The following is a 288,358-nucleotide window of genomic DNA, read 5'->3' on the forward strand; positions in this document are numbered from 1 at the left end:
GGGCCTTTCACACAGGCCTGCGATTAGGCCCATGAAAGTCAGTGGGATGAATATGAATCCCAGGCACAGAGTTCAGCATAAAGAAAAGGAGGACTTGTGGCACTTTAGAGACTAACCAATTTATTTGAGCATAAGCTTTCGTGAGCTACAGCTCACTTCATCGGATGCATACTGTGGAAATCTTATGCTCGAAATCACGAAAGCTTATGCTCAAATAAATTGGTTAGTCTCTAAGGTGCCACAAGTCCTCCTTTTCTTTTTGCGAATACAGACTAACACGGCTGTTACTCTGAAAAGAGTTCAGCATGTAGGATTTGTGGTCAAATCTGAATGCCGATTAAACCCGCTTGTGCCGGGATTATTAGTGGGATGCCCTGATGTCACCATTGCACGCCAAGGCCATCTGGACCCGTAGGGATTATGCTGCATGTGTTTTGCGTTGGCCTGCCTTGTCTTCTGCTTATGCAATACAGCTTGTTCACTTCCTTGTCTACACTATGCACAAACGTATTTTTTTAAATTAGGCTGGTATATTTCAAGTTGGACAAGTCCCATAATGTGGATGCAGTTATACTGGTATAAATGACAGGTTTCAGAGTAGCAACCGTGTTAGTCTGTATTTGCAAAAAGAAAAGGAGTACTAGTGGCACCTTAGAGACTAACTAATCTATTTGAGCATAAGCTTTCGTGAGCTAGAGCTCACTTCATCGGATGCATTTAGTGGAAAATACGGTGAGGAGATTTTATTTGAGCATAATAAATCTCCTCACTGTATTTTCCACTGAATGCATCCGATGAAGTGAGCTGTAGCTCACGAAAGCTTATGCTCAAATAAATTGGTTAGTCTCTAAGGTGCCACTAGTACTCCTTTTCTTTTTACTGGTATAAATGTGCGGATCCATTTTTATGCTAACTGTCCAAATGATGGGTGGTACCAATTTAGCTATTTCAGTTTAAAAAATAATTTAAAAAAATCAGTCCCTAGAAGAAATAGATAAATCAGTATTAAAAAAGCCTAAATTTTCATAACAACATACAGCAAAATCCTCCAGGAAAACTGGGAGTTTCATTTTCCCTTATCCCCATTGAAAACAGGTATTTGAGGTTGCATTTACCCATTTTGCACACTTATTTTTTTTGCAGTTGCCCCTGAAAAGCATAACCCCAAAACTCAGTCAAATTGTCATAGCATAGTACAACCACTATTTAATCATTTTAAATTTGAGTTGTTTCTATTAAAAAAAAGCCTACTGAATGTTTATAATCAATAGAGATTTTTGAACAAGGAGCTACTGTAGATATATTATTATTTGTCACAAGCACTTCAAAGTTACCATTGAAGAGCAGTAATAAATACAACCAGTGTGAGATATAAATAAAAAATAACATAAGCCCTGAGTCTGTGACTCCAGATATAGTGCAACACACATTAACTCTCTACACTTGTCCCTAATCACCTTATTCTTATCTTCTATGGTCCTCTCTGAAGGCATGATCTAAAGTCAATTTAATTCAATGGAAAGATTCCTATTTACTTTAGTGGGCTTTGCATCAGGCTTTTGGAATTAATCAGGAACAATGTAATGTGTAAACGAGCCCTTAAAATGGAAACCCAGAAAGTTTCTGGCTCCCAACCAGTAAGTACATTTTAAGCATAGAACTCTATTTCCTATGCTCTTTTGCTAATAAGATTGAAGAATATCTTTTATCCAAACACGCCCCAACACTTCAAATGATCTGTCTTTGCCAACTCCTCCCTAATAGGTGGAGTTTATCTGGAGACTTCTATATAGGTGGAGAGGATGGGGAGGTCCAGTCCCTATGACCACTTCCTGATTCTCCTATACAGAGAACCACACCTCAAACACAGGGAAAGGAGAGAAGGTTGTAGCACAGTGTAACTGATACCACAACTGCAACTACAGGTAAAAGGAACAAAAGTCACAAAAGCAGCTATAACAGCAGGAAAAATGAAAATTTCTTGATTAAAAAAAACAAGGAAAAGTTTGACCGGGTGTGTGCAGAGCACCTGTCTACGGTATTGGTTCCTGGTTTATTCACGGTTTCAGGCAAACAACAAATAGATTATTAATTTTCCCTTCATTGACTTATGTTTGCCAATATAAAAGGAAATTGAGACAAAAGTAGGTGCTGGACTACAGCTATTGCTGCCAGTGACACACTGCTGATCCACCCCACTATTTTGGGTTTGAAAATATAGAATGACATAAAATGAATATATAAATAATAATTTGGGGCACTAGTAATAAACATGTTCAGAATTAATGTCTCCCCATATAGTTTTGGTAATGCCTAAAAGTTTCCTGTAGAGTTTAAGCTTTCATGGGGGGCGGGGGGAGTTTCTAGTAATTTTTGTTGCAAAGGAAATGTGTTGAAAGTTACCTGATCAAGTATCTTTTTAATGAGTTTGCAAACAAAGAATATTTCTGAGAGGTGTTAATTTTCCTATTTGTTTTAATGGGGTGTTAACACTGAACCCACATGTCTATATTAACTCTCACTTTCTTGGTAGAAACATCTAGCTATTGTATATAAGTTTTAAAGTAAGTTTTAAAGATGCACATAATTTATAAGTCTGTATTAGTCTTGATTTGTTTTGTCTGCATTGTCAACCCTTCTTCCCTGCTAACATCATAGTTTATGAAGAAAATCCTGGATATTTTAAAGGATCAGTGTCTGATTATAGTGACTCAAACTTTATCCTAGTTTCAATGTATTATAAATACATTATTGGATGGCCAGCCAACTAACTCATTTTCCTCTCTCTACCTTATACCAGGTGGAGTAAGTGTTGGATCATTCACTATGTAATGCCTGCTGGTCTGTCTAATTAACTGTGTGCACAGTGGGGCACTCAGACTCCTAGTACTGTATGATCTGGAGCGCTAGAATTTAGAAGCACCAACTCATATTGTACACAGGCTTCAAATGTGACGTGGGAAACAGGCCCTTAAGTCCTTCATTAAGGTAGGTGCTCTCAATAGGGGAAGAGAGGAGTCTGGAAGTTATGAAGCTGTGAGGGAAGGGTGTCTGGAAAGCAAACGGGAAACTTTCCCCACTGAATTTCTTTCTCCCCTCCCCAGATGCTAAGCCCCTTCCACTAACTTAGGACAAGTACCCCAGTGATGAACCCCTCATGTTTCCCCCACCCGACCTGCCAAAACTTTGCTGAGCTGCATAGAAGTGGCAGCCTCTTAAAATGCCCTTCTGTGGCTTGAGGGCTGGATAAGATTGCTTAGAAACAAGCAGTTTTTAATGGTTATTATTTCAGAGTGACAATATCCTCCCAGCCTGGAAAGCAAGAGATTGGACCAAATAATAGTAGCAACATCTTCCATGTGCCAGTGTCCTGCAGAAACTAGAGAACAGCAAGGTCAGTCATTAATCTTTATTATTTTTTAATTTATATTTGAATTCCCCTCCCCCCCATAAGGGAAGAACAACAACAACAAAAAATAATGAAAACTAAATGAATGGAAAGGGAGGAGAAAGAAAGAAAGGGGGGCACAGAGAGGAAAGGAGGAATGACATATCAGTTTCTGTTCACTAGGAACTAATGAAAGATTTATAAAAAGTCAGACCAAATCTTTTCAAAAATGTTTAAGGTCCCTCTTCTCAGGAATGTTACCAGGTATTTAGCAGCCAGGTCAGCCAATTCACTGTGCCAAGCTTCTATCTCTGGAGGCAGTCTGCTTTTCCATCTCAGCAGCATGACTTGTTTTGGCTACAATTAAGCACTGCTCTAAAGAACCAAGCTTGCCATGAGTGGGAGAGTTTCCAAGATGATGGGATATATCCCAAAATACATTTCTGGGAAATCTTTTATTAACTACAACTTTGTAAAGACTTTTAAAAGTAGGATAAAAGGGACTTCTACACCAGTTATAAAATGTTAGACTCATACAGGATGGCTTGGGAGAATTTTACATTTTTTTTTTTGGTAAATTTGGTGCAGCAGCTGCAGTTAATTTTTAACTTTGTTAATAATTTTTGAAAAACCCTCCTTGGATATTACAATGATGACTGGTATTAAAAAGGTGGAATTGAATCCAGTAGAGCCAAAAACAAAGTGAGAAATCTCTGCAGAAATCCACCAGAATTTGGCTAAAATCTCAGTGAAAGACCAAACATGGGGAAAATTCTGCCTAGATTTTCCAAAATTCCCCGTTGGTTGTAAACCATCTACTAAACATTTTGTTTTGCTTATATGAAAAGCATTTAAATGAGTGTTAAGTATTTTGTATCTCTGTGAATCAAGAGCTCAAGAGAGGTGGTGAATCAACACTCTTGGAGAATCTAGTGCTACAGAGACATGCCTGCGTGACAGCCCCATCTAGTGTTCGTGAGAGGTGCTGGATTGATTGCTTCTGGAAACAGAGAAGGCCTTTATCCGCAGAACAGGTATAGCATGAGCACAAGCAGCAGCAACCTCATATTTAAGGTGTCTGGATTATCAAAATGAAGAAAGGCACTATCTGTCACTCCCCACTCCAGGGGAAGCTCAATCATGATTTATACTCCCTACCTTTGCCTTCTGAGGTAGTACCATCTTTAGCCTCTTTCTGATTGCTGAAAATGGCTTTGCAGAGTCGGCTATAGTGCCCCTAGCGGAGAGGAGGAGTGTGCTGGGGTACAGAATGTAAAATTTTTTTCCAACTCTAGGGCTCCAAATTTTAAGGGCCATTGAAAAATGAGACTGTCTTGAAAAAATGTGTATGATGTTGTAGCTGTGTCGGTCTCGGGATATTAGAAAGACGAGGTGGGTAAGATAATATCTTTTACTGGATCAGCTTCTGTTTGTGAGAGAGACAAGCTTTCAAGAGCTCTTCAGTCCTGTCTCTTGAAAAACATGAGTCATCTGATAACTTTACCATTTCCCTACAAATGCCCCCAAACCCGGATTGGAAGGTACCATCTTTAAGGGGGATGAGAAGACAGTGAAGTTTCCATGCCTGTTGGTGGGAGAGGCAGTAGTAGTAGAGTAGCAGCGCACCTAGATGCCAACATCCCATTGTGCTAAACCTTGCACAAAAATAATGAAGAGATGGTTCCTCCTCCCAAGAGTTTACAAGCTAACAGGTGGATACAACAAACAAAGGAGCACAAGGAAGAAATGAGACAATCCTGATCAGCATAACCAGGGCTGCCCCGGGGGGCGGGGGGGGGGGCAAATGGGACAATAGGCCCCGGGCCTCCAGGAGAGTTTTCAGTGGCACTTCGGCGGCAGGGGGGTCCTTCCGCTCTGGGTCTTCGGCAAAGTGCGAAGGACCCCCGCCGCCGAAGACCCCAGGTCCCCTGAATCCTCTGGGCGGCCCTGAGCATAAGCAATGGTCACAATACACCAACTGCCTAACAATTGTAGTTTTCTGTAGGCATCACAGCAGAAGAGAGTTTTAAGGAGGGATATGAAGGAAGACGATGTGGTTTTGTGGATATTTATGGGAAGCTACTTCAGTGCATAAGGGGCAGCATAGGAGAAAGCATGAAGGTGTCTGTTGGAACATTTTTTTAAATTGCCAGTCAGTCTTTAAGTTTCTTTGCTAGGACTTCCCAACAGTGTTCTCAATTAAGACAAATTGTGGTGGTGTTTTTTATCATATGAATCTGGGACTGAATGGAGACCAAACTCATTTCATGCAGACCACCAAACAAACAACTGTCAAATGGTTACTTTACTTCACTACCAATCTGGTCCAGAGTCACACTGTAACCTAGAAGAGGTCAGAGGCTCCATGGTCTGTTATCCAGTTTCCTGAGCTAGCCAGCCTACCATGATTTTCAGTTGTGCTGCCAAGCTGATACTAGTGCTGTGTGAAACTCAGCAGTTTAATTTTGTAAGAGTTTGTGGGAACCCTTTTCTTTGGTCATGGACTTGTATGCTATAACTTCGAGGTAAGAAGAAATTAAGTTCAAGCCCCGCTCCCATCCAAAACACTCAACCCCCTAAGTCAGCCTAAGTTCATTCATAGATAAGACTGGAAGGGACCTTGAGAAGTCATCTAGTCCAGTCCCCTGCATAATCAGCTTGGGCTCGCTCAAAAAGTTTGTGAGCCTCTACAAACCTGGACTACTTTAGAGTTTGTGACAAAACAGAAAAGCAAGCGTTTTTGTGTAGTTTCATAATGAATGTTCTGTAAAACTCTAGCTTACACATAGTTAAATGCCAAAAATTAAAAACAATTTCTCTCATGAAGAAAGATCCTTTAGAACGTGACTGTTGAAAAGGAAATCAATTTGTTTGCTGAGGGATGGTGCAGCAGTGGAAAAGGGAATTTCTGAGATACAAATTGAGCAGTTCTGAAATACAGATGAGATTATAGATTATTTCTAATAGGGTAAATAGGGTAGAAGAATCCTCTTGTTTGGACAACATATCTTGATAATACAGTATTGGAGATGCATCTCCAGTAAAGATGATGGTGGCAACTGATCACAGAAACTAGCTGGGCCAATTTTAGTGGTGGTGCAAGCATGGAATCCTCTAAGCCAAAAGGAGATATAAAGCATGAGGTATTTTTACATATTGGGCATAAATGTAACGTGCATCAGTTTAGCATTTGGGGGGATACAAAATTAGTAACTTAATACATGGAGGGAACAATAGAGGGTGCATATAATAAAAAATACAACTGGAAGGACCTGTGTGGAAGATAGTGTGGTGCATGATTTTTTACACTTGTTTGGTAGTTACTTTCCTGGAACAGAGTAGCAGCCGTGTTAGTCTGTATACGCAAAAAGAAAAGGAGTACCTGTGGCACCTTAGAGACTTAGAGATGCATCCGATGAAGTGAGCTGTAGCTCACGAAAGCTTATGCTCAAATAAATTTGTTAGTCTCTAAGGTGCCACAAGTACTCCTATTCTTTTTCCTGGAACACATTCACATTTTATTTGCGTGATGTGTAAATTACTTGTTTTATCTATCCAAGAAATGCCACAGTGCTAGCGTTTTCACTACATTCCCTATTATTCTAGAGATTATATCACAGCTGAATTTGGTCTGTTAAAACTTTGAAATATTTTTTTCAAATAGGTCAAGGTATTCAGTTCACTGGAGCTCTGTAGTTGCAGAACAAAATTAAGGTGGTGGTGTCTACTTTTAATAATAATCATGTTTTGTATTTTTGTAGCACCTTTCATCAAGGGATCTCTGTGCTTTACAACCAATAATGAATTAAGCCTCACTACATCCTTACAAGTGAGGTAAGCATTACTACCCTCCTTTTAGATTTCAGAGTAACAGCCGTGTTAGTCTGTATTCGCAAAAAGAAAAGGAGTACTTGTGGCACCTTAGAGACTAACCAGTTTATTTGAGCATGAGCTTTCGTGAGCTACAGCTCACTTCATCAGATACATACCGTGGAAACTGCAGCAGACTTTATATATACACAGAGAATATGAAACAATACCTCCTCCCACCCCACTGTCCTGCTGGTGATAGCTTATCTAAAGTAATCCTCAGGTTAGGCCATTTCCAGCACAAATCCAGGTTTTCTCACCCTCCACCCCCCCACACAAATTCACTCTCCTGCTGGTGATAGCCCATCCAAAGTGACAACTCTTTACACAATGTGCATGATAATGAAGTTAGGCCATTTCCTGCACAAATCCAGGTTCTCTCACTCCCTCACCCCCCTCCAAAAACCCACCCCCATACACACACAGAATCACTCTCCTGCTGGTAATAGCTCGTCCAAACTGACCACTCTCCAAGTTTAAATCCAAGTTAAACCAGAACATCGGGGGGGGGGGTGGGGGGAGGAAAAAACAAGAGGAAATAGGCTACCTTGCATAATGACTTAGCCACTCCCAGTCTCTATTTAAGCCTAAATTAATAGTATCCAATTTGCAAATGAATTCCAATTCAGCAGTTTCTCGCTGGAGTCTGGATTTGAAGTTTTTTTGTTTTAAGATAGCGACCTTCATGTCTGTGATTGCGTGACCAGAGAGATTGAAGTGTTCTCCGACTGGTTTATGAATGTTATAATTCTTGACATCTGATTTGTGTCCATTTATTCTTTTACGTAGAGACTGTCCAGTTTGACCAATGTACATGGCAGAGGGGCATTGCTGGCACATGATGGCATAAATCACATTGGTGGATGTGCAGGTGAACGAGCCTCTGATAGTGTGGCTGATGTTATTAGGCCCTGTGATGGTGTCCCCTGAATAGATATGTGGGCACAATTGGCAACGGGCTTTGTTGCAAGGATAAGTTCCTGGGTTAGTGGTTCTGTTGTGTGGTTGAAGAAAAAGAGGCAAAGAGGCTGACTTAGCTAATGTCACAAAAGGAAGTTAATAGCACTGGGAATTGGAACCCAGATTATCTAACATCACATTCAATCCAGGGTTTTTAACCACTATACTCTCTCAATCATTTTTATATATTCAGCTTCAAAATATAAATTTATCAGAAATGAATAGTTTTACAGCATTAGTACTAAGCACATTTTTATTTTTACTATATTTTCTGATTATGTTCTTAGTCCTTATATTGTATGAAGTTCCATTGGAATCAATTAAATGAACGGCGCTCTGCGCAAGCACAAAGGTCCACCCCCAAAAGTAGCTTAGAGGATCACTGTTTTACAGAAGACAACTGCAAAAAATAGCACCTGTCTGGTTCTGTAATACATTGTATATTTACATGTGGCAAAGTACTTTTTTTGGAGAACAATGGTCCTTGAGTGTCTATCAAACTTTAGAGTCATTGACACCAGCTCTCTCCCCCCCCAAGACAAATCCCAACTAGTCTGGTTTTGCAAACTCTATGATAACAGATAGAGTTTATCAGTATTTAGGGTTTTTTTTTACAAAATACATTAAATAGTAAATTATTTCAAAATAAAACACAGTTTATTAGGCATCTTCAGTGTAGAGCAGTGGTTCTCAAAGCCGCTTGTTCAGGGAAAGCCCTTGGCAGGCCGGGCTGGTTTGTTTACCTTCTGCGTCCGCAAGTTCGGCCGATCGCAGCTCCCACTGGCTCCCCAAAATTTAAATTTGTTAGTCTCTAAGGTGCCAGAAGGACTCGTTGTTTTTGCTGATACAGACTAACATGGCTACCACTCTGAAACCTGAGTAGTGATTAAGTGATACTTCAAGTGCAATTACAGTTACAACAAAATGGAAAAGAGATAACAGTAAGGAAGATTAACATTGTCATTGAATAAACAGATACGAAAAATGTTGTTGGTAGGGGGAGCTGGGTCTACCAAAGAGTGCTACTTCCTGATTTGCAATTTTAGTCATCCAACCAAACACAATAAATGCTTTTGAGGGAGGAGGGAATGGGGCCTGTCTTGGGTCTGGACAGTTGTTTCCAGGCAGATGCAGTTTCTCTGCCCTATTAAGTGTAAAATCACCATATGACAAAGCTATGTTTACTCCCCAGGATAAGTCACAGTAAAGATATTTAGTTTTGCTATAGTGCCTTTCAGCCTAGGATCTCAAAACACCTTGCCAACCATGAATTAAACTTCTTTAACTCCTGTGAGGTAAGAATTATCCCCCTTTTTACAGCTGGGAAAACTGAGGCACAGAGAGGTTAATTTGCCCAAAGTCACAGAGGAAGGCGGTGGAAGAGCTAAGAAGAGAACCCAGAAGTCCAGACTCCCACCACTGCATCAGAATAGGGCATGTGCCATAGTGGTGGTGCCAGCTGGTGTTTGCACTTCAGTAGGAAGAGAGGGGTTCCCCTAGCTGCCCCCTGAGGATACGTCTCACTTCAGAGGTTACTGCGCTGGCTGTCCCCCCTACGAAACTCGCTGTTTCATCCCCCCTGGCAGCAGAGCCCCGGCCCTGCCGCCGTGGAGCTCTGCTGCTCCCCCTTTGCCCGCCCCTGCAGGGAGCTACCCACGTGATGCCTCGGCAGAGCGCTCTCCTGCCCCCGGGGAGTGCGCGCGGCACTTCCCCTCCTGCCCCCGAGGCAGCGCAGTGCTGCGCAGGCGTCCCTCCTCCTCGCGCTCTATATTGGCTGAACAGTAGTTGCCCGCAACGCCCCAGAAGCCCTCACGGGAGCAGTGTGTAGAACAGAGAGGGGAGCGCCGGCCGGTTGACTCTCTGGGCCACGCCTCGCCGCCATGTCAGTCTCTATGGTAGCTGGGGAGGAGTGGTGCCCCGCGCCTAGCGCTGAGGAGCTGCTGCGAGGAGGAAATGGCGGCTCGACTCGGCTGAGGCGCCCGGCGGCGGCGAGATCTGTCCCCTCCTCCCGACGGTGAGTGAGAGAGGCGGCCTAAGGGGAATCCGGGACACCGGGCACACCGCCCGCACTGAGGCAGGGGGTGAGGAGAACGGGTGGCCGCCGCCTACGGCCTGGGGGCGCTGGGCCTGATTAGAAAATGGAGGAGGGCAGGCCCCGTAGGGCGGCGTCAGGGCCCCCGGAGGGTCAGCGAGCCCTGCTTTCAGGGGTAGTGTCGGCCCGACCCGGTTCTGCGGGCAAGTCGGCGGCCTGGCGCGGTACCAGAGGAGGCCGGCCGCTCGATGCAAGGCCCCTGAGAGAAGCGAAAGGAGCCTCCCTGTAAGCGGTGAGGGCTGTCGGGCCGGAGCGGAGGGGACGTCGCCCTCGCCGGGCGGAGGAGGGTGTCGGGGGCGGTTTCGCCGCTATGGAGGCGAGGTGACAAGATGTTGAGGTACAAGAGGATCGACATCATAATCGAGCTGAAGTCAGACCACTTCTCTGTGATCTCACGATCCGTCTGCCCCATTATTTCCCCCCGTCCCCGCAAAGCGGATGAGAGGGGGTTGGGTGGTGTGATGGCTGGGGGGCGGGGACCCGGAGTTGGGAGGTCGTTTGATGGGAGTGATGAAATGGGGGGAGACAGAGTCGTCTTAATGCGGGGGTCCTTTGGTGGGTGGGAATGAAATTCATCCAAGCTCGGGTGCTTTGTGTTTTTTTCCTGGGGGAGTTGGAAGTAAATTCAGTCTCTATTGGTGAGTTCCGTAGAAGAGGTGAATTTCACCTCGTTTTGGTGATTTAGTCTTAAGGTAGAAGCCAAGAAATTGAAACTCTTTTGGCTTCCTATAAAGTATTCAGTAACTTCTCAGCCTCTGCATTTTTCCTTTCTCCCGTTCTAATGGTGCTAGGTGCCATTTTTTGGATGCGATTACCGTTGTGATTACCTGGCACCGTTAAGGATCCTGTGCTACTTTTTGCAAGAATTTCCTTCCTAAATTGCCCCTGTAGATTCAATCCAATTAAAAAATAGCTAGAATAGGTTTCATGCTTCACCCCAGAGTTTGCTGCATTTCAGTGATGGGTGAAGTAATTCTTTTTCTGTAGTTTGTCAGTTTGAACTTGTGAAATGCTTTGTGATCCTTTTGAGATGCAAATTGCCATATAAAATACAAAACAATATTTTAATTTTTCCTATAGTTTACATGATCACTTTTAAAACACAGTATAACACTCTATTTACTTTGCTGTGCGGGTCTGGGATCTGCTTCCCTCTAGGAATTTCAGGGAAAAAATTGACCTATTTTATGTATCACATAAGGGTTTGATGTAATCCATAATTCTTCAGGGCTGTATTTTTCCTGATGGATAAACCTATCTTTCGTTTTTTCTCAGAAACAGTTATTTTTTAAATATTTAAACTTACACAATTCTGTTTAATTTAGTGTTCATTTATAGGGCCCTACCAAATTCTTGGTCATGAAAAATGTATCACGGACCATGAAATCTGGGCTTTCCCCCATGAAATCTGGGCTTTTGTCTGTTTTTACCGTATATTATAGAGAGCTGGGTGGCCGGAGAATGGCAGCTGCTGACTGAGGGCCCAGCTCTGAGGCAGCAGCGCAGAGAAAGGGGTGGAAATACCATACCAGGCCATCCTTACTTCTGAGCTGCTGGTGCTGGTGGCGGCGGCGGCGGCACTGCCTTCAGAGCTGGGCTCCCAGCCAGCAGCTGCCGCTCTCCAGCTGCCCGGCTCTGAAGGCAGTGCCACCACCAGCAGCAGCGCAGACGGTAAGAGTAGCTCTACCACAACCTCTCCTACAAAACATTGTGACTCCCCCACCACTCCGCTTTGGGTCAGCACCCCTACAATTGCAACACTATGAAATTTCAGATTTAAAGAGCTGAAATCATTAAATGTATGATTCTTAAAACCCTGTGACCATGAAATTGACCAAAATGAAGGTGAATTTGGTAGGACCCTATTCATTTAGCAGTTGGTCATCAGATGAACATTTTTTTTTTTTTTAAAAGAATGTTCTCATTGTTGCTTATTTCAGTGGCAGGTGGTATTTTTGTAAATGGTAATGTAAATTAATTTAGTCTCTAAGTATGTTTTTAGTTTCTAGCAATTTAATTAACCATACAACCAATTGAATTGTTGGTTGAGGAGAAATAAATGAAATTCAGCTGAAAATGCGAAGTCTTATTTTATTAATTTAATTAATTTAACTGAGAAATAAGGCAGGAAATGATGGTGGGGAGGGGGGCCAGACAGTCATTTAATGACTGTAGATGTTGAGATTCCAAAAGTTTAAGCTTTATAACATTAAAACACAAATTGTTAACATCACAAGTCAAAATATTAAAAGTAAATGTCTTTAAATCAAACTCTAATAGGTTCTCAAGCAGCATTTTTTTTACTTTCCCTATCTGTAAATATCAATTATTATCAATGGAAATATTTTTTCCTGGCTTTGTATGTGTATGGTGAAATCTACGTTTACTGACATTATTAATAAAAATAGAATCCTTCCGTGCCTAAATATGTATTCTAGATTGTGGTCAATTTTTTTAGCATATTAAAGACTGGAAATGGATAGTTGGCGTTTGGATCTTTCCATAAAAACAAATGTAGTAAGTAGTATCTTCCATGCACAAATTACCTTTTCAGAGTTAGCTGTTAGATTTTTCTAGGAGGTTTCAGAAACAGACTGCACTGAAGTTTAGATCCACTCTACAGGAAGACCAAAGGATTATGTTAACGTTCAGCTTCATTTGAAGCTATGTGACTTCAGTCATTTGGGACACAATCCTGCAATTTGAAGTGAATGGGATATTTGCTGTTGATTTCTGTGAGAGCAGGATTAGAGTTTTGAATCATTAAAATAGTGTTTAAGGTTTTAAGATACAGTGAGACACTAAACTAGTTAAGTATTGTGTCTAGTTAAACTAGTTAAGTATTGTGTCTAGTTAAACAAACTTGTTTTGGACTATGGAGTTTAAATATTTCAGAATGTATACAATGAGCTGTAGGTTTTTAAGGTGTTCAGTTAATATGCGAGGTCTATTGACTAGAATACTACAATTAATAGTTTCTTCACACAGTGTTTTTAATCTTCAAAGTATTTTACGGACAGTTTAGCTGCAATTGTGTGTTGTGTTGTATTTTTTTTAAAAAGTAATGCAAGTAGAACTAACTGATTTCAGAATATTACATAAAACTCTGAATTCCTAAGACCCAACTTTAATTAAATAACCAGGTGATAATGAGAGAGACTTACCCAGAAAAAAAAGTATTAGTCATTTTCAGAAAGTAAATTATATTTGCCTCTTCAACCAAAAAGCAGTCTGTGTTTTTAATGATTGTAAAACTGGATTCTGAACTTGTACTAACTCTTCAGTTCAGCCATGAACTTCAGCTAGGCTAGGTAGATGACTTCCCATTTTTACTGTGGTGCATTCTCACCCTCTTCTCCCCAGTTTTTTCCAGTTGAGCATTATAAGCTATTAGCCCAGCTTCTGCATTTTTCTTATTTTGGGACTTGCCTTCCTTTTGGTTGTCACTACTAGACCTTTTTCCCCCCTTCAAGTTTCCAACTGGTGCAACCAGTGCTGGCAAAACTAATGTAGATAGATCACTGGTGGCCTTTCTTAACTAAGGGTATGTCTATACTAGAGACCTTACAGCAGCGCAGGTGTACCGATGCAGCTGCATTGCTGTAAGAACTCTCGCGTAGCCTCTCTATGCCGACAGGAGAGAGCTCTCCTGTCGACATAATTAAACCACCCTGCAATGAGTGGCGGTAACTGTGTTGGCAGAAGAAGCTCTCCCACCGATGTAGCGCTGTGCACACTACCTCTTATGCCGGCAAAACTTATTTCTCTGTGTGTTTTTTCACACCCCTGAGCAACATAAGTTTTGCTGACATAGGTGGTAGTGTAGATATGGCCTATGGCTATGTCTACGCTACAGCCTGTGGGCAAAACTTTTGTGATGTGAATATTTCACCCCCCTGCACGACATAAATTACACCGACATAAGCGTTCGTGTACACAGCTCTATGTCGGCGGGAGAGCTTCTCCTGCTGACACAGCTTATGCCACTGGTGGAGGTGTTTTTTTTTAATGCTGACAGAAGAGCTCTCTGCTGTTGTCATAAAATGTCTTCACCACACACGCTGCAGTGGTAGAGCTGCATGTACGGTTAGACATGGCCTAATACTCCCAATGCTGCTAGGAATGCTGGTAGTAGCAATGGTGGGAAATTTAAAGAAAGGAATTTAGTGTAGACAAGGCCTGTCCCTCTCCCTATATAAGAATATCTGGGTAGCTACTTGAGTGTGCTTTGGAGGGTCTCTACTCTCACAAGTAGAGGGTGTAGTCTAGTACCAAATATGGCATGAGGGGTACATATTTTACCTATCCAGGAACTTACGTAAACCCAGTCTCTGTAGTACTTGAATGCTTCACAGACATTAATGACTGTATCCTCATAATACCATTATGAAATAGGGAAGCACTGTCCTCACTTTACTAATGGTGAACTGTCCAATGCCACCCAGTAACACTGTGACAGAGCAGGACTTGAATCCAGAAATATAGCCAATATTCTGAGGGACAGATTTTGTTTGTGTACAGGTTATTTCACTCAATTGTGACTCCTAGCAGAGAGGTTAGTTTTTTGTTGTGTTCAAATATTTCACTGTTTTTACTATTATATTTTTAAATAGCTAAGCACAGTGTGATGAGTCAAGAATGAAGTTGATAACTTTCATTTCGGACTTCCCTACTTTAGATAGTTTGTTACAAATACTACATTCATGCAGCTTTTTGTTTTTAAATGGTAACATAAAGGTTTAAAAATCAGCATTATTTCCATGCAAAACTTTGATGGCAACAGTATAATTCATATTAGTCTAAGACATTCCTGTAGAGCCAAGTATAATTTTATTAAAGACAGGAGCAAACTAAGTAAGATGTTCCACTTTAGAAACAATTGTAGTAGTGGGTGAAATCCTGGCCCCATTGAAGTCAATGGCCAAACTTCCATTGACTGTAATGAGGTCAGCATTTTCCCTCGTGTCTGTATATTTCATTATAAGATCAGAATAGCATCTCACGCTATAGTGATACTGTGCTGTGGAGATGGTTTTTTGTTTGTTTTTGTAACTGTTTTATATATTTGGGAAGTTTTAACAGGTTTTCAAATCCTTGCCATGTATATTTCAGAGGCAAAACAATAATTACAGATTTTGTTTTGAGAAACATTGTACATTGATATAATCAGAACTCTGTTTACCAGGCCAGGCTGTTGACACATTAGAGTTGTGCTCTGGAGGTTTAAAAATTAAAAATTAGTGTCTTATTAAAATGTTTCACACTAAGCATCCTGCCTGTTTTAAATACTTTAAATACACCTTTTTCTGGTTTCTTATGACAGCTGTGCTCCTGGACACAGAAATTAAAAGCAGTGTTTAATGCACCTACCCTGAGGCCAGTTAGTTTTCTGGACATACTACAATTCTGCATATGTCAGTACCCAAATTATCAGTTGGATGGTTATGGCACATGTCAGTCTTTGAGCTATTAAGTTTTACGCTAACTATGCTGGCTTACCATTTTAGGACCCATTTCACTCATTAATGATCTATACTGCCTTCTTTACTGTTTTTTACACTGTTGCTTAGTGCATGAGTTGTAGGTAGGCAGAATTCAATTATCTAAATGGGAATTTGATCTAAATTCTGGTAATAAAACCCCTACCCTTGTGCAAAAAACGACAAAAACACCCATAGAGTCTTTAATGTCAGGACCACTGATTTGCCCCTATTCTAAAACAACCACTGGGCATTCAGTAGTGTAGTGTCCCCAGATGGCATAATGGAGAATTGGTTAATACTACTTCAAAGGGAAGAGTGCCAAGTTCTGTGAATCAGTATTGCTGAAACACTTTGTTGACTGGGCACTTGCTGGAAATATATTTTGAACACTGCTAATGAGGAAGTTCAATAGCAGAACTCAACTATAGTGCAGGTAAGTAATTCAAATTTGAAAAATCGTGAACAAACTGTATTGCATAAGCAGTATACAAGCTCTCTTTTGCAGCATACTGGAGAAAGTATGGTAAACACGACAGTATATTAAAGAGACAAAATGGGTGAGGTAATATCTTTTATTGGACCAATTTCTGTTGGTGAAAGAGACAGCATTTTGAGTTTACACAGAGCTCTTCTTGAGGTCTGTAAGTTGTTCCAATAAAAGATATTACTTCACCCATCTTGTGTCTCTAATATTCTGAGACCAGCACGACTACAACAGGACTGCAAACTACAGTATTCTGACGATGTAATATTAATATCCAGTGACAGTTTGATATGAAGCTAGTAAATTATAGTTTTGTTTTGCAATTCTTAAGGTCAGGACATGAAAAAGCTACTTGCCTGGGGCAAGTAGGAAATTTTCCTGGACAACTATCTTTGACTTTTGTAGATTCAAAGGTTTTACCTAATGGGGAGAAAAATTTCACCTCTTTTCTTCTGTGTAAAGTGATGCAGTACTCTTTTCCAAAGTCTGCAGACAGATTATTCAGGAGTATCTGATGCTGCTCAGGGTTTTACCAAATAGCAGACCAGTGAAAATTCTCTAGAGTCTTTATTAGTTTTACTTCTGCTGTTCAGAACCCTTGGAGCAGCAGCCAGACTAACATAAATCAGGTCAGTTTCACTCTTCTGCTGCTTGGGAAATCTATGTGCCTCAGCATAGGCAGACAGTAGAGCAGCTTTGGTAAAAGGGGTACTAGAATGGTGATAACCCAGTTTACCACAGCCAGGATTACCATTTAGATTGTCAAACAAAATTTAGGTTCTGATTCGGTAATCATTTACTGACAGTAACATTTAACATGAAAAACGCATTTGCTAATTTTATTTCTTTGCTTCTTTTTAATTAGCTTTTCATAAACATATTGTATCTATTGGAATAACATGTTTTTATTGGCAGTTGAATCCATTTTTTCTGTTTATAATGATAATTTGTACATTAGTCCTTTCTTACTGAGATTTAGACTGCTTTCCCACTGTTTTTCAGACATTCATATTGTAAGGCAGGGATTGTCAACCTTTTTCTTTCTGAGCCCTTCTCCTGAGCCCCCCCCACCCCCCCGCCCCATTCTATAAAGACTCCATGGGCCACCTGTGCCACAACAACTGTTTTTCTCCATATCCAGTAGATTAAAAGCCAGGGCCGGCATTAGGCAGTAGCAGGCAGGGCAGTTGCCCGGGGGCCTGCGAAGTTAAGTTGCACGGGCTTCGGCTTCAGCCCCACGTGGCGGGCCTCGGGCTTCAGCTTTCTGCCCTGGGCCCCAGCGAGTCTAATGCTGGCCCTGCTCTCTGGTTTATTTTGGCAGAGCCCCTGAAACCTGCTTGCAGCCTGCCAGGGGCCCCGGACCCCTGGTTGAATAATAGAATATCAGGGTTGAAAGGGACCTCAGGAGGTCATCTTGTCCAACCCCCTGCTCAAAGTAGGACCAATCCCCAATTTTTGGCCCAGATCCCTAAGTGGCCCCCTCAAGGATTAAACTCAGAACCCTGGGTTTAGCAGGCCAATGCTCAAACCACTGAGTTGAGAACTGCTGAGAACCTATTGAGTTGAGAACTGCTGTTGTGAGGAACATTTGATTGGAGCACATGAGGAAGAAACTTTCAGTTTGTGAGAAAAGCTTTAGAAAGAGCAGATATATTTTATTATAATAAAAACCATTCCCCAGTACTGTGTACTTCGATCATGCAATTCCCAGTGCCAGAAGCAGTTTAATGTTTACCTCTATAACAGAAGTGGAGATATGGAAGACCTTGTCCTATCAAGGGTTCTGCTGAATATTTGTTAGCTCCAGCTAAGTCACTAGGGGGAGATTATGCTAAATGGTGCCATCATATACTTTTGAGTTATAAGAAGAGATGGTTTACAGTTCCTTAACTATGCTGTAACACATTCGCTCAGTCTGTATCGCTATTAATTATTTTTTGAGGGGCAACTTTTTTTAACTGCTAAAGGTTATTTCCTTTTTATCTAAATTATACTTTAAAGTAAACTACCACGTTGGCTTGGCTTTCATTTTGCTGTAAAATGTACTCATGTTTAATTTGACATGGAGTTAGCTGTTTGAAATAGAACACTAAATCTTATGCTCAGATAAATTTGTTAGTCTCTAAGGTGCCACAAGTACTCCTTTTCTTTTTGCGAATACAGACTAACATGGCTGCTGCTCTGAAACCTGAAATAGAACAGCTATTTAAATTTAAATAGACAGGCATTTTTAGTCCAAAATATTATTGATATCAGAATTGTACTATTATATTTGATGCCTTATAAATGTATTTTAATCGGCTCCACTGTGCTGATACAGAACAGACTCTTGTAAATGTATTTGTGCATTTATATGAAAAACTTGATCAGGTTGAAAAAATTCTTCATTGAAATGATACATCTCAATTTCCAGGGATATAAAGGATGTCCAGGAGTATGAAGATACTGATACACAGCCCTAAAAACAATCACAGAGCACTATATTAGCATTCATGTGTGTCTCAGCTCTAACATGAAATAATTGCAAGTTGATGGCACTTCTTTTTGGAAAAGAGAGGAAGTTTCAGAGAAAAATGATTGTGTAACTCAGCTACGCATTGCCAAATCTACATTTATTCTTGCAAATTGTAAAGCATTTATTAGCATTTGAGAGTGTGACATTATTTCATGGGAAGTAGTTGTTGATTAGGTACAATAGGACCTCAGAGTTACCAACACCAGCGTTATGAGCTGATCAGTCAACCACACGCCTCATTTGGAACTGAAAGTATGCAATCAGGCAGCAGCAGAGACCAAAAAGGAGAAAAAAGAAAAAAAGCCAATACAGTAAGGTACTGTGTTAAACATAAACTACTAAAAAGATTAAGGGAAAGCAGCCTTTTTTCTTCTGCATAATAAAGTTTCAAAGCTTGTATGAAGTTAGTGTTCAGTTATAAACTTTTGAAAGAACAACCATAACATTTTGTTCAGAGTTATGAACAACCTCCATTCCCAAGGAGTTCGTAATTCTGAGGTTCTTCTATATGGAAAATATGAAGGAATTTGACTGTGTGATTGATCGATTTTATTTATTTTAAACCAGATAGTATTGCAAGTAAGTGATATGGTAGGCGTGTTTTCCTAAGTGTCCTAATGCTTAGAATTTATGTAGTATTTTCCATTTGTAGGTGTCAAAGCACTTTACAAAGGAAGTTACGGTATTACATTTTCTGTAGTAGCTTTCATGTTTGTTGACTTCACAATCCTTAGTTAATTACAAACATTGCAACATACTTTTATTATGTAAGTATTTATTTTAAGCATCAGATCTTTTAAAGATAACTACATGATGGACGAGCACACAAAATATCTTCATAGACCAAAATTACAAAGGAAGCCTTAGTGACTTAATATTGTGTGCGTTTGTAATGACATGCACTTTTTAGCGTGATAAAGAACTGTTATTCTAACATGGAATATTTTTCACTACTTTATTCTTATTTGTGAATACAGTCACACTAATGCTGATAAGCATTAGCCCCATTTTACACGAAAACTAAGACACAGACAAGTTAGTTGACCAAGGACATTCAAGGTGTCGGTGGCAGACCTGAGGTTCCAACCCAGGTCTCCTGACTCCCAGTCAACGTCCCTATCGACTGGATGGTATGATTAAAATTTCAGGATATAAAATCCTATAACAGTAAAATGTAAAAGGTATGAAAAGAAAAAACAAAAAAGTCAATCATGAAAAATATTTATACAGCTATGTATTTCAATAAATATGAAGGCAGTCGAGAAGAAGGAAGAGCAAGAAGAACAAAATAGAAAAAAGATATGGGTAAAAGAAGAAATGTAGGTCTGACTGCGGACACTGTTCTGTCTTAAGTTAATAAAGTATTTGTTTTCACACAGATTGTTCTTCATTAATTTGTAATCTATATATTTCTTTTTCATCTAAAGCTGTTTCAATTAATGATGTGACCAGTTTCTGTTTGTGCAGGAATTCATGATATTTTTAATGCCTGGGTATTTATAGTAATCAATTCAGAGTACTACAGAATTATAGATAAATCTTAAAGTATTGCTAATTTGGGGTGAGGTCTGATATGAATTCAATTTTCTTGCCCTGAATTGAGATTGAAAATGATGAACCAGTCAGTATTTGTAATAAAGAACGGTTATACTGGCTCCTTATCTTTTGATAATGGGATAAATGTATGGAGGTCTTTTTGTCATCACACTTTTGTCATTACTTAAATGCACGTTTAACCTCCTCCCCCCCCCCCATGCATCTTACAAAAAGTTGTCTGTATTAGTGATAACTCAGCTTACCTTGATACTGATGTAGATGTCCCCATTTGAATATTTACATCTTAGTCCACTGTGTTGAAGGTGATTTGGAATAACTCTTTGAGACAGCCACATCAAACTGTATGAGTGGAAAATAAAAAAAAGCAAATGGTGTTGATTTATCATAGGGAAGTTGTAAAAATGCCATTTAATGAGGCACCTGTGAGAAAGCTTGCTCGTGATACTACTTCCTCAAGTATGCTGCTTCTACAAGATAACTACTAGTAGCAGTTAAAGGAAAACTAAACTATACAATATGATATCAATAAGAGTAGTGAAACTTCTAGTTCTAACGAAGACTATATTACTCCATGTTTAAGTCTTATACATAAATCATTAGATCTTGGTGAAATTAAAGCCTTCTAACATAAACATCAAGAGAGGTAAACATTGATTACAATGAGCCCCATGGCAGTATTTACATGTAGAGACAGTTATGAATGAAGATAATCATGGTGTTTGTTTATGTGTGTGTTAAATGCTGAAATTTCTCATCAGAGTATTTGAGTAGATTTTGTGTTTTCAGCAGCAAAAAGCTGCAGAAGCTTGTGGAAGAGTTCTACAGCCATCTCTGCAGGGCTTCATGAGGGATTCCGTTTTCCAAGTTTGAAGCTGCTATTTTATGATACTCAACAACTGACAAAGTAATATTTTCAGGTACTTAAAATAGTTAACACTTCCTTGAGATGGGGAAAGGATTGTTTGGAGTGGGAAGGGAGTGAAGACTTTTGCTTGCAGCTTCAGTGTCTTTCATGGACTATTTCAGTACAGTGACCTTCCAAATGCTGTTGACAAATAATGGAGTATAACAGTCATCCTTATGCTCAACAGCTCAGGATTTCGTTGATCAACAGAACCGTTTAGTGGGACCAAAAATTCAGGGTTTTTTGGCAGATCCAGATTTAACAGAAGCTGCATAAAAAAGCATCAAAGTACGTTTAGATAGATTTTGAAAAGCGACTGTAAAAGTGCCATTTGGAGTTTTTATGTTCATTGTCTCCTACTCCAAATTTGTGAAGTTTGCAAGTAAGTGTATATTTTTTGTAACTTGTAAACTCCTTTTGGATTTGTAAGTCAAGCTGGGTTCTTTCTCTCTCTTAACATCACCACTCAATAATGATTCTACGGGTGGAATTCAGTTACATTGCTGATATTGCATGAACCACAATAAAAGTCCATTTCACGGTTTGGAGGCTGTACTGACTGCAATACTAACAAAAATAAAATATTTTATACTTACTATAAGAGATAATTTTCAGCACTTCTTACTTTGATTAATGAGTATTAGAATTTAGGAGCCTTTGGGGAAACAATGTGCAATATTTAATGTTCCTCCACAAGTTTTGGAAGAAAGGTTTCTAAATCTTCCATAGCAAGGCTGGTTAAATGCAGACTTCCAGAGATAGGCAAGGCAAAAGGGATTGTCCCCTAACGATCAAGACACGGGTCCATTAGGGCCGTGCCTTCCACATAGGTCTGTGCTTCATAGGATTACATATATACTACCATGACTTGGCCTAGGCCCTAAAATATCCATTTTGATTATACTAATAACTGCACCTCTTATTGTCAAAAGTAGTAGACAATGGGAGACTGTAATAGGCTGCAGTAGAAATTTGACTTCTGCAAGAAAAGCCAATAAACGTATTACTCCATACATATTTTAAGGGATTTTTCTGTGTGCCACCCATCTTTAATCACTGACTGGACATACCGAAACAGTGACGAGTATTTCTAAAACACTTCTGTTCTGAAAACTTAAATTTATTTTTTGGTAAATTTTTACTTCGCTGTTTGAAGGTATTAGAATGAATTAATGGAATTTTCCTTTAAGCTCAGTATCATTATAGAAAGAACTGCACTCCGATTTTGAAATTTTTTCCCCAAGACTTACTGCCCAAGGAATAAGCCTACTAATGCTGCTGTGTTCCCAAATAGCCACGGACTCTTAAAAAGTATGGCCTTGCAAATTAAAGGAATTGAAACAGTTTTGTACCATTTGTACTGTATCTAACTGTAGCATTGGCAATCAATTTTTTATTGAATAAACTTAAAAATACCCAGAACAAACATAACTTTGTGCTTTTGTTATAATCACGTTTCCCCTTTTTGATTTAATTCCACTTTTTATTTTCTATTGTAGATTGTTCTATATTTTCTGTATTGTTTTGAATATTCCCTCTTTCTTTTTCACCCTTTATATTCTTTTCCTATTTTGTACTATGTTCTCTCCTTTCTCTTGTATGTTTTGACTCTTCCTACTTTTTCTATAAACATCTTTGTTGTTCTTTAATTTATCCCATTTATTCTGTTTTCACCTCCACAAGCCTGTTTATATTCACTGATGAAGCTATACATACCAACTTACACTCACATTTACACTTGCATGTATCCGCATGCACCTACTTGTGAAAAGACCCACTTGCTCACATGCAGCCATCTGCTAACAGATTCACTCCTGACTCCTCCCATCTTCCAGTGATTAAAAACAGTGGATCGTGGGGCTGCCTTTTTTTTTTGTTACTCCTACAATCTTGGTAGTTGAAACACCTTTTTCTTCCTCTTAAGAGTCTTATAGTACCTCTTTAGGGCTAATAAATGGACTTTAATGGAATTACTCATGTTTAAAGTTAAATGCTTTGCATGATCGGGGCCTTAGTCTAGCACTTCAAATTTAGCACTGAAAGTATGTAAATGCACCTATCCATAATGGTTACTTCATTCATGTAAGATGGTGACATTGCAAAGAGAAGTTTTACTAAGTCTTCACAAAGTTGGTATCCTGTGGATACAGAAATCTGCAGATTGACTTATTTGAATATTTTTACCTGTGTGTGATGCCCCCCCCCGGCACAAGACTGCGTCATTGGCATTTCAGTTACCGATTTTTTTGTCCATGTCTTGAGGATTGTAGTCCCAGACTTGATAGCTATATGTCTATGCTGTTTCACAGTTTAACATTTTTATATTGGAAGCTTTTCTGGGTTATTCCAAGTGATTGTCCTGAATATAGCGGCTTTTGTTGAAGAGATGTAACCTTATTGTGGTCTTAAAGAAGGCAGGCTATAATGGAATACTTAATGCACTTTGGTTTAAATATTATAGGAGCGTATTGTATATTTGCAGGAGGGAGCGTTGCTGTTAGATGGCTTCTTCATTTCTTTGGAATCACTGATGTATAGGACTTGAAGATAGACCTGTCTATTTGTTTTTACCAAGGCAGAATTAAGAATGTTTATCTTAGATTAACTGTGTGGTCCCATAACTTTTAAGTGTAGTAATAATTTTGAAATTCCAAGCTTTAATGTGGGTTTTTTGACGTGTTTTTTTTAAAAAAAAAAAAAAAAAAGAAAAGAAATGACAGCATTTTAAAGTGGTTTTCCCCTTAAGTAATTGATAGCTATTCCAATTAGACATGATTTTTTTTTTTTTTTTTTTTGGCTTGTGAATATCCTTTGTTTTAAAGAATATTTTCAGAATTGCTCAGTGACAGGACTTTCTGTGGAGCTTGTCAGCTGTGCAAGAACTGTGTGAGAGGACCATGCAGGGTATAGAAACTATCAGGCTCTATAACGTATATAGAAACATTAAAATGTTATTTTAAAATAACCACATAAAACTACCAATAGCTAATCATTGTCCAAAGAGCCAGTCTGACCTAACCCTTATGAATATGAAGATAATCATCCAAATGTGAACTGTGTACAAACTTGAGATCATGATGTCTTCCTGAGCCTTTAGAAAAACCACTCCAATGCTATGCTTTGCAGTGTGAAAAATGCCCAAATATTGTCCCTTTTCAGTGCTGTTTCTAAGTTCCCTGAGCAACTGTGAAACTGGTAAGAAGCAGGTCAATTTCATGCTGAACCTATTTGGGAAATTTATTAGAGGTTCCCATTACAGCTGCTTGTGAATGTTTTCTTCTCCCTGTTAAAGCCAGTGTGTTGAGAAGAGGAATCTTTGCTGTCAGCCTCTACTGGTTGAGATTCATTCCTAGTTGCATATTCGTGTGCATTGTAGCCTTGCCAGAGTTAATGAGTATGTCTTTGATTAGGTCAATAATAATATTAGTGATACAAGATCTTCTGCTAATCAGAAGAATCCATAATGAGGATCTGACAAGATTCTCTTTCAGTTGGTTGCTGAATGTACAAAAGGTGTACTGTGTTTGAAGTCTAGTGATCAACCTTCTAGAAAACTAGAGAATTGGGAGGTCATTCTGTGATTGGCATGAGGAGGGAAAGATTGTCTTGCAATATTGCTGCCATTCTAGAATTTCTTCAAGCCAGGTAGACATGAGCCTGACTGCTACCAACATTAAAGTCCAGTTTGCAGCAGTTGTAGGCTAGTTTTCATGCTGTTGGGTGGACAGCTTAGAGGCCACCAAATGTACTATGTGCCTCCATGATGATCTGTCCTTAGCCAAATCTGGCACACTACTGGGTAGAATGCCTATGAGGGACAGGTGTCTTACACCATCCAGCCATTGAAGCATTATATATTCTCAGCTTCATCTCTCTGCTTATCAGGGTGTTTGGTTGTGAAAGATGTTCTTATTGAGATGCATCATTACTGATGACAGTTTTGCAGTGAGGGCTTCAAGTTTTTCTTGATGTGGCCCATGTTATCGACAACAGAGCCAAGGTGGGTGATGTCACTAACGATATCAACTGAGTGGTCACCCACTAAGATGCTAGAACCCACAGTATGTTCAAAATTGCTGACTGGAAGACTTTTGGTTTTACCGCAAATGGGAGAGTAGTTGTAGGGTTCAGAAGAATGGTTAAATGGTTAACTCTATTCCTGTGGGTAGGCACCCAGATGTTTCTGAAGGCTGTTGACAGCCTGAGATCAGTAAAACAAGCTGTGATTCATGCTTGGAGCTTAAAATTGGTATGCGCTCACAACTCCCCTTTAGAGACCGTGAGGAGCGGGTTTCAGTATATTTATTAGTAAAGATTCTGTTTCTCATCATTGTAAACTGATTTGAAGGATAGGAGAGTGATATGTACTGTCTTGTAGAGAGTCTTCCATCATTTCTGCATCTGGCTACATTTGTGTTTAGACCCTTTCAGAATTCAGAACAAAGATTACATGTACCTTCCATTTGAAGCAGAAAATTGCTTTGCCCGCTTTCTGTCCAGAATTGCTAAAGCAGAGTAAAATTCAGTTGTTAGACATACATAGGGCACCACAGGATTACATAATGGATCTCAGCATGGAGTAAAGTGCCATTTAGAAAGTGGTATCTGAGCCAAGAAATTTTTAAGATGTTAAAGATTTGTAAGGCATGTAAAACTTCATCAGACATTATACATTAATGTACAGGTGCCTGCAGAAGTGGTTTTTGGCAGAAGGGTGTTGCAGCTGCCTGTGAGATACTATGCTTCCCTAACTCAGGTGCTTGAAGTGTTTTGGGAGAAGTCAGGGGTCTGGACTGGTACAGAAGATCAAAAAGAAAAAAAATTTTTTTTCTTTCTTAGTGTGTACCAGTCCAGAGACCTTTTTGTTGTAGATTTTCTGTACTCAGTTACCATTACAACGTACATGTTCATATTAAAGTTATTTTTTGTTGTTTGTCGGCAGAATTTGTGTGGTTCCAAGTATTGCTTTCAACTGAAGCATGAGGAACAACTAGACTTCTGATTTATAGAGATGTTCTAATGACATGGTAACCATGAGAATAAAACTAGAACACTTTGTGATGTAATAAGAGAATCTAGAAATAGTTATCTTATTTATGATATCCTGTGTTTTATATACAAGTTTGTGATAAGAAAATACCTGAGCTATATACAATTTTTTATTTTTTGGATATGATCACATTACCATTTTGAAAAAGCAAAACGAGGCATTGTAGGAACAGTTATTTGTTGGAGGTACCTTCCAGTAGACTACAGATGTAGTGATACCATGCTTAATTGTTTAAAGGAGACTTTGTTCAGTGCATCAGTGTGAAATTGAGAAAGGATGAAAACCTTGTTAAGGCCCATTGCACCACTTAAACTTGCAGTGTGGTTGGTTAGGAGAAGCCAGGACAGGTCTGGAAGGGGATCCTTCTCCTGCATGTTACTGAGAGATGTCTCTGTATTGGTTCCTTCTATGCTGAGATGTAAATTGAGGTTCAGAAGTGGACCGGGGAAGGGCCGCAGACTTCATGGTTAAGTGGGTCTAGTGACTCTAAGAGCCCAAGTAACACAAAGGAGCTGTAACGTGCACTTCCCGACTATACACTGGAGTAGTGGCGGTGGAGGTGCTACATTGCAGCTCTGTGTCTCTTGTCCCAATCCCTTCCATGCTCCACCTTCATATAGCCCAGTAATTTAGGATTTGTTTTGAAGTTATTTTCAACCCTGTGGAGAGATTTTTACCTATATTTATTAAAACTGTGGCTTGTATTTCAAAGACATTTTAATTACAGTTGGTCATTGAACTTTTTGACGCTGTCACTTTTGTCATTGGTATCATGGGAGCTCTTTGCATTGAGCAAATCAGAAAAGCTTTTGAAGAAGCTTTTATACAGCTGTCTATTAATGAGATTCTGTACATTTATTTTTTTGTATATGTACTCAAAGAACCTCTAAAAGTGTTATGACAATAAAGAGGAATAATGATGACTATAGGGGTTATCTAATATAGAAGGTGCTATAATTATAAGTGCCAGTGGGAGCTTGACAATTCATTGTTTAGGGTAATATATTGTTAAAAAGAGCAATTATAAAATGATTTATTTTGATACCGCAAAAATATTCTTTAAGTTGCTGATTTTTAATAAGTATCTAAATAGGTCAGGGATGCAAGGATTTATGGCATCTACAAAAATGTTCTTTTACTCAGCTGAACTGCTGAGAGACCTATAGTAGACAAATCTTATAGCTGGACACGTTTTTATTACTGTGCTAATTCAGCTTGCTTTTTAGCAGGTTTAACTAATGTAAAAACGGGTCCAGTGCGGGAGCCTTGTTTACACTAGGTATGTCTACTGCATGAGGGTCTTTTTTTTTCCAGTGTAATGAGTCTCAGAGTCCAGGTGTACAGACTCAGGCTCACGCTACGGTGCTAAAAAGGGCCATGTAGAAGTTCTGGCTTGGGCTCTGAAGCCCGGGAAGGGAGATGGATTTCAGAGCTGGAGCTCCAGCCCAAGCCAGAACATTCTCTCGTCTATTTTTCATGCTGTAGCATGAACCCCTTGAATCTGACTCTGTAGACCAGGGCTCTAAGACTTGCTGCTGTAGGGATTTGTTTGCAGTATAGGTGTATACACCAACACTCCCCGTAGGGTCAGCTACCAAATGATAGAACAGGTGGCAGGGTTTATTTTTGTAACACTGTCTAGTGTAGATGCAGCGTAGGTGACTTTGGTTTCCCATGACAGCTACATTTGGCTGATACAGTGGAATGGTTGATCTCGAAAGTGAGATTTACGTATGCAATAGACAGAGCTTTCTCTAACCAGTCCATGACTTTGGATCTCTCTTCTGGAAGAGATTTGATTGACTATAATCTTCAGTGTATTCAAAATAAAATATAAAACTCACTTCTTCAGCCTAGGTTTCCCACAAATCAAATATTTAAAAATAAATCAAAATCTAAATTCCTAACTATACAAACAAACAAATGCTACTACCCTTCCCACCCTCTAACCCCCATATAGAATGGGAAGAGAAAAAGAGACATCATCGTGTGTTCACTTTAAAATGTATGTTGGTCAGGTATCATAGTGATTGGTACAGCATACAAATATATGTATAGTAGAACCTCAGAGTTACGAACACTGGAGTTATAAACTGACCAGTCAACCACACACCTCATTTGGAACTGGAAGTATGCAATCAGGCAGCAGCAGAGACTGCCAAAAAAAAGAGGCAAATACAGTACAGTACTGTGTTAAATGTAAACTAAAAAAAAATAAAGGGAAAGCAGCATTTTTCTTCTGCATAATAAAGTTTCAAAGCTGTATTAATTTAGTGTTCAGTTATAAACTTTTGAAAGAACAACCATAACATTTTGTTCAGAGTTATAAACAACCTCCATTCCCAAGGTGTTTTGAAACTGTCATGTTAAATTAAAACTCCCTGTTTAAAATGCAGTTTGCAATCTTGCCACTGGGTTGAGTAAAATTATTAACAAATTGCAAAATATGATCTATTCCAGTGGTTCTCAACCAGGGGTCGGGGCCCCCTGAGGGGCCATGAGCAGGTTTCAGGGGATCCTCTAAGCAGGGCCTGTGTTAGACTTGCTGGGGCCCAGGGCAGAAAGCCAAAGCCCCACCGCATGGGGCTGAAGCCCAGGACCCTGAGCCCCGCCACCTGGGGCTGAAGCCAAAGCCTGAGCAACTTCGCTTTGCAGTTTCCCCTGTGGCATGGAGCCCCAGATAATTGCCCTGCTTGTACACCCTAACGCCGGCCCTGGCTTTTATATGCAGAAAACCAGTTGTTGTTTTTCTAGGCCATGGAGTTTTCATAGCATGGGGAGGGGAGGGGGGGCTCAGAAAGAGGTTGAGAACCCCATATCTGTTCAACATCAGAATGTTCCCTAACATGAGAAAATACTGACTGCAGTATTAGGTATGCATTAGTAATATCAGATCTGTGCCTCAAGATTAAATATATTGAAGATAATTTTCCATATATGGCCTTGACTCTGGTTGATGGCACAAAAATATTAAACTGGATTTATTTGCACAATCAGCAGAGGACATTCTGAAGTCAGTAGTATGTTACAAGCTGAAAGATTCAAATAAGATATGTTAGGGCACATATATTTAATTTTTAGTTTTCATTCAGTGGCATATGTTGTATAATAATAGTAGGGTATTTTATTAGAATTGAACAAGTAGTGATTAGCTGACTTTCCCTCTTCCTTCAGGTATATCTCTTAGAATTGCGTGATGTGTGATGAATTGGAGATTCTGAACAGGGAGATTGAGCGGTTATTACGGAGCAACATCGTGGAAGAAGGCACTTTAAATTCAGACTGTCTTCAGCCATCTACCACTGACTCCTTGGATATAGCCACTGATTCAGACAATGAAGCAAAGTACAAATTAGTGCAGGTACCCAATGCCTTTATAAACAGTAATAGGGTTCTTAAAATTAGGTTATACTACTCTGGGTTTTTTATTTGTTTCTTTTTTGGAAGACTTGAAATGTACTTGGGAAGTATTTAGAAAGCAGGGAACAACCTGAATTTGCCCGTATGCAGCATTAGTTTATCTGTTGCTGTCAGTGATAGAACAATTGTTTGGATTGCTTTACTATTTCATGTACCAGCTGAGAAGAATGGCAAATTTCTGTTTTCATTTGGAAAATGTAATGGCACTGGAGATGATCATTTCCTAAGTAGTAACAAGTGGTTAAAAATAGCAAATATGCTGTAAGACTCTGGGGTTTGTGAACTTGGACAGTTTGATTTGAACAAATAAATTGTAGGGAGGATGTGTTGGGACATGTAGGATTGTACGTGTCCTTAATTTGTCCTTACATTTGCCTATCTCCACCTCTGGTACATTACAGTACCAGAATTCATCCTTATCATCCTGAAATCCTTGTTATGTTTTAATCACTTTTTACCTTTACTGTTGCAGTTCTTCTTGCAATTGCTCCTAAATCATTGTTTGTTCCAAGAAATGGAATCATGTTACCTTTGTTCTCTGTCACTGGCTTATGTTCAAGTTCAATTCAAAACTGACTTTATTGGTTCTATCCTGCGTCCTGTTCCAAGCCTGATCGCTGTACTCCAATTGGGTTAGGCTTTTCTGTACTTTCCTCTGGACAACAGTTAGCTTTGTTCCTGTAGAAAAGTAAGTTCCTGATTCTGAAATAATCTTGAAAAAGTTTTTGCCAGCAGAGTTAGCTCCTATGGTAGAGGGAGATCTCTTAACAAATGGTGGTTGTCAGCCCTTCTTTGGCCTAGTCTAGTTTTCATGAAACATTTTAAAAAAGTTTTGCCCCATTCACGCAGGCTGTACCTGCTCATAAAATCATATTTCTTGAAAAATATTCAAAGATAGATTTTGAAAACCGTTCAGGTTTGGGAGTCTTTGTAGAGTGGACATGAGCATAGGGACAATTTCTCACTTGTGGAGCTTCATCTGGAACTCTTAATCTTCCCTACTTTTAAACCACTAACTAATTTCTAGTTTTTAAATCTTTGAAGCTATGGTCTTGTCCACACTTACAAATTGTGCCCCTCTAGCTATGTTAGCATAGTTAAACTGTATAGCTTATTCTGGTTTGGCAAAGTGAAATAAATTATACCGGTAAAAAGTGACGTATATCAGTATAATTGCATCTGAACTAGGGTTTATACGCGCATAACTGTGACCATGAAAAAATCACACTCCTTGCCAATATAGTTATACTGGTAAAACTTTTTAAGTTTAGACCAGGCCTACTTTTTTGCTGTAAAATTGCATTTGACTTGTTTTAAAACACTTTATAGTGTAAAATATTTGATATAAATGACGACACAAAAAAACACGGTCTTTTAGCAGTTAGGGTATGTTGGCTTGGTTCTTTAAACTCTGTCTTGAAAACACAGTACAAGACCAGGAGAAAGTGAAAGAATAGAGAATTTATCCTTCTGCTAACTGGGAATTCTCAATTAGATATCTGTATCTGGCTATAGGGAAAATTAGTTGGTGTTAATCAGGTTTATCTAGGATTGTTAGCTTCGATTAGTGATGTTAAACTTGGCTAAAGTCTTTAAAATAGGATAATGTTTTTCTATATTTTCAGTACTGTTAGAAACATCTAAATATAGATTATATCTTTTAATTTCACTCTGGCTGAGCTATTAAATACGATTATTAGAGTTAACTTATTTTGTTAAATTCCTATTTAGGACGCAGTTGTGCTATGAAAATCTTAATGGCTTCCAAACAAATGTATCCGTATACAAGATACATGCCTTATGGAGCTGAATGATCAGTCTTAACAGGGGAGTTTTGGTGGTAGTTTTTTCCCATTTACAATAATACTTCTTCCTGTTTCAGTCCATTTCCTGGGGAAAAACTGATGAAGAAACAAAATGTGAAGGTTGCTTTCAAGTGTTACAGATGCATGTTGCCTTTTATTTTATCTGTTTTCTTACCAAAACTATCTCAATTTACAAACTTATTTTTTAATAATGAGAACTTTGTAGCAATTTAAAGCAATACCAGGTTGTCTGACCTATTGGAATTGTGTAATACAGAGTGGTCAATTAAATTAATAAAACTATATAAACTTTTAATTTTTTTTTCTTTCAGGAGCCTACAACTGGAGGATTGATATCTGAGTCTTTGGATTGTCATCAAGCTGAACCATGCACTTCTGAATTATCAAATTCAGCATGTGCTTTAGGGATTATGCTGAATGACTCTGATCGACGACTGCTGCCCTCTTCTCGCTCTCCCTTTCATTTAGATCTACAGGGAGAAACCATCCCAACCTCTAATGCTGTGTCAGGTAAAGCATATAGAGGACATTGAAGAATCTTCCTATTTCTTTAAGTTTTATCTGGAATTTAAATCTCAGAATTTGGATTTCCTCTGCTGTACTCTTAACATTTCTTCATCTTCCAAGGTAAACAAATATATAAAATATTGTTTGATCTGTTGCATCATAACAGCTTTAATTTTCAATTTCTTATTAATATCCATTTAAAGTTTTCTAATATTTTAAAATTATAATCTTGTTGCTACATAAGATGCTTAAAACTAAAAAAGAAATATGTAATGTGTTTTTTAAACGTTATCTTCTAAAGAGCTTAACAAAATTCCATCAAGTTTTAGAAATAATTTGTGAATGCTCCAATAGCTAAGCTAGAAAGGTGATTCGTCATTTTTATTACCTTACTATTAGCTTAAAATTAATTATTCTTTTAATTCTACTGCAGCATTCTTCTTAGCCATTTCCCACTTCAGTGATGCTCAAGCATGCACTAGCTTGATGGTTATATCAACAGTACAATCCCATTGAAGTTGTCTTATAGAGAATCTTGTAAGTGCTATGTTTTCAAACACTGTTAAGTGGATTTGAAAAGTTCCCTATTTTAGCTTTATTAATTACTTTATAAATAGTAGCACATTTTTTTTAAAAAAGAGAGAACTTCTCAGGCCATCAGTTTTTAGTTTAAGTAGACAAAAACATGGCACCATTTTGTCATGGGCTAACTCTAGAGGCGTTCGTGCCTGATATGTTACAAGTGTAGCATATGCCGGTACACTGCTTGAAACAGGAGCCATCTCATCAGGACTGCACATTGCAAGATGTAAAAATAGTGAGATTTAAAATAACATGCTAGCATGCTTAAGCCCCTCACATACTAGCAGTTGGAATTGTGGGTATATATCTGAAGCTATTGGAAATTTGTTCAGTTTCTTCAGGAATCACCATAGAATGAAAATAGGATAAAGTGTATGATTCAGTTTTATTATAATGCATTAGATACTTCTGAAAGAAATGCAAAATCAAATCATATGGCGCTGCTGCTCCCAGTGTAGAGACAAATGACTTAGGTTCCATGTATGGAACAGTTTAATAATGGTTTTAAAATTTAGTTGTGGCTCAGAGTGTTAATAGTGTAAAATTCATTAGTCAGACAGGATAAAATTCCATAACCTTTCCAAGGAAAGTGTATGAAAATAGTGTTTCAATTTGTGCAAGTAAATCCCTATTTATCCTGTGATGACTGTACAACAGCAACACACATTATACTGATCACAAAACTTATTTATTATTCCTTCCTTCTTAGCAAGGCACTTACATTGCATGAAACTTGTTTGAAATGCAGCAGCACATATGCTTACTGGCTTTAGTGATTGAGATGATCTTATGCCAAATTGTTCTTTATTTTGGATCCTCATAAAGTTGCGTCATGCTTGTATGTTGTTTCTGTCACTTGCTTCCTGCTGTTCTCTCAGACCTGTAGAGGGATTCTAAGAAGCTGTGTCCCTCACATCAACACTAGCTTTACCCTACAGTTCAGCTTGTACATTTCCAGGTTATTTGCCAGAACTCTTCTCTGGCACAACATACAATTTGGAAGCCTTGACACAAAGACCACATCAAGGACCAGCCTTATTTGAGTTCCTTTCAATGTGTTGAGTTTTTTTTCAGAGAATTTCTTGATAAGGCTTTGAGAAATTCTTTTGACCTGAACAAGATTATACTTAACCAGTCCCATTAGTGAGACTCCTCTAAAGGGAATGTGTAATACCTTTTGCTGAATTACTAACTACCAACATTACTAAAACAATCAGTCCTTTCAGTCCTTCACCCATTCAGCTCCACTGGTGAATGAAAATACTTCCCAAACATCATCTAGAGAAGGCACCCCAGAAGTAACTAATCTAGTCCATTAGACACTTTCTTCTCCTGGACTCTTAAAATTGTTCAGACTGACCTCCTCAGATTTTCAGGAATACCTTCCTCTTAACTTCTTTTCATTGCCGCCCTATTGGGATCACAAGACGTGACAGGCAGTTCTGGACAGCATGGTGAAACTTATCCAAGGGGCCATTGTCTTTTCCAGAAGAAAGATTATTTGCTTTTGATAGAGATTCTTCATGATGAAAAAGAAAATAGGATATTTCTGCCCCATCCTGGCCTTGTGTGGGCTGCATCCAGGTTCATGAAATCTCACTTTGTACAGAATCCTGGCATTCGTGATACAAGAGGCTTTCTATTAAGACTCCTTACATTTCATCTGATTTGGATCCAGAAGAATCCCAGGACCAGTAATAATAGTATGAAGTTACTTATTGACCTATGGTATTGAGGGAGATGTCCTAGCATCTGATAATGTCCTCAAATTATACCAGGGCGGGGAGGAAGAGAGTACAGATTGTCTGTTTTGAGGAATCTCTCGATAAAGGAATCTTAGAAACCGAGTACAAGGACAAGAAAATGTTGGCCAAATGCCAGAAGAGAAGTAGATCTTCAGAGAGTAACCGTCTTCTCCAGGTTTCTTCTCATACAGATTCTGCAGATGAGACAGTGACTGAATTAGATGGCAGTTGAACAGATCTTGAGGTGAAAGGTCTAGAAGCAACTTCTCTAGATAACCCTCTACCAACCACAATAATGTAGACTTGTCCTCCCCTCCCATCTGAGGGGATTGGACTCTTGAGCAGGCGTCTCTGATTCTCAGCCAGGAGGGATGACAAATGTTGGAAATATTCAGTCAGGCTCCCAGAGCTTAGTAAAGCATAGCCAGAAGATGGCAGATAATAAACTACTACAAAGCTATAGGGATGTATTCACCTTCCTAGTCCCCGTATAAGGGGCTTAAAAATGATCCTTGTATTGAAGAATTTGCAGAAATCATTACAAGTATCAGAATTCAAAATAAAAACACTAAAGTCCATTTTGACAGCTGTTTTTCAGGTCAGTTTCCTAATCTCTATCAGTTTCAAGAAGATTTGCCTACATATCCTGATCAGACCATCACTCTGGCAAGACATGTTCTTATGTGGTCAGAAACATTTCCAGTAGAGGGTCCTATGCTTTGACCTTAATTACTCTCTAACGTATTCACAGAAATGCACTACTTGTTTGGATGGAAACTCTTTAGGCCTGGACTTCACGCAGGTTTTGTACCATATAACTATTTTGGGGGAGGGAGGGGCAATGTTGGTTGGTTTTACCTATCTGTATAAGCGCTAATGTGGATGAAGTCTTACTGGTATAACATATTGTCCTTCCCTTATGGAAATAATCTGTACTGGTATAAGACACCTTTATGCTGATATATCTGTGTCCATATTACAGGGGTTGTACAGTTTTAATTATGCTACTAGAATGTGTGTGTCTATACAAGCTGTTAGAAAAAGATTTGCATCCTGATAAGAGCATCCTTGAGACACAGGGCAGAACAGGACATCAGTTTTATGGTTCATTTCTACTAAGTAAGGGGACTCATGGTGAATTAAGAAAAAAATCTGCTTAATCCAACTCAAACCGTTCAGAACTTTGAAGACACTTTCAATACCAAACTTCAAAGGATGTTTCTTCCTAGGGGGAGAGAACAAAATAAAGGAAGTTATATGCCATGTCTGTGAACAGCCCCTAGCTTTCAAAATATTATTGAGTTTACTAGGTAATCCAATTTGTTAGAACTGCTGAGCTGGCAACGTTTCTGATATATCCACTTCAAAGATTCGTGCTACCCTTTCCATCAGATGTTCTTTACCCCCTTTGCAAATAGAATGCCCCTAAAGACATGTTCATCTAGCCTGGTGATTTGTGACTAGACCCCCAAATGATGAATTGGATAGAACTGTGTTTATTATGGATGGAAAGAACACTTTTTGCTGGGGGAGCACATCTTTCACATCACTTTGGGGAGATGGTCTCAGAAAGAAATGATGAGGAAGATCAACTGGCTAGAGATCTGAGACATTTGATTAGCTTTCCTTGTACTGCACAAATAAACAAAGCTTCAACATATCCTAATAATGACAGACAACACTATATGAGCAGAGGACCAGGTCAGCATATTTGCACCAAGAAGAAAGGTCCCTCTTGTTCTGGGGAATTAATAATATATAATTGATTTGGGCCCTGCATATCAAGTCGAATCTAAATACAGTATCTGATTGGCTAAGTAGGCAAGAAGCAGACCCAGCAGAATGGAGTCTCTACTGCTCTTTCTTCCTGTTGATAAGAAAGATTGGAGTCCAGGATGGGATCTCTCTGCAAACAAAATGCCAAGACAAGAAGATACTACTTCCAATTCTGTGTCACCCAGCAATGCCCCTTGAAGCTATTAGGCCAATTCTGTGCTTCCTTGCCTGCTGCTTTGAGCAAAATTTTCCAGAAGGAAGCATCAGCCCCATTCTGAACTCTGAGACAATGTTTTTTCTACCTTTGAAATTGTCGTTCTCCCCTTTTCTATGACATGCCAAAAAGAACCACTAAGTTAAGGGTCAATAACTTACCCAGGGAAACTCCATTTGTCAACATGAGTTTCTGTTAGCCATGGTAATTTAAATTGGCTTTTAAAATAGCTAGCGATAGCTGGTGACAGTTTCCCTTGTGGAGGGTTGCTCTCTGCTGGTAGAAAGATGTGAGGGAATGTGATAGGGCATGTAATAGGCAAGGCAGGTGCATGGTGGAACTGAACTATGCCTGAGCCTTTTGCAGTGGCAGAAGTTAGAGAAACTAAGTAGCTCTTCTCTTGCTCTAATTCTGCTGAGAATGAGGGTCAGGGAGCCACAACTAGGTTGCAGCAGCCACCTCTCTCCTCTTTGTCAACATGGAGAATCTGTTCATGAATATTTTTTGGTTTCTGGTTTCTTGTTTTTTGTTTTTTGTAATGTGTTCCATATGTTGGCATAGCTTGTAGGCAGTTCATCCTGATTTCAGAGTTCAAGAGAAAGTGATAGTTCACTTGAGAAATAATTCATTTTAGAAAATAATGTTTTAAGTAAAACTTTTCATTTTGTGCGTATTTATGAACTCCATGAGGTATTGATAAAATTATAGGTGCTAGCCAGGGATGCTAGAAATAAATTACCATTCTGCATTTCCTCACCCCAAATCCGAATAATCTTCTGGGAGATTAATTTATTTTTCTTTTCAGCTGACATGGTTCCTACTTTTATACTTATTAGGGTCTTCTAAAATATTTGTAGCTGCTTATGGACTAAGGTAGCTGGAGGCTTCTAGACAATCCACTTGCATTTTCACAACTCTGGATACTGATACGAGAGTCAGGTTTTGGTATGAAAAACAAGGAAATAAGTTTATAATTCAATATTCTGGTTCCACCGTTCACATATTTTTATACACAACTATTATTAGACAAGATTGTTGGAACAATAATTGGGATTTGATTGTAACTGTAAATAATTACATCCAGTGTATTGTCTTGCAAGGCCTACGTGTCATCTTGTAAATTCTGCAGTCTTAACAACACTGAGAGTAACCATTCCATTATAACTTATTTGGTATGTATTTGTGGAAGTTTTCAAAGTGTCATGGTAATGATACTATAGGTAAAATGTACAGTGTCATTTAGTTTTACTCTTATTCTGGCACTTTTAACTTATTCAATAAATTACTTTTGCATTGAGACATATACTTTTCAAGTTCAGATCCATATATATATTTTTTAACTTTAAGTCCTAAAATCTTTAGTTTTGTAATATCTGAAGTTCAGGATTAAACACCATCAACTGTTTCCCTTTAAATGAAACATTTAAAATAGTTGATAGTATAGATTATTTTGAGTAGTTGAGTATATACCTCAGCTTTTATTATTCTTATTTTGTTGCTAAACAGTTTGCAAAAAGTCGGAACCAAGTTAGTAGTGAATGTGCGTGCTATATCCAAAAATATGCAGTACAATTTAGCACTTTGTTAGAGTAAATTTGAGATCTTTTAGTTTCTGGTATTCATTTGGGGTCAAAATTAGATTACTTACATGTTTGGATACTCATAATTTTACATTGTGATAGATTTTTCTACATTAAATCTCTTGTTATTAATAGGTGCAACAGAATCTCCAGGTCTAAGCAATTACATTCTGAGTCTTATGTTTATTTTTAGAGTTGCACTTGGGGAATGGTGGTGTCCCTATTATGGAACAAGTTGTAAATTCACGGTCTGTGGCATTTGAATCTGAATCCAGTCTTGGCAACATGGAAAACCGTTCTCCTGGTAAGTCCATTTTCTTTCTTTTCTTGAGCAGAAATCTTGCTAACACATCCAATTTGTGTGTTTCTTAACCAAAAGATAGTTTTTACACTATTTGCTCAAGTTATCTCTGAGGAGGAGTACAATATGTTAATGTGTAGATTCACTTTTAAGAATATAAAGAATATTTTTATTTAGGAGCCCCCTGTGATGGGTTCCCCCCAGGGTGCCAGCTGCAACTGGGGTATCACTGAGCCCCCCCTTACCCACCTACCTGGGCTCCCTCTCACACTGTGGTGCTGTGATAAGTTTCCAAGCTTGCTCTTTCACCAGCATACACACACCTAGCTGCAGAACTTACAGGCTGCTGTGATCAGTTCTGCATGGGGAGGCTTACAGCTAAGGAACTGCCCAGCTGCTCAAGACAACACCTCTGGAGTGTAAACCCAAAATTATAGCGTCCTGCACTGCACAGTGATCTGTACAGTTTAAGCTCATGAAATTCGCCCCCTCCTTCAGTGTGAAGAGAGAATATACAACAGCTTTTTCCCCCAAGTTATAACTCTCACACACTGGTCTGTGATGAAGCAAAAGCAAATTTATTAAATACAAAAGATGGATTTTAAGTGATTATAAGGGATAGTAAACAAAGCAAGTTACTGAGCAAAGATGAAAGCAAGTTACCAAGAAAATAAACAAAAACACAATCTAAGCTTAATATACTAAAGAGATTGGATATGAGTAGCAAACTCTCACCCTAAATGTTGATTTAAGCTGGCTGCAGGCTCTTAAGGGGCAAGCTGCACTTGCTGGCAGCTTAAGAACCCCAGATATTCCTTTCACAGGCTAGAAACCCCTCTAGCCTGGGTCCAACACTTCTCCCTAGTTCAGTCATTGTTCGTCAGGTGTTTCCAAGAGTCTCCCCTTCATTGAAGAACCATGATGATGTCACTCCCCTGCCTTAAATAGCTTTTGTATATGGCGGGAACCCTTTGTCTCCAAGCTTGGTTCCCATGTCTTTCAGTGGAAAAGCACTGGTCTTCCAAGATGGAGTCCAATACCAAGTGATATGGTCACATGCCCCTGTAGTGTCATAGAAGCCATGACTTGAGGCTGTTTGTACTATCCTCAGGAAGCCTTCCCAGGAAGGCTCCCTGGTGGGAGATTAGCTTCTTCTAAGACCTATTGTTCTTCTAAGAGTCCATTGACTTGAATGGGCCATTTCCAGCCATCCATCTAGACTGACAGTCTTTTGCCTAGTGGGTGTTCCCCAGGTGTAAACACATTTGTAATAGATACATAGACAATATTCCTAACTTCAAATACCAAAATGAAACATGCGTACAAATAGGATAATCATATTCAGTAAATTATAACCTCTGCAATGATATCTCACATGACGTCTCTTGTATAAAATACATAATAGTTATACCATAATCCTATCATAATACTATCTCTAGGAAGGATATGGGATGCATCAATGTGATGTTAACTATACAAAACAAAGAGAGAGAGAGAGAGACATGGTCACTGCCCTGAGGGATTTATAATGCTACTAGACAGACACATATAAGTACATCCAAATTGTAATTCACTGGTTGATTGGAGAGAGATTTGGTCATAACAGATGAGGTGTTTTGTTTTGTTTTTAAATGTTATTGACTTGTGCCTTGCATTTAATTGCTTACGAAACTGCTTTTTTCCTCATGTAATACTGTAGCAATTGATTGGCTGACAGGCTTGAACCTAATAATCCCCTGGTTCAGACAGAGGATGGTTAGCAGCTGGGCCTTTGAGGAGTTCTTGACTTGAGCTTAATCATCTGTTGTTCTGCTAGATTTTGGATTTGGGGATCTGCAGAGCATTCTACTAGATGATACTGCTTTCTTAGGCTTGCCTAGATTTATAGCTTTTTTTGTTTGTTTGTTTTGTTTCTTTAAGCTATTGTGTTTTGCTGGTTGTTTCTTGTAGAGTTCCCAGAATGTTAGTCGGGAGCTTAAGAAAAAGTTGATGTTCTTTGGTGGGTAGCCACTAAAAGGAATGATGCTATGTGAAGATAGGTGGGATGAAGAATTATCTGATCACTAGTTTCAGAGTAGCAGCCGTGTTAGTCTGTATCCGCAAAAAGAAAAGGAGGACTTGTGGCACCTTAGAGACTAACAAATTTATTTGAGCATAAGCTTTCGTGAGCTACAGCTCACTTCATCGGATGCAGTCAGTGGAAAATACAGTGGGGAGATATATATACACAGAGAACATGAAACAATGGATGTTACCATACACGCTGTAAGGAGAGTGATCAGGTAAGGTGAGCTATTACCAGCAAGGGGGGAGGGAGGGAGGGAAGCTTTTGTAGTGACAATCAAAGTGGGCCATTTCCAGCAGTTGACAAGATCATGTGAGGAACAGCGGGGGAGGGAGGGAGGGAAATGGGGAAATAGTTTTACTTTGAGTAATGACCCATCTACTCCCAGTCTTTATTCAAGCCTAAGTTAATTGTATCCAGTTTGCAAATTAATTCCAATTCAGCAGTCTCTTGTTGGAGTCTGTTTTTGAAGTTTTTTTGTTGAAGAATGGCCACTTTTAGGTCTGTAATTGAGTGACCAAAGAGACTGAAGTGTTCTCCGACTGGTTTTTGAATGTTATAATTCTTGACGTCTCATTTGTGTCCATTTATTCTTTTACGTAGAGACTGTCCAGTTTGGCCAATGTACATGGCAGAGGGGCATTGCTGGCATATGATGGCATATATCACATTGGTAGATGAGCAGGTGAACGCGCCTCTGATAGTGTGGCTGATGTGATTAGGCCCTATGATGGTGTCCCCTGAATAGATATGTGGACACAGTTGGCAACGGGCTTTGTTGCAAGGATAGGTTCCTGGGTTAGTGGTTCTGTTGTGTTGTGTGTGGTTGCTGGTGAGTATTTGCTTCAGGTTGGAGAGCTGTCTGTAAGCAAGGACTGGCCTGTCTCCCAAGATCTGTGAGAGTGATGGGTCGTCCTTCAGGATAGGTTGTAGATCCTTGATGATGCATTGGAGAGGTTTTAGTTGGGGGCTGAAGGTGATGGCTAGCGGCGTTCTGTTATTTTCTTTGTTAGGCCTGTCCTGTAGTAGGTAACTTCTGGGTACTCTTCTGGCTCTGTTAATCTGTTTTTTCACTTTCACAGGTGGGTATTGTAGTTGTAAGAACGCTTGATAGGGATCTTGGAGGTGTTTGTCTGAGGGGTTGGAGCAAATGCGGTTGTATTGTAGAGCTTGGCTGTAGACAATGGATCGTGTGGTGTGGTCTGGATGAAAGCTGGAGGCATGTAGGTAGGCATAGCGGTCAGTAGGTTTCCGGTATAGGGTTGTATTTATGTGATCATCGCTTATTAGCACTGTAGTGTCCAGGAAGTGGATCTCTTGTGTGGACTGGTCCAGGCTGAGGTTGATGGTGGGATGGAAATTGTTGAAATCATGGTGGAATTTCTCAAGGGCTTGTTTTCCATGGGTCCAGATGGTGAAGATGTCATCAATGTAGCACAAGTAGAGTAGGGGCATTAGGGGACGAGAGCTGAGTAAGCGTTGTTCTGAGTCAGCCATAAAAATGTTGGCACACTGTGGGGCCATGTGGGTACCCATAGCAGTGCCGCTGATTTGAAGGTATACATTGTCCCCAAATGTGAAATAGTTATGGGTGAGGACAAAGTCACAAAGTTCAGCCACCATGTTTGCCGTGACATTATCGGGGATACTGTTCCTGACGGCTTGTGTCCACATATCTATTCAGGGGACACCATCATAGGGCCTAATCACATCAGCCACACTATCAGAGGCTCGTTCACCTGCTCATCTACCAATGTGATATATGCCATCATATGCCAGCAATGCCCCTCTGCCATGTACATTGGCCAAACTGGACAGTCTCTACGTAAAAGAATAAATGGACACAAATGAGACGTCAAGAATTATAACATTCAAAAACCAGTCGGAGAACACTTCAGTCTCTTTGGTCACTCGATTACAGACCTAAAAGTGGCCATTCTTCAACAAAAAAACTTCAAAAACAGACTCCAACAAGAGACTGCTGAATTGGAATTAATTTGCAAACTGGATACAATTAACTTAGGCTTGAATAAAGACTGGGAGTAGATGGGTCATTACTCAAAGTAAAACTATTTCCCCATTTCCCTCCCTCCCTCCCCCGCTGTTCCTCACATGATCTTGTCAACTGCTGGAAATGGTCCACCTTGATTGTCACTACAAAAGCTTCCCTCCCTCCCTCCCCCCTTGCTGGTAATAGCTCACCTTACCTGATCACTCTCCTTACAGCGTGTATGGTAACATCCATTGTTTCATGTTCTCTGTGTATATAAATCTCCCCACTGTATTTTCCACTGACTGCATCCGATGAAGTGAGCTGTAGCTCACGAAAGCTTATGCTCAAATAAATTTGTTAGTCTCTAAGGTGCCACAAGTCCTCCTTTTCTTTTTATCTGATCACTAGTTATTCATCTTTTATCTTCAGGTAAATGGTGTTGTAAGTCTCCATTCTGCAATGTCTTTAATTAATTTCACATGCACAAAAAAGCTAGATTGGAGCTGCTATCACATTCATGAGTTAGGGTTTTTATCAAGGGTTTGGCTTTAGGTTTTCTGCTGCCTTAAGACATATTACTGTTTTTTTTATTATGGTAGCACCTAGAAGCCATAACTAAGATTGAGGTCTGTTGTGCTAGGCACTGTACAAATGCATAGGAAGGGGGAGTTCCTGCTATGAAGTGCCGATACTGCCATCAAATGATTCAATCTATTTTACATTTTCTAATTCATTTTAAAGTGTAATTTAAAAGTCTCAGAAACACCTGATATATTTTTCTCATTTTACTGTTGAAAATAAAAAACGACTGATTCAAATTAAAATCAAATTAAAATGAAACCCTCCATGTTTTAAAAGCAAAATTAATTAAAGTATTATTTTAGTCTTCTGGAGTGGCTTTAAGGCATGGTGGTGCAGCATCCTCCAGGCCTGTGGGAGACCTTTTGTGAAATCCTGACCCTATTGAAATCAATGGGAGTTTTTTCCCTTTACTTCAATGGGGCCAGGACTTCACAAATGGTTTTTAAAAGATTTAGGTTATAAAATCATAGAAATATAGGGCTGGTTTATTGAACAAGAAATTTGCTGCATTATAAATATTGCTAGACTAATAAATAATGGATTAATAATAAATCGCTCCTTCCAGAAATGTATGCACATCCTTTAGCAAATGCTATTGTATGGGTTTGGGAGAGAATAATTCTTTTCCCTCACCCGTGACACCCATTGCAAATATCCAGATTTTAATGCAAATCACCAACCAGAGAGTTTGAGAGATTGGGAGAGCCTTGCGACATACAGTTGGCCAGCTATTCAGTAAAACAGACTTTTTCTAAGTTATTTAGAGATCAAAACTAGCTTTAATTGGCCCACTCTCCCCTGGTACCAGCACTTAAAGTCAGAAATTATGTTTGTCATTTTTCTAGAAAGCCTGTTTTATATAGAAAGCTAGCGTTAATATATGTGATGGCATGTGGTCAATTACGAAACTTTATAATTTATATGTATCTTTGCAGACAACTTTCCTAAGGCAAACATTTTTTGTATATGACACCCTGGGCAATGGATCTGGGAAGACAAATTACGCCACAGTAAAAGAGGTTCAGCAACCTCAGTCTGTAGCACAATAGAAGAAAATTTCTGTAAGATACTGTTTCAGTAGTATCTGGCACCAGTTAGGTTAGAAAATATATATATATGTGTGTGTGTGTGTGTGTGTGTGTGTGTATATATATATATATATATATATATATAAAAATACACATTGAGATGAAAGAGAAGATTTTATGCATATATCATAGAAATATAGCACTGGAAGGGACCTTGGGAGGTCATCTAGTCCAGTCCCCTGCACTCAAGGCAGGACTAAGTAATAACTAGATCATTCCTGACTGGTGTTTGTCTAACCTGAACTTAAAAAAACCCTCAATGACTGAGATTCCACAACCTCCCTAGGCATATGTGGTGGTCATATCCAGTCAATAGAGAATATTGGGATGCAGTACGTAACTAAATACTATAGTTGGTTGGATATTTATGATCCCATTGTAATCCTGCTAGGGGGCTTCCTAGCAGAAATGGTCATGCAAGAAGAAATGAATTAATTTCTCGTCTGCTAGTAGCTGCTCAAATATTGGTAGCCTCTCACTGGAAAAAGAAAAATAGCCCAATCATAGAGGAATGGTTAAAAATAAATATGGAAGGTTGTGGTTATGAAAAAGTTAACACACCCATTACATGCCCAGGAAAATAGAGGACAGATAAATATTTGCTTACCTTTTATTCATTACTCTGAGTACATTGACCTGCAAATAAACCAGCACACCTGTCCAGTTTTTTTTTGAATATTAACATTTGATACACAAGCTTGGTGTGTTAAATGTGTGTATAGTGATTTCATTCAATTTTATAAAATCACTGGAAACAACAAATTATAGGTGTTGTAATGCTCTCTCTGTAATATGGTAACACTCTGTTAAATGGAAAGATCTGATAGCTATATTCCTGTATAATATCTCTCTAAACAAAAGCTAGCTTTTATAATAATTGTTTTTTTTCCTGATACTTACATGGCACGGATTGGAAAGTTGTTAAAACATCCTAAATAAATGGGGGGAGGTGAGGAGAGAGTTCTTAAAGATAATTGCTAGCATTCCAAGCTTGCTACAGCTAGTTCCTGAAGTATTTAGGACGAATTTCATCAGGTCCTGCTGACTTGAATATATCTAATTTATGTTCTTTAACCTGTTCTTTCTCTCTTTTGGCTTGTGTTATACCAGGCCAGCAAGAGCTTGGAATATTATAAGCATCTAGGAAAGAAGGAGATGCACTGCATGAGCAATTCCTAGCTCCTGGATTATGTTGACTTAGTGTTAGATGGGACAGTAAACTACCTCTGCTGTGAGGTGGAACACTGGAGTGCAGTTGTCATGTGAACAGGAAGGGTGGCTTAATATTCATCATGATCAAAAAATGAAGTGGGGAATTGCACATTGCTTAATTATATTGGCTGTGACTTTAGTGATCCCTGTCAATAGGAACTTTGAGAAAAAGTGTGTTCTTTGTTGTGTTCAGAGCTATTAAGTAATCATCTAGCATACCACATTTAACATGTGTATATATCTACTCTCACAAAGAAAACATGATGACATTTTGAAAGATTTGTTCCAAAAGAAAAGTGTCAGCTGTGATTCTAAATGAGGAAGTATCAGTTTCATAATTTTACTTTTATTTTTAGCATCCGTTTTGGATGATAAAGGTGAGCAAAGCAATGAGGAGGAACAAAAAGCTATTAAGCCCACAAGTAAGGAGTTCAAGAAAACATGGGGATTTCGAAGGACTACAATTGCCAAACGAGAAGGTGCAGGAGATGTTGATGTGGACACTAGTGAACAACAACCGCAGCAGCAACAAAGCCTGTCTCTCCGGCGTAGCGGACGGCAACCCAAGCGTACTGAAAGAGTGGAAGAATTTCTTACAACAGTAAGACGTAGAGGTAGGAAGCATGTTCCTACTGCTCTTGAAGATTCAAGTGAACCAGCATCCTGTCCGGTTACAGATGTGGAGACTGCTTCTGAAGGCAGTGTGGAGAGCACTCCAGATATAAAAACTAGCAATCGGAAGAGTGACTCTAAAGACAATAAGGATCAGCCAGTCTTAAAAAGCAAAGGTGCAAAAAATGATGATGATGATGATACCTCTGATAGTGATAGTGATGGACTGACGCTGAAAGAACTACAAAATCGTCTAAGAAACAAACGCATTGAACAAAAACCTGCAGAACTGACATTGAAAGAGATACAGAACCGCCTCAGGAAAAAACACCTAGAACAAAATCCTACAGAAACAGTTGATGTCCAGGCAGGAAATCAAGTTAAGACTGAACGGCCTGTCAAACAAGAACCTGAGTCTACCGATAGCACTGAGACTGGAAGTCAAGTAGTTGTGTCTGAGGAACATACTGAAGATCTTCAGGTTAAGAAGGAAATAAAGCCTGCCCTGGGAACAAAGGAGATCAAAGATGAAGAATCTGAAGAGTTCACAAAAAGCAAATCTGAGTCTGAGATTTATGACCCAAATACTCTGTACTGTATCTGTCACCAGCCTCATAATAACAGGTGGGCTATATACATATGCAAAGTATTGTTTAAAGATTTCATTGCCAGGTGTATATAATTTTTTTTTTCTGTTGCAACTTCATGGGGTTGTAAGTAATAGGGTAAGCTAATAAATACTAAATTTGAATGCAGTTTGTAAAATTAATAAGTTATACAAAGCAACTGGCTTCCTGACAAAATTACGACTTTTTTTGTTTTTGAATTTTTCAGTATTTTATTTTTTAACCACTTGTTCTTTATTTTCAGGTTTATGATTTGTTGTGATAGGTGTGAGGAATGGTTTCATGGTGACTGTGTGGGGATTTCTGAGGCTCGTGGGCGACTGTTGGAAAGGAATGGGGAGGACTATATCTGTCCAAATTGCACCATTCTGCAGGGGCAGGATGAGACAGTTTCGGAAACAGATTGGCAAGAAACTAAATCAAGACAACTAAACGTGGATGGCACAGAGCTCACAAGTGTAGGAACAGTCGAACAAAAGTCCAGTGAGGATCAAGGAATCAAGGGTAGGATTGAAAAAGCTGCAAATCCAAGTGGTAAGAAAAAACTGAAGATATTTCAACCTGTAAGTATTTTAGTTGTTGTCTATTGTTCTATTGAATGTGTTGAGGCATTAGCTTATCTATGGGCTGCAACACACTTTTATATAAAACAAAGCTGCTAAATTTTTTTTTTAGATATTTGCTGTTTGTATCTTTCTGATTTATAAGTAAAGATTTTGATCCAGAACTGAATGAGTGGAGTGTCACAATCATTAGCATATATTTTTTTTAATTTTTGAAGGATTGCAATTTACAAAACATATACATCGGATAAGGAAAATACCCCAATAATGTATGCATCTGTTATTCTTTTATTTGGGTAATCAAGACACTGGCTGAATTCCTGTTCTTTCATAAAGACTCTTAAAATTCTGAAATTGGCATGTCTTTATTTTAAAATTGCCTTTTCTAATAACTTGTCAATTGTTTAATTTTCACTGTAGGTGTCCAGTTAGTATTGGCAAACTTGTGTGCCTGTGCACATTCAAGCTGTGCTGTGCACTTCCAGCCAGTCTTTGACCTTGTGTTTTGACCTTACTTCTTGAAGCTCTTCATACACAGAAAAGGGGGATTGATAGACTTTATTTTTTAAAAATGGCTCTGAAAATATATTTAATTAAAAAAAAAATCCTTTCAAATTGTTGCCAGTTTCTACATACAATTATTACAGGAACTTTCTTTATATTAGCCATTAGCCAGTCTGTGTGCCATTCTAAATGCAGGCAAAAAGTCTCTTAACTTGAATTTAAACTAGAATCATAGAATATCAGGGTTGGAAGGGACCTCAGGAGGTCATCTAGTCCAACCCCCTGCTCAAAGCAGGACCAATCCCCAATTAAATCATCCCAGCCAGGGCTTTGTCAAGCCTGACCTTAAAAAACTTCTAAGGAAGGAGATTCTACCACCTCCCTAGGTAACGCATTCCAGTGTTTCACCACCCTCCTAGTGAAAAAGTTTTAAACTAGTTTAAAACCTTTTAATGCCATAGTAATTGACCTTTCTGCTGCTGGTGCTATTTTAGTATTTGCAAGGACAGGCGTCCTCCTTGACTGTCATCTCTACTTTATTTCTCTTCAGCAAGTTTTAAAAAAAAAAAAAAATCCTACATACTTGCTGACAGCATACTGCAGTAATTTATTTTATGGGTTTGTGTGCATTTTAATGGTTGGACAGGAATACCATTTCCTAGCTAGCATCAGAGCTGTTGTATTGAAGCTTGCCATTGGCATGAGGCTTGTAGACTTTGGAGTGAAATTTTTTAATCACTGACATTTTCAGCAGAATACTTGTAAATTTAAAAGAAAAACTTTTTCAGATATATTCTATAACTTTAAAACTACAGTTATCCTCAGTGTATGTATGCAGATTTAACATAAAATACTAAAAAGCTTTTAATATATCCTTTCCCATATGTTGATGTTTAATTTTGTGTTGAGGATAAAAATCATGAAACAGAGTGGCAGGTCCAACCAAATTTCGGCTTTAATCAATTTTTGCCTTTATTTGTACAATTTTAGATGGAATTATTGTCATTTATAGTGTCTGAACATACATTTATTCCAGACAAATAACAACAGACAAGAGGGAATTGTTTAATTGGCCCAAGTTACCACATTCCAGGGCACCAGGAAGTTCTTCCATGATACTTCTCGTCACCTTCTCTGATCTCCTGGTCTAGTCCTTCAGTCTCTTTTCCAGTGTCTCTCCTTTTTGGGGCCTATGTTCACTTGGGTCTTCTATACATTTCTACGTTACAGATTATTAAATCTTTATCCAATTTACTTTTTAACACACAAGCCCTTTGGGTTTTAGGTAGGGCTGTCAATTAATTGCAGTTAACACCTGCGATTAACTGAAAGCAAAATTAATGCTTTAATTTTTTTAACATGTTAATTGTATACCTGTGGGCGGGTTGAGAGGCATCAGTAGTGGAGGGGCTGAAGCCTCAGTCCACAGCTTCCTAGGGGAAGGTGCTGAAGCCCAGAGCCCCAAGCCCTGACCCTATATTTGAAAATATAGAAACCCCCCAAAATATTTAAATAAATGGTATTCTGATATTGTTTAATGTGAGATTAAAACTGCGATTAATTGCAATTTATTTTTTTAATCTCAAGGTTAATCACGATTAATTTTTTTTAATTGCTTGACAGCCCTAGTTTTAGGTAACCCATACATTATGCATACACAGGCTTCAATTACTCAACTTCTGCATTTTTTTCTGCTGGTTTTTCAGTTTCAATGTCATGATGGTTTTGTGTCACCCTGACTTGTCTCTTCCCAGAAAAAAGGCTTCTTGTTGTGTATTTTCAGCCCCAAACCCTGTGCGACATGTTACTTTTGGTTCTGTCAGTAATAACATCACTTTAAGCAGATTAGCAAGTCTGTGTAAAAGAAGAATTAGCAAAACCACAAGTATGGCAGTAGGGCCTTGGTCTAAGTGTTACGTCATTTGTACTCATTCACTATCCATAATTACAAATCATTAAAAGTATACCTAACACAGCTCTTAATCTTACCATTAAAAATTCTTCATTTTATATTTCATTGTTATAAATCAGTATATGTATGTTATCCTGTGCTGTCTTTTAATCTATTAGAAAAGTTGGGGGGAGTTATGGAAAACATGATGATTTTTTTTAACGTCAGCATTTCGTATCTTCTTTAAACTTGGTTTTTTTAATTCGAAGTATAGTTTTGTTTGTGAACCATGACAAAGAAAATTCAGTAGAAATTTTCCTGTGAATACATTTTGAGGGGTGCCTCAATTTTAGGACCATGATATTTAATTGCATTTAATGGCACCCCAACATTTTGTAAAATTTAGAAATCGTTTTACAGATAATTTTAGTGTAAATAGTGAACATAAGAATGGCCACACTGGGTCAGACCAAAGGTCTATCTAGCCCAGTATCCTATCTTCTGACAGTGACCAATGCCAGGTGCCCCAGAGGGAATGAAGAGGTAATCATCAAGTGATTAATTCCCTGTCGCTCATTCCCAGCTTCTGGCAAACAGTAGAGCCAAGATTTCGCCCACTAGCTTCTGAAGTAAATGGGAGTTTTGCCATTGACTTCAATGGGGCCAGGATTTCACCCACCCACTAAGTTTTATATACTATTAAATTCTGGTTCTACACTTTCCCCAAACTTTCTTTAGGTTAGTCTCTACTCTAAAGGATAAGTATGCAAAAGTGGCACCTTCTTACTCAACAGACCTGATCCTTTTGTGCATTTAGTGTCAGATCTGTTAATTTTGATGACAAAATAAACCCTGTGTAATAAGTTGCACAGGTTTCAGTGTGGGCATGATTTGAAAACAGTGGGGTTGTACTAAAAGTGTAATTTGGCATGCAAAGCTTTTAGTAATGTTGTTGATGCGTGAAGAGGAATGACTCCAATTTGACTTGAGTGAAGGTAGAGTTTATAAAACAAGCATTTGCCGGGGAGGAGGGGGAGGGAAATTTAATTGTACACTGAACACACTTGATACATAAATAATAGTAGGAAATAAACTTGGAACCTCACAATCACTTATAAGCACTCTTCAGAGTAGAATCATGCTTTAAGGTTGAATTTTCAGAAAAACTGAAAAGATGTCAACAAGATGGTCATTACCACTTAAGAAGAGTAACACTCTGTCAGTAGCATTTTTCATGCATTGTATTTTGAGCTGTATTCTACAGATTATTTATTTTAAATAATTCAAATTTTTGTAACAAACATCGCAGCTAATTAATACTTTAATCAGAATGTCATGGCATTCAGGAAAGTTTGGTGCTTACACCCTGATCCTATACTATTGAAAAAATGGATTTTTTACCACTGACTTCAGTGGTGCAGGGTTGGGTCTTTAAAAGTTATTTGTGACACACTACAGCTGGACTTGTTAGATCTTTAAAATGTAAGATGCCTTCTAGGAAACACTTATGTATTAATTTTGTAATATTTTTCTCCTGCTGTTTGTGGAGATAATCAGATGTGAAAGTGGGCATTTGTAAAGAATTATCCTGAAGAATAATATTTATTTCTACAAAATAAATGTTATGGTATTTGGGTTTTAGATAAGCAGCACTACTTATGTCTCAGTAAATCTTAATTGAAAAATTAATTGAAATTGGCCTGTGTAGCAACACTGTCATTTGGATTGAAAATTGGTGAAATACTGTAAACAAATATTAATTATAAACTACAATATATTGAGTTGGGAAGAGCTGTCTAATGGAGAATTGCAATATTAGGTATTAAGCCAGTTCTTATTTATTATTCACTAATGACCAGAAAGAGGGAACAACCATTTTGACAAACTGAGGAGAGGCAAGAAGAAACCAACAGAAATTAATAGTATAGTGTGTCAGCTCAGGGTAGCTGCACTGGTATTTTCCCTCTGGCCCAGCAAGGGCACCCATCTCAGGTTTCCAACTCCCTAGCTGTTACCTCTCTTGAGGGGTGACTAGTCCCACTCCCTTCTGACCCCAGTGTATTTCCAGGTGCACAGTCCCCTGACTGTGATATCCCAGCAAAAGACTCTGCCTAAGCAGGCCTGCTTACTTTTCTTCAGAGACCAATAACTGAGTAATTGCCCACAGTTATAAGGCAACACACAGCACTTCCTATGCAAACCTATTTTATTCTTAAGGTAAAGACACTACAGAAAAAATATTAAAAACAACAAATGAACCTATGGAGATGGTAGTAAGCTTACTTCAGAGATCTCCCCAATCCTAATGTGGTCTCTGGCAGGAATAGTCCTTCAAAACCCCACTCAGGGTTTCCTTGTGGGTTCAAATTCATCACAGCTTCAGCTCAAAACAAGCACACAATCTTATGGGACTTCAGTAGGCTCAGTTCTTCCAACCCTTACTTTGGGGCCCTCTGTGGACCAGGATCCTGTCTGTTTGCTGGATCAGGAAAGAGGCCCTGAGCCTGTTTAAACCCAGTCTGTTTAACAGACAAAAAAAGGATTTTTGGATAGTCACTGGAGAAACCATTTTGAACTATTTATGCAAAACCTATCTAGGGGATGTCTTCAAAAGGACCGATAACCAGAGGAATTATATTAGCATCTCCATCCTCCTAGAGGAGTTGCATATAATTTCATAATAACAGATACACAATTGCATTTTTAATATAGTGGATCCCAAAGATATTAAACCTAATTTAACAAGGTTTAATGTAATTTAGTAAAGTTTATATTAATTCCATGAGGTTTGTCCAGGATATTTCCATTTTGTCACATCATTTCTCATCTTTAGATACAAGAGTGCTTTGCAAACATGGATAATTGATGTTATCCTAATTTTTACAAATGGGAAAACAGAGGAAGGAAAACTTAAATTCCTTGCCTCAGACCTCACAATGATCAAATATTTGTAGGCTTTTAAGGATGTTACTTGATCTATCTATAATATTTCTGAGGCACCTGTTATTGGTATATGTTAACACTGAGGAGGAAGAGGATTTATTTACATGTAAGACACTATGGTGAAATGAAGAGAAAATTTAGACTGAGTACTGGGAAATGTCTGTCCTGATAGTGGGAAGTAAGTATTAGGCTGTGATGGAGTTTCCCTAGGGAAGTGGGAGTAGTCCTGTCACTTGGGATTTTTAAATGAGACTGGATAAAACTATGGAAAAATGTGCTGCAGAAAACAATTCTGCATTATCAGGGGAGACAGCCTGGTTAATGCAGTAGGTCTTTTCCATTTTAGATATCAATAACTCCAGGAGAAATAGGTGTTAAAGCCTGGGGTACTTTTCTGTTTAATAAATATAGATGAAATGGACCTTCTTATGGCTTATTTATATTTTAATGATTTTATAAATATTTTGGTTTTGTGTTGAATTTGCAAGCATGAACTCGTTAGGCCAGCAAAGTTGGATATGGGATAGCGTCAGTAAAGATTGAAAAATCATGTTATGCTTTTAAGATGCACTAGTTATATTCAGTTACATAAGTCCTCACAACCGGTTATATACAGTTTTTTAGTTAAAAAATTGAACTTGCTGTGCTTCAATCTTTAGGTAATCGAAGCTCCTGGTGCATCAAAATGCATTGGTCCTGGCTGTTCTAATGTGGCTCAGCCTGATTCTGTGTACTGCAGTAACGACTGCATTCTCAAACATGCTGCAGCCACCATGAAATTTCTCAGTGCAGGAAAAGAACCAAAGCCAAAAGAGAAGATCAAATCAAAATCTGAGAGACCCACAATTCTAAAGTCTCAACTACAGGTAAGATCATGTTCCTGAATAAAAAACGCAGCATTTTTCCTGAAGCATAATAGCTTGTTGCTGTACAGTTTTCAGACATAAATATATTAAGTTTGCAAGATTTAACGTTAGATATTCAATCTTTTGTTTGTTTTTGCCATTTTAATGATCTAAAACTACATTTAAGAATAAGATAATTCAGTTAAATCTTTATAATAAAAAAAGAAAACAGGAAAAGGTTGTTAAAATACAATATAGTCTCCTTTGCATAGGTGCTATTAAATTAAGTATCTGCACTTCAGTACATCTTTTCTGAAATAATTTCCCTAGTACTGAATATTTTAAAGCTAATTCATAAGTTAAAATTATTAATATTTTCCTGGGTTAAAAGTTTTTAGGTTTATTTTTTAATAGGGAGACAGGCTATGCAGATAAGGGGGATTTGTGTCACATGTAAGGAAATGAAAGAGAATTTCTTAAAAGCCCTTTTAAATCCATATTACCTAGCTCTGTGAAACCACTTTAATGTGGCAGGTACTGGATGTGCAGATTTACTTATATTTGATAATAAATACAGCTGTGTTCAGTTTGCTGGTAGGGTCTGCTCATGAGTAGAGCACTCAACACTCTCTCCTGCTAGGCTAATGTATTTCTCCTAGCTTTATAGACTTGTCAGAAACCCATTTTGTATTGTAACTATGTAATTTGAAATGCATTAGTAATTATTCACAATATATGAAGACACATTTTGTCACTAAATACATGCATCATGATAACTCTTTCTGTCATTACTATTATTAGTAATTAAGGATCTACTAATTATACAGGCAGGTACTAAGCCTTTGTCCACCCAGAAGAAACCAACTCCTGAGAAAAAAGAGATTAACATGAAGAAAAGTGTGGTGACAGCCCCTAAAACTGAAGCAAACACCCAACCAGTTGCTAAAGAGCCGGCATCAGACAACAGCACACCATCCTGGGCAAGCGATCATAATTACAATGCAGTAAAGCCAGAAAAGACTGCTGCCATTTCATCTTCACTGTTATTCAAATGTATGTATCGCATAGGGATATTCCTGAGTAATCCATTTACATTTTATTTGAATACCCATCCATTCTTGGCTCTGTAAGATTAGGAAAATTGGTATCTTTTTCTTAATATGACACACAGTTTTTCTCTCCACCTTCAAAGATTCACACACACTCATATCAGGGAAATTTTATAAGGTTCCTTTATAATTTTGATACTAGTCTGTATGCAACTGGTTTCTGAATGTAAACTTGCTGAGTAAGTTACCAAATGTTTTCCAAAGGCAATAACCATTTCTGTTCTCAGAGGAGGTAAGTATCAATATACACTTCTTAAATTCAAAATATTGTAAGTTACACGAGGTGCCCCTGTTATCAACAATTCACTGTACTAACTTAAATTTTATTATAATACGTCTAGCCTTGGCACTTGCTTCTCAAGTTTTGCATTTGCATTGCTAGTGCCGAGATGGGATTTTTCAACAGGGTTTGTTACAGAGCTTTTGTATTTTTGCAGACAGATTTTAACTGTCAAATATATCCAAGTTCTCCTCCTTAGTCCTGCCATGAATGCAGGGGACTGGACTAGATGACTTCTTGAGGTCCCAGTCCTATAAGTCTATGATTCCTGGTGTTTTATTTACTTACGTTAAATATTTTAAGGATCATCTTTTACTTAAGTGAGGGGGTGGCCTTTGTTTCCTTGTTATCTCTGTGTTACTCATATTTCACACATTATCCGCACACAAGGAAACATCTGAAGGGAAGTTAGGCAGAGATTTTGCCTTACATATTATAATTTTGCAGGTATTGAATAGCATCCATAACTTCTTGTTAGCTCATATAAAGGTAAGTAAATACTGATTTGTAATGTGAAATAGATTTTGTACTTTATCACATTTTTGATTGACTCCAGTGAAATAGTGTTATAATGTAATTGGAATTTAAGTGAAATCATACCATTCACATTTACAAAACACACGATAAATAGGTGTCTAGTGTCTGACATTTTCTCAATTTGAAATTTAATGAATGCAAATGTTACTTTTTCTCCCAGCTTTTATTAACCACCTTTTATCGGGGTTTAATTTTTATTTTCAGAAGTAGATCTGGTTATTAAAAACATTAATTATATATTAACTTGACAAATATACATTTAGAACAAGTGAATACTTTTCATTTTGAAATTCATCTTGAGACCTAGATTGTTCAGGTGAAAGAACTTTTGAACATAAAGGAAACAGAAGTATTTCCCCTGAAAAATTACTTTATTATTATACACAACTCTTTAGACTGTCTCAGGAATACTGTAGTATATTGCATTTAAATTTAAACTTCCCCCTCTGTTTTACTGCACTTCTTTTAGAAATGCAGCCTTAGTACATGCTATTTATAGTGTTCTGGAGATTACTTTTTTCCCTACTTGATTTAAATTAATAGATTTTGGTACTTTATATCCCATAACAACTACAGAGTTGCATTTTAAATTAGCATTGTAGGTTTCAAAGAGCAGTATTTTTTTCTGTCTAAAATTAAAGGTAAAAAGGGGCCCGTTATGAACTCTTATGTCTTGTCTACACACACAAATCTGCTTTATCAGTAATACAGATGATAATATACTACTATAATTGCATGTGGTACAACTCCATTAATGCGGATGCAGTTACACTAGTATAAATTTGCTTGTATCAGTATAGCTTATTTCTGTAAGGGAAAAAAGCTGTATTGGTATAAGGTACCTTTATACATATATAACTGCATTCACACTACGGGTTACACCGATTTAACTGTTTTGGCAGAATAGCACACCCCTAACTGAAAGTTAAATCAGTAAAAAATGTGTATGTAGACCAGGCCTTATTAATGAATACAAAACAATTCAGTAAATACCAGATGAAGAGTTCTCTAATCAGCCAATAGGGATGGAATTTCATATTGCTCTAATTAAGGTAAGTTCTACAAATGTCTTGGATTCTGTTTTTACCATTACTAAACTACCAAATATAATTTTTTTTCTGTGGAAAAGATTCTTTCGTTTTTGGTTGATAACTCTGGTAGTATGATTCGTGATTTAAGTGATCCATAGTGTCTCCTTAAAAACATCAATCACAACTTCTTTGCTTAGGGAGATTCTACAAATTGTTAAAATTTAAAAATAAGGTAGTGTATTCTATTCAGTGTACATAGTTATATATATATTTACATTGTACTGAACTGAAATGGAAATTGTCCTAAACAGGTGCTCTCTACCCTCAAGCTAAGGACCTGATCCTGCAAATCCTTATTCATGCAAAGAACCCTTAATTGCCCACATTGTCCCATAGGAGTCAAATGAGTAAATTTAGTGACTGAGGGTTGAAGGATCAGTCCCCTATTCAGACCCTAAATTAGTCTTTCCTCTGTCAATATAGCACATGCATAAAATGCAGCTATTCTGTATGCTAAATATTGTTGCACTAGGTGGTGGATGTAAGATTTCAGTACACTTTAACATAACAGTGATTTTATTGGGTGGCAGGACGGAGAGAGCCCAAACCCTTTTAGTCCTCTGTTAAATGTAGACAAATAATCTGGGTAGGAGTGCAATTCAGTACACTTGTATGATAAAAATGATCTCTTCCTTTGAAATTGGTTCATACACAGAAACGCTTGTAACATGGTTATTTGAAGCACGCAACTCACAGTTCTAAAGATTTCTCCTCCTCCTTCCAATCCCCACTGCAATGGCTGCTTCAAGATTCCCTTGGATTTTCAGATTCATACTATTTTGTGGTGAGAAATTAGGCCCTAATTGCAAGTGGCTTTTTTTATTAAATCCATCAAAACATACAGGCTGAATATTGGACATCTTAATAGTCTGAATGGAAATCATTGGCTTTATTGGTTCAGCTGTACTAATTAACTGGGAAGCATCATGCACATATGATGCCACATGAATAATAATACATTTTATTTATTTGTGTTGAAGATGTGGGCAGTATTTAGGCTGTACAGCTATGGGAAAGTAAATATACACATCATATTTTTTCTTTTTCAGAAATTAGGCCTGTTTATTTTAGTAGCTGATCTGCTTTTACTCATAGCATCCAGTGCACCACATACATAGAAAATGTATTTCAAAAATAATTTTTAATTGCTACAGGGATAAGGGCCATTGAGATTGGGGAAGGTGAAACAAGGGCTTTCAAAGATGCAGGTTCGGAGTGGAGGAGAGAATCTGTAGTATTTTAATGCTTTTGCCAGGATATGTTTCTTGACTGTACCTTTAACCTTCAGTTTATATCAAATGGGTGTTAAAGTCCTCAGGGCTTGTCAAAATAGAAGTAAAATAAATTAGCAAAATAGACAGTATAAATGTCTATCCAGCAGATTATCTTTCAAGCAGGAAAAACACAGCCCCAACAAAATGATTTCTAAAATAACCTGATAAAGTTATGGCCTTTTAAAAATCATCTGCCATGTTTTATGATAACAGTGCATTTCTAAAAAGAGTTAATTTTTAATGCATATGTTGAGGCAGGGAGTTTAGTCTACTAGCTTGATATTTCATTCATAAGGTTTTTATCAAAAATATGGGACCGCAAAGGAAGATCATATTCATTGCTTGCTTGGCTCTACAAAAGAGCTATTGTCCTTATTTTTTCTCATTTTTAATATGTCATGCATTGAGTTCATAAGAATTAATAGCGGGGCAAGGGGTGAGGCTCTTAGATATATGGAATAAGTCAATTGTCAGTGCACTTCATAAAAAAAACCTCTCCAGATGGAAGATGGAGCTCCGGATCATATGGCACTGATATATCTGGTTGTCATTCAACTTAACAGTGAATTGTAAATTATATGTATATTTTTAAAGTGTGATCTGCCCCTTGTTTGCCCAGTGTATTTGAAAACTTGTACAAAATAGATGATCACAGTAAAATGAAAAATGACGGATCCCAGAAGAAACACATCTGAAAGATGTCTGGATCCAGATTTATATTTAATAAGGAAAGTCTGCATATTATGTTAAAGCTGTGGTCCTGTCAAATGTTCTAGACTACTTTTAAAGTCTACCACAAGGATTTAATACCGGTACTGAATTGATGGTTTTGTTTTTTTCTTTTTCTTTTAGTCATTTGAGCCTTTTGATATCCTCATATGTCAGGTGGGCTAGGAGTGCAGTTTTATTTTTCAGTTTTGCTTGTATAATATTTAGTTGAGCAACATTCTGAAAGGTTTATAAAGCTTTACTTTTTTTAGCTGAACAAGTTAATATCTACAACAAAAATTTCAGAGAAATATTGTCAAATGAAGATTTAAAGTAGAGAATGACTCAGAACGGATCTAAAGAATGTCAATGATAAATAGTAATTCTCTCATTATTGGTACTGTAGTAAATAAGAGGACAAATTATTCTGACAAATTAGCCAACTGTTATATTTTTAATTCAGTATATGAAGTGATAATTAACCCTTCCACTGGAGGGAAAAAAATTAAATTGCTTCATTGGTATTTAACATCTTTTGTAAAGGTCACTAATTACAGAAGAAACCTCCTATGTTTCTATGTGGGTAAAGGAAGACTTGAGGAAATATCAAATATTTTGGTTATAACAATGGGGATAGTGGCTGGGCCACTTACTGATGCCAAAGTTCATTTAGTAGCATGTCAACATGCACATATCTAAAGACTTCAATGCAGATTCTTTGATAGTAGAAGAACATTTGGAAGAGAAAATGAATTTTTGCCATTTTTACTTAAGTGGAAATCGGCTGCAAATCTTTCGTCATTTTCAAGCTGGAAGATTGATCACAAGGAGGAGAAAACTGAAGGTAAAGGTCTGCCGTATCCTAATTTTAAAGTACCCAGACAGATCTAAATTGATATTCACAGACAGTTTTTTAATTTCTCATTTAAGCTTGTCAGGCTACTTTTATTAGGCATTAAAAGTTATTTGAGCTGATTAGTCACTTATCAACTGAGTCACAGCAAACATAAGTTATATAAAATCATAACTCCATTTGGTAGTAAGAGGAGGAGAGCTTACCAGACATAGTAAATATATTTTATTAGATGAACCATTGTGTACACTAAACCTAAACTATTTTAAATTGATATGCTGGATCTTGCGATGTAAGTCACTGAGTTAAGTTTTCTATCACAAAGCCAATAAACTATTTATTGACTTAGCTTCAACTTAGCTATAACTACTAATTTAGTATGAATTCATAGCCATTAATTGCAATACAGACGCTCCCCGGGTTACGCAAGACCTGACTTACACAAATTCACGCTTTTGGAAAAAGTTCCATAAGCCAGAAATAGGATTTTTGAATTGCTGAAATTTTTGCTTAACGTATGGTATACATTTCCGACTTACGCAAAATTCAAGTTACACAAGGCTTTCCAGAACGAAACGATTGCGTAAGTCGGGGGGGGGGGGAGAGGGCGTCTGTATTCTATTTGATAGTAGTATTTCTTATAAATTATTAATGAATTGGACTTTAAAGCAGAAATAGTTCATTGAAAGGGGCTCTGTCAGGCTAAAATTTGCCATACATCTCTCCTGCCATCCTACAACAGTGGATTAGGGGACAGACAACTTTATGGTGCCTCCTAGCGGGAAGCAAGGGGACAACATTTGTGAAACTCTGCCCTTGATTACGTTAGCCTCCTTTTAACTACCTGCCTCCATTTTTCTTTGCCTCCTCTATGGCTTAGGTTAATCATTGCCTTTGTCTAGATCTGAGCCTTATCCACGGGCTGAGTAGTGCTTACTCACATGAGTTGTCATCAAAGGATTCCAGATACAAAGGGCTTTTGGGTTGGTTCTGTTCCTACACAAAGTAACAAAGTGAAGAGACATTGTCAAAGGACAGAAGTGAGATGAGAGCCCAAAATCAAAAAGTCTGATGTGCATGTGATGATTGTTCTTCCGCAACATTCCCTTGTATTTTTATTTTATTATTTTTTAAATGTAGAAGGTAGCATGGGTATGGAGGAAAAGGAAAATATATCGTACAATGTAAAAAAGAGGGAAGGATGAAAGAGAGGAGCAATGTACACATAATGGGAGTGGAGGGTAATAAGGTGCAATGAAAGCCTGTAATACCCCTGCAGAGGGAAAAGAATAAGTCCTTATCTACACACGGACTTGTGCCATTTTAACTAAGAGCATGTCTACACACATAGTTGCACTAGTTCAGCTTAAGATGTGATTTTTAAACAAATTTAGTTTAAACCAGTGCAGAAGGTTGTATGGACCCTTGTTTTGGCTTAGCTTAAACTATTAAGAACAGGTTTAAAGTAAACTGAAACAAGCTACTCTTAAACTGCCGTAGCAGTGTTCACAAAGGGATTTGCACCATGTAGTTAAACTAGCATGAGTTTGTGTGTAGATGCTTATTTCAGTTTGAGTGGCTTAGTTTGGTTTAGCTTAATCTTGTTCTACAGGTTTAATTTAAACAAAAATAAGCCACAGTCAAACTGAAACAAGAATGTCTTTGTACAAACTTGCACTAGTTTAACTAAACCAGTTTTAAAACATACCTTTCGTTAAATGAGTACAAGTTTGTATGTCACCAAGGCCTAAGAGCTAGTGGCAGAGGCATTTTGTCTAGGCAGATAGCGAAAATCCACCTTGTCATTATTTGTCCTCACAAGTGAATAATTGAGATTGTCCAGTCTCCTGATTCAAACCTATCTCATTCCATGGGATCTGTTATTACTTGTCCACCAAGAGTCCCTAGCATTGTAGAATAGTGCCTAAGAAATAGAAGGTATGGTACAGGGCTATCACTGTGCAAATTGCCCATGATACATTATTGATTGAGGACTAGGGCCCTTCATTAGTAAAAACTATTGAGGGGGGTTCAGAGGGCAAATCTTGCATCCAGAGTACCTGAGAGGACTCTGTCAGAACTTTGGGGAAATACATACTGGAGCTCTGCCACCTTTGGGGAGGAGGGTGCATGCATCCTACTCCCCCTTTCAAGCAGTTGTCACCCTGGGGACTCTTGGAGGGCAGAAGGCCAGCACTCCACAATCACACTGTGTGTCTGGCTCCTGCGTGAGGAGCCACAAGAGTGAAGGAGGAGGCTTGACACAAGTGTTGGGCACAATCTGGCTCGTAGGGTGGTTCTTTTCTACTTGTTCGTCGATACAGATGGAAATTTGATTAAAAAACTCACCACCCTATATTGCTGTTTGCATTTTTTTTTTACTAATATTGTTCACTTGGTTGTATAACCAATGGGAAGTCCTCCCCCCCCTTCCCCTCCACCAAATAAAAGGGGTTCTTTGAGGTGGTCTCTTTTGTATTTCCACTGTTGGATTCTGATGATTGTGTTGATCTGGGTGCAGAAGGCTTTGGAGCTGAAGATGGCCTGTAAAGTCCTTTGAATACAGAAGTGGTTCTGAAAAACTAAGGCCTTGTCTACAGCAGGTATTGCCCCCATTTCAACTAGGGAGGCCAGTTGCACAGGTCTAATCCCCTAGTGTAGACAGGGTGAACTACTATAAGGTAATCTCAATCAGGGAGCAAGTTGTAAGTGCACCTGGTAGCTTTGCCTGTCTACACTAGAGAACTGCATTCGTATAGCTATGTTGGCTTGCAGCATGACAAATCATCAGTGTAGACACGGCCTAGCTCCAGTGTTTCCTCAATCAAGTGAGAATGGAGACTGTTACCTAGTCTTTCAGTACCTGGGTTGTAAAGGCCTGGCACACAGCACCAGTTTAGGCATTGACATCTTGCAGCAGACCAGACACCTGATACGGACATCCGACTTGAGAAAAATAGAGGGGGAGAGGTGTACCTTTAAAATCTGGATTTATTAGCATCTGACTCAGTTTTGATAGTAGGAACTAGCCCAAATCCCCTAGTGCACAATGGCACATAAATACTAAAATTGCCTAAAAATGATAGCATATTGTACAATAAGTAAAAGCTAACTGTATACAACTATTTTTTGAGAGAAATGGCAAGAAGTCTGACAAATGCTGACTTCAGGCATAGGAGTTGTTCCTCTGACCACGGAAAAGAAGGAATTGAGACGCTTGTTGGCTGCACCTTCTTTTATGGCCTTGGGCACTAAATGTTCAGTGCCCAGGAAGGTGGTTGAGTGGCACCTTACAGGCATGTCTCTTCTAGAAGTTTCTGAAGTTCTGAGGTGCCAGGTGTGCATCCTAACTGTGAGACTATGCACAGACAACACTTGAAGAACTACAGTTACTGGTAAGTAACTTCTCTTTGTGGAGTGCTTTAGAACTGACCTCTAAAGCACCAGCTGAGCAACATATTTCAGTTTTCAGTTGTATGTGAATGAATTGAAGGGTTTCACTTTTATTTTCTTTTTTTTTTGAAAAAAAAGCAAGCTTGCCTGAGAATTCAGTAGCCCTTGCTCTGCAAAGAGATGGCTTTTTTAAAAAGTATAATTTAGTTTGGACAGTTATTCCCATAATTAGTCATTCCTGCAAGAAGATGTGCGCACCACAGCTGCCTGAAACCTGCTTGGCTTACCATCAGTCCAGATCAGATGTCGGTGATGCTGAGTGGCAAAGGAAAGTGGAAATGGCAAAATATAGGAACATTCAAAACTGAGGGAGCCTGCCCATCCATTGATAAAGCAGTTAACAATCTCAGTTTTACTAGACTGATTGCTGCCCTGGATTCTCAGCTAAGTGGTCAGGGATGCCTTTTCCAACTTTGATTGAGAGAGCCTTTTCCTACCAGTTTAGGCTAGACTACTGCAGCACATAATAGTAAAGTTCATTTGGAAACTTAAAATGCAGCTACCTGCCTCTGAGCAAGATGGATCAGCAAAAACATACTACACTTGTTCTCTGCACAGGATGCCAATTAACATTTGGGTGAAATCAAGATACTGGATACAATCTACATACCCCTATGTAGGCTTGGAGGTTGGTGCACCCTGTATGACCTGCCACGCTACTTGCACTCATCCAGAATCCTTAAACTACTGAGTCTAAGGGAGAGGCTAAAGGGAATCAGGGACACATGGCATTTCCAATGTTAGGCCCTCTCCTTAGAAATTTACTTCTGCCAGAAATACATCTGCTTTCCAGTCTGGCCATGTTCAAAAAGCACAGCTCCATCCAACCTGTACACAAACTGCTGGCTGTGGTACCCAAAAGTAAACCTGCTGGCAAGGAATTTTCAATCTTTGTTTTTTAAAGTTGCTATGCGGCAATGGCATGCAGTGGTTTTACTTCCTATACTTGGGCAATGTCTAACTACAGAACCTATGCCGGCATAGTTTTTTGGGACAGCTAGGACAGCTTAAATTCCTACTGTAGTACATGCAGCTTGTGCTGCCAGAGAAGGTTTTCTGTCTGTGTAGGAATACCACCTTCCTGAACAATGTTAGCTATGTCGACAGCAGTACTCTTCCATTGATGTAGCTGTGCTACTCAGGGGTGTGGATATTTTCATACCCCTGACCAATGTAGCTATGCTTATACAACTTTTAAGGGTAGACTATGCCTGGGACATTTCTTTTGCTTTTTAACTTGCTCCTGTAAAGTGATCGACATCCCTAAGTGTGGTGGGAGTCATAACTAGTGAATAGATAAGATCAGCAGTAGAAAGTAATAGCGAGTTCTACATTCTGGGTTCTACATTCAGCAATATTACCCTGTTCCAATGATTTTCCCCCAGCACTTCTCACAATGAATAGTTACTAAACTTACCTTCCTCAACCACAAAAAGATTATTTGTAAATATTCTTTCAAGTAATGTATTGTACTGTTATAGATCTGGGGGAGGGGTTAATACAAATTTTGTGAAGACCTGCAAAAACCTCCCCATTTTCACAGAGATATATGCATGATAGACTCTTCACCACTGTATCTAACTGTGTATTGTTATATGGCCATACAGTTTAAAACTGTCAGTGTGACCTATAGCAAGAAATTGAATATTCAATGGAACTATAATTCAGAACCCCCCCCCCCCCCGTAAGCTGAAGTGAATTTTATTTTTTAGTGTTAAAAGCTTGTAGTAACTAGATAGTTGCACACAGCTTACTAAACTAAAATCATAGGGATTATTAAATGAAAGACCATGAATGGTGATCACACAGACCTAACTGACTAAACAGAAATGCAGAGGATTTTCAGAAGATGTGGGTTTCTAAGGCCAGACTTCCATGGAAGGAAATGAAACAACAATGGAAAAACTTGTCTGCAGTGTTGTGATGGCTGTGTTGGTCCCAGGATATTAGAGGCAAGGTGGGTGAGATAATATATTTGATGGGACCAGGCTCTGTTGGTGAGAGAGAGGCTTTCAAGCTCACACAAAGGTCTTTGTCAGGTCTGGGAATTGACTCAAGAGCGTAACAGATAAATACAAGGTGAAACAAACTGTTCCTTAAATGGTTAACACATTTCAAGGGGCACAGTGGGTGAGGTAATATATTTTATTGTACCAGCGTTGTCTCTCTAATATCCTGGGATCAACACAGCTACAATTACACTGCATACAACATATTTCAAGGGCCTGTTCAAGGTGAAGTAGCCAGTCATAGGAAGAAAAGGGAGGGAAGTAAGCTGGGGGGGGGGGGGGGAGCGGAGTTAGTGGGTGATAGTTGTAGTGAATCACATTTTGATTAATATTTTTCTTTAAATGGTTTAGTGCAGTGTCCTTTAATAAGTATTTAAGGTAATATTCAGTAGGTATTTTTAAGTCACTCAGCAATCTATAAAATTGAATCAGAAAGTAAACACAAGTTTGTGCTTGAGAAATCCTGTTAACTTCCAAGTTCTATAATCAAGAAGTCCCCTTAGATAGAAATTTTTAGTTACCACAATTTAAGATGTAGACTGAATTATTAAGTATTATGAAATTTCTAAAGTTTATTTCCTCATTTTCTGGTGTCTGCTGATCTGGAGAATTATATCATTTGACTGAGGAAATTTTTACGACTTCAGTAGTAATGCCAGTGCCACAGAATAAAAGATGCTACAGCATCTTTTTCACAACAGTGCATCTGTTGAACAATTTCAGAAGCTGAAGTTTTATATTTGACAATGTTTTACTTTAGGGTTGTCGGGGGGGTTTTTTTTTTTTTTTTTGCATTGGCAGAATGCCAAGGCAGTCTGCAACGAACCACCCTAAGTAGCCTGATGTTAGACTAAATATGGGAAGCAAAGGATTGAGCACAGTATTAATTTTCAAGCTCTGTTTCCTTTTTTCTGTTAAAGTGCTGATGAACAAGTTTCAGAGTAGCAGCCGTGTTAGTCTGTATCCGCAAAAAGAACAGGAGGACTTGTAGCACCTTAGAGACTAACAAATTTATTAGAGCATAAGCTTTCCTGAGCTACAGCTCGCTTTATCGGCTGCATAGAATGAAACATATAGTAAGAAGATATATAGATGTACACACACACACACACATAGAGAAGGTGGAAGTTGCCATACAAACTGTCAGAGGCTAATTAAGATGAGCTATTATCAGCAGGAGAAAAAAACTTATGTTTTTAGCTCCCTTCCTGTTAATATATAGGGTAGATGGAGATGCCTTCATTATCACTTCCACAATAATGGAGAAAGTCACCCATAGTACAACTCAGATGAGTGTGCGTGTGTGTAATTAATATATATATATTAATATATAATCTAGCCGTACTGAATGCTGTTCAGAGAATAATTTTTAACTTTAGTATGAAGTGTATTTTAAAAAGAATTTGACAGCACACTTACTTAAAATATGATAAACCATCACTGACTTCACTTATTATAACTTAAAACTGACTCCTTAATTCAGTTTGGCTCATTTTGAACCTGGTACATTTATAACACATCATGAATATTTTTTAGCTATAAGAGTAACCAACAAATGAATACTGCTAAACTTGCGTATACATCTTATGTATGCATACGATCACTCCTAAATTTGCATAAATATTTTTGAGCCAAATGACAGTACTCGATGGAAAATTTGCAATAAGGTACATTTTTTTTCTTTTGAATGAACTGTCATAATTATTGCTGTGTAACTCTTTACAGTTTATCTACCATTCAGTGTTAAATTCCTCCAGCACCAGCAGAAAAAAAATCCTTTGTTACTATCAGATACGAAATTCTTCCCAAACAAAGCAGCTGTCACTTAAATGGGAGAAATACAAAGTCATTGCAGCCTTACACCAGATCATGATTTTTATATCAAAATCATGATTCTTGATATCAGACTTGTAAAGTTTTCATAGTAGGGAAGGGGAAAACACTTCTAAGCTTCCAGAGATTAGTGTTTGAAATATTTACTTTGAAAAAAACGATTAAAACGTTTCATTTAAAATTCTTCCATGAAAGCTAGGAAACATTTACTATTTATTAACCCTGAGTTTGATGTATAGGTTGACAATATTTTATGGGGGAGTGTGTGTGTTTAAATACCTGACTTTGATACACAAAAGCCAGGGAAGCTCAGATTTCTCAATCAGTTCTTTAATAGCGGTTGTGGCAAAATATTTGCAGTACATACATACACACAATAATATCACATATTGCTTTCAGACCCCCCTGAAAATTCTAGTCAACATAGAGTTTTATATGGGATGATTAAATAGCTATGCTTTTGTGATGTCGATTATAATAGGATTTTATTCAGTTTTGAGTCTGCTCAGATATTTCAATGGAATTACTATACTACGACCACTAGGTATTTGGACCAAAATAGGAATGTATGAGCCTACCTTATGGTGCACGTTGAGGCTTATCACATCTCACTTCATTTGTCAAGCACTATTACATAATTTAAAATGTCTGTTGGGCAAAAGACTAACATTTTCAAAGCAGCTGCTTTGCTTAATTGTTGTGAATGTTATAACAACTAGGTCAAAAAGGCACTTCTTAAGGGAAATATGGATGGTTCTAGAATATCATCAATACTTAAAAATGTGTTATCTCCATTGTTCTGTGGAGGCAGTATCTTCCTCAGCAAAAACAGATTTTTTTTAAAAAAAAAAAGGTGAACCACAGAAAGGGCAAAATCTAGAAAAACAGCTAACCACGCCTGTCTTTGTAAGTAGAAGGCAAAAATTTTAACACTTCTTAAGCTTTCAATAATGTCCGAATGCTTGAACTGATGCAGTGGGGGATTTTGCCCTTTATTTTAATTGCTTTCTTTTACAACTAGAAGATTTCTCACCATTTTGAGCTAATTGCTGTAGTTACTTAATCTCTGCTTGGGCTGAAATTTGTAGGATTTCATTTCTGTGCAGATAGAGGCCATTTTTCTTTAAATGTAATGTCTTATTAATAAATACGTAATTTCCCATAAAATTGCCATTTTTCTGATACGATCAGGTTTTAGATTGTTCATTTTTTAAATGAAGTGTAAAAATAGGATCAACTGCAATATAAAATATTTTAAAGGGGGAAGATAACTCTAGTTATACTACAGAATGATGCTTTCCTCCAGGTTTTCCCCTCGGATCCTAGAAAAACTGCAGTTGAAGATTTTGAGTTCAACTTCCTGCTTTGAGTTAGGATTACGTGCATTTTTACCTTGAATATCTAGGGCATTTCTATAAAATTAATCCCTACAGCATTCATATGTCAGAATTGTTTCATTTGTTTTATAAAGCTGGATAATTTGCATATCACACTGTTTAGCCAGATCACTTATCCCTACCTGAAGAAGTTTACAATCTAAGTTAGACATAAAGCAAAGCATGGTAAGCTAATGGTGCTAGAGGGGGTTGGGAGGATGATGGTGGCAAAAGTATTTGTGTATGTTTTATATTCATGAGGTCACGAGTATATATTAAGCTACAACAGGATCAAAAATCATATTTGAGATATAGAAGTATATAAAATCTTCCATAATTTTCTGTTGGGTAAAATGCTTTTGGGCTGACACACGTAACTGAATTTCATATGTATTCTGAAAATCCTTACACAAATCAATGCGACGTTGGGAGACCTGCATAAAGTTGCTAAATATGAACCATTTATAACTGCATACAAAAGACTCCTGTTGGTAAATATGACTTCTTCCTTTTTTTTAAATATTCTACACAACACTTACAAATATAACAAATACAAACAAACCTCTCTCCAGAATAGTCTTTTATTTCTACAACTCTAATATACTAGTTAGGAAGTGCTGAGTCATTCACTGTTATCACATGAGTAATATAGTAACACTGCTCAGATTTCCCCAAAGTCTTGGCACTGAGGAGGACTCAAGGTTTCACCCAGTTTGTTTTCAAATCCCAGATGTGCTCTGCCTTACTTTGTACTGACCAAAAAAACATGCTTCTGTCCCTTTTTACTGAAAGAAATAAAAAAAGATATGTACTCAAAATGAGCAGGAAGTTCAATAAACGAAGAAAGAAGGGCTGGAATTGTTAGTTTCTGCAGCTACATCAATACATGGCTCTTGGGTATATTTGCCTCTCCTGTTCCCAACACTCCTGACGGTTGAATAAAGTATCTGGGCTTTCTGCTTCTGGTAATTCTGATGAACCTGTTTTGGCCAAACTGAAATGGTAGGAAACCCTTCTCTGTCTAGTTTCTAGGCTGGAGATATGTTTCGGTACTATTGAAGTGCTTACATACCAAAAAGAAGGTACTATGGAAACCTCTAAGATAGATAATCTTTACCAATGAAGGAACTGAATTTTGAGAGTTAGGCGCAAGCTTATTACATTGCAACATCAATAAAGGCTCATCACATTAGACTGTTGGGCCCTTTTCCTCACCTCCCAGTCTATAGAAGCATTATGTATTACTATTATTTCATAGTTCCTGTACATCCTCACTTTGGCTAATATTGCCCTAGTACACTGAAAGATGGGACAGCAATAGTTACAGTGAATCATTTTCAGGACAAAAAATTAGTTCACTCAGTGAAGAAATTCAGTCATTCATTCCACTTGATCACACTAAAGATGTCAAAAGGAAGTTGTTTCATCCTGGACTGGAAATGGTTACATTTTGCCCCACAAGAGTCAGGAAGGAGTCACTTGGAATGTGTTGTTTCAGAGTAACAGCCGTGTTAGTCTGTATTCGCAAAAAGAAAAGGAGTACTTGTGGCACCTTAGAGACTAACCAATTTATTTGAGCATGAGCTTTCGTGAGCTACAGCTGATTATTGACTGAGCAAGTGTAACTAATCTGGCACCTGTGGATCTTCAAGATGCTTACATTCATGTGCCAATAGCTACTTCCAACTACAATATTGTGTCATCTGGTTCATTAGAACATCAGTTCCCTGAGTTCTGATGTTTTGTAATAACAGACCATCGAAAGAAAGTGTGGCCCTGTCTCTGTGTCTCTAAAGATAATGGAACCTTTTCAACATAGTGACAAACAAGTCCAAAAATCTCTCTCACCTAGGAGGTTACACATCTTGGAGTCCATTTCAAAAGAGATGGAAACATTTATCCTAAGAGTCTGAATTTGCCACTGCTTTCTGATTCTATTGCGTTGGGTGTGAAGGGTGAAGAACAAAACATGTGTTGGGTCTCCTGATAACTTGTCTTGAGGGCATTCTATGGGAGAGGTCCAGGAAGTGTACCAAATCCTCTATGGTAAACTTGACTTCTTTGATTAAATCTTATATTTAGAAGTCCTACTTGTTTAAAGTGTTCTGTGTCATTAGAAGGGTCTACATTAACCAGTCTAGCTACTTCTAGTCTGAGAGGGGAAGCACAAAGCCACAACTTGGTCTTCCCAGCATTCCTTCAGAAGGAAGTAATAGAATGACATTTCAGGAGTTGTTCCTGAGTAATTTCCCACATCCTCAGTCCTTCACATAAGGGACTATTCAATATATCATAAAAGATCCAGGATGGTGGTGTAGCTATTAGAATTGTTATCTGTAAATGATGTTTCTGTATGTAATACCCCAATGTGAAACTGTCCCTACCTGCTTTTGCTGATTTTACTGATCCTGCTGTGCAGAATCTTTCCCTATCAGGTCCAGGAATTATAGCATGGGCACCTTTCTCACCACCTTATGTCCCCAAGTGGAATTGTAGCACAGTTGAGAATTGGGGCCTTCATTTGCATAATCTTATACCTTTTCCTGACATCAAGTTGTCTATCTAATATCTTACAGCTTTGCAGTGGCAGAGGGAGAGGTTGGTAATTAGAAAAACTCAAAGTTAAATAAAAACTTACTAATAACTTGTTAGAGATGTCAGATTATTTCACTTACTTTCAACTGGAGCAATTAGAATGAGAGACTGTATGGAAGCTCAGTGCAGCAAACAGTGCACAACTCAGTCCTTAAATCATGTTTGTGTAAAGGAAAAGTAATTGATTTTTTTAAAACAATGTTTAGTTTAGTAGAATTCAGTCAAGCTCTTGGAAATGATTTCGCCACTGTGAATTCGTTCTCTCAAATTTACAAAATCTAGACAATAACTATATGTACTGGAATAAGCGTTAAGTAAATTGTTATAGCTTGATTATTTAATTCAAATAGTAATATGTGGTACATTTAAATGTTCAGAAAACACCAGTGAAGTCTTTTCATTGTCATGCAAGTTGAATATTAATATCTGATTGTTAATGAAACCCATGTCTGGACTCTTTGAGGGTGGTATAGCTTTTTAAATATTTTGTATACATTGTGATGTATCCTTATAATTTTTCTTTGAGAATCTTAAAGGAGTTTGTCTGAAATGAAGTAATCTCAATCTCCATATTAAGCCTCCTCTTTGTGTGGAATATATTCTGTCCAGTGTTTAAATACTCAATTTATTCCAAACCAAGCTAAGATATACCAATGCTCATTTTTTCCTATTTTAATAAAGCCAGTGAAAGTTAAAGAAATTGTGAGCTTGTAATAGGTTGTATGACAAATTGAAGTTGATGCCTGTTTGAAAATTAGACTGGAAGCATTGTTTCCTGGAGACTGTTCTTTCTGAATGAATAGATGGTTTTCATTACTAGGAGGATGTCTCCCATCTAAATGAATGTCAAAAGTAATAATACAATTATCAAATCTGTTGCAGAATGAAGATACTAAGTGTAATATAATTTTTTTTATATATTTGTAAAGCTTCTTTGGTATAGTTAGGTATTACTGTACATAGCCATTATTTTATAGCCATATCTTTATTGTTTTTCTGTTTGTTTTAACAGCTCAGAAGGAAGAGAAGAAGAGTGAGGATAAACCAATAGAACCTACTACAGTGTCAAAGAAAGGGGTTGCTTCAGCTTCTACAGTTGAGAAACAGACGTCTTCCATGTCCAAAAACCTTGGTCCAAAGAAGTCCCCATCATTTACTAGCACTTCCCTAACTAAACACCCAACTAAATATTCTGCTGCGAGCTTCAAAGGTGTAATTCCTAAGAAATCTTGGCTTTCATCAGGCAATGTTTCCTCTTCAAAACAGTCACCTCTTTCTCACGGTTCACCATCAGTTTCCAAAAAATCAGTTGTGTCTTCCAGTTTACCTGGAGGGCTTAGAAAAACAGCAATGTCTTCCACTTCAGCTACGTCTATAATCACACAAGCAAAAGGAGCAGCTAACCCCACTCAATCACAACCCAACTCTCAAATTCGACAAAATATACGACGATCCCTCAAAGAAATTTTATGGAAAAGGTGGGAATTCAACACACTTACTTTGTAAAGGCATTAACAAACTTTGAAATAAATGTTTAGACTGCACTGCTCTTTAACAGTGATAAGGAGGCAGTGACTTCATTCTTCAAGTGAAACAGTTGACATAAGCTTAACATTAAAGTGAAGTAAAGAAAGTTTGGTAATATCTCACATTCAGAGGTAAAAATTCCAAATGCACAGAATCAGAGTTGAATGTTAAAGTTCTTAAAGGGCAGGGAAAAAAACCTGAAGTATTATGATGGCAATTTTAATATGAAGTCTTAAATCACAACATAGAAACTTTTATAATGCAGTTGTTACTAAGTTAAAATCTAAAGAAAATATACAGAATACAGTATGGTTAATATACTTTCCTGTTGCCAAAGGATAGAAGTGCGTGACGGATAGGTTTACCCCTTCCCCTATCCCCCTCCAAGAAAAAAATGTTCTGTGCCATAGTAGTAATCACACCATTTAAAAATAAATCAGTTATTGACAAACACTAAAGCACCACATAAATTCAAACGATTGCTAATTAGTTTTAAAGTAAAAAACAAAACAAAATCAGAGCAGGTTACACAAACAAGTACAATGTCATCTTAACTTTTCCTCTTTAGTGGTAGGGAAACTAACTTATTGTAGTTCCCTTCAAAAGTGAAAACAAAAATAACTTGTGTGGAGAATATTGCCTCTAAGGCCTTGAACCAGCAAATATTTAAGTATGTGATTAACTTCATGCATGAGTAGCCTCACTGAATTCACAATTTTTTTTTTTTTGAGATTTTACTCACAATTAAAATTGCCAAACTTATTTAATATCAATGCTGTTTTTAGAGGAAGTATAATAATTTATTTATTTTATTTTGTACAGAGTCAATGATAGTGACGATCTGGTCATGACAGAGAGTGAAGTGGGCAAGATAGCACTGAATATTGAAAAGGAAATGTTTAACTTGTTTCAAGTTACAGACAACCGATATAAGAGTAAATATCGCAGTATCATGTTCAATCTTAAGGACCCAAAAAATCAGGTTTGTGTTCTTAAACACTGGGTATATGCTAAAATATATGAAACCTCTTTGATACTAACAGTTTTAATTTCCATCTCCAAAACTCTACTAGCTCTAAATTTTGAGGCTGTAGAACTTACCCGAAGTTATTCCAAAATTATTCACATCTTGACTGAAAAGAAGTGATTTTATCATACAGTTATCCAAAATGTCTTTGTGTGTGGCTCATTAATTCCTAGAAAGCTTGGTTACTTTGATTCAGAATACAATACTGCTTATAATGATATACTGGGCAAAGGTGGCAAGAAATTCCAACTCTCTCTACCTTTCTGGCATTGTGTGACACATTGGATGACTTCAGCCAGAGTGGATCCACAAATTCACTGGAGATGACCAGAGTGATGATTTTTTTAAAACACGAATTGAATGCTTGTGAAAATGTAGACTTGAGAGCAGAGTAAGCTGAGGTCCTTTTTATTCTCAGAACAGGTCTAGCATGGGCAGTGGTAGTGGAAATGCAGTTCACCTTACACTGGAGGATTACTTTTAGTGATCAGAAAATAGTTCATCTGGATGCCCATTCATCCTTAGTATCTGATCGTACTAAGCCTTTTCAATTTTGCTTATACCTAGTTAGTACCTTTTAATAGGGAGTTCATAAATTAAGGAATAAACTTCATTCTTCTGCAAGAATCTCCTTTACTAGTTATCTAACTCTATTAGTATTCTTCAACATGTCAGTAAAGTAGGTTTTTGTTTCAGGGACTTTTCCATCGTGTTCTTCGTGAAGAGATTTCTTTGTCAAAGCTAGTGAGAATGAAGCCAGAAGAACTTCTCTCCAAAGAGCTGTCTGTGTGGAAAGAGAAACCAATCAAATCAGTAAGTAATGTAATTCTGTTTACCATGTATTCACATAGGAATTATTGATGGGTTTGTGATGTTGTTAAACTACTTTCTAGAGTCACATGCACAAAAGTTTGTTTAAGATTTGCTGAGGGTGAGAATTTTGGCAGACCAATACATTTTGTAGCCATCAGTGGTTACTGAAAGAATAGGTAATAGGGTATAAAGTAGTGATACAAGTACATATGTGGCTTTTTGATGTTAGAATATAATTTTATGCTTTTCTTAGATAACAGAGTCAAGAAGTAAATCTCATGAAAGCAAGAAGTCAGCCATAAAACAGGAAAATATACCAGATGTAAATATGGAAGATTCTCCACCAGTGTCTGACTCAGATGTAGGTATAAACAGTTGTTTAAGTGCTGAACCACTGAGGAAAATATGTCAACTAGTTCTGCATACCATTCACCAAAAAATGAAAGTTTCTAAATATGTAAAATAACCATTTGTGTTTTACAAGGATTTGCATTTTAATTTTAGGAGTGCACCAAGCTTAATGATGGGCATACTACTGCAGACGTTCTTTAAAATCAGACACTATATATTTACCTTTTGATGCTCATTTTAAAAAGAGAGTAATTTTTAGAAGTGATCTTTGTTTTTGAAGGGTTAATCTATGCTTTCTGCTAACTTTCCATATGAAAACACAATCGATAATATCACAGTTTGGTTGCTGGGAAAACTTATGATTTGATAGGACATATTTTTGACATCAGATGGGGAATGAGAGCAGAATAACTCTTAAAAAAGAGAGCTCTTGATTTCCTGTGATATGTCCTTACTAAAGACGGAGGGGGAAAAAAGAAACACAGGTAAAGTGATCATGTATGAAGAATGTTTTCAAAATACCATGCCTTTGCAAAGGTGCTAATGAGACCAAATGACTTTTTAAGGTTTTTGTTGTTAAAACAACTAAAATTCAAATTATGGATTCCAAAGGCTTTGATATATTTGAAATTAATGAACAACCAGTAATATTTGTTTTTGCATTTGTTCATTTTTAGGAGCAGCAAGAATCAACCCGAGATGCACCAGAGAAAAGTAGTGCTCCCCTTCTGGATATTTTCAGTAGTATGTTAAAGGACACAACAAGTCAGCATCGAGCCCATCTTTTTGACCTGAACTGCAAAATCTGTACAGGTATACATAATGTTCAGTTTAGAGATAATGTCAAATTAGTTTCAGAGTAGCAGCCATGTTAGTCTGTATCCGCAAAAAGAAAAGGAGTACTTGTGGCACCTTAGAGACTAGCAAATTTATTTGAGCATAAGCTTTCGTGAGCTACAGCTCACTTCATCGGATGCATGAGTGGAAAATACAGTGGGGAGAGAACACATGTTCTCTGTGTATATAAATCTCCCCACTGTATTTTCCACTGAATGCATCCAATGAAGTGAGCTGTAGCTCACGAAAGCTTATGCTCAAATAAATTTGTTAGTCTCTAAGGTGCCACAAGTACTTCTTTTCTTTTTGTCAAATTAGTGTTGCACATAAGAAATCTTATGTATAAAGGGCCAGTCCAACATTCACTGAAGTCAGTGGGAAGATGTCTATTGACTTCGGTAGTCTAGGACAAAGCCCATGTCGTTTGATAGTACTTGTTAATTGAATAAACTGGTCCTTTTTGTAGTTGTGTAGAGTTAATTGATATAATTATCTTTTTTTATTTAGACCACCTTAGCTCTATTTAGTTGCTTATTTAGTATAGGTAGTAAACTTTATTTTCTGTTTTGAGAGAGAGAAGAATGCTCCACTGCAGATGTTATATAAATTATTTGGTTTTTCTTTCCAGCGTGATTTATTATATGAGTAACAATAAATAAAACTTTCGTTTGTCTAATTTAAAGGTCAGATTTCAGCATCTGATGATGAACCGGCACCAAAGAAATCAAAATTGTCTATGACTTCTGCTAAAAAGATGGAGACGCAATCAAAGCCAGAAGTAAAGCCAAAATATGAAAGTTCTACACCAACTGCAGCACCTGAAACAGAGGCAGTATCTGAAAACGCAACAGAAACTCTTGGCTCTGTAACAGAAACAGCCTCTCAGTCAGTCTTGGAAACAACATACTTTCCTACAGCACAGGGGCATAATGCAGAATCTACTTTGTCTGAAGAGGTCTCCATTTATCCTACCTCTTGCATTGCAGGAGTTGTCACAACAGTAACTGTATCTGGCAGGGACCCCAGAACGGCAATGAGCAGTTCATCTGGTACTGTGACCTCAGCATTGCATTCCAGCCCTGCACCTGACAAAGTTTCCATGGTGGAATCCAGACAGGAAACATCAAAATCTGTTTTAACAGCTCCTAAATCAATATTAACAAAACCATCATCCTCACCAGATCCAAGATATTTGACAGTTCCACCGTCACCAAATATCAAGTGCGTACATTTTATAGTAAACCAATCTCCTGAGCCTTTGACATTACTATTTTCTACCAATAATATGTTTTTTTCTATATTAAGAAGAAAGGCAGTTCAGATTTTAAAATATGTCCTCACGCAGAAAATCTTTTGATTTATCATCCCCTCATTTTTCCTCTCCAAATGTCATACTCTGCCTACATTAAAAGTAAAGGGTGTTATGAATGTGGGATAATGGGTATATAAACTTTAGTATAAATAGAGAAGACCAGTGGAATTACTCCAAATTTACATTGGTATAGCTAAGAGCGGAATTTCATCCTAAAATTAAAACGTTCTTAGACTTCATTTTGGGAGTGGTTGGAAATTGTCTCACTAATTGATCCATTTAGTAAAAGGACAAGGGTCACTTACATTCAATATGCATAACAGGGAAAACAAACATCCTATAATTTGGATGAAATTTTTTTGTTTTTGTTTTTTTCAAAGTCCGTTATAATTTATAGTCATATTTAGTTCTTTACCATGAGGATGTTTTCATACATACAGTATCATTCACTCACTTAGTGGAAGATGCTTAAATTTACTATAGAGTCTGAGATAATATAATCACATTGCTAGCCTGACTCTACAAAATATGTCTCTCACAGTACCCTTCATTCCCTGTCTCTGCATATATGCTTTTATTTTCAGTAGCTCCTTGCATTCTTTCACCAGGATTCAGTTAATTTCCAAGCATAATTTAGATAATTTATAATATGGTCAATTTGTCACTTATTTGGATTCTGAGTAGCAATTAGATGTTTAAATTTTCTCAGAATATCTATTCACTTGTTTAAAATGCCTAAATATTTGAGGAGTGGGGGGAGGCAGAAGAAAGAAGGGAAAGTGTCATTTCTAACCTTTTTCTCTCCCCTGATTTTGTTTTGCAGCATCACAGAGTCACGATCCCCTCAGGATGGAGATACTTCCCTCTTTCTCTCTCGTCTCAGTACCATTTGGAAAGGATTTATTAACATGCAAAGTGTGGCCAAGTTTGTCACTAAAGCATATCCTGTCTCTGGGTGTTTTGAATACCTTAGTGAGGTTAGAACAGATGTTTGTATGTATAGAATATATCTATATTTTTCGCTTGTTACGAAGGTTCAGGTCACTTGTTAAATATTGCTACACTGAAATTATAACAACACTAAATGGCATCACTTTACTAAAAGGAAAAACTATCTGTTGGCTCAGTATGCCAGTGTGAAAGTTTTGGAGGTAGGAAGCATTTTAACCATGAATAAAGTAGTTGATATTTTACAACACAACTGTCACTGCTGAGCATATGGTGGGTATCTATTTGGTATAAAACAAGCAGACAGTTCTGATACTGACTACAGATGGTCAAATAATATTTGCAAAAATTGTCAAAATTATTAAGCAATATTTTTGAACAGTTTATTCAACAATTTACTTTTAAATTATTCACCTCGCTCTAATACTGAACTTAACATTAGAATATTGGCACTATGGGCACTTTGTGCAAAACCATTTCTGAGCTTTTTAAATACTGGTAGCAGGTGTAAAAATAGCTTTATATTTGAATACATAAACAAAATACTTACATAATACCTTTAGAATAGCAATTATAATGTCAAGCAATGCATCTTTTACCTTTTAAAAATATTTTCGTGTACTGCACTGAACAAAAACTAGCTGTTTTCTGTTAAGGAACCAGTTTTTTTCCCCGCATTATAATCTCCCCTTTCTAGGGGACAACAAAAACTGTAAAGTTAAGACTGATGTCTTAAACCTGCTTTCCTTTGCACCTGTAATATCAAACCATATGGGTAGGATTTTCAAAAACACTTGGCATTGGCCTAACTCTGCTCCCATTGAAGTCAGTGGGAGTTTTACTATTGAATTCCTTGGGAACAGAGTTAGGCCAATTTTGGAAACTTTTGAAAATCCCACCCTGCACCTAGAAATCAGGCCACTGGGACTGGATCCAGTGCTCACTGAAGTCAACAGAAAGACACTCACTGACTTCAGTGAACATTGGATTAAGTCTCAGCTGTCTATGTGGCTCCCACTAAAGTTGGAAAATTTCTGTTGTAGATCCAGTAAGTCTATATTAAAAGTCCAGCTTTCAGTGTTGTTTTTTATCTTTCTGATTCTTGGCAGTCAGACTTTTAAATATATAATATATGTAGGGCTTCTGTTTTTCAGGGTTTAGAGATGTCATTTTGGGGAGTTATTTTTAACAATTCTTTAGTTTTATGTATCTGTCCAAAATCAGGGTTTTTTCCATGTTGTCTGTTGGATACATGGTGTTGAGTAATGAATATATAAATTACTCATTACAATAACATATACTTTGGAATGTTTCCTAGTGTATTGTAAGGTAGTACTGTATCAAATAGCACTATTTTAAAGTGCACAAGGGAAACTATAGTGCGCACCCACAAGGTCTACATAGACCACTTAATGTGCAACACAGTGCACTTTAAAAATAATCCCCCCATAGTTCACATCACTGCTTTGAGTAGACAAGCCCTTAGTACTCAGTAATCCTATCCAGTGTTTTTCTGGTGTTTATTCGATAAACACTACTTTCATTTTTTTATTTATGTATAAATTTGTTCTCTTTTGCATGGATTTTATTGGTTATCATCACCAAATACCTCAAATCCGAAACCCTAAGTATATGGCAATGTGTGCATATGTTCAGACAAACTGTTGTTCCACTCAAAATAGAGACTTCACATTTAAAAAAATATATAACTTTTTTTATGGTAATTCTTTTTGGAACAAGTTCTATAGTTCTAAAACAAGAAGCCCATTTTAAAAACCTTAAGAATTACTTAGTTATTAAAAGGCTTCAGAATCCTTAGGGTCCTCTAAGAGCTAAAAATGGCCTTGTTTTGGCTTCAGTACCTGAATTGGGTATCTGTGACTGTCTTAAGACACTCTTGGCAAGAAAAAAGCAGCAGTTTAAAAAATGGACTCTGCTTAAAACTTTCTTAGAGACATAATTTAAGAAAAAATATTTTTCAGGCCAGGTTTGAGAAGTATGATCTTCTGGTGTTAGATTAGATGGACCACTGGTCTGATCCTCTTTGGCAATTTATATGGGCCTCTGAGAAGTGGGATATTGCACTTTTTATTATTTTATATTGATTAAAAACAAATGGTGGAGGGATATTTTATTTCTGGGAGTATGCAGATTTGAGTGACCTGATGTTACAAAAAAGTGTACATTTGTTAATATAAAAACAGATTGGAAACTTTCTCCCTTTTTAAAGCACATTTTATGAGGGTATTTATATTATATTTTATATATGAATATAAATGTGTGTTTTAGGTCATGACTTTATTATTTTTAGTTGTAATATGGGAGCCATAGTGGTAATCACTTACAGTATTTGTACTGATAAAATTTCCTGTAGTATTCTGACTGAGAGAACCTAACTAAACACACATGGCTCGTATTCATGGGGCATAACATTCTGTTAAATTGCAAGTAAGGAAAATAATTTATACTGCTATACTGGGAATTAGGGTGTTAAAAAAATTCACTTGTGTATAAAAATTGGTGCTTACCTGCCCAAAGCAAAGCAAATGAGCAGATTTAGCTAATGGTGCATATGGAAGTCCTTCAACTTTCACAGTCATTCTGGACTGCCTTTTTCCTTGTAATATACTGTCACCCTCCCAGTAATGTTCAATAACTACACTCACTTGCAGTTAAGAAATAAATATGATAATGTTATAGCCTCCTCTTCCTGGAGTGTAGCCTCCAATAGGCTATTGGGATAGGGAAATCTGCATTGCTTTTTAACAACATATTGTGTGTTTATGATGCTTTCTCATATTACCGTGTAATACTTCTTGTTTAGGATTTACCAGATACAATTCATATTGGTGGGAGGATCTCACCGAAGACAGTCTGGGATTATGTTGGCAAACTCAAATCTTCCCTTTCTAAGGTACTCACTTAAAATCCTCTGTATAGCAGTGAAGAAGAAAACTAATCTTATAAAACGTAATCCTAGAAATGTAGGTCTGGAAGAGACCTTAAGAAGTTATCAAGTCCATCCCCCTGTACTGAGGCAGAACCAAATTGATGTAGACCATACCTGACAGGTGTTTGCCCACCCTGTTTGTAAAACCTCCAGTGATGGGGATTCTACAACCTCTCTTGGAAGCCTATTCTAGTGCTTAACTACCCTTATAAAGTTTTTTCTAATATCTAACCTAAATCTCCCATGCTGCAGATTAAGCCCATTACTTCTTACGTGGACATGGAGAGTTGATCATCATCCTCTTTATAACAACCAGTAACATATTTGAAGACCGTTATCAGGCCCCCCCCATGCCCATGTTTTTTAAGCTTTCCCCATAGGTCAGAGGTTCTGAACCTTTTATCATTTTTGTTGCTTTTCTCTAAAGTCTCTCCAATTTGTCCACATCTTTCCTAAAGAGTGGTGTCCAGAATTCAGCACAGTACTCCAGCTGAGGCCTCAGCAGTGCTGACTAGAGCAGGACAGTTATCTCCCATGACGTGCTTACGACAAGTCCTGTTAATACATGTCATAATTATAGTGGCCTTTTTCGCAACTGCATTACATTGTTGACTCCTATTCAATTTGTAATCCACTATATTCCCAGATCCTTTTTCAGCACTACTACCACCTAGTCTGTTATTCCCCATTGCATATTTGATTTTTCCTTCCTAAATGTAGTACTTTGCACTTGTCTTTATTGGCAATTCTGATATAGTTTTAATTGCTAAACCTCCAATATTATCTGAGATGATGCCCAGGAATCCAGTGAAAACATTTAAAAGTTAAAGTTTTTAAATTGGATTTATTGAAGAAAAATGTAAATTTGTGTATTTTGAGCGTATTAACCATTTTGATCCTCTACAATGTTGAATGGCTCAAATGCCTTACTTACTGCTCTTTTGTGAGTAAATGAGTGTACCAAGTGAACCAAGAGAATTTAATTCTTTAGTGTTAAATATTTATATACAATTTTAAAAGGGGACAAAGTGATTATGTAATGTAGGCAAGAGGCTTTACTATTAAAAACACTGATGGAAATGGAAAATCCATGCATTACAATATTAATATCTGTCATGATGCATCACAGTAGGAGTATTCCCTTCTTCAGTATTGCTGGAATGCTCAGACTACTAATTTGTTAAGAGGCAATATTTAGATGCAAGATACACAACTAATGTTTGTTTTCAAAATTGTGTAGGGCTTAAAACTAATTCTATTTTTAATTTAAAATAATAATTTTAGGCACAGTGATATTCCTTTCAATTATAGTATTGCCCTAATGTAGACAATTGGTGTTGATTATTGCCACAATTTATAGAATATTGGGTTTTTTAAATGAAAAGTGAAGTACTTTCCAATGTGGTAACATCCCATTTAGCACTTCATTTGCCAGTTTAGCACCAGATCAACAATTTCCCCTTGTACTTTTGTATTGTAGGAACTGTGCTTGATTCGTTTCCACCCTGCAACAGAAGAAGAGGAAGTTGCCTATATTTCTCTCTACTCCTATTTTAGCAGTCGTGGTCGTTTTGGTGTTGTAGCTAATAACAACAGACACGTCAAGGACCTCTACCTGATCCCGCTGAGTGCTAAGGACCCAATTCCATCCAAACTCTTGCCCTTTGAGGGACCAGGTAAGCACATACTTTGTGGGGGGCTAAATGGTACCCAAAATTAAATCATAATTTCAAACATTCTAACCAAGACAAATGATGTTACTGATTTTAGGTGTAATACATGCCCTCAAGTAAGTTCCAATGGAAAAATAGTTCATTATGTAAAAATAGTTGTAAAAATGAAACCTGTAATTTGGGAGTAGCAATAAGTAAACTCTTTGCTCCAAAGATTAAATAACCTGTAATCAATACAGTCCTTTCTGCAGTAGGGTTGGCTTACCCATTATTATGAGCATGAATTTATCCATAAAACTTGGTATATAGATCAATCATTCTATAAAAACACCACTGCCAACACATCAGCACAAAGCCAGCAGGAAATTCCAACTTTGGAAAGCACAGGAATCAAGATATCTACTCAGATGAAAGGTAACGTTTGCTACAACTTCACAGCATCATCATCTCACTCTAACTATGACTTTTTTCCTGCGTGCTTGTGTTCTAATGGGTATAGGAAACTCCAGCTAAATCACAAAATGTTGAAGATTGGCTTGGTTTAAAAAAAAAAGCCATTTTCCCACTCCATAGGAATGTAGTTTAGCTGCACAATGGATAGTTATAATTGGGTGTAGGAAGATTACATTATCACAATCCTGATCATTCTCATATACATTTTCTTTCATTCCATTTTATAAAATAAAATGGGGGAGGAGGGGAGAGTAAAGTTCAGCTTCAGTTTGCTCCTCTGCCTGTGTGGTAGGCCTGATGACTGAGTGAAGAAGTAAGAATGAGGGGTGTGTGAATTCATCCTTCAGATAGCGCTTTTTATACTGACTTGAATTTGATGTCTTCTAAAACTGAGGATGAAGGAGGAGCATAAATTCAGTCTCTAAACAAAAATTTGTTTTTGACACAAGGTAGCAGATCAAGAGGCTAAAAGAGTGTGAGTTGAGATCCAGGCAACACTCAGTTGTTGTTCTGGTGTTTTTAAAAAATGCTTTAAAGAATGAGCATCCAAGACCAGATCCTGCAGTGTGCTGAGCTCCTTTCTTGAAAAGCTGAATGTCCTCAACTTCCATATGCTCATAGGATTAGGACCCAACTAAACAATAAAATGCTCTCAAACAAACCTCATTAAACACAAATAATGGAGTATTTCATATTTGGGCGAGCTGTTTGTGCCAAGTGTAAAAAAAAAAAAAAAAAATTTTGGTGTCACTCCCTTCCTGTCTCTCCCACACCATCTTAAGCCTGTTCTGAAGATTCCCAGCCTTAAGAGAGTGGGGAAGAAATGCTAGCTGTGTAACCATCCATGAAGGGGACATACTGCTGGTCCCCATTCTTGGACTGCAGCTGAAGGGGCACTGTCTGTTCCTACCTATCAGGTACTTATGTGGTCCCCATTATTGTAGTATTTGAACACCTCACAACGTTTAATGTATTTATCCTCACTAGGCCTCTGTGAGGTAGGGGAAGCACTGTTGTCCCTATTTTACAGCTGGGGAACTGAGTAACAGAGGCACCAAGTCATGTGCCCAAGGTCACACACAAAATCTCTGAATCAGGGAACTGAATCTGGATCTCTGGAGTCCCAGGCTGTCAACCTAACCATTTGACCACTCTTCTTAGCACAAAAAAAATTCCTACACTTCCACTGGGGACCATGATGAACAAGAGGAATAGGACTGGCCCATCAGTCAGCCCGAAGGAGCCCACAGTCTTTTGTAGTGCATTTAAACATATCTTAGGGGAGCACTTAAATAATCTACGCCTAGTACCTGCTTTGTTTGACTTTTGATTTTTGTCTAGCTTTGTAAGTTTCCTTTTTCAGTTAATTTTAGTTAGTTGTCCCTGCTCTTGAGAATCTGGCAAATGTGGATAAATCAATGCTTTTAAATCTTCTTAGTAGGAACTTGCAGATATCGCATATGGGCCTTGTGTTGGCCTTCTGCACTGGAGTGAATTATACCCAAGACAAGTTCACAAATTGATTAGGCTCTAGTCGGACAAAGGTTACATTTCTAAATTCTAAATTTAAATCTTTCTCAAATACTAGAATTAAGGCATACCGTGGATAAAATACATGGAAATTGCAACCAGCTATTGATTTTTAAAATCAACATTATTTTTCTAGAACATCTGTCCCTTCACAAATATCGTATTAAGAGGTTGGTTGGCTATTTTTTTTTGTGTGTGAGGGGGGGAAGAGTTGACCAAGATTTTCAAAAGTGATGAATGATTTGAGTACCTCAGTTTAGGTTTCTGAACTAGACACTCAAGGGGCCTAATTTTAACACCACTTTCTGAAAATCAGGCCCTTTAAGGTGTCTGATGTTGGGCATCCAAAATCACTAGTTACTTCTGAAAATCTGGGCCTTTTACTTTTGTTAATCATTTGAATTTTTATATGGTACAGATGTGTCTGCTGATTTTTCCATGCCAGCAAAGGTTGGAGTGTTATAAAAAACAATACACAGTTTCTTGAGGAAGGGGTGTACTTTTTGTGATTTCAAGTGTACGAATCTAACATGATGGTGTTGGACTCCAGAGGGAATTGCATCTGCCACCAGGGCCTTCATTTGGTGGTGGTGAAGTAAGGGGTGAAATGAGGGAATCTTAGAATGACCTCTCTTCAGCAAAAGAAATGTACTTGAAAATGGGCAAAGATAGTAACTGTAAGCAAAAGAATTCCATAGCCAATGATCCTGACTGCATATCACTACTGGCCAAAAGATTGTATCAGATTCTATACCTGGGAGTGTCCAAATGACCAGTATCAACTACTTTGAAAGGATTGGCTTTGTTTTCATAGCATACAACATATTACTGGTTAAAAGATTTTTCACTTGTATGTACGTATTTCTGTTTCCTGCCCTGTATGTGCTTCTCTCTTGAAGTATATACAGTAACATGCATTTTCTTACTAATGGATGGTTATGCCTTAATTGGAAGTAATACAACAATTTTGCAAATGCAAACTATACTATTTCAGCCATTTTCCCTCTTTTAAATAGTCCATGATAACTGCATTGGAAGAGTTTTGACTTTCCCTTTTCTGCTTTAGTGGGCCAATATGCTTTGTGGCATCAGTTTATTAAAAAAGAAGTGTTAGGAAGGGAATTATATCAGTTTGACACTCATGAAGCTCTTACTCTACTAACCACCTAACTTCTGCAGGTCAGAAAGGATTTTCTAATTGTTTCTTTGAAGTATCATTGCTCTTCTACTTTATGTGTAAAATTAAAACTTTTTTGGGGGGTATCAGACTAAATTAATTGGCATTGCTAACTATGTTAGTCCAACATTTTTAGCTAATTATTTACAGCCTGGCTTTAAACCTAGAATTACCGGAATCAAAACTATAGATCGGGGTGGCTAAACTTACTGACCCTCCGAGCCGCATACGACAATCTTCAGAAGTTCGAGAGCAAGGGTGCACCTGCTGGGGCTTGAGGCTTCAGCTCTGCGGGAGGCACATGATGGGATCAGGGCATCAGCCCTGCTCCTGCTAAAGCCCCGAGCCCCGGCAGGTGTTTCTCATGGGGCTGAAGCCCTGAGACCCCTCCCTCCGCACTGGGCAGACACTCCTACCCCACTGCCCCGCTGCAAGGTAAAGGTCCTGAGCTTCTCTCCTCCCCCAAGTCTGGTAGGTGGAGATTGGGTGTGGGGCAGGCCAAGGGCTCCGTGAGCAGCACTTTAATGGTAAAAGAGCCACATGTGGCTCACGAGCCACAGTTTGGCCACCTCTGCTATAGAGAATCTGAAAATATTATATGCTTTAGATGAAAAGAGATGTTAAGTGCAGATCCCACTTTTAGGTCTGAATGATAGGGAGGGCATATGGTTTAAATAAAAGAACCTCCAACTTAGACTTCTGCTACCAGACATCCCTAGCAAGTGTGAACTGATAGTTCAGTGTTTGTTTCATAACCGTGTTTAATTGCATTAATATTTTAAAACTAAAATACAGTAAAGGAATATTTAATTTTTTCAGGCAATCGCTTTTTCTCTGTTCTTCTGTGTATGTGTATATGTATCAATACCACTGCATAAAACATTGTAATCCACATTTTCAAGTAATATCAGATGGAATTTACTGCTTTCTTTTTCTTCATAGTCAATAAAAGTATTTTATGGAAAGTGGTCATTGTCTCTTTAAATATAACTGTTTTCGTAGATGTTGCGTAACAGTCTCACTGTACCTTCAATTACAGTTTAACAAGAAACCAGAACATATCAGAAATCTGTTAAGCAAAATAGAAATATAAGTGAGCAAGCAATAAGTAGACGATATAGTAAACATAAAACCTTTTTCTACCACCGTTTCAAAAATCCTAGCTAGAAGATATTAGAACTGTGCCGAAGAGTTTCATTATACAAGTAGAAATATACATTTCTCTTCTGTTTGTGGTGGACTGACAAAATGAAACTGATGACTTCTAAACTACAATTGTACTTATTGCTTCATGAAAAACTTTCACATCCATTTTCTTGCATTTAATTGGGATTTAAAAATTGAGGGAAAATGGGGATATGTCCATTAGATATATTCATCAAAATACTATAGTATCTGAAGTATTATCAGCTGGCAGTTCCAGGTTATTCCAGTAGGAATTTACTGTCTTTCACTGTATCATCCCTAAATATAGTCTGAATGACTCTCGCACACAAATTAGCACTCTTCATCTGTAGATATCAAAGCAGTTTTCCAAGTAGGGTAAGTACAATCATCCCTATTTTACAGATGGGAAAAGCACAAAGAAGATATATGACTTATCTAAGGTCACACACTGAGTTTAGTGGCTGAGCTGGAATAGAGCCTAGGTCTCCTGACTCCTACACCCTATCTGCTGGACTATGCTGTCACATAACATGCTTCCTTTCCATTACATTTTAGTTCACCAAGTGCACAAATCTAAAGGAGGAAAACAAATCATCAATTAATAATGACATGTCAGAACACTGTGTTCAGTGGAAACACTTGCATTTTTTCTGTATGATTGTTCACTTTTTTGGTGACTTATTCATGGATTTTTTTGTTTTTTTTTTGTTTTTTCTCTTTTTTGGAAAGAGGGACATCAGCTGGATCACTTAGTCCGACCTGCTGCAGTGTGGCAGGATTGATTTAATTATCCTTGAATCATCCAAGATTGGTGACAAATTTGACCTTAAATCTGTAGTGACGGTGATTACACAATATTTTTAAAATTATTTTAGTGTCAAAGGGGCCCTACTCATGGACCAAGATCCCAGTGTGCTAGATGCTTATTTTATTGGTCTTTTTGAATTTATAAACATAAGTTTTGCTGCAACATAACCCCATTACTCCTTTTTTTTTTTTTTTTTTTTTTGGTCCTCCTTAATTGATGGGGGGGAAAATTACTCCTTGGCTTTGTCATATCACCCCTTTTACATAATTACGATACTATGTCTCCCTTCAGGTTTTTTTACATTTTACTGTGGACTGAATGTAGTTACTTTCTTCAAAAATCTCACTTCAGTTGTTGTTCTGTGTACTCTATCCAATTTGTGGTTTTTCTTAAAATCTAGTGTCTAAAGCTGACACAGGGCTCGTGCTGAGTTCTGAGTGGAACTGAAATGACTCTTCTGATTTTTTTTTCTATCTACATGCTAATGGCCACAATACAACCCTGTGTAGCAACTATGTTGTGTTGACTTCATTATAATACTCCCCACAAATTCTTCTCTGTGCCCCTACGACTTGGCCTCAGTTTTCTCCCACCCTATATGTAATTTTGTTCTTGCCGCACTCAACTTGCTTCATTTTGATTTCTTTTGTAATATAGTATTTTTTAACTCTCCTTTTTTTGTATTGTCTGTAAATATTAATGTATTCACACATCCATCTGTCATGTTGATAATGAAAACAGCAAATAGTAATGGAACCAGAATGAACATCAGTGGAACTCCACTCCGAACCTTCTCCAAACCTGACACTGAAACTCCTGCTATCAAAGGATGAATAATTGCTGATTGATACAGTTTTTATCCACTTCTACATCTCTGATTCAAAGTTCTATAGTTTTCCTGGGAGAATGTGACATGAAATCCTTATTAATTTAAAGTAGATTCACTTTAATGAAAAAACAATGTATTCTGTCCCCGTAGAAAACACTGCATAAATGTTGGCATATCGATTTGATCAATTACAATGGTAAATATTTTTTCTGAAAATGGAAGAATACAGATAATTTCTCTGCTAAATCTTTCCACTTATAGTGCAATGAAATACCTGAATATCAGACTTCTAAAAAGATAAATCTTTACAATAGTTGGAATAATATCATTAGGTGTATCTTTATGTAGAAGTAGACTCTTTCATCCCAGCAGATATATTAAAGACAGTGGAGGAAGATGGCACAAATATTCATCATAGAAAAAGAAGACTATTCCATTCAGCAAGTATATTTTAACCTACTGTGACAGTGCGTACTTTAAAACCGAGAACAAAACTCCAGTGGCAGGAATTATCTAACATGCTACAAGTGAGAGTTTAATTTGCAAGTAAGAGTAACATATCTTGTGGTCTAAACAAATTTTAAAAAATGTGTTGTAAAAGATGTACGTAAGGAGTAGAAAGGCAAGCATATGGGGAAATGAGCATTTAGCATATCCTGTATTTCTATGGCCACAGTTTAACAAAATCAGCAGCTGGGCTTCAAACATGTTGTGGGATAAACACCTTTTTATATATATATAAAATTAATTCATCATTAAAATATACCTACTAAATTCACTTTGTTACGTTAGTTTACAGCACTTTTAAAATGCCTTACCACATGAAAACCAGCTGTTAGGGATTAGTTTGAGAATGGGGGGTCAACATTTTCAAAACTTGGTTCCTCAAATTAGACACTTAAAGCAATATTTGGACATCTACATAGAAGTTGTCTGATCTTTAGAAGTGCTGGTCACTCCCAAATCCCTTTGAATTCAACAGTTGCTGTAAGTGCGTAGCACCTTTCAAAAGCAGACTACTTCTGGATACAAGAGTAACTTTTTGACCTGGGTTCATGAAAATTTATGTAAATGAGATGCTAGCATAGTTTTGATTACAAACTTTTTAAAAATTCCTATTTTGCTGAAATTTGGAATATACGATAATTGAAAGGCAAGGGTTATGTACAATTTGATATGAACTATTGTTAAGTTACAATATCAAAGTAGATAATCATGGATTAGGACTATTATCAAGCTGTAGACAGCTCTGATTTATTGAGGTAAATATTTAAAATACATTTTATGAAGTTTTTGAATGCTATTAGTTTTTTGACTAGAGCTGGTTGAAATATTTGTATCAAATATTTCATTACAGTTTTTGACCCCTTTTTAGTTAATCACTAGTTTGCAAACAGATCTTAATTTCTGCTTCACCAAGTAGTTATACTGGATATTTTCCATCCTAGGAGGGTTTTTTTTTTTTTTTTTAAACGAGTAGATTATTCAGTGTTTTTAATTTGTGTTGTGACGGTCACTTAAGTCACAAGGCATTGTCTCTGGTCCTGATTAGATAACTGAAACTTTAAAGACAAAAGAAGAGCAAACTCCGAATAAGGATTTTTGGACAAATAAAAGTTGGTGAAAGTTTCAGGATTTGTCAACATTTACATGACTACATAATGGTCATCCGAATACTTGCAAATAAGAAATTGACCCCTCAATTCATAGTGAACCAAACTCAACGTTTATATCCACAAACATTCACAAATCAGGGGTATTTTCCTATTTCACTAGCTCTACTTTTGAACGATGCAGTTATAGGAGATAATAAAATAGAGGGAATCCTTAACCAAGCAAATCCCTGAATTTATCTAATAAATTTTGTAATTAATTTTAAATGGGGCTAAAATGGTCTCTTGCTACATTCCTGATACCCAGACTCATCAGAACTGCTGCTGCTTAAAGTCAGCTGTTGAGTGCAAGATAGGTTGTTTTTGGACTGACCAAAGATTTCTAAGATCTTTTCCCAAGAGAATGCTGTACGTTTAGTTTCTAACCTACCTGATCCCATCCCACCTCAATACCCATGTGATCTTTTTTTCAACTAGAAAATTCAGATTATCTGCAAGTCCCAGTGTCTTCCAGTGCAGCTTGCCTCTCCTTTCCTGTGACTGATTTAAGTTTATTTTAAGTTTATCTCATTTAAAATAAATTTATGGAAGAGGGGGAAGAAAACATAGTGTTTGTGAAACCCTAAATTTATGTCTGAGTAATATTCCTATGACACTGAATTCACATAAATGGAGCGCAGTATTTATTACAAAAATCAAAATAAAGGAATGTTTATAATAATATAATGGGTCAAACAAAATCCCCGGTTTAAAAAAAAAAAACATCTAAACTGTGGGACTTTAACTCTCCACATTTTACAAGCAATTGGGTTGATGTAGCTCATGCAAACTGGTATTGTGCCGAGCCATGTTCTCACAAAACAAGAGGGGTTACATACCATACAAGCAGCAATACTTGAGAAAACTGGGTGAGTTCACGAATCAAGGCATGTAGGTTTGTCTGAATTCTATAAAACTTTCATTTAAATTCTATTAGAAGAGAACACTGTGTTTTTCAATACACTTAACCCTATGCTAAGAACCACTTCCAGTAGCTAACCAGTTCTTTTAAACAATCACTGTAGAGTAGCCTCAAGATTTTCATTACAATTTTTTTCTATAAAAACCACTTTTAGTGCGCAACCAATTTTTGCAGGTTGCTTGGGTATTCACTTAAAACAGATTCACTGTACATTTACCAGTTGCCCTCAGAAGTATTCAGAGTTTTTAGATTAGTGCTGTTTCTCCCACAATTGACAGCAGACTCATGATAAGATTTTAAATTCTCTTGCTTTAATTTGTTAATTTTAGCAGTGATGTCCTTTGAGGAATGCCTGCCTCCATATAGTTACGATAAGCACAAGAGCCTCAGTTGTTGCTGAAGGATGAATGTTTGACAAAATGGGTTGTTAGTCTGAAGCCTAGGAATATCACACAGGATAATTTTGAAAATACTGAAAGCAAAATATAAATTTTTCCATGTGTGGGTGTGATGTGGACAATAGTATCAGTTAACTGAAATATCCACCTCAGTAGAAGACTTAAAGGAGACTCTCATCAGCCCAAGAAAAAGAGGCAAGAGTTTGAAGAAAACTGTTCCCCTGCTACATTTGAAGAACAAAATTAGAAATTTAAAACCGTAGTACCACCATAAAAAACTGTTTTAAATATACTAGATTACATTAGTCCTCACAATGTGCTATTATACACGCTCACAAGTGTTCTAGAAAGACTTTAAATATAATCACAGAGCTTTCTAGATTTTTACGCCATTATGTTACTTAAGGAAGTACTTTTCAGTTTTACAGTACACACACAAAAATCTGAATGCTTGTATAGATTACATTTATAACCAGAGGCATGTTAATGAGTTTTTTTCATTGCCCTCTATCCTGTGTTCATTTGATTAACCTCCCCAAGTATCAATTGAAGTTGTGTGCATAGGGAGGGGAGAATAGAATTAAATAAGATAGTGTGAAGCAGAAGAAAAAGAAGTCTTTATATCATAAAATCTTCCTGTCAATTTAGCATGTGCTTTCCTAATGACCTGATCCTGAAGCCTTTACTAATAGGATTACTCACCTAAATGAGACTACTCACCTATGTAAGAGCTGGAGCACCGTGCCCTAAATGGTTAACGTTCAATTACGGAAGGGTTGTACATCACATTGTCCTCTGTTCTGCCAGACCCATACTCCTGTTTGTCCATTTATCTCACAAGCATCTTAAAGCTTTCTTCCATGTCACCCCATCTTGGAATGCCCTCTCCAAACTGATCCATATTGCCACTTATCCTCTCCTCAAGATCTGTTTTTACTATGAAGACTACAGGAAATTGCCCACAGGTAATGCTACAAAGAAGCCCATTGGAGTTTACTAATATTTACATATATTTATTAAAATTACTTGGAATCAAATTGTGCAATAGCTAATTTATGTACACACACGATTTTCTGATACTCTTTGTCCTGCCTCTCCTATCCCCTTTTTAGTGTGTTCTGCATTCACTTGTGTCTCTTAAATTAAATTGTAAACCCTTTGGGACAATGACTTTGTCTTGCGATGTGTTTGTACAACACCAGCATAATGGAATCCCAGTCCCAATAGGTACTGTCATAATACAGCTAAAACGATAATAATCCAGACATTCATGTCTGAAACACACATGTACAATGTATAGGCTCCAGATTATCCATACCTACCCTCTGTCTGAAAGTCTTCATCTAATAAACTGTGAACTTATGTTCCTAATTGTGTTCTAATTATTTAAACATATCTGGAGTTGGCTCAGTGATCCAGATAATTGGTGTCTTATTGTAAAATGTCCAAAGGGCTGTTCCACAGTACAGATCATATTTCTGGTAGAATTTTCACATCAGTTTTTAAAGTATTTTCTTTTATACCTCCATGAATACCAAACTTCATCTCTACTTTACCCTTAACTTGCTTGGTAGGGCTTGGTATAATATGCTAGTGAGCCTTCAGCTTCCTTGCTTTTATTATGCTTCTCTTTTTAAAAAATAGCTTCATCCTTAAAATGAGCTGAAATTACCAAAGAATTCTCAACGAGGAAATGATTTAGTACTGTTACTATTTACTTATTAAATACATCTCAACTAAGGTTTTGAAGTTAATCTAATACCAGTACGCTGTTAACAAGAATAAACAGCTTTAAGCGTATGATTATCATTTAGAGTAAAAAAAAAAATAATGTGGACGTATCTTAATATTTATATAGTCCCTCTTTTTCTTTGATAATTTACTATGCTAGTTATATGAGTCTTTTTATTAAGCATTTTCCTTTGAAGCTAAACACAATTTTGACCTCTTTTAAAAAATGTGCTGTTATAGACAAAGTTACCATATTCTCAATGTACTATAGAAAACAGTTGGAAATATTTAAATGGCATGAGACTAATGTTTTAATAATAATTCTTTGCATTTTTTTATTGTTACTTAGATGTACTGAACGCATGTATTGTTGTAGCAGGCTTTCCCCATTTTATCTCCGTTAGTTACAGTATATTTACTGATAAATAATTTGATTTTTTTATCAAAAGCATGTTAGCTTTGAGAAGTGAACAAGTGAAAAAAGAATGTTTAATGAAGTATGTTTCCAATGCAGAGATCTGATCTGATTTTTTTATATTAATAAGGAAGTCACTATTTTAGTACCGCCACCTAGTGCTAGTTTGTTCAGTTAAAAATATTTCACAAGAAAAGCATCAGAGAACATATTTTTAACTGAAATATCCTTTAGTGTTCTTCCTTTTTTAAAAAAAAGGCTAGTGAAAAATCTGACATAATTACATATAGTGCAATTCAAACAAAAGGTGCACACTATCTGTATTGATCTTATGTATTTTCTCTGTTGTGTGCTTTCATTGCTGTTGCAGATCAATCGGTTACTGCTTTAAGGATAAATAACTGACTTATAACAAAGTCTTTTTTGTCTTCCAGGTCTTGAATCATCACGTCCAAATTTAATTCTTGGATTAGTGATTTGTCAAAAAGGTAAACGTCCTGCAACTGTTCTGGAGTCGGACAAGATGGAAGAAAAGCGAAGCAGAATTCAAATACAGGAAGAAACTGAAGTATCAGTGTACCCTAAAGGCCCTAATGCTTCCCAGCAAGAAAAGAAACCTTCAAAATACACACATTATTCTGGAGAAACAGCTATAAGTACAACGCCACCTGTATCTCCTCCACCACCACCACCGCCACCACCACCATCTCTTCCCATTCAAGAACCATCTACAATAACACCATCAGTGTTAAAAATACTGTCATCGATTAAAACAGGAACCACAGCAACCATGACACTGCCAGTTCCAACTTCAGCAACAGCAACAGTCACTGGCATAACAAATTCATCTTCTACAACTTCATGTTCTTCAAAAACAGCCACACCTCTTGAGCACATCCTGCAGACTCTTTTTGGAAAAAAGAAAGCTTTTGAGTCTGTTACTAAGGACTCTGAAACTGTTCAGTCTTCAAACCAGGAAGCTCAAGTTACAATAGATGGAGTGTCAGCTGCTCCTTTATTAGATCCAATTGTACAGCAGTTTGGGCAGATGTCCAAAGATAAAGTTATAGAAGAGGAGGAAGATGATAGACCATATGATCCTGAAGAAGAGTATGAGCCAGAGAGAGCTTTTGAAATACAGACTGGTGAAAGTGAAAAACTGTATGATCTTGAAAAGCCTTGTGAAACATCTGAACTAGAGGATGAGGCCTATGATCCAGAAGATGAAACTATCTTAGAAGAAGCAAAAGTTACGGTTGATGATTTACCTAATAAAATGTATGCAGATGTGAAAAGCAATGCTGTGGAATCATCCGCCCCATATGTGCCTGATCTGTCTGCTCCCTCATCCTTGGTAGAACAGCAAAAAATGTTGGAAGAATTAAACAAACAAATAGAAGAACAGAAAAGACAACTGGAAGAACAAGAAGAAGCCCTCAGACAACAAAGAGCAGCTGTTGGCGTTTCAATGGCTCACTTTTCAGTGTCTGATGCTTTAATGTCACCGCCACCAAAGTCATCCATAACAAAGACTGACTTATTCCAGCAGGAACAACAAATTACAGAAAAATCTGATTTACCTTCATCCTCAAATCACCAAGCACAAGTGCTAAACCAGGGCTCTGATCTGAGGCAAAGTAGAGATCCTCGACAGGCTAGAAGAATGGTAACAGAGAATAATGATAGTGCTGATTCTCGGATAAAGCCACAAATAGTACACAATGAGACACCTACAAAAGAAGTTTTTCCAGCCAATTATCCAGGTTCATTACAGACTTCACTTGACAAGGAAGATAAAACATTAATTTCTGCTACCTCGGCTGGGTATAGTGAGGAGAAGTGGGTTCCAGGTGAAAAAGTGGCTACCCTATCTGAACAAGATGCACCTAATGTCAAGTTTGAAAACACTGCTAAAGTTCATCCGGAAAGTGTGAATCAAACAGCTTCTGGAGAAACTTCCACATCCAAGCCTTTACGTAAAGTACTGCTTCCAACACCTCCCAGTACATCTTTTCAGCCCAATTTCCCAACACCAAATGATGGTCAGTCTTTGCAAGATTTGCATAAAGTACCTTGGTCAAATGAGTCACAGGATGCTAATTCTCCATCAGTAGGAAGAGATTCTTTTTCAAATCCAATCTTCACACCCCAGGAAAAGATAGCTGGTCACTTTGAACCAGAAAGAAATCTCTCTTCAGTACAGTATGAAGATCAAAGAAATTCTCAGTCCCGTCAGTTTGCAGAACAAACTGAATCTCCAGCTGTTCAAAGTGAGGGAGAAAAAGGACCTCTCCCTCAACACTTAGAAGAAAACCGAGGCGGGCCTCCATTTCCTTTGTCTGGGCAAAAAGGAGGGCTTCCACCCCTGATGTTTGGTGCATCTGGGGGACCTCATGGACCCAATTTTCTTGGGCAGAGAGGACCAGCACCACAGTTTTCAGAAGAGCATGGTTCGTCTCCAAATAATGATGGAGAGAGAGGACCTCCACCTGGCAGATTTGGAGGACAAAAAGGACCTATTCCTTCATTATTTTCTACACAACATGGACCACCTCCTCTTTTTGGTGATAATAGGGGCCCTTCACCTTCCTATCTTGGTGGTCCAAGAGGAATGTCGCCATCTCAGTTTGAAGATCGTAGGGAACCTCACATGGAACAAAGAGACTTCCCAGATTCCCAATATAATGAAATGATTAGGCCTCCTGGACAATTTGAAGGACCAGAACCACCCCAGTTTATGGGAAATAGGGGGCCTTCACCTTTTCATTTTGGAGGTCAAAGAAGACCACCACCATCTCAGTTTAAAGGACAGAGAGGAGGCCCTCCACCACCTCAGTTTGGAGGGCCAAGATGTCCACCACCTTGTCATTTTGGAGGATCAAGAGGCCCTCATCCAAATCAATTTGAAGGGCAAAGAGGTCCAGCTCCAAGTCACATACCAGGGCCCAGGGGACTTTTGCCACCGCCTTTTGAAGAACGGAGAGGGAGTCCACCACCCAGATTTGCAAACCAGAGAGGGCCAGCACCACCTCATTTTGGAGGACCAAGAGGAACTACACCTGCATTATTTCCAGAACAAAATGAACCTCCCCCTTCTAGGTTTCATTTTCAAGGGCAACCTCCACAAGGTATGAAACCAAGCCCTAGACCACTCCTGGAACTTCCAAGTCATCCACCGCCACACAGGAAGGAGATGTGGGATGAAGCAGGGCCATCTACCTCTCTTCCTAATCTTTCAGGGCAAGGACCTGAGACAGAAGCGCAATGGCCGGTGTCCGATTTCCGAGAGGGGAAAAATATTGAATTTAGAGGTCAGACTTTTGAAGGGAGGCAGAGGGAGAGGTATGAAGGAGGAAATAAAGAAAAGGTACTAGATCAGCCAGAAGGTCAGCAGTCAGAGAATCGACAAGGCAGAGGGTTTGAAGAAAGACGAAGGGATCGGGAATATGGCAGACCTTGGGAAAGAGATCATGGCAGAAACTGGAATAGAGACAGGGAAAGGGACTGGGAGAGACACAGAGACAAAGACTGGGATAAAAACAGAGAGAGAAACCAAAACAAAGATAGGGAGAAAGATTTGGAGCGGGCAAAAGAATGGGAAAGAAACAGAGACCGAGAGAGAGCCAGAACCAGAGAGAGAGATTCCCACAGAAGACGTGATAGGGACAGATCAAGAAGCAGGGACAGGGATCGTGACAGAGATAAAGACCGAGATCGAAGCAGGGAGAAAGAAAGAGACCGAGAGAGGGACAGAGACCGGGACAGAGACAGAGGAAAAGATCGTAAAGCCCGAAGTAAAAGTAAGGAAAGTGGTAAAGATTTGAAGCCCGAACCACAGCAGGAAACTCAAAATCCAGCAGAAACAGAAGTTGCTTCATCTTCCACTAATCAGACATAGAAACAATTCATAATTAATTGTACCCAATAAATGATTGATTTTTCAAAAAAAAAAGCAAGAACTCACTCGAGATCTCCTGTGTATATACTGTATATTCTCATCTTTACAAGAATGCCCTTGTAAAACAAGCCTTACAAAATGTGTTGACAAAACAGTTTTTTAACAACTGTGAATGAGAATATTCAAACAGATAAGAAGCAAGAACATACTGGACTTTACCTTGCAGAATTTTGTGCATAATGTTTTTCTTACAAAAATTCACAGCGTTAAGAGTTATGAGATTTTCTTTTTTTTCTACTTACACCTTTATCTTAAAATTTCCATTTACAATGAATACAGGAATGGAAAAAGTCTACAAAGAGCATATTGCTTTTTAAGATTACAAAGTTATGTTTTCCAGTAACTTGAATTGTAATTTTATAAGAGAATCTAATCAAGACCTTAGGAGCCATATCTTTACATCTCATTTATGTAGTATTTCGGTGTAAAAAGTTGTTTCTACAGCACATGCTTTACAAGAGGAGTCTGATATTGTTGTCTTGTGATCTTACAATGGATGGGTTGTGTGTATTTAAGAAATGGCTGCAAAAGAACAGTGTTATTCCTTATTTGTAACTGACAGAGTATTTGAATATGAAATGACAAGTTTAAAAGTGCACTATCTTCCTTTTTATATAAAGGTATTTTGAGTTATGGAATCTAGCTGCTGAGAGTTCAACCAAGAAACACAGGCTTCTACATAAATAACTTTTTTTTTCATGAGGCTGCAAGGTTTTAAATGTTGCATTTTTACAAAAATATAATTAAAGAAAATATAACACCTCTGTATCCAGTGGAACTCTGAAGTTTTAAAAATAACATACATTGGCAAATGATTAAAATTTATAAATGAATAAACTGGTAAACCAAAGGGATGGAAAATAAGCTGGTTAAATATACTACTAAAGCTATTTTTTTGGTTATGCTGATTCTTGCAAAGCATTTTGTTTGCAGAATGTTTCTATTTAGAGGTTTAAGGATTTTCTCCACTTTTTCTGTAATTTATTGACAAGAAGTATTTTGCTCCCAAACTAAAATGTCAGTGCTTTTTGGCAATCCATAATAATGCTGATGGTGTATTTAAATGTTGGCCACTGAAAATAAACATTTGCATAAAGCTTGAAATGGAAAAGGTGATATTAGTTTAATGCGGTAGCTTGAGGGAAAGTGTTTCACTGTGCAATACAGCATACTGCTACTTTTCATGTATTCTTCAAGTACATAATTCTGAAGTGTGAAACAGAGAAAACCCTGCTAATTTATTTGAACCTGTAAATTTACAGTTGGGTAAATATTTTGATATTTTTATCAAATAGTTTTGCAAATGTAAAATTAGATTCCTACTAACATTTGCATCTTGAAGTCTACATTATAAGTAGCACTATTCCATATACATCACTACAGATTTTACACTTTATATTGGTGCATCTTTGAATTCCTTAAATATCAAGAACTCGGCTGATTTAAATGATGGGCAGTATTCGAAACCGGTAGTCAAAATGATAAAATGCAGAAAGAGGTGGTATTAAATGCAAACATCTACTATGATGTAAGATTTTTTTTTCTTTTTCTTTTTACTGGGATGTTTCTAATTTAAAGACATACATAAAAGTATGCAAAAATCAAGTGTGTTTGTTTAGGTTTACTTGATAGAAATTTCTGTAAATTGTATTTTATATTGCAAAATATATCACTGTACATTAAAATGTGGGACTTCACAGGTTTTTGTTACTGTAAGTAGAATAAACAGCTACAGAGATTTGTTGTCTTTTTCTTAAAACCATGTACATATTTTAGTTATCATTACTACTTTTTAACAAGACAAACAGTATTACAATTTGAGAGGCTTCAGAGAAGAAGAGTGGCATAAGAAACAGTTACTGAGCACTGGTGGATGTTTTGCCAATATGATTGCTCAGTTTCTCTACCATTCTGAACAAGGATGGTGCTTTCAAAACAAAACAATTTATTTAACAACTGACATTAACTGTAACGGTTCTGAAAGGCAAGTGCTATCTTTGTTGGGCTTGTTTGATTTTTTAAATTAGCCATTCAAAAATATTTTCTAGTATGTTCCAGATTTTTTATTTGAATTATGAGGTTGTCTTTTGCAGAGCGTACATCAGCAGAACAAATGAGAAATTTCTTTGATGAACAGCTCAGCTGCTCTCAGCCTTTGCATAGGTGGAAGGGGGAAAATTCATCCCATTGGTGAAGAACAAGGCCTTCTGTGATTTGGAAGCAGGTGGAGTGACTCTACAAGGGACTTGTTTGCTTCCCATGTGCTAGGATGGTGGTCTCCATAGCAATGTCAAATAGGCTGCTGCAAATGTTCATGCTGGGATTTGGTCAAGCTAGGGTCTAGTAGGTCTGTACTTCCAAGAGCTAGGAAACAGCATCAGTGGCATTGACAAAATTGGTGCTGGTTCCATTTCATAAGCATGGCCTTGGTCACTCTGATGGTGAGCCAGACTTGAATTCTGCTGCAAGATATGTTGCCTAGATTTCAAAATCTGGGCCTGAAAGAATGACAATATTTAGCCTGATTCAGATAAACTCTAAAAACAATACTGAGTTTTTATCATATAACTGTAGGACTGGAAGCGACCTCAATAGGTACGTTACTGAGGCAGAAAAGTATTATCTAGACCAGAGGTTCTCAAACTCTGGTCCATAGACCACCCGTAGTCCGCAAGCTCCATTCAGATAATCCATGGATCGTTCCCGCTAAGGTGCATTCCAGGCCGGCTGCACCCAAGAGACTGAAGGGCCACCTACCTAATTAGTGGAACCTCACAGCCATGGCTCCACTAATTAGGTGCTGGACCCTGAGGAAGGCGCACATGGAAGGTGAGGTGATGGCCTTGGAGGGAATGGGGCTAGGTGGGAGGCTGCAGTGGGGCGAGAATTGGGGGTGGGAGGAATTTGGGATGTGCAGGGCTGTGGGGTGGGGGCCAGAGAAAGGTGACCTTCCCCAGTTCCAGGCCTCCGGCTGCTGAGGAGAGATGGCCCTCCTTCCCAGCTTCAGCTCTGTGGCGGTGGAGAGGACCCCCCCCCCCGCCACACACACACACACTTCGGGGGCTATGGCGGGGGGGAGAGAGATCCCCCCCCTTCCCAGCCCCAGGTCTTCTTGGGGGGGGGGAGAGAGGGCACATCCATCTCATTCCAAAGGTGAAACTACTGATATTAAAATGAGTTGTGTGCTTTTATTTGTATAACAAAAAAAGTTTGTTTTCGAGGTAGTGTTTTTATCCAAAGCGCTAAAGGGCGGGAGGGGAGGTGGTCCCTAGCGGTGCGTGGGTGGCTCTGAGGGGTCAGGGCCGGACTTCAATCAGGCACGTCCTCAGGGGGCGCGGAACTTCGAAGCGGGTTAAAAGTTTCATGGTTTTAGGGACAACACAAAGGGCAGCTGTCGGTGGGGGGAGGGGTGAAGACGCGGCGCACAGGGACGCGTCCGGTGTAAATCCGGCGCTGCGAAAGGAGGTGGTCCCTGGTGGTGGTCCTGACCGGGGCGCGGAGACGGTTCGGGGCGCTGTGAGGTGGGTGTTCCTGGCCGGACTGGGGGAAGCCGATCGGACGTTGTTGAGGGGTTCTGCGGGAAGGGGAACGGTAACGGTGTTTGGTGCGTTCCTGAGGAAACGTGTGTGTGTGTGTACTGGGGGGGAGGGGGTGCGGTGTTGTGGGTAGAGCGGAAGCGAAGCGGCTGGGCCGGTGGCGAAGGAAGGCGGCACACCACAGCCTGCTGACGCGTGCGCAGCGGCCCTCTTTGCCCCCGCGCTAGTGCGCGCATGTCGGGGCGGACACGTGACCGTGCAGCCGCCTTCGGCGGGAATCACGGCCTGCCGCGTCTGCAGTTGCGGCGCGAGGCGAGGACACAGCGGGTGGCGTCCGCGCGAGCCGCCCTCGGTCACTGGGGGGAGGGGCGGGAAGAGGAAGGCTCGCGGCGGTTAAAAAGCGGCGGCGCACGCGCACGGGTAGGCCGTCCACCCTTCCCCCTAGGCGGAACTGTACTTTCAGACTCCCTCCCCACCCCCCATCTCCTGCCTGTTGCTAGGCAGACTTCGCACCTGGCCGATCCCTGTGGGGCAGGCTTTTGAGGGGTGGGGGCTACAGTTGCTCCTCACTGAGCACTAGGGAGGGGGCAGGCTGCGCTAGGGCCGAGTTTACCCCCTCCCCCACCCTATTTTGGGGTGTTAGTGGGATGGGTTGAATTTATTCCTCCCCCTGCTTGGTGTTATTGTTTTTTGGAGGTGCTGACCCCCCTCTCCATTTTTTGTGGGGGTGGGATCCATTATCATCGGGGCCGGGCCCCTCCCCCCTCTACTTGACAGCATCATTGGGTGGGTAGTGCCTTCTCTGGGGACATTATTGGGGGCTCCAGCTGCCATTCTGAGGGGCCCGGTGTTGGGGGATTACACCCTGTTTTGGAGGTGGTGTTTCTGGTGTGTTATTCCCTCTCTTTTTGGAGGGGACCATACTGGGGGTGGGGGCGAGACACTCCTCTGTGGGGGCTCACCAGGTGAGGATGTGATGCCCTCTCTTTGGAAGAAATATTATTGACTGGAGTAGGGGTTGTACTCTCTCTCTTGGGCTGGATGTCTCATTTTTTTTACAGGGTGCTGTTCATTGCTCTCTTGGAGCTGTTGTTACAGGGGAGTACTACATTTACTTTTTTTTTTTTTTTTGAGGGAGTGGTTATGATAGCATTTGCTGGAAGCACACTTAGTTGTTGAAGGATTTATTAGTGATTGATTCAGTTTCTAGTTTGAAGTCATGTCAGGATCAACTCCAAAACAGACCTCCAGCCCGCAGACAGTTGCTGGTGTTCCGGACCCTGCTCCTGCTGGACCTGAAGGCCCAACTGACAGCTCCTTTGGTGAGCAAAACCTTAGCTTCACCACCACAGACCTCAACCTGGTGGAAATGACGGAAATAGAGTACACCCAGCTTCAGCACATACTCTATTCACACATGGAGGCACAAGCAAACGAAAGCGAAATGGAAGCGAGGCTCAATTCTGCTTTCTTCTCAGCTAGTAATCCTGCAGATCAACCTCAGCAGCAGTCCTCAGTGAACACCAATCAAACTGGCTATTCATACTCTGGGAACCAGTCAGTTTACCCAGTTATCTGTCAGTCAGGTCTGTCTTCTGACAGCAATTTAATGGGTTCAAACCAATGTCTGGGGCACATTGACTTTCAAGAGCTCAGAATGATGCTACTTAGTGAATCTAATCTTCCTTCTAATGAAGTACATAAAACACCTAATAGTAACTCTGTAGAAGTCACAGGGCACAGTTTAGTAAGAGTTAAACATGGTGAAAATTTTGGTGGGACAAATAAAGAAACTGTACTTGTTGAAAATTCAGCACCAGCTCCTGAGCCTAGATCTAAATCTGCAGTTCGTGTTCGTTTGGAAGACAGATTCAACAGCATCCAGACAGAAAATCCCCGATGTCAAGAGCCCCAAGAATCTGGAGTGACTCTTAACAAGTGTGTTGTCATTAACTTTAGTTTAAAGTTTACAGTTAAATTATATATTTTCATGTAGTTCAGTGTTAATTTAGGCGGATTCAAATTTATGAACAGTGTTATGTTTTTTTTTTTCAGAGTAACAGCCGTGATAGTCTGTATTCGCAAAAAGAAAAGGAGTACTTGTGGCACCTTAGAGACTAACCAATTTATTTGAGCATAAGCTTTCGTGAGCTACAGCTCACTTCATCAGATGCATCTATCAGCTGTAGCTCACGAAAGCTTATGCTCAAATAAATTGGTTAGTCTCTAAGGTGCCACAAGTACTCCTTTTCTTTTTGCTATGTTTTTAATACTCAAAATGACTAGCTGTGTGCTTTGGCACAAAATTAAGATCTTGAGGAAGTGAGGGCCCAATTACCATTAACTTCAAATTGTGCTTACTTACACTAGGTCTGAACTTGGTCTGTTATTAACACAATACACCATATAGTTGTGTAAATGTATTAATTTTCAACTTTATTTTGGACATCAACATCAAATGTAAGCAAAATATATAAACCAGAGCTTTATTTAGATGTTACATCCTTCTTACTTTGCAAAAAGTAATGCAGATTTCACACCCTATTAACAGACTAATCAGAGGACTCTGGTTAATGTTGTAATGTGGAAGGAGCTCCATGATGGTGCAGGAGCTTGTCTACACAAATCCGCTTGCAGCAAGATATGAACCTAAGACTTGCACACGCTGCCATTTATCTGAATATTTTTGTTACTGAGCCTATGGTTTTTATTATATATACTTTTTTAGTGACAAACTTAGCTGAAGGAAGTTACTTTTATGAAGTCCAACAGTGTAATTTCACTGTACAGAATAAAATAATGTATTAAACAGATCCTTTTTGCTATTGAAGTTAGTGAGGTAAATAGTGGGCCTTAATGGCAATGTGTATTTAAAGTAAATGGACGTGATTTTTTTTTAGTGATTGTCACTAGAAGAGTAGATAGCTGAAAAGGTTTCTACAGTTGTCATTTTCAAGTAACTAGTCTTGTTTTATTTTATGTTTTTTGTAGTTTAGTAACACTAATTCGTCAACCAGCAGAACTAATGGGTATGCCTGTTCACCAGCAGCAGAATAAATGTACTACATTAGTGAAAAATAAGACTGCTGCTGCAGCTACTGCTTTACAGTTCACATATCCATTATTTACGATGAATGCCTGTTCTACTTCTGGAAGTCCTAACCCTTCACAAGCACAGGTAGATTTTTTGTTTTCTATTATTAGTTGTAGCCTTCTCCTTTGAAACTTTAACAATAGTCTAAATTTGTAAAAATGCTGCAAGATTTAACTGAAATACAATTTAATTTTAATTGATCACATTCGAAGTTATTTTATAGGGTTTTGTTTAAAAGCAACTTACGTAGGCACGTTCAGAGGGATTTATCATTTATGTGTCTTTTCAGTATTCTTAAAGATGAAATATAGTTCTCAGTCATTTTGATTAAGTCCTTATATCTCTTACATGAATATGTACCCAACGGCCAGGACCAACAGTCTATTAGATTTCTTTCCAGAAAGGTACTTTTGTTTAAGTCACTCAATTCACCGCTACATCAGTTTCATTCACAAAGACATAGCTAGCTGCAAGTAGGTGTTTTCTCTTGGTTCCTTCTTTCCATTTTCTTTTGACAAAAACTCATGAAATTTCATTTTCTCACAGTTACTATAAGCCAAGAATAATAACCAAAACTGGCACGCAGAAACTGCCAGAGGTACAACAATAAAACTACACAAATGGTCTGGATGTTGAAATCACATGACTGTGGTACAGAAAAAAAAATCACAATTGGCATTTGATTTAGCAATACAACTCATTATAGGATGGGACTAATGTTAAAATACATATCAAAAGTATTATCTTCTTCTTTTCGCTTAACACTCCCTAATTTCCTTTTCAGAACTCTGGCACATCATGTACTATTCTGGAAGCTGCCAAACATCAAGACCTTGGATTACCTAGAGCATTCTCTTTCTGTTATCATCAGGAAATTGAATCCACTAAACAAACAGTAGGCACTAGGAATAAAGCTTTACCTGAACAAGTTTGGATTAAAGTAGGAGGTAAATGTTTTAGCTTCTGCTCACTTTGTTTTCTGTGCCACTCAACCTCAAATTATATTTCTTCTGACTTACTTAGTCAGTTTGTTTGCAAGGATGAATGTGCTTTTACTGGTTCCATATATGCAATTTGAACTCTACAAATAATCTACAGAATCAGTAGGTATCTGACAGACTTTGAGAAATGATCAACATCCACGCTGGTTTCTGACGATAGTGTTTGCCCCTAAGTGCTGGTGTGGCAATCCACTTTATGAGGGAGCCAAAATAATCAGCACCCCAGCGCATCCATGGGAATTTCGAAACCTAAATTATCATTATTTCTTCAGGTTCCCTCCTTGTAGTAAGTCTCCACCTGAGGGGCATCAGGGGGATTTCAGAGCAGTGAGCACAGGGCAGGCCATGGCAGCAGGGCTCCTATAAAAATGTGTTGCTATAGTCAGTCTCATGTAGCAGTTTGTCAGGCACGGGCCTCTGTGTGGCTGCCCTTGCCCTCCCCAGCTGGACAGATCTGCAGGGCATCCTGGAAAATTGGTGCATGTGATGGTTCTCTCTCTTCCTCGTGCCCCACATAGTGACAATAGTTGTGCTACTGGAACAGGGAACAATTAGGAGGAAATACCACAAGCTGAAATTCACTGAGACCTATGATCCGTATGCAGGACTTTCCCCTTTATGGGAGCATCTGATCCTTAATTATTAAATTGGTATTGCTCATTTATTGATTGACATTTTTTCCTTTGAATAGTAGGATGAAAAAGTTGATGGCGTCAATACTAGTTTACATTTAGTAGTGCAGCAGTAATTATCTTGAAAATGTGAATTTCATATGTATAATAAAAAAGTAATATATTTACAGCACTTTATATTTTCGAAGTGTTTTAGTAGAATTAACCACTTAATTTTCAGATGACAGAACGAACTCATTTGAAAATAAGAAGAGTTACAATTACAGAGGTCTAACTTTTTTATATTAGTTACGGATTAGTCCATCAAAATGAAAACTTACAAAATCATAAAGTTTCAGTGAAGCTTAATATTTATTAAATAATGATGGAGTGGGAGAATGAAAAATAAAGTACTGCTTTTTTCCCTTGTTTTGCAAAGAAGAAGCTTTATGTAAACAAGCAATAAACAAAAGAAGTCGCGGCAGAATACGCCAGTTGGATACAAATGTAGACCGCAAACCTCTTACTGAAATTCAAAATATATGTGATAGCCAAAATACTGCATCTGCACAAGGTACTTGGCAGTCAATACAGGTAAATTCAAGTATGCAGGCACAGAGTGGAACTCAGGGAGGAATCTCTCAGCGCAGGGAGAGGCATAACCGCATGGAAAGAGACAGAAGGTAATTTCCGTTGCTCTGTGAAGAGTTCCAGCAAAAAAACATTCTTAAAGCATAAATTAACTACAGTATACTAATTATATAATTTAGAATAGATTATTGGACATGTTTTGCTTACTTTGTCAGCTGCGGAAAGCGGCATTCTCATCAGGATAGATTTGATTTAAATCACTAGTCAGGAAGACTCGATTTAATCATGGATTTCTACATAAAAGTGCATTCTTGTTGGTTGTTATAATCTTAATACATATTTTTCACAGCTCAGAGATAGATGAGACCCAAACTGGGTCTCTTTTATGGCCTGCTGCCATTATAGGTTTTCCCTTCCAGTGAGAGAAGGGTATGGTAGATCTCAAATCAATGAAGGCTACACTTAGAAAGACCTCAAGACTTCTGGAATATGCTGCTCAAACAGTTTCAGTTTTGTTTCTACTGCCTGTCCGTCCCTTCTCACATTTATCTCCAGACTTCTTTTCCTTGTCCAGATCTATTCCGCCTCCAATAATCTTCTATTCATTAAACTTTTTGAAACTTTGCACTTTTAGAGAGAGGTAAGGGATTAAATCTGTGTACACAAATTAGCAGAGGGACCAAAGGGTTGAGGTCTGTTATTTCTCACCTCTATACAGGGGTGAAAATAACTTTAAAGGACTTATCGGTATGCTGGAATCCTGAGCAGTGGGGCAGGGCCTCAACCAGAAGAGGCGGGGCCTTTAAATCCCTGGGCCCTTTAAATCGCTGCCAGAGCTACCAGCTGCAGAGGCAGCCGGGAGCCCCAGGGCTCCGATGGCAATTTAAAGGGCCCAGGGCTCTGGCCGCTGCTACCGCAGCGGAGCCCCAAGCCCTTTAAATTGCCTCCAGAGCCCCACTGCTCGAGCCTTGGTGTAGTGGCGGCAGCACAGGGCTCTGGAGGTGATTTAAAGGGATCTTTAAATCGCTGGCCTGGGGAAGCTGGTGCGGTCAGCAGTGTACCGGCTCTTGCCGGTATACTGTACCGGACTGTACCGGCTTACTTTCACCTCTGCCTCTATATATTTATTTTATTTTATTTTATTTTATTTAAAAACATTTTTGCAGGAGTCACAAATCCACAGTTTGAGAACTGCGAAAGTAAGCATCTCTGATGGTATTTTTCTAGATTTAGCACGGAGTCCCATTGGGTAGATAGAAAGATTAACCTAAATAATCTATACAGAATCCCCTGAAACTCCATAAAATTGGGTCCCTAATCTATGAACTATTGGAACTCATTTACAAAACTTTTCATAAACATTACATGAATATATTGTCTCATACTATAGAATTAGAATGTATAATCCCTATTCCATGATGAGATATCTTTGAGCTGTAATGTATCTTAATTAAAACTATCTTTAGATAGGTTTTTTTCCCTCAAAAAGCATTTTATCAAAAACTGATTTAAATTAAAAAAATATGAATTTTTTTTTTTTTAAATCAATGATTTTTTTATCCACCCTGCTTCTCACGTAGAAAAGGAAGTGGGAGTCTGCTGAAGGCAAATACAATTCTGGTTTAGGTGTTTAGGATTTTTTAAAATTATTATTGACTCTCTAAGATACACCAAAATGCTTTAACAGATTCTTTCAAAACATGGTTATTTTATAATAACAGAGGAAGTATGCAAACTTTAGGTACATAGGTAACAAAAGATGAATAATCATGACCGACATATGACAATGATTTCAAAGTAACTGTAACTGGCTCTTTCTCTTTTGCAGCTGATTAATGAAAATACGATGTTTTCTAATTGTGATTGAAGTATAGTTGGAATTATTCTTAGACTAGTACAACTATAAATAAATATACTATACTATAAATAAAGCTGACATAGTTGACTTGACTTCACCTACTCTCCCACCTCATTGGACATGAAGTGGCAGGTTCAGAACATAATGTGCTCTGGTGAACCTCAGCTAGCAGAGTGGTTGATTGAGAACCGCTCTGATCTAATTTAGCCTGTAAGCTGCTCCAAATTACAGTGGGGGCCATTTCAGCTCTCAGCCATCTTCAGGATCAGGCAAGCAAAGAGGTGGCTTTAAGTCACCTTCCCACCACTTCCAAGGTTCTGTGCCAACTCACAGTGCTAACAGGGCACAATTGAACACCATGGAAAAAAATGTCATTTGCTTTTCACTCCTACATTCACAGGTCTTTGCACAGGATATGACTGAGTATAGATCCTAATTTGATACAAGCTTTTTGTGTCTTAAAGGCAGTTTTAAGAAAGAGTTACGCTAGTAGAAATGAATAATATTGAAATGAGTGATTGCTAATACTGTAGAGCAGCCATAAACTGAAAGGTCTTTGGGCAGGAATTGGCATTTATTATTATATATTCGTACAGTGCCAAGCACAATAGGGCTCAACCTGATGTGGTCTTTAGACACTATTGCACTGTAAATGTTAAAGAATGACCACAAAAGCAAAAATACAACCAACTAAATAGAACTATTAAAATTTCTGTCTAAGGTTTAGCGCCCATGTATTAGGCTGCAATGGATTCTCTCCATTGTGCAGTGATTCAGCACAGATCCTCAGAACTTGACGCCTTTACTAGTAGTCAAGCCCTGGCTAAAAACTAAAGCTGGTGTCCTCTTCCTAGCCTCAGTAAAAACTCGGAGGAAGGTTGCACTGGCAATATTGTCTGAGGGTGACTGCAACTCTTTTGTATGGAGGCAAATTAGCTGGCACTCAGCAATGTAATTTACACTGACCTGGGCTAGCTTTGGTGCATCTTCCAAATATTTGCGTTTATTCCTGTTCATACCTATCCAGTGTTGGTCCCCTCAAAATGCAAAACAAATATCAACATCTAAACAGCTATAAAACCATATATCTAGGTCAGCTATCTGGGTTAATTGGCTGCTAAAAATTGTTATTTTGCATTGACTATAGGCGCAGAATCCGGATTTGTTGTGATGAATTGAATCTTCTGGTTCCGTTCTGCACTGCTGATACTGATAAGGCAACAACATTACAGTGGACAACAGCATTCTTGAAATATATTCAGGAAAGGCATGGGGATTCCCTGAAAAAGGTTAATAAATCTCATACAATCCACCTTTTAAAATTTTTCTAATAATGATCTTAAAATGGTTAAACATTTGAACTAAATCTGTATTGCATCATGACAGACACGAGGCACCTGTGTTGAACATTTACTTTGTCTGTTAAAAGAACATCCAGTTCATTGGCTTTGTATCCTTCAGCCACATTTTTGATTAGAATGGTTTCAGTTGAGCTCATAGTCTGTGTTGTATCAGATCTCACAAGCTAAGTAAAGTTTAATTTGATCAATTAGAGCCACACTCAGGAATTAGGGGAACCAGAACAGGCTGTTGGTTTGAAGCCTTCTCTAAACATTCCACTTTTTATCCATACCTATCCTGCTCATTCATACACACGGAGCTGTTTTTCCCATTCCATCTTCTGCTTCCTATTCCAATCTCCTTGGTTTTATAAGTGAATTTATTTGTCTTGTACTTTATTTTATTAGAGAGTTCAGTAACATATAATATATATATATATATATATATATATATATATATATATATATATATTAGGGCTGTTGATTAATCACAGTTAAATAATTAATCTCAAAAAATTAATCGCAATTAATTGCAGTTTTAATTGTATTGTTAAACAATAGAATACCCATTGAAATTTACTAAATATTTTGGATTTTATATATATATAGTATTCTTTGTTGTGGTTGAAATCAAAGTGTATATTATTTTTTATGACAAATATTTGCACTGTAAAAATGATAAACTAAAGAAATAGTATTTTTCAGCTCACCTCATACAAGTACTGAAGTGCAATCTCTTTATCCTGAAAGTGCAACTTACAAATGTAGATTTTTTTTGTTACATAACTGCACTCAAGCACAAAACAATGTAAAACTTCAGAGCCTACAAGTCCACTCAGTCCTACTTCTTGTTCAGCCAGTTGCTCAAACAAGTTTGTTTACATTTACAGGAGATAATGCTGCCTGCTTCTTGTTTGCAATGTCACCTGAAAGTGAGAACAGGTATTTGCATGGCAACTTTGTAGCCAGCATAGGAAGGTATTTACATGCCAGATATGCTAAACATTTGTATGCCCCATCATGCTTTGGCCGCCTTTCCAGAGGATATGCTTCCATGCTGATGACACCTGTTTTAAAAAAAAAAAGTGTTAATTAAATTTGTGATTGAACTTCGTGGTGGAGTATTGTATGTCCCATGCTCTGTTTTACCTGCCTTCTGCAATATATTTCATGTTATAGCAGTCTTGGATGATGATCCCAGCACATGTTGTTCATTTTAAGAACACTTTCACTGTAGATTTGACAAAATGCAAAGAAGGTACCAATGTGAGATTTCTAAAGATAGCTACAGCACTCTATCCAAGATTTAAGAATCTAAAGTGCCTTCCAAAATCTGAGAGGGACAAGGTGTGGAGCATGATTTCAGAAGTCTGAAAAGAGCAATACTCCAATGCAGAAACTACAGAACCCGAACCACCAAAAAAGAAAATCAACCTTCTGCTGGTGGCATCTGACTCAGATAATGAAAATGAACATACGTCAGTCTGCACTGCTTTGGATTGTTATCGAGCAGAAACCATCATCAGCATGGACGCATGTCCCCTGGAATGGTGATTGAAGCATGAAGGGACATATCTATCTTTAGCACATCTGGCACATAAATATCTTGCGACACTGGCTACAACCGTGCCATGAGAACACCTGTTCTCACTTTCAGGTAACATTGTAAACCAGAAGCGGGCAGCATTATCTCCTGCAAATGTAAACAAACTTGTTTGTCTGAGCAATTGGCTGAACAAGAAGCAGGACTGAGTGGACTTGGGCAGGGTATAAAATTGTACATTGTTTAATTTTTGAATACAGGGTTTGTTTTTTTTAACATAATTCTACATTTTTAAGTTCAACTTTCATAATAAAGAGATTGCACTACATTACTTGTATTAGGTGAATTGAAAAAATACTATTTCTTTTGTTTTTTTTTACAGGGCAAATACCAGTAATCAAAAATAAATATAAAGTGAGCACTGTACACTTTGTATTGTGTTGTAATTGAAATCAATATATTTGAAAATGTAGAAAACATCCAAAAATATTTAAAAATGGTATTCTATTATGAATAGTGTGATTAATCACATGATTAATCAAGATTCATTTTTTTAATAATTTGACAGTCCATAATCTCTCTGTATGCATATTATTTTATCCAATGATGACTTCCAACTGAGGTGATTTTGACACCCATGCACAATGGCCATGTAGCAGTAGCCTTCAGTGGTGTCTTTTTTAGTATATGGTCCTTCCCTGGAGGTGGTGGCAGCGTAAAGCACTTCAAGAACTGATTTGTTCCTTAGTCTCTTTTCAAAATGACATCTTAGGGCAAGCACTATGAAAACTAGCATTGGTATGCAGAAGTCTTTGGGGTTGGAGCATTTGTGTCTCCAAAGTTTTGTTCGCTGAAAAAGCTGCCCAACTGGTCATAAAATTAAGTCTTAAATTGCAGAAATGTAGTCAAAAATAAAAGTTCTGCCTTCAGATACATACAAACAGTATCCATTGACTAATGGGATGAATGTGACAAGTTGAAAGTAGAATTTTCTCCTAAAATGTTAACTGATTTGACACACAAAAATTCATATAAATGGAGGAACAAATTCTGTCTTTCCCTAGTAGTTGTGACAGGTTCTGATTGCAGCAAAATCAATAAGATTCCAAGCAGAAGGGAGCACTATGCTGGGAGCCAACTTAGAGATCCATGTTCATTTAATGCCACATTGCAGGGGTTCCTTATGTTCTACTATGAAGATGGGTTTTGGGGATGCAGTTGTGCTGGAGGCACAAGTGCAAACATTCACGATCAGAACTGTTGTGGGAGTTATAAAGGGTCACATTAGCTGGAAAGCGCTCACAGTATTTAGTCAGTAGTAACAGGCAATTTTTTTTTTCCTGCCCAGTTAAATTGTTTTCTAAACACTTCACAATTGTTAATGTATTCAGCCTCCCAGCATGCCTGTTAGGTAATGAAACACTATTATCCCAATTTTACAGATGGGGAACTGAGGCACAGAGGAGTTAAGGCCCAGATCCTTAAAGAATTTAGGCACTTAACTCTGCTTAGGTACCTTTGAGGAGTTGGGCCTAAGTGACTTGCCCAGGGTCAGTCAGGCAGTCTGAGGCAGAGCAGGACTTCAAAACCAGGTCTCTCATCGCCCAGGCTAGCATCCTAATCACTGGACCATCATTCCCTCTAAAGTTTACCAGGTGCAGGATTTGCCCACCCCTTAGTAGTTTAATAATATTTTACTTAAATATGTATTGCATTAAGCATGATAATAATTACTTTGTATTTTTGATTTTAGGAATTTGAGACTGTGTTCTGTGGTAAAACAGGCAGGAGACTAAAACTAACAAGAGCTGACCCATTAGTAACATGTCCAATGCAGGAAAACATACAGAATAGCACACCAATGGAGATCAAGTAATTTGAACTAAATACCCAGCGTTTTATGGAAAGTATTGATACCTAATGATGCTCCATAGCAATTATTTTATATCCACATACTGGACTTCATCTCCTGTGACTACTTTGAAATTGAAGGATCCGAGAGTGACTTGCAAAATATAATTTGTAAAAATACATAAATAGAACCGTAAAGAAAACATTCTTTATTCAAAATGGAAAGATAAATGAATTACCAACAATATTAATTGATCAGTGTCCTCTTAGAGAGCTTTGGGACCAGAGGCAACAAGAAAATGTCATGACAGCCACTAAATCTCTCTCTCCCTCCTCCCCCCCTAATAGCTACCAAAATCCATTTTAACTTGATATAATATAGTTAGAAATTGTTATAGACAGTCAACCTGTCCTATTGTATTTAGTCAGTCATGAATGTACATTCCTATTAAATGTAAAATAAATAAATAAATATGCCATTATAGTGCCCATTTCGCAATTGGAACAGTGAGAAAATTAAATTGGTTAGTGCTTGTATAATAAGTACACATCTTACAAACAATATTATATGCATTGGAATTCAGATTTGAAGTTCATATTGAACCGTACATCCCCATAGGACTAAAGAATCATACAGTGCTGTTGGCATTGCTTTTAAAATACAGTAGTATTTTAAATACTTTTGCACAAACTGTCCAACAGTTTTCCTGTATTGTTGCTTTAGTCCAAAAGTGGTATATTGTAAACAGTGAATTATTTACGTGCACAAAATATTTTCATATTAAAAGAGTAGTAATGGTTCTACTTGTTAATAAGATGCAGTGTTCAGGACAGAAATAGTATATTTTATGAACTGAAAAAGTGGCTTTATTAATTTCTTAAAACAGATGATGCTGACAGGTTTTATAGTACAAAAAAGTCACCCCAAAATAAATACTGTTTTAAATCAGGGATATTCACAATTTTGCAGCAGTTTATTTCGAAATAATTCTAATAAAACAATTTGGGGAAGATGGAGTTTAGCAGAACAAGCTTTGATGTGTATAATGACAGTTACAACATCACAAAAAAAGGTTAAAAAAATCTCATTTTATTTTTACAATAGTTCATACAGTAATTTTGGCTGGTGTTGAGAAGAGCATCCTTTCTGACTTGGGATTTTTTTCACAAATTCTGTGCAAATAGCTGAAGTAGATGGCGTGAAGATGCTGTTATTGAATATCCTTTGTTATAACATGGAAATATACAAAAACTCTCCCCTGTAAATTATAATATATACATTACACCCTTTGCAGAGTTAGATTGCAAGAACGCAAAGGGTTTAACATTTACTAGCCATGGCAAATGTTTGAGGTACAGTCTGATAATTCATGGTGGACAACAAATATACATGGTCAATGATGTTCTATTAGTGCCTGAATCACTACTGAATTCAGTGAGCATAGAGTCAAGCCTTTATGCAAAATAGCCACAAGCTTTTGTACAGTTAGGGAGATGACAGTAAAAGGAGCAGCGCTTCCTCCTGTAGGTCTCTTCAACAAAGTGGGGAGGAAGGGAAAGTGAGACTGATTTGCAGTAAAAATTCTGGAAAATAAGGGGTGGGGAAACAATTTTAAGCATCTTTTTAGTAAAGGTTTTCATCAGATGCTTTCCTGTGTCATGGAACTGAATTACTGTGTCAAAGTCTCCATTTTATTCATTTTAATAAAAGGAATATTTGTCCATTTATCACTAGGAGGAGCCTGACTCTTTTCATACAATTCACTGTTTACTTAAATATTCAGTCACTTCTGCAGTTTCAGTGCTGATGATTTTTTGGATCCTCCTCCAACAGCACCCATGCAGGCTGACGTATCACAGATTCCTGGAGTTCCCTGAGCCCCCATTGCACCAGGTACACCAGGATCACCTGGCAGACCAGGTTCACCATGAGCACCATCTCGACCATCTTTACTAATTCCAGTTACACCTGGTGGACCTTAAAGAAGAGAAAAGAAAAATGGTTTAGGGTGAAATACTGGCTTTTATTTGCATGTAAAATTTAAAATATTAGGTAGGTATTTGTAAGCTGTAAGAGGGTTATATATAGTGCTGTATTATGGCTCTCTGGAGTATAAGAGATCTGTAGTAAATATGGTAATGGTTTGAGCCACAGGCTAAAATCTGCTCTGTTACAATGGTCTAACCCTGGAATAACTGAACTGGATTTAGTGGAGTTACTTTGGATTTACACTGTTATAGCTGACAGCAGAAGTTTGCCAATTCATAGTTGTTCCTACATATATGTCTGCTTGTTTTTGGGACTACCATACTTTGCTGTGGTTGCCCATTTCAAAACTGGCTTCTCAGTGAGAGTCATGTCTCTACTACCACATAACCCAGATCAGCATGGTAACTGTAGGGAGAAAGGAATTCAATCATAGCACAAACCACATGCAATGCAGGCCCTCTAACAGCCTTTATTCTAGCCTTGTGTCCCTCTACTGAATTCGTAGATGCAGTAAAAATGTCCCCGTAAAATACATCGTCCCAATTATACTATGAAAAGGTCCATCTAGGAGGAGATTTATCATAAAAATAAAAGTATATTCCTGAACAAACAGGTATAGTCCATATTGCTGTCATTTGGGTACTTTCCTATCATCCTAAATACTGCATCAGCTTACCTTGAAGTCCTTGATCTCCATCAGGCCCATCAATACCTATGCCAGTGGCTCCTTTGTCTCCCTTTTCACCTGTATCACCTGTAATGATGTACAGACATTTAAATGTAAATAATAATTTACAGAGAACAGCCAAGTTAGCCCTTATATGTGGAGGGGAAAATCCTGTCAGCATAAAGGGTAATGCAAAACTTAGTGCCAAGAAGCTGCCTGCATGGATTCAGTTGCCAGATTTGAGCCCCAGGTGTGCACATTTTGCAGTTTCTGCATTTCTTGGAATTTACTACTTTTATTTTTTTATTTAAAAGTTACATTTTTATTATAATTGGCTGCATATGAATATCACATACTCTCACTATTGGAACTTTTATTAGCCAATCAGATCTCTTTACTGTTGTCCATCGTTTTATATTAAGGATAAAGGGCCGGATTTTCAAAGGTGTTTAGGCACCTAAATGGGATTTCCAAAAGCACCAAGATGTCTAACTTTAATTTAAATCAATGGGAGTTAGGGCCTAGACACATCTGAAAATCCCATTAGGCACTTACCTGCACCTTTGAAAATCTGGTCCAGAATCCATAAATTTGGCAGCAATAATCAACTACCCTAATTAGTATAGCTGAAACTGTGGGGCGTGGAGGAACATTTAGGGAGGCGTTGCTGCTAGCCCTGATGGGGAGGGAGTGCCACCCAGCTCTGCTCCCTGCCCCACGCCAGGGGCACTGCACCGTGCCTTGGGCTCCATGCCCAGTGACCTGGCTGCCAGCCCTGCCCCCAGGACCCCAGCTGTGGCCCCAGCCTTGACCCCCTTACCCTGTCCACGTCTCCCCCTCTCGGCCCTGGCTCGGGGGGTGGGGTGGGCAGACGGGTTACGGGGGCGTGAGGTAAAAAGTTTGGGGACTGCTGGTATAGCTGCTTGTATATGAAACCTTTTAAATTATAATGGTCATATCTGTGTACATTCCAAAATTACATCATAATGAGACTAGGGTTGTCAGGTGTCCAGTCGAAAAGGGATCCTGGTCGGCACCTCTGACCAGGCTGCTAAAAGTCCGGTCGACGGCGCAGCAGGCTCCTGGCAGGCTCCCTGCCTGTCCTGGCTCGGCACGGCTCCTGGAAGGGGCTGGCTTGTCTGGCTGTTAGGTGCAGGGGCAGCCACAGGGGCTCTGTGTGCTGCCCCTGCTCAGCACACTGGCTCCGCAGCTCCCATTGGCCGGGAACCACGGCCAATGGGAGCTGTGGGGGCGGCGCCTGAAGGCAGTGCTTGCAGGCAGCGCGCAAAGCCCCCGGCCCCTCCTCCAAGAAGCTGGACATGCCAGCCGCTTCCGGGAGCCACCTGAGGTAAGCCCGCACTGCAAATCCCCTCCTGCACCCCACCCCCTGCCCCAGGTCAGAACCCCCTCTTGCATACTAACTCCCTCCCAGAGCCTGCACTCTTCACCCTCTCCTGCACCACAACCCCCTGCTCCAGCCCTAAGGCCCCTCCAGCACCCAAACTCCCTCCCAAAGCCCACATCCCAACTCCAGCCCTGAGCCCCGCTGTACCCCAAACCCCTCATCCCCGGCCCCACCCCAGAACCCGCACCCACTTGCACTCCCCAACCCGCTGCCCCAGCTCTGAGCCCCCTCCCACGCTCCCAAAACCCTCATCCCCAGTCCCACCCCAGAGCCCACACTCCAACCCCCTGCCCCAGTCTGGTGAAAGTGAATGAGGGTAGAGGAGAGCGAGCAATGGAAGGAGGGGGAATGGAGTGAGTGGGGGCGGGGCCTCTGAGAATGGGTGGAACAAGAGCGTTTGGTTTTGAGAGATTGGAAAGCTGGCAACCCTAAATGACTTCCCAAACCCTAGTGACTTCCCAAAAGCAAAAGTTAAATTTCTGCACAACCAAGTTCTTTAGTGTGCTGCCCCCTAGTGTTTTATCTCATGTATCACAGAGGATCTATACATTACATATAGGAGTTTGAACATCTTCAAATGCTGGATTTGCTTTCAGCAACTGTTACCAATTTGCAATGTTTGCACATTAATTGTAAGGTGTAAATAGCTAACAAAGGCCCAATCTTGCAGTATTTTCTCATGTGAATAAGGTCTGTAGGCTCAGGTCTAAGTAGCCTTGAGATGCAGCATACTCTGCCTTTGTCCGCCCCCCCCGACTTTGTCTAAACTTGCCATCTGAATTAATTGTTTAAGGAAAACAACAAACACACTTGCTTCTAAGAAACACAGTTATACTTAGTCTTAAAGGTATATGTCACTTTGCAGTAGAAGTTAGGCTGGTGCTAAAGGTCTTTTGTCCTAAAAGTTTGCTATTTATGGGTAAAATTCAGGATTTCCCCTCAAACCCTAGGTGACTGGGTTTTTATGGATTTGAGAAACACAGGCAGACCTCAGTGCTGTAGTGAACCACTCTGCAGACTTGCACTGGCCATCATGGCTGGATGATTCTCACACTAGAGGCACAAGGAAAGTTTACGTTTAACACAGCACTGTACTGTATTTGCCTTTTTTTTTTTTTTTTAAAGGTCTCTGCTGCTGCCTGACTGCGTACTTCCGGTTCCAAATCAGGGGTGGTTGACCTGTCAGTTCGTAACTCTGGTGTTCATAACTCTGAAGTTCTACTGTGTTACTGAGGAAGCTATAGCAGACAAATGCAATGGCATGGACGATGGCACAGGAACAGGAGGGGGAAATACTGGGAGGAGTTCAGGGGGACAGTGGTCATAAATCCCCAAGACAAGCCTCATTCCTCATTAGACCCCAATATATCACAGTGGTGAGGATTTACTTTGTTAATGGTGCGTATAACTGGGAGATAGCGGAATGGCCATCCAATTAATGGCTGGAGCTTCAGCAGCTGCACATGCTGCAGTGCGTATCCATCCTGGATGATTTGATTCTTATAAGCAGTAGATTCTTACAAGTGGAGTATTTAGTACAGGAATGATTTTATCCCAGTGGTTTTGATCACTATATGCAGTTGATTCATATATCAGTGATTGTTATCAATGGAGTGCACTGTAATACAGAAAATCCTGACCCCTTCCTCTACGGTAACCTCCCAAGGTCCTGTTCCTGCACCACTGAAGTTAGTAGAAGTTTTCTCAGTGATTTCAAAGGGAGCAGGAACAGGTTCTTTAGGTTGCCTCTGATTTCATTTCACTCACCTCTGGGACCTGGGTCTCCAAGTTCTCCTGTTGGCCCTCTATATCCAGGTGGACCACGAGCACCGGGATGACCAACACTTCCCATTGCCCCAGGTGGACCTGGGGGACCCGCTGGGCCAGGTCGACCCATCAGTCCAGGAGCCAAGGGCCTTCTCAAATTAGCAGCTAACTGTGCAATTTGTTCTGAGAAAAAAAACATAACAAAACCAAAACTAAGTTCTTTTAGCCTCTGCCTGTGTCTGAAGTTTGAAAACCTTTTTCTGGTATGTGACACTTGCCACCAAGTGTATCCAATCAAAGGAGAAGATTGTAGGCTCTGGATTTCCACCAATAAAAAAACTGATGGCACAGTGCAGGCAGAATTATTTCAGATGCACATGCTCACGACACCGACTGGCCTCCGTGGACGCTACATGCACATCTGAAGTTAGAATTTGTCCTGGTAACCCATAACCAGAGGGTGCCTTGAGCTGAACCAGGTGAATGCATTTCGATAAGATGACAAAAAATGGTTTTTCATTATAGTAAACCTCTGGACTTGTGGGGGGGTTTTTGCTCAGGAACTTCTAAACACTTTGCAAACTGATGAATTTTTTCTGCTTTCATGTTATTTCTAAATTAAATGAAAACACTTCAAATAATTTTGAAGCAAAGTTTAATGGAAATTAATACTCAAATAATTAAAACAGGTTTGCAGGTTTTAGTTTCCACCACAAAAAATGAATGAAACACAATCTTCAAGATGCAAAACATACAAAAGATAAAATAATTTATTTAGAGCAATACTTTATTGCTCTATCAGGACTGAAATCCCATGACCTTTGGCATCATAACACAGCAACTATATCAATGAGCCATTCAGTGAATGGAAATTATACTTTGTAATTATTGGTTAGTAATACTATCCTATTGCAATGGAATTCCTAATGGCTCAGATTATTACAATCATAGTTAAACTAAATAGAAACAAGTGCTCTCTGACTATAAAGTGTAGCCATACTCTGATGCAGACAATAATTAAAGTTCAGCTATCTCCCAGTTATACTCACCATTTATCATTCCCCCACAGAGTTCTCTTATATGTTCTTCACTGGCCTCTTTGCCCTGCAATTAACAAAAGAATCCTGCTTTACACAAAATCATATTATTGATTGTCATCAAACTATTGATCCCTGAAAGACACTTATTTCTAATGGACTGCAAAATAAAGCAGAAGAGATTTTATTAAGAAGAAACAGTAGTTTCTTCAGAAAATATTATCTTCAGCTTTAAGGTCCTGGGGTGGTGGTAATATTAATGAAGTTGATTTTAAAGTTAGTGGGAATGTTGTGGTCCTAATGTTCCAAGTCATATATTTAATTTGTTGTTTATTTGGCCTTTATTGAAAAGTGAAACTCAAGCTTGGAGAAAATAATAAACCATAACCTAATGTGAGTAATACTATAATGACCCAACAGGAGACAGGTTTGCATTTTAAAGTTATTGACTGCTATCAATTCACTTTCTTAGTGCTATCACAGATATGGAGAACAAACATGACTTTACACATCACATCTAACCCCAATGAATGCAGGTAACTCCTAACACCACATCACATTGAGAGGAAACTAATCTTTAAAAGGTATACATTTTTGGAAATGGGTCTTAATTCTGTGCTCGCAAATTCTGTGTGTGCACCTGTTTGTACAAATAAACTGCTTCTGCAGATCTGCTCGTTAGATGTGCAGTTACCTGATTTGCATGCACAAATGCCAGTGGTGGAAGTGCAAAATGAGAAGCCGGTCTAATGCTGGTGACCTTTAATTTGTTCATGTTTGTGCCCTCATTTGCAATTCTGGGCACAGTCATTTGCACCTGCAAAGCTGAAGTCCAGGTTAAAAGTCCCTTTAATCCTTGGCCCATAATGTTTAAATGTTAAAATCCACTGGACTAGGCCTTTTCTTTTCTGATCTGACTAAACAGTTGCCAACATTAACACACTGAAACCAATTGCCCTCTGAGAACACTTAGCAATTGAGACTTACAGAGTTTAGTGTTACCCTTAAGACAAATTATAGAAGGCAGGCCAAGCTCCTATTATCCATTTACATTTTTTGTTACTTTAGTGCTGTATTGACAGCCTTGGAGATAGTCTATCTTTATTCACAGAACAGGAGTAACAGAAGTAGTGTCAGTGCATTCTTCTTCAACACTATTTCAATGTGACTCAACCCTACTCTGGAGGGACAAGCAGGTAGTTCAGTCTCCATACCCTATTAATTTCTTTGGTCCTTCTGATGGGACTAGCCCAAGGAAACCCATTAATACCAGCTGTGATGTAGTTTTGGTGGTGTGGACACTTGTCCATTGGAAACTGGACTGAGAACACCAAACACATTTCACACAAGCCTCTGAGGGTACGTCAACACTGCAATGTAAGCCCAGGGTTAGTAGAACTCAAGTTAACAGACTCTGGGTTTGTTAATCTAGGACTTGAGGGTCTACACCAGGGGTGGGCAAACTTTTTGGCCCAAGGGCCACATCTGGGTATGCAAATTGTATGGCAGGCCATGAATACTCACGAAATTGGGGGTTGGGGTGCAGGAGGGCTCCGGCTGGGAGTGCGGGCTCTGGGGTGGGACTGGGGATGAGGAATTGGGGGTACAGGAGGGTGCTCTGGGCTGGAACCAAGGGGTTCAGAGGGCAGGAGGAGGATCAGGGTTGGGGCATGGGAGGGGGTTGGGGCAGGCTCCGGGCAGCGCTTACCTCAAGCAGCTCCCAGAAACAGCGGTATGTTCCCCCCTTCGGCTCCTATGCAGAGGCACGGCCAGGCGGCTCTGTGTGCTGCCCTGTGCGCAGGAGCCTCCCCTACAGCTCCCATTGGCTGCAGTTCCCGGCTAATGGGAGCTGCGGGGGCGGTGCTTGGGGTGGGGGCAGCATGCAAAGCCACCTGGCTGCCCCTACGCATAGGAGCTGGAGTGGGGACATGCCATTACTTCTGGGAGCCGTGCGGAGTGGGGCAAGACCCCAACCCTGCTCCCCGGCTGGAGTGGGGCAAGCCCCAGACCCCGCTTCCCAGCAGGAGCTTGAGGGCTGGATTAAAACATCTGGAGGGCGGATATGGTCCCCGGGCCGTAGTTTGCCCACTTCTGGTCTACACATATTTGTAATCCCAGGGTAGGAATTGTTGAACCTTGGATTTCATCGTGGGTCTGCTGCATTGGCGCTGCATTATCCGGGCTCACTTTCACCCATATCCCAGACTTCCTAGTGCCCTCCTAGAATGTGGCCACTCTCGCCATTTGTTCATGGTGTAGTGTGGGAAAACTGGACTGTCCACAAAACTTGACTATGTAGAGGACAAAGAAAATTGGCCTGTGGATTGTGGGATACTTTTGGCAGACTTCCAGAGCACAGGTCCAGCGGAGCTACATCACACTGCAAAGCAATAGGGCTTGAACCCTGGGTCCCAGCTTGACTCAAGTCAGACCCACTATCTCTGTGGGGTCCTGGGACCCTGGGTCTGAGCCCAGGGTTAATGTGATTTGTATGTAGACAGAATTGGGGTTAGGCTTAAGCCTGAGTTTGAACCCTGGGCTTATATTGCAGTGTAGACATACCTTGAATGTCCATGAGATGGTAACTTTCATTCACTTCTCCCCTACACCAGATTTGAACAGCAACCTAGAGTTACAAAGTTACATATCCTATTACAAATTCCCTGACCATCCAGCCTCCCAGAGGCTGGCATTTTTATTTATTTCTGCCATTAAGGACCTCTTCTTTACTGACTTATAGCAAAGGAGACCTTTCCTCTCAGCCCGTTAGCCTGATTTGCTTCATAATACCCATCACAGTTACTGATGCTGCAAGTACTGTAAGACTTGTCCATTAGTGAACAAAGGGGCAAAAACTTATTTTGTAAACTTATTCTAAACAGAGTCAACCCTGCACCCAAAGTCCAGCGTAACCGGTACTGCCTATTACCCATTCATCCATTTCCAATGCAGGACGGTGCTCAAGGAACAGATGATACTTACTGGAGGGCCAGGTTTTCCAGTAATGCCGGGGATACCTTGCTCTCCCTGGTAGCCCATAGGTCCTGGATGACCTGGAATCCCTTGCACACCAGAAGTCCCGTTAGGTCCTTGTATACCTTTAGGACCCAGTTCGCCTCTTATTCCTGACTAAGGAGGAAGAAAAAACAAACAGCTTAAAACTGGAGGCTCAGCATATTGTTATCCTTCCACAGTATTTCTTAGTTAAGCTTTTCTTCCAGCTTCCTTGTTTTCTCTCTTACTGACATAGCAGCTATGCTGACCATGTATGTTCCTCATCTTGCATTTATGGGTTTACATGTCGATCATAATTCGTATGCGTGCTTTAGGCCATATCCATGCTGTAGTTCAAACAGTGCTAGCAGCAACAGTATCCAAACCATTCTAGTGACATAAACAGGCCACACACTAGCAGATTTACAGCCTGGTTCTCAGAAGAGAAACCATGTCAGAACCAACAGTGTTGATTCTCGCTTGCTTTCTACTGTAGCGTGGACAGGGCCTTTGATTTCAAGCGTGGAGACCTAACTGCTCCTGCCTTGTGGTATGTCAGCATTATAGCCAGAGCAATTAATACCTTCTCGAGGGTGCTGCTTATCTTAGCCTTCCCAGGGCCAAATTTCTGTCTCATCAAGAAGGGTTGGGAAACACGAAGTGACATGCTAAGAATTCTGAATAAATGGTTTTCCACATTAGGCATTTTCAGCAATAATCAAGGGGACTACCCCTGTGGTTAAAGTTAAGCCTGTGCTTAAGTGCATTGCTGGACGGGGCTCATTACACACTCCCCCACTCTGCATTGCTGAGCTTGTACTCCCACTGACAGATGTGGGATTTACACACAGAACTTCGGTACCCATCCTTGAAGACTGGCCCCAGAGTGTGCATGAAAAATCAAAGGTCAACACCAAGGGTCACCTAATGGCTATATTAATGGACCAGAGCCCCAAATAAAAGACAATGCCACCCTTGATGCTGCATAACCCAATGAGATCAGAAGCTACACAGGGATGTGACAAGCACATTTTGTTTCCTTAACATTTCTGTGACTCTCAGTCTGAAATGGAGGACACTTACCTCTCCCTTTTGTCCCGGGGGGCCAAAAGGACCCTACAAAAAAAAAAAAGGGGGAAGTTTGATTTTATTCTTCTCTAAAGAACAATAATCAGTTGCAAAGTAAACATCTAAAAGCAGATCCTTAAGCCCTTGGAAGCAGGGACCACCGCTGTGTACCACAGCTAATGTAACGGGATTCCTGAACAGGGTCTGTGGGTCCTACATCAATGCAAACAATACTGCAAACAGGGACACAGCCCAAGGAAGCCAAAGGGCACTGACAGGGGGTAGGATAACCCCATTGGTATCTTCCAACTCGGGGGGGTCGGGCCCCAAAACTGGTCACCAGAATGTTTCAAAGGGCCACGTGGCAGCTCCTGTCTCATGGGACTGGCTGGACTCACCTCCCTGCTCCGGGCACTGCAACCTCTGGGGTCCCCGCGCCCCTCAGATTTGGCGCAGCTGTCATGACGACGGGAGTCTGAGTAGGCCAAATTTGAGTGAGTGGCACTGCAACCCCATGAGCCAGATCACAACTCCACTCGTACAACTGCAATGCTGAGAGCCAAGCGCAGCCAGCCCCACAGCACAGGAGCCGTCACTGCGGGGTGAGTGCCAGGCAGGACCCAACCCCCCCACACACTAGGGGGCAGGATCCGACTGAAACCACTCCAGCACCTCCACCCCCAGGTCACGGCAAGCCATAAACATGTACAAATGGATCCTGAGGCCAGAAAGGTTGAGAAACACTGGACCCCTGAAGATCTGCAGAACAGTGCTGGGTTCATCTGCTCAGCAGTGCAATTCCTCTTACTGCTGGAGGGTAGGGTGCAGCAAGAGTGGTTGCAAGGGTAGGGTGGAGGGCTCAAGGTAAGGGGATAAAACAGGTTCAGGGGTGGAAGCACTTTAACGGATCGGTTTAGTTTTACTAGTAAAACTAGAGGATTCCTCACCTCTATAGACAGGGATTCATCATTAGACTCACATACATCAGGGCTGAACTTAGCTCCCTGGCAGCGACAGCCTCCATTGAACCAAGGTGTGGAAAGCCTAAATACCCGAGAACAGAAGGGACTGTCAACTTCTATGCACTGTGAAGTGCACCTGAGCTCCCTGAGGGGCAGAAATAATGAATGACGAATCCCTGGCTATACACGTGAGAAATCCTCCTCCAGTTTTACTAGTAAAACTAAAATGGGCACAGTGCTGATGGTGAACGGAATACTCGGTTTGGTTCACAGGACACAGTTCTCTTTTCACAATCGATAGCGTAACTAGCCTTTGGAGCCCTCGTGTATTCAGCACTGGCAGGTTTTAATAGTCACTGGTTCATTAATCTCTGGGCTCCCACTGTTTGAGATGTTCATTTTGTTTTGTTTAAATGACACCTACCAGTTCCCCTTTGTCACCTGGCAGGCCATCTGCTCCAGGAGTGCCCTGAAAATGAGACACAACACGTGAGAACCTCACCAGTGGGTCTGCAATGGTTATTCACACACATGCGCTACGCTCTCCAAGTGGGATTTACTCTGTCAGGGCCCACTTCAGCCACTTCAACTCCGACTGGGAGCAAAGAGGATCCAGGGCCTTCTTGCTGTTACAGTGGGCAAGTTTTCTGACTTGGAAAATAGATATGGCAAAATTAAGGTACATTCCACAATAGCGGTTCTGCTGCTCTGAATGGCAACCAGGTAACAGGCAGCCCTCTGCAAGAGCTAGGAGCCCTTTGCCTCAAACTCGCTGTAGCAAAAAAGTACTTCTAGAGCGACTTGAGCAAGGGCTGAACCCACAGGAGACAGGGACCTGGCAAGTGCTGGGGAGCGCCAATGCAGCCAAAACAGTGGTCCACAGTTAACAAACACTCTTCGCTCCAGGAAGAGAGCTCCATGTTAAGTCTGTTCATCAAACAAAATTCCTTGTTTAAACGAGGATGTGACCCCAAAGCAGCTGGTTGTATTAATTCAGCTGGAATACATGGGCCTAAAGAGTTAAGGTGTTAAGACCACCCTGTTACGGTTTAACATTAAAGGTTTGGTATACAGAGACTTAGCAAACCATTAAACGTTATTTGAACCTTTTATTAAAGATACAGAAAAGAAGGAAAAAATTAAAGCATTTGAAATGTAAAGTATTAAGTAAGGCTTTCATTTTAACAATATATATTAATTTATTCATTTTAGCTGGAGAGAGTTTTTAGTTTTTAAACCCCTTGTTTGACAGGTTTTTTAGATGCTATTAAAGATGGTATTAACTGTCCTTTTTGGGGGAAAGAGAAGTTTGCTGAAATGGGATGGAGCGTTCTTTGCTGCTGCTGTTAAAGCCTGATCCCATTTCTTAAGAAAACTAAACGAGACAGACAGACGAACACGAAGAGAGAAAAGAACAGCAAATACAGAAAATACAGCTTCCATCTCTGGTGTCTGACTTTCACTTGCAACCTCTCCGCTGGAAAAACAACAGCACAGCATACTGCTTTATTAGTCACCTGAGAGCTGGCAAACTTATTCCAGCAATGGGCTCTTTAGGGCATTGATTTTAGTTGCCCCTTTCTGGTCACAGGTTTACAGCAGTGCTGGCCAACTACACCAGACTTTAATTAGACAAAAGGAAAAAGGAGAGGGATAGGAAAGAGGAGAAAAAGGTGGAAAAGGAAAAGGACACATGGGTGAGGAGAAAAGAGAGAAAGACAAAGTCTCAAGTCCCATGTGATATTTGGGATTTAGCTGGAGCCGGTGGAAGTGGCAGTGTTATTTGGGTTCCGTTTTTTGGCCTGGTTTGGTCAAGACAACTTTTAGGATTGGGATGAAGAAGGTCCAGGGTCCCAGGAGATGGTGGGGGTGGCAGCCAGGATGGTGGAGCTCACTCCAGTAGCCAATTTTTCTCTCCACATTCTCTTTCTTTAAAGACCCCAAAAGGGAGTGATGGGTGGAATAGTCCACCCCCTCATTATTTTGCCCATCAATTAGGCCTAATTTCTGACACACCAATTTTGGTTCATTGACTTTCGGTCTCTCACTGTCCAATTTTCCAAGCATTATTTCAACACAGTCCTTGAGGCCTTTTTGTTTGGACTAATTCAGTCTCTCTGTGCTTTTGTACCTTTCCCCATCAACATCTGTTATTAGGTTATTGTCACATCTTATGAACTTACACCTACTTTTCACAGTTAAGCTCACCATTTGGGTAAATTTGTAGGTCCAATTATCACAGCAAGCCTCTGAAATAAAGTGCATGCAAGGGAACTAGTCACAAACCCTTACAAAAATAAAATCTAAACTTCAACAGTCAAACTTGGGGTCTATCCAAAATCGGGCCTGGATGTTTCCAATGGTGTTTGAAACCAGGTGGCTAATTATTAAGTTACAGCTTTATTTCAGAGCTGGACTCACACAAGGACGAAAGTCTCCCAAGAGCCATTTCGGTGAATAGCTCTGTGTGGGCATGTTAAGCCACAATATATAATCCCTTTTCCTTTAAGCCAGCAGATGGCGCTTGTTATTCAGGTAGGAATAGAGACAATACAGTACATACAGAGCTACCCGTTGGTATGTGCAGGGTTTACTCGTTTCAGATGCCACTCAGAACAGCACTACAACATGGCTTGGGTATTGCACACAGTTACAGCCGATAATCATCATCATTGTGCTGATGGTACAGATTGGGACTAAAAGTCTTCTTTAGATTTAGGCTTCGCAGACCCTGTTGAACTTAGACTGATCCTGCCCTTAGAAAGCAACAAAAGCGGATAGGAGGCATGAGTGCAATTTATAAACCGTTGCTGGGAGTGCATTCCATTTTCTGCAGAGATAATTCACATTCCTCCACTGGTCTAAGTTATATATTTCAAGGAAGGTCATCAATTGCTTCAATCCAAACATGAACGTTTAGAAGCAAAAGTTTATTAAGGGCTAAATGTTCCTCGTCCCTACATAGTTAATCATTGGGAGCAAACCCTGCTTGACCACTCACGTGGGTAGCCCCCCTGAAGACTACAGGCCGACTTGTGTGAGTTAGGTGAGCAAGATGTGGCCCCAAGCAGTTTACTTGCCATGTCCTGTGACTGGAAGACAGACCCAAAGGATCTTGAGCATGGCATTTCAAGATACCTTTATTGAAATAAAGTACATTGAGCACACACAAAAATGAACCAGATGAAAAATGCATTGGCTGGGTCTGCTGCATAACCTGTTCATTCTAATTGGGAGGAAAGCTGGTAATGCTATTGAATAGCTGTGATCAAGCTACAGTTAAATCATATTAGTTGAATAAAATGGGAAAATAACCAGAAAAGGAAAGACCAACCCTTGGCTCACCTGGTTACCTTTGGGGCCAGAAACTCCACCAGAACCCTGTTAACAAGAAAAAGGGAGAATGAGCAGGGAACTGTTCTTTCCCCATGCATTCCTAGCACAGTCGGATGCTCACTTGCACAGTGAGGGGTGGGAAACTAATCCTGTAATTGCCAGCTAAAACAAAGAGGCTAGACAGGGATCAGAACTCATTTGTATTTCTTAGAATCAACAAGAGGTTTTAGCGTTCAGTTTGTTTTGCAGCAAGATTCTGCGGTCACTGTGGTCCAGATTTCTTTCTTGACAGCTACAGTACTCATAAGCCACAAGACGACACATCAGTCTCCTTCTCTGAATTGGCTCTCCCACCTCATCTCCCCCATAACTCATCCAACCTGCCAGCCATTAAAAATATGAAGCGGGTCTCAGTGTTTGAGGGCCCCTCCCCACCTGCCTTCTGTTCATTCCATGTGGCCGCTAACAGTAAATTGTGGTCATTGTAAGGCTTTTCTTTATGGGACGCTCTATTCATACTGTCCTTGTTAATTCACTGAACAAAACTAAAATGACGTGCATTTAATTCTGTCCATTTACATCAGACTCACCTTCCTCGCTCATCCCAGGGTAAGGTTCCTTTCCCTCCCTTCCCCCGGGCATGTAAAATATTCTTAGATTTTTTTTATCATTGTGGTATAGATTAGGAGAGTGCATTTTTGTTCCAAGACTAGTTAATGTTCATAACACTTTTGCAAGACCTCTATTACTATGTCAATTTTCACCAGGGTTTAGGGTTAGCTGTTCCTGACTTCAGCATCCACAGAGAAGCATGACTTGGGAACTTGCAGGTAAGGGACCCACCTCGTCTGGTATCCTGCTTTAAGTGGAAGGGTCAGATGTCCATAGGAATAAAAAGTGAACCAAGCAGCTGTAATACTAAACCTAGGGGTAATTTAGCCAGTCTGAAGAAACATTCCAAGAACAACCATGCCTAGTTAGCATTCAAAAGGAGAACGAAGCAATACATTTGCAGCCCTGGCCTGTGACTTTGGATCGATCTAACACAGCCGGGAGCTAATTCGAGTTCTGAGGACCTTGGTCTTTTCTGCAATGCACTGTTGGAGGGGTTCAATTATTGTAGTCTTAGAACAGCGGTTTTATGGCCCATTCATCAATTTGGCAATTGGGAAATATGTGATTTTTTTTCATATCTGGCTCTAGAAACTTCCAGCAGAACAACGTGATAGAATTAGTGGGTGTCATTTCATTAAAGTCAAGCCCTGGAGATAAATTAAAAAAGGGAAAGTTCTATAAAAAAATTTCTGTATTAAAATAATTCAGAGGTAACAAGCCAGAAGGCAGAAATGAATCTGGGTATTTATAACTTTCTTTTTAAATGAACCAGTGGCAAATGGAATATTATTCCCCAAACCCTGTGACAGGGCTGCTTCTTTTTTAACAGTTACTTGTTCTCGGTTCACTCATTTTTAACAGGGCCATGGTTTTAAAGGGATGCGTCCTCTCCAAAAATACATTTTTTATTGTGGAGATTCTCTGAACATGTGCAGCGATCGTTGTTTCTACAGTACGCCTGCTGTTGTAGCATCCAGACTCCGAGCCCCTTGTGACTGAGAAGCATAAATCTCAACACACGAGTCTTCCAGGTCTAACACAGAGGTCCACTGTGAAATCCCTGGTGCCCAGGGGTGATTATTTACACAGAGACTTTACCTAAAAGCTGAAGTGAAGGAAGCCATGGAACACACAACTATTGTTCTCCTGCAGGCCATGGACAACTGACATTCATCTTTGCCCTCCTGGCTTCTTTTCAGTGAGGATAATTCTATTTAAATCCAACCGCTGAATTTATTTTTAAGTTCTGGCCTTGCAGGGCCCAGATATGTTTCCGTTTGTAAAGAAAAAAAAAGTTTTTTTTTTAAAAAGTCCTAATTAAATATTCTAAATTACTAAAATGCAGCTTTTCTGTGAGCATGGAGAGCTTGCACTTTGATGAAATCTGCAGATAGAGCAGGTATAGTAAACCCACTTTGGCTCTGTGTCCATTGCAAACAAATAGTCCAATCTGGCTGGGATCTGGAAAATCTTGTTGAAATAAACTATTCAGTCTAAACATAATGGGACTTCGAGGAATGGAGATGCAGCACTGGAAATGCTGATTAGCTCATGATTTCCCTCCCTTTTCCAGCTCTAACTCCTATGATTGCGGGTAGTTTGTTTGTTTGTTAACAATAGATTAGTAAAAGCCTGATTTGTCATGATCATCCTGCTGAGGCTGACATCAGGAAGCATAAAGGAATGGTTCAGTTTATTAATCAGTTGAACCTAAATATCAAGACGTAAGAACTTGGCCTATCCAAGGCTCTTTTATCTTTGATATTATATGGCCCCTTATACCATAGTATCTGTGTGCCTCACAGTTTTTAATTTATCCTTATGAGGCAGTAAAGTGCTATTATCCCCATTTTACAGATGGGGAATGGAGGCACAGAGAGGGTAAGTGACTTGCCCAAGGTCACAGTTTGTGGTGGAGCAGGGAATTGAACCCAGGTCTCTGAAGCATTAGACCTTCTTATTCTCTTATTTATATGAGCTGAATGGTATTGTGTGCTTGATTTTCAGCTACAACGTCCCTAATTTTGCAGTAGAAGTTTTGCACTTGCAATGAACTGCAATTGCAAATGGTAAAATGTAGACATCCAATGACATTTACCCTTGCAAGCCAGCAAGTTAGGTATCTAACTGCTACCACTTGCAGTTTGTTGCAGGCCCAGTTATTTATCTGTATAAAACTGAAGGTTCAAAGTGAGGCTCTAAAAATTGTAAGGGGCACTGCCAAGTCCACATGTGATGTTTGTTTGTTGTGTTCCACCATCGGTCTGGCAGGGAGCACAAGCTAGTGCAGTTCTGCTGGGTTTACTTTTTGTCACTAGCATCATCCGATTTATGGGCAATAGTTACACCTATTTGAAAGGCCTGTGGAAAATCTCGATGAGCAAACAGATTGCTTTGTTGCTTAATCGACAATTAGGGAAAAAATTAATAAGTGCTCATACATTAAACCGAGCAGAGACAGGCAGACCCTGCGGACATAGACCCCGGTGGTGGGAAATCTTCTCTCTGTCAGAGGGTCCCCATAAAGGGCCAATATATCACTCAAAGTGGAGGGAACTGGCCGGGAGGGGGTATAGTGAGGGCTGCTCTCATTCAGGCCATCCTTTCAGGAGCAAAGTAAAAAATGTTTTTTAACAAGAAAAAAAGGTCAAAATCGGAACAAAACTTTTCAATTGACTTGAACCAAAACAGTTTCCAGATTTTTGGTTCATGAACATTTTCAAGATTTTGACTTTTCACCATGTCTAGCGGGGTGAGCACCAGCTCCAGCCCTCAAGGGGTTGGAAAAGCCCTGTAGAAGGCTGGGGAGGGGAAGGGAGCAAAATCCCAGCTGACTGGGGGAAGTGGCGGCAGCTGGGGGCCATGCCCCAATCAGGGCCCAGCTGGCTCTATAAAGGCTTTGAGCCAGAAGTTCCAGCAGAGACTCTCTCTAGCTAGAGAGAGAAAGGCCTGGCTGCAGGGACTTAAGCAAGGACTTAGTTTGGAGCAGAGTTGGGGAAAGGCCAAGGGAGCCAGGGAACTCTCGCCTAAGGCCTTCCCAGGCCTGCAGCCTGGGGTTTTCCATTAGGTACAGGGGGTTGCAGGGACTGCCATGGGTAGGCAGAGGCAGCAGGTCCAAACCCCCTTGCCTATGATGAGTGGCACTTATACTGCAGTCTGCCCCAGGGAGCAGGGGCTAGCTGGTGACTAGCAGTAGCCTAAGACTGAGGCGAGGTGGGGATAGTGGGTGGGGGTTCCCTTGGGAGGGGGAGACCCAGAACTGTGCGGGTACTGCTAGGGGGCAGCACCCAAGATAAGGGCACCAGGGTCCAGGAGGGACCAGGCCCAGTGGTAAGGTGGATCACCAGACTCAGAGGGTGCCCCAGAGGCTGACATGCTAATTCCCGTAGACGAGCAGCAGGAGGCGCCGCCAGGTGAGTCCCGCTCCATTACACCATGATTTGGTATGGGAACATTGTTTGAGACCCCAGAAGTTTTTGTAGGATGGTACAAATGTTTCCTGCCCAGCTCTGCTTACCCTGTCACCAAATTCACCACGAATCCCCGTAGGGCCAGGGAGTCCAGGTTCCCCACTGGCACCTTTGCGACCCTGAAGGGAAAACAAAGGAAAGAAAAGTCCTTGCACCTTTTAATGTCCCAAGAGTTCACCAGTCTCCATATTGATTTCCTGAACAAAGTAATTAATTCCAGATTCCCCTTTTCCTTCTTTACTCTCCTGAGTCCCAACCACTATCCCTGTCCTTCCAGACCCCAGTACCGCTCTTCTCCTTCCTCATGTCCTTGCTTGCTTCCTCTTACTGGGGGAAGGCATTTTGAGGTACACCAGCCCAATCTCTTGCAGATTATCAATGGCATTAGCATAGGTTGCTTAGCTGCCATGATAAGGCCATCTGGGTACACCAGCAGAACCAAATTTGGGAGTTAGGAAGCAATGAAGCTTCAGTACGACGAGTCTCCATGGGCCATGGATGATGGAGCCCTTACTGCTTTGTGTGATCAGTACACTGACAACTCTCTGAAAACCTGCAGATCTTTGAATTCAAAGCAGCTTTATAAAAACACCCATGTAAAGCTGGCCTGTTGGCTTCTTCATGACAATTGCATAGCCATGTGAAAGGCTTGGGTCTGAGCTCTCCCTGACAACAGAGGCTGGATGGCTGCAGATAAGGAAGCACTTAATGATGCTCCAGAGTGGGTCCTCTGGACAATTCAGGCGTTTTGCTGCTCAGGCTCTGTGCAGAATCCTTGGACAGGTCTACACTTGGAAGGCTTTGCCGACACAACGATACCACTGTACTATGTCAGCAAAGCTCTCCTACTGGGGATGCAGCTTACAGTGGCAAAAGTGCACTTTTGCCAGCATAGCTATCCAGCCCCACCCCGAGTGAAGTAAGTTATACTAGCAAAACCGGTATAACTGCGTCTCCACTTGGGGCTTTGTTGGTTTGGGACCCCAGCTCATCACTGACGTAACTAAGCTGGCACAAGTTTGTAGTGTAGACCTGGCTCTAGCCACTTTGTGGCTAGAGAGGGGAAAGTAGCTGCAATGTAGTGTCTTGGGAGTGGGGGTGACGGGATTAGAGGAGGGGTCCGCAGGACTAGCACAGAGGACACTCAAGACAAGTGGGTTGGGAATATCCACGTGAAGAAGGATATAAAATGATCAGATCTAAAAGACTTCCTCTGCATTTGTGAAATAAAGAGAGTGTTTGTTCTTGCAGTGGATATAGTAATCTTTTGGCTACTACTCTTCCCTAGCTTCCCTTTTCACTGTGTTATGTTAATGAAGGCATTAAGTATGTTCTGATTAATTGATATCAGGTCCCTCCAATAATTTGTCACTATCACCCAATTTTCTTGGCCAAAAGTTTGCATGGACACCAAATGACTATAACCTGGTGTGTACTAAATTACCCAAATTTCTAGCTTACTGACCTGAAAGCCTCTTACACCTGGGGCTCCCAATGGGCCTTGAAGACCAAGTGCGCCCTGAGAAAGAGAAGAATAAGCATGATTAAGAAAGATCATTCACAACCAATTGAGTCATGAACACAATTAAATTGCCTTTGTTGTAACAACAAAAAGCAGCCAGTCCTGCGGTATAGAAGTCTTCCTAACAGCCATGCCGATGGATGGCCATTATAACGCAGCTCGCTGCTTATTGAACTTTATTCCCAGAATTACCATTAACAATCACGATTATTTCTATTTTACTTGATGCTTAGATTCATTTGGTTCTTATGAATGCCAGGGCCTAAGTGACCCTGGCTAGAGATAGGCACAGTGGGACACGTGCTGTGCAAATTTCTCCTAGACACACAGCCCTGAAAATAAGTCAGTACAGACCTGCCACTCCAGTTCCAAATGGATACAGTTAATTGGCCTGATTCAGCAAGGTAGGGAAGCAGGTGTGTAATTTTAAGCACGTGACTAATCCCACTGAAATCAGTGGGTGCTTTCTGACCGTGACATGCTAAATGGTGCTTTTGTGAAGGATATAAATCCCCTTGTGATTTACGGGTTAATATGGGGGGCAGACCTTCAAATAAGTGGCCAAGGCTTTTTATACCTTAACAGGATCTTTATGAGATATAATTCTAAGTCACAGGAACTGAAAACACAAGACAATCCCTTTGCACCTTTTCCAATTCACAGATCATTTTGTTCTTAGTAGGTTGACATGCATGCCTGCTGGGAAAGAGATTGGTTTTTTGTTTTTTTTTTTTTTTGGGGGGGGGGTCAATGGTAGATGGAGTTCCAAGCAACTGTAGCACTAACTATATATCACATATTTAATTGCATACAGGTTAAGCTAATTAATTCACTGAACCAGGTTTCAACTCTTACTGAACTGTCAGATGAAGTTAGGAAGAAGACTGGTAATTAAAGGAACAGACTGCGTGGGTTGGCAATTTAAAAACCTGGGGCCCGATTTCCAGACGAGTTGAGCGTCCACCACTACAAGTGAAGCAAATAGGAGCTGAAAGCATGCAGCCCCTCTGGGAGTCAGGAACTTGGGTGTCCAGCCTGCCCCCTTGAAATACACACATGCAAATACAAAAGCTTGATCCAGTGCATGCCTTGGTCCATTCAAAACTGGCAATCACATCCATTGCAAAAATGTATGTTTGTGCGGCGCATTTTGCACCAGCAACCTAGATCAGGAGTTTTGAAAATGCAGCCCTTTGTGTTTTCTGTTATTCCAGCTAAAAACATTTCTAATAGAAAATTAACAGCTGCATACAAGAGTCGACACTGTATTCTATTGAGAAAATAAAACACACACAAATGATATTGGGTCAAATTTTGAAAGTGACTAAATGACTTAGGAGCCTAAAAAGACTAAGCAATAAGTCACTTTTGAAAATGGGATTTCGGCTCCAAGGTCATTGGGTACAACTTTCTCAAGACCTAAGTCACTTCAGAGCCAAAAATCCCATTGTAAAATTAAGGGGACTTACGCGAGTCTGAAGATGCTACCCCTTGTTTGCAGCTTTGGAAATATACAGAGAACTCGTTATGTTTGTTGTCAGACGCCAACATATTTTTTTGCCCCAAGCACATAAGATATTATACAAGTCATGATGGCACACTAGTGTTAAATCAATAAAAACTTAATTGACGTCACAGGCACTCTGGAGTAAAGCCACTATCAGTGAGATCAAAAATCAGACCCTTAGTTCAGTGAAGTACTTGGGCGCGTGCCCATCTTTAAGCATAGGAGCAGTTCCATGTAAAAATGGCACCATTTTATTCAGTAAGATCTGAAGTCAATGGGACTCATGTGCATGCTTAAAGCTGGGCACATGCTTAGTACCTTCCTGAATCAGGGCCCCGAAGAATAGAATTTCACATATGCTATTAATTCTCTCTCATTTAAACAGTCTAACTTTTCTTTCTGAGTAAAGATTTCCCAAGATAGGTGCAATGTACTTATCAGAAAAATACAAATCGCAAGATAAACTTCTCCGTAAAGAAGCATTTGAATCACTGTTAACCCTCTCTTGCCATTATGCAATAGAAGCAAAGAGCAAAATTTATGTCGTAGGGGAAATTCTGCCATGAAAGTGACTGTTAGATAATGTGTGGGGACCCTCACAATGCCATTTTCACTCAGTGACCATCAGATTTACTAGTTTACAAATTAAAAAAGAAAAAGCCCGTTTTTCTAGCTGCCAGGCCTACACACTCACTCTGGAATCTAGATGCCCGGTTGGGGTCTTTCTGGTTTGTGCATCATTAACAGAATCTCTATTACTGAGAGTCTGATTAAAATCTAGATCCGTCTCCCATAGCTGCGCTGGCTCTGCATGGCTCCCCAGCCTTAATCTTTTAAAGGAAGATGACACGATCTAGAATAAACCAATCAGCAGATCTAATTAAGTAAAATCGTGCCATTTTTATACAGCCACTCCACGGACTACAGTGACACTTTCATGGCTCATTTCTTCTTCCTGCTTTCATTTTCTCATTTAACTTTAGAACTGTGTTACTTACATCTCTACTAGAGTTTTCGGTAAGATGCTTTACAAAATGGTATGGTATTGAAAAGGACGACATATTATGTGGCAACTCTTTTAAATAGTCTAAGCCAGATCCTGATCTCCACTGATGTGTGTGGAGTTATGCTGCAGTCACACAGGTATAAATAAATCCTTGTCTATATTTGAAAAGTGAACGGGTTTAAACAAACCAATTTAGTTAAACCAGTACAAACTCCTAATGTAGACTCACTTACACCAGTTTAACCCTTTCTCATATAGATTTTGCATAAGTTACTTACTGACAAGTTCGTAGAAATAAGCGTGGGTTAAGCTGATGTTAGTGTACCTGACTTAGAGGTTTGCACCAGTTTAACTTGATGTAGTTAAACCAGGGGGCTTTTCTTGTATAGATGAGGCCTGAGATGAGAATCTGGCCCTTTCCCTTTCACAGTACATTCCTTGTTTTTGGTGCTTTTCCAACCAAATATCTATTTTTTTCCCTGCCCAATTTTACTTTGAAATTTTAGGACATAAAACAAATTTTTTTGTATCTCTAAGTTTATTTCCCTTTTCTTAGAAGTTTAAAGAGCAAGCTGTTTAGAACAATAACTTATTAAACTGCTCATTTTCTGTCCAACTGGCACCTACAAAAAAAAAAACAACAACTTAAACTTCCTGTAGGCTTCCTGATTTCAAAAATACTTGAAGAAGATCAAAACCCACTGTAAGTTCAGGCCCAGCCACAAGAGCAGCACTGGTTGGTGTAACAGGAAAATAAATGGTGTCCTGGAATTTTTAATATTGTGAACAAAGCCAGTTTTTTTTAATCTTACACCATTCTGCAGGAACCCAATGGGCAGCAATGCAATTATTTGTAGACTTCCTTCATTACAGTACTCATAGCTCTTTATTCCCTGTGCTCTGTGGCAATGCTGAGAAAGGATATGAAGCATCCTGTTTTGGACCCAAGATTGGACGAGATGCTTCAAACCAGAAATTCTTTACAATTTACAGGTGAGGGGAAAAACCCTGGCGATTAGACCTGGGCAAAACCCCACTGATTCATTTCATACAAACGTTAGCTTCCTTTTCAAAATCCCCACAGGTTTGTGCTGTCTCAGCGTCGGGATCTGAACGAACTCCCAAAATGAAATTTCATCAAAAGCCTCAAACGTGACCTTCTTTTGCATCAAACTGTGCGGTCATGAGGTTTGTGCGATTTTAATGCAAACCATAAACGGGCAAAACTTTGCACAAAAGCGTGCAATGGGCTCCCTGCATGTTTGCGAACCTTTCGACACACCTCTTCCAAGTTTCAAGGCTGTAACTAACCTAGGTGAGTTGTAGGATTTCAAATTTTGTTGTAAACATTTTGTACAGCTATGAGATTTGAAAATGGGCTCTTTAAATCTAGCAGACAACGACCGGAAGTTGAAGGTAGACAAGTTCAGAATAGAAACACAGCATACATTTTTAACAGTGAGGGTCATTAACCATGGGAAAAATTTACGAAGGGCTGTGGTGGATTCTCCATCACTGGCAATTTTAAAATCAAGATTGGATGTTTTTTCTAACAGATCTGCTCTAGTTCAAACAGGAATTATTTTGGGGCAGTTCTCTACCCTGTGTTATGCAGGAGGTCAGACTAGATGATCACAGTGGTCCCTTCTGGCCCTAGAATCTCTGAATGACACCTAAAAGGGAAGGCTTTCCCGTTTAGAGTGCTGGAGGCCGGGCATTCCAGAATAATCCGTATTATTACCAAATCAAGGTGGTGCTGATTGTCCAAGCTGCTATCTTGTAAGGGCACCAGCCACATGAATCACATGGGACGAATTCTCCTCTCTGTTACCTCAATGTAAATGTGGAATAAGCACAGTGGCTTCAGTTTGGTTACTCCACATTTACACTGGGGTAAAAAAGAGGAGACCTTGGCCCATTTACTTTGGGCTAAATTCTCTGCCGGTGTAAATCCACGGACGTTACGCCAGTAGAGGATGGAGCCTTTTATTTTAGCTTGATGGTGGCTCTGAAGATTGATAACGGAGCTGTGTTTTAACTGCAGAAAGGTTATACTTGAAGAAGCAATGTTCTACTTACAGATGATCCTCGAGGTCCGGGCTCACCTCTCTCACCAGGGATACCGGCATCGCCCTATCAACAATATCAAAAAGTCACCTGTGCTGTTCTTCAAGTGGGAACTCCACCCTTCCCAACCCACTGTAAAGCCATTACACAAATATATCGTTCATGTCTCACATCACTGTCCGTTCATGGGTAGCAGCTAGTTAATAAATTATAACAACAATACCTAGCTCTTATATAGCATTCATCATCCAGAGATCTCAAACTGCTTTAAAAAGGTCAGTATCATTAGCCCCATTTTACAGAATGGGAAACTGAGACAGAGAGCCGTGAAGTGACTGCCCAGGTTACCCAGCAGGCCAATGGCAGAGCCACGAATAGAACCTGGGTTTCCTGGGTCCCAGTCCAGTGTATTATCCACTAGGGCATACTGCCTCCCTAGACTGGCCTTTTTGACCCCACTGCAGTAGGGTAAGTAGTATTTGAGTTTCTAAAGAACTGACATGTGACTTACATCCAACTCCCCAGATAAAATCACACATAATGGTTCTACATCCTCAAGTGAAGGACTGTTTTGTCAGTCCTCATTACCACACTGTGTACACATAGTTTTTAGATATCTTTGTCTAAAAAATGTGTGTGTGTGAGAGAGAGAGAGAGAGAGGTTCATATCATTTATTACCGATATGCCAAACTCAACTGTGCCAGAGAAGCAGCATATGAGCTCAAGCTTAGCGGTGGAATTTAAGAGACCCTGAATAGAGTTTGTGATATATGTAAAATGTGGAGATACCTACAGGGATACCAGGCTCTCCCGATGGACCTGCCTCTCCCATCTCTCCAGAACTACCCTGTAGTGGGAAAATAAACAGTCAACTGGGCAGAACTTCGCAGTCACTTCTGTAACTTCCCTACCAACCAGCTGGAAGGAAAAGGATGAAATTAAAGCCTTGCTGGGGAGATGAGATAACGAAACGTGCTAAAAGACAGCAATAAAACTCCAAGAAGAGAAGAATTCTTGTAGCATATAAAACTATAGAACAGTTATGCTAAAGTGCACATGCTGGGACTTCCAATATATTATGGAACACCATAAGTGGGAGGAATTTCCTCCTGACCTCAGCCAGTGATCAGTGTACACCCTGAAGCATGCGAATTAGTAGCCTTTGTATATAGTCAATAATAATGAGGCTGATGCTAGATAGAAGATTGAAAGGGAGGGAAAGTCAGAACAAATACACTTTAATGAGCAATTTTATGATGAGTTGCCTCAATCTGTTTCAGATTTTCTTTCATCAAACATTGCTGAGAGCCAGCCTGGTGTCTCAAAGCGTAGGAATTAAATACATTGTTGTAAAGATTCCTTGTAACTTATCTTGAAGGGGACTGTTGATGCAGATTTACTGAGTGCTATTTTACACATATTGTGTGGCAGCCATGTCAAGTCTCGTGACTTCTGGGTGAAAGTTTGGCAGCAGAGAGGCAAATTCCAAAATTCTGCCTCTGGTAGGATTATCAGAGGTCCGCTGGCGGTCTTTGGAACTGAAGCAGACTGTCTCAAGAAACTTGAGGGATCTTTCCATGATTAAACTCCCAGCACTGGATATTTACTCACTGGAGACTGAACTGTGTATTTTATACTTTTGCATTTCAATTTCCTGAAATACCTATCAAAGTGAGATCTTCAAAAGTCCTTTTGAGAAACGCCTGAGAAGGTACAATGTGCACAGCGAGCAGAATATCCACATTGTGTCACCTCAACAGGTGACTCAAGCAAGTCAGTTTTTAAAAGAAATGCAGGCCCTGATCCCCAAGGACTCAATCCTGTAAATATTTATGCCTGTGTTTTCAGCCCTTTAAGTTCAGTGAGACCATTCTGGTGCTCAAAATTAAGCATGTGTGTAAGTGTTTGCCAGATTGGGCCTAAAATTGCAGTGCACTAAAATGACACACTTAATAGTTTCCCTGTGAAAACTCATCCTTCACTTACTAGTTCACCCTTTGGACCCTTGTGACCTGGTCTTCCAGGTAGCCCCTGGAAAAAAAAAATCACAACAACAGAAATTTTGCAGTATGTAGAAAATAACATTTACTCTCTGATTATACATATATGGGCATTTAGAATCACAGGACATAAGTTTCTATTAGAGACATTTTTCCACGTGGAAACAATGGGAGAAATTACCCTCTAGTTCATTATCCAGCGTGCTACCCAGGCACTTCCCACTGACGATAATGGGAAAGAAAGACAAACATGAAAAACACAATAATAATAGTAGTTGAGACTGATCTAGCACCTTTCATTCAACAATACTCAACAAGCTTTACAAAGCACGGGAGGGGTAAGAATTTTGATCCCAATTTTACTGATGAAGAAATTGGAGACCAGAGATGTGAAATAATTTGGCCAACAACATCTTAGAGTAAGTCAGCGTTAGGAATACTGTAGCTATCTGGTCTCCCGACTTCCAATCCTTAGCCCTTAGGCTAAGGGATAAATATCATTATGATGCTAAAATTTTTCCTCTGTGTTTTATTTCTGAAATATTAGGACACATACTAACACCCTGCCGATTTGCCTAGGGGTTCAGCCACTCCACTGTGCTGGCAATGGGGCAGGAGGTGTTCCATTTTCAATTGAGTCACATCACACTGACACAGCTGTGACTGACACTAGAATCTGGAGTGTTGCTAGTTGATTATCACCAACTGCAGGGGACAGAATCACTTTATCTTATCCTAAAGCCCCAACAAAGGTCTTTTGGCTGCAGCTGGATTGGATCAGATAATTTCTCTTTAACCATGTTTCTAGCTTTATTGCCATGGTTTACTGTGCAAATATCCCAGATTGTTTCCAGTCTGTATAATATACTGTGCACGCACACCTGGCGTTCTCACATTGCACCATGGGGAGAAAGTCTTATTCATGGGCTTAGAGGTTTGAGAGACACGGTGAGACAAGAGGCCAGATTTTGAAAGACATCTAGGAACCTCCCAGTGTGAGTTGGATGCCTCAAAGCCTTCCAAAATCTGGCCCAAGGTGAGAAATAGCTGGTCGTGTGTCCTCCATCCCCATCAAATGACAGAGAAGTATCACTCCTACATTGGGCAAGATGTTCCGACTCTTTTATGGCAACGATACTGTGATACTCACAGGAAGTCCATTTGGCCCCTTCTCTCCCGGAGGACCGAAGCGGGCAGCATCACCCTGTAAACAGCAGTAGGTTAAGATGGACAATCGACTGATCTGATGCTATTCACATTAGTCAGGGGCAACTCTTCAGAAAACAGACATTTTACAGGTAGGGTTTATTTCCCATCCACCCAGTATTTGTAGAACCAAGACTCGCTTGTAATCTTGTGATTTTAGAAAAGCCCCTCGGAAAATCTGTGCTCATTTTTATTATTATACCACACAGTGAGTTGCCTAAACCTTCCAACATTTAAGTTCAATGTTCAAAGTTGGACTTTTTGGATCAGATTCTCTGTTCACTAGCCAGCTTCAAGCCAGTGCATCTTCACTGATTTCAGTGAATTACTCCTGATTTACATGGCTGTTAGCGAGATCAGAATCAGGCCTTAAACTTTTATAGGGCCTACGAATGGTCTAAGTCCTACTGGTGTAAATAAAGAAAAAAAACTCCCCTGAAATCAATAAGGTTACATTGATGCAAAGTGAGTGTCAGCGAGATCAGAACCAGACCTTTGTGTTCATTCCTGAACAACAATTCTAAGGGGAGTGCACCTGTCAAAATATGGGTACTCCTGTTGTGTCTGCAAAACCCACATGCAGGCACAAATTGGCATCTGAAGGTGCAAAATGGGTAATTGCACAGAGTAATGCCTGTGTGCACACAAAGGATGAGATTCCAAAAGCACCTAGAGGAAGTAGGCACCAACTCCCCATTGACTGTTTTAGGTGTTTTTGAAAACCCTACCCACAGCTGCTAATTTCTCACATGTGAAGGCTGTCTCTTTTCCCCAGGACCAACAGGTACAGTTCCATGAGATCACCTGCCAGGGTCTCCTTCAGAAATCTCAACTTCACAGTTACACGTCTAACTCTCTATCACTTAACAGCACTTTCCTTGTAAGTGACGAGAACAAAAGGATGTCTCCACCAACAGCTCTGAAAAGACATTAACCATTTATTGTAAGGAGACCCCTTATACTGCAGGTTTCGCCACAAATAAGTGGCTTTAGAATTAGTCATTGTGTAATCAGGATCTGTCACTTAACCCTGGTAATATCAGTTAATTCTGTTCATTATATCACACAATCTTTGGGTTTAATTTCTTGTTGGGATTTTCCCAGGGTGATCAGTGTGAACTATCTTCCGCTTCTGCCTCAGTGACACTACAGGAATTCTCTCTCTTGAGCCAAAGTCTTTCAAACATTGCTTTTTCTCCAGGAAAGCCTATACCCGGGCACGGTGGATGACAGCAATTGAAATCTTTTTGTGTGGTGTTGAAATAGAATTTCACAAACCTTCTCACCATCGAGTCCAGGTGTTCCATCTCGTCCATCTTTGCCAGGCATGCCCTGAATAAGCACATAATGCAGAATAAGATTGTGACACAGGCACCATCGATTGCAAAGTCTCATGTAAAGGTTCAGAAACATATTAGAATCGGTCAGTCCTTTAGTGTTGAATTACAAAGTCCTCCAAAAGTATTAGGTCACGTCTACATTACCGCCGGATAGACCCTCTGGCAATCGATGCACCGGGGGTGGATTTAGCAAGTCTAATGAAGACCCGCTAAATCGATGGCAGAGCGCTCTCCGGTCGACCCCAGTACTCCACCCAGAATGAGAAGAGTAAGGTAAATTGACGGGAGACAGTGCGGTATAAACACCGCAGTAAGTCAACCTAAGCTACGTCAACTGCGTAACTTAGGTTGATTTACCACAGTAATGTAGACATAGCCTTAATGAGCAATAAGTTCCACCATTGGTTATAGGTTTCACTAACTTTGGATATGATGTTGCAGGTCATCTATTCTTAACCACAATATAAATTCTAGATCATAAAAATACAGCCCAGAGATTCTAATTCCAGATAACGCAGCAGTAACAAATTCCACAAACACGTACACTTCAGTTACCCAATGTCATCATTACTGTCCATTATATTTTAAATTTTAAGCCGGAACCAGTAAGTGATTTGATTATATTACATTTCAGGGTTACATTTTCAAATGCATCCTCTAAAATTTAGCCCTGCGAGGTTTTAAGTTTGCAGACCTTCCCATTTAGACAGCTGACTGTGGAAATGCTGCTTGGCCATTAAACTGTAACTGTACAGTCAGATTGTGCAGCCTTCACTCCTGTTAGGGAGCAGTCAGGCAAATAGTCCCACCAACTGCAATGGGCCAAATTAACCATTGGGCCAAACTTACTGAGGTCAAAGGGACATTTGCCATTGAATTCCACAGAACCACCTCTGGGCTTGAACATGAGGATGGGTTTCATAAACTGACCCTCAGTGATCAGATTCGGACGACTTTGAAAACTTAGCCCTTGATGTGGAGACTACATCAAACAGAAACAACATAAGCTCTTCTGACATTTGCTGTATTGTAAAGTCATGAACCAGGGAACAGAGAGACTTGTCATTTTAAAATCTGACTTACAGGTTCTCCTATGGGTCCACCGGTCCCTGGCGATCCTTTTGGTCCAGGTCTACCCTAGAAACACACAAGTCATTATCATCCAGTGCTGAAAATATCCAGAGAAACAGCCTTTAGGCAAAAGCATTAAATAAATTTAACATTCAAATTTTAACAGTATAGGTTCATTTCATTCAGTTTGTGTTTGACCTTGAGCTATCCACAGATGGATAACTAGCTCATTTAGAGCACAAGACCAGCAGAAGGTGTGTGCTCATCATGTCTCAGCATCAGCAGCCTGACCCAAACGAGCCAACTCCCATTGACATCAATGGCTGCTGAATCAAGTTGCGAGCCCATAAGCCCACACTTTTACAGGTATTTATGTGTTACTTCACTTAGGGCTTGGCTACACTTGCGAATTAGAGCTCATTAAAGCAGCCCCGGGTGCCCTAGCTCACTACCCATCCACACTGACAAGGCACAGAGCGCTCTGACTCCGCGGCTAGAGCGCTCCGGGTACTCCGCCTCGGTGAGAAGATTAACACTTGTTGTGCCTTGGCTGAAATGCCCAGGTGCCAGTGTGAAGGAGGCATTGCATTGCTGCGCTCTGATCAGCCTCCGGAAATGACCCATAATCCCCTTAAGTCATGTGCCACTCTTCTCATTGTTTTGGAATCGCTGCAGGAATACGGATATGCCTTTTGAAAGCTTCGTTTCTGACAGCCGGCTGCTTATCTGCTCCAAGACAAAGTAACCATTACTGTGGAATGCTGTGCGTGAGAGAGAGAGGCGGGAGGGGGTGGGGGTGTCTGCTGTTGTCCGAACTTACAAGACAGCATGCTGACATGCTCTCAGCGCCCCCGAAAACCCACTCTCTCTCCCCCCACATACAATACAACACACTCCCTGTCACGCTCCCTCCCCCCGCATTTGAAAAGCACGTTGCAGCCACCTGCATGCTGGGATAGCTACCACAATTCACTGCTCTCTGTGGCTGTTGCAAGAGCTGCTAATGGGGCCATGCCGTGCGCTTGTAGCTGTCAGCGTGGACAGACTGCAGCGCTTTCCCTAGTGCACTCTCCGAAGGCTGGTTTAACTCAAAGCGCTCTACATCTGCAAGTGTAGCCATGCCCTGAGTGTTCTAAGGCCTAAGTTTCTTAGATGACTAGGCATTTAGGGGCCTAAGTCCAATTGATTTTCAGTGAGATACGGGTTCCTTAATCACTTTTGAAAATGGAATGTAGCTGAGTAGGTCATTTAGACCTTGCAGTACTTGGCAGCAGAATGCCTAGACACCATCACAAATCTGAGCCTTAAAGCTCAGCTTTCCCAGAATGGCTGGGAAAATATCCCTGCTTTCCTCCCACTCACCAGAGCCCTGCTTGATGGGAAATATCAAGGATTAAATAACTAGTTTGACCAATGGAGCAGAGCAAGAAAAAGGATTAGGAGGAGTATAGAAATCTTGCTAAACTCTACTCTTCTTCCAACCTGAACTTCAGGAAAAAAAAAATACGACAAATGATCAAACTGTGTACGAGGAAACATCCTGTCGAAAGCTCTGACCTATGACTGGATATAATACATGCACAAGTGCACTATTTTCCATGAAGAAAAGTTTGTTTCTAAAGATCTTTTCTAGATTTGTTTTAAGAGCAGCAGTAATATTTTAAACACTCTGATTCACAGAAATAATAACTCCCACTACTTAGCATTTATCCAGTGATCTTCATTCACAGACCCGGAAGTGATTTATAAGGATTAATAGGGATCATCCTCCCCATTTTACATATTGGGAAACTGAGGCACAGAGCAATTAAGTAACTTGCCCGAGGCCACCCAGAGAATTGACAAAAGAACTGGAAACAGAACTATCTTCCATCTCCTGATCAGTAGCAGTTGCTACATAAAGACATTTCAGAAGCATTTCTTGCAATATTAAGTTGACATGGGACCTGAATCAGAGTCATAACATCTCACACTGGAAGGTAAATGCAGTACTTAGACCCCTTTGGAGCACAGGGTTGAGTTAAACAGATCCAAGGATTCTCCTTGAATCCATCTATGTGTCTCCCATCCAGAAGTGCCTCTCATCCAGAGGCATCAAGGTTGTCAGTTTCTAACCTACCTTGAGAATTTTTCCTTCTGCCAGCAAAACAACACAAACAGAATGAAAGAGGCAAGCCTTAATACAACTGTAAACTAGACTTCATGTGCAATGTTTTAGTAGGCAAGTGTTTTATTGTACTTACAGTATCACCTTTGGGCCCTCTGAACCCTTGAGGTCCTTTGTCTCCTCGGCCTCCCTGTAATGATAAAAGAAAACCCATTAACCATCTCCATCTTGATGACCAACACTCAGATGGTCTCCATGCTGTTCCCAGGAATAGGCCATGCCAGGCATGAGGGATGCCCACATTTCCTTAGGAGTGCTGCTATGCTTTCACAGTTACTATCTCTAATACTGTGCACATGGATGGATTGCAACTGGGGCTCAGACTGTGATCCCACAGGGTAGGGATGCTCTTTCCCACGTTCATCTGAAGTACCCTGTTTGTTAAATACGGTGGTGAGGTAGGAGGGAAACTTCAGCTGTTACCACTTGGATCCTGATTGCAGTAGTTCAATGCCTGCTGTGTGGGAAAGCGACAAGATCTGAATTTAGTTCACTTCGGGTGAATTTCCTCAGTGTAGTGGACCAGTGGACCTGCTGCAGTTCCACCATTAGAGGTGTGGGGGGTGGATCGTTGCAAAGCAAATGGGCTAAGGGACTCTGCATCCACCATACAACATAGCAGTGGGCTCCATATAAACCACAGCGTAGGAGAGGCTTGGTGGCAGGGTGGATGGTGTGGTTACTGAGTCCACACTCCCATGGCTCAAGTGTCCCTAAGTCTTAAAACAGGGACCTATCATTGGGCGGTCTAGAGAGACTGGAGATCTGCCCACAGGTGGGTGTGTGGATTCTGTCTCCCCCCCAAGCCCATCACAGTTCTCCTGCACAAATCCCATTCACTTAGGATTTGTGCAAAAGGATGTGTAATTGCATCCTAGGCACAGAACAGAATATTTTACCTTGGGGAAAAATGGTCTTCTGGGCTGGGATCTAACCATGGATCTGTCCAAGAGGAGGGAACCGCAGGAGAGCAGAAGTGGAGCTTGCTCAACCTCCTCTTACCAAGCGGAACATCTACCCATATAGAAGGCGTGAACAAAACACATAAAAGGGGAGCCCAAATCTGCTGAAGTGTGTGTGTGTGGGAAAGGTGGACAATGAAGAACTATGGGAGGTGTTGAACCTACGAGGGCCAGAATGAGAACTTGTAGGTGGTTGGGGGAGGAGAGCATGAGATGATGTAGCTCTTAGTTGTGGGGTTAAGGGGCTTAGGAAGATGGGAGAGGTACCAGTGGGAACCAGGAAAGTCTTTATGGAAATACAATTGTGTGTGCACGTCTCACTCAGTGAGTACTGTGCTGATCCAACATGTGCATTACTTCTGGTGAGGGAACTGGGTGGGTTCTGTTGTTCACTGGCAGTGGACGGTTTGGCCATGTGAAAGCAAGCAGTAGGCATCAATAGTGACGTTAGAGGCCGTGGCAATGAGGATTCAAAGGAAAAACTCTACAAAAGAAAGAACGGATACATACTGCTTTCCCTGGAGGTCCTGGGAGTCCCGGTGGCCCTCTGAAACCAAAAGGTCCCTAAAAACCAAAAAGACAGCATTAAAATGCGGCCATCAGGACTCTTCTGGACCCCACAGCCTAGCCACACCCCTAGCTGAATTATTATTACAAAGCAAGAAAGCACATACATGTCAATGGAAAGACAACATGTTCTTTAATAACTGTTAGGACCTTAATAGACTCCAGCAGAGGATCTTGGTCTAAAACAGCAGGGTTTTCACTCTGGGTCTCCTTGCTGTTATCTCCTCACCAGACTCATAACACTCATGGCTGTGAAGCCTTGGTAACATACTTGGCCCCTACAGAAGGGCATGGCATCCTCAAGCTCAGCTCGTCAACCCCTGAGCTAATGTCCAGGCACACCTGAAGAAGACCATGCTGGTCAGTCACCATTGTTCAGTAAGGGCTTGATCCTACTGTCACTGAAGTCAGTGGCACAGGATTGGACACTGTAGGACATCAGTGTTCATGATTTCCCCGCCCCCATGTCCTAAAAATCTTCACAGAACTCCCGCTGTCTTCAAGGTGAGTCCCCTGTATGGAGAGCTTGCAGGATTAGGCCAATAGTTTGCATCTTCATGGGGCTTCCCTTGTCCAGGGAATAGGGCAACGGAAGTAATGCCACATGTAACTTTACTGACACAGTGTCTAATAGCTGCCAAGAGTGTTGCTCTTGCAGGACGTGGACAGGAAATTAACTAGAGGCAGTTATCTCTAACAGGGCCATTAGATTTTATTCTGCATGGGTTTAATGAGGGAAAAGTCCAGGGGAAAGTCTGGAGAAGATGATAGTTACTTACCCTGTCCCCGACTGGGCCCTCTGGCCCAATGAGGCCTCTTAACCCTCTTGGCCCCTAGATGAGAAAAACAACCTGTTAAAAGCCAATTGTTCAAATATAAAACAGTGAAACAGAAAGAGATAAAGACGGGGAACTGAAAACCTAAAAACCAAGGCAAAGAAGCCTTAAGAAACAGTGATGAGCTGAGGGATTTGGCAGGGAGGAGGGGAGATGACAAACCCTGTCCCCAGGAACCTCTTCCCAAAGCAGAGAGGTCTCAGACTGAGACAACAGAGTCTGGTTCTTCTGTTTTTGTTGTTGTTGTTGTTGTTTTTTAAAATAGATTCAGAGAAGGGGTTTTTAACGGGGGGCTGGGAGGACCTTGGGCTGAGGAGCCTGAGACCAAGCCAACCCTGATTACAGAGGGGAACCAGGCAATTTTCTATTTATAGCAGACAGAGGCGACAATATGGGGGACGCTCAGGAGGCTGTAGTGAGAGGCTCCTGCCAGGAAAACCCTGAGACCAGGGGACTTGCTACAGCTAGGAAGTGCTGGGAGCGGCCTCCTAAGGCAGGAAGGACTCTGACCAGACCGGGGTGGGGCGGGCAGGGGGCTGTTGGGCTGTACCGAGCTGAAGGCTGGAGGGAAAACTTTTGTGTTTGGCTTTGAACTTTAAGTTAATAAATCAGACCCTAAGGAGAGCTGCTGTGATCACACTGGAAAAGCCCTGCGTGGGGTTCATTTGGGGATCCAAGGAGGGAAACTGAGCTGAGGTGCTGTGTGCAGGGCTGCATTGAGGCCACCAGAGGGCATTGTGAGGCAGCCACACTTTTACCATGGGGATCCATCCGACCTAGTGCAGAGCTCAGTCCCATTACCATTCAAACGTGGCACGGGCTCTTCAGCCTCCACCTGGGCCCAGGAGATGGGTACTCACTGTAATGTTTCATCCACAGGATGGCCCCACTACCAGGCCCATAGCAAGGCCCGTGCAAGTCCAAGGGAGTCCTTTCGTGGACGTCAGTGGCTTTGGATCAGGCCCTCAGTGCAGGCTGTTACCAGCAGCGCACTGCTGTGTCCACAATGGCTGAGAGGGGCTGGCATGGGGCTTAATCCCAGAGCCACATGGACAGACTCCAACCATTCGCATCTCACCCTGAAACCCTGCATGACTGGGGGGGGGGGCATCAGGGGACTGCTCTGGTTTGAGAGGCGGATTTTACCTGCAGGCCGACGCTGCCTGGAATCCCCGGAGGACCTGGAGGGCCTGCATCTCCCTGGGGATAGAAAACCAGAGTTAGACAAGATGCGATGATAAATCTCACCCGGGATCCTGGTAACCCTCTTCTCAAGAATCTTCTTCATGCTAGCCCTCTCCCCATTCTCCTCCCCAGACCCTCCCTCACCAAAACTATGGCCTCATGTTCTGCCTCTATGCAATTTCTTCCACACACAGATAGTGTCTGTGTCAATTAGTTAAAACAACTAACCAGCCAACTTGTGTGATCAAAGCAGCTTTTGCATGAGCTGCAAAAGTAGGCACAGCAAAATTGAAGGTGCCAATTTAGAGTCCACTCTGGAAAAATTGCGATCATAACAAGGATTCTTTTTTTTTAGCTGAAATATTCTCTCTCATACACACAAAATGATGGAGGCTAATGATCTTCAGTCCACATGCCAAGTACAATCAAATAATGGGCTTCCCCTTGCTGTCCAACCAATTGTCTCATTCCGCCCTGGCATCATGCTGAGAGAAATCCCTTGGTCTTATGCTTTTTCAAAAAAAATCTAATTTTTTTTCTTTAAACAGAGTTTTACCTTCTCACCATCTTTTCCTGTTTCCCCAAGTTCTCCTTTGTGGCCTGTGTGCCCCTAAGAATAAAACCAAGAATGATTTGAGAGCTTCATTATTGCCTTGTGGCAGGCTAAGCTATACAAGGGGGACACAGGATTTAAAGGAAGGCGGGTAATTGACCGAAGTTATTGGAGAGGAATTTACACATCTGCTGTGTAGCATCCTTCCTCATTTCCTGGATGGGCGTTGCATTTAGGATAGACAAGCAGTTGATCAAGACGTTTCCGTGTCTATTGGAATGTATTCTGAAGTTGTGAAGGATGGGTAACATTTTCAAAAATGCCCAAGTTTTATTTTCAAAGGCATCTTCCAATGAGACATTAGGGTCCTGTAACAGGGTGACATACGCCAGGGGCTGGAGAGCTAAGGGTTAAGCCAGCCCCGATTACAGCACTAGCCTCACCTAGGTTTAATCAGGTGATCCTGGGATAAAAAATGGGCAGGAAGTTGCAGTGGGGTTGGGAAGCCCAGGAGACTGCAGGGCCCTGAGTCAGCAGGGGAAATGCTGAAGCAGCAAGAGAGAGTGGGAGAAAGCTGTCAAGGCAGGGAGGTCTGGGAGAGACCTTGTGCATGCAGGGAAGAGACTGTAAAGGCCAGCTGGGATGAAGGCTGTGAGAGTGTGTGTTACTTGGGATTAGTCAGGCAAGACACACTGAACTGCTTGGTGCCAGTATGTACCAAAGGACTAAATAAATAGGAACGGCCTTTGAACTGTGAATTCTTAAAGGGCTCTGAAGAAGAGGAAACAGAGGCAGGGCACCACAGAGTGATCTCTGGCCATGAGGGGGCTGCCCATGTTACAGTTCCTAAATGCCTAAGGATAAAATTTTCAAAAGCATCTAAGTGACTGAGAACCAAAAGTCCTAGTCACGTCTGAAAAAGGGTCTCAAGTGCTTTTGAGAAGGTCACCCTATGTCACTTTTGAAAATGGGACTTATTATTAATAAGCTGTAGCTTATTATTACAGCTACAGCAACCCCATCAGGCTGGCAATGAACCCATATACACTAGAATGATCTCGATATAAAACTCTGCCTTGCTTCATTCCCTTCCATCCCCACTGCTATTGTGGCAAAAGACCACACGAATACTAGGTAGCAGGGGTGAAATTCCTCACTGTGCAGAGGATCAGCTCAGGACCTATCCGTTACTTAAGCCCTATTCGGAGACTTTCTTATTTCACGGGCCTTGCATTTCACCCCTTACCAACAACAGTTGACTGTGTGGGTTTCTAATGATCTCTCAGTTCTCTGGGGAGCTGAGCATTTCCCACAGAGGGCTGAATTCAATGGGAGCTGAAGGACACCAGTATTTTCCCAGGTGACACTCAGCCTCCTGCAGGATTGGCCCGCTACATCTGCTAAATATTTCTGCAAGGATTAGAGAAACTGTGCTCCCCCAGCTCAGCACCAGAGCAGCTGGCTGAGAAGCTGAGCTGAGGTTTAGTCCCACCAGACAGATGAACTATATATTCGGTACCCAATCCGTGCAAGGTGCAGGATGGGAAGTGAGGGGTATTGTCTTTCAGTATGGCTGAACGCCCCCTGCAGCCTTCAATTTACATACTGCCAGCAGCACATTGTAAACTGGGGAGCAGTTGGGTTCCACGGTAGGTGGGAAATAGGGTGAAATGGTATTTGGTCATGTGAGTTATGCCCTCCACAATACAATCCGTATCTCTGCATCACAGTGATAAGTGTACTTTAAAAACCCAGGATGTGTTTCTAAGGGCCTGTCTCCAGTGCAGCTGGGCACGGGTAGGCAGGCATGGGCAAGCTGTGCTCCAGCTAGCATGTTAAAAAGAGCAGGGTAGCAAGGGCAGCAGCTCGGGCTACTTGCCTGAGACATGCCCAGGGGGTCCGGGTGGGCTTGTTGTCAAGTAGCTACCCCAAGCCGCTGCCCTTGTTACCCCAGACACACTGCTATTCTTAGCGCACTAGTGGAACGGAGCAAGTACTTCTGTCTACGTGTGCTGGGGAGCACCCTCCCAGCTGCAGTGGAGACAGTCAAAATTACAGCTAACAAAGAGAGACTCTGGGCTCAATCCTGCAAGGAGCCAGAGCCCCGATTTAGCAAAGCACTTAACTTTAAGCACTGCAAATTCTCCCACTGCAATCAAGGACCGGGGCGGGGAGTTAAGGGCTTTGGTGGATCGGGGCACCTTACGGGATCATGCCCTGTGCGTTTGGAACTCCCATGGATGTTAATGGGAATTCCATGTGCTGAGAGCGGGCCTGTATCCTTCACTTGCTCTCTTGAAAATAAAAGCTGGTGGCATTTTGTGTCTGGGTAACTTGGAGTACCCAAGACTCTCAGGCTCAGATAAAGGAGGACTGTTGTGTACTTTGTACAGCATGAACCTGAGTCCTGCTCTCAGCCACAGGTCCTCCCGCTGCCACACATTCTGGGACTCAACTCTTTGTGTTTACAGAGGATATTTTTCTTACCTTGAATCCTGGCATTCCTGGAGGACCCGGAGGGCCTGGGGGGCAGAGAGCTGGACACTGCACAAAACAAACATTCGTGGGTTTAGCTAGCACAGACAATGGAGCAAGGTGGGTGTCATTATTATTGAAGGGGAAAATATGCTAGTCAATAATACTAACACTAATACCTAGCTCTTATTTATTGTTTGCAGGGTTGCTGTAGCCAGGTCGATTCCAGGACATGAGAGAGACAAGGAGGGGGAAGTAATATCTGTTATTGCACCAATTTCTGTTGGCGAGAGAGACAAGCTTTGGAGCTACAGAGCTCTTCTTCAGGTCTGGGAAAGGCACTTAGTGTGTTAACTGCCCGATTCATCTTGAATGTTCTGCTGTGTAACACTGAGGGCAAGTCTACACTTAAAACGCTGCGTGGGCACTCCTGTAATGCTTTCATGAAGACACTCTAAGATGAGGGGAGAGAGCTCTCCGGTCTGCATCGTTAATCCACCTCCCCGAGAGGATTAACTCTCCCGCTGACATAGTGCTGTCTACGTGGGGGGTTAGGTTGGTATGACTACATTGCTCAGGGGTGTGGATTTTTCACACCCCTGAGTGAAGTAGTTATACCGATATAGGTCTGTAGTGTAGACCAGACCCGAGTACCTTTCCCAGACCGGAAGAAGAGCTCTGTAGCTCCAAAGCTCATCTCTCTCTCACCAACAGAAGTTGGTCCCATAAAAGATATTAACTCCCCCACTTTGTAGCTCTTATAGCACTTTTCATCCATAGAACTCAAACACTTTACAGAGGAGGCCAGGATTACTATCCCATTTTACAGATGGGGCTACTGAGGCACAGGGAGTTGCCCTAGGTCACCCAGCAGGCCAGTGTCAGAGCTGGGAATAGAACCCAGATCTCCTGAGTCCCCGTCCAGTGCTCCATCCACTAGGCTACACTGCCTCCAAAAAAACTGAACATTTCGTGAAAAAAAAAATCTACATTTTTCAACAAAATTTTAGAAATGTTCAGCCCAGTTCTAGTTAATAACCTCCAGGTTTGCTTCCTGTGATGCTGGAATCTGTTCTGTGGCCTAATTAGCGGGTCTGATTAACACACGAAAGAGGTAATGGCTGTCACTTCATACTCTTTTCAACAACAGGAGAGTATTTTCTCAAGTCTAAACTTAGCAGGTGGCCTCGGGGGCTTGGGAGCAAAACATGAAACAAAACTGGGCACACGAATGGATTCTGTAATCCAGGCTGCAAAGCCCCAACTCAATTTTAGACATCTCCTGTGAACATATACCTAGGAACTCAGGACTGGAAGGGACCTCCTGGGTCATGAGTCCAACCTCCTGCTATCACAGGCAACTCCAGCATAGAATCCTGTTCATAAACTTACCAAGCTCCATCTCAAAACTAGTTAGGTTATTTGACCTCACACCTCTGATGATTAGAAAACCTTCTTCTTTTGCATCACCCAAGCCAATCACCTACTGTACATGTCAATGGGATTTGCATACCTGAATCCAGAATAATATGGTCTCTTCTAGCTAGACTTCCTAATATTGTCTGTGACCCTGGCTGAGTCTGGAAAACATAGGGCCTATAGACATCAATACTCACTTCCATGGGCTTTGAATCAGGCCCCAAACCTCCTTATTCTAAACAGAACAAGGATATTTACTTACAGCAGACCATGTCCACTGATCTTGCTCTGCTGAAAACCTGGGGCTTAGTCATGCAAACAGTTAGGAATACACTTAGCTTTACACCCATTTGAAGTTGTATTGATCTCACCTGATCAAAGGAAAAGCTCACACAGAAGAGTTTATAGGAATGGGAATTTACTTAAAAACGAAGCAAACTATCAGATTCTCAAGCTGTGTCTGGCCTGCATAGGAGAGTCTTCTAGAATTTCACAAGGATTAAAACAAAAGCTGTATAAAAGTTTAAGGGGATTCTATAGCTAGTACTTCAAAAATCTATAGAAAATAAAGAATAAGATCTTTCTATCGGGTTTTTTTTTTTAAACCTTTGTATATAATTCTGTAGCAGGGAGATAATTTTCTATTAAATTCTATAGCATGGCCTAAAAAAATTACCAAAAAAACCTTATTTTCTATTATATTCCATAAGTCTTTTCCATAAGGCAGTGTCAACAAGATAGAAGCTTTTTTGGTGTACTCTAATTAGGAAAGCAAAGAAGCTGTCATAACAACAGCTGTGAAATCTTGAAATGTCACTTATATTGCTCATTATCTTAATGTCTGTTTCATTCCTTTGAAATAAAGAAATCAAGACATTTGCTCAAAAAGGAAAGAACAAACAAGGCTTATGCCCATGGGAACAAGGTGCCGCTGCCCATGGAAATAAACAGCAAAACAAATTTGACCTTTTCTGTTTGAAACAGCTGCATGAAAAATGGTCTTCCCTTATGAAGTGCTAAAACTTGTTTTTATTAAACTGGCATGGGATCAAACATATGCAAAATCAACACTAGGGAAGCAAGGATCAAATTGAAGTAAAATGACAAGGAATATCCTGCAACAGCACTAAAATATCTGCATATTTGAAAGAGTCCAAGGCCCTGATACGGCAAATACTCATGTACCTGGAAGACATTATCCACACAAACAGCCCCATTAATTTAATGGGATTACTCTCATAGATAAGGTATTAAAACAGACCTATGTTCACCCAGACCCATACATAAAAAAGTGTTTAAGGAGTTAAGTTAAAAAATTGTTTCTACGATATAAAGAAAAACCTACCTGAAGGTCCCCGCCACCATCAGGAAGAACCCCTGGAAGACCCTATAACCCAGAACATTTGACCTTTTAAATATATCAACACAAAGCACCAAAGGAAATGTTATCTCCAGAAAACATATTTTATTGACACAGATATTTTCCACTTCTGTATTGCCCCTCAAAGCACTTCACAGACATTCATGAGTTAGCTAGGTCAATATATTTACACTCCTTTTACAGAGAGGTAAAATGGAAGCAGCACTAGGTTGAATGGCTTGCCTGAGTCACACAGGGGCAAGATGGCCAGGGCCAGGCCTATGAGCCACTTACATCCTCCAGATAAGGATGAAGCAAGGTCACCCACCTCACCTCGGTGGCAGAGTTAGCAACAGAACTCCAGAATCCAAGAGTCCTGACAGCTAGTCACATGCTCTAACCACTAGACCATACAGCTGCCAACACAATAGCTGTGGCTTAAGCAGACCGACATAGAGGTGTGGTTATATCTGCAGGATGTGGGGAGGAACCATGTTTTCCAAGGAGTAAATTTTCCAGAGGGAACCCCAATTCCATTTTCCCAAGATTGGTATCTTCCACTCATTGTCCAATGCAGAAGTCTTTAAAGAAGACCCATCTCCTCAGTTATATGTAATTACCAACCACCCTACCCGCACAATTACTCCACTATACACAAAAGCTAGTTTTAGGATATGTCTGATAGAAACGTAACCCACGCTGACACAGCATGGCGTCCGTCCTACTCTTGGGGTGGCTGGTGGTGCGCACAGTGGTGGGGAAGCCAAGTACAGCCATAGCTAACAGAGGTGGCTGTTTTAGCTCACACAGTAGAGGCTCATGCTTTTAGATGCACAAGTTAAATCCCAACAGCCAGCAACCCATACAAGGGCATGGCATTACAAGAACACAGGGTCTGATCTAGTGCATCAGACTGTCGCTCCATCTAATACAGGCTCTTGTCACTGTCAGGGTAAGCAATCCCTCCAGACAGGGAGCTAGACATCTTCACAGGATCATCTGAGGGTGTTCAGCACCTCACCTGATCAGGCCCCAAGACCAGCTGTTTTTGAGGAATGTGAAGAAAAATCCCGTAACAATATGGCCAATCACACCATGGTTACCCGGGAGGAAAAATCTTGCCAGCGATCAGTGTATGCCCTGAAGCCACATGGCATTGTATCATGCCCCGTACCCCCAGCATCAGCAGGAATATTAAACACTCAAACACGGGAAATAAACAGTCATTGCTTTCCCTCTAATGCAGCATTTCTCAAAGAAGGGTCCGGGAGGGTATCCCAGGGGGGGTCCGTGGGCCCTGCTGATCAATGCCTCCCTCTCCCTCCCATACCTCTCCCCCTCCCTCCCAGCGCCTCCTGCACACCGGGGAACAGCTGTTTAGTGGCGTGTGGGAGGGAGGGGAAGGAGCAGGTGCGCTCGGGGCAGGGAGGCAGAATCATGTCCAGGGCCACTGGCCCCGCTGATCAACTCAGTGGCCTGCAGGAGGCACTGGGAGGGAGAGGGAGAAGCGGGGATGGGGCGTGCTCGGGGGTGAGAAGAGGAGGGGTAGGGGAGAAGCGGGACGGGAAGAGGTCGGGCGGGGTCGGGGCCTGGGGCTGAAGAGCGGGTTTGGGGGGTCTGCAAAATTTTTTAAATCGAAATAGGGGTCCTTGGATTCCTAAAGTTTGAGAACTGCTGCTCTAATGCATTGTTTTTAGCTTGTAGGGAACACTTCAACTTAAGGGGGGAGTTTGAACCTAAAACAGCAAAAAAAAAATGCAACTGCCCTGTCAGCTGCTTCCATGGGCACAAGAAGGTGACTCCAAAAACCACACCAAGTTTAACTTTCTTCGTGTTTATTACACGGAAAAAATCGCAACTTACTGGAGGTCCTGGAGGTCCAGGCTGTCCTGGGAATCCTGGAAGACCTGATGGTCCCTAAAAGGAGTGAGAAATAATAAGAATTCCCATATACACCCTCTATAGAATCTCTCGGGGGGGGGCGGGGGGGGGGAAAGAGTTCACTGAAGGACCCAATCCTGTTCCCACTCAAAACAACAGACGTTTTGCCATTCAGTCCAATGGGAGTGGGGCAGGCCCCAAATACTATATATGCGATGAATGAAGATAAGGTGGTTTTCTTGGGACAATTTCACCATATTAACAACTTGAATGAAAATCTGAAAAGAAATTAAAGTGATATCACGTTTATTAATGCGGCATAAGGGGACATGTCTAGAAGAGGACTGAGCCCCGGTGTCTCTTCCTGCAGATGCTTTTGTACCTGCCAAAGGAATTGCAAGGACAAATCTGAGTATTTGCACCTTCATTCCTGCAGTCAGAGGCATAAGTCCTCAGGACTTGCCCTTCGAAATGTGAATGCAAATTTTGTGGGGGACTGCAAAAGGAAGATTTGACCCAATATATTAAATAGCTTCATGCCAGTGACACACTTGAGTTCTAAGTGTGAGAAATCCCTTGCCACAAAGAATGGACACCATTGTCACCAGCTAACCTGCACACATGTGGCATGAGAAACAAAGCCTCCATTTGCAGTTACAGCTTATACACTCTGTAGACTTCAATCACTAGAGGGCAAGATGACTGAACACACTTGAGTAGCTCTGGCATGGTGGCTGACACATACCCACTGCACTAGCCAGTGCAGGGAATGGCACCTCCTGCTGGCCTATTCACAGAGCAAGTGTGGCATCACACTCTCATTAACCTTCCCAAGTGCAGCAAGAGGCCAGAAATAGACCTTGTTCTTCTGTGGCTGCAGGATGGTCAATCAACGGGAATTAAACAGCAAAGGAAACTCACAGGTGGCCCCTGAAGTCCGTTTCCACCCGGGAGTCCACTGGCTCCTGGAGGCCCCTGTAAAATAGAGTCAGAACATTACACATGCTGTTACCCAGGAGACCTCTCACAGTACAAAAGCAAACGCTTTACACTCCTCACCCCTCCCACTCAGGGACTGGTCCAATCTTACACCCCGCTGGCCTGACGCTCCCTATACAAACACAGACACTGCCTGGCTACCTGTGCCAAGAAGGATCCCCTTTCAGGGGAAAGCAATGAAACGTTCTCACCAGTTACAAAGCTGCTGCACCCTGTGGCTGCTCTAATTCACATCAGTGGCCAAACCGGCCTCCAGCAGTGTAAAGGTCGCAGCAGGCCACCCTTAGCCAGGGCTCCACACCCACTGGACTTAGCGCAGCTCAGAGCACTCAAGGATCTGGGTCTGTGGGTGGGTTTTGGTGAAAATACCAAAGTAGAACACAAGCAATGTAATAATTTAGACCAGGCCTCAAAAAGGGGGTTCACTCTTAAAACTTAGGTCAACCTAGCTACGTTGCTCTGCAGTGTGAATTTTTCACACCCCTAAGCAATATAGCTAGGTTTTCCCAACGTTCTAGTGTAGACCAGCCCTGGGAAAGAGGCTGCTACTTACCGGAGGGCCTGGCAGTCCCTTGCCCTGAAAACAAAATTTAAAACAAAGAAAGATCATTTGGAAACTGACCACACAAAGAGTGGATCATTGTATCAAAAAACCACTTCCCCCACCCCAACACTCCTCTAGCCCCTATTATTCTAATTTAGTCAGAAAGTGGAGCCAGAGACAGTTACTGAATCCTAGAGTTGTCGTCTGTATTTTCCATTTACTTTTCCTCTTTGTTGCCCATGGGCTATTCTCTGCTCTAAGATTCAGCCAGGGACCCATCAACGGGTCATGTGCACATATGAGGGGAGAAGTATAGCCTCCCCACCATTTTTTCTAACCTAGTTTTCTCTACAAATCTTTTGCTGTTGAGAAGCCACTTCTCTTGGCACCTGGTAAAAGCTACATTAAAAGAAAACAACCTCTCTGGAGACATGAAGAAAAAAAAATACCATCCCCGACAAAATAAGGACTATGACCGAGTTAATGTTATGTGACCGAGTTATGTGGCCGGCTGCTGGCCCGTAAACACAGAGTTTAAGATGATATCGAGACCTCATAGATTCCAAGGCCACAAGGGACAACTGTGATAACCTAGTGTGACCTGCAGTATAACATAGGCCATGTCACATGTGTGTGAGGTATGTTATCCCATCTCGACTGTTCTGACCTTGGGAGCGGACAGTCTATTGAAACTGACAAGCAACCGAAACGCTTGACTCTTGGTGCACCTTGATATTCTGCCTCCTGGTCATAAGAAGAGAGGACCAGCAGGACCAGCGGTGTTTGTAGCATGCGCTAATACTGTTGCACACTGCATTAGTCATGCCTGTTAGCTCCCTGGGCTGAGAAGCTGGATTTTTAATACCATAATAGTCACCACCTTGGAAAAGGCTATTTGATTTTTCAGCATAAAGGAGCCATGGTTTTTTAAATGCAGTATTTCAGTGGAGAGGTTATATCCGGAATTAAACACACATCCATCATTTAACTTCCTGGTAGGCTTTTTGCGGGGCTTTGTTACCAAGTCATCAGTACTGATCAATGTGGATTTAGCTCTAAATTTTTCCATACCATTTGTTCAAATAGCTACGGTTCAGTGCGACTCCCTGGTAAATAAAGAGATCTTCTAACACAGCTGTGTGGATTTCAGAATTATTATAAAATCTCTGAGGATGCTTAACCAGCTGGATGGTTCAACAGGCTGAATGTTCTGACAGCTCCTTTTTACAAACTGGAAAAGACCTTATATTGCCCCGTGCAATGCCGATGAGTTAGCATATGTCCACTGTTGACAGGAACCACACTGGGTAATTTATAAATGTTGGGCCAAAGCCCACTGAAGCAATAGAAAGTCTCCCACTGACTTCAGTGGGCTTTGGATCAAGCCCTTGAAGGCTAAAACTGGTTTTATGTATTTTAAATATATATATTTTATATAACACCCTCCCCCGAACATCTCTACTTAGTACATGATCCCTTTTCATTTCTGAGCCCTTATGTTTGGTTCAAGACAAGACCCACATCTTTTCTTCCCCTGTGATCCGACCCTCACAATGAGATAGCTGTCATCAAAATGGGCTTTGCTGGTACTTTACTATGGGGAATTCTGCACCTTTATTACACTGCACAAGTCTGCACATTCTCAGAGTTACTTACAGCTGGTCCAGGTGGCCCTGCAGGTCCTAAAGCACCCTGTAGAATTAGAAACAACAGAATATGAGTTAGCGGGTCAGGCCTCTTCACAGAAGTAAAAAGGGAGTTTCCAATCCAGATGTCAGCCTGCTGGCTCATACCATCCAGAACTCACCAGATCATGGGATCACCTTCCCCTGGGGAAGTTCAATAGCATCTTACACCACACACATGGAAAAGTGAGACTCAGTTCACAGACCTGAGTAAAAGACCCTTTGACATGTCTGATTAGTTAAATGATTCAAGAACATTCTTGATGCTCAAGACAGAGCCCCCAGGAACCTCTTCCCTACTCTCTTAGAAAATCTGTGAGCCGAGATTAAAACATGAGACTCCACTAAGTGAGACTAAATATGGGGAACCACAACACACAACAGGCCCCAGATTGGTCACTGGGAATCTTTAAAGTTTGCTACAGATATAGCAAATCTCACTGGCTCTCATTTGAAACATCCTGTTTCATACTTACTTCATGCTGTGGACGAGAGCTATATTTTAAATCGTTTACAGGATCGGGACCCAACTGTACTGCATTTTATTAATTCATACATTTCTCCTTCAAGCAAAGATGTTTAGATTTCATGACTTGTCTGTTTTTGCAGGCTATTCTGGTGTTATTTCCCTTTTACTTTTGCATTCCAAACCTTAAGCTTCATTTTCAGTTTTCTGAGAATGTTTGCAATCTTAAATTTTACTCTAAAATCAAATCACTGAAGTTGCTAAGTTCCTGCCTCATTACAGATAAGACAGACAGCTGGGCTTTTTTAATCCCTTTGTTGTGTTCTGAGGGTGCCAATTCTGGAAAAAGCATATGAAATTAATCATTGGTTAATGCTCCAAAGCAGACTAAATGGAAATGGAAAATGAATGAAGAAAACACTGTTCCCTGCATGGTGATTTTACAGCCACTGAACACAATGAGTTACAGAATGGCAGGCCTCCTGTAACTTAATCCCTGCCCTTGTTGCCATGTGAAATGACAGGAAAGATTTGGGCTTATTCACATTGGTGTTGAGGGCAAACACATTCCCCTCTGAGTAAGGGACTGTGCTCAGTGGTGGGTGCTGAATCATACAATTCCCCAGACGTCTTCCCTACAAATATCTGGAGACTCAGAGGGCTTATCTATAAGCACAGTGCAGTACTGACTATAAATAAAACATTAGCCAGCAATACGATAAGTCTCACGGCATAGATGATCATTCATACTAATGCCACGCCCAGCGGACTGTAATGTCAAACAGGGTTGTCATCCCCACCTTCTAAAAACTGGCAACAGGTTTGTATTTCTTTGAGAAGACTCCATGACATCTTTAGTGACCCTGGAGTCTTCACTCCTACAGGCCGGGTTTTGCAAAATTTTTTGGTGTGCCAATATGCCCAGGATCAGCCATTTGCCTGTGTAATTAACCTACCTTAAAATCTACACTGTACCGGAACAGTCAGCAACAAGCCTTAATGCAGTAACAGATCCTGGAGCTTCAGGGAATATTTGCACTGCACACTAAACCGAGGCTCCAAGTCAGGTTTGAGCCCAAGCCCCCCTTTCGTACACACACCCCAATCTGACTCCAGTCCGCAAGTATTCAGGACCCCGGTTGCGGGGAAAGGTGGGTCAGAGCCCAAATCACACTGTGACTCAGGTCCAAGCCCTGCCATTTTGCAGTGTGGACACAGGTCAAGCCACAGATCCAAGTCAGACGTTCTGCATAGTGCACTGTGGATGTTAGCATGGCTGTAAGACTCAAGTTCAGCAACTGCAAACCCAGGTTCACAATGCAGTGCGGAGGCTTAAGCGAGGGCTTGGAAACATCCAGCCTGGGTCCCATAGTCCCGAGCTTACAATGCAGTAAATGCACCCCTAGTTAGCTATTACCAGTCTATTGTCATATCAAAAAAATGACCTTCATCAAGACATGCTTTTGATGACACCAGTAACAATGAAGAATTCCCAAGGAAATAGCATGGTATGCTCCTAGCAAATGAAGAATTCAGAGACGTTTCTGCGTGGCATACTAATGCCTGAGTGGGACTTCTCCCATGCTTAGGCACGGATGTAAACCTTGCAAGATCGGGTCCTAAAATCCTAATTCAATTTCTAAAGGGCTAGATTGTGAGCCCCTAGTGTGGAGCAGCCGTTGCTGTTGTAGAAGGAGGTAACTACAGGAAACAAAGGTTATCTTCCACCATGGAAGGTGGGGACAGATCAGGGAATCACATGCTTGATTGCAGGTGCTGGTTACTACTGTGTCTGATGAGGTTTAAATACAAGCTCTCTGTGCTTTAGATCACCCTCCCCCTGACAAGTAGCCCCACTGATATCAACACGGTTATTAATGTGAGCAAAGGGCCCGCAACCAGGCCCAAATGAACTGCCTAAGGGGTACTGCTGATCAGGACCAGTTAACAAAAATGGTATTAGCAACAGCTGAATGTATAATCTGCCAGCCCTGCCACCCGTGCTGAAGAAGCTGCACAGCATTGGAAGACCTCAACCCATTTCAGAACCATCATAAACCAACAATAATATTGAAAGGCAAATAACGTGTCACCATGAAAAAGGGGGTGGGTCCAATATACAATCCGATATACATTAAACCTGAAAAACACCCCAGTGGCAGCTTCTCCCTTGCCTTAGGGCTGCTTTGTGCCACTCTGTCTGCCCAAAACAGCACTACAGCGGCATCCTTCAGCAATACAGCTCCTACAAGACCCTCCTTGGAGACAGTGTAGGGGGCACGTGCAGGGAAACCAGAACTTGGCTGGGGCTTCCCTACATCTCAGCAATTCCCAGCTGCTGTATCAGCCCCGCAGGGACATTGATGGCCACTCTAAGATACACCCAAGGACCAGCCCTGTGCACAGCCAGACCAGGATCTGAGCAGCACAGAAGGGAGCTCAAAGCCTCAGTCAAAGATGTGGGTCAGTATTTTCAGGGGCCTTTGGGAAAATGGGAAGGGGAGAAGCTGAAGCAGACCTCCTGGGGGAGCGAGTTCCACTCCCTAAATGCACCTGTATCTACCAGGGAAAATGGAACAGTTTACTTCTTATCTCAAATGACTGGCGCACACAGGATCGATGTCTACAGAACATAACTTAGGAAGCTGCAAGGTACCCAGGAACTAAAGGTTTATACAAATCCATGCATGGGAAATGCATGGGAGTTCCACAGAAACCTGCTTCAATGTGAATCTCTGGGTATTTGGGCAAAACCTCAGTAGCAGAGTCTTTTTAAAGTTTTCACCACCATTGTTAGTCTTAGAGAACAATTTATCGGTCCAAGTAACACACCATCTGGCCTTCCCACGATATTGCTACCACCTGGGAAATGAAAGAGCATCAGGAGACCAGCTCTCATGTTATTTCAGTGCCATCAATGGCTCCAGGAAGCTTGAAAAAGTCAATGAAATGTGTAAACACACAAATAGTAGACCCAACGCCCGACCCTCTTTTCTACTGAGAAGAGTTTCTGCTTGAGTTTAAGCTGACTGATGTTCTCAAAGTTCTTAGCCTATTCTTAACCAGAAAGGAAGGAGGTTTAGCTGTGATGGAGTGAGGAAAATACAGCCAGACAGCTGACAACAGAACGTTGACTTAATTATTCATTTTAACAAGCATGAGGGAGGAGGAGGAGGAGGAGGAGGAGGAGATGTGCCACTCTTATTCAACGTGAGTTATAGTGAGCTCATTTTTTGTTCAATGGCACCAACACAGGCCTCACATTGAATTTTTCTATGCTGCGTTGATGCTCACGACACGAGATAGAATGGCTTTGTTCTCCAGCACCCACAGCTCTTTACCTGCGTCGCTACTATTGTTCTCAGTCGCTGCGATTCCAGGGAAAAGGCAGAACTCAGAACAGTAAACGGGGAGGTGACAGACTCAGACACACAAGAAGCGACGTATTTATTTATAGGACATTTTAAACTTAATGCTCAGCCAGTAAAAATCACCATCCATTTACACAGAAAGCCCCATGCGAGTGGAGTGCTCGTCTGTTACATTCGCGGACCCTCAGGATCCGATTGCCGCAGGGTCACAAAACGCTTGCCCAAAATCCATGCCCAATTTGCACATGCAGTTCCCATGAGGGCATACACAAACGGTCGATTCTGCCAGTGTGTATGTGTAATTGTGCATGTGGACTGCATGCACAAACTAGAACCACCGCACATGCCATTGTGAACTTAGCCCCCGGGTTTTCAGAATTTCATCCACATAATTGCATACGTAGGCCCAGATATTGAATCGGGCGGCATGCATAGAACCCCTGTGAAATTGCCAAAAGAGCTCCCTTGTCCTCCCAGCAACTCCCCAGGGAAAGAGCGTGAAGGTCAGGTTCCCACTTGAAGAGCAGCCTTCGCGGGATTTCCTCCTTGTCTTGGGGAGTGTGTCAGGCTGCCAGGGGTGCCTTTGCACTCCACTTGCCTTGGCTGTTATTCTTTTTTGATTTTTTTTTTGGGTGGGGGGTGTATTTTTTTAAATGCACAGTTTAGAAATGGGTGGGGGGGAGGGAAGTGAAAGCAGAAGCATAGACAATAAATTGCAGGTGTCTCTGAGACAATACTGGCACAAATGCACCCTAACAGCCCCATTACCTTCTCCTGAGGAATTTTGTGTGTGTTTGGAGACCAGTCCGTCAAGAAATATAGCATCTTTCGGAGCCTGTCAAATTAGGCTGGGATGAACCAGTTCTGATAAAACTCTCGCATGCCACCACCCAAAACTTACTGAACCAGAAGTTATTTTTCTATGGGCTAGGATTTTTAAGGGGCCTAAGGGTGCATAACTCCTCCTGGATCCTTTAAACATGCCAGTCTTAGAGTTCAGAAGATTTATGATAACTTTCACTGCATGTTCTCTTTCATGCCTTCCCACATCCTGGTCCAGATTGCTGTCAGGAGTGGAAGTACTTAAATATTATGGCCATGTATTTGGGTTCCACAGAACATGCCTGGGAAATGGAAGGGACCTTTATTTTCAGAGGGATTTAAAAGGAAGCCAAAGGACCCTCACTCATGGTTAAAACTTGGCACCCAATCGCTCCGCCAGGAAGCCATTATTTTAATTCAGAACTATTTCAGGGGCATTTTCTGAGTTTGAAAAGAGTCTGAAATTATATCCAATTCAGAGTGTGATAACAGGACAGATAGAGCTGGAAAACAACTCAGTAACTGCTGGTCAGAATGTCTACTTGGTGATCCCAGGAAGCACTGCCATTCCACCCCAAGATCTCTGCATACCAACCCAGATTAGAAATGTTTTCCCTTATTAAATTTAAAGAGGATGGTTAAGCAAACAGATTTCTGAGGCACCAAGTGCCTCATTAAGAAGAGTCTTGCTAGGAACAGGCTGTAATCCGATAAAAATCAACTCTGTTGTAAATGTCAACTCCACCATTGTCCTACTGCATATTACTCAGGTTTTCTTCTGATCGCTTTCATCTTTAACCCTAAAACCTTTACAACCAGGGAAGACAAGGCTAGATACCTCTCCTGTAAAAAGAAAATGTTAAGTTCCTGACACCTACTGAGTTAAACCTGGATTCTGCTCCCACTGAAATCAATTGCACAACTCCCATTGACTTCAGCAAGGCAAGTTCAGGTCCTTAATACATAGCAATGAAGGTTCCTTCTACTTTTCAACAATTATAGGTCAATATGCAGTCCTGGAATCAGATGGTATGACACAGTTCAGTGGAGGTGCATCAGTTAATAATGTATTTTCTGACTCAACTCATTCTCCTGATAACACTGTGCTTTCTTTTATGATTGGAAAATGATCTTACTGTAATTTTTTATAGTGGGGCAATATTATTTCTGAATATACATGGATACAGTATATAAAATGCATGCCTAATATGGCATTCTAAATTCAGACATAAATATGAATTATGAGTTCTAGAAAGTAGTTGAGTCTTGGTATTTGCTCAGAGATCCACTAATTTATTGATGCATTCTACATTGTAAAAAGAAAAGGAGTACTTGTGGCACCTTAGAGACGAACGAATTTATTTGAGCATAAGCTTTCGTGAGCTACAGCTCACTTCATCGGATGCATTCCACTGAATAATAAATTCTCCTCACTGTATTTTCCACTGAATGCATCCGATGAAGTGAGCTGAGGCTCACGAAAGCTGATGCTCAAATAAATTCGTTCGTCTCTAAGGTGCCACAAGTACTCCTTTTCTTTTTGCGAATACAGACTAACATGGCTGCTACTCTGAAACCATTCTACATTGTGTACAGTATAAAACACTAAACTTCAAACAGCCCTGTCATAAATATAAAGGGAAGGGTAAACACCTTTAAAATCCCTCCTGGCCAGAGGAAAACCCTTTCACCTGTAAAGGGTTAAGAAGCTAGGATAACCTCGCTGGCACCTGACCAAAATGACCAATAAGGAGACAAGATACTTTCAAAAGCTGGGGGGAGGGAGAAACAAAGTCTCTCTCTCGCTCTGTGTGATGCTTTTGCTGTGGACAGAACAGGAATGGAGTCTTAGAACTTAGTAAGTAATCTAGCTAGTTATGCATTAGATTCTGATTCTTTTAAATGGCTGAGAAAATAAGCTGTGCTGAATGGAATGTAGATTCCTGTTTTTGTGTCTTTTTGTAACTTAAGGTTTTGCCTAGAGGGATTCTCTATGTTTTGAATCTAATTACCCTGTAAGGTATTTACCATCCTGATTTTACGGAGATGATTCTTTTTACTTTTTCTTCTATTAAAATTCTTCCTTTAAGAATCTGATTGCTTTTTCATTGTTCTTAAGATCCAAGGGTTTGGGTCTGTGTTCACCTATGCAAATTGGTGAGGATTTTTATCAAGCCTTCCCCAGGAAAGGGGGTGTAAGGGTTGGGAGGATTTGGGGGGGAAAGACGTTTCCAAACGGGCTCTTTCCCAATTATATACTTGTTAGACGTTTGGTGGTGGCAGCGATAAAGTCCAAGGGCAAAAGGTAAAATAGTTTGTACCTTGGGGAAGTTTTAACCTAAGCTGGTAAAAGTAAGCTTAGGAGGTTTTCATACAGGTCCCCACATCTGTACCCTAGAGTTCAGAGTGGGGAAGGAACCTTGACAAGCCCTTTTAAAATCTTTTGATCTTTTAAATCTTTAAAATCCTTTGGCATCAGCAATAAGGTGATAATCTCACAGCCAAAATTAACTGTTTTCTTGTTTAAAAACTTCTCAGGGATGACAATGCCATTGGTATAGGAACAGTCCCACTACTAAAGTCAATGGGAGTTGTGGACAGTGGGAGAACAGACCTAGAGTGTCAGAGTAACTGAACTATTTCATTAGGGTGCTTTAGAATCTCTTTGCGAAACCAAGAGAGGCAGAGCCTTTATGGGAGAACAGAAACATTTATCAATAATATGGTAACAGAAGCTAAAAATCTCTTGTGAATACACTGCCATATGCCAAGCACACCTGTTCATAGTGACAGCCAGAAGAGCCTTTTTACACATAGAGGCCCAAGTTTAGGAAAACATCCTTATTCAGAAAAGTACTTAAGTATGTGCTTAACTTTAAGCACATGCTTACACCCATTGAAGACAGTACGCACATGCTTGTATTGCATTGACTGCAACGGTTCTTACGTGCTTTCTTGAATAAGGGTCAGAGGAAACGAAGTTAGGATAGCAATGCTGCAGTGCTAAAGCTCTGTTTTCAAATTCAACAATTTCTTCCCATGCTTTTATTACACTGACTATAAAAAGACTTCCTAGATGGATCGCTGACCTTAAAAAGATGCTTTAAATATCAACAGATCTAAAATTTGCACCCTGCTGACAAACCGGTTTTCAAGACCTGGGAACATGTCTCATCTGAGCATACAGTTAGGTCGTTGTGTGTGCTAATCATGAATTTGCATGCTTCAGCTAAATGCTTAAAGTGTGAGTTACTTTGTGCATACATCAAATACTCAGGTACCCTGTTTGCACATGGATATCAGGTGTGTGCGCTCAAATGGGCACGTGCAAATATGGGTAACAGAACGTGCAAATGAGGCACAAACTCACTCCTGTTTGTGTGGTCCAGGCCTTCTTTGTATTGAAAATCAGGGCTAGATCCTAGGAGGTGTCAAGCATCCCCAACATTCCCCTTGAAGGGAAGTTGAGGGCACCCATAACTTCACAGGACCAGGCCCTTGGGCCCCGTGGGTGGGGATTTTCAAAAATGTTCAGCGTTGGCCTAGCTGTGCTCCCACTGAAGTCAAAGATAAAAACACTCACTGACTGCAATGGGAGCCCAGTTCAGCCAAAGGTGAGTGCATCAGAAAACCTCCCCCTAATTTTCTCCTCTTTGTACACAACACCCTTCCACACCTTCTGTTTTTACTGAAGATGACTGCAACAGAGATGGCGTCTCAAGTGGAGAATGCCAACACAGATGGGAAGCAGCCAAGAGCACAGGTTTGCTCCATGACTGACCATGCTTGAGAACCTAACACAATGTAATACCTAAGGCAGACATCTCTCTTTCCCATAGTGCCCCTTGGCAGCGTTCCTATAAGCAGGTATTACATGAAATGGAAAAAAAGAAAATCAATCTTGCTTCTTGCTGTGAAGGCTGTGACACCCATGCTGATGCAACTAATGAGGTCACCATGTCAAGTGTGACCACGACCCAGGAATGAATGAAAGACACCAGTCCACACAACTGATAAAAAAAAAAAAAAGCAGCAGTAGAAAAAAAAAAAAACAACAGGACCCTGTACTCAAACCACAAATAAAGCCCTAATAACGGTATTTGGATAAACCTGGAAAGCCTGTTAATTAAATTTATTTTTTACACAGGCTCTCTGAATGCGTCAAGGAGCTAGTTATGCACCAAAAGCGTCACATGATCTGGTCTGCTAATGGTATTTCCTTATCCAGGACATCCAAGACCAGTTGCGTACATGGCTCTCTGAGGCAATTAGAAACAAACCAGTGAAATATGTCAACACGCAAACACCTGAAATACAAACATTAGACCCAGTGCACAACCCTAGATCATAATTACATGGGGAAAAAAAAACAATTCTGGGAGATGAGAACAGCGGGTTGGTTTCAAGCATACAAGGGGTGTACTGGGTCTAGCACAATGGAGAAATGATCCATGACTAGGGCTCCTAGGTACTCGGACTATACAAATAATAAATAATATCCTAAATGTCACCAAGTTACAAAGAGATTTGAAATCACCATTGAGCAGTACCGTGAGAATATAAATGTAAGCAGACTAAGGATTTAAGTTCTATTACTTACTCTTTCTCCTGGTGGCCCATTTGGGCCGGGCGGGCCATCAGGTCCTGTTAAACCCTGGGACGGAAAGAAAGGCAGGGATAAGAGCAGAGAAGAAGACAGATCTAGAGCCTGTTGGAAACTCCAACCAATATCCCTATTACAGAAGAGCTAAGGGAGTTGGGTGCCCAAATCCCATGAAATCCTGACCACCATCCTCTTCATGAGAAACCAGGGACGGAACTGAAAGTACATGGGTCTCTTCTGCTCGTTCAGCAAGTCTGGTGAAACATCCAAGTCAGTTACTGTTTAACCACAGCTAAAATTTGGGCCAAATTTCCAAAGCTAGGGCCAACGGGTGCTCATGCAGCCCAGGGTGTGCTCCTATAGTGGCCACAGAACCCCAGAATTGTGCATGCAATTATCTGATGTGCCCATGCAAATGCCAGTTTTTGCATACAGTGGGTATATGTTGCACCTACTTTTGAACATTTTTGGCTCTTGAAGGTTTTGTCCTACTTTCATGGTTAGATCCCTAATCGGATATTAAAAATAAATGTCTTCATTTAATTTGCCTCTAAAGTAAATGTTCAAAACACATATGGCTGTTAAAAGGAAGTGTTATTCCATCAGTTATTCATTTTAAAATGGTTACAGTACTGATCATTTTAACTGTGATTTGGGGTGTACTGTTTAAAAACATGTCATGAATGTTAAGAAAAAAGAATCGATAGCCGTATGTTTCTGTGTCTTGAAACCTGTGAGGATCCAGATTCTGGGACTCCGTTTCAATGCTTAGCTTGGTTTAGGAACAGTGTTATAAGGCCTGATCCTGCAAAGATTCCAGTGGAACTGCTCACAGGAACGAAGTTATTCAGGTGTGTAAGTCCTGGCAGGATCGGGCCAGCAAGCAATTCAAATCCCTTTTCTAGGATCACAATAAATGAGACAGAGCAATAATACCATACCTTTATACACAAATGTCTTCCATGTGCTGCAGTACCATGAAGGGATTCCCATACTCACTCTAAGTCAGGGGTGGGCAAACGTTTTGGCCTGAGGGTCGCATTGGGGTTGCAAAACTGTACGGAGGGCCAGGTAGGGAAGGCTGTGCCCCAAACAGCCTGGCCCCCACCCCCTATCCGCCCCCTCCCACTTCCTGCCCCTTGACTGCCCCCCCCTCAGAACCCCCAACCCATCCAACTCCCCCTGCTCCTTGTCCCCTCACCACCCCCTCCTGGGACCCCTGCCCCTAACCGCCCCCGGGACCCACCCCCATCCAACCCCCCCTTCTCCCTGTCCCCTGACTGCCCCACTCCCTATCCACAGCCCCGCCCCCTGACAGCCCCCACTGGGACTCCCACCCCCTAGCCAACCACCCTCTGCTCTTCCTCCCCTGACCGCCCTCTCCCGGGACCCCCCACCCCTAACTGCCCCCCAGGACTCCCACCCCCTATCCAACTGCCCTCTGCTCCCTGTCCCCTATCCACACCCCCGCCTCCTGACAGGCCCCCCTGGGACTAGGGATTCCCAGTCCCAACACTCCCCGTTTCCAGGCCCCTGACTGCCCCCAGAACCTCCGCCCCATCCAACCGCTCTCTGCTCCCTGACTGCCCCCGGGACCCTCCGCCCCCTTACCATGCTGCTCAGAGCAGCAGGAGCGCCCCACCCGGCTGGAGCCAGCTGTGCTCCCCTGTGCTGCAGGGGAGGGTCCGGGGGCGAGCCTCCCCAGCCGGGAGCTCAGGGACTGGGCAGGATGGTCCTAAGGGCTGGATGTGGCCCGCGGGCCGTAGTTTGCCCACCTCTACTCTAAGAGTACCCTACGCTTTGAGTGACCTATTTCTTGGAGTAAATTGCTCTTAATGGGCAGATGTGACTCAGTAGGACTCAAAATGCTTACGGTGTCCCTGTAAAAGCTACTAAAGAAAAGGAAAGTTTTAAGGTCAGAGTCAAATATAGGCAGGGGTTCAACATCTTAGAGGGAGGAAGGAAGTCACTGCCAGACAGATGAGGCAGTAGAAATGCAACATCGGGTCACAGATTGGGTCCACCATGGGGAATGGAAAGGAGAGCATGGCCGGAGTGGGAAGGGAGAGCATGGAGTGACTAAGCCTGAAGGGAGAACATGGAGTGACTGAGCTTGGGACAAAGTTAGATGGAGTGGAATGAGTCCACAGAGATGTCAGGAAACCCGGAAGGCAAACATGAATTGGGTTTTGGAGACAGACCCAGGATTAAGTGATGGAGGATGGGCTGCTACTGGTCACAATTCCTAGGCCAAGAGTGATCTGGCTGTAGCATTGACCTCTCTGAAGTATCAAGAATGGGAATTTAAGATCATGAAAGAGAACCGTAATGGACAGGGAGGAAAGTGATTAACACGTGGATAAGGGATTTCAGCAAAGTCAGGGTTGGTGTAAGGACCAATCCAGGGAGAGTTCCAGAGAGGGTGACAGACAGCATACAGAAACAGAAGAGGTGGTGTGAAGAAGGCGATTTGGGTTAAGGATGAGTCCAGGTTTTCGGGCCTTGGAAGGAAAGTTAAGCAGAGTGCAGTGAAATCAGAGAGATGAGATAATGCAGGGTTTTGGTTGGTTTGTGTTTTTACCTAGGAGAAGAACTTGAGTCTTTGAAAGATTCGGTACTAAGAAGTCACGGTGTAGCGAGGACCTGATCGAGCCAGAGAGCAATGGGAGAGACGGGGCTCAGGCAGATGTCAACAGATCTAGAGCTGGGCTGCCATCCCCCTAGAAGCAGTGTTCAAGCCAGCAACGAAACAACTCAGAGGAAGGAGACAAAAGGAAAACAGGAAGAGGCATGTGCTCCATAATGGAGGATAGCAAGTGTTAAACGTTTAGCCCAGCAAATATACAGGATAGTTAGGAAAACCATAAAAGGAGACTGACGAAGACATTGGGATAGATTTTCAGTGGGTATGAACAGTCATAGCTCAATGAAAAATCAGTGGAGCTATGACAATTTATACCAGCTGAGGGACTACCCCACTGCCTGTTCTCAAGGCATTGGAAATTGTCTAGTGGAAAGATGGCTAGTGTAACAAGCCTTATGAAGATCAGATATAGTGAGAGAGATGTGCTCAGAAGCAGGCGATTAACCACTCAGAAGGGCAAACCTCACTAGTACATAAGGGTCAAAGATCAGAATGAAAGAGGTCGGCAGGTTGTGTAGGAGGTGAGAGAAGACAATCTCCAGAACCTTGCTGAGGAAAGGGAATGTACAATAATTACAGAAGCAACTGTATAGATAAAGGGACACTGCCAGGGAGTTAAGAACCAAATTTAGGTTATCTTTAAAAAACAAAAATTACTAATAGTAACAAGACAAGTTTTTATAAGCCACTTTAAAAACAAATCAATTACATTTATGTTTAAAGATTTCCTCTTAGTGTTTGCAACCAAGCACCATAGCATTGCACTTGTCCAGATAATCTATTTTTATTTTCCTTGTTTATATAGTTTTTACCATCAGAATTTCACTCAGCTGGGAGAATGAAAGCAGACATGATGTATTTTGAGTCAGTTTCACTTCCAGGTTCTCATAGTACAAAGCTACAGCATTTGGATCAAGAGATGGAGAGCTGTACGTGATCTGGTTAGATGCTTGGTTGCAGGCAGTCGTAGTATGCTAGGCTCGGAGACCCACAATTCTCTGAATGCAGCTGCTGTGCTCTCATCAGGAAGGTAGATATGTGCTGATTTTAGGGCAGGACAATGCACAATGAGCTACAGGACAGCAAAGAATAATGCCAGGCTGCAAGAAGTCCATGGAAGACTGGCCAGTTATGGTTTCAGTGCTCTACCATTGCATTCAAACCACTAGATCTCATACTAGTAATTGGCCTTTGGTAGCACCTTTACCACCAGATCACAGCCGTGCCTCATTTGCACTTAAAGCCAGCTGTACATGGACTAATGAAGCACATTCATTAAGCCTTGAAGAGCCACTGAATCCAAAAATATTAATTGGTTTACATTCATGCATTTTGAAAGGATTTAACTGACCAAACTTTATCAGTTTGATGTTTTGCTTCCTCATTCCTGAATCAGAAATGTGTGTGTCTATTTTCATACTTGATTATACAGCAGCTGTATCAGTGTTTCAGTAATTTGGCATCTCAAGATGGAAAGGACCAAAAGACATCAAGCACCCATACAGGACTGAAGAGGTTTATTCTGAACCTACTGGGAACCTAGCAACACTTGCAACAGAACCTGAAGAAAATCTGAACTCTTGTAGGTTTGTTTACTCTTGGCTCATGCCACTGATGCTTCAGGTGGGTGCAAACAGCCCAAATAAAAGGAAGATTTTGAGGCTTGCACAATGAACACCTGATGATTTAAATGTTCTCTACACCTCAAATCTCCTGAAACTACAACAGCCAGAGGCTGTTCTGGGCCACTGGGAGTAACCATGAAGAGAGACAGTGCTGATCATATACATCATCAAAACAGGTCACTGACAGCCAGTGCCTAGGATAGACCACCGATGCGCTATGTTTTGACTTCGCGCCGATCAAAACATGCTGCAAAACCCAACAACTACTAAAATTTGCTGTTTGCATTGCTCTCTCATAAGATTTCCCCTGGTGCGTAAGACACAGATTCAGTTCAGCACCCACGTCTGCTGCTCCGGCAGAGTTAGTGCAAGTAACAAGCTGCTTTGGGCTCATGCCAATGTAAAATATTTTATCAATCCAAGAGAATAAGCTGAAATACTCACATCCACTCCAGGAAGGCCAGGTAAACCTGCTTCACCTGCCTTTCCAGGCTTCCCTGGTGCACCTTTCGGCCCCTAAACCAGATTAATAGACAGTCACTGTTAATATAATTACAGAAGCATGCTAAGACCCAGTACAAGCTAGATCATGATCAGCTCATTTCTTAAAGTGCTAATTTTATATCCTGCAATGCAGGAAAATGTCTTCAAAATAAATGGATTTGATAATTAATCTACAAGTATGTAAATCTCCAGACACTTATGTGCTTTGGTTCATTTTTCTATAAACCTGGTAATTGTTTGGCACATCTTTCTTCTCATGCAGTTCCATGTACGTGTACTGATCCTCATTGCAGCCCTGAGCGCACAGTGGGGTCAGGGTGGGTTGCAGCTGGCACAGTTCTGAGGAGACCTAGGACGACTCTAAGATGCCTAGGGAGCTAAAGAGGACCCTGGATGATCTCAGGAATGGGGGCGACATAATGCTAGCATTATCACACGCACCCTCTTCAGTTTTACAGAGCCAGAGTGGAGGATTGAGTCCCGCATGTTTTGCCACCTATAGCACAGTCTGTTACAATATTTCATTTTGTCACTGAAGCTGCTTTACTCCACATTTTTGTTTGCATATTTTTTCCACTATCGGCCAAATTTCCAAGCTTGGTTTTACAGTCCACATTTGCAGGTAAAACTAAAAGCAGTTGCAGAAGTGTCCTACGCTCATTTTCAAGGTGCAAAAGCTGCATTGGCGTGTGCAAACCAAGCAACCAGAAGGATGCACAAATGACTGTTTGGACACCCAGACAGTAGTGTTCAAACTGGAGGCCAGAGCCGAGTGTACTGCGTAACAGTATAAAAACGCTGCATTTACCTAGCGTTCTCCCTCATGTTGAAAGAGCTGTGAAAACAATGTCTGCAAAAAGTCAAACAACAGTACAAGCCCTTTAGCACCATTATTCTCATGCTTTATCCCAGATCCTCGGCTCTCCTAACTATGAAACAGGAAAGCATGTTTCTTCTTAAGTCAGTGCTGACTCCATGCTGCCGGTTGTTCTCTTTCGGCATACCAAACATGCAAACAGGAGCTCTGCTGCAGACTGAGAGGAGAAAGGGCAGTTTGTGACCCTTGCTGCTGAAAAACTAGTGATTCACATACATTATTCCTCACAGCAGATTTACAAGCGAGAGAGTAAATTAGTTGTTGATCAGCAAATACTTACTGGTGGGCCAGGTAAACCAGGTGGGCCAGGTTCTCCCTACAAGAATGAAAAAGACAATGAAACTGAAATCTCTGCCTGTCACAGTTTCTTTGCAGCAGCCACATACACACTCATTAGAGGTCCATTTTTCTCCCCAGGCCCACTTGGAGAATTGCCATGACTTGGGATGACCTGCATGTTAAAGGGTCTGCCTGTGACTTTCTATAGGCTAAGCAATTGATCCTGCCATCCTCTAAAACAGTGGTTCCCAAACTTGGTTCGTGGCTTGTTCAGGGTAAGACCCTGGCGGGCCATGAGATGCTTTGTTTACCTGGAGTGTCTGCAGGTATGGCTGCTCGCAGCTCCCAGTGGCTGCAGTTCGCCATTCCCAGCCAATGCGAGCTGCGGGAAGCTCCCTGATCCAATCTTCCACGTCTCTGAGGGTTGCCAATTTTGGTTTGACATAATCCTGGAGGTTTCATCACATGACATCTTTAATTAAAGATTACGGGATGGTGTCCCTAGCTTCTGTTTGCCAGAAGATGGGTATGGGAGACAGAGGATGGATCACTTGATGATTACCTGTTCTGTTCATTCCCATTGAAGCACGTGGCACTGGCCACTGTCAGAAGACAGGATACTGGGCTAGATGGACCTTTGGTCTGACCCAGTGTGGCTGTTCTTATGTTCTGAAAGATTAATCTTTAATTCCTGGAGACTCCAGGACAATCCTGGAGGGTTGGCAATTCTATCTAGCAAAACCCACGTATTCTTCACCAGCAACCTCTGGAGAGAGAGGCGATTCAGTTAACAGTTTTAATTCATGATAAACAGTTTTCAAGTACATAGAAGGTTGTTATGAAGAGGAGGGAGGTAAATTGTTCTCATTAACCTCTGAGGATAGGATAAGAAGCAATGGGCTTAAATTGCAGGAAGAACAGTTTAGGTTGGACATTAGGAAAAACTCCCTAACTATCAGGGTGGTTAAGCACTGGAATAAATTGCCTAGGGAGGTTGTGGAATCTCCATCATTGGAGACTTTTAAGAGCAGGTTAGACAAACACCTGCCAGGGATGGTCTAGATAATGCTTAGTCCTGCCATGAGTGCAGAGGACTGAACTGGATGACTTGTTGAGGTCCCTTCCAGTCCTATGAGTCTATGATTCTGAATTCTGCTCAAACAGCATAATTTATCCCAGACCCTTCCAGGAATAATTTACACTCTGAGCTTCCTCAGAGATAAAGCAAAGAGGAAGCCGTCTGGCCACGGAAGCTTTTACACATCATTCTGTTGAGCTGGTGATCCAAATGCAAAACCGGACACAAGAGGACATCCTGAGGATTTGTGACACTCTCAGGGGAACATGTGACCATAAACCAGTGGTGAGACAGACTACATGTGTCTGAATGGAATATATTCAAGGGCTCTGTTTTTAGGGTTAATCTTGGGAGGGTGGAGAAGGCACAAGCGAAAAACAACTGATTTCCATCCCTCCCAATTCAATTGCAAAAGTAAGGTAGCTGCCTACTGATAACATTGCACCATGAGGCAATGCTGCTATTTTCAGTGTTGCTGGTGAGCCAGGTTAAAATTACGGCATTGACAACTAGGCACAAAGGTGACAAAAAATCTCCAAACTGGACTTTGAGTTATAGCCTGTACAACAAAGGAGTCACCTCAACTACGGTTGCTGGACCATGCCTCCCCACACCCAACACTATGCTGCATATAAATATTGTTTAAAGATTAGCGTAGGCAATGGACCAAGCAATATGAAGGAATGGGAACTGTCTGAGCTTTATTTCATTTCCTTGGGAGGAATGCTCATCTTCTCTACACACCATGAGGATACGATGACCCAGTGGTTTGGGAATCCCAGGGCTCAATCCCCTGCTCTCCCACCATCTTCCTTGAGCAGACCCTTGGTCTTGCTGTGCCTCTGTCTGCAACATGGGGATAAAAGCACCTCCCTCTTATGAGGATAAATGCATTACAAATTGCGAGGTGCAATGGGGCCCATCTCAGTACCTAAAACAGAACGATCAACTGCTGCAGACAAGCCTAGCATTTAATTAATGTAGCTGAAATGAAGAGAAAAATAAGATTTTCTTTATCCTAAAAACCTGCTATGGCATTTCTTTCACCCCACTAGCTATTTTAACATAAAAAATTGCAAAGAAGATGGCCTAATTATAGTAATCTGTGCAGGAAGTGTTATGTATCTGTGACAGGAGATAATACAGTCTATATTGCAATGTTTCTTAATAAATTTAAGAAAACGTGTTGCCTGTTATGCCCATGAGTTCAACGTGTCTCAGATCTCCTGAGCTGTGCTCTGGGGAGGGGGCATGGATGGCTACCTGCCTCTTTTCTACTAGAGGAGCCAGCCATCCCGGCATAAAGTTAGAGCAGCCTTGTGGTCACGGGAGCACAGCATTTCTCGCGACAGTCCCACCTGCACCCACGCTGGAGTGGGGGGCAGAAACGGGTGGCATAGAACCAGTTATGACACCACCCAGGAATTTTTCTTTTGGAAAGAGAATCCCCAATCACCCGGAAGCAGCGAGAATATTAACCTTTTTCTCCCCAACTTTGCCTAGAAACCAGTGATGTCTACTTGGGGAAAATTCTTCAGAAAACAATTTAAGGCAGGATTTACTTTCCCAACAAAGTTTCTGCTTCTGTTTTTTAAACAACCTTTCAGTGACCATGATCAAAGAGACCTGTGGGTCATTCCCCTCCAGAAGGCTACCTAGAGATTGTTTCAGGATACTCCAGGTTTAAGAAGTACTAGGTGTATCCTGGGTAAAGTAAGTTCCAGGGCAAAGAGATGGCTGGGGAGGGGGCCTATGGCTGGAATGGAGCAGGCATTAAATAAATAAACTTACATTGCCTTTTTAATTAATTTTTCTTGTTAATTACACTTGTGGGGGGAGGTGAGAGCTGCAATCTTCCTTAGGAGGAGATGTGGAGACACAGGAGTTGCTACTGAGTAGGGTTAGCGGTGGCCATCTTTACAGTGGGCATTTTGGGTAGGGGAAGTTGTGAAGACAGTAACCAAAGTGGAAGCATTTGAGAAACGACTCTATGTTTACTATGTCTGCAACCATAAAGTTCCTATGCAAATCCCTACGCTTGGACCGGCTGCTCTGTGTCAGTCAGAGTGCAGGGATTTGCATGTTGCACGGTTGTTGCGAGAACACACAGCTTGGAGGGTCAGAAGATAGAAAGAGTCACTGTGCTCTGACTTTCTGAGCAAAGGGCTGCAATGGAATGGCCTCAGCAATATGCCACAGATAGGGGCCCTTAGCCAATCTGGGGAAGAGCTTTTATAATGAAAATGAGGGGGGAAGTTATGTTGGGATGGCAGGTTTTGAATAACAGAATGAACAGCAATGTTTTATACGCTCCCCTAGATTATCACCATCACCCTGCCCCCTTCCCTACAGGCCTCTGTGATAGTGATACATGGCAGCAAGATAGATCATAGCATTAGAGAAAGCCACTCAGGAACAGTTCTCCTGTCTTATGACCTGATCACATGTTGGGATCTGCTACCGTGAACCCCTTTGGGGGTGCCCATTTGATTTCAGGGGAATTCTGTCTGAGCACTGAGGTCTGTGCTAGCATGACCCAGTCAGAATCAGAATCGTGATCAGCATTTATACCTCTGGGGGCAAATCGCGGTCATTCTTCTTAGTGAATTAGAATCAGTTGCTGTCAGTAACGGAATAGTTCTCCCCGGTTTTATATGAGATGGAAGTCCGTTTACTTAGTCTCAGCCACTCTGTATTAAAGTCACACCAGAGGGGAAATATCTGTTAGAGAACTGACAATGGCTTTGCAACAATTGCATGCTGGAAATAATTCAGAGCCACTCTTCGGTGACTGCTTCAATCACAACACACTCTTTGTATTCTTGGGAGCTAAGCAATTACCTTGTTACAGATCATGGAACATGCAGTGTTTTAAAGAAGATAATTATAGGAGACTTCGATGGGATTGAAAGTGAGAGGCAGAAGTGAAGCAAGGAGCTTTTGGAAAGGGTGCCAAGAGCGTAGGGTTCATTTGAGGTTTATCCAGAGGTGGCCTGAATAATTTAGTTGCATGTTATGTACTGTTCATTGTTTGAGGCCTATATTAAGCAGTTGCTGCACACTTCTGCAGTGTACATCTGGCCACAAATGCTCTTTAGTAATTCTGCACAGTCATCTCTCTAAAGCCATCTATGCACTGAACGTGGCCAGGATGGTTTTAGAAAACAACAGGAAAAAACAACATGAGGAAATCTTAAAATGCTCAAGAAAAGTTCAGAGCATGCCTTTAAAAATGATCTCACTGGTATAAAAAAAATAAGAAATTATTTCTTTACAGTACTGGCATTTACACAGCTACTCTTTCATGAAAGAAAAACCAGCCTAGATTTCGGACACACCTTCAATAGGTTCCTCTATATTCAGGGCTATAAAAAGGCACAGCCATGTTGGACTACACACCTCACAACGCCTTCTAAGAGAACCCTGGCAAGCAGTGCTCCTCCTTAAACCATGCTGGTGCACTCGATGCTAACCACAGAAATCTTGACCCTGATGCTCTGAGTCAATGGGATTCCTGGCAGACTCAATGGGTGGGATGGTATGAGGCTCTGACCCCGAATGACTGATGAGCATTTCTCATTTATTAATACATGACAGCATGTTTCCCTTCTTTTTGCTCCTGCTGCATCCTTGTTTCATTCAGTTAAGGGCAGCCTATGAGAGAAATCCTGCATTCCTTACATGGTCAAAACTCTCACCAACCTCCCTCTGCAAGCCATGAACTAGGACCGCAGGGTTTGGCTCCCCCTAGATTTAACTCAGTCTAATATTATGATCTATCAAGACTAGCTTCAGCTGATTAATTACTCATTATTATTACCTGGCCTCATCCTGCAAGGTGCCAAGTGCCCTCCAAGTTTATTGCCTTTGACAAGCCCCTAAAAACGTGCAACCGGTGCTCAGAGCTTTGCCGGATCAGGCCCACGTTGGATAACGAGGGCCAAGTTTTCATGACTGGCAAATTAGTTGGGGATGTCTCCATTTCTGGGTCTCCCACCTGAGACACACTGAACCCGATGCCTCAGAAGTGCTGACCATCTGCAGCTCCCGCTGACTTTGGTTGGAGTTGTGAGCACTCGGGCCAGGGGCGTCTCAGGGTGGAGCCCAGAACAGAGGTTTCCTAGAATTACAGGCCACATTTGAAAGCATGGCCTTTGGTTCCTTGAAGGGAAACCCAGTCCATGTAGGGTGAGGAACAGCATTTTATTTCTTTTCGTTTTAGAACAACTGACATCTTCAAAAACATCTATCTAAGCAGACTCCCGCACTTTGACAACACTGATTTGCCTGCATTGTGACATGATGTGGACAAATTGGAGAGCATCCAGAAAAGAGCCACAAAAATTACAAGAACTTAGAAAACAAAGGTTGAAAAAAAAAATTGGGCATGTTTAGTCAAGAGAAAAGACGACGGAGGTCGGGGGACCTGATAACCCTCTTCAAATATGTAAAAGGCTGTTTTAAAGGTGGCTATCAGTTGTTCTCCACGTCAGCCAGCGGAAGGATAAGAAATAATTGGCTTAATCTTCAGCAAGGAAGATTTAGGTTAGCTATTAGAGAAAACTTTCTAATTATAATGACTTAAGCACTGGAACAGGTTACCTAGGGAAGCTGGTTGTTTTTAAGAGCAGGTTGGAAACATATCTGTCAGGGATGGACTAGATCTACTGAATTCCTGCCTCAGCTTTGGGGGCCCGGAATAGATGACCTCCTAATGTTCCTTCCAGACCTATATTTCTATGATTCTATGGTATCTTTGGATTATTAAAATCAAAGGACACTAACTTCTGTTTATGTGGGAAATTGTTTAGAGGGAACCCCCCTGTATTTGGAACGTAGGAATTACCATACTGGATCAGACCAGTCATCCATCTAGCCCAGTATCAGGTCTCTGACAGCAGCCAGTAACACCTGCTTCAGAGGAAGATGAAAGAAACCCAACGGAAAGCAGTAACAGAACAGCCTGCTTGCAGGAAAAGTTTCTGTCTGAACCCCATTAGTTAGATGATGGTCTATGAACTGAAGCAGCAGGTTTATACCTCTCCTAAAATTCTTGGTCTTCTTTTAATCCTTATTATCATCACTCTGGATTTTGTCGTTACCCACAGAAATATCCAATCCTTTTCTGAATCCTGCTAAGCTCTGGCATGCAATGATAACTTGTGGCAATTGGTTCTGCAGGCTAATTGTGTGGAAAAGAACTTCCTTTGCTATCTTTCATTTTAAATTCCCTTGTTCTTCTATTACAAAACTTTAGATAGAAGTTCTACCAACCTACCTTCTCTAAACCATTCATTATTAAAAACTAGGATAAGATTATTTAGGATAATGGTTTCCCTTAGTCTAGTGAACACTTGGAGGGAAATGGCTGCAAAACAATGAGGTTTTCACTGGGGCCAGCCTTGCAAAATGGTCATAAAAAATTACAATCATAGGCACAAAGTCTACTTGTTCACCCGTAACAGGATGCGAAGGAATAAACCTTTTTTTTAGCTCTCTCATCCAAAATAAACAGACTTGCATGGGGGGAGGGGAATATAATTTTGAAAGGCTGCTTTTAAGGCCCCATGCTGACACTCTGTCTCCAGTAGCAAAATTACACCATGAGTAGCTCAAGGAGTAAGATGCTAGTCAACATGAATGAAGGGATCAGAATCTGATCCTTAGTTTTTGAGATATTAATAGTCTCCTTGAGGTCACCTGAAATGATTTTAATCCACTATGATAGATGTGGAAGACAAGACTGTCTTTATCCAGTGGGTATAAATTTCATTTCATTTCAGCTAAAATTTCAACTAAAAGAAATAGGACAAGATTTTTTCCTTCACTAAATTCTGCAGTAGCTGAGATGCTGACCCTGCAATCTTGGGGAAGGGTTAATAATAAGGAATTAACCACCACAGAAGTATTCCCATAGATTTAATTTGCCTCTTGCTACAAACTAGGGACATTTAAATTCCAAGTGGAATCAATAGGCCAGATTCTGATCTCCATCAGAGTGGTGTAAATCCGGGGTAATTCCATTGAAGACAGTGTAGCTATAGTGGTGTCAAGCCAGCGTGAGTGAGATCACCATCCAGCATGATGTATTTAATTCAGCTTTCTAGGGCCTCTCCGGAGAGCCAGGTGCTTGACACGTTTTAAAACACAGAATTGTCTAACAGTATAAAATACACAGTATTGCACTGAGCGTGCAATAAGAACACCCGGTACAGTAACTGCTGCGCTAAACCCACCACTGTCCTCCACCCTCTAACCTGCATCCTATGCAGATACCAGAGAGAAAGTGTTGCAGAATGCCCAGAAGATTAACAAATCCTTGTTGTACACACCAGCTTTGTCATAAACTCCCACTTGGCACTGAGGGCTTGATCCTGCAAGGCACTGAGCAACTCCTAGGCACGCAGCACCTCCAGACATAACTCAGCCTCTGCAGTTTCCTTGCCTACGGCACATGGGCTGTTCGTTCGGTCCCTCTGAAGTGCTGCGCAAATGCCTGGAGCTTCTCTCTGGACAATAGGAGGACTAGAAGAATTCCTCTCTGAAATGTACCCTCCCCTTGCTCCACCCCATCTCCCTCCCCCAGCTCAGCCTGCCGCCTGCTGCTCAGCACTCACATCTATGCCTTCCTTGCCAGGTGGTCCAGGGAGTCCTCGTGGTCCAGGAGGGCCTCGTGGTCCTGCTCTCTGGGAGGGATGGGGAGAGAGAACGGAAGAAAAAACACACACACAGTAGGTCACAGATCACAGCACGACTCCAGCTCCCCCTTGCTCTGCCACTTCTCTGTCCATGACAGGCTTAGAGGGAGCAAGGATCTTTCCAGGCTTATTTGCTAAGAATCTGAGCACATCCTTGGTGCTTACGTGAGACCCAATCCATCCCCGTTCAGAAGGGGCGGTTGATTGAATGGGAAGCTTACAGTGAATCATATCTACCCATGCTTCACGAGTGGCTCTGAAACTGTTCCTAGTCACTTAGTTTAGAAACAGGCACAATCCCTCGGGGGAGCGAATTGAGTCATCTTAACAGGAGTTGGTCCCCCCCCAAACTCATCTTTCAGAGTAGACACAGAGAAAAGGAAAAGCTAAATTAGAGTAATCCGTGCATGTGGTTGCTATTAAAAGTGACATTCACATTCCGTATACTACCAGTCGGCAGAAGAGATGGAGGTACATAATGTCTTCAGGGGAAAGTATGAAGGAAGGCACAGCTAAAGGGGTGAGACTTGAGTAATTGCCCATCTGAGCTAGACAGTGTGTGGAGGTTTAGCTCTTAGGGGTGTGGGAGAAGTGGGGATCCTATAAAGGTCTGCTTTGTGGAAAGAGCTCCAGAGAGTACCTGCAATGCAGCTTCAGGGAACAAAGGTTTCATTGTGGAACTAGTTCTGCTCACAGCAGTTGAGGGTCAGCTCAGAATTCCTGAGCCAAGCTGCAAAAATTCCTTCATTAATGCAATGAAAAATCCTCCCCCAGAGAATTTTCCTGAGCAATACACATTGGAAAGTTAACACCACTACAGGGACATTGGCCACAAATACATGTAGCTTCACCTGAATGAATAAGGATTAAATGTGTTTGTTCCTAAACATGTATCAAAAACAGATCAACTGGCGGGGGGAGGAGGAGGAGGAAGAAAAACCCTGAATGGGATGAAGAGGTGGAGCACTGGGGATTTTTATTTAGTGGGCAACTTTGTCCTTTCTAGTAAAACAAAAATATTTTTTCCCAAATCACCGTTTTCTTCTCCTTTTCCTGAGGCTTTTCCAACATGGCTATAAACCAAACTATTAGGACAATTCTTTTACACAAAAGTTAAAGTGGCAATTTCCATAATCACAGGACATGAACTAAACCCCTAACAGTAAACACTTCTGCTCTCACCACTAGGCACCTAGCAAGGAATATACTCTCTCAGTTTTAGACATTAAACTTTCGATTTTAAATGAACAGCAATAATCTGGCCTGCTGTCATATGGTGCACATTTAATCCTGCTGCTTTGAGACCCTCTGATCTTTATGTATTTTTTCCATCAGTAGCTGGGATTTTTGGCCATTACAAGTAAAGGCACATTCTTACCTGAGCTGAGGATGTGGCTACTAGTTGAAAAAGAAAGAGCAGTCCAAGAGCTGAGAATCCAGCCATGGTCTCCACACTCTGCCTCTCTTCAGCTCTTTAGTGAAACTAGTCCTTCTCTTCTCCTGGTTCCAATGGATCTCTCCTTCACCGCTCAGATCTCAGCTCCCAAATGAGCCCCACCGTCTCCAGATAAACCTGAGTCTCCAGCTGGAGGGGGCAGAGCTCAGAAGCACAGGCAGGCGAGAGGGGCTGAGCTGAGAGAGAGACCAGGTTTCAGGGGGGGGAAGGTGGGGAAAGGAGGAGGGGGGCCAAACTGCAGAGTGGCACATTCAGTTATGAAAGGAGGCACACATTCACCACACCGACAGACAGCTCAAGCCAACAGCAAACAGGGAGGGAAACTTTTTAAGAGACGAAAGGCTGGACTTGCCTTAGCTAAATTGTCACTCAGACAGATAACCCTAAAGAGACAAAATTAAAATCCACCATCCCAAGACACAGACGTTACTTTGGTCTCGTCTAGGCCAGTGAAAAGTAGTTCACAATTCACTACCAACTTAGTACTTGATGGATGGAAGGTAACAAAAATGAAGACTTAATGTTTGTGGATTTTTATTTCTGTGGAATAAATGCAGAGATCCCTATAAAGGCACGAGGTCAGTGCAGAGAATAGGGCTAGTATCTTTGCTTCATGAAATGCTTTATCAGCTCCAGATTTGTGTTCACCACCTGTGCTTTTTCTTGGATACTCAGAGCATCTGGTTGATTTTTGTGTGCGCGTGCACTGTATGTGACATTGAAGAGAGCCGGCATAGTGACGAGAAGAGCACAGAAGAGGAATGTAGGAGAAACCCTGAGAAAGCCACAGAAAGCTGAAAAGATTAAAATAAAACTTGCCTTTGAAATATTTTTACTACAGGCGTGTGACACTGAGAAGATGACAACAATCCAAAAGTAGGTTATCTGAGATGTGAACACATTAGCAAGGCTTACAATCAGCTCCATGTTTCCCTTTACGTATTAATTCAAGATGATTTCATCCAAAGAAGGGGACAGTCTGTGAAAGTCGGGAAGTAGAGATGCACTGGGGAAAGACACTCATTGCGATCGAGGGGTCAGAGTTGCTTATTATGATGCAACTGCACTCTAGCTCTTTCCCCTTTTGGAATGAGAAGGGTGTGTGTTCCTGGTGCAGAATGCAAGAGCCTGCCCACCTCTCCTTATTCCATCTGCCTACCAGAAAGTTGGTAGAAAGCACAGAGGAGGGAGCTGGGGACCTAGAGGTGGGGAAGGAGAAATGCAAACTTCTTCAAAAGCTGCGACCGTGCAGATCTCAGAAAGTGGATTCATGGCTTTTCTCTCCGCCCCTGCCCCCCACAAGAATGCACTAGTCTCCTAGCATGACTACTTGCTCTGTTACCCCAGAAAAGAAAGATACAAACATACAGTGACATTTGGCTCTAGTGCGGATGGTGTGTGTGGGGGGGGAAATCTGTGCTTATTATTACAAATAGAGATGGTATCCCCCCCAACCCAACAAACTATAGCAAAAATGTTGTTTTCATTGTTCCATCAAACCATAATCTCCATTCGGGAAATGAATAGGCAGCAAGGGGCTGTGCTCCCAGTGAAATACACTGATTAGGTAAGCTGCCACGCTATACACCTGCTTCAGCATTTATTTAAGGTGTGGTTCATACACACCTTGCCATAAGCCCATCTGGAGTTGTCAAGAGGCCACCTGGATGGTCACCTCTGTTGCACAGCTCCAAGGACTCTAACCTCTCCCCTTGCTCCATGGTGTTTGTGGGGGGATAGTGCTTAAGGTACAACTATGGGCTGAATGACCTTGTAGCTATGGAGGGAACCCACAAGGAGTTAATACACCTCCAAGCTATACGAGCACCGATGCTGAACCACCTCCATAAGCAATTTATTCCAGGGCTTCACTACCTTGACAGGAAGTTTTTCCTAATGTCCAACCTAAACTGCCATTGCTGCAACTGAAGCCCATTGCTTCGTGTCCCAGCCCATGAAGTTAGAGAACATTTACCTCCCTCTTCCTTGTAACCTTTTATGTGCTTGAAAACATATGTCCCCCCTCAGTCTTCTCTTCTCCAGACTAAACAAACCATTTTTTCATCCTTCCTTCATAGGAAGTTTTCTAGACCTTTCATAATTTTTGTTGATCTTCTCTGGACTTCCACCAATTTGTCCACATCTTTCCTGAAATGTGGCACCCAGAATTGGACACAATACTCCAGTTGAGGTCCAATCAGCATGGGGTAAAGCGGAAGAATTACTTCTCATGTCTTGCTTACAATACTCCTGCTAATATATCCCAGAATGTCCCTTTTTTGCAGCAGTGTTACACTATTCACTTGTGTTTAGCGTGTGACAGTTCGCCATTCCCGACCACTGGGAGCTGCTGGTGGCCGTGCTTGCGGATGGTCAATGTAAACAAACTGTCTCACGGCCCACCAGTGGATTACCCTGATGGGCTGCAGCTTGCCCACCACCGATCTACGCTGTTATCTAAATCATTGATGAAGATACTGAACAGAACCAGAACTGATTTCTGCTTTTAAAATGGTTTCTGTGTGTGTGTAAAATATATATTCTATTATGCCCATTCCTGTAATAGCTGATGCTAATTACCTTAAAAGTCAATTGACAGGAATGGTACATTATAATAATCTAGAGCGACAGCCATAGAAAGTGGCATTTATCTAGGTATGGCTTCAGTTTCCACTATCATAAGTGAGCACCTTCCAAACACAAACATTTATCTTCACAACAACCCAGGATAGAGGAAAGCATTATCCCCATTTTACAGGTGTGGAACGGAGGCACACAGAGAAAAGCAACCTGCCCCAAAAGCCTGTGATAGTCTGGGAAATGAAGCCAGGTCTTCCTGAACCAGAAGACAATTCTTCCTTTTCCCCTCCTATGGAGCAGTAAAGATTATTATGCAGCATCACAGTCAGCATCTGCATAAAAATTTTGTACACATTAATTATACACACTTATTTTGCAAGTTAAATTTACCATGCCACAAGTGAGAAGTAGAGATAATATTCCTGTCTTCATGGCAACTAGGAAAAAGAAATACTAATTTCAAGTCCATTAGAAAGAACACTTATAGAAGACAGGCATAGGTGCCAGGCTTCCTATCCTATAGACAGTTGCTTCTGGAGGATTCCTTGTTATGCACAGTTATGTTAGAGAGGACTGCTGATGCAGAAGTTGTATGCTTGGGAGAGCTGAATGAGAAAGAGAGGGGTAAAGTTTGTGTGTGTTTATAAGGAAAGGAACCATGAAAAGGAATGAATTAGGACAGATCTCACTGGATCAGCGAGACCAGAACCAAGTTTAAAATGCAGTAGATTACCCATAAAGAAGCTGCAGATCCCTCCCCATCAAGACTTTTTCAGATGTGCAACAGCCTGCAAGTTCCTCAAAACAGCCTCACAAGTGAGAACTTGGTAAAACACTCTTCTTCCTCCTCCTCTACATGTGAAAAACTAACACCCACAACTGGTTTGCATTAAAATCATAGTTTAATATACATTATACTGAGATCTCATTTAAAACTTGTTACATACATACAAGATACGCAAAGTGGGCCATGTATGAACACATCTAGTGAGAACTTTGTTACTTAAATAAAAAGACAGCTGTAAAACTTTACAAAGACTTTCATAAAAAGCAATTTTTTCCCTGTGTTCTCTAAACACTGAAGGTCTTTAGTTAGTTTTACTGAATATTTAAACACAATTTGTTTTTCTTCTAGAGAAAAAATACTTTAACAAATGGGTTTTTAAGGCCTTTACTGTGTATTACTATAAGCATATAAGCCCTGACTTCAACAAGACTACATGCATGCTTAGAGTTACACATGTGTGTAAATGCCAGGCTGGATCAGGGCATATAAGTTTTGAGCAGGCACGTCACAGATTAAGTTCCAGAAGTGTTAAAGATTCTTTGCTTAACAGCTGGAGAGCGTTTTCCTCTACATGTTCTGATAGGATGGCTGACCTAACCTGCAGCAATGCTCTACAAAAACCAAATGGTATTTAAAAAACAAAAATAGAACCAGAGTTTAAGTGAACATCAAGTCCACTCTTTTCAGCAGCTGCCCTTCTTCCTTCTGCTTGGTGAAGCAGGTCCACTGCAGTAAATACCTTAATATTTTCTCCTACATATAGCATTACACTGTATGATGCTCCTTTATGCCAGCTGAATTCCATACAAGGCTGGTGTGCACATTATGAACATTAAGTGCAAGTTAGATAGTAGTAACAATAGATATTAAACACATTAGTGCTGGTCAGTAGGTGGCAGGGGCTGACAAGAGATTATTATGATGCCTCTGGTTAAAAAAATAAAACAAAAACCCTCAACAGTTTAACTCTTTCACAACTTAAAGATAGAGCTATGATCCCCGACAGTGCACATGACACGCTGCAGAACACACTTGGGACAGTCGGAGGCAGAATGCTATTGGCATAACACTTGCCCAAACTGGAAATTAAAATCATCAAGGATGAAAATCCACACTAGGGACAAGGGAAGAGTAGCCTGATGAAAAGTGCATTGACAGACCGTTAAAGGACTCACAACCAATGAAAAAAGTAGCATCTGGAAAACCATCAGGGCTCCACAGAGCAAGGAAAAGGGACTCCCAGGAAGGCAGAATTCTCTTTAAGCAATGCCTGAGTTGTATTTCCCCCCCCATTTTCTTTTAGAGACTGGTGGGTTTCCAGTCTCCCAGCAACCCTTGGAAGAAACGCATGAGTGGCTTGGACTAGGGCTAGATGGAATTAAACCCTCAACAGCCCTGCACATAGATTGGAGAAAAGCCCCGTTAAGGTTAATATTTGTCAAACATTTTGACTGCGTAGTTTAATCAATGACTCTCGTATTCCAAACTAAATAAAGCTTAAAGCTTTATTTATTTAAAGCTTAAAATTAAGCTTACCCATGGAAAGGCATTTGCATTTTCCCCACACACGAAATTTCACTACCCTCACCCCTTTTGCAAGCAAATATCAGCAGAATGGGGGACCTTTGCCCTCAAGGAGCAGAAAAGCACCAGGCTTCAAGCAGAACAACCACTGCACAATCAAATTGGTGTCTCCTTACAAAACTGATTTCAACAGAGCCTCACCAAGATGAGCAACAGGGCCTCACACTGGCCTTTGCTAGGGAAACAGCAAATGTAAAAACTCCCCGTTGTTAGTGTGACAGTTTCCAAAGTGCCGAAGAGGAATTACCTGGTTAAAAAAAAAAAAAGAAAACTAGAAACCAGTTGGTTTATTCTACAAACATCTGTATTCCATGGATTAAAATCACTTATTAAATAAGAGCTTTACTCTTTCAAAGAGGAAAGCAGCTTTGTTTTCTTCTTTAATACACATACCAAAAAAGAGGTGAAGAGGGGAAATTCTTGCACATAGTCCAGCATATCAGATACAAATGGGAACAGGAAGAGGTCAGGTGCTCTTCCCTACGTAGTTGACCGAGCAGATTTTTTCTAGTTAAGACAATCAGAGGGGAGGGGAGGGACTGAGTTAGTTCTGGATTGTTTTAAAAGAGAGACTTCTTTTTCCATCTGCCTTTGGAGTCTGAATCGCTGTTCCATGCTCCTTGAATTCAGGACGTCACTGTCCTTCCTCCTCCCCTGGCTCTGGTGCTATCGCAATGGCTTTTCCACGCTCTGCCATTGTCTGCTGATCATTCAGTTCTGCTGAATCCTCAAAGTGATCCATTTTTTGTGCTATGTCCCTAACACTGACTTTTTCAAGACAAGATGCCACCACGCTCTGCTGAAGACCCTCTTGGCTCTGGTTCTTGTCTGGGGTTTTTGTTTCCCCTCTTGCATTGACACCGTCTGCCCCTTCTTTCTGTTCTCTGTTATCTACCTGGCTTTCACTTACCGTTAGAGCTTCATTACATTGATGCCCCTCGTTTTGTATTTCTGAATTTGCTTCACGTAGCACTGAGCCACTGCCTGCCAGAGAAGACAAGCCAGGCTCATTAGTCTCAGAACCAGGCAATGAATTCACATTTGCACCTTCAGCACCATTCTCAGTTTTAACACTAATTTCTTCCACAACCTTGTCTTCCTCACTAACTTCTCCTTTCTCAGCCCCACAGCCCCTGGCCCCTGGCTTTGTTGCCTGGACGTTGCAGGTAGTGGCATCAGCATCCAGGCTTATTGCCACATTTACGGTACTGTTTTCTGGCACTGTCTCATCAACTTTCCTTCTTTTTACAGGTGCATCAGAGGACTCAGACGCCTTTAAGTCTTCACTACTGACGTCACCTTCTTCAGTTGTTACTTGGTCACCCTTTTCTGGCAATGCTGGATGAGGCTCTGTGGTCTCTTGGTTGATAGCAAATTCCCCAAGGTTATAAGAGATCTTCTCAATATCAGTGGGACTTTTCAATAGCCCTGTGCACTTACCAGTTAATCTGCTCATCTCAAACTTTCTTTTCTTGCTTTCCTTTAGGCATTCACTCTCTGCTCCATGCCCCATGCCCACAAGATCCTCACTCAGAACCTTCTCTTCTAGCTGGGGAAGTGAGGGTTCTTTCTCTTCTACGTTGTCTCCTCGTTCTGCAACGTACATGGCACCACGCTTACTTTGCTCCTCTGAGGTACATTCATCAGTCATCTTGTTAGTTTTGGAGTATGCAGCATCTCCAACTTTCTCCTCCCTGTTTGGAGGATTGGTTTCATTCTTTCCCACTGCTTCTTTATCTTGGATGGATTCCCTCTCTTCCTCAGCCTTTTGGCATTGCTGAGACTTTAACGGAGGTTTATATTTCTGGAGTTTCTTATGAGGCCCCCATGCAAACCTATTCTGAGGTTTAAAGTGCATCCATGCATAGTGTATCAGTTCCCTTCGCTTCTGCTTGTTTCTGACGGTGAAGATGAAGTAATCCAAGGCACTTCTCTTAACGTTTGGGAGTGTCTGGTAAACAAGCGTCTCTGTTAGGAAAAACTTAACCAGGCATACTTGATAGTGTTCATACCCCATCTCTCCCAGACACTTCAAAATACGAGTTATCCGCAAATTGTTGTGACTAAACCTGAGACACAGACAGGAAAAAAAAAAAAAAAAAAAAAAGAACTGAAGACAGTGAAACAGGAAAAGGACATCGTTACATGAAAGCAGTACAGTTCAGAGTCCCACCCGAACCCAGACAGGTATCTTAAAAGTAAGCATGCTGAATGTTGTTAACTACAAATAAGTCTTTACTGGAATCTTTAAGGGTAGATCACGTTTAAACCAGCCAATTTTAAAAAGCACCTATTGCTGTAATATCTAGCCTATCTGTTCTGGCTTTCAATAGCGTTATCCCATCCTTGTCTCGATGTTCCAGTTAACGCTGTAGCAGAGATTAAAGGATATCCGAATTCCAGAACAGGGGGTGGCTTCCCCACTGCCATCACTGATGTGCAGTTCAAACTACAAAGATACGTACTGGAAAAGGGATTTGATATCGCCAATCGATGTATGACAATAATACCTACAACCCTACTTTGCTTTTAAGTAACACCTTTTATCCAAGGACCTGAAAGCATTTCGCAGGCATTGAGGCAGCCTTATAAACACTGTAGGAAGCATAGGAAATTATTCTTACTTTATAGCTATGTAAATGACAGAGGTTAAGCGGCTTGTCCAAGGTCACACATAGCAAGTCATGCTCACTGCCAACAACAGAACTTGGAGTCCGAACTCCAAGTTCCCAGCTGTAACTAGGGATCTTCACTCTTCATTCCTGTGATCATTTTGTTTTCAAAACTGAACTTTAGACACTTCTCAGTATGTCTTAAAAGTAGTAATCCCTGCCGTATACTGAGCTATTGGTGAAAATTGTTCCAGTGGATTTCAGAGACTACAGCTGCTTGAGGCCTATTTCACTGAAGAGTAAACTTGGTGTGAGGCACAAACTCCAAGGCCGCAAATATCAGAGTCTCTAAGCCTGTATTACAGCCTTACGGAGACTCAGATGGACACCCACCTTTTGGTTAGTAATGCCAAAGCAGTTAACACACAATACACACGTGGCTTACAGTGGGACAGCTGTGGCCTAAGCAGTTCAAGTAATTTAAAATATGAAAGATGCTGACAGGCCTCCCAAGCTATAGTCAGAGGCGAAGCCAAAATAAGGACACCTAAACTCTTGGCTAGTTGGCTCCTAGTTCTGTGGTCAGATCACTCTACTTCTGTAACACAGAAAACCTTTGTATCTCAGTACGCAATTAATTCCTTTGGCTTCATTTGATTTTTCTTTCGCAAGAGTGAAATAAAAGCCAAAATGTAAATGGGACTCACCGATCAAGGTTGCGAAATCTCTGACACCAGTTTTCTGCTCTTTGCACTTCTCCTGTTCCTTGATCTATCAAGTTTATTCCATAAAAACCCAGCATGAGTTTGTAAGCTCTAATGAATCTTTGCATAACTTCCTTGGATTTCTTAAAGGCCTGAAATGCACAAAAGACTCCAAATTTGCACGTATGGCAACTCAAAAAGATTTTAAACTATCTGCATCAGTTACTTAAGAGGTCTTTCAGTTATACCCAATGCTTATAAATGGCTATTGTGTAAAGAGACACATTTGGGATCTTCATTGGTTATTTCTTGCTTATATCCACAAACCTATAATTTATTTCTGAGGACATTTGAGGAGCAAAAAGATCATCAAAAGCTGCATTTAACAGTCATTGGAGCTGGCTCCATTATGGTGGGGAAGGAAATGGAGCAACCTTACAAAGTAGAGGACAAAAATTTACCTAGTTGAACCCCCAATGACTTTCAAGTATAAAAGGTTTGAAATAAAAAAAAAAAGGGTCACACCTGAATTTCTTTACATGTGAGAGGCTTTGCACGCCAGTTCATCCCACGTTCACGCAAAGGAAACAACCTGAAGGGAAAGAAGATTTGACAATTAGATAAAATAGAGATCACATTCAACCCAGCGCACATGTTCCTTAAAAATATGTTAACAGAAAGGTCTCCAAGGCTGTAGATGCCAAATACAGCCCTCTTCGAGAGGACATAACGTCATGGAACACAGAAGGAGTTTAGTCTGTAACAGCCTAAGTCACACAGTGAAAAGTCACTATACATACTTGTACTATTAGCAGTCTTAATTATCTGTCTGGGTATTTCTAACTTAACCGTCACCACAATATCTTTGCTCAGTACCTGGTTTCTAGACATATTGCAGCTGGGGATTGAAGACTACTGACAGAGCTACAAGGGAAATCTTTGCCTTCAATATACCCAACCCTCTTGTTACTTTCACAGGAAAGTAACTGACTAAAATAAATCTCACAAATTTAGAACACAAGAGGGGCTCAAGGTTTTCTGAGAAGCCAGCCACAGCAGCTCTGAATCAGCGAATTCTTTGAGACAGACATCAGAAGAAAATCATTCTAAGAGACATCTCCTTTTGTAATAATTATTTACCATTGTATATAAGAATGATTTTCTTCCAGAGTCTCGTAATCCTCCTGCCAAGCTTCAAGGAGCTCATCAATAAGTAAGCCTAGGTGAAAAAAGAGTGGGAGGTCAGAGAAGAAACTGTAGCAAATTAGCATGTGTAAAGTTAACCGATTGTCCAGGAGATGGGATATAGTTACAGAAAACAGGATCTGCCTCACTGTCTCCAAAAGAGGTCAGGGTAACCTACATAAAAAGAGCACTTTCAATAAAATGACAACCTAATGTCCTTTCCAAGGGGCCCTAACAGAGTTATGTTTTGAACAGCGTAGGTTTCTGCATACACTGGAGTGCAGGCTTTAAGGAAACGCTATTCCTGAGAAAGAGTCCAATTCTGCATTTCTTTGCACAGTACCTGCATATTGACAGATTATTTTCTAACAAGCCAAGCACTGTGAAACCCAGAAAAAGTAAAAGCCAGGCTAGTGTTGTGATCTGCTATCACACAACAGATGAGGGATAGTCTCCCCAGAATGGGTCTGCCACTACTTTAGGCCTGACCTTGCAATGACTCAAGTATGTCCTACAAGATAGTGAACATCTTCAGCTTCTACTGAAGACACTGAAGCTCAGCACTTTTCAAGATCAAGCCCTATGAAGGGGACAGAAGCCTTCTAGTACTGTTAGAGAGCCTCACAGTCTTGAACGAAGACCGATATCCCAGAGAGCACCATAGCTGGATCTGGAAGGACCCCAGAAAAACAGCATCCAGACTTTACAGATGCTTACGTCAGTTTAAACACTCATCTCACTTCCTAGTTTAAGATCAGTGATGGAATGTTACTTTTTCCCTTCGGATAGCAGCTCTCGTCATTTCACTTTTGCATATGCCTTAAGTGAAGGGCCCTTGGAGTGAAAATTCAGCACACAGGGAATGGGCATGAGGGAGAGCTGGATGGCTAAACACTCATCTAGAGAGCTGAACGTTCACACCCACAGCTCAGCAACAGATTCTCATCCAAAGCTGTGAAGTTAGCACGAGTGTGGGTCTAAAGGCATTAATGTGCTGCAGTGGGAAAGTGCCAAGCGGAAAACATTTTTAACTGGGTTGCCAGAACGGCAAATATACTAAACTACTACAGAGGGGCCCCACCCGGTATTCTGCCTGCCCCAATCAGTTAATCTTTTAAAAAGCAAAGAGCCTTTCAAACTGCACTTACAAACCGAAAACTTTGAAGTGAATTAGGGTGAAGAACTACTACACATGCCAGAGAGCGAAAGAGAGGAAAGAACAATGAGCCAGCAATCGGCCGCATTCTGCAATTTGAACGGGAAACCCTGATTTACAGGTATTTGTGCATCCTGGAGCTAAGACAGCACAGGGCAGAGCTCTGGCAGACTGAACACAGGACTGGGAATCAGGAGAGCTGGATTCTATTCCTTCCACTCACTCACCAGGACACCTTGCAAGCTCACGTGCATTACAACTGCACATACGGGAGGTCCAGGTCAGATACGTACCGTGAGGCAAAAAGTGAATTTCGTTTTTGTAAAAACTTAAATTCCACATCTCCTCCTCTTCAGCATCAGGTTCCCTTTCTTTCAAACCCTTCAGAAGAGAGGCACATTAACAAGCAGCAATGAATTAAAACACGTACATAATGATCTTCTCCATAGTTCTTAACTGTTGGTAGTAAGGCTACCAAGTCTGAGACCAGCAGTTGGGAGCTAACAGCTCGTTTCTGAGCCAGCAGGATGTAGTGAGTACATCCCAGTACCCACTACATTGGTTAGGAGAAGCGAATTACTTTATCATTATTTTAATCTTCCTCATCAATCTACCAACTTAAGGGTGATCAAATGACATCAACCAAGCGCCCCTTGCGTCTAGCATGAAAAGAGGAAAAAACCATGGAAGACAGGAAGTTCATAAATCTCCAGCCTGTACCGGATAACAATGCCTGTATCTCTGCATATCTTTTGCGGCTGTCCAGTTGCGTCCAGTCGAGAACTGAAGGGAAGAGGAAAGAGACAAATCAGAGATCCAGAACAAAAGCTTCCCAACAGAAAACGCTGTTTTGCCATGTTCCTTCTTGAAGAGTTGGTGACTAGTGATGCTGTAAATGCTGTTCTGACTAACGTGAGAAAGTCTGGCTAACCTCAGCCTCTCCTGCAAATATTTCCCCTTGCCCCCCATTAATATCATCCACAACGTTCTGAATTCTCATCTCCCCTGGCAGACCAGCTGAGGAGACACCTATGCTTCAGCACCCATTCTATTATTCTGATTGTTTCATTGCATCCCTGAAGGTACCTTCAGGCTAAGACAGCTTGACGTCATCTCCTTTATTAACTCAGCTCTTCCTTCCTTCCCGGCCTAATTAACCAGGGTCAGATGGTTTGATTGTATGAACTTCTGCAGAGTTTGTATTTGTCTTTTACCCCCGGGACTGGAATCTTCCTACCTGCCCTCGGGAGAGAAGTGATCAAATCTTACCCTTGGACAGTAGGAACGACAATGCTAACTGGAACGAGGCCCAAATATCAATTATCTTAGTCTACGCTAAGATAAAAGGTGCGGGGTTTCTTAAAGACACGTTAGAGTCTGGTCTACACTAAGACTTTAAAAGGTATGTTGTATTTTTCCCACATCAGATGGTCAAGGAAGCCTTACACAATAAAAAACAAATTTCCTTGTTAATGTTAAATTTTTAAGTCATAAGATCACTTAAAAAAAAAAAGACACCTTTTATTGTAGCCTAGACAGGGTCCACAATTGAAGTCCAGAACTCATCTCTGCACATTTTCCAGGAGCAAAAGGGATACTTAGACCCAACTGCAAAATATTTAGGTGGTCACTCCCTTAGATTACTACTAAACTGAACTCTTTCACAGCTTAGAGTGGAAGAGAAGAAGCTGTGCATCTAGCAAGCAGCAATGCTGGTTTATGTAAGATAACGTAGCCAGGAGTGAAGTGAGTTTTTTAAATATATTCCCCATCACGATCACCTATATCTTTCCAAACAGGCAAACATTGTTTTAATCCTACCTCAAAACCTCTATAACCAATTGATGAGGCAGCTGGTCTTCTTCGCTCCTAAACAAAATAAAATAAAATAATACTTTAACAAGAGACTTAGGGCGACATTATTGAAATCAAACTTCAGTTATATTTTAAAAGAAAAATACCGTTCACTCATCATCATCAAGAACTAAGACACCCCAATAACGTTTTACTTCTTTCAAGTCAGTCACTTCAGTGACAAGTTCTATTAGTTATGAAGTTACGTTGTTTATACTTCACATCAGTATTAAAAACCCCACTGACAGTTGCCACCTGATTCTTTTCTCCATTAAACTGATGCAAAATCAGGAGCAAATCTGCTAAAGTCAATGAAATTACACCCTGGGGTAAAGCAGCTCAAGTGAAAGGAGAATCAGACCCTAGAAGTCTAAGACGTGTTTATGAATTTAATAGTGTTTAGACAGAAATCACTGGCTAAAGCTTCACTTTCTCCTTGCCAGCAACACATGGAAGTGGGAGTTAGGAGAGTGACATTAAATAACTGACTTTAAAAAAAAAAGGGGGGCAAATTATCCTTTATTTTTTAAACGTGGATTGTGTTTATACAAACCTCATTGACAGATCTGCCATTAAAATATGCAAGAAGCAAAAAGATGCAGATAGGACTCATGCAGGGTGCTGGGCACTCTGGCCGCAATCCATCAAGACACTTCAGCACATGGTCTAACCTTAAGTGCCTGGAAAGTCCCACTGATTTCAACCAGACTACTTGTGCAGAAAGGGCCTGATCCAAAGATTTCTGAAGTTAATGGGAATCTTTCCATCAACATCAACAGATTTGGGACCAGGCCTCAAAGTGGGTGGGTGAGATTCTGTGGCCTGCATTGTGCAGGCGATCAGACTAGAAGATCATAATGGTCCCTTCTGACCTTAATATCTATGAACCTATGCTTGGCTGGATCTGGCCCCTGGTGCTCAGCACTTTCAAGAAGCACAAACTCTCCCAATTTTTTTTGTAACTATCTGACCATTATAATTTCCTCCTTCTGTCTGGGAAACAGAGACTTTCCTGCAAATAGTTAAATATTGATCAACGTCCATTACATTATTTAGGGGGAATAAGATTATGTATCAAATGGTTTGTAGTCAAGAGATTTCTCTGTCCAGTCTCATTGATTTTTAATAATAAAAACACTTAGTATCTATCTTCCAGGTGTTGTACACACTTCTGTCCTAGACACCTTTGGAGGAAGGGTTTCCCACAGAATAAAGACATAAATAATTTAAAAAAAAAAATCTTGAACATTTACACAGACTTCCCCATAATGCAACGAAAAGGGGGCTAAATAACTATTTAAAATAAACAGATTGCAAATTAGATAAGCATTATTCCCATTTTACAGGCAATGAAACTGACAGACAAGTGAAGGGACTTGTCCAAGGCCAGTCAATGGAAGGACCAGGATAAGAACTCAAATTCCTGATGCTCACTCCAACTGGCCATCCTGGATAGCCAATACCCAGGTCTTAAGCCATGTAATGATGTATTGACTTATATACATACAATGATTTGGGTTTCATTTGTTTTTAAATCCTGTGAAGTTTTAATCTGAAGCATAAGTGGTTTTGCATATTGCAAGAGGCTCTGTTAGGAAGAGAAATGTGCATTTAGCTAGGGAGGTCAGTACAGTTGTTTCTTAGGATATAAACAGAGATCGGGATTTCGCTCTATGAAATCCATCTACAATCTTGACTATATGATGTTCGAAATCCAGGAGTGAAATCCTGACTCCTCTGAGGTCAATAGGAATTTTGCTATTGATTTCACTGGGACCAGGATTTCACCCCAACTGTCTTATTTGCGTTTCAGACTCTTCTGCTATTAAGCTATTTTTGGCATGTGTGTCCATCCAGCATCCCAACCCATTATACTATTGCATGAAGTGTGTGAGAAAAGTAGAGAACAAAGCTGGAGGAGGGTAGAGCGATGTGAACAAGAGCTAGCAACCAGTGGCAAGAAAGAAAGGAAGGTGCAGATAACCGCAAGACTCGTGTAAAGAGAATGTGGCCAGCATTCTAGGAAGAGTAGCCTAAGCAAACAGAGGTTTCATCCTCACAAAATTATTTGAGGATGGGACAATGCAAGGTCAGTTTTGTTGTTAGAGAGGGAAGTTGGTGCAACGGAACACGAAGCCTGCTATTCTACAGTAAAATAAGCAGGTGTTTAAAAAATTAGAACAAAACCCAAGATTTTTATTACAAAAAAAATGCATATTGTTTTATAGGGGAGGATAAATGTGATAAAAATTATCTGAAAACATGTCCACGGCTATTTCCAGTTATGAACAAACAGCGTTTTTATAATGATGTACAAAAGACACATGCGATTTAGGATTTGGTTGCAGCCCGTTGTTCGAAAGTACTTATTTAAAATAAAATTAAAAAAAAAATCTCTAACCTGGGCATCTGAAAGATTAAGATGTGAAAGAACTTTCCTCAAAAACATATAGGTCGTCCTGAATAAACAATACCATCTAGACTGAAGAGAAAGGAATCTAAGTTAGTTTAATAGGAGCAAAAATAGGTACTTGTTTTGCAAACTGATCAGAGCTCTTTGCAGTTGTAGATGTGTGTAATATATGAATGGTGAGAAAACTGGTTTCTTTTTTGTATAAGAGTTCTCCCACTCTCCTCAAAGACTATTGCAGACTTTACTTGAGAGCGATGGGAATACATTTATAAAGGAAGAGTTAACATTTTTAGAAGCAGGGTGCTGATGTTTTGGGGGTGAGAAGCCTCAACGTCCCTTTAAAGCAGGCCTTGAAAAATCCATTCATTGGTGCTGAAAACCGGTTGTCTTTGCCTCCGCTTCCATTTAAACTATATACACTGTACAGCACCAGTTCAGCAAAGTTCTTCCACAAGGACACCCTTATCTCTGCACATGGCATTTCATGAAATACTACAGGCACTTGAGACTTAAAGTCCTGGAACTTAGATTCTGCAAATGGATCTGCACAAGCAGAATCTCAGTGAAGTCAACAGAACTCCACTGTGCTGCTGGGGTAGGCATGGGCAGATTCATTTACAGGATCTATATCTTAGTTTTGTTTGCAAACTTATTACTAAGTCTGTGCCCTTGAAGACTCAAGCATTATTTTGTGCTTTAAAATAAACATCAAAAAGCTGTTTTACTGGACACCCCCAATGAGCTTCTACACATAATTTAAAAATATAACCTCCCTTAAAAAAAAAAGTGAATAACTAAGATGTGCAGCCTCCTAACCTTAAAATTGCATTGTCCTGAGTCACCAAAGTGAAACTGAACCCAAGGATTAGTTTCCTTTTCCCCAAGATAGGAGGAGTTAGATTAAAAAAAACAAACTAATGAGCTTTAAAGATTTTCTTTCATAAAACAAAGACAAAAGCAAAACAAAAGATCTGTTTAAGCAGTATTCTGGGATTGTTATTAACACTCACTGATGAGGACAGTGAGAAACTTTACAAGAGACTTAAAGTACGGAGTTATCCAACACTAACATTTTACAGCATCAGAGTTAAATAATCACATTTTGCAGCCCCATAAGGATTTTTTAAAGTGTTGTATGCCATTCACAGGTGGTCTTTTTCAGGTTCACCGCAGAACCATATTGCCGCTTCTTTAAGTAGCTTTGTGAAAACCTAGTAAATTTTATTTCATTCTTAAAAGAGAAGAAACATTGCTTGATGGTACTTGATAATCTTAAGAGTAACGTCCCTTAGGGATACCAAATAAAGGTCACCCCCCAAAAAAAGAAACTGGCTGGAGCATTTACAGCAACAGAAGATTCTCAGTGTCAACAATTCTGAGCTATGATGTTAAAAAACAGAATTCATCATCATAGACTCAGGAAAGTGGAGTCAACTGAGTCTGCAAGATGGAAAGTTGATTTATAACAAAATTATCCTGCTTACCCGGAATGCTGGGAAAGATATTCAGAAACAGCACGTGGCAATTTCATGAAGCTTTAGTGGAACATAAAACCACAGATGTTTATTTTAATTTTTCCATTGAGCTGTAACCCCACCAGCACACCCCTGCCCCGAATACCCACCTATTGCAAAATGCATTAGCAGTGAGCTTGTGTCCCCTTTCTTTGAGGCATCTGGAAATATGGTTCATTAAGATCATGGCAAAATAATATGCTAGTGATCCCATGAGGAGGGGGACATGGAACTCTCTGAAGCTACTTCAAGCTGCTCCTGTCCCTAGTTGCAAACACAGGAACTCGACAGAAGAGGTTCCAAGACACTGTGGATCAGTTACCCATGTAACAACTTGTGTGTGACATTACACCATGTGGAAGCTGTAGCTTTCGAAGCAGCAGAATAAATTATGCAACCTCAGATCGTAACACATTTAACAAACAGTAATGCAAAGTCGAAGAAAACTACTTAGCTGAAGAAAAACGTTTGCCTTGCAGTAGGGAGTTGGTGGAGATTTTGAAGTCAGACCATAGCTTGCTTAAAAGTGTGTGTGTGTCGGGGGGGGAGAGATTATTTACCACTAACCTTTCAGGGCTAGGAGAAAGGCAGTTTGGAAGGAGAGGCAAATTAATATTTCTCCCCCACGTACACAGATCTTATACTGAGGGGCTCTCCCCTAACCCCAACTCCCCCGAGCACACTGGAAGAATAACACCTCTCCCACCGCCCTGCCGAAATAACCCCCAGCCTCCCTACCAGGTCTCCCCACCTCTTTCACATACAGAAAGCCCAGTCAGAGGAGTCACCTGTACGCCGCTGGCCTGGTGGGAGACTCTCAACCACCCTGGCAAGGACTCCTCTTCCTCTCTGTCGGCTCGGGCCTCCTGCGGCTCCTTCCCTTCTTCTTCTTCTTCCTCCTCCTCCTCCTCGCTTTCCCAGGTGGAGTCGTACTCCCAGGAGCACCACTCTTTCTTCTCGCCATCCTCCAGTCCCCCGAACCTCATCCACGCCGCCATCAGGCCCCCCGGCTGACAGGAAAGGAAACCGAAAGAGGCGCTGCGTTAGCAACTGGGAGGGGCAGACTACAAAGCCAGCCACGTGAGTGGCCTTATTGACTTCCGGGAGGCGTGCGGCACAGCGGGCTCCGCCTCCCTGCTCTGCAGCCCGGCCCACCCCATTGGCCGAGGAGCGCCGCTGGAACGTCGGCGGTGTCTCCGCGTTCCACCCCTAGCTGGGGTGCTGGCCACGCCGGCTGGCGGCCAGGCTGCTCGTTAAACGTCAACGACTGAGAGAGACGCAGGCTGCAAAACCCTTCCCGCGGCGAGAGCGAGCCTTTTTCAGCGCGCAGCCCGGTCAGCCTGACAGCTCGGGGAGGGGAGGGGGTCTCCCATAAAGATGCCTTGCAGGGGCCCTGGCAGAGAGCGAGCAGGCAGCCAGCCAGGAGGGCCCCAGCGCTCACCACCTTTCTGGGCCCCGCTGCCCGCGTCAATAGGAGGCTGTAAAATCCAATCCTGCAAAGGTTTGTTCGAGTTTAATAGTGCGTAAGTGTAAACACGTGAGTACCTCTCTGCAGGATCAGGGGTAAGGAGGTACCAGACCCCAGATTTGAATTTGATCAACTACTCATCGTCCTGTTTGAAGAGGGTGGGGGGAGGAATAAAATTAAGGGACAATGTTGCAAAGAAGCCAGAGCTTCATGAAGATGGGGGGAAGAATATTGCAGAATATTCTGGTATTTTTAAGGCAGATTTCCATTCTGAATTAACCTCAAAATGGGTAGTTTTCAGGTTACTCTTAAATATCCATTCTACCAGCTCAAACAAGCAAAAATCAGAAAATCCAGCAAACCTTACACCTCCATCCACTCTTAGGTATTGCAGTGAAATGTTGCATCACCACGTGGTGATGTCCTGTCACAATCACGCAGCTTTGCAAAAACATAAGAGCTGGCAAACCCTGTGATCAACATAGCAAAAATACCTTTTTTTGGAAGGATAGTCTTGTGGTTAATGCACAGGACAACACCCCAAAGGGATTCTCCACAAGATTACAAGATTTTGCCACCATCATCTTCCATCAGGGTTTTTGCGCTTCAGTGCATCCCCTGGTTGTCTTGACAACACCCACTCCCCTAAAAAGTAATGTAGACTTCTTTGGGCTGTGCATGCTGCCTGGTGGAGGGGAAACCCTGCTTCTTTGTGCCATCACAATCTAAGCACAGTTGAAGCCTGACCTTGAGGACTCTGCCATGTTCTGCATCAGGGCTGAAGCTGGTCTTGCGTGAGACACATCAGGTATTTCATTTAAATTGTGTTCCTGTTTCCCCACCTGAACAGTGACAATAATTATACTTTCCTACCTAACACTAATACATATTCATAGAGAGGTTTGAGATCCTCAGATGGAAAGCACTGTAGAAGTATGAATTATTATTCCTATTATACGACACTAGTGAGAGATCCCTCAAAGTTTGGATGGTTCCCTGATCTATGAATACAGTAACTCCTCACTTAACATTGTAGTTATGTACTGAAAAATGCAACTTTAAGTGAGATGATGTTAAACAAATCCAATTTTTCCATAAGATTTAATTTAAGTGCAGGGGGTTAGGTTCCAAGGACATTTTTTGGGGGCAGACAAAAGGCATTATACACTATACAGTACTGTACTGTGGTTAGGAAGTGCCCCTGGCTTACCCCACACAGGCCCAGCCCGCTGCAGGCAAGGACACTAGGAAGCACCTTTGCTGCAGCACTGGCAGCTTCCCTGGAGAAGAACAGGCGCCGACTTTGCCAGGGGATGCTTCAGGCCCACCTCTTCCCACCTCCACTCCACCTCCTCTCCGGAGCATGCTGCATCCTCGCTCCTTCCCCTGCCCAGAAAGTCCTAAGCACCACCAAACAGCTGTTTGGCAGCACTTAAGACTTTCTGGGAGGGCGGGGGAGGAGTGGAGATGCAGCGCTTCCCCGCTCCTCCCCATCCCTCCCAGAAAGTCCTAAGTGCCACCAAACAGCTCTTTGGCGGTGGGGGAAGTGCTGGGAAGGAGGGGGAGGAGGTGGAGAAGAGGAATTTGTGCAATGCTCCCTTGTGGAGTTCCTGCTCTTCCACAAAATCTTACAAGCAGTGGACAGAGCAGCCAAACGATGTTAGAAGGGAGCATTGCACTACTTTAAACGAGCGTGTTCCCTAACTGAGCAACAGCGTAACTTTGAAACAACGTTAAGCAGGAGAACGTTAAGTGAGGAGTTACTGTACACCAACTAGGCCCTCTCCCACTCATCCCCCACCTTCCCTTAAACAGGTCCCAGTTTCCTGCAGCTTCTTTCTCATGGTGAAAGCTAGCTGCCTGCTATACCTCATCTGGTTTGACTGGGGGCAACCAGTAGGCTTGTCAGGCATCATCCTGGGCCATATTTCCACTCTTCACCCCCGTCTCTATTGTCACTCCCTACCGTGGGAGTGCCCTTCCATTTTTCCTGTGCCAGATCCCTCTCCTCTCTCTTTAGGATGAGCTGAGGCTCTTCTTGCTGCGCTCTTGTCTGTGGAGGCCAGTGTGGGGAGTAGTGAAGGCCAGCAGAAGACAGGCCTCTAGCAAACCCTCTAGCACATTGGTTCTCAACTGTGGTCCACTGCTTGTTCAGGGAAAGCCTCTGGCGTGCCAGGCCGGTTTGTTTACCTGCCGCGTCTGCAGGTTCGACCGATCGCGGCTCCCAGAGGCTGCGGTTCGCTGTTCCAGGCCAATGGGAGCTGCTGGAAGCAGCGGCCAGTACGTCCCTCGGCCCGCGCAGCTTCCAGCAGCTCCCATTGGCCTGGAGCAGCGAACCAAGGCCACTGGGAGCCGCGATCGACGAAACCTGCGGACGTGGCAGGTAAACAAACCGGCCCAGCCCTCCAGGGGCTTTCCCTGAACAAGCGGTGGACCACAGTTGAGAACCACTGCTCTAGCAGGAAACTCTATTGACCTGGAGCAAGAAAAGCAGCAGGATTTGTTTTTTTCAGTCCAGCTGCCTGGGCTGGGCATAGGAATCTGAGACAGGAAGGCAGAAACTTGGGAGTAGAGATCTAGAAACTAAGAGATTAAAATAGCCTCATGAATAAGGCATGTGCTCTGGATTTTATATCTACCATGTAGTCACTTAAACACAAATGATGGGCAAAGCATGTGATGTGCTGTCTCTGCTGCCTGTTTAGCAGCAGTATACCAAATGAACACAGATTGCCAGAGCTCTGCAATTGGCTCATCCATGGATCTCAGTAAAGGCAAAGATGTTTTGATACAGGACCACAAAGCAGTTATTGGTGCCACTGTTTAACCAAAACAAGCCACTTCCATTTCTCCATTGTTTAAAACGGGAAAGGGAGGAGGATCCACAATTTCCAACATAAAGACACTTCTGAAAGTCCTCTAGGAACCTAAGTATATTTTAAATAACAGTCTTAAGCCTGTTTTTATCTAGTTTTCACAATGATCAACTAATAAAACACGAGCCAAACTATGAGAGTCGCACTTCTTCAAGTAGATGACAATGCTGCATGACAAAAGTGTTGGGCTATTTTTTTATTTAACAGTAAAGTTCATACTGTGAAGATATAACCCAATAACATTTCGGACTGCTTCCTTCAGCAGTTTAACATGCACTTGTTCAAATCAGTATGTCAGGAAGAGGGAAAGGAGAAAATGGGGGAATTGATCATTTTCTGACAATTCAAAAAATAGTAACTGCTACCAATTCTCAATACTCTAGCATATAAGACTGAAAATAAGTTTTAAAATACCCCAGTAGGAGTCTGAACTAAAACTACTCCGGGAAAGTATAACAACAGCACAAGATTAAGGTTTTACAATATTATTTCAATTTAACAGCTCTTTGTAAAAATAGCTTTTTAAAAAAAATTGACTTAAATAGTGAAATACGAAAACAACTGTTATGTACACTATTACAGTGCAACTGGATGAGGCAATATCTCCAGGTTCTTGCATAGCGCAGTGGATCCCTTTCATACTGTGTGACACTACTGGACATGTTAGTTTAAGCCACTTATGAGGACTTCTGTCTAGAAACATTTAACATCTTCCTTTATTTACAGTATGTACTTAAAGGCTGAAAAATAAATTATACCACACTAAGTCTCCAAGAGACAGGGGGTTTACTTTTCCCCTCTGTCAAACAGAACAGTAACAAAGAATGCTTCACTTTAGAGCGATATTTAATGTGCTAGCTTTTAGTTTTACTGGACCAACAAAGCCAGACATTTAATAGGAAAAGGTGTTCTTGCTATTACATGCTACCAGTAAAATGTCCTAAGAACAGTAACCCACCAAGGGGACATAATAGTCACCAAAGAAAGCAATACAAACAGGACAGGAAAGGGATCCAAACTTTAAATAAATGACCTAAGCTTTTCAAGAACTGAGGCTCCTTGTTCTGCCAAGAGCTTATTTCACAAACTGTGTTAACACAGTGTGTGTGTGTGCGCACATTACCAATATTTTAAAATGCCACCACTTGACTTAAGTACACACATGCTGCTTGTAAAGCTGCCAACTCTCTCCTTCAGTATCCTGAGAACGTGGCCATCAATTAGCTATGCAATACCGACCAGCAAGCAACTTGTTATGAGAGAACAGACGCAAACCCACGTCCACACACAATGACAATGTGCTGAAGCTTTTAATATCTGGGTCAAATACTTTTTTCTCCACCTAACAAATCTTTATAACAACTTTCTTTCTCTCCTATTTCATTCTACTGTTCCCTTCCCTGATTCTATAGTTAAAAGCACCTGTCTTTCACTGTATTCTCTATGTTCTACGCCGTTTTGCAGCACTTGGACTGGAGGGATTGCTGTTTGCATTTAACACCTTTTCAGTGACTCTGTTACGTTTCCTTTTATCAGCTCCTTCTTTGGACCCAGAATCTGATGAACTCCTTTCTTTCTCTTTGCTGCTTGGTTTTTCAGCTGCTTTTCCCAAGTTTCCTGAAGGCGCATAAACTGAAAAGGGATCAAAGCAATGACTCCAAATCGGGCTCATATGAACAACTTTTTTATACTATATAGCAATTTTCAAACTGATTAAGCCTCACAACATCCTTGTAAGTATGCAAGTATTCTCTGCATTTTACGGAGAAAAAAGTTATGTAAAATGAATACCTTCCTTTCATGATTTGTCCTTAAAATGCTGCACACACTGATAAAAATAGTAGTATAATCCACTAACCTAGATTATACTGCAATAATTTTTGTTTATTCTAATGAACTTCTACTTTACAGGGCACCTAGTCAACCTGTGAAATTCATTGTCATTGAAGGTCATCGAGGTAAATATTGTAGCTGGATTTTAAAATTAAACAATTATGATATAACTGGATAATTTCATGAGCACTAACAATGGGCTTGATCTTGCTCTTATTAACATGAACAGAAAAATCCTCAAAATCCTTGCAGTAATACAAGGTCCAATATAAAGTGATGAGAGAAATCACATCTCGGATGTCTGGGAGGAAGCTGGTCACCTTCAGAGATCAGAATGGAGTTCCCCTGCTTCAGCACTGTACGGCACTGCACAACTAAGGTTGGAGCAAAAGGTAATTCCTCTGAAATATCAGATACTGGCAACTGCTGCAAGCAGGATGCCAAAATAGGTGAACCAACTAATCTGGTACTGCAAGGATTCCTCCCATTGATGATGTAGTGCCCGCCATCTGTTTCAGTTTCACAAACTAGGGATACTGTTATATCCACAAAAGAAAAGGAGTACTTGTGGCACCTTAGAGACTAACCAATTTATTTGAGCATAGGCTTTCGTGAGCTGAAGTGAGCTGTAGCTCACGAAAGCCTATGCTCAAATAAATTGGTTAGTCTCTAAGGTGCCACGAGTACTCCTTTTCTTTTTGCGAATACAGACTAACACGGCTGTTACTCTGAAACCTGTTATATCCACAGCTACTGCTAGAGGGTCATATAGCAGAAGACACAAGGAGTATATTTTCCATCTGCACCTAGCCAGAAGATTGTGACCATTTCTTTTGAATGTGGACCTTGCAAGTGTGATCTATTTCTTTGTCCTCTTGAGGCTGGATTACTGCAGTGGGAGTTTTACCTCTGGCTTTAATAGGAATCAGCTATGGCCCTTTATCCTCTCCCAGAGCTCAAATCAACTGTTTGTGGACTTTGGCACTGTTCAGTATAATTGCAGAACCAGTAGAGGAATTCAAATTTGCTGATTTCCAGAAAGACAGTGGTTTCTGTGCATTTTAAAAGTATTTTAGTTCTTGGCAATGGACTGATGCTCTTTTGTTCTTTAATGATTCTGTACCATATCATGCCAATTTTAAGTTTAAGGTAAGTCAAATTTTGGGCCTACACCACTTGATGAAATCCATTCAGAACTGCTGTTGCCTTCCAGATAAGTGTAGCTATGAAGTATAAAAATTACAGATGTACCTTCTTCTAGGCCTGCATGAGGTTCCAACTCTTCTTTTATTTCTTCTTTCACCTCTTCTTCAATCATTACTTTTCCTGTAAAAAGAGTTATTAAGCAGATGATGATTGTTGTTTGATAGAAGTATAATTGATCTTTTCCTGTGTTCGGCACCTCAGGATCAACTGTAAGTGCACAGTGTTCAAAACTGGTCACTGTAATAGTCAACACTGACTCAAGTAAAAATGTTACTCGTTGCCAAAAAACAGATGGATGGAAAGAACAATTGAGCCATAATCACTGCTGACATCAAATATAAGGTAGAGTTATGGAAACAATTAGCAGGGCAGATGTCACCAAAACACAGATTCCAATTAATTTTTTCTTAATAGGAACAAATATAATAGTAACTGGGCAAAATATGTTGCAATGGCTTGAACTGATGCTGCCTTTTATAAATACCGAATGGAATATTTATTGCAGCTAGTAGTTGAGAGGCATTCCGGTGTAGTTTAAAATCTCGTAAGCACTACTATCCTTTTTCAGAGGTAGACATCTGAACTTCCAAGTTCCTATCTTGGATAACAGCACTGGGTACCTGATGACAAACTGGATCTTCCAAGTTTGACTGTCTTTTTTTTTTTTAAAACAGATTTTTTTTGTCGGTGGGCTACGTATCAGTAGAGATTTCTGCTAGATCAGATTACACAGAGAGGAGCTCTAAGAATAAAGAAGTTTTGAAATTAGGCAGTCAAAGAATTATGGAGAAGCATTAAATGAAGGATAGGATTAAAATTCAAAATGATCTGGACAAACTGGAGAAATGGTCTGAAGTAAATAGGATGAAATTCAATAAGGACAAATGCAAAGTACTCCACTTAGGAAGGAACAATCAGCTGCACACATAAAAATGGGAAATGACTGCCTAGGAAGGAATACTGCGGAAAGGGCTCTGGGGGTCAGAGTGGATCACAAGCTAAACATGTTTAACTGAGTGTAAACTCCATGACCATCATTTTAAACACAAAGGATCTATCCTGGCAAACACAGTCAGACATAGTGCTTACTACTAATGGTAGTCTTACTAAAGTATGCAACTTCGCCCCACCCCCAAAATGAATAAACCTTTAACCACCTGCATATGATTCCAAAGGGCCAAATTTTGACCTCCTTGCAACACATAGCAGCCCCTGCTCCCCTGCAGTAGGTGGGAGACCTGTGTACTCAATCAAAGGGAGAGTTGGATTTAAATAGTATAAATAGAATGTCTGTGTATCAAAGATCCCATCTATGTTAAACTTTGTACTGTTTTTCATGCCCCTGATTACTACCACAATCCAGTGATGTGAAACACTAGCATCAGGTCGGTACATCATTACTTCTTCCCTTCTTCTGGAGTTAAAGTTGGCTAATCATACCTACGCTTGATTAGAGCATCCCAATGTAAAAGCTAGTATCAGATCTCACCTTCTTTCACTTCTTGGATAATTTCCTCAGGCAGGATGAAGTTTTTCTCTGAATTAGGGAAGGGCAGAATCTCAGATTCATGCTTTAAAAGAAAAGAAAAATTTATTTGGTATGATTTTGTTAGAACTGTCAGCTCAGATTTTCTAAACAAACGCCTGAGTAATTTCATACACAGGAAAAGATCAAATAATTCATAATAGCATATCTGAGTCTGAGGTCAGGAGTTCCGTAAGGGTTATCGAAGGACAAGATATAGGATGTGAGGGTGACAATGCATTTCTCAGCCCTGATCTTGCAAACACTTGTGCATTCTTAACTTTATACATGTCAATAAGACTACTTGAATGTATAAAGTTAAGCATGTGCCTAAGTATTTACTGGATCAGGGCCTACAGAACTAGAAATTTTATATCAAACCAAGAGCTTAGGATAGAAGAAATAATGGGCTTAATTTTCCTCTCTCCGATACTAGTTTTACACAGGTGAATCACCACTGACCTCAGAGGAGTCACCTAATTTACACCAACGTAAGAATCAGGCCCAACGAGTATGACATATCAAAGCTGCTGAAATCTACTGGAAATCAGGATTCCCCAATGCCAATCTTCTATACTCACTAGTGCTTGCATGTCGTACATGGTGCTCAAATGATCCCAAATCACTCTGGAGGAAATCTGACGTCCGATATTCTGACTGAATTTATCTCGGATACAGATCATGTGAAAGTGGCGATTCACACCTGAAAGAAGGCAGGAAAAAGCGCCATCAACAACATTCACTAAGATGTACGTGTATCACGCCACAGAATAAGTAACTGCAACAGATCTGTGCAGGTCTAGTTGTTAAAATCCAGGCTGTGTAGTATGGGTCTTCTCCCATGCTTAGGGCACAGGCACAGGTAGGCCAGAGGCAAGGAACAGTGGAAGCTACAAACAAGTAATTTGGAAAGGACAGGTTGATAAACAGTAAGTAAACTTTTTTCTGGATTTTTCACTTGCACCTAACAACCCCCACCCCCCCAAGGCTACAGAGATGATGCCTCATTGCCTCTAGGTCCCCTTGACAAGGAACAACGGATGGGGAGAAGACCTGACCCCTTTCTCCCACACTTCCTTGCACTCCCTTCTAGCCAAAGATAGGGAGGGAAAGGAAACCCCAGCAGTAGTCCCCTGCCTTGCTAAGTTTTCCCTGTGTTCATAATTCCTGCCCTACCCATATTTTTGCATGTAAAAATCCCTACCCCCTGGGGGCAGGGCTTGTTTCAGGCCCCGCCTATAAAAGGACAAGGTTGGGACTTGTCCTCTGCTGCTGTAAGGGCAGATTTCCCTCCCCCATGAAGACTGCTCATGGCTGGAGGTGGGGGCAGTGCCCCACAGGGCCAGCCGCAGGGGAGGCCCCCACCCACTTACAGCCCCCCCCCCCCCCCAAAGGAGGGGCGGTGGCCCGGGGAAAAGCGCCGTGGGGGAGGATTGGGGCTCGGGGGCAGGCGCGGGAGTGGGAGCCGGGGGATGAACAGAACCATCCTCCCCCGGCGCTGCCCGCGGGAGGCCACTAGGGGCGGCACAGCAGCGCGGGGCCCTGAGCCACGCCGGTCCCTGGCCTCCGCCAGCCCCGGTTCTCCTCCCCGGCCGGCATCGCTACTCGAGGCCGGGGTCTGGCCGGGGCCTTCTCTCACCTACGGGCTTGTGGCCCAGCATGGCGTGGAAGAGGCAGACCTCCACCTCGGGACTCCACACCACCGCCTCCTCGGCCGGCGCGCCGGGCTCCGGGGCCGCCCCGCCCGCGGGCACGGGGGGCTTCTCCGCGCCGCCGGCCGAACCGCCCTCCGCCTCGCCCATCGCCCCGCGCGGCCCCGGAAGCGCGGCCACGGCTGCACGGCGCCGCAGCGCCCCCTGGCGGCCGCCCCGATCCCTGCAATGGCGGGGGGTCAGCGGCTGCCCCCTGCCCTTCAGCTTGGTGCCCCCTGGCGGCCACCTCGAGCCCTGCAATGGAGGGGGGTCAGCGGCTGCCCCCTGCCCTTCAGCTTGGTGCCCCCTGGCGGCCACCTCGAGCCCTGCAATGGAGGGGGGTCAGCGGCTGCCCCCTGCCCTTCAGCTTGGTGCCCCCTGGCGGCCACCTCGAGCCCTGCAATGGAGGGGGTCAGCGGCTGCCCCCTGCCCTTCAGCTTGGTGCCCCCTGGCAGCCACCTCGAGCCCTGCAATGGAGGGGGGTGAGCGGCTGCCCCCTGCCCTTCAGCTTGGTGCCCCCTGGCGGCCACCTCGAGCCCTGCAATGGAGGGGGTCAGCGGCTGCCCCCTGCCCTTCAGCTTGGTGCCCCCTGGCGGCCACCTCGAGCCCTGCAATGGAGGGGGTCAGCGGCTGCCCCCTGCCCTTCAGCTTGGTGCCCCCTGGCGGCCACCTCGAGCCCTGCAATGGAGGGGGTCAGCGGCTGCCCCCTGCCCTTCAGCTTGGTGCCCCCTGGCAGCCACCTCGAGCCCTGCAATGGAGGGGGGTGAGCGGCTGCCCCCTGCCCTTCAGCTTGGTGCCCCCTGGCGGCCACCTCGAGCCCTGCAATGGAGGGGGGTCAGCGGCTGCCCCCTGCCCTTCAGCTTGGTGCCCCCTGGCGGCCACCTCGAGCCCTGCAATGGAGGGGGGGTCAGCGGCTGCTCCCTGCCCTTCAGCTTGGTGCCCCCTGGCGGCCACCTCGAGCCCTGCAATGGAGGGGGGGTCAGCGGCTGCTCCCTGCCCCTCAGATCTGGTGCCCCCTGGCGGCTACCTCGATGCCTGCAATGGCGGGGTTCACTGGCTGTTCCGTGCTCCTCAGCCCTGGTGCCCCCTGGCAGCTGCCCCAATCCCTGCAATGGGGGGGCAGGGGTAGGGTCAGCAGCTGCTCCCTGCCCATCAGCTCTGGTGCCCCCTGGCGGCCGCCTCGATCCCTGCAATGGGGGGGGGGGGTCGGTCAGCGGCTGCTCCCTGCTTCTCAGTCTTGGTGCCCCCAGGTGGCTGCCCCGATCCCTGCAAGGGGGGTTCAGCGCTGCTTCCACCTGGCATCTCTTCTTGCCCCTCATTTCTGGTGGCTGCCTTGGGCTCTCTACACCTGGGGTCTATAAATGGGCCTGAGTCCCAGCCAGGGAGCTTAGATCCTCCAGGAGAGGGTGAGGGGGCCAGTCTGGCTGCCTTCTCAGAGCTAGCCCCCTCTTGGGGTGCAAGCCCTGGGGTTCCTGAGGCACTGGAGAGATTGGGGTGGGGGACATCTCTCTTCGATGCCCTCGGTGCACATCAGACCTATGGGGTCTGGTTCAGGCCTGTCTCTTGATCACAGGCCTTGGGATTTCTGAAACCCAGCCCCAGGCTATGTCAAGTTGGGCACCAAAACCAAGCTCAGACCAGTGGGCACAGCTGAGAATCTTGGTCTTTCGCCCTGTCTACAGTACAGTAGCATGGCTGCACTCTGAATGCTTCCTCGACCTAGCTGCATCTACAGTGGGGGTTAGGTCGACCTAACTAGGTGCTCAGGAAGCAAAATTTTTCACAGCCCTAAGCAATGTAGCTAGGTCAATCTAATTTTAAGCCTAGACCAGGCCTCAGTCTCTCTGTCTCTTTGCAAATCTTATTTTTTATTATTATTTTTTTATTTTTCTTATTTTTATTGCAAATCTTATATCTGATTTTGCAAATTAAGATGGGGATAATTAATAGTTTAACTACCTCTGAGCCCACTTATGGGAAGTCCTAATTAATTTAATAGAAAATAACTTTCCTAGAGGTTTTTTGAACCAGCATAAAGATTTTACTATACAAAATTCTCTCTCTTCAATAGGCTGGTATAAAGATATCTATAGATGGGTTCTCATTCTCTATTAAATTCCACAATTTTTTAGAGTAGTTTCTATAGAACCCTACAATGTTCATCCCAATTCATTTTTATCAGATGTTTCTATAAGGGGTACAATATTATCATTATTTGTATTCCAGTAGAACTGAGAGGCCCCAGTTGAAGGTGCTGGTGTTAGGTGCTGTGCATATACATAGTAAGAGACAGTCCCTTCACCAAAGAGCTTACATTTTAGATAGGCAAGACAGACAAAGGATGCAGGTGAAGCAGAGAAGTGAAGTGACTACTCCAAGATCACCATGCAGGTTAGTGGCAGAGGTGGGAATAGATCCCAGTTCTCCAGAGTCACAGGTCAATGCTGTTTTAACTAGATCACACAGCTCCCCATATTGTGCAAGTTAATATTTCTAAAGCACTCAGATGTCTTTTGATACAAGATACTAGTTAAATCCAAAGTTACACTAGGGATGGGTATGGTCTGTTAGCTCTAGGTAAGGAATAAAGTATCAGAATAACAGTTCAGATAGAATTGAAGTGTCACAGCTGCAGCTGATACATTTTGAAATACACTTAAAATGAAGGAACTGCTTAGCTGCCGAGAATTCTGAAAGGGGAGGCCACTGTTGCCTCGTGAGACAGTTGTTACCCAAAACATTCCATTCAGGAAAATGTGATAATATATCATCCCTTCTGTGTTGTCTTTTCTCCTTTTTATTATTAGGTATACAGGCATGAAACAGCCTCTCTGTTGCTAAGGTGATCAGGTAGGTCTTCCTGCTGCTTATTTCTCTCTTGAAATCTTAATCCTCTTTGTGACATTAAAATAATTTCCACAGCAAATAACTGTGGTCACAAACACAGGATTACTATTTCATGTGAATAATAAACCGCAGGAGCAGATATTCACAAGCACAAAGGCCCTAGTAAATTACCCTAGTAATAAAAACTATGGAGAAAAAACTTATGAGTTTATCATAAAAAGTATTCCACGATAGAAAGTTTCCGTTTCCATGAGTGCTCACTGTGTCTGATTGTCAAGAACTGTCCAGCTCAACTAACCTTTGTTACAATGGCAACTGATACTCTATACAAACCTAAAAAAGATTAAAGGATTAGATAAAACATTTAGAGGTGGGTCAAAACCAGAACCTCAAATCTACACTCTTTTGAATATTGGGTAGAAGGGGTTTTTGGATTTGAACCCCTGGATCCAGTTCCTCATTTCAGTCTGGATTCTGGGTAGGATTTCAAGATGGAAGGGGCCTATTTTCCCAGTTGCAGATGCTATTGAAATCCCTCAAGAACACCTATTTCTGTGAGCTCTCAACCCAGAATGGCAGAAATCTTGCAAGAACAATTTTTCCCCATGAGATTTTCACTGTTTAAGATGGTGAAAATCTCCTGAGATATCTAATCCGCCCATCACCCTCTCTGTATCAATATAGTTATTATAGTGCATCAACCACTGGAGAGCTGTGATTTCACAATGATTTCACCATTTTGATCTAAAATCATGCATCAACAGTTCACAAGATTTTGGTGTACTTGAACCCAACTTAGTACTCTTGTCCTGATCCAAACTCCACCCCTGATCTTGAGCCTTAAACTAATTTGGCTCCAGATCTGTTCTAATCTGTTGATTTGATCTTTGCTGCTGCCAAATCGTCGAGTGGAACTACAAAGAGGATTATGAATTCATGTGATGACTAAACAGCAGAAGCAAATAAGTTCCTGAGCAACAAAGTCTTGTTTTCATACATACGTTCCAAGGAGTAAAAAAATGAAGAAATAAAGGCAAATAAATTATAGAGTAACAGAATTGTTCCGCAACTGAATGTTTTTCAAAGTTTTCCAGGAGTCGGTTTGTTATTTTTAAAAATCTTCATGAAATACCTAGCTCAGTTAAGATACTATTCAGCTTTCTAAATGTGTCAAATTGTTCTTCTGCTTAAAGACTATTATGAAGCGGGAATCATTGTGTCAGTCTAGATAGCAATTTTTATGTCATTAAGTTCTGATGACATTTGAAACACAGAGCTGTGTGTACTTGAAAAATGTGTGGCTACCTCTGAAAGTATAACAACAAAATTTTTTAAAAAAAATGTAATTTGAGAGAAAGGGTTTGTGTATTCAAGTCTTTACTTCTATTTTAATGGAAGATAATTCTATTTCTTTGTATTTGTATTTACACTTTCTGGGCTATTTCAAAGCTTCTGAGAAACATTTATGAGGCCATAACAACATTGTGCATAGCCATTTTATTGATTATGACCAGATTTAGAATTTCTAATTTTGGACAGTTTTTTTCCCTATTGACAGATGTGTCCCCCCTCCTTCCCCTATGAGGTCTTGAATCTAATATTTTTAAACAGACATTGGCAATGTAGGACAACCATAATTCTCACAATTTCCCCCTACCTTTTTAGAGCCCAATCTTTCTCCTGATCAAATCGAAAGCAAAATTCCAATTGACTTTAGTGGGAGCTGAGTGTACTCCACATTTTGCAGAAGTAGGTTAGATTCCTCAGGAGAAACAGGACAGTGCAGTTTGACATTTCGTAAGAGTTCTCAGTTTGAAAAACTCAGAAATATGCCTAGCATTTGGCATCCTCTTTAGAAGCATCAGCTTTCTGGGGTGAGCAATATGGCTACAACTATTTCTGTCACATGTTTAGAACACCATGTGCTGATACTTTTAACAAAATAAGAGCTTCGTTTTTGAATACTGAAGAATTTTGTATGTGTTGCGCGAATGACTATTAAAGGCATGTCACATGCATCCTTTTGAACTAAAGCATGCCACTTGGGCCATATCTACACTACGGGGACAATATTGGGATAGCTATGGGTCCAGAGCTATGCTGGCATAACCCTGTAGTGTAGCTGCAGCCTACAGCAACAAGAAGGGGTTTTTCTGTCAGTGTATGCACACAACCACCCCAAGTGACGGTAGCTAGATCGACGGAAGCATTCTTCCATTGCCCTTGTTGCCTCTACACAGGAGGTTAGGTCAGTGTAGCTATGGTGCTCAGGGTGTGTGTTTTCACACCCCTCAGCAATGTAGCTACGTCAACCTAAATTTTAAACGTAGATCAGCCTACAGCAACAAGAGGGTTTTTTCCATCAGTGGAGGAACACCATCTCCCCAAAATGCGGTAGCTAGATTGACAGACGCATTCTTTCATTGACATAGCAGTGTCTACGCTGGGGGTTAGATCGGCATAGCTATGGCATTCAGAGTTCTGGATTTGTTACACCCCCTGAGCACAGTAACTACACTGATCTACATTTTAAGTGTTGGCCTGGCCAGAGCAGTGTGGCTACAGCAAGGCCACTAGAGTACATACCCAGGGTCCCAGGTGGGCTTGATCAGTGTGCGCTGCTGCCCCTGCTGCCGTAGCTTTGCTACTATTGTTCTTTGAGTTACCTGAGCTACCTTTGATCTAGCTATGTATACACATGCTTCGGTCACACCTCTGAGCTCAGTGTAGACATACCCTATGTCCACACTCCATCGCCCCCTTGTGTGGATGCAGCATATGCTGACAGAAGGAGTTCTGACGGTATCGGAACATCACCTCCCTGAATGGCATTAGCTATGCAGACAGAAGGCCTTTTTTGCTGGCCTTGCTATGTTGCTAGCGTATGTGTTTCTTTCACTCACCTGACCAAGAGAGCTATGCTGGTGGTGTACGTTTTAAGTGTAGACCAGGCCATATCCTCAGTGTTTTAAAGAATCAGGCCATTTTAAGTGTGCAAAAAATGGAGGCTACTGCAAAGAGAAGCTTTCAATTCTTCAAATTTTGCCACTGTATTTTTAAGTTCTGATCTCTCTAACTTGAAAACTACAACAGATGCCATTCAAAGGAGAATGTCTGGAAACCATTTTAGCATTTTCAGAAAATGAATGTATCCAAAGCTTGAAACCTGTTATTTCTCCGAACCCCTCAGCAGAAGCCTGACAGTCTGGGTACATCAGAGATGAGTGTGACTAAGAATGAACCAAATAAATGCTACTGAATTTTAATTGTGAATTGTGATGTCTTGCAGCCGTCCTGATTATTTCACCATGGGGTCTCTTCAGAGGGAATTATGTCTCTGCAGGTGTTGGTCACACAGGTACTATAGCTCTGGTCAGTTTTCTCATATATTGTCTCTCCATTAACAAAAAAGCATAAAGAAAGGAGAAACATTATCTCACTCCGTTGGAAAGGCTCTCATAGGGCATTATTCAAAGCTCAGTGAAAGCACTGGAAAAATTCCTCTTGACTACAATGGGATTTGGTTCAGGTTCATAGAGGAAGCAGCAAGATAATCAGTGTATGCCAGCTTTGTTAGCCCGGGAGGAACACTTGGCTGGGTGGAGAGCAAAGAGCAGGAGGGCCCAGATCCTCAAAGATTATTAATAAAGGATAGTTAGGCAACTAAATACTTTTGAACTTGGGGCCAAGAAGACTGTCTCAGTGAATTCAGAGCTCTGTTTGAAATCTACTGCTTTTGCCCACAAAAAAGAATAATGAAAAAAGGGTCAGAGCATTTGGGTTGATCTAGTTAAAGGAGGACAAGAGAAATGTGTTGTTTCACTACAGTAATTCGTGGGAGCGCCTAAATCAAGGCCCTGAGACTTGGTGGTTCTGAGCTTTATTGATGATCGTCATGATTGATCAAATCTGCACTGCATGAGTATCTGTATAGCCCAGTCTACCCAGCAGGCTCCACGTAAAACTGGCAGTGGAATCTCTGGAGGCCAACCATATTTGGTTGTTCCAACGTTCCGGTCAAGAATCTGGTGTGGATGTCCCCAGAACTTTATCTTTATTACTCACCCTAAAAAACCAAACCAAATCACAAACTACGGGAGAACAAGAAGCAGGCACTAAACCTGAAGTAGGTGACAGCAAAATGACAGCCAGCACCTCACACACTAACCCTCATTGTAAAAAGTGGGGCAGATTTCTTACAAATGCATGAACCTCATTTAGGCACTTGCAAACCTTGATACAGAGTGTGTGCAGATCAGGGTAGGTGTGAGCCTATGCCGGATGTGCTTAAAAGTGAATGCACACATTTGCATGGCTGCTTTTGAATAGCTGGCCACATAGGTACAGCAAAGCTGGTTACTTCCTGGGATGGAGTAGGGCCCTGCTTTGTCAAACGGTGATGCATCAGAGACAAACACCTGGAGCAGCAAGGCCAGTGTTGTTGTGGCTGCAGAAGGTTGTGGTGGTGATGCCAATAACAGTACTGAGAATCTGGCATTGTAAAGATCATTTAGTGGGCAATGAAGATAATTCAGTAGACTCATTCAGTTGGACCTCAGGAAGAGCTCTGTGTGGCTCAAAAGTTTGTCTCTCTCACCAACATTAGTTGGTCCAAAAAAGATATTATCTGCCCCACCTTGTGTCTCTTTCAGATAGAAGATGATGACTCATCTGTCAGTTAACCATCAGATCATCCTAGTTAACAGACCAATGAAAAGCTTGATCCAAGCTGAAATGGAGCACCATGTCTGCAGCTTGAATGACTCTATAGAAGGGAAAACACCAATGAAGAGCATTGAGAATGTTTTGGGCTCTACTTCCTAGTGGTCATGGGGAATATTTCTGTCATGATGCCCATTTTCTTTTTCATATACTTCTATTTTGGCTCCAGTCATCAGCCAGTGCTTGACTTGGAGAACCAAGCCAGAGCCACACATTAATCGGCTTGCCCAACTATATAACTGTCATAATGCCCTATCATAGGTAAGACCTGATGAACCACAGATGGAATCCTATCACCTGAGTTCTTGGGTGTAAAGCCACTTGTCGCATTGGCCTTGCAGTCATGTTTTGAGGTATCCATATTTCAGGTGAACCAATCATCATGAAGAAGTTATACCAGGCTGTCACAGTTCTAGCTGAGCTTCCCCTCTTGGACACTCAGTGTGCTGTGAGGAGATCCCCATGCTCAATCCCCATGGGCTTTAAGCCTCAGGGTCTGAACACAGTCCTGACACTGCCCCCGGTTTGGGGCCTCTAGGCAGCTCCTCTGTCTAGCACTCCCTCCTAAGAACTGAGACCTTGCAGTCCAACTGCTGAGCCCCCGTGACAAGTGATGAACCCCCTATCTTAAACCCATCCTCTCCCAGAACTCCAGTGTGTGGATGTTCTGCGTTTCTAGTCTACCTCTTCAGGGACATGTGATAGGTGAAACACATAAAGCACAGCCATACTTCGGACAGGATTCTAAAACACCATTGCTCTTAGTAGCATGAGAAATATGCAGATCTAGACTAAAATAATAAACTCCACCCACATTTCCCTGCCTCAGTATACTCACCACTCTGGAGTATTCTTTGAATTGGGGACAGAGTCATCTGGCTTATCCAAGATCCTTGTCTTGCAGCACATGGCTTGTCTTCTGAACTATGGAGCCTCCTCCCTCCAAGTTGGGTTGCTTTGACCTTGGTTGGTCCCACAGCTAAACCAACCCTCACCCCACTGCTGCAAAAGCATGCTCACCCCTTCTCCTCTCCTGCCCAAAGTTTGCTGTCCCTCATAAAGCCTTCCTCCTGTGGGTCCCTTTTAAAGCTCTTGCTTTCTCACTTCTGTCTTTGTCCGTTTGGGACTCTTCCACTCTCTCCACTTCACCAGCCCCTTGCAGAGACACTTGGTCGACCTGGTTTCTCAACTTGGACACCCTCCTTAGCATACCCATTGTTCAGTGCAGAGCACAGTTGTTAAATTTCATGACTCTCCATTGTCCCTACTCTAGTGAGTATGAGCTAGAGACTGTGTCACTTAGACACATTTCAGAACAACTTCATAAACATCATCCAGAATTCATAAGCTGTGCAGATTCTCTAAATCATCACAACCAATTATCATGCAGAAGCTATACAAGCCCAAACACCAATTCAGTTATAAGTCTCAAGTCATGGGAGCAGAAATATCCCCGAAAATTTTGCATTCGTTAAATGAAAATAATCAGCAAATGGGTTATAATTGAACTATTATGTTTAATGAGAGAGGTGAAGTAGTTGGAGCACTGCAGAGTGATAAAATAAACTATCAAAGCAAGTGTGCTGTTTTTAGGTTCAAGCCAGTCAAATAAATTGCTTCCTAAGAAGTTATTAGCTTTGTCTAATCATTGTAGTATTGAGATATAATAGTTGTGAGAACCGATACATTCATGATCTATTACAGCACTATAATTAGTGACTGCTGGGTAAATGCTGAAAACTTTTGTAAATAATTACTTTACTGTTCTAGTGTGCTTGGGAGTTGTGTGTGGAATACGGGTGTTAAGAGTTAGCATTATCAGCAGTTTAACTGAAATGTGCCAGGGATAAGGATGCCACATTCATTATAGAAGAAAGCGGATAGATGGGAATATATAGGAATCAGCAGCTCATGGAAAATATGAGGAAGACATGTGTTTACTTCTTTTAATTATGTTTTTAATTTCCAGGGTTGAGTTCAGTTCACCAGACCAGATGAAAAACACAGCAGAGTACAATCCCCCAAACAAACCCAAATCACTGTTTCCTTAGTGAATTTTGATGCTCATGAAAATGAGAAGCTGAAAATATCACAACCCAGCAGTTCAGACTTAATGTAAATAATCTCTCACAGAGCTCTTCAAAAGAATATCAACCCTGTCTTGTTGCATCCATTGCTATGTCATCCCTGGGCTTCCCACATATGCAGTTTATCAGTTAGGCTGACTTTATAGGCTATTTTTAAAGGAAATATCTACTAAGGAAAAGCATGAAACCACAAAACGTGTTTTCATTTGTAACCATAATGACATTAGAACTCATGTCTCTAAAGGTGAACATGGGGAAGAAGTAAACCATTGTGCCACCAAGCTCCTGGCTGGGATTGGAAAGTCATTGGTGCAAATCTTTTCAATGAGAGTGTTATTAAGATAACATGCACCAGACAAAAAAACCGAACCAAACACACAAAAAGAAAGAAGGCTACCCAAACTGATTTTAAAAGACATCATGATGGATGGCATCTTGAGCTGGGTGAATAATGGATTTTTTGGTTCACTGGCAATTCCAACAAATTGAAAAAAAATTCATTTCAGGTTGAACAAAATGTTTCAGTTGACCTGAATTGAAGCATTTCATTTAGATTTTGACCTTTTAAACATTTTTAAAAAAAATTTAAAAATAAATGTAAAGAAAATTTTGAAACACAAAGTCATTTCACATCAAAAATTATAAATGTTGCATTTCAAAAATGTTGAAATGAAATTTTTTTGGGGGGGCGATTTTTTTTTCCTCCCAAAACAATTCAGCTAAACTGACACCAATCCATGAAATGTTTTGGTGTTGCCCAATCTGTTTTTTTCACCCCCCACAAAAAGGTTTCACCCAGCTCTAATGGTATCCAATACTGTACTGTTAGCTACAAGAACAAGATGTCTTCGAAAGAGAGAAAAGGTGTTCACCAAAGGTAAGGTATTTGTTCTCTCTGATGAGAAAACTGCCTTCCTTTTCTGTGACTGTGGAGGACCCCGAATGAAGTGGAATTGATATCATTCCACTGAATGAGAACTCAGTGAGTCATCATCACACATCCTGTGCACTGCAGAACACAACTCTGTACCGCGTATGCTGCACTCTGGCATACAGGAGGTTTTGGTGGTGAGCTGGTGGAGGAGCAAATTGGAGCTGGTGGCCCTGCTGCTGCATGGCTGGAATGGCCTCTGCCTCCCTCCCTTCTGAGCTTTGCCACTCTGAATGTGAAGTTGGTCCTACTTCTGTGGAGAATTTTGGTAAGGCACTTAGGGCAAGATTTGCAAATGTGGACTGCAGTTCTACAAGGACTTATGCACGTGCTTAGCTTGACACACTATGAGTGAAATCCTAGCTCCACTGAAGTCAACAGCAAAACTCCCTTTGCCTACAATAGGGCCAGGATTTCTCCTTTTCAGTAGTCCTATTGAAGTGAAAGGAATGACGTACAGTGTGTAACATTAAGCATGTACATAAGTCTTTGCAGAATCAGGGCCCGGGGTGGCTAAAGGTACGTAGCTAAATAAGGATGCCCTGATTTTGGACTGTGAAACACCTACAGTTCCCATTCACTACACTGGGAGTGGTGGATGCTCAATATCTTTGAAAATCAGGCCACATTAATTTCAGGCTCCCAGATCTGAATATAGTAGCTTATTTACTTGTGGGGGAAAATGGGCCAGTTTTTGAACAAAATGTCTCTCCTTTCCAAGCAAAAACAGATTTTTTTTCCCCCCGAGACAAAATAGCCTTTTGCATCCAAACCAATGAACAAAGTAGTCCTAAGAACTATTTATCAGTCAAAGATCTGGTAGACAGAGAAAAATCTCATTAGGAGTAACCGAGCTAGACTATCTATGGATCTGCAGCCTTGAAACAAACAACCTCATTAGTTTCTTGTCTCACATAGTCTAAAAGATCAGCAATAAAGCAATCCCTTCCTTAGAATAGCCAAATACTCAGAGATCAGTGATTTTTAACTGAAAATATCTCATCTATGCAAGTCAGGGAATACAAAACCAATAAACTGCTACAAGCTTTTTAGTAATAGGTGTCAAATGACATTGATTATGATCTGAGATGAAATAAACAAGTCAATCAAGTGGTGATGAGACACATTAAAGATACTTGTACCTAGCAGGCAGAGAAAATGTTAATCACAAGTGTAGGTATAGAACAACAGAAAAACACAGGAGGAGAATTTCAAAATAACCCAAGGGATTTAGGAGCACAAATCTCACTGGAAGTCTCCCCTATTATTTTAAAAAACCCTACTACGTTCCCAGCACTTTCACTATCCTTGGGTTTCTGGGGCCTGATTCTGATCTGGTCCAAACCAGCATAAATCAAAAGTCATTCCCACTGAAGCCAGTGGAGTCACACATGGGAGTAAATACCTTGTAAGACAGAGGAGAATCATGCTCTTGGACTCAGCAACTGATCATTTCTCTAGTTTTGGCTAGTGCCACACTAATTGTAGTGGAATGCTTATTCTTCATATTTCACTCATGTATCTCCTTTAAAGTACATATTTTGTTTTCTGTTTGTTTGAAGTATAAAAGAAATAGCATTAACAACATTAAATATGGACAAAGTCAGCCCTGGTTCATCTCCACTGAACTCAATGCAGTTACATCTGGGCTGAATTTAACACATAATTTCTATGAAAAACTAATCCCCTGAGCCTGCAAACACCTATACACATGAGAAGTTCCACTGAGTTCAGTGGGCCCACTCACATGCATAAGTCTTTACAGGATTGGAGCCAAAAACACGTAGGCCTGATCTACACTAGAAAATTAGGTCTGTTTAACTACATAAGTCAGGGGTGCAAAAAAATCCACACCCCTGAGAGATGTAATTGAGCTGACCTAAGTCCCCATGTAGACAGTGTTATGTTGACAGAAGAAGTCTTCCGTCAGCCGAGCTAGCGCCTCTCAGGGAGAGGGATTACCAACCCCAAGTGGAGACTTCCTCCCTTTGGTGAAGGTAGCATCTACACTGAAGGGCTACAGTAGTGCAGCTGTGTCGCTGTAGCATTTTAAGTGTAGACAAGCCCTGAACATGTGGGGCCTTCACCTCTCACTTTGGCTGGTTTTACACTGATATAACTCCATGCAGTTACACCTAATTTACACCATGGTTAGTGAGAGAAGAATCAATGCTGTATTCTGGTTTTTGCTGTAGTTTAGAACCATAGAACAAGGAAATCATACCAGACACACTGAGTACAAATTTACTTCCTTGTAAAAAACCAAAAAGCAGAAACAAACAAACAAAAAAAAATGGTTACTTATCATCAGTCAAGTCACTGAGCAGTTTCAGATTTATCTCCATACAGAACAGTATACTAATAAATATGACCAAGATAGCAGTAAATAATAGCAGCTTCTTAGCAACCTCTCTAACACTCATTTATTTATGATGATAGGATCCTACAATATCTTTTGGAGCATTTGTTGACCATTAATCTTGATTGCTCGGAGAGGACAGCTTCAAATACATTTGGCGATGTCCCACTGACATTTATTTAATAGCATTTTTCAATGTAGAAATATAGTCAGTCCCTGAGGCCCAAGGTCTGGGTGGAATGTGCATTGCTCTGCTTAATTGGGGATGGGTGAGAAACAGGATGTTGGAATCTTTCCCCCCACCTGTCTCTCCCAGACCATAGAGCAGTTCAGAGCTGCAGTTTTCAGAGCTCAATAGCTCCAATGTGCTGCTTCTGTAGGAAGAGGAAGGAAAACTGCATAGCAGTGGATATCTACCTTCAGTCCATCTATGACCCACTCTATGACTCACTGCCGGCAAACAGACAGGTATGTGGCACCCATTGAGCTGAGCTCCACACAGCACAGGGAGCAAACAACGACACTCCTACAGTATCCCTGGGAATTATGCTCCCTCTGTGAACAGCACAACCACACTGATTCTGATGTCAAGAGAGCCACTGTAGCTGTGGGTCAGGATTTGCCCTTAAGGGTGAAATCCTACAGTCCTTAGTCAGGAATGGCTTCACTGGGAGTTCCGGCTAAGGGCTACATGATTTGCTCCCAAGTAATTTTTAATCCATTTCCTAAAAAAATCCTAAATCAATCCTAAAACAGACAGGGTCTAGGGAATAATCTACTGATAATTAGGCCTAGTCTATACTACCAGGGCCATCCCTAGCTATTCTGGAGCCCTATGCAGCCCCCCTGTGGGGGGGAGGGGCAGGCCTCTGCGGGGGTGGTGGGGGCTGGCTTGGGGAACCACCCCCCAGCACTCACTGGCGGCAAGTCACAAGGGGCTAGGTCACTGCACTTCGCACCACCAGTGAGTGCAAGCCTGGCCCTGCTGCAGTACTCAGGGGAGTGGGGGCGGGGCTGGGGTGGAGGCTTTGGGGAAGGGGTGGAATGGGGGCGGGGGCCATGGGGAAGAGGCAGGGCAGGGGCTGGAGCAGCATGCAGCTGCGCAGGGCACCGGGAAAAGGGATCCTACGCAGCTGCGTACTTTGCGTATGGATCGGGGCGGCCCTGTACACTACAAAGGTAGGTCGATGTACACCGCCTTGTGTCAACCTAGTTGTACATGTGTCTACATTAAAATTTGTTTCCTACAGATGTAAGCTCTTCATTACGCTGACATAGTAACTCCACATCACCAAGCGGCACTGAGTCACGGTTGACGTACTGAGATTGACTCAGTGTGAGTGTAGATACTGAGTTACCTATAAAATGAACAGGAGGACTTGTGGTACCTTAGAGACTAACAAATTTATTTGAGCATAAGCTTTCGTGATCTACAGCTCACTTCGTATTGACCCTAACAGTCCTCCAGCCACTGTCCCACAATGCCCAGCACTGACTGCTCTGGTCTTAATTGTTAACTCCACTGTCCAGGGGTCACATACAGTTGAAACCTCTTCCCCCATGAATTTCTGAAATGCCTTTTCCTGATGGTGCATCTTGGTGAGGACACGGCTAGAGCTCTCCATTGCTGTGCATAACTGCCTAGCTGATCATGCTGGCTACACAATCCAGATACACTCCGGCCTGGAGTAGACAGGAGATATTGGATCTCCTGGGCCTGTGGGTAGAAAAAGCGGTGCAGGCCAGAGTTACAGATCAGCCGTAGAAATGGTGACATCTACGAGCAGATTGCACAGGGGTGCAGGAGAAGGGGTATGACAGGGACCAGCATGTCCATGAAAGATTTAGAGAAGGTGCCACACCCATTGTGTTTATAATCTAAGACAGACTGGAACTGAGGACTTCATAGACTCATTTTTCATATGCCCCTTTTCTCATCTCGTCCTTTATTCTTAATACCTCTGCATTCATCAAGAATTGCTAGATTTGGTGGCAATGTGGGAAAGATGAATCTGCATGATCATAGAAGCAGGGATACTAAACACATGGGCTTTAATTGCATCCATAACATTAGACAATCACATAAAAACACCTTCATTGTGAATGGCTATAAACTTTGTTATTATCTGTTTTCTGATTCAGCACAAGGTGCCTTTGCACAGACAGAATATCTTATGTTCCATGACCCAGCCATATTACAAACTCTACAAAGGTGATATAAATTGTTTTCAAAGCTAGTGCTACTAATAACCAAGAAAGCAATCGCTTAAGAACCTGGCAAATGATGCACATTATTTTCATTAGGGACTTAATTGCATAAACCTGCATAGTGGATCAGTATCTCTTTGCTGCACTCTGAAGATTTTAATTATCTCATGCATTGCCTCCTGCTAGAAGCACTCCCTCAGTGTGCAGTTATAATGGTGAGGGAACAGATTGGGCAGGATGTGTGCAGACTGCAGAAAGACTTGGCCAATACACTCCACTACTTTGCCAATACCAGTGCCCATCTTAAAATTATCAGGACATCTCACTCTGGTCAAGGTCCTTTATCCAAAAGTTGCCCATTTAAAAAAAAAAACAACTAACTATAAATGGGCTTTGAAGTTCACACCCAGATTGGTGCTGGGGTAGGTTTTTGCAGGATCAGGCTACTAAACAAAGTTATGTGCATCTTATAGTTCCCATGTTAGCACATAACATATAGCGTCCCAAGGTCAGCTGTGACTTACACACTTGTTCTTTTTGGATAGACTCACTCTCGACTCTTCAATAATCTGCATTCTCTGTGCAGAACGCATGCCTCCCCTAACCCCTTCTGTAACTTCCCAATTTATCATTTACTTAGAAAAATAATTTAATTTTCACATGAAGTACATGGCAAGGCAGTATGATGTGCCTCAGTCCTATGGAAATTATGCACAATTGAAAGAACACAGAGGCCATTGTAAGAGATGGCAGGACAGAACTATTACTTTATTCCATTTTGCATAATCACATTAGCCACAATGCCACTTAGCACATTTCATTTAATTTCCCAGCAAACTGTGACTCTATCAATGCTATATAGAAGGAGAAAGAGCTTTTTGTTCCATACAATATTTCTCAATTGCTGCAGTCATTCGTGCTGATTTTGTGCTTGCTGGCTTAGCAAGACTCTTTGCCACAATATCAGAGGTAAAGTATCAAATTCAAACAATTTTCTAAATGGTAGGAATGCCCCGATCTCTTTCATAATTTGGCTACAAAGGTAACTTTAAAAAATGTATCCCCATGACTTTTAGAACATATTGTGTATAATAATATATATTAATATTACTATACTACAATAACAATAATTTACCATAATTATATAATGTATAAGTATCAACATTATATTAATATATAATACAGTATATATTTTTGAATATATTGTGTAGCCAGGTGTTTTTTAAAGCCCATTGGATAACTCTCTGTGGATCAGTACAAGAGATGAAAGAGACAGGGCCAGAACCTCACCTGTACTTTAGGCAGTTGATGGAATAGGTGGCTTTTCACCAGCTTTCAGCCCCAGAAACCTGGTGGTTCAACCCTCAACATAATATAGAACAGCCAGCAGTAATGGTCAGTGAGGGGACATGGTGCTAGTCCAGGGTCACTGGAGCACAACATGCTTTGCTCACCCCCACTGGCCCCCGACATGCCCTCAGAATCCTCGCTGTGCTGCTGCAGATGGCATAAAGCCAGCTCCACCAGCTTTACATATCCTGCGTAAAGAGAATCCCCATCTGATCATTAGGGATCCAGAGCCCAGTGATGTTACGGGGAGTCTTTTTATTGACTTCCAGGGGCTTTGGATTAGACCTTTGTGTGTGCGCGTGTAGGGAGGGGAGGGGGGACAGGTTTTCCTCAGATTGTTCTGTAGGAATGGGGAGGAACAATTTACGCTTTTCCCGCTGAAAGGGCATGGATTCATTAGAGGCCTTGCACAGGCTCTCAATCCCTATGCTCTCCTCTATGGCCCCCTGGCAATGGGGAGTCCTTAGTGCAGGGGATGCCACTACTGGCTGCAGGGGTGGGTAGAGAGAGATGATATACCCGCCTCTTCCATCCAATCTCTCCTCATGTGCTAGTCCCCAGATCTTCAGAGGCCTCCCTTCATGTTTGGGAGCTGGGGTGGGATGGTACCAGGGTGGCTGTTGACCCACTTTCCCTCTTCACATTGATCTCAGGGACATAACTGGGCCCTGGATTTTTCCAAAGCTGATATTATTATCTAATATTTTCACTTCCTAAAAGATGTCTCTCTGCTGAGGGAGATGCTATATGACATTCCTTGACAGTTATGGAGCCACACAGCTGTATTTCTAAAACAAAACTGTACTAAGGCCAGAATATTGCATCTATTTAACACATATTTACGGTTTATTAGAACTCACTCTGGTTGCCCCATCTCAAAAAAGATATATTGGAATTAGAAAAGGTACAGAGAAGTGCAGCAAAAATAATTAGGGGTATGGAACAGCTTCTATATGAGGAGAGATTAAAAAGACAGAGACTGTTTAGCTTAGAAAAGAGACAACTAATTGGGGATATGGTGGAGGTCTATGAAATCATGAAAGGTACAGAGAAAGTGACTAGGGAAGAGTTATTTGTCCCTTTATGTAACCCAAGAACTAGGGGTCACCCAAGGAAATCAATAGGCAGCATGTTTAAAATGCACAAGGAAGCACTTCTTCACACAACACACAGTCTGCCTGTGGAGCTTGTTGCCAGGAAATGTTGTGAAGGCCAAAAGTATAACTGGGTTCAAAAAAGAATTAGACAAGTTCCTGGAGGATAGGTCCATCAATGGCTATTAGCTAAGGCAGTGGTTCCCAAATTTGTTCTGCTGCTTGTGTTCCCTCGGCCCGGGCCACTTCCAGCAGCAACCATTGGCCTGGAGCAGCGAACCGCGGCCGCTGGGAGGCGCGATGGGCCGAACCGGCCCGCCAGCGGCTTTCCCTGCACAAGGGGCCGAACGAGTTTGGGAACCACTGAGCTAAGGTGATCAGGGACTCAACCCTATACTCTGGGTGTCCCTAAATCTCTGATTGCCAGAAGCTCAGACTGGATGACAGGGGATGGATCACTCAATAATTGCCCTGCTCTGTTCATTCCTTCTGAAGTATCTGCACTGGCTACTGTCAGAAGAGAGGACCATTGGGCTAGATGGACCATTGGTCTGACCCAGTGTGGCTATTCTTATGTTATCTTCTTATTCCATAGTCTTCAACAGCACACATTCCTATTCCCAGCTGCCTGTGGTGCTGGAGCAATGCAAGGGATTGCAAAACCCATCTTTTGTTTTCAGTTCTTTGTACCATAGACTCTTGAGTTAAAAAAATCAATAGCACAACCACAGCAGTCCCCGAGGCTGCCAGATCTAACCACAGAAAAGTGCCGCCAGATATTAGCAAAGCATATAAGTTGCATTCTGCTTGTTTACCTCTTCTTTCAAATGGTTACCATGGGCTTGATCCAGTGCTCATTAAAGTCAATGGAAATTTTCCCTCGACTTCAGTGGGTGTTGAATCAGGCCCTAGGTTTGTCGACTATTCAGAGAGAAGAATTACACTGCAACAATATATCTCTGGCTTTCAGAAGATTTTTCTGCTCAGTCACGTTCAGACACTGATGAAAGCTTATTAGCTTTCCCCTATGCAGCTTGCCATTTAATAAGGTATAATGCATTCCTAGATAAATAAAATGAAAAAAGGATTTCTCTGTTACTTCAACAGTTGGAAATGTTGGACTCTAGTAGAATATAATAGCTCTTATTAGAGTTGCACACCAGAATTCTGAGTTGCTCATCTAATGATAAATATTTAAGACATGAAAGGATGGCAGATTTTTGCTTTATTTCTTATCTCTTATTTACCTTAACTGGAAGCCATTATCTTGACTGTACTCGTGTGTGTGCGTGTATGTGTGTGAGAGAGAGATGTGAAACATAATTACTGCTATTTTCCAATTGAATGATTTAATCTCCATGAGAAAATATTTACAATCTGAGTAAGTTTAGAAAATAACATTCAACTTCATTTTTTAAGGGAACAGTCAGATGTTCTTCGAAAAGTCATGTGGCCCTTTCCTCATGAAACTGGTAAATAGTAGGCACTATAGCTAAGCTCCTGAGAAATATGAGCCTAGTTTAGCTGACAACCACCTTTCCTTTCACTATCACCTGTTGGTTACCCTTAGAGAAATTTGCATGAGACAAATTGACATCGCTCCATGAAGGTTTTTAGAAAAGCAAGAGAAGACAAAATAGTGCAGCTAACCTTGCCTTAGTAATCCTGAGAACCTTCATCCACATCTAGTAAGTAGCTGCATCTTCTCTCAGAAATTCTGCTGCTCCCTCTGAAACTGGTCACTCTGTGGCTGTCTGAGAGTTTTTCCTGTGCTTGCCACTCTTCTTCTCCCTTGTGTAATAACATGCTTCTCTCTCACCGCTCAAGCCTCCAAGGCACAAATGGGAAAAGGACCCAAAATGAGGGGCACCAAAAATTATTCATGCGAGGAATGTAGAATGAAATGGGATTTATTCCTTTAGTGTAAATAACTCTCTGTGAGCCTCAGTTCCATGATTACTTATTTTTGATAATAATTTCCAGCAATGAAAGCGATGAAGCAACAAATTTGGGTTGAATGTAGGTAGCATTGGACTAAAATGAGGGACATCCCTCTAAGGGAAGGGCATTTGGATGCCTCTAAGGGATGCATTTGGATGCCTCGAAGGAATGTATCATTCAGATAAGTTTCTCCCCTGCTTAATTTTCGTCCCCACAAATGGTTTGAATTTAACGATCATCTCATGACCTCTAGCTCTGTGCCATCCAAGGCAAAGGCAATTCCCTTTCTGGGTTTATACCACTCGTGGACATTCATTCTTAGTTGTCTGTGATGGCTTTTCCGATGTGGATACCTGCAAAAGCTGTGAGAGTCGCTCCCTGTTTTATGCATGTCACTTTTAACAGCTCCTTTCTACTGGATTTATGGCATGGTGTTGTATTGGGAGAAAGCCTACCTGACATCCTCTGAAGAATCGATTTGGTCCAGGGGCATGTCTGTCGGAATGATAGGGAGGCCTTCCCACTTTTATTATGAACTAGTTTCAAATGAAGCGTGTGTGGCTTTTTGCATATGTTCACATAGGAATGTGCATTATCTTCAATACAGACATGAAGGTGCCACTGCTCTTAGGGACTCTGAACATCAAGTACATCCTCCTTAACATCTCAAGTTAAGTATGGAAGTGGAACCCAAGAGCAGAAAGGTTTTATCTTCTATTTCTGCCACTTTGGATCTTTTATATCACTCTTCCTGGGTCATAAAAACTTAGCTGAATTGTTACAGAAAAGATCCTTAATCATTTTTCATTTTATTTTTTTATCATCTCCATTCTCTTTTGCGTTTTACATTATCTTCTGCTCCCTAATGGGAATGTGTTCCAATTTGCTCAATGAATTGAGAACATTGTCCCTTTGCTCTTCCCAGGATCAAGGTAGATTCATTCAAAGCAGGGATATTCTAATCAGCTTCATTAGTGACAGGAAAGGAGTACTTGTGGCACCTTAGAGACTAACCAATTTATTTGAGCATGAGCTTTCGTGAGCTACAGCTCACTGCATCCGATGAAGTGAGCTGTAGCTCACGAAAGCTCATGCTCAAATAAATTGGTTAGTCTCTAAGGTGCCACAAGTACTCCTTTTCTTTTTGCGAATACAGACTAACATGGCTGTTACTCTGAAACCTGTCATTAGTGACAGGCTTGCTTACTTACACTCTTTGTAGTTACCTTCTAAATGAGGATTTATAAAACTAACTCTGCCAATGACTGACTGAATTTCTTGATTGTTATATTATGCTCCTGGTAGACCTGAATTATTTCTTCAGTTTTTAGGTGTTTCTTTCACTCTCTTTAAAAGGCCCTTCAAGTTCATTATAATGAAGCCAATTGATACAAAAAAAATTCTAGTGAAGAAGAATTGCAAACTTAATGGAACACTGAGTATAATGTTGCCATTTCCTTTTGGTCTTTAAGTGGTAGGATCCAGTTCTATGAATAAAATACTGTGAGATTGCTTCTGATCTCACGCTGTTTTTACATTGGTGTCATTGCATTAGCTTCACTGGGGTTACTCCTGATTTATGCTGGCGTAAATGGCAACAGAATCAGTTACTATACCCATAGGCGCCTACAGCCCAACCTTCAACACCTAAAAAGTAAATACTTTTTTTATGTTACATTTCAGTGTATTTTTATTGTATACAATTAGAGATGGGTCTAATCCAAATCTCCAGACCTAAGCACTCCTGTTCTTTAGGGCAGTTTGAAATCCTGATCCAATATGAATTTTGCAGAGGAACCCAATCTTTGTAAAAAGCAGAATGAAAAGCTCTCACTTGTACCAGTCTGACACCAGTGTTTAACTCCATTGATTTCAACAGAGATTTACATCAGCACAATAATCAGGCCTCACTTGGCTATCTCTGAGACTTTGAAACTGCCTGCAGGCCATGTCACTAGGCTGAAGTCTTAGTTTTTTAGCTCCTTATAAATCAAAGGAGATCAGATAATAAAAAGGTTTGAATATGGAATCCTTTTAAAGATATGATATTAACAGCTGTGACTGGTGTTTGACACATACTATTGTAAATGACTACTTCTGTGACAAACCCCCAAATTAGCTTTTCATTTTAATTTTCAGTGCACAAAACAATTGCTGTACAATGCATAAAGTCACAGATTGCTATTTAAGGGAATATGATTTTTAAAGTTTTTGTGGCCTGTTATAATTAGATAGCAGCTGAAGGGGAAAGCTTTTCATTATGACTATTATTGCATTTTGTTCCTTGATTTTTTTTTCAATTTGCTGGTGAATTCATGTCTTCTGCTGGAATCGCCTATTTTATAATTGCTTTTCTGCAGATGACTAATGAAAGGTTATAATTAAGACAAGTGAGATCAAGCATCAGATTGCTAACTGATATTGTTTGGAGGAAGCAACTGTCTTTTTGCTACTTCTTAAACTCAGTGGGTATCAACAACTGGAAACTCATGTGTTCTTCCAAATGATTGTTTGCCTTATGTGCATTTCAATGCAGCCTCTAAATGAACATTCTCAGAATAATCTCACATCCTGACCTGGCTATCAAATGTGGTTTTAGAGCCCAGGTGACCTAGAGCATTAACTCCTCTGGGTAACTGAATGAGCATGTCAGCATGTGTGACATCCATTCTGAGAGCCAAAGCAATAGGGACCATGTCCAAGCACCCTTCTCTTGCAGACTAGCACATAACGACCGGAGGAGTTTCACTGGGATGCCCCATGGAGTAAGGTATTACCCAGTGTGAGAGAGGATGGGAGAATTTGGGACTTGAAGTTGAAATTCTGATATGTCTGTTACAGTTCATTTTTTATTTTTAATCAATATTTTCCCCTCTTACCCCCCCTTTCCATTTCATTTCCCCCCTTTAATTTCTTCTCTACTCTTTGTTTTACTGTTTATAAGTTGTTAAATGAAAGCAATCCCTGAAAACGGCTACTATTCTCTTGGCATAAAGATTGGGTGGCTTCCCGGAGGTGGGTGAAGACATTGGAGTGAAATCCTGGCCCCACTGAAGACACGGGGAGTTTTCTCATTACCAGGTTCCAAGGATTTAGTGTCTAGTAGGAACTACAGTCTTGGGCAGTGGCAACTGTAGGTGCTTTTTTAAAATATACATGGCGAGTGCTTGATGAGTATCCAAAGGCATGTGTGGTAACTGCATGATGTGGAATGAGCAGAGGAAGTTTCATTTCCTCTGTAAGCAGCAACATTAGCCCTGAGCAGCCTTTGCGCTTGAGGAAAGTCTCATTAAAGTCCATGGACTGACCCCCATTGATTTCAATGGGAGTTGGATGAACCCTGTTCTTGACCCCAGTGGACCTGCAGAAGCGGGAAGCAGAGCTCCTTCTACGCTTCCTGCTTTGTGCATCCACACAGGGTACAATTGAGATCTTAATGTTAAAGGCTTATTTTGTTTCTTTATGTGCTCAGACAAGGATATTCTTCTGGCAAAGCTGTAGCTAACATTGGAAGGAATCAAAGGTATGCTGATTTCAGTGATACAAGAATGGCTTCCCTCTAAAAGTAGTCAAGTGATGATAGAATGGGGCGCAGACTACTTTAGTAGATGATGGACATGCAGGAGCTGGCTTTCTGAAACTCCCAGTGCACGGTAAAGTTCCTACAATAGGTTCTGCTATAGTTTTGAATGCTTTGCTTTCCTCTCAGTCAATTTGTTCTGGTTTGGATGCGCCTCTAAATTTGATCATGTACATCTGAACTTATTTTTCTTTTGGCGCCTCATTCACTCTGCACTGACTTGGAGTCATTGGTTCAGAGTTAATGTTGTTTCTTATTCTTTTTCTTTATTCTCTCTTCTGCCTCTCCCTCCCCCTATACTAATTATAAACTGCAAAGTTAATCCTTAGTGAGGATTTGTTCTTGGCATATTTTGATACATTGTAGTCATTTATCTCTATTATGTACCTTGCATGCTTTCTTTGCCATTAAATGTTGTTGTGCGTTGACTTGCAGATATAAGACTAAGACAGGAAATGTGGATCCAGAATCAGATCCAAATCCAGACTTCAAGTCAGTTCAGTTCCAGTTTGCTGCATCAGAGGTTGACAGGGATGGATTTCAGCTATGATTTTTGGATCTGTATCCAAACCCCTCTTAAATCTGAAGGGATTTGGTTTCAGTGTTTCCATCTGAATTCATCTCTAATGACTAGCAAAATAAAAAAAGTGTCTGGCATGGGGATGCCCATACTGTATAACTGAACAGTATTTGGAATAAGTCATATGGACACCTGTATGTACCAATCAATACTCTGAAAACTATTCATCTGAATTTGTTTAAGATTAGCCATTTTTAAAGGCACCTCCACACTGGGACTTGACTTGTAAACATTTTTATTCTTCTTCTTCTCAAACTAAAAGAGCCACAATGGCAAATTAGAGGCAATTTTTTTGGAAAGTGCAATAATGGTCACCTTAACATACAGTAGCGGGTGACCTATGAGAAGTTGTTCATAGGCCAAATAATATGCGCTACAGAGCATCTGGAGACAGAGGCTGTGGTGGTGGAGTTATAGTGACCTAATAATCGATGCAAGGAGAAAAAAGTAATGAATACATATGAAACATGACAACTGTGATTCATAATCATTTGCCTGCTTGTCTGGGGATTTCTTTCTACCTTCAGGCCCTGTTCCTACAAACACTTATGCATATGCCTAACTCTTCATATATAAGTAGTCCCAATAATGCCAATGGGACTACCCATCTTCTTAAAGTTAAGCACAGGTGTAAATTTTGCAGGATCTGGGCCTAAACACTCTTGTGTTATTCTGAACTATTTGGCAAGGAATACTGTAGGAGCAAGAAAAGTAGCAAAAAGAGACTCTAGTCTGATGCCTTGTTGCTACAGACCATTTGCAGAATTGTATCAAGCCAGAATACCAATCACTGGTCGTAGGGCAGCCTCCACTGTGACTTGTCCCACCCACTTCTAGTCTTTGTCATCAACTCCCAGTGAGAGCCATTAGGAAGTGTAATTATGGACTGAAAACCATGAGTTGAAATTATTCAGTTTCACAACACTTAACATGCACTGCCTTGAATTGCTGTTTTATATGGAATGCCCTTTGTTGCATTAGTGTTCATTTGAAAACAGAACCGGGCAGCACCATTGTTTACATTCCAGCAGATCTTTCATTCTCTCTGTCACACCTGCCACAGGAATTACTCTTCACAGCTGTTAGTGAGATATGCCCTGCTTTTCAGGGGCTGATTGCTAATTACGGCTTGGAAATTTGGAGGTGACGGTTCAGATCTCTGACAGGCGTCTTCCTACCTTCTCTGAAATATGCTGAATGGAACAGGGGAATGAGGGAGAGTTGCTGTGTTATTCCTAAAAGAGCTGCTACTATAGGACACTGCTTCCTAGATGGACATCATAGAGTCAGCTGACTGATGTCTCTCTGGGCTGCAAAGTCTTTCCCCAAATGCATGGCTTCATGTGCATTGCTTCCTGAACTGGTGACAAAATTCATGGTCGTTCCTATGCTATTTGGAAGAGTCATTGGTTTGAAACATACCTGCGCTGGGGGGAAAGGCATAATGGATTTTATCTACTGGAGCTGTCGGGCTGGGTGGACAACATCATGAATCCTGGCAGCAGAAAACCTCAATGCTGCCTGTTCTCATGCAGGTAGGCCAGCATATCCCATATCCACAGAACTAGTCCTTCTCACTAGGTTTCTGTACTTCTGGATATTAAACAAACACCACCCATTAACAAACAGCACTGGGTGCGTATCTGAGGAGCTTGAAGCATTTTACAAATATTAAGCCTCACAACCGTCCCTGAGGCAAATTTTATTATCCCAGTTTTACAGATGAGGAAAAAGATTAAATGACTTCCCTAAAGTCTCACAGAAAATCAGTGTCAAAGCCAGGAACACAAGCCAGAGCTCTCTACTCCCACCTTAATTCTTCTATCTTCTCTTACTCTGCTGAGAATGTGGTCTCTCTATAAAAAGAAAAGGAGGACTTGTGGCACCTTAGAGACTAACAAATTTAGCTCACGAAAGCTTATGCTCAAATAAATGTGTTAGTCTCTAAGGTGCCACAAGTCCTCCTTTTCTTTTTGCAAATACAGACTAACACGGCTGCTACTCTGAAACCGGTCTCTCTATAGGCTCTAAAGCCTCAATGGACAGTAGTCTTGCATGTCTTATCCCATTGGATGGTAGATTATGGATAGGCATTAATCTGAATCAGACAGATCAAACCAGAGGAGAGCACTGAAATAACAATAGTTTAATATTCATAGAATGATTCATATATAGAGAAGATGCTTCAGGAAAATAAAAGACTTCAATAGAAATGCTTTCTACTGGATTCAGCCTAATAGACAAATCTAAAGGCATGTCATTGTCTATAGAAACTTGCTGTCATCCCACTGCATTTCTTCCAGAATGTCACATGCCTCCTCTATTATCTAAATACTGTATCTGTATGTTAATTCTGCAGCTTCCACCATCCCTAGGGATCCGAGGATGTAATAATCAGACCTCAGGTTTTCCAAGCACACAGTATAAAAGTGCACCAGTGACACTTGCACTCCTATCCCCTCTACAGGTCACAGTTGTTCATTTATCTCATGAAACCATCTGTCCATTAACAAAGTCGTTTACAAAGGGTCTGAACAGGATTGCCCATAGGGTTCATGGGCCAGATCTTAAACGGGTGTAATTCAGTTTTTATATCCATTGTCTTCAGTGCACTTGATTTCCATCATTTGAGGACTAGGCCTAATGTTTCTAAATGGATCTTACTGAGGAGCGAGACTGATGAGCTGCAAGCTCATACAGTCTCCAGCACCCCTGCCTCGGTATAAATCTTCTGAAAGCAATTCATATAAGCAGCTCTGTGTGCCTCACCCAATCTTCCCACCCAGCCTCTCTGCACAGCATGGTTCGAATGAATGCAGCCAGACAGAAACAATGGCAGTAAATCGGTGACAAGTGTGTGTGGGTGGGAGGGGAGCAGTAGGAAGGGATGCTTCCGATCCAAGGGATCAGAAATAAACATGAGCAGGAGGCTGCTTACAGACCTGGCACACTGGCCCTGAGAGCAGTAACAGTTGTTAAGCTCACATAAAAGGACTGCATTTGGCAGGAGACCTACACCAAGCTATCAAACCCAAACATAGTTAATTGTTGCCTTAATTAAGAAAGATGAGTGCCTTTCATCAAGCTTTTTGGGAAGTTAATGTCAATTAGGTTTATTTTCTAGCCTGATTTTCATCTGCATTTGCTCTCCCATCATGGCTGTGCACTAAAGCAGAGAAGGCAGCAAATGTTGCCTGTTAAAGAGACACTCCAAGCGAATAAACAGCAAACAAATGTTTTAGAGTAGTTGGCAATAACTTGTTTTAGAGGAGCTGGCAGTCTCTAAATGATGCTCGTTGTCATGGGTAATAGCATAGCCTGCCTTAGGAAGAAGGCCAAGCTTTAGAGCAACGTACAACCTGATTCAAAACCCATTGAAGTCCATGAGAATCTGTCTTTTGACTTCAGTGGGTTTTGGATCAGGCTCCTATAGAGGGAGCTGCAGAGCTGGTGATGTCAGTGGTCAGATGTCCTTATTCATTCTTACATACCCTTTAGAGAGCAGTCACGGAATAACATCTGCTGAGCCATAGGAAGGAGACACCACTAACAGCTTCTAAGAGGCAACAAGGCAGACATCCTATTGGCTCATCCAGAGAGTCACAGATGTGGCATTAAGCAAGAAGCACCACAGCTAATCCAGACAATGGGCAAGTCGGTCTGTAAATCGGTGGAAGGCATCTTTTTGTCTGGCCCTCCAGCTGGCAGAAAATTTCTAGGCTGCAGAGCAGGGCCCATTCAACCCACCTTGTCGAGTTGCTGCCTGATTTCTGGAGAGGAATGATTACTGATCAGACTGCTGAGGAGCATGTGTTTGTGTGGTGAAGGTCACATGTTCTGTAAATTCAATCCTGTCCATACTACTGCTATGTTTCTAAGGCACAGCCCCACAAACCCTCCTTCCAGATTAGATGGAATAAAGTGCTTTTAATAGTGTCAGAGGGGGAAATCTGTCACTGGCAGGGAGATTGCTTAGACACTCAAGGTCTTTTCGATCTCTGAAGTTTATGAAAAGCAAATTTGATTATATTGCTGCATCCTGCTAGATGGTTTGTGCTTAGCTGGGAAGCCCAAAAGGCCTCTATTTGGGCAACCTTAGATCAACACTTTCTCCTCTCCCCCCAATTCCAGAAGTAATATGTCACCTTCAAAGCGGGTACTTCCCACCACCGTAAATGCTGGAGTTGCACTCGCCTGCTTATCCCCAAGTCTGGATTTGTTCTAGAGGACAGATAGGTAGTAGTGGAGTATTATTATCAGTGATACTGACATGTAAGCTCTGGGAAATAAAAAATAAGAAGATTTTTAATATCACAAAAGAAGAAAATTTCTCAAAACAGACACCACTAATCACCATCAAAGTTCCAAACAGTGAAGCAAGGCCTGTCTGCTTTTGCAGTTGGTTTATAGTTACATATTCAAGTGAGCTCTTGAATCACTGTATACAGCACAGGGAAGCAGAATATATGTTCAAAACTGAATTAAACGGACTAATAATATCTGGCAAGATGCTTTGGCTGGAGCAGGGAGGGTGGGTGTAGCATTTGACCATCTTCAGGAAATACTGCCAAACCTTCCTCTTCAGAAAAGTTTTTCCTCTAAAAGAATGACAATCACAATGCTGGCACGCCCTTCTACCGATAACCCCCCACAAACCAACCCCCCAAAAGGAGGATATTAATCAAAACCAAAAACCCTACTCATCTCTGAAAAGGAAGACGTGTCAGAGACTCCATGAAGTACGCTAAGGGCTTGGCTATTGCTAATGATTTTATGTGGAAGGTGCTCAGATACCATGGGGATGTGTGGCAGTATAAAACTCTAAGATAAGGTAAAATGATAAGGGTGTGCAAGGCTTAGTTCCCAATTCCTTCAAGAACAAGAGGTTACAATTACCCTCAGCTGTCCAGGGGATAATCTTGTGCCAGCATTTCCTCTTTTCCCATCTGCCTCCCATTGTGGATATATAAATCCAGTATTGCCAACTCCAGGAGTTCAAAACAAATGAGTCAGCATCCCAGAATCATGAGATTGACTATTTCTTTTAAATCTCGCGATTTTTAAGCCAATCTGGGGTTCCTTTTCTTTGCCTTCTGGATTTTGAACTTTTAGGTTACACTCAAATCACATTTGCAAGCTTTTCTCTGCAACCAGAGGCGCGAGGAATTTACTTTAAAAATTATGAAAGCAAAGAGTCTCATGTCATCCCCTGACTCTGTGACTGGAGGTTGGAGGACAAAACATCAAAAGACTCCCAATAAAAATTGCCAGATCTGGCAACAATGAAATCCATATTGAAGCTCCTAAATAGAAGTGGACTGATTTTCCGAGGCATTGTGTGCCCAGAGCTCCAGTTGCATTCAGTGGGAACTGTGTGTGATCAGCACCTATGATAACCAGCCCAGTGAGCTAGGTGCCGGATCTCAGACCCATTATTGGGACTGATTTTCAGAAGGCCATACCACCTGCAGTGCCCATTGATTTCAGCACCTCTAAGGATATGTCCACACTGCAAAAAAGACCCATGGCACGGCGGCAGCTGGTCTGGATTAGCTTGAGGGGCTATAAAATTGCAGTGTAGACATTTGGGCTTGGGCTGGAGCCCGGGCTTTGAGATCCCGCCTGGGGCTTGGGATTCAGAGCGCAGCCCGAGCCTGAGCATCTGCGCTGCTATTTTTACCCCCACAGCCCGGGGCCCATGAGCCCAAGTCAGCTGATCCAGGCTCTGAAACTCAGTGCCGCTGGTTTGTTTTAATCATAGTGTAGACATATGCTAAGAAGCAGATTCCCAAGATTTGAAGCGATGGTCTAAGGTCTCAAGACAACATCATATTTGCATAACACTGCAGCCCCATGGCTTTGTTTGTGATATGCGGAAAGATATTGCTAATCAGCATATTTCATGCAAAACCATTGCAGGCTGTGAGTTCATAATGTGAGCTAATTTTGTGGGGTGTCTTGAACCCTCCTCCCCCTCCATCTCGCTCCCAACCTTCCACTCGGTTGTCAGGAGGTTTAGTTCATGCAGAGAGATTAGTTTTTGTACAGGCACTGTAATCGGTGGTAATAAAAATTTCATAAAGGATTTTGTACCAGGTGTCTTTTGATGATATTTGCAGCTAGATGAGCCGAACCTCCCTGTTTATGCGTGGAATTTCCCCACCGTTTTTTGCATCTGCAGAATGAATTGTGAGTGCAAATATGAATAGTGGGACCTCTGACCATAGGCCTTTGTGCCTTTAGTCAGAGGCTCAGCAGTTGGACTGTGGATGCAAATATACAGGTACAAATTTTGTAGGTGTAAATTTGGCTGGCAAACAGGCTCAGCCTGTCTGGTGACATAACCCTTGATCTCTCTCCGTGCATTGGGAATATGCCTCCCACATTGAAATCAAAGAGTTTTTCTTTATCTTCACAGGAAGCAGGATCAGGCATCTCTTTTTCTTCTGGCTTAGTGATTTAGACTGATTTGCAGCCCCAAGTGTTAGCCAGCCCCTGTTTGCCAGAAACACTGAGACCGTCTATGAGATATATGGTTCCCAGCCGCCTTTGTCAATACCCCTGCCAGGACTTGCTACCCTCCTGGTTTGGAACTACAGTAAAAATAAATTAAAATCAACCTTTTCCTGGGGAGACAAAGATTCTATTTTAGCTCAGTATCTGATTCCTACACTTGGGGTAGAGTCTGTAACATCCCTCTGTGCCTCGCATCACTCATGCCAATATTCCTTCCAGCTATTCATTGTGTATTTCTACTCTGCCTGTTTCTGCCAGGCTGTCATTGATCTTTGCAATGAATTTTATGTAGTGCTAAAAATTCCCTTTTTGCAGCATGCTGCTTTTGTCCAGCTCTGCTAAACACCCGAATGTTTCTTCCTCCTCTTTTGCCATTAACAATTGTGTTTCATGACAAGAGCTTTTGTATGTGTATTCAGCATGCGGAATTATGCTGTTATTTTAAATAACCATCTGCTGTCTCCGCTGTCTGCTAGCTCGTCCTTAATATTTTTGTAGATGTTTATTTTGATTGGCTTTGTCAAATGCTGTAATAAAGGAAAGCCCGGTTCTCTTCACACTTCAGACATGTGGCTGCCATGTCTGTAGAGCAACCTGGTTCTCAGCTGAAAGCCGTCATTTTTCCAACTCTTTTTTCTTCCTCCTCAGAATAAATTTTATGTAAGGAAGAGTTGTGCGCATTTTAGAACAGCAGACAGCATATCAAGACTTCTGGGCTCTTTCAGATTCTGCCAGTAACTCACTGTGTCATGTTGAGCAAGGCTCTTAGACTCAGATTTCCAAGTGTCCAGATTCTTATAGTTAGTAATATGAGTTAAATGTTGCCACTGAAGTCAATGGGGTTAATCCAGATTCACACCAGTGTAACTAAAATTAGAATCTAACCCAGTGTGAACAGGTATTCAGCCCCCCCACCGCTTATGTAGCCCTCAGGATCCATATGAGCCTATGAAAATCTGATGTGTTACTACTGTAGGACACCTTCGTTTTAAACCAAATTGTTACCTTCTAATACACTTGTACACACAGGCACAGAAAGGAAGAAATGAGCTCACATTTGCATGCCTAATTGGCATGTACACTATAAAAAGGCATGCACAGCTATCATGTTAGAAGTGTGACTGGCCTCTTGGGCACAAGATTATGTAACTGTGCGTGCAAATTATGTGCAACCAATGTGGGCACAGTGTGGAAATCAGGGCCACTATAATACGTGCCTTTTTGGGGAACAGAAATGAGTATCAAGAAGCTTTTTGCAAAAGCACCTGGGACTAGTCTGGGCTGAATAAATAAATATAATTAGGCTCCCCTGTGGCAAATATTTTTGATGCAAGGAAATATAACAGCTCTCCCATGGAGTACTTTGCTTACAGCATGATCCTTGCATATCTGTAGGGAGAAGAACCAAAAGGTGGCAGTGTTAGGGCTTGTCCTGCACTGCATCTCTACAGGACTGAATCCCTGTCGATTCTTTGGGCCTGTTTCTGATATCATCTATACTGGTGTAAGTCTGAAGTACTTCACTGAAGCCAGTGGAGTTATACTGGTGTAAAACCAAGGGAGTGAGATCAGAATCAGGCCCTTTGTGATACACTGCAATCACCCTAGTGACTCTTGGCTAGAGCTGCCATGCCAGCTATAATGATTAATTCTGATCTCATTCACTGGTGTAAACTGTTGGCAGTGCTACTGGAGTTAATGCAGTTACACCACTGAAAAGCTGGTAAAGCCGAGAGGAGAATCAGGCCTCTTGAGTCTATACAGGATCTTGGTTGTTTAGCGGTGATTTTTAGTTTCCATATAAGGGTCGGTCCTCGGGCCGGTTTTGTTCAATATCTTCATAAATGATCTGGAGGATGATGTGGATTGGACCCTCAGCAAGTTTGCAGATGACACTAAACTGGGAGGAGAGGTAGATACGCTGGAGGGTAGGGATAGGATACAGAGGGACCGAGACAAATTAGAGGATTGGGCCAAAAGAAATCTGATGAGGTTCAGCAAGGACAAGTCCAGAGTCCTGCACTTAGGATGGAAGAATCCCATGCACCACTACAGACTAGGGACTGAATGGCTCGGCAACAGTCCTGCAGAAAAGGACCTAGGGGTGACAGTGGACGAGAAGCTGGATATGAGTCAACAGTGTGCCCTTGTTGCCAAGAAGGCCAATGGCATTTGGGGATGTATAAGTAGGGGCATTGCCAGCAGATCGAGGGACGTGATTGTTCCCCTCTATTCGACATTGATGAGGCCTCATCTGGAGTACTGTGTCCAGTTTTGGGCCCCACACTACAAGAAGGATGTGGAAAAATTGGAAAACGTCCAGCAGAGGGCAACAAAAATGATTAGGGGACTGGAACACATGACTTATGAGGAGAAGTTGAGGGAACTGGGATTGTTTAGTCTGCGGAAGAGAAGAATGAGGGGGGATTTGATAGCTGCTTTCAACTACCTGAAAGGAGGTTCCAAAGAGGATGGATCTAGACTGTTCTCAGTGATAGCAGATGACAGAACAAGGAGTAATGGTCTCAAGTTGCAGTGGGGGAGGTTTAGGTTGGATATTAGGAAAAAAGTTTTTCACTAGGAGGGTGGTGAAGCACTGGAATAGATTACTTAGGGAGGTGGTGGAATCTCCTTCCTTAGAGGTTTTTAAGATCAGGCTTGACAAAGCCCTGGCTGGGATGATTTAGTTGGGGATTGGTCCTGCTTTGAGCAGGGGGTTGGACTAGATGACCTCCTGAGGTCCCTTCCACCCTGATATTCTATGATTCTATGAAACGCAAAGGATCCTTCCGTAAACTTTAAAATACGCTTTGCTGCTGTTAATGCCACTAGCTGCTCTTCTACATGTCCCCAGGGTCTGATTTTCCTCTTACTTACACTGGTGTAAGTCAGAAGTAACTCCGCTAAAGGCAACGGCATTATGCCATATAAAACTGCATGATAATACCCACTAGTCTTAGGTCTTTCAGTAAACTTTTTGGAACACTCTCCAAGTGTTAGCATTCAAAGTTGGAAAGTGGAAGTCAGGATAGTTCCAGAATACTAGAGATGAATCTGTATAGTATATACCCAGCACTCTGCTCAGCCTTTACTTCATTCGATATTGGCTTAATCCAAAAGCATCCACCTGTCATTTTGTCCACTCCTTTAGCCGCATTTTCATGATACAGGTTTGAGCACGGCCGGGCTGTTGTAAGACTCTGGCTAGGTGAGTATGAACACCTCTCCACTACAGATATTGGCCTATGGAGAATTAAAACTCAACCACTAGTGACAGCTAAATAAGTTAATGAGCATGTTGTCTGCACAGTAAAGCCATGGAGTCAATACAAGGTGTATATGTGTGTCTATACAACGCTCCTTCCTCTGGACCTGTGTTGAATGTCCCTGGGTACTCATGGGGTTCATTGGATTTATGTGGTGAATGAACACCGTAGAGGACTAGGAAGTACATCATCTCTTACAGCACAAGGCTACACACTGAAGCTGCTCACGTTACTCAGCAAGCGGCTATACTAAATAATCAGAAGAGGCTCATCTGTCTGAGGCAAGTTAAATCTACATAAATCATGTTGACATGGAGCTGCTCACTTGAACGATGAAATCACTAGTCCACAAAGTAGGAACAAGTGGGGTGAAAGTTCCTGGAACGCTTTGTCAGAAGTGGCTGTGATGGGCAGCTAATTACAAGTGGTTCCAAATAACTCGTGTGCCATCAGAAAAGTACCGACTTTCCAAAATCTTTTACTGATTTTGTTTTTTAAATACGAGAGGCTGGCAAACGAAACCTTTGTTTGGTTGTTTGGGGGGTGGGGCAGGAAATGGAAAGGCTAAGGTCTTGTCTACATTACAAATGATTTGTCAGGATAACCATACCTCCTTGTATAGACGTATCATACACCAGCAGAAGGCATTTTTCTTTCAGCATAGTAGCATCACCTCCCGGAATGACGTCAGCTTTGCCAACGGAAGTGTTCTTCTGTTGACATAGCTGCATCTACACTGGGATTTTTGCCACCATAGATATGCTGGTTGGAGATGTGTTTTTTTCACACCCCTCATTGACACAGCTATGCTGACAAATCTTTGTAGTGTACACCCGGTGTAATTATAACTCCTCACTTCATCCAAAACAACCTGTAGTCTTCCCCTTTGGGTGGAAGGCCATGGAGTTTGGCTCAGCAGCCAAATGATGTTAGGGATAGCCTTGAATAGAGGCCCCAGTCACGGCCCAATAATGCCAGGCACTGTACACACATGTGGTAAAAGGCAGTCCCTGTCCCAAAGAGCTTTCTCTGAATATATAATGAGACAAACACAGTGGGACTAAAATAAGTGTGGGGTAGGACAAGGTAAACAGTGCAGCAATCCCAATAAGCTTAATGTTTGGGGTTCTCAAAGGAGTCTAAGGGAGTTAGACACCCATCTCTCACTCACTTTCAATGGGATTCAGGTGTCTAACTTCTTGTGGCTTTTTTGGAACATCCCAGCAAATAGGCACAAGTGCCCATAGACCAACTGACTAGCCATGGCCAAGTGATTTGTAGCATGGTAAGTTTAAGGAGGGATTTGGAGGACGGTAACCCAGTGGCTTTTTATGGTGAGCTGCTCCCAGGAACAGTGGAGTCCAGGAGACAGACAGATGCTTTCTTTTGGTTTCTGGCTAGCTTTGTAGCATTGGTCGACACAAGAGAGAGCTGAGGAAGGCAGGGATGGCACAGACTTCATACAGATGAGCATTTCTACCCTCTTACAGGCTTTCCAATGGCAGTATACTGGACTGCTCCACTTTTTTACAGGCTGTTTGTAAAATCTGAAATGTAATGTTCCCTGCTGTGGAAGCATCTAATTTCCAGACAGGTGCCAACATGATGCCGGCAAAGTGCCAGTCCTTTTCATTTGGATCTTGTTAGCTAGGATCGTTCTGTCTGATCAAGAGCAATATAGAAATTCCCTTTCTCCTGAATTAGATAAATTCACGGAGGATAGGTCCAACAATGGCTATTAGCCAGGATGGGCAGGGATGGTGTCCCTGGCCTCTGTTTGCCAGAAGCTGGGAATGGGTGACGGGGGATGGATCCCTTGATGATTACCTGTTCTGTTCATTGCCTCTGGGGCACCTGGCATTGGCGGAAGACAGGATACTGGGCTAGGTGGACCTTTGGTCTGACCCAGTATGGTTGTTCTTATATTCTTATGTTTTTTATGTTATCCCCCTTCTCCAGTGGCTTCTGGAGGCTAAGCTGAGCTCTGTGGATCTCCCCGTTGTCCTCACGCCACAGCTGTAACTACAAACTTTCTATCTCATTTAGCGTTTTTTCAGGTCCAAGAGGGCTGGGTAGAACCATCCCCAGAGCCTCTCAGCACCACTTCTGAGTCAGAGAGGCAGCTGTTACGTGATGTGAATTAAACCCTTGCTTCTGGGGTTGATCACATGTCCTTGAGCCCTCCTGGCACCTACTGGCCAAGACAGCAAGATGCTAGTACTGTCAATCGCAGCTAGGTCACCTGAATGGCAATGCAGAAAATTCTCACTAGACCAATTACAGGTGAGTATATGCCAAACTGCAAGTAATGTGGGAATGCTATCTAGTTCATGGGCTCTCCTTCTTTTCCATATCAGGGCACTTCCCTGCCATTTGAGACCCCCCTCCGACTTACAAATATATTAAGGGCAGGGTGCAGAACCCATGACCTAATAATCTAAGGCAAGACAAGACAGATTTTAAGGGTGACCATTGTACTAACTAGTGTATGACATTTTAGATCACAGCAGAAATTAATGTATAATGCAGACCAAAATAAAAGCCAATGGAAGTGAGATTAAAAGAGTGAGAATCAGTGCACACCACCCTTGTCTTACTCAGAATGGGTTTAACCAGGAAATCCATTTAATTGGGAAACTTTCCAAATCATACTTTCCAAGCACTGCTGCTCAATTCTGTGTCTGTCTACATATCTGTCTCTCTGCTATCAGTGTATTTATAATTCCCAATCAGTGTACGATCTGGGCACCAAGCGAGACCATAATTCGGATTAACAGGACTGCCCGCAAGGACTGTCACTCCAACAGGGCTATCCAGCTTTAGTGGTTCAGGGTGTGTCTACACGGCTGTTGAAGGTTTGACTGCAATGCAAGTATGTACACCCACACTGGCTTTAATCTAGCTAATGCAGATAACAACAATGAAGACAGTGGCTCAGACCCCAGTGGAGGCTGGAAACCCGAATACATACTCCAGGTCCCCAGTGTGCCTGTATTAGGGGTGGCAAGCCCATGCTTAACCCTGAGCCACCTTGTCTTCATGACTAATGTTGCTCATGCCAGCTAGATGAAAGCTAGCATGGGCATGACTACCTGCACTGCAATCACACCTTCTTTCATTTGTGGTGTAGATGTGCCCTCAGTCACAGGCTTAGTCTTCCCTCAAAATGAGCAAGAACCTCCCAGGCCTTTCAGACACTGTTTAAGTGAACTCTCACCAGGCTGCCGATATCACAAAGCTTCTCAGGACATTGGAGGCACAGAGGTTCTCCAGATCAATGGCATTTCATTTCCAGGAAGGGAGGAATAAATCCCCTGTGAGGCATTTATCAGTGGCCAACCTGCTGCAGCATTTACTTTATAGTGAGATGGCAAGTTGGATGCAAGGGACATAGTTTGAGAAAACCTTTTAGGGGCAAAACTGGCATCTCTCCTCACTGGAAAATCCACCTAACAGGGAGGATGGGTCATTGGCTCGGTTTTCCCAGTTCGAAGGCTTTTAATAGACAGAAGCATACAAAGCCAGGATTTGTTACAACATTCCACAGCCTTGGAAATGCAAAACCATCATGTCAGTACAACAAGGAGAGAAAATACAACGAACCAGTGCTGGGTAGCTGTGATTTCATCCAATTCTGCAATCCACAGGGATGATAAAATATACAAAAATATTCAGGAGATCCTCAGGGCTGGCTGAGCTGAGCACAGCACTGGGGGCTGGGTGGGGCAAGGTGGCTTTATGGTCCCCTTGATACGGGGGTTGTGAAGGCTGCAGTAGCATATACCTGGCTGCCTGTGTCTGGCAGATGGGGATTGCTGACCTGTAGAGGTGCTCTGACCACACTGACTTTTCTTTGACCACGTCCCTTTACTTGGAACAGCAAGAAAGGGATGGCCTTATGACCTGTTATGGGATGCTGACACCACTGGAGGATTCCCCTATGTCAGTGTTCTCAACTGTGGTCCACCGCTTCTTCAGGGAAAGCCCCTGGTGGGCCGGGCTGGTTTGTTTACCTGACGCATTCTCAGGCTTGGCCGGTCGCGGCTCCCACTGGCTGTGGTTCACTGCTCCAGGCCAATGGGGGCTGCGGGACACGGCGGACAGCACATCCCTCGACCCCCACCAAGTCCCGCAGCCCCCATTGGCCTGGAGCGGCAAACCGCGGCCAGTGGGAGCCGCGACCGGCCGAACCTGCGGACATGGCAGGTAAACACACCGGCCCGGCCTGCCAGGGGCTTTCCCTGAAGAAGCAGTGGACCACAGTTGAAAACCACTGCCCTATGTAGAGGATAAGACAGCTTTTGAGGTGCTTTGCTCTGTCTGGAGTAGCACAAGGCAGTCAAGCTCCACCAGAGGATTTGACCCATTGCTTTCTCACTAGCAGCTTCATTTTAGAGGCCTCCCCCACCCCTTTTTGTTGTGCTGGAATAAGGGGTTAGCATCAGTCATGTTCCTTCCTGATTTCTGGTGAAAATTAGAAAAAAAAATTGGGAACTTCAGCAAGAAATGGGAATTTGAATGCCAACAGAATAAACATCTTCAGAACAAGCCCTTTTTCTTATGAACTATATCTACAGTGGTTGCCCTGGATAAATAGTTAAGGTTATTTCAATATTTGTAAGTTTCCCTCTGCTTCCCTTACTACAGAGAACACTTAGCAAACACTGCAAATAATGGGGTAATATTATTTCATTACCTAAGGCAACTGGCAAGTTTTTAAGGCTGATCAATTTATAATAAGCATTTATAGGGGCATCATAAAACTGTAACTGTGTGAATCATTAGAGCTATTCTTTTGTCAGCGGCTAGCGCATTTATAGTATGATTGCCTTTTTGTAAAGAAAACAGCAAAAGTCATTTTGTTACTTTACCAGATTGTGAAACTGGACTCCATTTAATTCTGACAAATGAAAATATATCGCTTCACATGCATTTTAGGCTCAATCCTGCAATGTACTGAGCAAAGCCTAACGGCATTGAGTGCCTTCAGAATCATGCATAGGAATCTTCCTATGCTCCGCACCTCCGGGAGTTGCTCAGGTCTGTGCAGGATTGAGCCCTTTGTGATAAAAGATGGAGCAAATAGCTAAACACATCAGTAAAAATGTGTAACCAAAGCATGTGGAAATGGACATCTCACCCTTAACATTTGTGCTAATAGTTTATTGTAATAGACCCAAAGTGTAGTTTTTCATGATCATTTAGGCAAGCTGCTATGCAATAATGATTTAATAAATTGGTTAGTGTGTATGTGGACCAGTGCTTTCTAATGGATGCATTCAGAACTGCTCACCAGTTTGTGATATATGCCATCATGTGCCAGCAATGCCCCTCTGCCATGTACATTGGCCAAACCGGACAGTCCCTACATAAAAGAATAAATGGACACAAATCAGACATCAGGAATGGTAACATACAAAAGCCAGTAGGAGAACACTTCAATCTCCCTGGACATTCTATAACAGATTTAAAAGTAGCCATCCTTCAACAAAAAAACTTCAAAAAGAAACTGCTGAGCTACAATTCGTTTGCAAATTTAACACCTTTAATTTGGGTTTGAATAGGGACTGGGAGTGGCAAGCTCACAACAAAAGCAATTTTCCCACTCTTGGTATTGACACCTCCTCATCAATTATTGGGAGTGGACCACATCCACCTGGATTGAATTGGCCCTGTCAACACTGCTTCTCCACTTGTAAGGTAACTCCCTTCTCTTCCTGTGTCAGTATATTTATGCCTGCATCTGTAATTTTCACTCCATGCATCTGAAGAAGTGGGTTTTTTACCCACGAAAGCTTATGCCCAAATGAGTCTGTTAGTCTTTAAGGTGCCACCGGACTCCTCGTTGTTTTTGTGGATACAGACTACCTCGGCTACCCCTCTGATACTTGACAGTTTGTTATAGGTTCTGTACTGCTGACAGCTAAGGAAGACCAGATAGTATGATGACAGGGCCCATGTAAGAACATAGGTATATTGATTGATTTTTCTTTAGCTCTGGCAGTATGGGTTTGATTTTGGAGTAAGAGGATCTGGGTTTTACCTTTCTGTTGACGTGAAATTCAAAGCTGCCCTGGTGTGGTATATACTGCAGTGACAAAGGGTCCATAACTCTGTTACACTCTAACTGTGCTATACTCTAAGAGTGTGTTTTGTGTCAAGGAACTCTATTACATGTGTAAAGAGCAAAATTCTAATCTCATTTGTCTGGTGCTCTTAAGTGGTACACTGTAAAAAAAATCCATTACAGAGCCTACCCCACACACTTGAAATTCAAATCTGAATGGCAGAATCTGAATGGATTCACCAAGGGAAAGTCATGCCTGACTAATCTAATCGCCTTCTATGATGAGATTACTGGTTCTGTGGATGAAGGGAAAGCAGTGGATGTATTGTTTCTTGACTTTAGCAAAGCTTTTGACACGGTCTCCCACAGTATTCTTGTCAGCAAGTTAAAGAAGTATGGGCTGGATGAATGCACTATAAGGTGGGTAGAAAGTTGGCTAGATTGTCGGGCTCAACGGGAAGTGATCAATGGCTCCATGCCTAGTTGGCAGCCGGTGTCAAGTGGAGTGCCCCAGGAGTCGGTCCTGGGGCCGGTTTTGTTCAATATCTTCATAAATGATCTGGAGGATGGTGTGGATTGCACTCTCAGCAAATTTGCGGATGATACTAAACTGGGAGGAGTGGTAGATATGCTGGAGGGCAGGGATAGGATACAGAGGGACCTAGACAAATTGGAGGATTGGGCCAAAAGAAATCTGATGAGGTTCAATAAGGATAAGTGCAGGGTCCTGCACTTAGGACGGAAGAACCCAATGCACAGCTACAGACTAGGGACCGAATGGCTAGGCAGCAGTTCTGCGGAAAAGGACCTAGGGGTGACAGTGGACGAGAAGCTGGATATGAGTCAGCAGTGTGCCCTTGTTGCCAAGAAGGCCAATGGCATTTGGGGATGTATAAGTAGGGGCATAGCGAGCAGATCGAGGGACGTGATCGTCCCCCTCTATTCGACATTGGTGAGGCCTCATCTGGAGTACTGTGTCCAGTTTTGGGCCCCACACTACAAGAAGGATGTGGATAAATTGGAGAGAGTCCAGCGAAGGGCAACAAAAATGATTGGGGTCTGGAACACATGACTTATGAGGAGAGGCTGGGGGAACTGGGATTGTTTATTCTGCAGAAGAGAAGAATGAGGGGGGATTTGATAGCTGCTTTCAACTACCTGAGAGGTGGTTCCAGAGAGGATGGTTCTAGACTATTCTCAGTGGTAGAAGAGGACAGGACAAGGAGTAATGGTCTCAAGTTGCAGTGGGGGAGGTTTAGGTTGGATATTAGGAAAAACTTTTTCACTAGGAGGGTGGTGAAACACTGGAATGTGTTACCTAGGGAGGTGGTAGAATCTCCTTCCTTAGAAGTTTTTAAGGTCAGGCTTGACAAAGCCCTGGCTGGGATGATTTAATTGGGGATTGGTCCTGCTTTGAGCAGGGGGTTGGACTAGATGACCTCCTGAGGTCCCTTCCGACCCTGATATTCTATGATTCTATGAATTATACTGGAGTGTTTTGGCTATTGCTTTTGATTACAGCACAATTGGTTTGGGTTTTTTATTGGTTTGTTTGTTTTTAACAGAATGCTGACCAAGCTTCACTGGGAAGCTGTTATTCACCATTGTGAAATGATGTCCTAATCCATCGTGACATCAGAACTGCTCATGCATTTTCACTGAGGGGATAAAAAAGAGTCTTGAAATTGTGAAGAGGCCTAAGGCCTTCCAGTGAGGAAATGTGGCATCCGAGAAAAAGTCTGGCTTCCTAGTTCTGTCAAATGAAGTTTCAGTATGTTTCTTTTATTCTCTGGGTTACATGTTTGCACTCACCAAAAGCTACATCTGTTATTTTTGATTATCTAGAAGAAAATAAAAAATAAATAAATCACTGAACAGGAACAAACATATAACAGCTGAATTTCAAGCTAGAAGGACTAAAGCCTTTAGTACAGTACTGAAAAAAACAACTTTGGGCTGAATTGTGGCATTAAACTAAAACCCTGGTCTAGGACTGGTGCAGAACTGCACTACCTAGATTCATAGAGTTTAAAGTCAGAAGTGACCATTAGATCATCTAATCGGACCAACTGTATACCACAGGTCATTAATCTTCACCCCATGACCCATGTACTTAGTCCAGTAACTTGTGTTTGAGGAAAGCATTTCTTCCAGAAAGGCATCCTGTCAAGAGATGGAGAATCTATCACTTCCCTTGGTAGCTTGTTCTACGGGTTTAATCACCCTCACTTTTAAATATGCTTGCCTTGTCTTTAATTGGAATTTGTTGGGCTTCAGCTTCCAGCCATTGGTTCTTGTTATGCCTCTGGCAGGCAGTGTGCCTCGGGAACATACAATCTGTCTTGTAGAGTCCAGGGGACAGGATGGCTGGGCCATCCCCAAAGAACATTCCACTTTGCACCTGGTCAGAAACATGGATCTGACCCACTGTACATGTTTTCTGACTCAGACTTCCCCCTCCCTCCATACTAAATTGCAACTATCTGTCTATGGACCCCATCACTGTGGTATCTGAGTGCCTCACAAAATCATGTGTTTATCCTCACAACACTTCTGTGAGGCAGGGCAGTGCTGTTATCCCCATTGTACAGATGGGAAACGGAGGCACAGAGTGGCTTAAGTGAGTTGTCCAAGATCTCAGACGCAAGAGCAGGAAATGATCCTAGATCTACTGGCTCTACCTCCTGACAGGTGGAGATGACCATAACATTTTAGCCACAAATCACTGGAATTTACAAAAAGTTTTGCATTGATTGGTGCAGGTTTTATAGCACGCCCCACTCCCTGAAGTAGGAGTGAAAGGGCCCTGAGTTCCTGTCTGGACGAATAAGCATCCCTTCTGTCAGCTGGCAGCAAGAACAAAAAAGATCTGTTTTCTAGCCTTCAGAAGTAAATGCACGAATCCAAGGATGGGACTGGTCATGCTTGAATCTTGTAGTTTGACGTGCTCAGATTGTCAATCCAAAGTGGTCATAGCCTGTGTATGAACGCCGAGTGTGCAGCCAGATATGAGCAGGCGCACTGCGAAGCCCTACGCAAATTAACATGTCCTCCCTGTTGCTGAGCACCCCTGTGTTTGCTAGGACGTCTGGAGGCATATCCCATGGTTCTTTATATGGCAGTCAGATAAGTTGCTCTATGATTCTTTTGCAGTGAATTGTGGGAGAACATGTCATTTCTTCTTAGCATATGGGGGGAATGTTGGAAGGTCTTTGAGGACTATCAGCACTTGAGCAGTTTAGCCTGTGTCCTCACTGCAAAGTGGCTAGGTTACTAGCCTGAGTAAAAGACTCACATAGATTTTAACCTATAGCCCCAGACGGGTCAGATAGCCTGGATTGAAAGCACCATTAAACACAGGTGAGAGGTTTTTATATGGGGCCAGGAGGGGGACTAGAGGCAACACGTGAGTAAGAGTCTGGGTTAACGCTGCAGGGAAGACATAGCCTAAGACACCCCATGTGTTTCAGTGTGTGGAAAGAAACCGGTCATTAGTGGAGAAACTGAGTTATTGTATCCCATCAGAGACTCCTTCCTCATCTTCTGAGAAAGAAATAACAGTAAATCTTGAGCAAAACTTACACACTGTGGTTAATGTCACTGATTGTTAATAGATCTTGGAAATTGCATTGCATATGGCCTTGCATTCGCACAAACTTGTACCGGGCAAACATGAATGTTGCCAGTGCAATCAATGGATTCATTTTACTATGATAACAGCCCTGTCTGTTGAGCAAATTTAAAAGGGGATAGGGTGGGGTGAACGAAGAGCTATTGGAGATTAAGCCCTAAATGTCAATGGGGTTCAAAATAGGTGAGCTCATTGCAGGATCAGGGCAATAGGAATCAGCAATATTAAAAAAAGGGACTGAATTTAAGAAAAAAATATAAAATGTATAACCATTTTCCCCAACTATAAGGTTAAAATTACAAATTACTATTATAGGGCTGGATTATGAGACCCATATTCATTTCCAGTACTTCCTTGTTTCTCTGGTAGGGTAAACAATTTCAGTGAGGCTAGAAGTGTAGTAAGTTACTATTCCACATAAGTAAGGGTATTAAAATCTGGCCTTTAAGCTTTCAAATACCATGGTGATAGGGATTACATAAGTACCTAGCTAGCTGGCTGGCTAGCATAACACTTGCCCCTTGTTTTATTTATGCTTGCCCTCTATGTTTTTCAGAGTGCCTTTGAAATGATGAGGGCATAAATCAAGTGAAAGCTGTGTTACATTATTCCTTCCTTTCCCCAGGGTTAAAGGAAGATTATAACTACCAGCACTTATATGACACTTTGGCATATAAGAATAACTGCATTCTAAGGAAAAGTGACTTCTGAAGGGATTTTGACTGCTCTCTGTTGCAGGCTGCGGTAAATTCACCAATAATTAATACAGTGCAATTTAAGTACTAGCTTGAATAGGGAGAAAATCTCTAGACATTCAAACTTGCAAGTTTTCCATGTCAGAGCTGACAGATTATTCCATATGATTTTCTTTTCTTTCTTTATATATCCAAGAGAATGACTTTCCTGCCACTTTGAAATGTGGGATTGAGATATTAGGAATGAAATATAAAACTACACAGAAATTGTGGTTTTTACTTTTCATTATGATCTGTCAAACAGGCACGGTTCTCGGGGGAAACCAGGTCAGGCACAGGTAACTTTTGAGTGTGAATAGACCCGTTTTCAAGGGAAAATGAGCACAGGCTGAAACAAAATTATGCCTCAGAATCATGTAGAAGTTTCTAGTTTTTGCATGTGTTAAATGCTAAAATAGCCATGACATCAACATTTTACATAACAAGAAATGGGAGACAGAGGGTGGGGAACTTGTGTATGAACAAACAACTATAACGTAGCAAAAAAGAAGGGTTTTGAATATCACCGTTCTACATGGAAATAGTTCCATGGTAGATCTAGTGTGAAAGGAGTTTGACAGAAACATAAATTGTTACAGCCATTTTATTCTGCTTTTTACTTTGGTGCATGGGAATAGAAGTTGATGATGGTTACGGTCCCTCACACATTATTTCATAACATAGCATGCAGCTTCTCAAGTGTCCAATATCAGCTTGGTTCTTCAAATGCCAAAAATTGTTCAGTTAAAACTTTCTTGTTGCCATCAGAGCAGTGAAATGTCAATGGGCTGGCACACACCATCCTGCAGAATATCCTGTGTGAGGGATTTTGGGGGATGGAAAGTCTATGAAGATTTCTTGGCAGATTTTCCTCCAAATCACTCCATTCCACACCCATGGAATGAGCCACAGTTCTACCTCCAGATGACCCCTACAATCTGATTAAGATATGTCTACACACAAAGGGGTTCTCTACATGGGGACATCCAGGAAAATTAATCAGATTGGTGAATTAATTAAACCCCATTAAACGCTTATGTGAACGGCATCATTCAGAATTAAAGTTGGCCTTCGTTCATTTTCATTTAATTCACTTCCAAAGTGAATTAAGCTAAACTGTAAGGCAACTTTAACTCTGAATAACAGCATTCACACAGGGATTTAATGTGGTTTGACTAATCCACTTTAAATTCACACCTTTAATTCAGATTAATTTTCCTGGATGTCTTCGTGTTGACAAGCCCAAAGCTGCACTACTTTAACTAAAAATGTGATTTTTAAATGGACTTAGGCCTGGTCTACACTAGGAATTTATTTTGGTATAGCTACATCTCTCAGGACTGTGAAAAATCCACAGCTGCTATATCCGCCTAACCCCTGGCGTAGACCAGCACTAGGTTGATGGAAGACTTCTTGGGGAGAAGCCCTCCCGTTGATGCAGGTGGTATCTACGCTGAAGCCCTACAGTGGTGCACATGTGCTGCTGCAACATTTTAAGTGTAGACAAGCCCTTAGTTAAACAAGGGCAATTTTGCATGTGGACACTTGTACAAACCTGGCTTATTGGTTTGGTTTGTTCCTGTCATTTAAATTGATATAAACCAAAGTGAAAACAATCTAAATGTCTCCACACAGGGGTTTGCACTGATTTGACTAAAACAGTTTTTAAGGGGGTTTAAGCCAAACTGGAGCAACTTCGGTGTGTAGACAAGACCTAAGGCACAGGGCCAGCTGCACTGATACCTTATGCCTCTGCACTGGGTTCAGGACATGCATCCCGGCTCACTTCCTTATAATTTGGCTCCAGGGGGTCATCATTGTTATCCGAGTCCCCGCTGGCTGTGTTTCTGCCCTGAGGACCTCCCTTGAATGGAAACTGCTTAGCATGGGTGGGTTCCACATATGATATAATAGAGCATGGAGATGTATTACATTTTCCCAGGTTAATCTTCATATGGCTCTTGGTGGGAACAAAGTTAACTCTCCTTGTCCTGTTCCCTCACTCCCACCCCAGCCATGCACATTCCCTTCTCCCACTCCCTATTCTCCACCCCCACTTTCTGCTGCAGAGTACTCAACCCCTCCAGAGAGCTCGGGGGGGTAGGGGGACTAACTTCTTTACCCACCTCAGCATGAGACCTACCATGAATGTAGGGCCCAACATTAGAAAATGGAAACTGACAGGCTTGTTTTTAACCATGTTTCAGAAGGTCACATTATGCTAATAATTTGTATTTCGTAATTAAATAGGATTGTTCCCTCAGTCCTTGGGAATGGTGCTGCTTATTCAAATTAAAAAAGTTAATGCACTGATATGTCATGGTAAAACAATCACTCGCTTCATAGAAGAGCATCATTTTTCTCTGACACCTCAGGCAATGTCTGTGTTTAAACCTGTGGTTTCTTCTTGCTTTCATCAGTCAGCTTTACTTCTTAACCATAGCATTTCATTCCAAACACAGTCTTGCACCAGCATCTTTCTTCACATCCTTTTACAAACATCAATTTATGTACCAAGGTCATGATGGTTTGCAGTTCTTGGAATCTCATTGCTTCCTTTGTCCCTTGCTATCTGAAGCAGGTTAGACGCAGAGCTACTCTGTGCAGGGAACTAGTGCATCGGTCAAGTGGATTATCGTGTGGTTTCTGTGTTCCGAAAGCATTATGAAAAATACATGCCTTCTTTGGGAGACAAATTGTACTTTGAATGGGAGCCCCAGCAAAGATGAGTTTGTGGGGAGTTGGTGGTTTTATATAGTTTAATAAGTTTCTACCTAATTTTGCTGGCAACATAGACAACTTATAACTCTGATGAGGAGAAATTGTTTCCTTTTAACAATCTTAATTTCCCATGAATTAGAAAGAAGCACTAAACATCAAAAGGAGAGGTCATTTTCACTCATTATTATTCTATAAACCTTTCCATTCCAAGGGACTCTTTAAAATACTAATTAACGAAATAACAGTGGCTAATGCATTCACTCAGTACAATGCACATTGATACTCTATTTTCAACAACACCACCAAGATTCATTAACATTGTACATTAAGCCGATGAATGCACTGTGGGATAATGCCATCTGATTAAATATTCCAACCCACTTACCTCGTGCCTTGGTGAGCATATGACAGACACTTTAAACTCCCTGGAGATTTTATTTTTCCATTTTTCATTCCATCTGCAGAAGGGCCAGATTCTGCCACTTTTCTCAGGTTAAGTAACAACTGAGTCTGGGAGAAGCCTGATTTAAATGGGACAGCTTGCAGAGTAAGGTGCACTTCAGGGTGGCTAAGGATGACAGAACTGGACTCAGTGATGAAGTTAGCAAGAACAGTCAGAATTTTTCTATCCTATTCCTGCCACCACAGTGAAGAACAATGGTCGTGTAAGGCACTGGACAGGACTCAGGGGATCTGGGTTTAATCCTGGTCGCTGTCACTGATTTACAGAGTGATCTTGGACAAATTACTCAATCTCTATCTGTAGAATGGGGATAATTATTCTTCCTTCCTCCCGGCCTTTGCTGGTCTTGTGTCTTTAAACTATAAACACTTCTGAACTGGGACTCTCTCACTGCCATTTGTACAGGGCTTAGCACAGTCAGGGTCCAATCTCAGCTGGAGTTTGTAGATGCTATTATAGTACAAATAATTAATAATAATAACCACCCCGGCTGCAAAAGGTTACGATCAGTTACTTTTGCTGCCTTTTCGATGATCACATATGCTCAAGTACCATTTATGCAATCTAAAAGTGGCCAAAGACACTTTGTTTTCATTGCCATTTTGATTCAGCAATGGATCAGATTCTGATCCCATTTGCACCAGTGGAATACCGGACTAATTCTGCAGAAGTGAATTAAGTTACTCTGGAAGCACAGTGATATAAACAGAATCAGAATCCAGCCCAGCCTTGTGTTCTAGTGCCTGGAAACATGTCACAGAAACACTGGCAAAGGGCATTTTCTTAAAAGTGTTACATTTGTTACAGAGGCAACTTGTCCTGTGCACAATGAAGAGGTTCTTCAAACAGTGATGGGAAAGAAGATTCAGCATCTATCAGAAGTGCTTATGGAGAGTTTCATCTAGGTTCAGTGTACGTCCTTGATTCCCTTCCACAACCCATTGCAAGCCAGAAGGTCAAGATGAATGCATTGTGCAGAATCTTCAGACTTCTTTCTCTCATACTCAAAGAAATATTACAGAACCTTTCACCAGGACATTGCTGCATATCAGGGATAATGGATGGAGTCCAGAATTGGAAAGATTTCAGTGGTATATCTACACACACTGTGGTGTTATGTATGAAGGGAGAAGTTAGTCAACTGGATTGATTCTCTTTGGTTAGCATCCAGAATGGCTCATAGAGTCTTTGTAAGAGAGGAACGGGTCAGAAATGTGCATGGAGCAAGGAAACTCACAAAGTTAGCCCCAACACTGGAAGAAAGGTGAGAAATGAATACAAGGAACACTCCCTCTGGACAGTAAGCAGTATTGAGTCTGAAGACCAGATCCTGGTGAGAAATATGTTAGAAAAGAAAAGGCCTGGAGGGATGTAAACAAATGGAATAAAACAAATCTCCACTGTCATGGTCCAATAAAAAAACATAACTTCACCCACCTGGTGTCTCTAATAAACAGAGTGGAGAGCTGAGTCTTGGAGTCCAAGTCAAATGGTAAGGGCAGGATGAAAAAGTCCTCATATCCTAGGGATCACAAACTATGAAAACTCAACCAAACCACAAGCTGAGACAGCTGTAGGTAAAGCTGCCATATCTATCAGCTGGTGGGTACAGAGAACACGGGCATAACAAATTAAGAGAGTCTCCCATTCTGCTAGATGGGCTCCCTCTTTGTGTGTTCTGTGTATTACCACGGCAGAGACACAACCAGGGACCTTAACTGTTTGTGGGCAGCAGCTCTGCCAATTAAAAATGAGTCTCAATCAAATGTACAAACAGGACAGCAGTTGCCAGTACACTCTAGTGTTTACTGTGCTGCTGTATTTCCACTTTATCATGGTATTTTGCTACATTTCCAAAGAGTACAATAATGGAGGAAAAGCTGGTTTGTGTAATAGCATTTTTTGCATCTGCTAATATTAGTTTTTTGACCTGAGTGGTTAAGCCAATATTTGGGGTCTTGCAGAGTTGTTTCCATTTAGATGAGAAATTGATGATGTGGGGCTGGTATATTCCTTGGTGTTATCGTGTTTGTTTACAAAAATATGTATACAAAGTTCCCCTGAATACAGTAGAAACAAACAGCGACAGGCAGTTTCCTTGCTGAGAAATCCCCAAATCTGCCACTGCACCAAGGTCTATGCCCAAGAAATCCTGCTCCTCTGTTTCCTCCTGCAGAGTCATGCTTATAACTGCTTCTCTAAGCTGTCTGCCTCCAACACACACAGCCTATAAGACAGTGTCCTAGCCCCTGCATTTGCAATCACAGAAACCCCTCAGGCCACAGAGCTTATCTCTGCCTTGCCATATGCCTTGGGCAGTCTCTCTTTTCTTTATAGCTGTCTCTACTATATAAAGGGGCTTAATTGCACCATCTATTAAAATGAAACAGTGCTTGGCACACCCATTAACTTTAATAAGGTGTATGATTGTCTTTGGATCACAGACTCACCTTACGGTACGCTCTAAGTGTGTACCATCACCACATATCTGGGCACTAACAAAGGGACAAAGGGCCTAAGCATGGAACAATGCATAAGTTGCACCAAACCAGCCAGAGTAGCCGCTGGAAGAAGCAGAGAGACGGTTCTGCTATTGTTAAGGTTAAAATCAGTTTTCTGTGTATTTTCTTCATTTTTCACTGCCCATGAATGGACTGAAATAAAAGTTTTCACTTTTCAGGTCTCCTTATTTTAGACTGAGTATTTTGCCCATAGATTAGTATCTGCTCTTTCTGGCTCAGAGGTAATGTAGTCATGGTTCTTCTGAGCTATGCATGCATGTGCTTGTGAATTCCTTTGGACAGAGGCAGCTCAGATGGCAAAAATCCTTGACTTATCATTGCTGGGAAACCTAAAATGTGCTGCTCTGGAGATCTGTCAACACGAGAGTAAAAGAGGGTTGCCCAGTCAACTAGAAGATGAGATTGTGCTTGTTATGACAACTGCTGGAAAATGCAATGTCAATACAGAGCCTTATGAACCCTCGAGCTCCTTGAGAATTACATACTTCAAGATCATGTTTATTTTAAAGTACTGGCCTATCCAGGAATCTGCAGATAATGGAGCATTGCTTTGATACTGATAGGACTGACTGTACATAGCCGATAAGACATGTAGTCCTCTGCAAACGAAGTTTTGTCTCTGACAGCCTGACTTCCTGAGCCTTTGGCACACAAAGCTATACGTACAATTAGAAACAAAAATCATGAGAAAGGAGGAGAAGAAATATGGAGAGATGCATATACTGCAAACAAATGAACAAACAAAAACGTGTATAATGAAGTCATTGGGATTACTTATGTTCTTTAAATGAAGCATGTAATAGGTACGCTGTCCTGCCTCAGCACAGGGAATGAAGTAGGTGGCTTCTCCAGCTCAGTTCCTGCCCTACATTTCTGTGATTCTGTGTAAGCATTTGCAGGATCAGGGCTGCAGCACCCAATATATACTAGGTGCTTTACAAAATCCTTGCCCTGAGGAATTAAAATCTAATATTAACTGACTAGTATCTAGAAGTGGATCCACATTGCAAAATTTCAGTGGTGTTCCTGATCTGGAGATTTTATTCAATGCTTCATAGGCCCATGTCTCACTGAATCCTGAACTCTCTGCTCTAAGCATCACCAGTGTCCTGTCTTTGATCAAAAAGTGAATCCATGACTGCTTTCCCTTTTGGGATAATCTAGGTAACATTTTCTACATCATGCAGACAGTGTCACTTGTTTAAACCTACACTGTGTTTCCTTATTGATATTAATTAAGATCTCAAGTTGCCTTTTAAAGGACTGAGTTATCATTGTCTCTCTAATTATAATCCAAAATTCTATTTCCTGCGCAGTGCATAAGTGCTACAGCGTGCAAGGAAAATATTTAGCACAAAGTTTTCTTTCTTCTGTTTATGTCTTGCCTTGATTAATTAAGGACACCATAGATATTGACAGCACTGCCAAGGGTAGCATTGCGGGCATGACACTTGCTGCAAATGTCCGATGGCAGGGAGCAAGCCTAGGCAGGTTTTTGTGCTGTGTTCTTCCATTTGAATGAATGCCATTTCTTTCTAGAACTATTACATGTTCCCTACATATATTGGTAATGTGTGGTAAGTTAGTCACTGACATTGAAAATAAAATTGTTGCTAGGTGTAGAGTTTTAATTTTAATGTTCTTAGTCACAAACCAATAGCTCAGTGGTTCTCAAACTGTGGGTCGGGACCCCAAAGTGGGTCGCAACCCTGTTTTAATGATGTCGCCAGGGCTAGCTTAGATTTGCTGGGGTCTGGGGCCAAAGCCCAAGCCCAAGGGCTTCAGCCCTGGGTGGCGGGGCTCAGGTTACAGGCCCTCTGCTTGGGCTTTGGCCCCCTGGCCTGGGGACGTGGGGCTTTGGCTTTCCTTTCCTCCCTCCCCCCACCCCCACCCCGGGGTGGCGGGGCTTGGGCGGGCTCAGGCTTCGGTCCCCCTCACCTCCATCCCGGGGTCCTGTAGTAGTTTTTGTTGTCAGAAGGGGGTCGCAGTACAACGAATTTTGAGAACCCCTGAAGATGGACTTAAATAAAAGAATGGAGATGCTTGCCCTCCCAGTATGTTCAGAGATATGACTCAAATCAAATCAGGACATTTTGTCAAACTTTCACAAAGCTGGTTCATAAATATTTCCCATCAAAATTGAGATTCGGTTGTCAAGAGACAGCAAGTTGAGGCTACCCCGGGGTTTGGAATGATAGAATAGATGGATCAGTGACCAGAGGGCAGGTGACGTAGTCAAAGGGACATAACCAACCCATTTATTCCAACAGGTCTGCAATTTACCACATGAATGTCACTTCCACTTTTGTGTGCCCTTATCGCATGGTAACATGCATCTACCTAGCTGCCGGTGTGGCTTCCCCGCTGCAGTGTTTAAGTACCTCACAAACATTAATACATTTATCTTCACCACACCCCTGTGAAGTCAGGAAATATTGTTATCTTGATTATTAGTATTATTTATGCTGATGGCGGATTGTATAGGATCCAGAAAGGGGAGGCCAAAACCAAACTAACAAAAAACCCCAAAAAACCCCTTTATGGCCTCCAAACCAACTCCGGCCAGCAGAGTTCTTAGTTCTCTTATTGTTCCAGGAGACGAGCAGGCTTTCTCCCTTTTACTGTAAGTAGCAGGTCACGTGAAGACATGCTTAATCCAGTTCATAAGGCTCTTACCTCAGAGCCTGAGTCAGAGCAACCAAAGTTAGAATCAGCAACACAGAGTCTCTAGGGGCCAGGCCAGTGACCTGGTGCACTGCAACCTGTGGCAGCCAGAATGACTCTGGCCCCCTTTCCCTTGCTTAGTTTCCTTTTCCTGTTTATATGGCTGAGCCCCAAGGGCAGGGCAGGGTGCTCCTTGATTGAATCCAGGCTGTCTTGGCTGTAAGCTGCAGACTGCCCCTTAAAGGGGTAGCACAAAGAGAATAAAAGATTTGCTAATGGTCACACTGAAAGTTTCTTGCAGAGCAGGGATCTGAAGCCTGCTCTTCTGACTCTCAGTCCAGTGTCTTAACCACAAGACCAGCCTTCCTCCCTACGTGTTGGATGCATGCCCTGCCTGGTGAGGTTTTAATGTATTCCGTGCTGTCTTTGCAATTCCTCCCTTGATCTTCCATAGTACTGACCACCTAGGTGACTGTTGATGTGGCTATGTGTACACTATGCACCTTTTAGGGACACAGGCATGCCCCTACAGGCGTGCCACTGAAAGGCGCGCGATGGGAGAGAGCTCTCCCCGCAACAAAAAAATTCCACTCCCAATGAGTGGCAGTAGCTTTGTGAGCAGGGTGTGTGTGTTTTTTCACACCCATTCAGGTTCCAGTGTAGACACAGCCTAAGTCAGCATTATGTCTATGGTATATGGAGGTCATGCCTTGACCTACCTACCTCATCTTTGTCTAGTTTTCAAAGCTATAAAGCACACTGTGTGATAGGAAACTATTGACTGTACCATGGCTGTCTGTTCTACTCAATCCATCTATGCTTTAACTCCTAAAATAGTGATGGGTAAATAGCAGACCATTCAGAGAATGGGATCCAGTGATCATCCAGATGTCTTTGTTCTGGAAGGAAGGTTGAGAAACACATTGACATTGGCTGAAACTTTAATTCCTTGCCCTAATAAATGGCATGTTCTTCCCTGTCATAAAATAAACCTGTTGTTACTGAGAAAGAGCACCTAAACGAGGCTATTTCCAAAGTGTACTTCCATGAGTATTTATTTAGGGTATTTATAATTTAAGAGAGAAAATTGATCCATCCAGTCTAAAAAATGCAAAATGTTGGCCATAAAATCTGGAAATTTTTAGAGAGAATTCTCTTTCCCCCATTCTGAAATTCCTTTTTTGCTCCTTTCCTGCCATGCTTAGCAAGTGGAAGCCACTGCCTGAGCCCCAGTGGATCTGTAACGAAAACCAGGAAATTCAATTATTTCCACGCTCTCCTTTTTCATTATGTCTGGATTAATAGCCTTCCTCTTTCAAACAACCTTTGCTGACAGCAACCTATTATTGTAAGATGCACATACACTAAGTACAAATTCAAGTTAATAGGCTGTGATACTGTATAAATGCGTTCAACTTAATCTAATCTGATGTGATGTAGATGGCACCAGGACACAACTCGATACTTTATAGTAGGATGCATTATATTGTACTCAGAGGATTCACTTAAAGAGACAGATTCTCCAGTGAGTTAGGGCCCCTCTGTGCCTCCCAAACAGTATAAAGGGGACATAATCTGGCTGCAGATGGCCAGAAGAAAACTCGCCCAATGTGTATACCTGCTGGTGTAACTGTGCTCCTGCTGGATCCTGTGCTATCAGCTGGCGCCCTCCAATGTAGAGGGTGTGTCAGGGGAAGGGAACAGAGCAGTGTTCCATTATTCCAATCTTCCACTGATGAGCTTCAGAGGTAGCTGCGTCTACCCCCTTCAAAGCAAAATAGGCCGCCCTCACTCGAGGCAACTTAAGAACAAGGAGGACATAAAAAGGAGATGAAGAAAAATGGGAGATCCTAGGGGACACTGCACCTGCAAAATATTACATTAGAGGTGGGCGTTGGGATGACCAAGGACAGTCAGAGCCCCAGAGCTACTGGGTACCTTGGAAATGCTGCATGAACTCCTCGGGCCCATGTCCACTGCATATGCTTTGCTAATGAAGAGGAACTCCATTGGCCTTCAGTTCTTTGTGAAAGCACAGGAAGGGGAATTATCACTCACAGCCCTTAAAAGAACCCCAGTGGCAGAGGATATTATAAAATGTTAAAAATGCTTTGGTGGCTCTCAGGCTACCCCTGATACAGCAAAAGATTTTATTCAAAATGTATTGGATACCACAGAGGTTGCGCGAGATGGTGGCCCTTGTCCTCTGATGTTGGTGCTGATGAAGAACAAGGAACCCTGATGCATACGCTGTGGGACTGTCCAGCAGTCAGGCAGCTGTGGAAGGAGGTGGACACAAGACTGAAACTAGCTCTTGACTTCAGCAACTGCACCTCAGCTGAAAATTGTATCCTAGGTTATGTACCTACCAGGCTGGGTTTAACGCCACCACCAAGGCTTTGGTTCCTGAGGCTGCAATGATCACCCAGTGTATGATTTTCCAAAAATGGAAGAGTAGGCTTACTCCCAGAGTGGAGCAGCAGTACTTGGACCTGTCTGAGTTCGCAGCGAAAGAAAGACTAGCTTATTGATGTAAAGAGCCATTAAATGAATTCAAAGACATTTGGAGCCTGTTTCTCGATACATTTGGATAAAGAATGCTGAGATAGCTCAGATAATGCCAGACTTCCATTGCACCTGACCTCTTTGCTTTTTCCTTCCCTCTGCCCATCACCCCAGTCCCCTTCCCCTTTTTGCCTATTTGTATAGGTCTTTTATTATTATTATTGTTACCCCCAGCCTAACATGTTACATTGTCTGGTTTTGTATTGCCTGATCTTGCAGCTGTGACACATTGTAAAGCTGTGTAACTGCATAATTCTATTGGATATCCTATAAAACGCGTGGTATTTGGTACAAGCTGTAGTCATTTACCTTGTTTGTATTTTTTAGTGTTTCTTTATGAAAATTAATTTTAAAAAAATCACAAAAAAATCAAAGATGTGAGAACGGGGAAAAAAGAAATCCTTAGCAAGCAACATCCTCACATTTGCCATGGTTGCAGCTGAGAACTTAATTAAAGCCATTTGCTGTTGAAGTGCGACCAACTTTCATCTCACAGCTATCACATCTGATGTGATGCTTTCTGAGCAATCAGAATGGGCCATAACAGCATTTTTCCCCCCAGAGGAAACAATAAATCCACAGATCCAAGCACATATGGCAAAATACACTGTCCTTGTTCCAATCTTGTTAATACCATTCATTATGTTTTCCCATTTTCCTTTGAAGGGGGTAGACACAGGCCCAGCCCCAGTGCTCTGTCCATTGGATTCTGTCTCCCATTCTCAAATTCCTTTGAGAAGCCTCTGCTTTCCCTGACGATAGATTTTAGGCACTGGGGGGGACCATATGTGAAAAATATGGATGGCTACTATAGCCTCACCTCTGTCTTTAGTCCTTAAACAAACCATTTCAGTTAGAACACAAGAGACCAGATTCACAGCCACTGCTCCACCTCCTTTGTGGGGCTCTTGCATACTGAGTTAGATCTACGCCACTCCCTCTGGGACAGCAGTGATCCTGGCCTGGTGAAATGGTCCAGAGCGGGATATTCCAATGGGCACAATTCAGAGCTGCTCTAATCAGCTGCCCCTTGGACTGGGGAGTCAGGGGAAGCTGACAGGATGTCACCTATCCTCCCTCTCTTTTCTCAGTTGTGCCCCTGAGGCTATGCTTAGGATTGAGATGGCCTGTCACTAAAATATTCTCGGATCTCCTCTGCAGTGCTATCTTGTTGAGAGTCCTGTGCTTCTGAGAGCAATGCAGCAGCAAACTTGTTCTTCAAGCTGGAGCGGGTATAATTGAAATTGAGATCCTAAGCTCCTCTCAGAGTTCTAAATTAAATAATTTTTTTAGACACCTGGACCTTTATATTTACAATGGCACAAAGTCATCAGCATTTTCTCAGTTAAACTATTTCCATAAAGTCTCCCAACTTCTTCCTGCTTCAGAATCCAATTGAGGTTGACTAAAAGTAATACATGTCTGAGGTTCACCTGATCTCATGCATACTTCTTCAAACAATTAAAAACGCTATCCTACCCGCGAGTGACTCCAGAGCAGGTTCAATGCAAGTGATCACCCATATGCTGCAGAGAAGAAGAATGGCCAACCTTCAGGACACAGATGGTAGAAAGAAACAGCTGTAGAATACTGCAGATCCAGTAAACAAACAAACGAAAATTTACATCCAGTGTCATATCTCAAATCCCACAAGTAATAAATCCTTTAAATTCATCTGATCAATCTAGTGATTTCATGCAGCAGGAGAACGCATCCAAAGGGCACTTTGCCCTTATATTTCTGCCACACTAGCTGTGTAACTTCCTTTTATGAAACCGGAAGCAATGGTTTTGGCACCGGGACCATGTCACAAATGGTTTGCAGGAAAGCTCGTTTTTCTCCTCATTAGCTTCTCATTTCACTTTAACCATCAGGCTAGTTTTCTGTGACTAATTGCCAAATTGTGCAATTACTTGCCCAAGTTTTAGCTTCCCGGAGACTCCAAGGTATTGCTCTTCCCTCTGGTGTGGAAGACCTTCTCCTCCAAGGCTTTCAAGTCGGTAATGAGACAGAAAAAATGTTTTTTAAATGGTAGCACTGAAGAAAGAAGTATTTAAAGAGCCCCAGGAACTTAATTACCCACCACAAACCAAATAATATCTCCCAAGTGTTTCCCTTTCAGTTAAACCTCTGATAAAGCGCAAGGAAATCACACAGATTCATTTAATAAGGAAAAAAAGCAACAAAAGCATTTCTGCTGCTTAGCTGCAGCAGTGGCTGGTTTCTTGCACACAGTAATGCCTGTATTATTATCCAGAAAGCTGAACAAAGCTTTCTGTTCCGCGGAAAGGTTCCTGTCCTTTATGCATGTGTAATCCTAGATCAAGGTGCAGAAGCAGATATTGGATAGGGTGGGCGGGAATCCCCTGGTAAGTATCTATAAAGAAGGGTTAGCCTGCTAGCCCCAGCAAGAATCTATTGAGAAATGAACCACTGCAACAGACAGGCTGGACTTCTAGTGTAGCTATTAACATTTGGATGTATAGTACCTTCTTTTGATACCAGAATTCATTGCAATAGTGCCCCTGCTCATAGATAAGGCATTATATTATATTATTATTATTATTTTATTATGATCAATTATTGATTTGACTCCAAATACCTATCTTCCCCAGAAGTCTGTTGGTCACCCCCTGTTTGGAGATATATGAATGTTTACTGGTGCCCATGAAACCATTAAGTGATGGGTCTTTAATATGGATGAAGTTTTGCTCCCCCAGTCATTCTTATTACTCTCCCTTCCTATTAACATGTTGCTGGTCACAGACCTTTATTAATTTTTTCTCTATATCCAACTCTACATTCCTTACAGCTTCCCTTTTATCCTCCTGTGCCACTTATGGCTGATTAACAAAGCAGCTCTTCTTTATTACACGGAAGAGACATGTAAATGTTGCAAGTGTGAACCATAGCGCATAAATCGAGAGGATGCACAGACTGAAAGAAGCCATTCTGTTGCAGGGGCTTCAAAGCAAAGGGCAAGGTACCGATCACTGTTGATCACGGGCCAGATTTTCTGGTCGGGCTGAGCTCTGCTTGGCATAGGACTTGGGGATAGGCAAGCCAAGTAGCTGCTCTATGGTACATCCAGCTCCCTGTGGCCTAAGCATGCTGTTCTGACGGTGAAGGATAAGCAGGTCGCAGCAGCTTCCTGGATGCAGCTGTCTCTGTAGTTTATCCACATCCGCTGCATTGTGTGTGTGGTGGTGGGGGGTCTGAAAAAGCCATTATGTCACCAATGGATTCCCCTACATGAGGGGAATCTCTTGCTGCCTGGATCTGCTTGAGGGCAGACCAGTGAAAAATAGCTGCATCGTGGCCAGGAAATTGTGAGGAACTCATGCAGCCTGTGCAGGGCTTGTAACTGAATTAGCATAGCTTACCCCCTATTGGTCATTGCCCACCAGAGGCTGCCCACGCCAGCTATATAAGCACTCAGTTGAGCGCCAGTCAGAGCCTGCTCAGTGCAATGGCCGCCTGTCTCCTTACCCACTAGGTGCTGTCTTGCGTTCTTGGAATAAAGCCTGACATTGCTTCAGCTGGACCTGAGTCCATTGTCTTGTTCCATACCACGATTGCTCTCCCCAAGTTTTGTGGTCCGCCCATCTCCGTATTTTTATCAGGGCATAGGGGAGAAGAAACAGTAAAGCAGACCTCTCAACTTGCTGTTTTTGGAACGCAAATCGAAGGCCTGGTTCCCCTCTCTCTTACACTGGTTTGAAAGTGGTGTAACGCCATTGATTTCAGTGCAGTCACTCTTGATTTCCACTGGTGTTGGGCCCAGACTCAGCTACAGTTGAATAGCAAACTTCTCCTTTAACAGGTCACTTTTGCAGAGAGAGGGATTGATGATAGCTGCTGCCATCCCTTCATTTTTAAAGCAGATTGTTAATTTAGACTATTCATTCCATTCAGAGCCAGACAGAATGGCAATGCGTAGCAGAGATGACAATCATTCCTCTTTTAGAGACAGACCATGAGGCTGACTAAACAATAGACACCTACTCATGAAGTTTCAATAAAAAATATGGTGACAGTTGCTAAGAAAACCTTCTATTGATACAGTGGAAGAAGGAAGCTCGCCTGCCTGTCACGATGCTCACCCAAAGTGAAACTTCTGATCATGCTGGAATTTTGGTGGTTGGGAAAAGTGGGACCCAAATATAAGCCACCCCTTGACTTTACTGAACCAGACTCCCCTAGTTTTTCCTCTTTCCAATGCATGGTGGCTGTTACCGTTATCTACTACAGCAGCTGCTGAAAAAAGTGTCAAAGAATTGAAGGTGAAAGACAGCATAGCCTAATGGACAGGTCATTCTCCTGGGGGTCAGGAGCTCAGGGTTCTGCTCCTGGCCCAGCTGTGTGACCAAGGCCACATCACTTTTCATCTCTGCCTGTTTCCATTCCTTTGTCTGTCTTGTCTACTTAGACTGGAAGCTCTTGGGGCAGGAACTGTCTCTTATTATGAGTTAGTCCATCACCTGGTGCCCTAATCTTTGTGTGTGGGAGGATGTATCTAGGTGCTACTATAACATGAATAATAAAGTACGGAGCTATGGTCTCCCTGCCACCCAGCTGGTGGGGATCCTGAGCTCCCATTATATTTTCCCCTTTTCTTATTAGCCGGCCTGAAAAGAGAGAGGAGCTCATTCTCCCCAGCTCATTCCATCCTTGGCGCCTCTGCTGGAACTGCCTCAAGAAGGATCAATTTGTGATGACTGTTGTGTGCATTTGTGATGTGGACACCTTTCCCCTGGGAACCGGATGGCTATGAACAGTAGAAGAACACCGAGAGGAGGAGCATCCTGTGATGGCGACACATTTGAAGTATTGCTGCTTTGCCAGTTCTGCTGCTTTGACTGAAAGACCTGGCTGTTTTGGATAGGGTTAAAAGAAAATACTTGCCAGAGGAACGCCAAGGCCCTGGCTAGATGCGGATTCAGATTATGGTGATGACGAGGGGAAGATGCTGAGACAGATAAGGAAGGGATACAGTTTGTAGAGATTTTGTTTTTCCAGGTGATATATTGGATTCCCCCACTCTCCCCATATTAGGGTGACCAGATAGCATGTGTGAAAAATGAGGACAGGGAGTGGGGGGTAATAGGCACCTATATGAGAAAAAGCCCCAAATATCAGGACTCTCCCTATAAAATCAGGACATCTGGTTACCCTACCCCATATTGATCCTGCTTGGTCTTGGGCTCATCTATGCAATATTTCGAGCAATCACTGCTGCTGACTGAGAAAAGGAGGAGGGGGAAATGGAAGAAAAGGTGGATGGAAGGAGGAGAGGAAAGCATCATCTCCCCCTTTGCTCCCCTCTATAAGCACTGTTCTGGTTAAGAACATAAAGCAGTGATCTCAGTCAACATAGTGTTAATTCAAACCACTTCCATTAAAGTTGCAAAACGGTAAAAGGCTTTATCATCTTGGAGAGTCAAATGCTAATGTTTTATTTTCCTCCAGGGTTGCCTAATGTATCCAATTCATGTTGAATGAGCCAAGTGAATGGCAGAAAGCTCCAGGGTTCAGCGACTCTTGCTGAGAATGTCACTAGGAATCTGAGAAAGGCAACAATGCAGAAAGACAGGCTGATAGATGGTAGAAATTTTAAAGGGCAACACATTCCACTAATGCAACCTGTCCATTCTGGACCCACCTTGGTCTCTGTACTTGAATCCGGAGACTTCGCATCATAAAGCCAGATGTTTTTATTATGCTTAGTGATGAACTTTGGTTGCTTTGTACTTGTGGTGTTTTAATCTGTGTAATTAGAACGTAGAGCTGCAGCAGAAACAGGCATTGCAGAAATAATAATAATCACACAGGCCAACCCCAAAATATATTTAGTGGAGTAAATAATTGTGAATTAGGTTGGATTTAATAGACATGGACTTGACATTTGCGTGTCATATGAGACCTGATCTGAGGCCCATTGAAGTCAATGGGAGTATTGACTTCAAAGGATCTTGAAATAGCCCTTGGTGAATGGGTTTTAGACAGAGTTATACTAGCAGTACATGTTTTAAAAGGAGTTATTAATAATGCTAAGAGAGGTTTTAGTGCAGCAACATTACTGAATCGGTACATGGCAGAAACTATTTGGGACACCGAAGGTGAGGAGGCAGCTGGAGCCAAAGATATGCCCAGCAAACACTTTACATTAGGGACAGAGTTTCAAAACTGGGGCATTTGTTTGTTTCCACACCACTTTGCACATGGAATACTGTCCCTGTACAAATCCAAACCTAATGGAAATCAAGTGCCAGCGGGTTTTGTGCATATATTTGCTGTCATTTGCATGAATGGAGTGTGCAAAAATTGTAGGTGGAAGTAAGTGATACTGAGTTGTGTAGTCACAGAAGCTGAGATAAGCCCCTTTGACAATTTGGTCTTGATCCCGCCTCCACTTAAATCTGTGCAATTTTGGACCTGATGGCCTAATGCAATGTCTGTAAATTGAGGAACTGTTAGAGCACATGATGTGCTGAAGGATTTAAATAATCAATCGCTGACCTTGTGTAGTGTAGGCATAGTATTGCCTAGCAGAGAAGAGCTTGGAGGACCTTGTCAGGATCATCACAGTGCTGATATGATGGCAATGTTGATTGTCAAATTAGTCAATAACACGTAAATTACAGCATATTGAACAATCTTCTCAATTTCTCTGTCCAGCTAGATGGACAACCTGTCTGTGTCACCAAGGTCATGGAAACCTGCTTGGTCTGTTTTTCAAGGACAGAACTGAAATCAGATCTCAACCAACTACAGACATAGATCATTAACAGGATATTTCTGTGAGTAAAATGCTACAAGCCATGTCATGCTCCTTTCCCTTTTTGGCCTCTAGAAGTAAGTCATCATCACTAAAAATCAAGCATCTTCTTTTCTCGCTCCCCTTGACTTTTGATATTTCTAAATCTATCCAGCCTGATAGAAAATGAGCAGAAGCTTTTGCAAGAGACTAAAGAAACAGTAAGAGCCACAGTGACACACACACAGAGAGTGTCTAAAATGCAATTTTTCCACAGGAGCACAGTTGAGAACAATAAATTTTCATCCTGAGAAAATGCTACAGACAGTGAAGAATATCAGGTGAGAACCCTCTCTAGATACAAAATATAATGATGGTCTGACTGGAAAAAGTTTTGGGCTGCTGTCCTAATTAGCAAGCAAATCCTAACTGAAACTACACACTGAGTAGCCATTTTGTTCTGTAATTTGCCAAATGCCAGATACCTGACTTAATGCAAAGTGGGCCTGATCCAAAGCCCACTGAAGTTAGTGGAAAGACTAACTAGCCAATTGACTCCAATGGACTTCGGATCAAACCCTTCAGGAGAAGGTCTTTTGGAAGGATACGAATTGCACTATTTTGGATAGCACCATTCAAGGCTATATATTGTGTCCTGACATACTGGCTCCAAGTCTGATTCTGTACTTGCTAATATTTTTGAGAACACACAGAGGACTCATTATACATTTGGCCACAGTTATGAATATGATCTAAATAATCACTGATATAACTATCATGAGGCTGCCACTTCAGGATTATTATGCTTGAAAAGATACAAGAAAGAGAGCCTCATCAGGCAATTTTGTGTTAGAGTACTATCAGTGGTTATGGGAGCTTCAGAAAGCAGGTTAAGTGGTTGGATGGAGAAAGTGAGCGAAGCAGCTAGAAGATAGGCAGAAAGACACAGAGCCTGAGGAGAGGATATAATAATACCTAACTCGTATATAGCTCTTTTCATCAAAGTGCTTCACAATCTTTACTATATTTACCCTCCGACACTACTGTATGGTAGCACAGTACTATAATCCCCTTTTTACGGGTGGAGAACTGAGGCTAAGGGTATGTTTACACAGTAAAAGAAGACCCACAGCCGGGAGTCTCAGAGCCTGGGTCAGATGACTCAGGCTAAAAATAGCAGGATGGAGCCAGAGGTCTGAAACCCAGTGAGGGGGAAGGGTCTCAGAGCCCAGGCTCTGAATGTCTTCACTGCTAGTTTTAGTCCTGTAGCACGGACCCTGTGAGCTGGAGTCCGTTGACCTGGGCTCTGAGACTCGTGGCCATAGGGTTTGTTTTGCTGTGTAGACGCACCCTCAAAGTGACTCAGCGAGACCAAGAGAAGACTGTGGCAGAGCAGGGAACTGAATCCGGCCTCCAAGCCCTAACCTAATGCCCTGACCACTGGACCATCCTTCCTCTTCAATGAAACAGACTTAGAGAAATAAGCAAAACTGAACGTCTTTGGGTCAGACTGTCTAGCCACAGCGAGTGGTGGTTTTATGAGCAGAGCTTTCTACATCTCCAGTATACTGCATCCTGATGTACGGAAATATCATTTTTTCAACCGTGATAAAAGGTTATTTGAGTAAGATGCAGCTTGAATTTTTGACTGACTGGTAGAACCAATGTGGCGTTTTAGTAGCCTCACCCCAGCGTTGCTCTGGCATTCCAGCATCCCTTTCAATGGCACTGGAAGTAGCTGCAATCTAAAGGATGGTCAAGGTAGCAGAGAAAATAAGATGGTGAGTTTGTGTGTGTGTGTGTAGCTAGGATAGGATGGGGAGAGTGAACCGAGCTGATAAAGGATGTAGTTAATTAGATCCAGGGCATGTAATAAAATCAGGTAAGGAACAGACCTTGGCCCTGAAGCCTTCAGTCTTATTGGAAAAGAGAAGAGAGATTTGATGTAATTCAATGTACTGCTACATTTCACTGCTACATTTCACTTTTGCTACATAGTCACTTTTCTGCTCTTCACCAACAAATGCACAAGGGCCAGCTGTTTCAGCTGAAATAGGAACATGCTAGCTGCATTTGTTATGCACACCAAAAGTCAAAATTCTAGCATTTGTGTAACAGAAAGAATCAAAAACGTCTGTTCCCCTTCTGCATAATTAAATTCTAAGTTTAGAAAGTTGACTTTTTCTCAGAATTTCCCCCAGGGTTGCCTCCAGCTGGTTGTTATAGCAGTGCATGCATCTCAGATAAATCCTATCACTGTGACAGAAGTTAATTAATTTCCCCCCACCTTGTCCATGAAAGAATAAAGCTACAAAGCAGTGGGCTTGTCACTCATACTGTATCTGATCCTGTGCCACTGGTATCCATGGGAATTTGGCCTCCTGGATCAGTTCTATTAAAAGGTTGTTGCTTCAAACTGGGCCAAGAAAATCAGTGATTCTCTGTGGAAGGATAATGAACTATTTTGCTATCAGTTCATGAGCTCGTGTCTTGCTGATGGTCTGAGAAGTCACCACACAATCAATGCACCAATAGTAACAGAGGTTGCACTGCTTCAAAATAGATATACAGGCAGTCTTTGCCTTTACGACATTCGAGTTACGATGAGCGGCATTTAGAACGTTTATAAATTGACATCCTGTTTCGACTTTCTGATGTCGGTTCCAACTTTCGATCCGAGACGCCGCCATGCCAGTGAGTGCACAGTTCTGAGAATTTTACATTTCATTTGCTGAGGTATATTCTATTGTCAGGGGAAAGCGGGAAGCCATAATAAGAATATGCATGCTTTTGCAGATCAAGGTGAGATCACATCACCTTTAGCAAAGAATTATAAGTCAGGTAGCATAAAAAGGTTGTAATTAACGACCAAACCCATGGTAAAAATTATGCTCCACCCATCACGATGCAAAAACAATTTGCACGCATAAACTCTTCAGTGTCCACGTACATACACTGACATATGCATGTAATCCCTCATTAGTGTGTGCATCTACAGTGCATATACAAACCACATTGGGTACATACAATGGAGTTTGCATCCACTCACTTTTGCATGCACATGTCTGATAATCTGCCCCTTAATTGGAAGCACACAGACGTAGGTATGATGTCTTTTCTTCTCTCACTTATATAACAAATTTATTCTTTCAATTGTTGAGTATTGTCTGCACTAAGACAGTGAATTCAAAACCATTCAGTGGATTCCTTAATCATTTCTTGCTTTTTGAATGAAACCAACACACATCCTATCAGTGGTGGATTAGCCACTGGGCCAAAGGGGCCTGTGCCCAGGGACCCCCAGCCAATCAGGGGACGCTGGAGCAATGGGCGTGCCCCCACAACCTTGACCATCCTCCTGGGGAGTTGGGTCAGGGCACACAGGGTTGCCCCACTCTGCCCACTCAGCGCTCCTGCCAGGGAGCAGGGGGAAGTCCCCACACCCCAACCCCACTCCCAGGCAGGAGCGCCGGGTGGGTGGGGGAAGCCTCTGCACCAGCTCCCCAGCAGCAGTGATGGGCAAGGGGGTGGGGCAGAGCAAGCCCCCATGCCCCAACCCCATTTTCCCAACAGAAGCACCGGGGGAGGGGGCAGAGGGGACTGCAGGTGGAAGGGGTGGGGAGGGGCCCCCACTCGCTCTGGTCCAGGGCCCCACAAAACCCCTCATCTGCCTCTGCTTCCTATATAAGTCACCCCCAGGAATATTTAAAATATGCAGCAACATGCTGGGTGGAACAAATCGCTTGTAATTAAGATTTTCATTTTTAGGGGAATCCATAATATTATTTCCATTATCCCTTTTCATGAACTGAGGCCAGATACTCATCAAAAGAGATTTGGGGATTTGGTGGGGAAGAGAGAATTTGGAGGGAAAAGGAGGGTTTGGGATAGTATATTAATGCTCCCACATCTAGAACACAACGTTTATATGACTGCTGCCCAGCTCACAGCTGGCACTGCTTTTCATCTTGGGTATAATCTAGACAAGGGCGAATCGTCATGAGCTGGGCAAGAGAAATGATCACCTGCACAGGCAAAGGGCTGAGACCTGGCTTTTCTTTCTGTGGGTGCTATTTGCGCCTTACAACATTGGCACCCACCTTTTGGTGCCTGCCAAATGAATGATGGGTACAAATTGGAGCTCTTGTACGTCTAAGTGCTTGATTTCCTTATGCAATCTTGGTAACTGTAAACACAAATTAAGTGCATATGGAACTTATGTCCCTGCTACTGTGTCCCTAGATATTTTTCTCCCACACGCCTGCTCCTTCTTCTGGGCCTTTGAGTGTCTTATGACATCTGTCCACCACACAAGAGCAGTCTGAGTTAAGACACGCTCTTCATTGACCCACAGTTTCCTTGGAAAGCAGGCCGTTCTTTTCCTTGGCTATCCAGAGCAGACTCCCTGGGAAAGGTGTGAATAGCTGTCATGAGCCACTAGTTCAGAGTCTGCCTTCAAGAATAACTTAGAGCAACCAGCAAGATTTGGCATCTCACTTCATGCTCTTCAACAGGACATACCCTGTACAGAGGACTATTATGGTCCATATTCCCACTCTTTACCCTAAACCTCCTTCATTGTCTAAAAGGACTATAACTGGGATTTAAGAAGCCTCGTGTTTGACTGATGATAACCTCCTAATTCATCCCCTTTACATAAGTTCTTATGCATGTCAGTAGATGGAAAGTTAGCTCCCGACTTCACAGCCTGTGACTTACATCTGAATCCCTTTCTTCATTGAGGCATTTCAAGGTTGATACATTATTATGTAGTTTACAAGATGGAAAAACAAATCAGTTGTTATGAGACATTTATCTGCTGTCACATTCAATATAATCAGACTGACTTCCTGGAATCCCTGAGAGGAGGGGAATGGGATAAAAATTCATGAGTACAGGCTCTGAGACATTGATGAATAAGACCTCCTCCTGTCAGTCATTATTCAACAGATCCTTTTATAGAAGGTGATGGGCAGGGTGGGCATGGGAGACCTGGCAGTGTGACTTGCAAAGAGTCTGGAAACATCAGCGGTGTGATGCAATGACAAGTGATAAATGGGAGCTATATTAATGAGCTTTGTGCTCTAGCAAAGGACAAGAATGGCAAAAATGAAATGTTGTTTGCCAAGATGACGGAGATGGATTCCATTCGACAGAGCACCTGGGCAGGCTCAAGTACTCAGAAGGCGCGAGTAGGTAATGTTCAGAGCTCTTCATTACAGAACAACTATAGGGTAATGGTTTCAGAATCATTAACTTGGCATCTCGAACGGACTTGTGAGTGAGCATGGATCGTCTGGTAGCATGCTCAAGTCTGGCGGGAACGCCTGAATCCTAAGTAAAACACAAAGGCTGGCAAACCGAGTGGGGAGAAAAGAATGTCTTTGGGTCTATGTATTTCTCCTGGGTGAGAGCTCTATTTTCCCCAGGAACTAGTTGCCAAAAGAACCAAGGGAGTTTTTTTCTTGTCACACGTATAGTAGGGCCTTCCATGCCAGGGGAGCAATCTGTTTTCCCTAATTAGTGAAGAGTAATGAATTATAGCCCCAGTACCATTCGCAGGTAGCTACGTCTCATCATCCTCATTTGCTCGACGGAGAAACTAAACAAGTTAAGTGGATTGCCCAGATCTCAAAGGAAATCCGTGGCTGAGACAGAAATAGACCTCCTAGGAGCAGACGTTTTAGAAATGAGTGGGCCCAGATCTCTTGACTCCCAGTCTTGTGCTTTAGCCGCATGACCCAGCCTGCCTATTCCACATAGCTGGGGTGAAAGTAATATTAATCTCTTACTGGTAGGGGGTCCATCTCTGGGCCCCTGGAAGGGGTGGGGCCTTGGGCAGAAGGGATGGGGCTGGGAGTCAGCCTCCCCCAGCCAGCCCATCCGTACTGCCTGGCCTGCGCTGCCCGGTGCTCCAGCGGTGATTTAAAAGAGCCCAGGGCTTCAGCCGCTGCCACGGTAACAGCGGTGGTGGCTGGGAGCTCCAGGCCCTTTTAAGTCGCTGGCCCTGCGGCAGCTGCCCCTTTTGCCCCCCCAAATAACAATATTTGGTTAAGGTTGCACGTGCCTTTGGCACACGCAACTGCATACTGAACTAGTTTAAAAAACATGCCTATGATGGCTACCGTGTGTGACTTTCTATAGCTCAGGGAGTGCCCTGCAGCCCCCATATTCATCATTTGTCGGTCATTATGATATTTCTTATAAAGCATGTCATATCAGGTATCATGGGAAAGGTTATGAGCTGCTGAAAGCTAAATATCTCTATTATTAGTGCATATGCAGTTATGAGATTGTGCTGTATGGTTGTCAATAAAATATGCTGTGAATTGGGGAAATCGCACAGATATTAGATCCCCAGAGACAAGAATAAGGAGACTAACCAGCACCTGGGCAGCTGTCACACAACCAGCAATAGCCATTGTCCAGCAAGGGAGTTACAATTCAATGACTCATTGGCATAAGGTCACATCCGGGGAATTGCTCAACCTGGTGACTCAGCAGTGCCCACCAGACATGCCTGGACTTATGTTCCAAGCACATGGAAAAGAGTATAAAACAGAGACCAGTGGCCCCATGCTTTGTTCTTTCTCTTCTCCCACACCTACGCTGAAGGCAATGAGAACGCTGGAGCTCAAGAGACTGGTCCCCGGGCTAAGAGGGAAAAGCCTGTGTATGAAAGACTGCAACCAACCTGCAATATCCGGTGGGGTGAGAAAAACTGTTTAATCTAGATGTTGCCCAATCAATAGATTGAGAGTTTAGACTGCATGCTTATATTTTATTTTATTTTGGTAACCACTCTGACTTTTTGCCTACCACTTATAATCACTTAAAATCTATTTTTTGTAATCAGTAAGCTTATCTTTACCAGTGAGTTTGCCTGAAGTGTTTGGTAAATATGCTCAGGTCACAAAGGCTGGGGCATGCCCAATTTCCACTGATGAAGTGGTGAACCAATTAACAAACTTGCATTGCTCAAGAAAGGGTCTTGATCAGTGCAAGATAGTATATTCCTAAGGTACAAGGCTGGGAGGTGTGGGGATTTGGCTTGTGCCTTTCTCTGTCTGATTCATGAGTGGCTCTGAGAGCATTCATGCAATCTAGCTGGGTGTGGGGCTCCATATGCAGTTGTACTGAGTGGTAACAGCACCTGGAGGGATTTGCTGCTTGCCACCAGTAAGGAATTGTGAGAGACAACCCAAAATAGTGAGCAAAGAGGGCACAGTGGTCCTACAGTGCCAGGTTGCACCCCGGGGATCATGTCACATCACGTTTACCTACACAGCCACTGCCCCAGAACTACTTACTGAGAAAGTTCTATGGGAGGTCTTGCTATGAAGGGTGCTGTCTAAAATCCACACTATGTTCTGGATGATGAAGGAGCCGGCCCTCTCATTTTGTGGTCAGGCTGCTTTCTGATGCCCTCGCCAGAGGGTGGATTTGCTGACAGGCATTTGCTTTCCAGCACAGAACTTATAACTCAAATCCTTTACAGCTTCTGATATAAATACAGTTTTCAAAAGCAAAATCTGCCAGCTTATCATGCTCATCCTTTTCCTAGGTGTGTCCCCGGTACATACCATGATGAGCCAAAGAGAAACAGCCCACATCTTCCTGAGATACAGGAACTTCTCACTTAAAGTCATCCCGGTTAATGTTGTTTCACTGTTATGTTGTTAATCAATTAGGGAACATGCTCGTTTAAAGTTGCGCAATGCTCCTGTCATAAATATAAAGGGAAGGGTAAACCCCTTTGAAATCCCTCCTGGCCAGGGGAAAGCTCCTCTCACCTGTAAAGGGTTAAGAAGCTAAAGGTAACCTCACTGGCACCTGACCAAAATGACCAATGAGGAGACAAGATACTTTCAAAAGCTGGGAGGAGGGAGAGAAACAAAGGGTCTGTGTCTGTCTGTATGCTGGTCTTTGCCAGGGATAGACCAGGAATGGAGTCTTAGAACTTTTAGTAAGTAATCTAGCTAGGTATGTGTTAGATTATGATTTCTTTAAATGGCTGAGAAAAGAATTGTGCTGAATAGAATAACTATTTCTGTCTGTGTATCTTTTTTGTAACTTAAGGTTTTGCCTGAGGGGTTCTCTATGTTTTTGAATCTAATCACCCTGTAAGATATCTACCATCCTGATTTTACAGGGGGGATTTCTTTATTTCTATTTACTTCTATTTTCTATTAAAAGTCTTCTTGTAAAAAACTGAATGCTTTTTCATTGTTCTCAGATCCAAGGGTTTGGGTCTGTGGTCACCTATGCAAATTGGTGAGGCTTTTTATCCAACATTTCCCAGGAAAGGGGGGGTGCAAGTGTTGGGAGGATTGTTCATTGTTCTTAAGATCCAAGGGTCTGGGTCTGTAGTCACCTAGGCAAATTGGTGAGGCTTTTTACCAAACCTTGTCCAGGAAGTGGGGTGCAGGGTTTTGGGAAGTATTTTGGGGGGAAGGACGCGTCCAAACAGCTCTTCCCCAGTAACCAGTATTAGTTTGGTGGTGGTAGCGGCTAGTCCAAGGACAACGGGGGGGAATATTTTGTACCTTGGGGAAGTTTTGACCTAAGCTGGTAAAGATAAGCTTAGGAGGTTTTTCATGCAGGTCCCCACATCTGTACCCTAGAGTTCAGAGTGGGGGAGGAACCTTGACAGCTCCCTTATAACATCATTTGGCAGCTGCCTGCTTTGTCCACTGGTTGGAGAAAGAACAGCCCACTGGAGCGCTAGTGGTGGGGGCTTGGAAGTAGTAGGGTGGACTGGCAGCCCCCCATCAGCTCCCCTAAATTCCCTGTGCGGTAGCCACCCAGCAGGCTATCAATTGCCACCAGTTCAGCTGTCCCTCCCCTACTGCCCTGTGCTGCTCCTGCCCTCTGCCTTGGGGCTGCTCCCCAGAGCCTCCTGCTTGCTGTGCAGGGGGGAAAAGAGGGGCTAATGTCAGGGTGTCCCCCTCCCCCCTGCTCCTGCCCCCCACTTACCCCATCTCCATAGAGCATGAAGGTGGGACAGGACACAACAGGGCTCAGGACAGAGGGAGCTTGCTAGCAGCAGCTGCTGTCTCAACTTGCTGATCTACTTAAAAAGGCAGTGTCCTTAGAGTGCTGTCAGTGTACTTAAAGGGGCAATGCGCATCTCTCTTTCTCTCTCACACACACAGGGTGTGTGTCTCCGTCTCTGTCTGCCATGCTGTCTCCCCCACTCCATTCGTGCTGCCTTATAGATTGTGAGGCTACATTAACAACAATGTGTTAACCCTTGAGGGCTCAGCCGAGTGCTAGTTCATCATTAGCAGTAAGGTATTCCCTGGGAAATATCCCACCCTCTTCCAGCCTCTAACTTCACTACCTCAACGAAGCTTCACAATCATCATTGCTGTGTTCTGTATTAAATTGTTTGTTTAAAACGTATCCTGTGCATATATATATAATATAGTCTTTTGTCTGGTGAAAAAAATTTCCCTGGAACCTAAACCCCACCCCCCATTTACATTAATTCTTATGGGGAAATTGAATTAGCTTAATATCATTTCGCTTAAAGTCGCATTTTTCAGGAACATAACTACAACGTTAAGCGAAGAGTTACTGTACTTCAAGGCTCTGATTACCTTTCCCCAGGAAAGACTTTACGGGAAGTGTTTGAAGCTAACCACTATAGTAAACATGTTGATCTTAACACCTAACAGTTAACGTAGGGTGAAAGAAGTGAGCAAATTCTCTTCCCAGAGTGGCAGGGCAGGTACGTGCAGGAATGTTTTAATTGGTCTCAATCTGTCAGAAATGTCAATGGTGAAAGTGGATATTTGAAAAGAGAAGAAATTCTCTCTCCACCCTTTCTACCAGCCCATCTCTGAGGGCTGGCTTGACATGTGAGCCTGTTTATTTCAGCATCCACTGTCAGAAGGAATGGAGGAGTGTGTGAGGACAGGCCTCCCACAGCTCGGCTTCCTGGGTTATGTTTTTTTCTCTGATTTCTGTTCGGGAGACATTTTGTTCTAATGCTTTTAAAATATGTCATTATTCATTTTCAAAGAGACACTCCCCTGTTGCTTCAAGCAGGACTGATGCTTTCACTAAAGCTCTGTCAATATTGCACAAATGAGACAGGATAATCCATCAGTCTTAAGAAAACTCCCAAGCAGCATAGATTTTTGTACAGTGTCTTTAATACAGAAAGATCAGAGAACACCAAATACAGCAAATGTACTTACTGCAATATGCATAGCTACAGTATTTCTTACATACAGCTTCCACGGATAGAGTGACAGTACTAGCCAAGGGAAGTGGAATGGCTCATTCAATAGTAATTTTTTCGAACAGAGATAAGGTTATGAAGCAAAGGCTGTTGTGTATGTAGCTCTGATCTGATTTGCTTTTCCCTACTTTTAAGTGTAGGCGTTTGTCTGGCTATGTGCTGTGGAGCAGGGCTGTGAGGAGATTCAAGGGGGACGTCTTAGAGTGAGAGATGCACCTTGCTTCTCACCTTCCTGGAGACTTTATGTTTGTGCTTTCTTTATTTGCTGTTTTCCTTAATCTAAAACACAAGTAATCTAGTCTGAGAGTCCCATTATTAGAGGGAAGGTTATGAACCAAAGCCTAAAGATAAATGATGAGTCTTGAGATGGGATCGGAAAGGAAGGAGTAAGACAAAGGGAGCAGTTGTTTTAAATCGGCTATCACCAACATTTGTAGCTTACAGCCTTCTTTGCACAGCAAGAGCGAGCGAGAGAGAGAATGAACCTTATTGAGAACCCTAACGGTTTGATGTAAAACATACAACAAAAAAGAACATTTTGTAAAAGAGGAGTTGCACAACCTAACAAACCAGCAACAACAGCAAATCTAAGCAAAATAGAAAAGTAGTAACCCACAGCCGCTGCCCTAAAACTGTTTGTCATTCTCATGGTATGTCCATCTTCTTGGAGGAGAAAAACAAGTGGAAAACCTAGAACGGAATCAAGTCAAATCACACGGAGGACATCAGGAAAAAAGAGGGAGGTCTCCCTCTTCCTTAGGTAATGCATCTCATAGATACATTTAAAAGGATTAGATTTTTTTATTGATAAATGTTGGTAAATGTCAGTTTCACCATACTCACAGAAACTGATGAAAAAGTATTTCCATTGATAATGATCAGAATTTACAGATAAGAAAAGTAAGAAAAATGCTATTTGAGAACTTACTAGAGTTTGATTTAAAGATATTTACTTTGTATATTTTGACATGTGATATTGACAATTTGTGTTTTAATGGTTACAAAACTTGAACTTGAACTACAAAACTAAGATAATAAACAAGCACATTTAAAATTTAAACACAAGTGCTCGGCCCCACGTCAGGAAAGCATTTCTACTCAGAGCAACACTTAAGCACGTGCATTGGGACTTAAGCAGTTGCTTAAAGTGAAGCACCTGCTTAAGTGCTGTCTGAATGGACTTAAGTATTTAGAACCAGATTTTTAAAGGTATTTAGGCACCTAGTGGGATTTTCAAAAGGTGCCTGTCTGCATCTTTAGGTGCCTAAATACATTTAAAAATCTGGCTGAAGTGTTTTCCTGAGTTGGGCCTCTAATTGCAGTTTGTAGGATTAAGAACTATCAGTATGTAACCTGGGTTCTGTTTTCCTAACTAGCCCATGTTGTGGAGCTTTAATGGGGGTCACAAGGTGGCACTTCTGTGCTTTCTGAAGGTGCATGCATATTGCACTGGGAGATCGTGTTGGTAGGAATCCTCCCAACACGGTTCAAAGCAACAACTTTGAAGCAGAGCTTAATTTTCTCCATCATTCTGGTCACAGTCAGAGAAAATTTAAGAGAGCAAAAATTTATAAACAGTCCAGCAACCCTGGGCTTCCGGGACACTTCACCTTTTCTAAGAATAATTCATTCACCCCACTACTGCACGGAAGAAAGCTATAGTTTTGTGAATCAAGGCACTGCCGCTTGAGAAGTGAAAGGCCCCTGTAAGTGGAATGCCCGTGTAAAGTGAGCAATTGAGCTGAGGCAGGCATGGGGCTTTGGTGTTATTGGCTACAGTGGAATTGTCAATTAGATAATCTAGTATCCACTTGTGCCGTGTAACAGGCCACTTGCAAAGTGAAGGGTGGGATTCCTGATAGATTTCCTAAGGTCCTTGTTGCCTTGTAAGTTGCTTCCCTCGTTGCCTTCTTAGCTTCAGACTCTACAAAAGGATCACAGATGTCAAACTGTCATGGAAATTAATCAATTGCATATTTGCCTCTGCCCATTCACTTGGATATAATTTTCTGAATTTGTTTTATTATTTGTTTTATGGTAGCCCCGTAGAAGCCCTGGTCATGGACCAGGACCCCATTGTGCTCTGTGCTGTAGTGTCACAGAACAAAGGGGCAACGGATGAAGAGAGACAGACAGATGGTCAGCGTGGTGGGCAGTTGTGTCAGCTCACCGGCTGCCTTGCTGTTGTCACATTTTTTGGTGGCATCACAGAAAATGAGATATTTAACAAGGGCTTCGATGGAGGATAATGTGATGGTTTCACGGCCGTTGATGGGGTGCTCCTTCCAAGCATAAGGGGAAGTATCAGAGAAAGCACAAAGTTGCTTGTTTGAAAATTTAAGACGTGGGCAATGGAAGCTAGCATCATGGGCTCTTTGGAGGCAGGAGTCAACTGCTCAGTACTGAATGCGACATGATAGGTAGGATGGGGATAGGTAAGGTGGGGACAGGCTGTGAAGAACCTTGGAAGTGAAGACAAGTAGTTTATGTACGATGCACTAGAAAAGGGGAACCAGTGGATGGAGGGATGCAAAGAGAAGAGTGACATGGTCAAAGCGACTGGGTAGGAAAAATAGTTTGGGCTAGTAAAAATCTTGTCTCCTCTTCAAGTGGTTCAAGACTGATGCTTTCACATTTCAGAGATTCACTGATTTTAAGACCAGGAGTCTTAAATAATAATCTAGGCCCCTCTCCTGCATAAGTCAGGCCATAGAATTTCACCCAGTGATTCCTGCAGCAGGTGAAATGTACCTTGTACCTCCTCCCTCTCTCACCACACACACACACACACACACACACACACGAAGCAAAACTGAAGTCCCAGCATTCTCCTGGGCATGGAGATTCCTGCTAGGAATCCCAGGCTGTGCGGTTCCCAAAGCGAGAGCTCTATCGCCCACAATATTAGTGTGCCCATCCTGCATGCAATCTCGCACAATGTGGCCCAGATTGTTTACAGCACTGGGCTCAGTAACAAGTAAGGAGCCATGGCTACTGCTTGCAAGCTACATAATTAAAATACAGCTGAGAGAGCTCAGAAACCTACAATACACTGGAGCATCCAGCAGCTTGGGTGGTTATTATTATGATTATTATTTTAAAATACCCTTCTACTCGTGCTGCCATCTCTCTGATGAGAAATGAAGGAGAGGGGTGGTCACTAACATTTAAAATAGCAGAACCATTGAGATGTGGGCACACAATACTGGGTAAGGATCCTACCCAGTGCCCACTGAAGACAGTGGTAGTCTTTCCATTGACTTCAATGGACAATAACGGTACAATTTTATTATTGCCATCTCTCCCCCTGCCTCCTCTTTTTACAACCCTCCCTTCTTGTGGCGTATTAAATTTAGACTGTGCTCTCTTCAGAACAGAGATTGTGTCTTTATTTGCTTTGTGAAGTGCCTGGCACAGCTCTTGGTACTTGAAACTAATAGCTGCTTATCCTGCACCTTGCTCAAGCAAGTACTATACTTCCCCTACGTACATGCAAAGCTAAATAGGACAGTTTCTGCTTTTTCAGCATGTCTGTGGAATTATATTTTATAGGTGGGAAACAACATTTCACCTCATATAGGCCAGATTCTCATTTGGTATAAATGAGCCTCGCTTTAACAATTTCAATGGAATTACTCCAATTTACACCAGCTGAGAATCTGGGACCTATGTCCAGAAGGATGTGGCTGCTGTCAGAAACTTTGTTTCTCCCTTGTCAACGCTTCTTTAGAATAACTAGAGTGGAATATGCAAAACAGAAAGGTAGGTGAGTGAGAAACTGTTGGCTTGCATGTGGCTCATGTGGCAATATGTGAAAACTGAGATTTCTGTGAGTTTCCACAAATAAACCTCAAATTTGGTCAAGATTCAAATTTTGGAATTTCTGTCAATGCAAGTGAGATTGTTCTCTGCTTTTCCTGGCAGTTCTGCAATTTCTCACAGCTCTGAACACGCTCTCATAGGTTTGTACTAATTACTCGAACCTTTAATGTGGAAAACAACATATTAAGTGAAACCAAAATGAAAGCAAATCACAACTTTTAGGTCAGAGGGAAAATGCGTTTGATAGCCTGTTGGTCTAGTTAAAAAGAAACCAAAATTACCTTGTATCGATTGACACCTGAGAGCAATGAAAATTGACCAAATTACTGAGAGACAGAATGTATCAGCCCAGCGTTGTGCCAAAATACAACCGAGAGGACATTAATAGTGTTCCTAGGTCAAAACTGTCATTTTGAATTAAAAGTTCATAAGGCCCAAGCAGTACTGCTCCCTGATGGGCATCAGGACTGAGACATCCCCTTCACAAATAATTGTATTAGTTTTGAATCAGCAATGGAAATAAAGGATGCTCAATTACCTCATTATACTCCTCATCCTTTTCCGTAACATGCCTGTGCAGAGCAACTGAATTATCTTTGTCTCGATGTTTGCACCAAGGTTTATTAGATATCTCCCCACCCCCAATAGAGCAGACAATTTTTACTCCCACATCTGTGTTTGGAGTTAAAGGTGTGCTGGGTTCAAGGTGGCTTCTTCTCGGCTGCCAAACACAGAATTGGCCCCTCCACTCCTTTTTGTCCATTAGCTGACTGTGCACAGAATATCACCTCTGAAGAGAGGAGTGTGCAGAGGCTGTATCATTCATTTTAATCACAAATCCCCATCGATTTCAATGGGATCTTCTTAAAAATAGATGGCATAATGTGGCCAAAGGGAAGTGGAGTAGGATAGACCATAGAGGTGAATGCACGCAAATCCCCAGACCTGTACACCTGCTCCCCCACCTCCCCCCCAAAAAAAAGCTTTAGGGAATTTAGATACAGATCCAGGCATTACATTTTGAGCCTATTTCTAGTCAGCTACATATATTTCAATCTATGCAGACATTAGGGAGAACATCTTAAAATCTGCAGGGCCAGGTTTCATAGCCAGCATCATTGACAATGAAGGACAACTAATTCATCCACAGGTTACCACTTCATTGTTTCATTGGTCTTTCCTGCTGGTAGAGTAGCTCTCTGGAAGCTAAGGGTCTGATCTTGAAAACACTTGCCCATTTGAATAACTTTACTTATGTGAGTAGTCCCATTGCCTTCAGTGGAACTCCTCATGGTAGTAAAGTTACATGCCTAAGTATTTGCAGGATCCAGCGCTAAATACAGGGCCGGTTCTAGGGGTGGGTGAGCAGGGTGGATTCCTGGGGTGCCATCCTCCAGGGAGCACTGTA

At 41.6% G+C, this 288,358-nt stretch overlaps 5 protein-coding genes and 1 long non-coding RNA gene across 13 annotated transcripts; 3 read left to right on the forward strand and 3 right to left on the reverse strand.

Annotated features, from left to right (window-relative positions):
* The first annotated feature begins 10,108 nt into the window (after positions 1 to 10,108).
* Positions 10,109 to 98,512, forward strand: DIDO1 (death inducer-obliterator 1). Of its 5 annotated transcripts, none has more exons than XM_077831991.1 (18): positions 10,120 to 10,232; positions 29,478 to 29,664; positions 31,861 to 32,059; positions 38,147 to 38,257; positions 45,551 to 46,430; positions 46,677 to 46,995; positions 52,993 to 53,199; positions 54,006 to 54,231; positions 71,309 to 71,774; positions 72,646 to 72,805; positions 73,547 to 73,663; positions 73,917 to 74,024; positions 74,692 to 74,827; positions 75,535 to 76,072; positions 76,987 to 77,140; positions 79,936 to 80,025; positions 81,542 to 81,737; positions 93,251 to 98,512. In XM_077831991.1, exons 2-18 carry the CDS (start codon positions 29,500 to 29,502, stop codon positions 96,712 to 96,714), a joined length of 7,536 nt encoding a protein of 2,511 aa, XP_077688117.1. In that variant the 5' UTR covers positions 10,120 to 10,232; positions 29,478 to 29,499; the 3' UTR covers positions 96,715 to 98,512. The 5 variants fall into 5 exon arrangements, 4 of the variants coding, with proteins under 4 accessions (XP_077688118.1, XP_077688117.1, XP_077688121.1 ...); XM_077831995.1 differs by lacking the exon at positions 93,251 to 98,512 and adding an exon at positions 82,044 to 85,859; XM_077831992.1 differs by lacking the exon at positions 29,478 to 29,664 and having other exon boundaries at positions 10,109 to 10,232.
* Positions 98,513 to 101,352: 2,840 nt separating this feature from the next.
* Positions 101,353 to 112,736, forward strand: TCFL5 (transcription factor like 5). 2 transcript variants are annotated; one of them, XM_077831872.1, is made up of 6 exons: positions 101,353 to 102,248; positions 103,302 to 103,488; positions 104,189 to 104,351; positions 105,456 to 105,699; positions 108,613 to 108,754; positions 112,102 to 112,736. In XM_077831872.1, exons 1-6 carry the CDS (start codon positions 101,530 to 101,532, stop codon positions 112,222 to 112,224), a joined length of 1,578 nt encoding a protein of 525 aa, XP_077687998.1. In that variant the 5' UTR covers positions 101,353 to 101,529; the 3' UTR covers positions 112,225 to 112,736. The 2 variants fall into 2 exon arrangements, with proteins under 2 accessions (XP_077687998.1, XP_077687999.1); XM_077831873.1 differs by having other exon boundaries at positions 105,459 to 105,699.
* Positions 112,737 to 113,268: 532 nt separating this feature from the next.
* Positions 113,269 to 187,642, reverse strand: COL9A3 (collagen type IX alpha 3 chain). 2 transcript variants are annotated; one of them, XM_077831870.1, is made up of 32 exons: positions 184,209 to 187,638; positions 182,750 to 182,818; positions 175,056 to 175,091; positions 173,839 to 173,910; positions 169,123 to 169,176; positions 159,835 to 159,870; positions 158,188 to 158,211; positions 157,557 to 157,610; positions 156,618 to 156,671; positions 154,740 to 154,781; positions 151,988 to 152,044; positions 149,504 to 149,557; positions 148,909 to 148,962; positions 147,706 to 147,759; positions 146,870 to 146,923; positions 145,474 to 145,527; positions 143,243 to 143,296; positions 142,098 to 142,151; positions 140,764 to 140,817; positions 139,600 to 139,644; positions 138,407 to 138,460; positions 137,625 to 137,678; positions 132,976 to 133,029; positions 131,558 to 131,629; positions 127,435 to 127,470; positions 124,514 to 124,558; positions 123,143 to 123,175; positions 122,048 to 122,194; positions 119,078 to 119,132; positions 118,029 to 118,211; positions 114,866 to 114,943; positions 113,269 to 114,177 (listed from the first exon to the last, which is right to left on the reverse strand). In XM_077831870.1, exons 1-32 carry the CDS (start codon positions 184,272 to 184,274, stop codon positions 113,984 to 113,986), a joined length of 2,046 nt encoding a protein of 681 aa, XP_077687996.1. In that variant the 5' UTR covers positions 184,275 to 187,638; the 3' UTR covers positions 113,269 to 113,983. The 2 variants fall into 2 exon arrangements, with proteins under 2 accessions (XP_077687996.1, XP_077687997.1); XM_077831871.1 differs by lacking the exons at positions 113,269 to 114,177; positions 114,866 to 114,943; positions 118,029 to 118,211; positions 119,078 to 119,132 and adding an exon at positions 126,298 to 126,338 and having other exon boundaries at positions 122,054 to 122,194; positions 184,209 to 187,642.
* Positions 187,643 to 187,749: 107 nt separating this feature from the next.
* On the reverse strand, positions 187,750 to 201,719 carry OGFR (opioid growth factor receptor). 2 transcript variants are annotated; one of them, XM_077831988.1, is made up of 10 exons: positions 201,464 to 201,719; positions 199,150 to 199,230; positions 196,716 to 196,763; positions 195,615 to 195,677; positions 195,188 to 195,275; positions 193,694 to 193,772; positions 193,079 to 193,145; positions 192,557 to 192,705; positions 189,631 to 191,306; positions 187,750 to 189,484 (listed from the first exon to the last, which is right to left on the reverse strand). In XM_077831988.1, exons 1-9 carry the CDS (start codon positions 201,671 to 201,673, stop codon positions 189,872 to 189,874), a joined length of 2,220 nt encoding a protein of 739 aa, XP_077688114.1. In that variant the 5' UTR covers positions 201,674 to 201,719; the 3' UTR covers positions 187,750 to 189,484; positions 189,631 to 189,871. The 2 variants fall into 2 exon arrangements, with proteins under 2 accessions (XP_077688114.1, XP_077688115.1); XM_077831989.1 differs by lacking the exons at positions 187,750 to 189,484; positions 199,150 to 199,230 and having other exon boundaries at positions 189,802 to 191,306.
* Positions 201,720 to 201,906: 187 nt separating this feature from the next.
* On the forward strand, positions 201,907 to 210,195 carry LOC144273565 (uncharacterized). The gene is made up of 4 exons (XR_013347771.1): positions 201,907 to 202,176; positions 206,931 to 206,977; positions 207,082 to 207,244; positions 210,020 to 210,195. It is a non-coding gene; the product is annotated as an uncharacterized LOC144273565 (long non-coding RNA).
* On the reverse strand, positions 205,201 to 211,404 carry MRGBP (MRG domain binding protein). Its single transcript, XM_077832205.1, has 5 exons — positions 211,223 to 211,404; positions 210,165 to 210,286; positions 209,548 to 209,629; positions 208,104 to 208,178; positions 205,201 to 206,651 (listed from the first exon to the last, which is right to left on the reverse strand). The coding sequence occupies exons 1-5, from the start codon at positions 211,383 to 211,385 to the stop codon at positions 206,461 to 206,463; spliced, it is 633 nt and encodes a 210-aa protein (XP_077688331.1). The 5' UTR covers positions 211,386 to 211,404; the 3' UTR covers positions 205,201 to 206,460.
* Between the last annotated feature and the right edge of the window lie 76,954 nt (positions 211,405 to 288,358).

Source organism: Eretmochelys imbricata, chromosome 13 (genome assembly GCF_965152235.1).
Source record: "Eretmochelys imbricata isolate rEreImb1 chromosome 13, rEreImb1.hap1, whole genome shotgun sequence".
Classification (NCBI taxonomy): domain Eukaryota; kingdom Metazoa; phylum Chordata; order Testudines; family Cheloniidae; genus Eretmochelys; species Eretmochelys imbricata.

Excerpts from the sequence above, each read along its gene's own strand:
- DIDO1 (XM_077831991.1), top strand. The coding sequence starts at position 29,500 with ATGTGTGATGAATTGGAGATTCTGAACAGGGAGATTGAGCGGTTATTA. Across the intron at positions 73,664-73,916 it reads AAGAGAAACCAATCAAATCA|ATAACAGAGTCAAGAAGTAA; the intron begins GTAAGTAATGTA and ends TGCTTTTCTTAG. Across the intron at positions 74,025-74,691 it reads CACCAGTGTCTGACTCAGAT|GAGCAGCAAGAATCAACCCG; the intron begins GTAGGTATAAAC and ends GTTCATTTTTAG.
- TCFL5 (XM_077831872.1), top strand. The coding sequence starts at position 101,530 with ATGTCAGGATCAACTCCAAAACAGACCTCCAGCCCGCAGACAGTTGCT. Across the intron at positions 104,352-105,455 it reads AGTTTGGATTAAAGTAGGAG|AAGAAGCTTTATGTAAACAA; the intron begins GTAAATGTTTTA and ends TGTTTTGCAAAG. Across the intron at positions 108,755-112,101 it reads ATGGGGATTCCCTGAAAAAG|GAATTTGAGACTGTGTTCTG; the intron begins GTTAATAAATCT and ends TTTTGATTTTAG.
- COL9A3 (XM_077831870.1), bottom strand. The coding sequence starts at position 184,274 with ATGGCTGGATTCTCAGCTCTTGGACTGCTCTTTCTTTTTCAACTAGTA. Across the intron at positions 127,471-131,557 it reads GTGGTGAATTTGGTGACAGG|GGTTCTGGTGGAGTTTCTGG; the intron begins GTAAGCAGAGCT and ends TCTTGTTAACAG. Across the intron at positions 119,133-122,047 it reads CTGGAAAACCTGGCCCTCCA|GGCAAAGAGGCCAGTGAAGA; the intron begins GTAAGTATCATC and ends TGTTAATTGCAG.
- OGFR (XM_077831988.1), bottom strand. The coding sequence starts at position 201,673 with ATGGCGGCGTGGATGAGGTTCGGGGGACTGGAGGATGGCGAGAAGAAA. Across the intron at positions 199,231-201,463 it reads ACCAGGCCAGCGGCGTACAG|TCTAGATGGTATTGTTTATT; the intron begins GTGACTCCTCTG and ends CTTTCTCTTCAG. Across the intron at positions 195,276-195,614 it reads GATACAGGCATTGTTATCCG|GGTTTGAAAGAAAGGGAACC; the intron begins GTACAGGCTGGA and ends TCTCTTCTGAAG.
- MRGBP (XM_077832205.1), bottom strand. The coding sequence starts at position 211,385 with ATGGGCGAGGCGGAGGGCGGTTCGGCCGGCGGCGCGGAGAAGCCCCCC. Across the intron at positions 210,287-211,222 it reads GCTGGGCCACAAGCCCGTAG|GTGTGAATCGCCACTTTCAC; the intron begins GTGAGAGAAGGC and ends GCCTTCTTTCAG. Across the intron at positions 206,652-208,103 it reads TCATGCAGGCCTAGAAGAAG|TTTATGCGCCTTCAGGAAAC; the intron begins GTACATCTGTAA and ends ATCCCTTTTCAG.